This window comes from Bemisia tabaci, chromosome 7 (assembly GCF_918797505.1).
Source record: "Bemisia tabaci chromosome 7, PGI_BMITA_v3".
NCBI classification, from domain to species: domain Eukaryota; kingdom Metazoa; phylum Arthropoda; class Insecta; order Hemiptera; family Aleyrodidae; genus Bemisia; species Bemisia tabaci.
In genome coordinates, this window is record NC_092799.1 from 18,956,211 (window position 1) to 19,174,986 (window position 218,776).

Genomic DNA, 218,776 nt, shown 5'->3' on the forward strand with positions numbered 1-218,776 from the left:
CTAAATGGCATCACTGTATAAGAAGAAAGGATTGACTTGCAGAAGATGTAACATGGTGGCGAAATGATGCTGGATCCACACCATTTCGCGGGGAAAACTAAGCCAAGAAATTTGAAAAAAAGAAAACATTTCATCGAGAGTCGAAAATGTTTTTGCGCCCCCCCCCTCAGTCTTGTACTGGTACTCATTAGAGCAAAAAAAATTGACTCTAATTGAAATTTTTTTTTTAAATTTCTTTGCTTGCTGTTAGTTTTCCCCGCGAAATGGTGTGGACCCAGCACCATTGCTCCATCTTCTTACACTGGAAAAAAACACATTGGATCTAGAGTTCAGACTCTTGAAAACATTTACAAGAAAAAATACTCTTGATTCAATCAGATTTTTGCTTAAATCAAAAGGAAATCCGCTCAAATTAAGAGGCTTGGTTCTTGATTTAAGCAAAAATCCGATTGAATCAAGAGTATTTTTTCTTGTCGATGTTTTTGAGAGTCTGGACTCCACAGGGTTATCCAAAAGTCACCTACCACCCCTGTAACTTTTTTCCTAATTGAGATAAGAGTTTGAACTGTGACGTTTTTCCTAATTGAGATAGAGATCTGAAAGTTTCAAACTTCTATCTCAATTAGGAAAAAAGTTACAGGGGTGGTAGGTGACTTTTGGATAACCCTGCAGATCCAATGTGTTTTTTTCCGGTGTACATACAGTTCGGACCATTTTGTTGTATCTTTTTTCCTCGCTTGTGGTAGATTTTACCATAGTTTTTTTCAGTGAGGCCTCCCAAAGCTTCAATGCAATATAGGGCAGAAATTTCAGGTTCACGATCCTCATCTTTGATTCTCACCCAGAGACAAGAGACCCTCCACTGGCCTCCTAGCGACAGGTGGAAGCTTTTACTTTCGGGGTTTCAACAATTCCTTATGGACAATTATGAGCGAGCAACAGTCATCACCCTATTTTCGGCTGTTGACTTACCTACATGGTCGATGATGAGCTTCGGATGACGTCATAAGCCAAACAACTTTCCCAAACGTCGGCCATTTTCGGCTTGTTTGCAAAACGAAACTGCCAACACGTTGTTGAACATCAACCATGTAGGTAAGTCAACAGTAGAATGCTGAAGTCCCGAAAGTAAAAGCTTCCACCATGGCCAAGTTACTAGTGGAGGGTCTCTTGTCTCTGTTCTCACCGCAGCCGTTATCTCAGTCACTCAAGAGATTGTGTTCACGAAGAATGTTATGTTTCACTCGCGAGTCCTCGAGAGGATTAGCGATATCGTCGAGTCCTCTTCAAATCAATCAAATACATAATAATTTGAGTGAGAGGAACAGATCGCCGCGTGGCCGCAGCCCACGCCTGGGAAAATTCCAGACTTGAATGTGCCCATCATCGGAGACGATGGTGAGTATATGGAGATAAACAACCCGTACTCGGCGGAAACCAGGTTCGAAAAAAAAACCAAAATTACGAGAGGAGAGGAAGCTTTCCTTGCACGAGGGCTGACTCGCACGAGGGCCTGGGATGAGTGGAGGGAAATAATGGGTAATGGATGGAAAACTATTAAGGGTAACATTGTTTTGTTCGTGAGTGGTCTATGAGAGAGAGCTGTCCCGGTGTGAAATTTTCCATAATTTCTAGGGATAATGAGCCTCTTGATCGTTAGAATTTCTTTAAGTTAAATTTGAAAATTAGCAAAAAAATTTTTTTCAAAATTGATGAGCTTACAAAAAGGAAATTCAATGCTGTATTTTTTACAAGAAAATTGCGTAAGAACCCGGAAAAAAATAGGATATTCGCCATGTCCAGCGGCTGGTTGTGAGTGACAACTATTCTATTTATCCTACTTCTCCTATTTTTTCCGTGAAAAGGAGATGTTGCACGTGTGAGGAATTTGCGATTTGACTGTAGATTCTTATTTGAAAGTTCGCGAGAAAGACGATGGTGCCACTGGTTTTCTCTGAAATCATCTCCAAAGCTCAAAAAAAGCTCTCAGGTTGAGGCCAAAATGGAGGGGATATCCCACGCTATCCTGAGAGTCCACCTCTATACATCAAGACAAACTATCCATGCAAAGATAGGGAGCAAATACATTGACAGGGCTGACACTCTATTTGAGGACTCCAAAACTGAAAATACGGCAACCCTGCTAATGTATTTGCTCCCTATCTTTGCATGGAGAGTTTATTCTGATGTAGAAGTGGACTCTCAGGATAGCGTGGGATATCCTCCATTTTGGTCTCAACTTGAGAGCTGTTTTGAGTTTGGGAGATGATTTCAGAGAAAAGCAGTAGCACCATCGTGTTTCTCGCGAACTTTTACGTAAGAATCAACAGTCAAATCGCAAATTCCTCACACATGCAACATCTCCATTCATATTACGCTCCCAAATTCTTTTTTACTTCTTTATCTACGAAATTTTTATGTACGAAAGCTGTCCCCAAAAATTGAGAGTTGACCTGGTTTGAGCAAAGTATACAGAATTTGAAATACGATTTTCAGAACCTTGTAGCGTATTTCATCAGCTTTCTAACGAGCTTTTGTTGAGCTCATTTGATGAAAAATTTATATTTTAACGGCGATTTTTCGGCGACGTGTAAAAAAAACCCTCCGGGATTTGCGAGTCATTTTCACTCTCCTTCTACTCTGTAAGGACAAATGAACACTGGCTCTCACCGGAAGCTCAGCGAATTCAAAATTGTCAAGATGTTGACGGCCGAGCCAGATTTTTCAAGCTCAAAGACGCTAGCAAGCTGACTTCCGAAGCCTCGTTAAAGTCTTTGGGCCACCTGAAAAATGTGCTTCCACTGCCTAATTATTATTATTATCTGGAAACTGTCATCCCTCTTAACATTTTAGAGGAGGGTATTCCATGACTCATGAAGTTGAGGGGAAACAATAGTACCTGCTGCTGTTTGAATTTCGAAGGAAAACTCTCATAGAGAAAACACCTATCCGCGCCAATATGGAGCCTATCTAATACGTTAAAAACGCCTTAAATAACCGCGTTAACGCGGTTACGTTAAATACGTTAAATACGCTAAGTTTTTGACTCCACAAACTTCGTGTATGGACGCAAATGAGGTACCAACTTCAAGTTAGAAATTGCACCCCTCCCATCCCACACACGTCCTACGGCCCCAAGGATCCTCAGGTGAGGTGCTTCAAAATCCCCAATAAATTTCATGGGATCGATTTCATGTTCATCTCTCAACTCCCCCGGCCATTAATTTACTTCCAAATTTAAAGACAGAATATTGCAAGAGCTTGAAAAGATTTCGGGTAACAATACTGACGTAGTTATGCTTTATCTGGTTAATACCGTCCATTGTACTTTTTTTCAAATTTCTCCCTACAGTAAATTGTTTCTATATCTCCAATAAATAAGGTAAAGGAGCAGGACCGGATTTAGGGAGTGGCCACATGGGCCGCGGCCCATGCCATGGCGGCAAATTTAGGGGGCGACAAATTTTGCAATTTTTTTTAAATGTAGGTATAAAGAAAAATCGGATTCAGTAAAAAAATTACAAACGAGAAAAAGTGACAAAATCTCTCATTTCCTGAGAGTACATCGCTAATTTCTTCGTCTCTCTGTGATACAATAGACAGCACCTTTAATTAGCCGAGTTAAGACTAAGAGAGAAACCGAACACGCCTAGAACGGTGCGGTGCAGAAAGCAATGATGACGAGGCCTAGAAATGAAAAGGAGATACCCTCGGTGCGGCGCGGCGGTCGGCATGTAACACATATTAGCGCCTACAAGACTATGTAAATACTTCCCGCATTGCGTCAAAGACAATGCGGTCAGCAGCGGGCGGCGTGAAACGCATAGCGCCTACAAGACTGCACGAATACTTCACGCATTGCGTCGAACACAGTGCGGTCAGCGTCGCAGCGACGGAAGTTAAAATTATTAAACCACATTTTTATGTTTGTTCTTTCATAATTTTTTCCTTCATTTCATATAAATGGAAGGCCTTGTCCACACAGAGAATGGTTTACGGAACTTAACTTTCGCGCCAAGTTCCGTGAACTTTTGCTAGAAGTGTTGACAGCAGGTTGACAGGGCTTTTGCAAAAAATGTGTCCAACACGAGTAAACGCGCCTTATGTACCCCTCTCCCTCCGGCACGTTCACTTGATGGTTTTTATTGATGTTTCAAAACTAATGAAAAGAGGGCGGCAAAATACAGGCGGCCCATAGGCGGCAAGTAAGTAAATCCGGCCCTGTAAAGGAGAGGAAGATAGCTCACTGAAGTCACCAGCGAATATGGTTGACAAGTGGACTACATGTTGCTATAAGAAAATTCCATTTTTGGCCCATAAATAAAAACACCTACCTACTTAGAGAAACTAATGGCACTTATGTTGTTTTCAAAACGCGGCAGATTTTGTAGTTCCTACTTACAAAATGTGGTCTAAATCATATTACGAAATACAACCATCGATTCTTAGTCGTTTTCCACCAAGAATGCCACAATGTTTCATGGAATTTTATTCGTAGATGCTCTGTAATTTCTGACATTGATTTGGACCACGTTTAGCAGAAAGGAACCAAGCCACATCAGCTATTGTTAAAGAAAATTCTCTGAAATTTGAACAAAAATCCACACAACCGTTTTCATGTAAAAAATTGAATTGTATCGATAAAGGCAATAGCTTATGTCGCCTGATTCATTTCTGCCTAACGCAGTCCATTTCTCCTCAGTATCATGAGGATTTGGCACTACCACTTATACCATCCTGTTGTTTACTGTCCTACACTGGCGGCATTTTCAGTGTTTTGTTTTTCTCTGTGTATGCTTGTGAAAATATCATTCCTATATATGAATTGCACCTTTTCAACTTTCAAAATGCTTTTTTAGTAAGACAAGAAAATAAATAATAAAATTGATCATATTCACAAGCAATTTTATTCGCGTGCCTCGCTTGGGTTGTTATCATTAAACGGTACTGACAAAAGGCACTTCAGATCCGCGCGTTCAATGGGGTCAAACTTTGAGCTTTATAATGTTAAACCATGAACGGTTAAATGATGATGTCACCAATTACAACTCAAAATTAGTCGTCGAATCGTCGTTCCTCTGACGTAAAGGCGTATCTCGATTTCTGCATGAGCCCCAGAAAGCATGGATTTATATGTGAAGCAAGGCTCATATTGAAATTGAGATACGCCCTTATGGTAGAGGGGCGACAAAATGTGAAAGTACCACCGATCGATATTGAGGAAAAAATCTGTTCACCTCAAAATCACTCGCAAATGCGGAAACAAGTGTTTTCGCAAATCGAAAACCGAAGGCAACAGTAAAGGGAGCACTTCAAAGTAGATCCAGTAAGGTCAAGTGTGTGTTTTTGAGGGATATGTGTGAATTTTGATTATTTTGGTCGAGAATATTTTATTGGATAGCCTCGAGCGGAAGTCCTTTAAATTTTGCACTCATTTCACCTCGGTGTGACGTAGAGAGAAATAAAACATGGCGGCAAAAATTTGTGCGCACTTGTGTTTCCTGTTTTTGAGTGCAAAGCACGTCAATGGACTATATTTATACCGAACAAAGTAAAAAATAAGTGTTATTCAGCTGAATATGATTATGCATTACCAAGATTAAAAAGAGACGGAATATGAGTGGTCTGAAAATAAACGTATGTTTATAAGGTTTATATTGCATAATACGTAATGTAACATCGTAATTACCTAATGACCTGAGACATAATATGAGATTCTCAGCCATTCTTCATTTACTGGAAATGTCATTAATCAATTCAATCATGTAAATCATTAAAATTTTAAGACTATGTGGCAAAAATGTCATTTATCAAGCTAGGTGACTCCAGCAGTCCAGCGTCCAACTATCACTGTTGGACACTGAAAAACACTATTTATGGCCTCAGAAAGGATTTACCGGGTCTAAACACCGCAATTACAAGTTGTATATACATTCTCTTAAAACCAGAAATTTTCTGAAATAATTAAGAAGATATTAGAAAACGTCTCAGAAATATTTTAAGAATCCTTTTTCTTATTGTAAGGTCTTTGGTCTACCACATTTGACGATATATTTTGAACGATTTTTTTGAACTATTAAAAACGCATTAAAATATAATTGTCGATAAATCAATTCTTGTACTTTAGCGTACTTTTTCAAGTATTTTTTTGGAAGCATTGACAAACACTATTACTAATATTTCGCGTTACAACAGTTTTAATAATGTTATTATGAAAATATTTAAGGATATTTTAAAAATATTTTCACCATAACTTTGTCATCGAAAGTATTTTGATAAATCTGAATCATTTTTTAAGTACATCCCTTAAACATTCCAATTATAGGTATACTGCTTGCATTTTTGGATCTTTGGCCGAAATTAAGTATTTATAGGCCAAATAACTTCTAGATTTGCCCGGAGCGTATACTGTAATCCAAGGTTACCAGGTTTTTCGGTAAAATGTGGATCGCTTGGGTTAAGTTGCTGGTTTTTCGGCACTATCTGGCTACTATGCACAGACTCGCAACCCACGAGCATGTAAATCGCAAACCAAGTCGAAAAAAATTACACATTCAGTCATGGAAGAATAAATTGTCGTGTTTATGCTAGAAGGCACTAAACGCCAATTTAGAGTCCCTTTTAACAATTTCAAATGTTCGATAGCGAATTAAATCAAAAGGAACTAAGCGCAACAAAAGCACAGGAAAAGGACACTAAAGCCATCACCAGCAAAATCCCCGCCAGTGAAGTCATCGTTGCCATTTATTTTACCCCACCTTTTTCTTTGGCACTTAGTTCCTTTTAGCCCAAAGACAAATGTACACAGGCACAGGGCCGCATTCACCTACTTGCCGCCAATGGGCCGCCTGTATTTTGCCGCCCCCTTCTCATTCGTTTTGAAACTCAATAAAAACCATCAAGTGAACGTGCCAGCAGGGGAGGGGTGCATAAGACGCATTCACTCGTGTTGAACACATTTTTTGGGAAAACCTGTCAACACTCCTAGCATAAGTTCACAGAACTTTGCGCGAAAGTTAAGTTTCGTAAACCTATCTCTGTGTGGACAAGGCCTTCCATTCATAAGAAATGAACGAAAAAAGTATGAAAGAACAAACATAAATGTGGCTCAATGATTTTAACTTCCGCCGCCGCGCCGCGCAGACCGCACCGTATTTGGCGCAATTCGTGAAGTATTCACGCAGTCTTGTAGGCGCTATCCATTTCACGCTGACCACAACGACCGCACTGTGTTTGATGCAATGCTTGAAGTATTCGTGCAGTCTTGTAGGCGCTAATATGTGTAACATGCCGATCGCCGCGCCGAGGGCTTCTCCTTTTCATCTCAAGTCCTCGTCATCATTTCCCTCTAAGTTGCGCCGTTCCGGGCCAAATTGCGTGTTAAATTTCTCTCTTAACTCGACTAATTAAAGGTGCTGTCTCTTGTATCACTCACTGACGACAAAATTAGAACTTACTATACTCTCAGGAAATGAGAGATTTTGCGCCTTTTCTCGTTTGTAATTTTTTTTTCTAAATTCGATTTTTATTATACCTACACTTAAAAAATTTACAGATTTTTGCCGTCCCTTAGATTTGCCGCCATGAGCCGCGGCTCATGTGGCCACCCCCTTAATCCGGCCGTGCACAGGCAGCCTAAAACGGAAATGGTAAAAGCAAAACCAGGAAACAGTGGAAACAAGGCTAAAATACAAAGGAATACACGGGACGGTTCGATGTCTCACGACACCATTATCAACCGCTAAAAATGTACAAAAATAAAAAATGAATTCAAATTAAAAGAGACCAGCACGGTGTTACATGGTGAAGAAAGACTGATTGATTTTAATTTATTATTTATTTTTGTACTTTTTTAGAGGTTGATAATGGTGTCGTGAGACACCGAAACGTCCGGTGTATTCTTATGTATTTTAGCCTTGTTTCCACTGTTTCCTTGTTTTGCTTTTACTTTTCCTTTTAGCATGAATACGTCCAAATGTGCGAAGGGTGGGCCGCCAAAAGGACTAGAGATCGGTAATAATGTTGTCAGTGACATGTTTTCATTAGGGAAACGGAGGAGTTGGTGCGTCTGGCACTCATTGCTTTCATGACAACAGCAGAGAACGCGGTCTGAGTCAGTGCCAGGTTGGGCAGTGAAACGCCTCGGTATTCTGCGTGTCTCAGAGACAAAGCAGTAACCTTGTCGGAAAGATGATGGTTTTATTACTCGTTTTGTTGTTTGTCAAAGAATCGTGTTCTGCTCGCCGAATCTTGAAGATTAGTAAGTACATACAAAAATCAATCAATCTTCCTCGTCCAAAAAGAAGAAGAAAAAAGAAAAGAAAAAAAGAAGACGAAAAAAAAGCCTGAGGAGTCATTTCGTCACCTTCCGACCAAACTTAGATTCAACCAACTGACAATGAGCCAATCCCCTTGTTCGAAGCAAAATTGAGGGCGATCTTCATTAAACAATTTCGATACAACTATACCTACCTTACGGATGTCTGAGTTGCATACGCTGTGGATTGTAGGCGCTCTTCGATGATAAAAGTCGCAAAACGCAAATCACAACTGCGATAGTTTAAAATATATACTATTGTATGACACTTTCTCAAGAAAAACCAAGGAACTTTTTTTTTTTATATTTTCACGAAATTTTTCGTATTGAAAAAAATCAGTGAAAATTCCGATGGATAATATTCGTCAGTTTTTCAGTATTACTAATTAAGACTCATCTTTTGCAATTTTTGGCTAACTGCTGAGGTTCATCCCCTCAGTCCAAGAAATTAACGAGCAAGCGAATGGGGAGAGCTCATCGCGTTGCTGTTACTCAATAATCGGCAACAGTGCTTTGTGAGCTATCCAAAAAGTTGAGTCAAGTCCCAATCATCTGCTTTGGGCTTTAATACAAAGGAATAATGTGTTGTCAAAGAAACAGAGAGAAAATGAGGGATAATGAGAGAGCCAAGAGAGTTCATAAAGAGAAAATGTCCATTGTTGCCTCGCTAGAAGTTTGCGAGTCTGCTCAGAGAGTGTTAAACCGATAAAGAAAGATGGTGTGATCGAGGGTCACTTAAGATGGTAGGCGGGGGCATTGCGAACGAAGGTGAATAATTTTGCGCGGGTTAAGAATCTAAAGTGGTCCCAATCTCCTCTTATGAATACAGTAAGTATGATATTCTTCGACCATTCGTAGCAAAGGCGTGATGGGAAGGGAGTGTGGTTCTGAATTCATCATAGCCGATGGAAAAATTAAAATGACATAGGTACATAAGTGGATTCAAGGAGGGTTATAGGGGGCGTACGCACCTCCCATTGACTCAAAAAAAAGGAGGAAGGAAAAAGAAAGAAAGGAGAAAGGAGTGGAGGAAAGGAGGAAAAAGAACGATTGCAGGTGGTAATGGTTCATGACGAAATTGAATCAAAGTAAAAATTGGATGCTTTAAAATTTCGAAAATTTTCTGGAGGAAGGCCGCCAGACCCTATCCTCTCTTCCGCCCCTCCGGTTAGAAATGTCTGGATCCGTCTATGACGTAAAAAACGATGGACACATTAACAGTTTCTTGCTTTTATTCAAAATAGGATAAGCAGCGTTATATATACTTCATTGATTTACTTTGAATTTGAATACTGTATTCAAACTTCCCGCTCGAATTAAACCAAAGTCTGATTGAGTCAGATGCGGGCTTTAAAGTTATTTTAGTGTATATTCTGATGAAATTATTTTGTCGGAGTGCTGATTTATTTCTTAAAAATTTTGAAGTACCATGAGAAAAAAGACCAAAAGAGTGATACCCATAATCGGACGTCATGGTCCATTTTTCATACTTCGAATTCCGGATTTTGCTGGAATATCGATGCTATGTTGTACCGACCTATTCGTCACGGGGTAAACAATCCTCAAGATGCAAACACCTCCTTTTTTTCTCTATGACAGTCAATAGGTTCAACATGTTCTGAGTCAATTTTTTATAGAAAAACAATTGTTTTTATACTTTAATTCTTACTCCGTCTATTTAACGCAGCTCATTTTTGTAATCCTGACCGACGATGCTTCTATTTTAATAGATAAGTAAGTAAGTAAGTTACAGATAAGTAATTTCCAATTTTTAAAAATCAATATCTCTTTTCTAATATTAGGCAGGGATACCAAATTTTTACTCAAATAAATAGTTATTTTGTAAAATTAATTAAATTTTAAAGACTCGCATGATGAGTCAACAGTCCTAACAGTGCAAACTGCTGCATCGCAATAAAATCTGGTTTCGTTTTGAAGTTTATACTGCGTTTAATACAATTAAACTTTTGACTTTTGGCCAATAATGTACCATTTATTGAAAGCTAAAGTATAAAATCACGTATCTTCGTTTGCGACGTTGAAAACTTCCAGCCATACACTTTTAAAAATCCCGGCGCGAAATTCACGCTTACTCACAATCAGTTCCTATTTTGACCACCTGTTACTCAACGTTGGTGATTCTCACGCTCTGATCCATTTACTCAGAGTGCGGCGCGAAATTCGCGCTGGATTTTTTTGTCACGCCGGCTATTCACTCAGAGTAAATCATTGATTTTTAACAGTGACTTACATTTTTCTTTGGAATTTTAGTTACCGTAATTTCTTTAAAACTTCCCTAAATTTTCTACTCTTTTAGCAAAATGTTCTGCCTAAAATTCTAATCTGCCCAATGAAGTTAGGTTGTTTCTCCTCAAAAAATAAATCGGTACCTGAAATTTTGAAACATCGCAATCAGGGTCGGACTAGCTCACATCTGAGAGCGTAGACCCTTGCCTGGTTAAAGGGGCGTAATGTGATATTTCCTGGTAGGGCATTTACCCTCCGTGGAGTGGAGTTCAGAAAATTTTGGCAAAGCAGCACAAGTTTACGTCATTTTTAGATTCAAAGTTTATTAATCGACCCGGTAATAATTGCAAATAATGTATTGAAGTAACCAACAGACTTCTGAAATTAAAGAAAACATAAAAAATTAAAGTCACTAGACACCTCCAAGCACCATCATTTCCAAAAGAACCGAGGCAGTGCTGCGGTTCATACGAGCTGAAGACGTGGATCTGCAAATCTATCCTAAGAAAGAATCAGACAAGAACCTGAAAAAAGAAGAAAGAATGAAAAGCAACACAGCCGGAGACAGGAAAGACGTATTCGGGCCTCTTTTTTTACTTTTCTCCCGAATCTGAGCCACACCTCATTGACAGCATATAGCAGTCACGCTTCGCGACATCACGCCTTCAGTTTTTCAGATGCAGCATGGACGTCCATCAAGTACGAATAGTTGTATCTCTGCGCCGTCGTAAACGCGCATCCGTTCCCTTCCCCTATTTCCATGTTGTGTTTGTTTCCGTTTGTCTTATTTGTAATTGTGCTTCAAGCACTACGTGTGTAACACAGCCGAAGGTAGGAGAGATGTGTTCGGGCCTCTTTTCCAGCTTTTCTCCCGAACCAGAGCGACACATTGACAGCATATTATACATATCGACGGTGAAACTACCAAACCACGTATCTCGGTTTGCGACGTCGCAGACTTCCTGTCATACTTTATTTTTTAAATGAAAAACTACTTAACATCCAGTCTTGAAAATTTCTGTGATTTTTCCTCTTTGTGCGGAGAAAATTCCGAGAAAATTTCAAGGAATGATATTGATTTGGTCTACTTCAAAAAAATAAAATGTGAGCGTAGATTTTCAAACACCGCAAACGAGATACGTGGTTTGGTAGTTTCACCGTCGATATGTGGCAGAGCATTGAGAGATCACGCTTCGCGTCATCAATTTTTCAGATGCAGCACGGACGTCAATCAAGTAAGAATAGTTGTATCTCTGCGCCGTCGTTAACGCGCATCCTTTCCCTCGCTTTATTTCCATATTGTGTGTGTTTGCGTTTGTCTTATTCGTAATGGTGCTTCAAACTATAGCAGCATATGCAGCAGAGCATTGCGAGTTCACGACTCACGCCATCGTATCTTACATTTTTCATATTCAATGTGGAAATCCATCTCGCGCGAATTGTTGTATCACCTCTACGCACTTTAGATGTCTCAAATTTTTGAATTTCGAGATAAATGAAGGTTAAGTTTGCCCGAGATATGCTATGGTATGTCCTAATCAATAGTCCTTTTGAAAAGGAAGAAATATGTTTAAAGGTCTCTCAAGAGGTCTATAAAGGATGCGTATGTCTAAAAATCGAATCGACCATCGCTTCTAAAGGAGTCACACATAGCAAATGAAGGAGGGGAACAATAAAGCGTCTGAATGTCAACAAAAAGGTGAACATTTCACAGAAAATTGTTTACGCCTCAGAAAGTAGTTCTTGGACCTCTGTTCACCACTATCATGCATAAAAGCACCTTTCTTTACTCCTAACTCTCACTTTTCCGTTCATTTGAGAAATTTTCCGGATATATTCTCCGTCGTAATTGTATTTCTCTTCTCATTTTGCTATCTGTTAGGGGCACGTTTTCGGCGCTTCGGCATGGGGGTGCTTTTGCCAATGGCAGATTGCCCTTATGGCCAGTCCGAGCCTGATCGCAATGAAGTTACATATTTAGTTTTGCACATTAGCCGTCAATATCTTAAACGGTATTACTGCGTATAATACTGCGAGTGATCTAATTATAAGAAGAAACAAATGTACGATTGCGTCATACCTAGATTGTTTACAAAGTATTGGCTTTTCATGTAGGTCGCAAATTAAAATTTATTTTACAATATAATAATCACATCGACACAAGACACTTGAAAAATGGCTGATATTTGATTGGCGCATGTCGGTAGAATTTTCCCCTCACTTCATCCTTTTTCAATGAGGGTGACTCATTTTATGAAGAGGAGCACATGCTTTCTAGCAGACTTATTTAAGTCGGTAAAAATGTGTATTCGCGATGAAAATGGAAACTTTAGTCGTATTATTAAAAGCGAAAAATTATCGGCATGATGTAAACACTCAATTTTATCTCAATTATTAAACATGTTAATTGCACCGCCCTCGTGTCAAACAATGTGCTTGAGTTTACTGCGGTCGGAAAAACAAACAAACATTTCATTTGAACGGGGTGTTTCTAAAGATTTCTAGTCGATTTTTCAGAAGAGCCGTTAGCTGCGTATGGACGCTAGCGTTGTGGGGCTCATATGAAAAATGGACTTGTCTCCTTTTCGAAATAACCCGTTCTACGTTCGCCCTTTTCCAAACAGACAAGTCTGTTGTTTTTTCTAATGATTCGTTGTCATCAGGTTAAAAAGAGGCTCAATGAGTCATCAAGTGAAACAACGAACAGTGATTTTGATTCGGATACCATATGCAGATACTGTTGCCTGATTTACATAATCCGTTATCCACATAACAGTGCACACCTACCGATTTTCAGTATTTCAATGAATATGTGACATGAGGCACTAGTTCCGTCCAGACCTCCAACTTTTGCATGAGTGCAGTGGCGTGGCGTGCTTTGCGATATACCGATGATCTGCCATCTAAACCTATGGAAAAGGATCGATAAACAGGGTTTTTGCTACGAACACCTTAACAATCGATTCTTTACCCTAGCTTCAAATGGGGAAATATCGATAATCGATCATTCACGCCTCGCCACTGCATAAGTAAACTAATCAATCTCTGCCTATGATTGGAACTAGGACTTTTTCATGAGAAACAGGAGGGCATCTCTCAGATTCCAATTACCAAAAACTTCGGTTACCTATGGACCGAAAAGTAAGTCAAGCAGTATGGCCAGTTATCATTCTACTTTTCAAAGCAATTTTATAGTAATGGTCATTTTGAAATACCGCAATCGAGATACCTGATATACTTTGTTCACTATCGATGTTAGTTTAACAATGGAGTTGAATGAGTAAAGGCACGAACAATATGCAAGAAACTTTCTTATTTTATTCTAATACTACAACAAATAAAGACGGACGAAACCTAAAACAAAAATGACAGAAAAATGCGATCAAATGAATAAATAAATGAATAAAATAAAATTCAAAACTATATCAATCTTTTAATTTTATCAAAAGATTTACATTAATTATAAGTGAATCCTTTGCATTCAATAGCTTTTTATAAGCAGAATTAAAGTGAAGATTTCGATTTTTTTCTTTCCTTACAATTTTACTTATACACGAAACTTCGTTCAATTTCAAAAAAATATTATTTCTGATAAAATTTGAAATTGTCTGTTGAAAATTATTTATTTCTACACATGTAAGTCAAATTGTGTTGTACTTAGGCTCTTTTTGATACGTACGCATTTTAGTTACGTTGTTCCTATGCTGAAAGTAAATTATTACGGAATAGAAAATTTCACAGAAAATAAATAATAAAAAGAAGGAAACATGATCTTAATGCTAAAATCCATTATATGAATTTGTTACTATTATATCACGCGGCTAGCGGCCATTTCAGAAACTAAATAGTAGGTCGAATAAATAAGAAATACTTAGTTCAACAAAGGTGGCTTCAATCGCCACTGATGATCTGGTGGCTCTTAAGTTCTGATTTTGTAAAGTCATATCTGATGTTAGGAAAATCATATCCGGAGAACCTTACTCTTTTCATTGACTAACTAAGATTGGAGTATACACTGTATGTACATTGTATTTTCAATTATTTGCGAAACTGAAAGTCTTGTTGTAGATCAGTGGAACTTAATCAAGTAACGATTTTAACGAGAGTGAGTTTTTCTCGACTTCCAAGCTTGTTATGAAACCACGCTTCCTATTTTATTTGTCATGGCATGGAAAATCAAGCCAATGCTAACACTGAATGAATGTCTTTTTCACAACTTCAAAATGAAACAAGTATATACAATTTGAATCAGATCCATGTAATTTGTAGTATTTTTAGTCATTAACTTTGAAGGATACGGAATATACGCTCGGAATAGGACAGCGCCAATTCAAGCTTTTATAACGTGATGCTTGGTTTAACAATTTCCCTTACTTGATATAAGTATGTATTGTTCTTGGTAATATTTAAGTTTATTGTCCCTCATTTGAGCGGCGTTCGCCTTACTTCAGATATCCAATATTTATAGCTTTGATTACAAATGAAATGATACTAGAAGGAGTATCACATTTTTCGTGGAAAAAAGTTTTCAGTAAAACATATACATCAATAAGAAAATTACAATGAATAATAATATTCTTTGAGAGTGCAATTAAATGCATGATAAATCTTTTAAAATGAGAATTAAGGTTATTTCCTTTTTTACGGTAGCATCAACGGTGTTGATATTTTTGGATTACATTTTGCAATAAGGAAGATCACTATCTCTGGTTCTCCTATGAAAGCACATATATGCATAGGGAAACCAATGGCATGTATAATGTCTCTAAAATGGGCTACAAATAGTAGTTCCTTATTGCAAAATGTAATTCATTTGATGTTTTTGTTTCATATCTGTCTCTCTCGGAACAAAATCAAGAAGGGTCTAAATCAAGAACGTTAAGAAAAAATCAATTTGGGTCATTTATGCACGGAATCTCTTAAATTACCTGTTTTGGTCATTTGCCTTCTTGTGCCATTTCCTATTCCCTGTATCTGCGACAAAAATAATTAAAGTTTGACTTAATGTAATACAATAAATTAATACATTTTAATAACTAAAATAATTTATACTTAAAGCTTAACGAACGAAGATTGAATTCATGGATTCGGGTGGTAGTTTGAAAACATTTTAACTTCGAATCACTGCAAGTGCCGCGCTTGTATGAACAATTTTCACTAAGTTCAAAATTCCTTAAAGGATTTTTTTTCTGCGACAAAGGGGAAACTCTGATAACAGGAGAGTACCAAGCCATTTTCATGTGACTGTGGATGATTATGAATTACGGAACGGAAAGCATTGTACTTTTAAAAAGGACCCGTTGATTTGAATTTGCACGAGGGTCGAAATTTCTCCATTTTGAGAGCTTGAACTTTAGGCGCTTGTCTCCAATCCAATGAAATAAGAATTTTGCAGTGAAATGAAACTAAAATGATTCCGTCAACTCTGCACTCACTCTTCGTATCACAGTGCATAGCTTACAACAAAAAATAAATAAACTTATATTACAGAAAAAAAAACAGGTCACATCCTAAGGACTGGCATAACTTGAAACGAAATTAATCAAAAATACTTTCCTGAGATCTTTTTGAAATCCTCTTCCTATCCTAATTCTTAGGACAAAAAATGGACAATTTATTAACAAGTGTGCCATTTGTGGCGTCATTGACTTCGGACGCTTTGTTACTGGTAACGTGGCGGATTTAGTTTGCTGAATCCGCCACAGTGGCGGTAACGTGGCGGATTCAGCAAATTGGCAACATTGTCTTTTCTCCATATTAACCTATGGAAATGTAAATATTCTTGGATGAACCAGGTGCTCCGACAAAAATCGATTATTTTACATAGGTTTAAATGGAGAGAATCCGGTGTTGCCAAATTGCTGGATCCGCCTCTGCGTTTCCGAATTCAATGCCGGAAAGGACGGACTACCTCAGTGCTGAGTCGTGAAGTATGCACCGGTTGTGTCATCCATCGTGTTTCTCGTACTGTGCAAGTTCTGTTCGAATCCGCGCAGTTTTTCCTGGTGTTTTTTCCAGTTTTTCCCGGCATTTTCACCTAGAAATTTTTAGGCTCGACACAGGGGCATGCAATCTAAGCAGCTAGAGCCGATGTTCGTTATGAGCCATATACTAATCGAACTTATCACTGTCATGATTTTGTGTCCGCGTTCCTGGGCTGATCCCACAGAGATGAAGCTTAAAACTCTTAAAGTTAAACAAATAGACTTACTTCCTCACGATGGTCGTTTCATTCGACTTAAAAAAGAAAAAATAGAAGAAAAATATCAACAAAACTGACGTTAGCTTCTTTTTCTAATACCTGACTTTGTTATTACAAAGATTGAGAACTAGAGGGGCTTATGCATCACAATGTTTCCAAGTTTTACCTGACAACTTAATTTTTTTACGGATGTGAACTGTTTCCAAAATTGTATGACATTTTCGCCACATCACAAAGAAAATTCACACAGAATTTCAAAAGAAAATCTGCATTCATTCTGAAGAAAATTAATGCATTTTTTTCCACGTGGTGACATTTTAAATTAATGCATTATCAAATAAAGTCATTAAGTGTAATTGCACTTAAGTCCCTCTCACTCTTACCTCTTCATTTCCCTGGAATTTCTTTGTACTGTAGTGCCTTAAAACATTTATCTGCACATTGCCTTGAAGATACATGCATTACTTACGTTAATAAGATTCTATTCACAGTGTATATACCATATTGAGATGAACGACATATATTATGTAGAAAGATTGTATTGCAAAATTAAGAATACTTCAAAATGAATTTTTTTTACCGAATCTCAACTTGAATAGATGAGATTAGTATTACGATTTACGAAAAAGTTTACTGTTACAAAAAATTGTTGTTTAAGGGTATGAATGCATGAGGCGCACCGCAATTTTCGGAACAGAACTGTTAGAGAGTGAAATTTTTTCAGCCTCATTCATGAGTTTAAATTTTAATTAACTGTAGTTGATAGAACAATAACCCATTCTGTCATGAAAGAGTATTAACTTGAGTCTTTACGTGGCGCCCGAATCTAGATGCAGAATAAACACTGGTGAATTCAGACGGGTGTACGAAATTGCGTTCTTTCATTTTGAAGGCGCTTCATATTTCGCATCAAAATAGCACTGCAATGAAGCATTAAGACGAAGTTCTACAAAAAAATAATCCTTCCAGGATTAATTTCTTTCCTATGATATATGAACTGGTCTTTTCTAAAATTCTTAAGCGAGGCATGTGTAATGAATAGTATTACTGCGTGATATTTTACCGACTTTTCGTGGTCAAGAATATATGCTACTCCATTGATTATGGATGATTTGAAAATTAGTCAACCATACATTTGTTACATTCTAATCCATCGCGTGATCTAAAATGGAAATATCAATATACATCTTGTCCATTATTTTTCTTCTTTTTTTTCTTTTCTTGTTTTGCTAGAGCTGTTGACCCATGATACTTAATGCGCATCCTCGCGCTATCACTAGGACAATTATTCCATTTGAAGTTCTGAACTTGACTCATCGGCTTCTCTGCTAGCTTGAACACCTTTCTGGGTTGATAAGACCATACCCGCTTTAGGTCGGAGCTGGATTTTCTCAGTATGAAGTTGAACTCTGAAAATGAAAACGGGTTTTAAAGTTAAACACACATCGCGACGATGCAGAGATGCGCTGTCTGAGACCATTCAGCGTTTGCAAGATGAAAAAAACATCCAATTTCTAAACACGTTGTGCAGTGGTCTTGATACTTTTGATAACATTATACATGTAGATTTATAATCATGACACTGTTGATGTGTTTGAAATGAATTTTTATAGATTCATCCAGATTTCGTCCTTTAGTAATGAGACCTTATGCCGAAAAGCATCCGTCCTCTGTAGGTAATGGAATGTAATACTTGTTTAGAATATCGTTGGCATGAGTCAAAATTATATATTAATGGCAGTAGAGCAAAACCACGTATCTACATTTGCGGTGTTTTAAAATTTCCGATCCTATTTTACTTTTTTGAAGAGGAAAAAGCCAATTTTAAAGCTACAAATTGTCGCAGGATATCTCTGCTAACAGAGAAAAAAATCAAGAAGTGCTCGAGAAATTGCGTTGACCAGTTTCGTTAAGGGGAAAAAACATAACAGGAAGTTTGCAAAGTCGCAAACAGAGATAAGTGGTTTCGCAGTATGGCCATCAATACCATGGACCCGATATATATGTATTTTCCCTTCAAAAAATTTTAGTCGACGCTTAGAGGGCTCAAGGGATCCATAGTCTGAACGTTAGGTAATCTAGCACTGTTTCCACAAAGAAAACAGATAGAGTCAATTTCCGCAATTTTCTGCGATTTATTTTTACCTTTGAACCAACCCTTCTCACGAGAGACGCCAAATCTACGTTTGATTATTTAGCTCGGATCGAGTTCTGCGTGAACTTTAAACTGGAAACATATATGGACGTATTTCTATCAAACAGACCTATGTGGCGATGAGAAATGTGGGGTGTGCTCTAGAAATCTGCATAAGAAGCAATGTAAAAGTGGGCGTGGTTCCTTTTGAAGAATTGGCAAAGCGGGATATTGCATTCTATCAAACAGACCTATGTGCAACTGAGTGCGGAACTCATGAGCCGCGGGCAGGGCAATAGAGCCTTGTGGACAGGGCTCATGAGTTAAAGAGCTCCAACGACGACGTCGACGTCTCACCCCCGCTTTTTCATTGCCGCTGACGTCACTGGCGCTTTATTATTCTCATTCACTCTTACGGCCAGAGACTAACGAGCACACCCCATATTTCTCACTTCCACATAGGTCTGTTTGGTAGAACTACGTCCATATCAGAACGCTTAGATGCATGTATACCCTGTCTAGTGTTCCATTATTACGTCGTGAATGGACACACACCACTGTAGAGGTGTACCCATATTCTAATCCTGTCTGGTTCAATTATTAGTGGTGAAAAATAAGTCCCTGTTACGATCCGTTACTCGACCGGCGGCGCAAGAATTTAATTAAATTTCGGGACGTCCAGACACCGCTATTGTTTACAGCGGTAAAAATAGATGCCCTTGAGAGGTCAAATTGTAGTCACGTGATCTCAATCAGAGCCCTCCTGATCTGAAAAATGACGACCTTTCTATGCAGAGGTAAGTGAATAAAAGCTCCCGCAGCCATTTTATACGGCTGTGTATTGAACCGCAGTGAAGCACTTTAAAAGACATAAAATAAATTAGCACTCACCCAGGCGTGTACCCACAGTTAAGACTGCAGATATGTAATTTGAGTTGTTCAGGGAGGTTCGCGACAGCGCTTAGTTTTGTCGTATATTCTATTTCTGAGCCGATATTCAGTACGACCACATAAGTTGGGTGTCCTTCCAGAGCCCTGTAACGAAAATAGGTACAGCGTGAAACAAAAAGTCATACAATACTCATCTTTTCACCCCGATTGAATCATTATCTGAGGAGAAAGTATAGAGAAGAGGACAGAGTAGTTGGTTTCAAGATAAATTCACTGTGCTGAACTTTTTGCACGTATACTATCCAATTTTCACAAACGAATACATGAAATTTCGGAGCTTAAATTGCGCACAGACAAAATATCTTTTGAAAAGTCGTCTAAAAATTGCAAATCATAGATTTTGCAGTTTTTAGACCAAACCCCTTTCTCCCTATAATACACCTGTGGCACTTTCAAGAGCTTTTATGAATTTTAGACCTCCTGTTTTACGAAAAAAACCGCCAAAAGGGTTGAAAAATCAGGCTGCTCCATTTAAGACCTTTTCATCTCGAGGAAGCCTGAAAATCGCACGATATAGCAGCCAGTGGCGTCAAAAAAATAAGAGGAGCGCGATAGTTTCATCAGTTTTTTTTTTTTTTTTTTTTTTTTTTTTTTTTTTTTTTTATTATCATCAAATACTGTTATACTTCTCCAGTTCTCCAAATTATTTTAAGGTTCGTGAGCCAGGATAAAGCACCTTCCCCCTTTCCTCTCTAAACACACCATAACTTATCCTTAAGAATGTTCCTCTTGACTGCGTTATGCGATATTTTTATGCAGTAAATTGCATCAAAATATCCTAGTGTATACCTACTTTAACATCATTTTCTTCATAACGAGTACTGCCGTTCAAAATCACCTGGCAAAATTATTCCTCAGAATTCATATCAAACAAGAAATTATTTTTACTTCTTTTGAAAAAAAATTGAGGGGCCATTTGTCCCGTAAACTAACTCTGATCTGACAAAACGGAAAAAATGCCTCGAAACTAAATTTTCCCACCTCTCTTTTCCTTTTCCTTATACCTATCTTTCCTACCCGGAAAAAAACTTTCGTAAAGTACACGCAGTAATGTCGGAGGCACCCTTTATCAGAATAGAATTCATGTCCACTCGATGTTTTATCACAACTGGTCATAAATTAATCTTAATCCTCAGGCCATGATATTGTGACACCTCCAAACTTCATGGTTGAAATCAAATCAAATCCATCGTACTCTCCACTTGAAATCTACATCAGCATCTCTATTATCTCATCGAATAGATAATGAGGCCTAGGCGCCACCTCTCCGCATGAGATTACACACATACACCTAGCGTGCCGTGAACTTTATCGCTCAAGCTCCTACTTCAAATCGACCACGGTTGCTGTCATCGCAAACTTCCGTTGCTCTCTCTTTCCGAGCTGAGTGCTCATAACAGTTGAGAGAAAAATATCAGTTTCGCTCTCCATTCAATTGGACATCACGTGTCTCTTTTATTGCACCATGCATGGAGGAGGTGTACTCTCGCCACTCGTAAAATCCAGTGGTGTAGCGTGCTTTGCGATATATCTATTGATCTGCCACTTAAACCTATGGAAAAGGATCGATAGACAGAATGTTGGCAACGAACACATTAATAATCGATTCTTCACCAGAGTACAGATCGGGAGATCGATAAATCGATCGTTCACGCCGCGCTCCCGGTAAAATCACATCATATTCTTACCTTGTTACGACAAGCACCCAATCGGATAGTGTGTAAACGTTCAAGTTGCCAAACTGTATGACAGGCGATTCTTTCAAGGCCAGGAGCTTCTGATAATTTTTCAGGTGGCTTCTGTTCTTCTTCTTCTCTGTGACCAAGTTGTGCGACCAGTAGTTAGGATTGACGGGGAGCCAAGTCTTCGGGTTCGTCGAAAATCCTGGAATATGAAAAAACGTTTGCGGTTTAAAAACGGGAAATGAAGTGGCTATACACCGCCGCAAGCAACTATTACTACTCTCAAGCCGCCCTTATCGCCTAGTTAGATTATTGAAGGCGAACTGGATGGAATGAGTGCGGAAGACTGTGAGTAGATCTGCGATGCAAATGCTTCGCTAAAAACGAGTGATCGTACTCACATCTCAAGCAACTATTACTACTTTTCCTGAGCCGCTCACATTGCCTACTCTGACTCTTGAAGGCGAACTGGCCATCACGCTGCTACTTGAAACCCAGAAATGGCGCACTATCCAAGCAGTGTTGGTTAAAACAACTAATAATGTGGTTTGCAGTACCATGAGTTTCACTTAAATTATTAAATGACGTGCGTTGATACTTTCTAAAATTGGTTTTCTACAAAATGAATGTTTTCCAATACAATCAAGAATTCTCTTCTCGACGTAGACTTTATGTATGACATGTTTGCTCCTAACGTGGCAAATCAGAGGTTTGCGACACTGCTCAATGAAGGTAAGCTACAAACCAACCAACACATCGTGTTAATTTTGATGCGTTTTGTGTTTTTAGCCCGAAAAATCTATTACTGAAAAGCCGAGACACCAAAGACGCAACCTGGGACTTGGATAGGTACTTTCATGGATAATTTCCAATATTAACTGAATTTTTGCGTTATTTTTTCTCTCGGTGTGTGGTTTTCTGTAATAAACGATGTAGATTCACACTGGACTTATTGCATCACCTTCCATCCAAAGTAACATAAGCGCTGTTTGTGCTTAGGTACTATGTTGGGAATCTTTTCGAATTTGTCGAATTTTTTACAGACAAAACTGATGGATTTAATCACTCGAAAATTTCACCTAATATTTCTTCGAGATTAATTCCTGTGAAAGTGTCTGAAAAAGATATAAAGGAAAAATTAAAACAATTTTGAGATGTCTGACAACATAACGTCTATATGTAACAGGCGCTTGTGATATTTTGACGGGAAAGTGACGATTTGGACCTCTTTAGTCTTTGAAATTTGAAGACAATTTACCTGCACTGGTGCATGAGGCCCACTGGAAGGGAGTCCTGGCGGGATCCCTGGTAAATCTCAGATACCGTTCAGGTCCAACGTTGAGGGCTGGGGGATCCTTGGTCTGGTCCCACCGGATGAAGGGACCGGTCATTCCGATCTCATCACCCGAATACGACACGGAGGTACCGTGAAGGCACATTTGAAGCATGTGCAGTCCGTCCAACATGTCGATGCCGTAGCGAGAGGCCACGCGTTGTTGGTCGTGATTTCCGAGCTGGAACAAACCAATCAGACACGTTCATCATTTGGACGTATTTCTGCCTAACGGAATTATGTGCATTATGAAGTGAGCCCTGTTATGCATATGTCCTTATGGGTCCCAGGGCTCATGTCTTAATGCTCATGGTTCCGTTTGGCAGAAGTACGTCCATTTATTCGATTGAAACTAAAGAGTCTCTTGATAAATGGGCCCTTATTTCCTTTTTTCCGAAACCAGGGAATTCCATCGACATTTATTGGCTGTAATGAAAACTCATGATGAGACTTTAGCCTGAATTCAAGACAGGTTTTCGGAATGCACTGAAATTACATGCGCACCTTCTCGGAAAGCTAATTTGCCGCTTAGTGCCAAGTTTTGCAAAGTGGCAACACTTTTTCCTGCAAATGGATGTATGTAAAACAATCCATTCTAAGTGAGGTAGTATGCCTCGCATAAGTTCAATATTTTTTATCGATTTAAATGGTGGAAACCCAGTATTGTCAACTTCTACAATCCACCACTGCCACCACTATACCGAGAAATGATGTGAACTAATAACCTCCTAATAGTGCCGTGCTAAGAAAGAACGCCGTATGAGCCATCAGGCGATGCCAAATTCCCCTCGACAAATCACAATTTTCCAGGAAAATTTCGGAGTATTTATCCTCAGATCTTTCGAAGGATATCGTTCGTAAATTGAGCTAAAAAGTCTGAAAATTTCAAGGAAAAATATTCATAACTTTCTTTGAAAATTGATATTTTCTGGAAGACAATTTGGCAGCATTCGAATGTTTATACGGCGTTTTCCCTTAGCACGGGAGAATAGTTCAACTTTTTTGAAGGTTCAAAATTACATGGAACCTTTTGGCCGAGAAAAAGTTCAAACTTACTTTGTGGTACTTAAGAGTTGGATTTTATCAATGATTTTCTCAATATTCTAAGCTTTTTTTTTCGTCGAATTATTAATATCTCAATTTTTTCAAAAACTGTACTTCTATATCGTGTCCTTTAAGCCCCTCAGATGTACTTCAGACGTAGCACAGTTGATTGAGTCAATTAAAAAGGTCGGACATGAAATTTTTGACAGAAACTGCGAATTTTGATGTTTATTTCGTCACATTTTGAAGTTCAAGGGGTGCTACGTGCTAGAAGAAAATTTCACGGGAAAACTAATGGAACTACTTTCAGAACTTTCAGTTTTGTATAAACGGAGTTATAAGCGTTTAAATTTTCCAAATTTTGTCCGACATCTCCTATTGACTCGATCCACCGTGCGTAGCAGAAAGAGGATTCGGAGGCAACTTACCACCCAGTTAGACCATTTGCCTTCTGGAAGATATCTGTACCAGTTTTCGATCACTTCTTTGAATTTCTTTGCGTTTGATTGAGCAGATAGTCCAGTGATTGGTCCGAAATTGAATGTGAAGTGAGCTCCAGGGTAGTATGTGTCTCCGTAGTATTTCATCGTGTTTGTTAAATTTGAGTACGCTTCCGTCGCCATGAACCTGATGAGGCAAATGGAAAAATGTAAGTTGTTACGTCATTAAAAATAGTTTCGACTTGAAACACTTTAAAAAAAAATGGACCACGTTAAGCAGAAAGGAACCAAGCCACATCAGCTATTGCCAAATTTAATCGGGCAATTGAATTTTTAACATAAAAACGATCGTGCAGATTTTTGTGCAAATTTCATCGAATTTTTTGCATGGTCCGTAGCAAATTCCTTATGAATTTCAAAGGAATCCGCACAAACGATTCTCTTGGAAAAATTAAATTGTCCAATTAAATTTGGCTTGGTTCCTTTCTGCTAAACGTGGTCCAAATGTCAAAAAAGTGAAGGAAAGATCGCATTGCCACCTAAATTCAGAAACCACGCTCCTCAATTTCAGAAACCACGCTCAATTTCAGTTATCAAAATTTTTGCTATGTTAATTTTCCGAAAGGAAGCGAGATGCAACTATTGTTGTAAATTTTTTTGAAATATTCTTCGAACAGAGAAGAAAACGAACGGACATTTCAAAGAATTATGTTGATTAGTCTCTCAACTAAAAAGTAAACCTTGACGGAGAGTCCACAGTGGCTTTAATAGAGATGAATTTTTTCGGAGTTTAGCTATTGCCATAATTGGGCACATTTAAATCAAAAAGAGCTATATCCATTGTGACATGAGCCCTGCTATGCATGTATTCTTATGGACCCTGGGGCTCATGTTAGAATTGATATAGTTTCTTTTGATTTAAATTCGTTCAATTATGCAAAACCCTTGTTTCACTAAGAGTCCATCATCGCTAATCTCCGAGATGCTAGCAGTGGCGAGGTGTGCTTTGCGATATATAGATCGATCTGCCATTTAATCCTATGGAAAAGGATCGATAAACAGGGTGCTTGCGACGAACCCTTAATAATCGATTCTTTACCACAGCTTCAGATGGGGAGATATCGATAATCGATCACTCACGTCTCGCCACTGGCTACTAGCTCTCTCAAGGGAGCGTGAATTTCGAAGGATAAGAAAATACCCCATCCTTCTTAGAGAGCTTTAATCGGTTGTGACAGGTGATAAGTTCAAGCAATTTTTTAAGTGCTTCTTGTTTTCATCTTTTTCAGTTTACTCACTGTAAGAACCATTCAAATTATCTCGGTCCTTGAAATCGCAACTAAGTACTGTAATTTATCATTGGAAACATGCTTGGAATCCACTATTATCGGTCATTCACCGCGCAGCGGTTGTATAATCAGGAGAGATGCAACATTGCAGCGTGCATATTTTGGCTCGATGCGCTTCCCCCTTATTGTGCGTGGAAATACATACAAAAATGCTGCCGTACTAAGGAAAAAGGCCGTATGAACCTTCAGACATTGCCATATTTCCGTTAATAAAAATCGAATTTACTGGGTAAATTGTCAATACTTTTTTTCCAACTTCTTCAGAAAATTTTGTTCACATTTAATTTAAATCTTTTGAAAATTTCAAGGAGGACTACGCATAACTTTCATCAAAAATACACGTTTTAGGCGGGGAAATTTGGCAACTCTCGAATGTTCATACGGCGTTTTTGTCTTAGCACGGCAGAATGTAACGCAGACCTCTGCTATGCTATGCTGCCGTGCTAAGTAAAAACGCCGTATGAGCAATCGAGTGTTGCCAAATTGCCTCTCAGGAAAGAATCATTTCGAAGAAAGTTATGCATATTTTACCTTGAAATTTTTGGATAGTTTCGATCAAATTACCGACACAATTTTTGGAAAATTGAAAGATAAATATTCATAGATTTTAAAATGGAAACGGGAAATGGAGTTAAAATCACGGTTGCCCCAAGGCTCACATTAATCAGTTATTTCCCCGAAAATTCGTGATTTATCAAAGGAAATTTGGCAAGGCATAATGGCTTATACGGCGTTTCTCTTTCCTTAGCACGGCAGTGTAGAAAAGCGTCGTGTGGTTATCAAACATTTCCAAATTTCTGGTGATAAAAACTTGGTTATCTTCATAATTTGGACTTATGTTTTTTGGATTTTTCACAAAATTTCAATCACGAGGTTATCTAATGTGTCTTAAAAATTTTAATGAAAAAGATGTTTAACTTTTCTGGAACATAATTTTTTCACCAAGAGAAGGACAGCATTTGCATGTCCATTTAGTGATTTTCCTTAGAATGGCAAACCCTCTTGTATGGTGCGTACCATGAAGCAATAACCGAGTCTTGGGGGTTGGTGCCCCTGGAGGGTAAGGGTAAGGAGGGTCCAAGTTTCATGAGACGGGGAGAGAGGGGAAGGGAGAGAAAGGGGGGAGAGGGGGGAGAGAGGGGGGGAGAGGGGTTCTCGGCAAAGTTCCGAACTGACTCACATGAAAAATGTATTCGCGTACAAAAATTTGAATGTAAGTAGATGGGAAAAATTTGTGAACATTTTGCTATCGATTTTTGAGAGGATTTTGTTCTTATTTTTATCTTAAAAGTCTGAAAATTTCAAAGAAAAATATTCATTACTTTCTTTTAAAATAAATATTTTCTGACAGGAAAGGCAACATTCGAACGCTCACACGGCATGTATACTGAGCACGGCAGTACATGGAGGGGGGCCTAAACTCGAAAAATACAGCAATGAATGAACTTTAAAGTTTCACGCAGAGAGTCACAGCTGCACTTTAAAATTCGAACCGTCCAAACTTCCGAGTGCGAAGTTGTAAGTGTTGTGTGAAATTCCTGCCGGTGATTTTGAATAATAACTCGATGCATGCGTGCTCATCCTCTCCCACCCCCGCAGTCTCCTCGTTACATAATCCCGTGAATCCGAGGGGACAAATGGCCACCGTGCAGGAGACGCGACGATGGGGGGGGGGGGGGGGGGGGGACAAGGGGGGCAAGGGGGGCAAGGGGGAGAAGGAAGGAGGGCGGCAAAGCGGAGGTGGTAATTAAGCACAGTTTCGCGTGACCTTGTCCCTCGCACTATTATTCGCGCACGGCCAGCTAGCGCACATCGGACCGAGATTCCTACCGACCGAATGAAAGTTCCAAGTTGTGAACTGCCAGAGCGACGACGCTCTCAGACGAACTTTCTGCACGGACGTAGCTCTTAAACGGCGAATTTTAGCCTGATCCCCCCCCCCCCTCTAAAATCTGAAATGAGGGGCTTAGAGGACACACTGAAAAGAAATTCTCGGCGTTTTTACCACGGTCCGTTGGTACCTTTACCATCTCACTTTTTTTACCAATTATTGGTAATTTTACCAAGACAGACTGTTAAGCTTACTTAAAAACCGGTTTTTTACTGTTTTTTCAGGTAAGAATACCACTTTTATTGGTAATCAATTCCCGGTAACTTTGCCATTATATCTCGGTAATTCTACGGTTCTACCACAGTTGATAAAAAATATTGGCGTTTTTACCAAGGTTCAGTAAAATTTTACCGAGATTTCTCGGTAAAATTACCAATTCCATAACTGGTAATTTTACCGATTATTTTTATAATTTTTACTGGTAAATACACCGAGATTTTTGTTTCAGTGTTAAACGGCGAATTTTAGCCTGACCCCCCCCCCCCCTCTAAAATCTGAAATGAGTGGCTTAGAGGACAGGGCGCATAAGTGCAGTTTTTGCTATTTCGAGAAATACGTGTTTGAAGTTTCGAAATAACATGGATCCTTATGGTGGAAAGAAAGTTCAAACTGATTTTTCGCTGAGAAAAAATTCTCGGCGTTTTTACCACGGTCCGTTGGTACCTTTACCATCTCACTTTTTTTACCAATTATTGGTAATTTTACCAAGACAGACTGTTAAGCTTACTTAAAAACCGGTTTTTTACTGTTTTTTCAGGTAAGAATACCACTTTTATTGGTAATCAATTCCCGGTAACTTTGCCATTATATCTCGGTAATTCTACGGTTCTACCACAGTTGATAAAAAATATTGGCGTTTTTACCAAGGTCCAGTAAAATTACCGAGAAAGTCAATAATTGTACCGAGATCTCTCCGTAAAATTACCAATTCCATAACTGGTAATTTTACCAAGAAAAAACTGGGATCAAATAGAACCCTGAATTCTTGGTAATTTTACCCTTTTCTTAGTAAATACACCGAGATTTTTGTTTCAGTGTTAAACGGCGAATTTTAGCCTGACCCCCCCCCCCTCTAAAATCTGAAATGAGGGGCTTAGAGGACAGGGCGCATAAGTGCAGTTTTTGCTATTTCGAGAAATGCGTGTTAGAAGTTTCGAAATAACATGGATCCTTATGGCGGAAAGAAAGTTCAAATTGATATGTTGATGCTTAAAAATTTGAATTTGGGAGCGAATTTTTCACAGAATATCTATCAAGACTAGTTTTACTTGAGTTCATTGATATCTCAATTTTTTCAAAATCTGCACTTATGCGCCTTGTCCTCCAAGCCCCTCAGATATTATTGGATGGATACTTTACTTTAGATGCATTAAACCATCCGTCATGAGGGGGAAAAAAATCACTTTTTTACCTTAGGGTTTCTCCTCACTCGAGAACCTGTATAGAGAGAGTGCGGGCATAGCAAAATATGGAGCTCCTGGGGCCCAAAAGAGCAGCCAAACTTCGAACACGAAACATGTCACTGCCAATCTTCAGATTCCGATATCAAGCGAAGATGGCCAAGAATATTCGATGAGCATTTTTCCGCAAAAGCGAGTTAAGTTATGCAAGAACTAAGTCAAATAGCAGAAAGGAACGAAGGCACATCAGCTATTGCCAAATTTAATCGGGTAATTTAAGTTTTTACGTGAAAGCGGTTGTGCGGATTTTTGTGCAAATTTCAGTGAATTTTCTGCATAGTAAGAAGCAAATTTCTCAAAAGTTTCAGAGAAATCCGCATAAACCTTCTCTTGTAAAAAATTAAATCGCCCACTTTAATTTGATAATAGCTTATGTGCTCCTTGTGATGTGTGTGATGTGGTTCCTTTCTGCTAAACGCGGTCCAATTGTAATAATAAATCCCAATGGATCATTTTAATTCATAGCTTCGCTGCCTTTTCGGGCCCTAATAGCTCCATGGTCTGACCTCAAAATTACCGACAGTTCTGTACCTACTCTCCCTATATAAATACTCTCGTCTACACCGGTGCAGCTTGCGGAACTTCGGGCGAGTTAGTTCAACGAACTGGGGTTTCGCGGAGTAAGTTATAGCTGATGTATAATAAGTTCCGGGAACAAGTCCGCCCGAAGTTCCGCGAACTGAGCTCGTGTAGACAAGGCCTTAGACATGAATTGTCTCAATGTCAAAATGATTCTGAGGCTACCTGTCTCTTAAAAAGGGGAAGCGATACGCGCACATAGGAGTTAAACTAGTGGTATCACAATCTACTACTCACAGCTCATTTTTGCAAAGGTCCTTTCGCCTAGCGCCGCTGTAAGTTCGCCTTCAGTTTAGAAGGTATGCAATACGCGTTCCCCGGAGTTAAAATAGTGGTATCCTAATATTGCTCTTACGAGAGCTTGATTCGGAGAGTTTCGTATTGTAATTTATTGCTCTTTCGATTTTATGATCAGAAAAGTTCAAATTCTAAGAAGTTCCTTCCTTTAACGGCACGGCTAGTTTGCCTACAGTTTTTCAAGTATGCGACCCGCTTACTCGGGAGTGAAAATAGTGATCACAATCTACTGCTCAAAGTCAATCAAAATATCTCAATTTTGCAGAAGTGCTTTCGTTCAACATCATGCGTCACTGTAAGGTTGCCTTCATTTTAGCAGGTATGCGACACGCGTTCTCAGGAGTTAAAATAGTGGTATCATAGTTTATTGCTCTTACAAGCACTTGATTCGAAGAGATAAAATTCTACAGAGGTGCTTTAATTGAACGCCAATGTAAGCTCGTCTTAATTTTTGACGGCATGCAACACAAGTTTTGAGGTGTCAATATCGATAAATAAATTCTAAGAACGCGTATCTTCAGTGCAATGCTGTGACATATCGGTCGCTATGCTTAATTTGTGAAAAGAAACTCTGATCAAAATGTTGCTGTAATTTTTTAATATTTTTAAATGAGTGTAGAAAAACTCAGAAAATTTTAAGAAAACCTGGGACTAGGTTCTATTATTTAAAAAAGTAAACTATATGAGCGGAGGTTTGTGACAGTGCAACTGGAGATTCACATTTTTCGTCTTTAGAAATCGATATGGTGCTGTTTCATTCTCGTGCATGTTAAAACAGGCTCACAGTGGCAACCCAAAATTCGTTATTAGACGCAGTTTATATAACGAGTATTTTGGGGGGAAAAGGACCTCAAAAAGTATACTAACTTGACAGTGCCAGTTTTGGCCGAATAGTCGTCCAGGAGCTTTCGGAACTGTTTAATGATGTCATACGTTCCTGGCTGATCCCTAGTGTGGATGTGAGTGAGGAATTCGACGTCTGTGGGCAGGACGTCTGGTTTGTTGGATGGCGGCTCGTCCCTCAGCTGATCATCTTCGATAATCGTCATCACAGCGTCCATTCTAAAACCATCGACTCCTTTGTCCATCCAGTATGTCAAAACATCCTGGAAATGCATTCATTCTTATGAGACTCAGCGTGTTTTTACACCATGGCAATCAGTGGCGAGGCGCGGATGATCGATTATCGATATTTCTCCATTTGAAGCTATGGTAAAGAATCGATTATTAAGGTGTTTGTTGCGAGGAACCTGTTCATCGATCCTTTTCCATGAGTTTAAAGGACAGATCAATCGATAAATCGCAAAGCACGCCACGCCACTGATGGCGATTCTTGAAAGTTAATGGCTCCGGGCTCGGCCCAAAAGTGTACGTGAAATCCCCCCCCCCCCATCCCCCCGAGCGGGTGTTTGGAGGGCAAGGCGCACAAGTGCAGTTTCTGAGAAAATTGAGGTATTGACGATTTCAACTAAAACTAATGTTACAACATATTTTGTATAGGAAAGTTCACTCCTGAAATTCAATTTAAAGCATTAAAAAGTATGAGTTTAAACTTGCTTACCACCGGATTAAGGCGGCATGTGATTTTGAATTTTAAAAAAGTATGTTTATGAAATCTTAAAAACTCCACTTGAACGCACTGTCCCCACTTTCAAATGAGGGGCTTGGAGGGTAAGGTGCATCAGTGCAGCTTTTGAAAAAATTAAGATATTAATTATTTCGAGTAAAACTCGTCTTAATGCTTATTCAGTGAAAAATTCGCCACCAAACTCCTATTTTTAACCATCAAAGAGTCAGTTTGAATTTGCTTGTCCCCATTAGGATTCATATAATTCCAAGCCTTCAAACACTTATTTCTCGAGGTAACAAAAACTGCACTTTTGCGCCTTGTCCTCCGAGCCCTTCAAATAAGCTATATTCATAGATTCCAGGTGAAGCGAGGCCATGTCACCACGGGACGATTTCCTGCGAAAATTCGGACTACGAAGTGGCGTCAAATATTGACTTACTCAATATAACTCGCAAATCTAAGAATAACTAAGAGAGGAATAGGAAGCGAAAGCAAATTGTGTATCATTTTATTCACTCGATTGTTCGATTTTGTTTGCACTTTGGTCAGATTCAAATCATTTATAGTCTTACCCTGTTTCTTTATTAAATTTCCCTAGTAAAAATTGGCAGTAGAATCTGTGTTCCAAAATACCATAGACCTACAGCCGGCTGTAAGATTTCCAATAGCTTCTATAGCCGGCTACACAATTTCTTATAGCCTTTTATAGCCGATGGCGATTAAGCAACAGCCAGGCGATAAAGTGTATGCTAAACATTACTAATTACGGATACTAGACTTAGTGAGTTTTTGGAATACTGCTCTCTTTTTGGGCCGTAGTATCTTGATTTATTTTGCGAGGAAAGCTCCGTACTTTTGATGAATGCCTGCCATTACTAATATACTAGAGCGCATTCAGTTTCGTATGATACTGTGCAATACCTCTGGTGTGAAATAGCTGCTTCAAGCGCGGTGGCAGGCGGGCAACCAGCGCGGAACACGCATTGGCGCCTACAAACCTAACAGGGATACTTCACGCGTTGCGCAATGCGTGAAGTATCCCTGTTAGGTTGATGGCGCCAGTGCGTCGCCGCTCCGCTTTGTGTTAGACTCCAATATTTAATCTGGCGGAGTCAGCGTTATTAAACTCATGATTTTGAAATGTTAGCACATCCTGTATGGATTATTCTCATTTTAATTGATGAAAAAAAATATGTATTAAAGGAAAATATAACATGTGTTTTGTAAATATTAAGGTGGTGCCGTATCAAATTTAATGATTTCCAAAGCACACGAATTTCTACACAATTTCTTATAGCCTTTTATAATCGATGGCGAAAAAGGAACAGCCAGGCGATAAAGTGTAAAGCCCGGCGATAGGAACTATAGCCCGGCTGCATAATTTTTTATCGCTTCGTTTAGCCCGTCCGTATATGATTTTCTCCGCATTCTACAGCCAGCTGTATGATTTTCTGTAGCCTTCTTTAGCCGGCTATAAGAATTCCTATGGTATTTTGAAACGCAGCTCTTATCGCCAATTTTTACCAGGGATTATTGGTTTAATGGCAAATTGTGTAAATGTCGTTAAAACGTGAGAGCCCCACCCCCCACCCCGCAGACACGGTAGCGTCGCAGAATCGCCTGAGTGTCTTTCGCACTATTTGACGTTGCGTCAAATCGCACGTAAACTGCCCGTGGAGACAGGGCTTAAGCAGTAAGCAATCTCACTAGAAATCGATTATTTGTAATGGAGTTAAATTGACTAGGAAGAGCAGTGTTGCAAAATTGTGAGACTCTTTATTGTTCGAACACGTATATCTCCCTTCTGCGCGGGCTGATTATTGCAATTGATAGACAAAGCAATAAACAAAGAAGACGAAGGGAAAATTGAGCGATCCTATTGGCTGAAACTGGCAGTTGTTATACCTAGACTAAGAAGGAAAATTATGGAGCAACAGTATAGAATTTCTCATGGTTTGCCATTAACTGGTCTATTACTTCACTGAAAAAAAAGATTGGTAGAATTCACCATTCCTTCACGCTGTATTTCACACAGCGTCAATTTAGAGTCAATTCTGCCAGAAGAAAGGTAAACGTTACCATATACGGGGACAGGTAACCATTCCTCTGACAGAATCGACTTGAAGATTGGTAGAATTTACCATTCCCTCACGCTGTGTAAAATACAGCGTGAAAGAATGGTAAAATCTACCAATCTTTTTTTTCAGTGTTACTTCCTTTGCCTATTACCTATATCCGCTTCTACCTATAGGAGGCTCCATTTTTCCTTTGGCGTCTTTGTCTATCGTTTTTTCTGTCGATTTCAAAAATCTGGTCTAGTTAAAACCTCCGGAGTCTTCCCAGTTTATAGTGTTCACAATACCAACTTTAGGATCCAAGTTGGTGTGAGGTGACTTGCCTGCCTTAGAACCTTTTCTTGCATGCAGATAAATAAGACTGTTTAATGCACCAGACCATTTTGTCCAGAACTGCTTACACTTGGAGCTACTATAAATCTGAAAAACTATGATTTCCCAGAGGAACAGGTGAAAAACGACTACATTGGTTTTCGTATTTCACAAAATCTACTTAAGGCATGCTCATCATTTCCTAGGACGGCGTGTAAATCAAATCAACTTTTCTCGGAGGAAAATATATTTGTCCATTGACGACCCAAGCACAGATACTCGCTGTTAATATCAAAGCTTGAACAGGTGCATTGATAAGCGGAAATATGAATGCGATAAAAAAGTGATCTCTGAAGACTGCACCCGGCATATTTACGTGACGAGGCATTCTCCAAAGAGAGAAGTATTTGCGGCTATCACGACTTTTATGTAACTACATGCATGTTCATTCGATACTCCTCGGGGGGTGATGAATTTCCTCAACTGATGTTTTGAGAATTGAGTACGGCTTTCTGACTCAAAAAAAGAAATGTGCAGATTCTTACCTTCATTTCTTGAACCACGAGAGGATTTCTGTAGTTCAAATCGGGCTGTTTATGGTGGAACTGATGTAAGAAGTATTGCTTCCGTTTTTCATTCCAAGTCCACGCTGACCCTCCAAAATCTGATAGCTGAAAAAGAAATCACGATAAATCAGTCAAAAGTACCTACTTCAGATTCGGTCTTTTAGGAAACGGTGTAACAACTGCGACCTTAGAAGAAACGAACATTCAATAGACAACATTTATAACATTCATATAGATTGTATAATTTTAAAATTAGGAAAGCGACTGAACGCGAAAATCATAGGTACCTAAGTTTCAATGACGACAACATGGGAGGCCATCTGTAAAATATTAAAGTTATACAGTCGGAGGAAGAAGTCTGAAACTGCACAACAGGTGCCTAACGAAGGGGAAGATGTCACTTCACCTAACGTTAGGCAGAAAATGCTTGTAATTTGTAAATTTTAAACATGAGGAAGAGGACATTTTTGAGAAATAAAACACTAAATTTTAAAAAATGTCCTGATTATTTCCAGGGGTTATGGAGAATAGTGAATTCGCTTAGCTTTAAGTAATTTATAGAAAATTTTAAAGATGCTTCATGCTCAACAAGGATGGATGGCGTGAAAAATTCAGGGGGTTCATCGTATAATATATAATCCCCCCTGCCCCCCTTATTTTAGCAAACTTTTGTAAGTGCCTTTTTTAAAATTTTATACTTTTTTTTGTCCTAAAAAACTTCACACCAATTTGAATAAAAATAACATTTATCTTATGTCATGAGTGATTTAGATACATTAATAATTACTTACCCAGTTATTTGGGGGTGATCTGGTCCCATTTACATACTTAGCATCAACCCAAACGTAATAATTTGTGTAAGGGTCCTCTCTTGCGACGGATCGTACAAACCAGTCGTGTTGATCACTTGTATGGTTCGGCACGAAGTCAAGAATTATTTTCAGTCCTAGAAAAATGGAAATAAAACTGCGGTTACCTAACTGATTTTTATTCAAACAAGAACTCTTAAGTACCCTTAAACCATTGGTATAATTCATTTACAAAATTATTCATTTGCGTTTAACCGAAGCTTGTGTTTATCATTTTCCTGACTGTCGATCAAAGGTTTCTTCATACTCTCTTATAGCACTACTTGCAATTCCAGGAGGATAGTAGGTGGCTACAGAACGGGCATACAATACATTGCTACTTTTAGTAGAAATCTCACATGGTCGATACAGAGGGGGCAATTTCACATTGCTATTCCGCCTTCAATCTAAAAGGTAGGCAAAAAAGCATTTTTTGCGCAGGCATAGTTATCTACTCTGAAGTTATTGCTATAAATTTTCTTTAAAAATCGTCTAGCAGCAAATTTTGTCAAACTTTAACCTGACAACTTGACCCCATCTCAATTTTTCTGTTACTATTGCTATTACTGTCACTAAATAAATCATATAGACAAAGTGATTCACTCAGAATTTTTTTTGGAGGAAGCAGTATTTTCCTGGCATAAATATAGAGAGCAGAACTAGTAATTTTCGAATGCATTGAAATCTGCATGACTCGAAAATTATTATTCAAAATCAAGTGTTTCGCTCAAAAATTAGTGTTTCTGGCACCAAATAAATATATTTAAAACGTCGGAATCCCAATTTTTGGTGCACTTTTCTTTCCCGAATAACTTGAAATATGTTCTAGTTGTTTTTTGCCCCCCGCCCTCTTCCACTGATTAAGGGTTTGTAGTTGTGATGTGCCAGGAGCATTTACTCTTTCGATTTTCTCCAATTGTGCGATATTTCTCTAAGACTTCACTTAAGAGGTAAGTGACCGGTTGTTAGACGTAAAATACATACCATTTTTCTGGAATAACTCCTTCAGTACTTCGAAATCTTCCATGGTTCCGAACATAGGTTCAATAGCTCTGAAGTCAGAGATATCGTAGCCGAAATCAACCATTGGTGAACGAAAAATAGGAGAAAGCCACACCGCTTTGATACCTAAATTCGAAAGGTAATCGACTTTCTCTGCGATACCTGCATCAAAAAATGGAATACATATGATTTTACGTCGAAATCAAGTCAATGATGCATACATTCACTGGTAAAAAAAATCTCTTGGTTCAAGAGTGCAGTTTCTTGTCGCCGGATTTAAGAGTCTGGACTCTTGTTTCAATGCAAAATCCGCTTGAATCAATGCAAAATCCGTTTGAATCAATGCAAAATCCGCTTGAAACAAGAGTTCAAGATTCTTAAATCCGGCGACAAGAAACTGCACTCTTAAGTCAATGCACCGCGGCATTGGTCCAAGAGGTTTTTTTTTTTACCAGTGTTGCAAATCAACTCATCTTTGATTTAGTTCTAAAAAGATGTTCCTGAATGTCAGTGTTTCCCACTGTTCATATTATAGAATTTATGAAAAGAAAATTTGATTCGTCGTTGTGCGCACCACCAAGTTACATTTTGACGGTCGAGTCAGACATGAGATGAGTCCGAGTGGTGGTTTAACAGTGTTAGTCTAAACATCAAATCTGGGAATACTATTGAAAGGTATATCATTTTAAAAAAATATTGAAGACTTGGTGGATGACGTCACCTAAATTTAGGCTGGAATCTCAATCTGACTTGAAAACGTCTTGACGTGAAATCATCTGGAGATCGCTATGAATAAGGATCACGTCTCGTGCAACAGTGGCGCGGCTTACTTTGCGATGTATCGATTGATCTGCCGTTTAAACCTATGGAAAAGGATCGATATACAGGACAGGGTGTTCGCAACGAACACCGTAATTATCGATTCTTCACCATAGCTTCAAATGGGGAAATATCGATAAATCGATCATTCACGCCTCGCCATTGTCGCACACATTAGAGTTTCTTATGTGCGGTGAAATTTCTACACTTTAAGCAGTTGCAAGAGGATTTCAAGTTAAGAAAGTTCTAAGGTCTCCGGCATCATTTTGGAAAAGGTTGACTCTCACGGTAAAACACGCCACATGAGTCCCTCGACCAAACTATCACAAGTGCCACGCTGCCGATAAAATTCAGTGAAATTTTAAAATAGATTCAATCAGCAGTTTCTCCGTAAGAAATAAAATGACGGCGGAAATTTTGAAACGCCACAAGGCGCTTTTGACACTTTGGCCGGAAGGTGACAAAATAATCTTCGATAAAATTCGAATTTTCAGGAAATCTTGTGCATATTTTTGTCTTAATTCTGCAGAAAACTTTATTTGCAATTCAGTCAAAAGCACCTGAAACTTTTAAGGGAAAATATATCTCTTCTTTCAAATAAATTTTTTATCAAGAGAAGTCGGGCAACATCTGAATGTGCATACGGCGTTCTTCCCTAGCATGGCCGAGTTCCTCTATCGTTACGACATTTTGACTGATCGATTTATAGCATTGTGAGGATTGGGAGTTATCGATGAAACTCATTCGAAACGATTCAACAGTCGTCCCGCAGCTAACGATTTACAGTTTAAGTCCGACGGTTTATTTAGAGAAAGAAGAACTCAAACAAGACGGTTGCATCGTACAGTGCAGTACACTTAATTGCGAATTGCATTTCGATTATTGCCTCGCTTCATTGAGCAACGTGATCAGTGATATCGAAAGTCTTACTCCAAATCACCTATCATGAACCGCAGTTCAAGGAACTTCATCGGCGCTTAATTACTCTAGCTTCTTCCTCGGTTTTTTTGCAACCGCAAAAGGGACGGTTCGATTGCAGCTAAGCGCTTGAGCTGAAAATCAACAGAAATCGCGTTTTATCGATTATGAGGATTAAGCGAATCTGCTTCCAGTGGCGAGGCGTGAACGATCGATTATCGATATTTCCCAATTTGAAGCTATGGTAAAGAATCGATTATTATGGTGTTCGTTGCGAACACCTTGTTTATCGATCCTTTTCCATAGTAATAAATGGCAGATTAATCGATGTATCGCAAAACGCCTCGCCACTGTCTGTTTCATACCTGAGCAATCGTGGTAGATTAATTAAGCACCTATCATTAAAGTTTGTTCTTGTTAATCTATTGGTTGAGTGCTCCATGAGAATCAATATAAATCAATGGGGCGGCTTTACCAGTAAAAACCTGCGCAGATTATTGATATTGATATAAGTCTTTAAGTACATGAAATTCTGAGATTTACTTACCCTTCAGATCGCCGACTCCATCACCGTCTGAGTCCTTGAACGACCTGGGGTAAATTTGATAAATGACACCCCTTTCCCACCACGCTAAGTCTCTTTGAGGGTATGCTTTCATTACCTCGCATGTGGCCGAAGCCACAACGAGACAAAATACTGCTACCAGCTTCATCTGAAACAATTGAGAATGTATATAAGATTAATTAGAATATCTAAAAAAGGAAAATCCTAGGGGGAAAAATTATGAAATACATATCACGACTCTTTAAAAGGAGGAAATATTTTTTAGCCCAGACCGGAACAGAATGCTCGGATCGGTGGCATTTCCGACTGTCTGAGACCAAACTTTTCAGCGATGACAACATTTGTCGACGACCACCAGAAAGCTCTGTCGAAGGAACTTTTTTTAAAAATTGTCTCCTTCATATTCACAAGTTTTTTAGGAGTTTATTTTTCTACTGGCTACTGTTTCTTTTTCACTCGTTGCTATTGGGAATTCCATCACTTAGATTCGAAAAGTACGTGCTTTAGTTGATCTTAAAACTGCCTGTAAATTCACTTCAGTTTTCAAAAATAATCAGGAAAAAATTGCAATGAGGTATATTGATTGGTTTTATATTTAAAAAAGTAAACATGATTGGAGATTCTAAAAAAATTCAAATTAAGTACGCGTTTTTTTACTTTCACCATCGAAATAAGTACTCTTCTTATTTTACAGCAGACGCAGGAGAAAAACACTAATCACCAGGAAAAATTGGCCTAATATTAGCAGTAACATTCTTGAATTTGCCGCCAAAAGGATTTCTTCTTTAATCAAGAAGAAAAATGCTCATTGCAGGAAGAGGAGATAATTTCATCGAGCAGTAACTCCCTTGACTCACCCGATTGTTCTTTTATTCTCGGAAGAAATCTTCTTGACAAAATATTTCAACTTGGAATTCAATAATGTTTCGGCTTAATCAGCATGGTAAAAAGTATATAAAAATTTCAATTATATTCCTGGATGATTTTAGCCCCGACCAGAAGTTTGGTTGCACCAGTCAGAAGAACTTTTAAGTCAGTCACATCTGACTGGTTCAACCATATTTCTGGCTGATGCATCCAAAGTTCTGGTCGGTTTCAAAACCAACCAGGATCATAGTTGAAATCACCATACTATTTTTTTTTTTAAATTTATTTTCTCGGCGAAGCAAAAAAATTCTCGGCGTTTTTACGAAGGTCCGTTGGTACCTTTACCATCTCATTTTTTTACCAATTATTGGTAATTTTACCAAGACAGACTGGTAAGCTTACCTTAAAACCGGTATTTTTACGGTTTTTTTTTTATTTTCAGGTAAGAATACAGCTTTTATTGGCAATCAATTCCCGGTAACTTTGCCATTTTATCTCGGTAATACTACCACAGTCGATAAAAAATATTAGCGTTTTTACCAAGGTCCAGTAAAATTACCGAGAAAGTTCAATAATTTTACCGAGATTTCTCAGTAAAATTACCAATTCCAAAAATGGAAATTTTACCAAGAAAAAACTGGGATCAAATAGAACCCTGAATTCTTGGTAATTTTACCCTTTTCTTGGTAAATACACCGATATTTTTTTCAGTGTGCAGGTTTCTTATTATTATATTTTAATCAAACGTTGCAAACCTTAGCCGGCGCCGCGGAGGAGCAAGAATCAAACACAAGCACAATTTCTCGATAGGAAGTACGGAACTTGCGCGAATCCAAGAAAGGACGTCTCGAGGGTGCGAGGGAGGATCGCGCGCGAGTTGCGAGTACACGCGCGTGTGTGGTGTGGATGCCGCGGCGAGTCGGCGAACAATGACGATCGGCGGTGTCCAGCGGCGGGTCATACACGCGCAATGCTCGTCGCCAGGCAGAATCACCAAAACACCGGATTCAACAGTTTTCCAGCCGGCCGCAATTAACCATTACCCAAACGAGAATTATCTTTTCATTCACCGATTCATCACCTTAATTGCTCCGGCCGCGCGCCGCCCCGCCGCTGTCACGCCCGGTCGCTACACTCTCCGCTCCGGCCTTCCGAGCGCGGACCCGAAGCCGAGGCGATTAACTCGCGCGTCAAGCCGAGCCGGACGCGGTAGTCCGCGCTTCCGATGATCGACCGATTCGCCAGACGCCGGACCGGACGCGCTCATAAAAAAGCTGCGAATCGTTCTCGGAACGCGCGAAAACGTCAACTCGAAGTACCCAGAGACAAAGAGTGACCCTCCGCCAGACTCTTCACGACAGGTGGAAACTTTTACTCTCGGGGATCCAACACTCCCTGACGGAAGATTATATGGGAGCGAAATTCATCTTACCTACCAGCGGGCTGATTATTGAAACTTATAGACGAAGATATTGACAAAGATGACAAAAGGGATTGGGAAGGATCCTATTGGTAGAAGCAGGTGGTGGCAATGGACATAGGAGGTGGGTAATTGACTAGCTAACGGCAACCCACTAAAGACCCGACAGTCAGTCCATCATTTTCTTCCTTAGTCCATAAGAACCAACCATGTCAACCAATAGGATTGCTCCATACTCCCTATGTCTTCTTTATCTATCGCTTTGTCCATCAGTTTCAATAATCGGCCCGCTGCGGGCTGATTATTGAAATTAATAGACAAAGAAGATATAGGGAGTCTATGTAGCGATCCTATCGGTCGATATGGGTGGTTCTTTCAGACTAAGGGAGAAAATGATAGACATACTGTAGGGTCTCTCGTGGGTTGCCGTTAGTTAGTCTATTCCCTACCTCCTTTGTCCATTGCAACCACCTTGTAACCAATAGGATCCTTCTGTGCCCTGCATGTCAAAAAGGTCCCATGGGGCCCATGAGAGATTCCAGTGAGTCGACATGGGGATTTCATAGGGATATATTGGAACCCATAGGATGAGGAAGTAAAACTGCAGATCCTTATAGGGGAATAAAGATACCAACAGAAAACAGTGAGGTAGCCAGAGTAACCTAAGGGAACCCTTAGAATTCCTAGAGGGACCTAGGTTCTTCATCGTCTAGCCTTATGGGAGCATGAACCGATTCTTAATGGGTTTTTATGAGAACCCGTGCAATATTCCCTTATTCCCATTGGACCGTTTTGACAACGGGGAAAAATAACAGAGGCGACATCGCGTGTTTTGCGGAATTTAAAGTACCGAAAAAAAAATTGATTAAATCTCAAATCCTCCCGTTCTTAAGGGAACTCCATAAAAAAGCATAGTGATGTATTTCAGCTTCTATAGTTTTGGCAAAATTGTATTCATTGTTTATTTAATTAATCAGTGTGAATGAAACAATACACACAACAAAAATCACAGTCGCAGTTACAGCTGGTAAGAGTGAAACGAAATCACCTCTTCAGTCTGACACCAGACTGACTTACGAAACGAATTCGTGCAATGTCAGGATCATAACGTCATCCTGAAGTTAATGTCACCAGTTTGAAGTCAACATACTTAGCGGACATCACGTCACACTAGTTTATGAAACATATCGTTAAGATGCCATAATGAGCTACTCTTACTTGGACGTATTTATGCGAAAAGGAGATATGTGCAAGTGGAAAGATGGGGTGTGCTCGTTAGTTGGGTCATAAGAAACAATGTAAAAGTGGATATAGCTCCTTTTAAGAAAATTGAGAAGCGGGATTTGACATTAAATCAAAAGGAGCTAAACGCCAAAATATGCTAACTCATGAGCCGCGGGCATGGCAAGAGAGCGTTGTGGACAGGGCTCATGAGTTACAGCGCCCCGACGATGATCCCCGGCTCGTGTGTGGCCTCCTTCATTGCCGCTGACGTCACTGGCGCTTTTTATTCCCCATTCATTCTTATGGCCCGACCACTAACGAGTACACCCCATCTTTCCACTTCCACATATCTCCTTTTCGCATAAATACGTCCACTTGGAATACAACATGTAGGGACTCTGAATAAACTTGATACGTACACAATGACTAAAAGTCATAAAATCCTACATGAGTTGGCCAACTTTCATGTCAAATATGTGTTAAGAGCCGAAAAAATATTGATAGTAAGGTTTTTTTCAGTATATTTTAAACTAATAAATTATACAGTCAAACATGCTTACTTGCTTGTTTCTCGTAGTAACGAATGAATGTTGCGCATTTTTATTCAGTCACTTTTAGAGCGGGTCCTCGTTCACGTTCACGAAATAAGCAAGTCTAAACTTCTTTTTCCATCTCAAGTGAGCAACGTCAAAATTAAAAACCGCCTCTTGTTTTTCCATTCACATTGTCCACATGTATCACAATTGCACACCTCGGTATCAAAAAAATGTATCATCGTGGGATGGTAAAATTGTGCGATTTTATGCATTTACTATCCGCGGACGAACACATTATCGGGTTGAGTTCTCAATGCGCGATGAATGACAACTATGTCAGCCACAGTGATGAATCCTCCCGCATCAATCAACGAGATCAATTTTGTGATAATAGCGTATTTTTAAAGGCTTAATTTATTGATTTTTGAAGTTGAGTTCATTACTTAGTGATCAGAATCAATTTTACGAACACCATGTATGAGAAGACCACAAAAATTTTAAGGAGGCACATAATTTGAGGATTTGATTGGAATGCGATAAAGCTACCTATCTAATCTTTCATTAAAACGCTGGACCAACGTAGTAATCAAGTAACATGCGATTAAATGGGCGTATTTCTGTCAAACGGAACTATGTGCATTGAGGCATGAGCCCTCGAGACCCATAAGAATATATGCATAACTTACAGGGCTCACGTCATAATGCACTTGGTTCCGTTTGGATGAAATACGTCCGAATGACGATCCAATTTCAAGTTTACTGATTCATGACGTACAAATTTGTATACGTAGTACTAACCTCCTTTTCTGATGGTGCGTGAACTTCCTCAAGATACTACCCCTGTGTATGCATTGACTACGGATGCAATAAAGCCACTACCATCTAACTTTTACAGAATGAGATGAAACTGCCAGAGTAGGATTAACGCAAAAAATTAACAGAGTTAGGCACCACTATCTTATAAACTAATTGTACTATTTGAGTAATTGAAGAGGACAACAGTTTAAATGTTTACTATACCGCTTGCTCCAGCATGGAGTCAAAAAGTGATATGAAACTCCTTCATGAAGAGTGTTTTTATACCGGTTTGTGCTTCGCATATTTCGCATATTTACGCACGTAAATACTATATCTGCACTTCAAGCAATGGAAAAACAATCTCTGAATTTTTAGACCTATATTGTGATCAGCCTCAAGTGGGATACTTCATGGTGACACAAAAACCGCCGCAACTCTCAGTATAAACAACGTGACACCAATACTTATTCAAGATGTAATTTGCAAATTAAAACGTATCAGCAGTCAACAAATTATAATTCTAATAACCTTAATCCTCTGATTTGGTGGGCTGATATTTGCGCTATCGAGCCACTTAAGCTTAAAGGATTTTGTGCTGGACAAGTGCGGACAAATTTCAAACCACTAGCAAGGATTTTCATTCTTTAATAATTTTTTTTTTTTTTTTTTTTTTTAAAGGATTCTGATAGTTTTTGGTTTAAAATATACCTAATCAAAATGGGACAGTCATTTTTAACCCTGGTAAAAATTGGCGATAAGAACTGCGTTTCAAAATAACATAGGAATTCTTATAGCCGGCTAAAGAAGGCTACAGAAAATCATATGGCTGGCTGTAGAATGCGGAGAAAATCATACGGCTGGGCTATACGAAGCGATAAAAAATTATGCAGCCGGGCTACAGTTTCTTTCGCCGAGCTTTACATTTTATCGCCTGGCTGTTGCTTTTTTTGCCATCGATCATAAAAAGCTATAAGAAATTGTGTAGAAATTCGTGTGCTTTGGAAATCATTAAGTTTGATACGGAACCACCTTAATATTTATAAAACACACGTTATATTTTCCTTTAATACATATTTTTTTTTCATCAATTAAAACGAGAATAATCCATACAGGATGTGCAAACATTTCAAAATCATGAGTTGAATAACGTTGGCTCCACCAGATTAAATATTAGAACCTAACACAATGAAGCGGAGCGGCGACGCACTGGCGCCTACAAACCTAACAGGGATACTTCACGCATTGCGCAATGCGTGAAGTATCCCTGTTAGGTTTGTAGGCGCCAATGCGTGTTTCGCGCTGGCTGCCCGCCTACCGCAGCGTGCCACGGCGCTTGAAGCAACTATTTCACATCAGAGGTATTGCAGAGTATCTTACGAAACTGAAGGCGCTCTAATATATTAGGAATGGCAGGCATCCATCAAAAATACGGAGCTTTCCTCGCAAAATAAATCAAGATACTACGGCCCAAAAAAAGAGCAGTGGTCCAAAAACTCACTAAGTCCTAGCATCCATAATTAGTGACGTTTAGCATACACTTTATCGCCTGACTGTGAGTTGCTTAATTCGGCTATAAAAGGCTATAAGAAATTGTGTGGCCGGCTATAGAAGCTATTGGAAATCTTACAGCCGGCTGTAGGTCTATGGTATTTTGGAGCACAGATTCTACTGCCAATTTTTACCAGGGAAGTTACAGCCCGTTGACGAAATTGCCCAGTGCGGAGACTGAGCGACTTTTTTGCCCCGTCAGTGGACTGGCCGTACCCCCGTTACTCAGTTCAAAAACTGGTCGATATTTTTGCCCAGTCCGTAGACTGGGTAGCCAGTCCACGATTTGACCGGTCAAAAGTCTGAAAATTACGCCAACAGTCGTTAATTTTAAATGCAATCCGTTCGCTAACCGACAAATGTCCCCCACTCTCTAAGTTCTAATGAATATCTTGCGAGATTTTGGACGAAACTTGAAAGTATGAAAACAATTCACTTGTTATCTTTTTCACAATGTATTTTTTTATTCCAATTTTCTCCAAAATGTTTAATACTTTACGAGTTTTTTTAATCTGGATTCTATTTCCTGTACCTGGGATGTGCATGTTGCATACTTAAAAATTATAGGCATTGCCTTTTTACAAAAACTACACCGAGTAGGTTGTGGCGCGGCGCCTTGATGCAAGTATTCGTGTCCCACGGATGTGCGTGTGGTATGTTAAAAAACTGAAGGCACTCTCGCTTTTCTCACCTCTGTGGGAATGCATTGGAGTCGTCGCAGCTTGTAGCAACACTCAAATAAAAGATCACACATCGACTGCGTAAGTCCGCAATCACATATCTGGTTCACGGTGTCTGAAAATCCCGCCTCTATGTTATTTTTTAAAGGAGAACAAATTGACATCATTCCATGACGTTTGTGCGGAATTTTCTGCAAACAGAGAAGAAAAATCACGGCAGTCTTACGGAATTTCCGTTGAATAGTTTTCCGCTCAAAAAATAAAGTATGACAGGAAGACTGCGACGTCGCAAACCGAGTTATGTGATTGCCGACTTACACCGTCGATATGTAATATGTAAGGAGCTCATTGTCAACTGAATCCTTTACTAAGAACAGAATTGCCGCTCGCTGATTGGTTTAAAAATTTCAGACTTTCTTGTATTCTCTAATTTCTAACTTTTAATATAAGTTCGAACAAAATTCGAACAATTTTCAGATTTTTTCACCTCTCCCTCAATTATTGAAATTTCAATTAATCAGGTTTGTAGAAAAAAGAAAAAGGAAAAAAGGAAACTCATTAATTTGCGTTAAAATTTTTAATAAAGAACTCGTCAATGTTAATCCTGCAAAAAACATCCTGACTGGGAAGTTTCTCCCACGGGGAGTAAAACCCATGGCTAAAGTCCAAGAATGCGTATCATCGCGATTGTGACGTTACAAATTTTATAGTTCTCTTTAAAAAAACCAACCGACTTTTTCCTGACATTTTCTGTAAATGTTCCTCATATTACTCATTCAAAAATATCTACAGCAAAATTCTAGGAAATGTATTGGATGGAAAAATACAAAATACAAAAAAATAACTTAAAATAAAATAAAATAAAACACTGAAACGTGAATTAAGATACGCATTTTTTGACTTAAGGTATCAGTATGCACTTCCTGATATTAGGGGAACTGCAGCTTTGACTGACAAATGTATTCACTCTTTCTAGCTTTAAGAGCTTAAGCTCTTTAATTCTGAGGGTCAGCGGCCGGTCCAGTCTCGCCGTTATCTGTTACATCAGAGTGCAACGTGTAATTACGTTGAACACACTGAAACCAGGCTACTTACGAAGAGAAATCGTGAAAACCTCAAACTTTTCTCTTTCTTGTTTTAATGATGTGAAACTTCACACAGAGAGTAAAAAATAGGTATTCAGAGAAGAAATGTAGGAAGGGGGAGAGAAAAAGAGAGAGAAGAAAAAAAAGGGGCTTATCTATCAATAAGTTGTGTTTTTTCTTTTTTTTCAATAAGTGATTTATCTTTTGTTTGCATGATCTTGGATTGAATTAAGGTGAGTTGACAGCTATAGGTGTATTTAACAGAGGGAACTGGATTACAGCTCATGCAGAATTCCACTTCAAAAAATTAAGGTTGAGGTCAACCAATTTTCGTTGCATCTGAGGGCCTTGATCTACGTAAGATACTGATAGGACTATTAATGAGGAAGTGATTTTTTGCCTTGATTTAAAAAGACCATGAAAAATCTTATATTTTTATCCTTAATTTGATTGAATTTTAGTCACTTTAAGCGACTAATTGAATTTGAAACATTAACTGAGGCTTGGTAGAAAACAATTAACTCGTTTAAAGTCGACCCTGAAAGAGAGAGTCCTGCAGTTTTATATCAAACGTGTCTCTCTCTTTAACTAATGCTAAGTCACGCGAATAAAGGTATCTGGGCCTGCGTTGGTCTTCTGTAGAAATGGGCAATTGGAGCGAATTTAGCGTTTAGAATTTAAAAAAAAAAAGAAAAAAAAAAAAAAAAAAACCTTCAGAACTAGATGCAATTAATTCAGTTTTCCGTTCAATATTACATTTTCAAAAATGTCAAGTTATCACATTTCATCATTTAATCTGGAAATTTTTTTATGGTGCCAAACCACCAGTGCTCAAATTAATTTTTTCAGGGATTTATTTCAGCCCTATTTTGCTTAACTTAGTCTTAACTTATTGAATGCGATCAGTGCTTATAGGAAAAAATAGAGTGACGATTCCTCAAATTACTCTTTCCTTCTCATTTACTGTGACCTGGATACTTGTACTCGGGAATCATTTTCAGAGCATGAAAGCATGGTGACCTTCTTGCTGAACTGTACGGAAGCGCCGCATATCGGTTGTGGCAATTAAAAAATAATTTATGAACCGCTCAGAGATTAAATTGTGGGAGAATTTTCTACATCATTTTACTTTTGCTTTCTGTTTGTTGTCCAATTTGATAACATAATTGCGAGTTAAGGAACTGAAACTAAAAATAAAAGCCAATCTCCCCTCTTTAAAGAAAACATGGATATTGATAATGTTAAACACCTATGTCTTCACACATTGGATTGACCCGAGCAAATTACATATCACAGGCTTCAGTCGGAAAACTTGTTTGTATACAGTTACAGTTCACAAACGTTCGTGGAATTTTCCTCCACGGATGAAGAATACGCTAGGGAAAAAACTCATTGGATCTAGAGTCCAGACTCTTAAAAACATCGACAAGAAAAAGTACTCTTGATTCAATCAGAACCTAGCTTAAATCAATAACCAAGCCTCTTAATTTAAGCGGATTTCGTTTTAATTCAAGCAAAAATCCGATTGAATTAAGAGTATTTTTTCTTGTAAATATTTTCAAGAGTCTAGGCTCTAGATCCAATGTGTTTTTTTTCCAGAGTACCAAGCACATACAGGACAGCAATGGGTTTGAAAAGAAAGTTGATTGTCCCACTTAACACACTGTCCAGAAAAGGGGGTCTGGGAGCCACGGGTGGAACTAGCCCGCCGATACAACGGGGCATATCATGACCCCGATGCAGGGTTGGGGATGGTTCGTATGCGCCCTTTGCGCCCTCTCCGCCCTTTGCGCCCTCTCCGCTAGGGTGGAGCGAAAAAATCGAATTTCGCGTAATTAGCGGGTCTCATTGAAAAAAAGTTGTCAAATGGGCCCAATATGACGCACAAGAAATTTCGCCGCATAAAATTGACCCCCTCCCATTCCATAGTGGCCTTAAAGGCCTAAATTTTCAGTATGAGATATCATGGTTTCAGACATACCAATTTCGAAAGATTTTCAAAAGTTAAGTCCCTTTGACCCGAAATTTCGTCCATTTTCTCGTATCATGAACGCAAAACGCACAATTTGCTCGTATTTGTAAGAAAAAATTGCCGCGCGGTCACCCTTCCAGGATGCATCGAGATATTTGGTCAAACGGTGTGTGAGTATACTCTATCCGGGTAGTTTTCGACGTTTTGAGGTCCCAAGCGCCGAAATTTCGTCCGTTTTGGCGTATTTACAACGGTTAACCCATAAAAGCGTAAGCAAGGCGCTCCCGCGGGCTCCATTTCCACAGCCCCCCCACATTCGAATCTTAAACCAAAAATTATATCATAATTTTGTGCTAATTTTGTGCTATTTTGTGCCGCAAATTAAAAATTTTGTGCTGCAAAATTAAGGGGGGAAACGCTCCTCAAAATTGGGGGGGCTGTAGAAACGGTAGCCCCCCCACTTTTGAATTTTCGAAAAAAAAGAATGCCATAATTTTGTGCTAATTTTGTGCTATTTTGTGCCGCATGAAAAAAATTTTGTGCCGCAAAATTAAGGGGGGTAGCAGCATTCCAAATTGGAGGGGCTGTAGAAATGTTTGCCCCCTGTTTCGATTTCTCGGAAAAGGAGTATGCCATAATTTTGTACTAATTTTGTGCTATTTTGTGCCGTAGCAAGACTTTCAATTTTTTCAAATTTAAGGGGGAAAAATTGGTATTTCAAAATTGGGGGGGCTGTGGAAATGTTTGCCCCCCTCTTCGATTTCTTGAAAGTGGAGTATGCCATGCTTCTGCTTTAATTTTGTGCTATTTTGTGCCGTAGAGATATTATTCATTTTTGTAAATTTAGGGGGGTAAACGGGCACATCAAATTTTGGGGGGGCTGTGGAAATGTTTGCTCCCCTTTTTGATTTCTTGAAAAAAAAGTATGCCGTAATACTCTCATAATTTTGTGCTATTTTGTGCCGCAAAAAGAAAATTTTGTGCTCCAAAATTAGGGGTCTTAAATACCACCCCAAATTTAAGGGGGAGGTCGCAGGTGCGGCAGCCCCCCACTTTCGAATTTCGAGAAAAAAAGCACGTCATAATTTTGTGCTAATTTTGTGCTATTTTGTGCCGCAAAAAGAAAATTTTGTGCTCCAAAATTAAGGGGGTTAAATACCATTTCAAATTGGGGGGGCTGTAGAAACGATAGCCCCCCACTTTCGAATTTCGAGAAAAAAAGTACGTCATAATTTTGTGCTAATTTTGTGCTATTTTGTGCCGCAAAAAGAAAATTTTGTGCTCCAAAATTAGGGGGATTAAATACCACTTGAAATGGGAGGGGCGGGGACTGTAAAACAAGTTAGCGCTCCGGCGGAACCCGAATCTTCCGCTCCGGAGTCGCAGGCTCGCAGGTAGCCGGAACCTCTGCCAGCGCAGCGTGGTCACATCTCTCTCCGCTTTGACTTCTGCCCATGGAAACGGACGGAAAGGGCCAAGCACCGTGGCAACTTAAGAAAGATCCGGGCGGGAGATCCGGCGCGGCGCTCTTTGCACGGGATATTTAACCACCGAGATTTATCCTATAATCATTAAGGATCCTTTTTGGAGGGTTATATACAGTTGGGTGTCAGCGAGTTCCAAATCGAATATTGCTCTACTGTTTTTATTTTGCACGCTACCGATTATTATTTACTGAATCGAACAGTTTTGAGAAATAAGTGATTGCCTTTCATTTCAGAAGCAACAACAATTTTGACACGTATCCATGCAGCGAAACATATCATGAAAGGACCATTTTTAAGGAATGTTTCAGAAAATGTGTTATCGTTGATTTCAAGACCTCCGAAATCTAGTTTACATTACCTCACTGGAATGCGCCCTGTGCTCTTTTCCAACTTTTAATAACAAAATTCAATTTTTCCACCATTTTTCGTTAGGTGCCGATGTTTGGTTTCAAATAAAGTGCCCACACAAATATTCTCTAAATCTTGGTGTGGTATTCATGGTTCTGAGGAAAACTACTGCACATTGGGCCTCTAGACAAGGTATGAATGACTATACCTTTAACGTCGATCAATGGTAAACCCCCCTTCTTACGAGAAAATATGTATATATTCCAGGAAATGCTGATGAGATGAAGAAATAGGGATAGTATTATCGGACACAGCGTAAAAAACACATCAATAACAACCATCGTATGTTAAGCTTTGTTTTCGGACGCAGACCTATGCAATTATTTGAGACTTTTATACCGTCATTTATCCTTCATAAAAGCACTTTCCCATGTTTCACCGCTAAAACGAGAGGTGAATTTATTGTTTTTGAAGTGTCTGATGGGACTCTTCCCTCTCAATTTTTTCGGCTTATTCCGAATACGGTCTCAGATTTTTTCTAGAAATTACCGATTCTCCGGAAAATTGCATTTTCTAAAAAAAAAAGTGTTCTTCAATGTAAAATCCTATGTAAAAAAGACGGCTCAGTCGGCATGGGTTAATATTATTCAATTTGTCTGAAACTTGGCAGTCTTTTTGTTCAAATGAATTGATTTCAGGGAGTAAGACCAAAAAAATTCGCAAAAGAAATTTTTTCATGTGTGATTGGGCCACTATAGCCATCGATATGATAAATCCGGTCCCTTGAGTCACATCACTCCGCTTGATTGCGATCAATGTATTCTGTTCTATTTCGGAGCGACCCTAGCAACCTGAAAATTTTTGCATCGTCTTGCAACACCCTATATACCCCTGCTGGTCGATCACGGAACCAGAAATGCTATTGCTTTTGTTCTTCATGATGGGCCATTTTTAATTACTGGCCGCTATGCAGTCCAACCCCCAAAGGGCCCGCTTCGCAGGCCTTTGTTGCTCAATTTAAGTATACCGGGGGCGCGCTACGATGTTTGGAAAATCGAATGAGTAAATACCATAATCTCGTAATTGGCAACACAGCAATCCTCTAGACCGCTATTCGGCACGCTCGACATCGCTGCCCCATTGTCTCGCGCTTACCTGAATCTGACCCTCGACATTTCAACCGAGGATTAGACAGCTCGCGAGTGCAACTTTTTTATTTTTTCAAAAAAAGTGTTTTTAGTCTATATTTTCAAATTCGCGGTAAAATTTCGAGCAAATCGGTGGTCAAACCAAAGAAAATACGTGATTCTGCGGCATAGCAAGATCAATAGGATCGCATTTAGCAAAAAGGAACCCGCGCAGTCACAGTGTTGTTAAAATATTGCTTTTTCATAATTATCTAAAAAAAAATCTCCCAAAGTAGGAAATAGTTCTTGCTTCCCACTAAATAATTTTTGTTAATTTTGAAGGGAAGTTATTCTGTAAATTTTCATACAGTACATATATTTCGTATTTTTAAAAGAAAAAAATGTAGTCGCACGATTTTGAAAACACTGTAATCACGCTGGTTTCTTTTTGCTAAATGCGGTCCAATATTTCTTCTGCTGAATTTGACACTTGCGGACCGACATCTCCGTAGTATATCTACAAATCATAAAAAAATTTAGTTCATTGTAATCTGGTTTTTCCGCAGAATGTAAGTTTACTAAGAGAGTTAAAGTCGAAGCAAATCTTAAAAATGTCATCAAATTTTTTTGGAGCTCCAATAGGCCACAGAGAAGGCCAACGGATTGAGATCCATTGATGCCGAGCGGTCTATTGTTATGTTTAAAGGAGACCGGCATCGGCCGAGATGTGGTTGCGCTGGTGTCAGCGTGTGCTGGAAAAACCTCAGGTCCAGACATCATCGTATCGCGCCCTCAGTATAGAGCAGGATTTTCCAGGGATTCTCTTCCATTAGTAGCCGCGAAAACCATGAGAATCACCCCGGTTGATCATCCAAACGAACTGAGACTAAAAAAACCAAAATTCAATATCTCTAATTTGGTCAATTTTCCGCCAAATTTGAAATTCCCGTCATTTTTCATGGTAGGGAACTTCAAATTTTACTTATTGCCCCTACCCTTGCCCAGCTCACCAGTCAACCCAAATATTAGAACCCTGGGTCATATTGCCAAACTCCGCATGGAGCGGGCTCATCTAGGGACTATCGCCTGTCGGTAGCCGGAAAGTCATGGAAATCAACCCAGTGAAACGCTCAAACGAACTGTGACAAAAAATTAAAATTTACATTGGTTGAATGGGGGAATTCGCGACTACACCACGTAATATGCAAAGACCTCAGCCATATTTTCAAAATCTGATTCTAGCGGGCCAGAGCCGAGTTTGGGTTCTTGCCACTTGGTGCCAAAAGAATGGGTCACTAAATCTTGTTTATTTTATTGAATATTCTGAAAGTAGAATGTGAGTAGATAACGTGGTGATTTTTCCGCATTTTTATGGAGCCTAAATCGCGGAGAAACCCGCTTTTGAAAAATCTAAAAACTGCAAGACATTTCAAACGCACCCGAATGGCGGGAAACTGACGGTGTTGACGCACTGCGGTAGTCATATCGCAATCTCCTCTCATTATCCTCTGATGTTTGTTAAAATAAAACGTGTTTCAATGTGGAATTGTTGCTCGTTTATTACAGCTAACATATGAGAGAGATTCAAGTCTTGAATTCAAAAGATATGATTTCGACTTTAGTATTGTTTTCATGTACGAAGAGTAGATAGACATTTGACGGAATTCGTGGAAACCCGCGCCCGCTTCTGATTGGTGCCGGATGACATCATTCGGCGCGGCGCGAAACCGGGGCGTTTTAAATTTGCGTGTAAGTTGAGCGATTTGAACTGCGCATTTCTCGGTTATTGAGTTATTTGTTCGCGTTTTTAATGTGCGCATCGTGTTCTACGCGTCATTTTCCTTCAGAAAACTATATTCGCAAGTCAAAATTCGTTCATGGTTTAGTGACCCATTTGATCCCCCCCCCCCCTCCCCGCCCAGATATACGGTAACAGGCTGTGATCTGATATCTAGGGATTTATCCCCAGATCTAGGGATTTTCCGGAAATTGTAGGGTTTCAGGGATTTTCTAGACAATCTAGAGATTTTTCTGATGAGGTAAGAGTAAGTAAAAATGGACTCTTTTACCCTCAATTTCACCTTCGACTCAGTAGAAAATATATTTTCATCTATATTTTGTAGTCTTATTGCCACCACCATGCTTACCCGATAATAAGCCGGAACATAAAACGATAGCGTCACTCGATGTGCTTGACAGTTCAAAAAAAAAAAAGAAAAAAAAAAAACCACAACTATATGTAGATTTCGGAGGTCTTGAAATCAACGATAACACATTTTCTGAAACATTCCTTAAAAATGGTCCTTTCATGATATGTTTCGCTGCATGGATACGTGTCAAAATTGTTGTTGCTTCTGAAATGAAAGGCAATCACTTATTTCTCAAAACTGTTCGATTCAGTAAATAATAATCGGTAGCGTGCAAAATAAAAACAGTAGAGCAATATTCGATTTGGAACTCGCTGACACCCAACTGTATATAACCCTCCAAAAAGGATCCTTAATGATTATAGGATAAATCTCGGTGGTTAAATATCCCGTGCAAAGAGCGCCGCGCCGGATCTCCCGCCCGGATCTTTCTTAAGTTGCCACGGTGCTTGGCCCTTTCCGTCCGTTTCCATGGGCAGAAGTCAAAGCGGAGAGAGATGTGACCACGCTGCGCTGGCAGAGGTTCCGGCTACCTGCGAGCCTGCGACTCCGGAGCGGAAGATTCGGGTTCCGCCGGAGCGCTAACTTGTTTTACAGTCCCCGCCCCTCCCATTTCAAGTGGTATTTAATCCCCCTAATTTTGGAGCACAAAATTTTCTTTTTGCGGCACAAAATAGCACAAAATTAGCACAAAATTATGACGTACTTTTTTTCTCGAAATTCGAAAGTGGGGGGCTATCGTTTCTACAGCCCCCCCAATTTGAAATGGTATTTAACCCCCTTAATTTTGGAGCACAAAATTTTCTTTTTGCGGCACAAAATAGCACAAAATTAGCACAAAATTATGACGTGCTTTTTTTCTCGAAATTCGAAAGTGGGGGGCTGCCGCACCTGCGACCTCCCCCTTAAATTTGGGGTGGTATTTAAGACCCCTAATTTTGGAGCACAAAATTTTCTTTTTGCGGCACAAAATAGCACAAAATTATGAGAGTATTACGGCATACTTTTTTTTCAAGAAATCAAAAAGGGGAGCAAACATTTCCACAGCCCCCCCAAAATTTGATGTGCCCGTTTACCCCCCTAAATTTACAAAAATGAATAATATCTCTACGGCACAAAATAGCACAAAATTAAAGCAGAAGCATGGCATACTCCACTTTCAAGAAATCGAAGAGGGGGGCAAACATTTCCACAGCCCCCCCAATTTTGAAATACCAATTTTTCCCCTTAAATTTGAAAAAATTGAAAGTCTTGCTACGGCACAAAATAGCACAAAATTAGTACAAAATTATGGCATACTCCTTTTCCGAGAAATCGAAACAGGGGGCAAACATTTCTACAGCCCCTCCAATTTGGAATGCTGCTACCCCCCCTTAATTTTGCGGCACAAAATTTTTTTCATGCGGCACAAAATAGCACAAAATTAGCACAAAATTATGGCATTCTTTTTTTTCGAAAATTCAAAAGTGGGGGGGCTACCGTTTCTACAGCCCCCCCAATTTTGAGGAGCGTTTCCCCCCTTAATTTTGCAGCACAAAATTTTTAATTTGCGGCACAAAATAGCACAAAATTAGCACAAAATTATGATATAATTTTTGGTTTCAGATTCGAATGTGGGGGGGCTGTGGAAATGGACCCCCCCCCGCGCTCCGCGGATGAAGTCGTCGCGCCGCGCCGCGCCGCGCGGCCGCTCGGCGTCCGGTTTAACCTTTCCGGTGCAGGAACAGCAGCGACAGGAATTTTCGTGGCTAGCGGCAATGCTTGTGAAGAAGACCTGGGTATGATTCACAAGTGTATATGCTATTGAGAAACATATTTTGTTATAATGAAAAGGTTTTCTCGGAGAAGAATGATTTTATACGTAAAACTGAATCTGAAATGAATCACATATTTTCACTGATATAAAGACATATATTTTTGAAAACTGTGTGCAGGCTTTAGCCTATTTTTACACTCTAGTCTCAAAAAGGAGAAAAAGAAAAGTAGAAATAGTTACCAGAGCTTTCTACGGAGAGGCCCTGCACTTGAAGCTCCACCCCCAACCCTTTCATGGAACTGTGACGGTTTCTTAAGTGAATATTCGAGATAAATTGTAAATTTCTTACCTCATCACTTAGGCTACTTGAATGACGTTTAGATACATTTCAGATCCGAAATTTTGATTTGGTGTTGACTTTCGGCATCTTCTTTTTATGGCTAAGTCGCTGGATTATTAGAAGATGTTTTTCTTCCTGCGTGGTTGCCATAGCAGAAACTTCAGTGACCTCTTTTTCCATACGAACACAAAATTTGGACTTTGCCCTTGAGGTTCTCGATAAATCCTTAATGATAAAGGTATCCCCAAAACATGGAAATTCCTATCGCTGCTGCACCTGCATCGACCGACCGGCTGCCGCATCGTGCGTTGGTTTTCCCTGACACCTCCAGACGGTCAATACGGACGCCAAGCGGCCCCGGCGCGACGACTTCGTCCGCTGGTAACGCAGGAAGAAAAACATCTTCTAATAATCCAGCGACTTAGCCATAAAAAGAAGATGCCGAAATTCAACACCAAATCAAAATTTCGGATCTGAAATGTATCTAAACGTCATTCAAGTAGCCTAAGTGATGAGGTAAGAAATTTACTAAAAAGGATACTAGCTTTACTAGCTACTTTGATTTACTAGCTAGGATAAAGAAAAATGGCAACAACTCCAAATGGGAGTGAATGAGAGAGGTTTATTAGCAGAGTTAACGTTTAACACCTGCTGTGGTACATATCTGTAAGCATAGCCTTGCTATAGCTCAGATTAAAACGATTTTTCCAAATGTAACTAACATGGTTGTTTTTTTTAAAACTAAGGAGAACTAATGTGAGTAGACGTCACGGCGATACAAGGAGATAAAATCCCAATTTCTCCACTTTTAAATCATCTATGATCGACGTCTACCGTTTTTTTAATGCTAAGATCTGCTTCAAGCCAAAGATAACAGAGTCAATTAGAAGTGGATACTCCAATGGTCATACTCTCCCAAAAAGGTACTCGAATCCTTGTTGACACATCTGGCAAAAATTGCTGCACTGATCGCAAGGTTCAATTTTTGCCTAACTTGTGAATTGAAGGAATTACTATCAACGGCAAAGTCTGATTTTTTTCTAACCGATTCCAAAAATCGAGACCATGACGTCATCTGAGCTCAGTGTCTAATACTGCCAAGGAAGAACACCGTATGAACATTTGGGAGCAAAGGCCGGATTAAGGGGGTGGCCACATGGGCCGCGGCTCATGGCGGCAAATCTGGAGGGCGGCAAATTTTGCAATTTTTTTAAATGTAGGTATAAAAAAAAATCGGATTTAGAAAAAAAAAATTAAAAACGAGAAAAGACTACAAAATCTCACATTTCCTGAAAGTGTAGTAATTTCTGATTTTGTCGTCTTTCAGTGATACAAGAGACAGCACCTTTAATTAGTCGAGTTAAGAGAGAAACCAAACAAACAATTCGGCTTGGAACGGCGCGAGCGCGACTTAAGGAGAAATGATGACGAGGGCTTGAGATGAGAAGGAGAAGCCCTCGGCGCGACAATCGGCATGTAACACATATTAGCGCCTACAAGACTGCACGAATACTTCACGCATTGCATCAAACACAGTGCGGTTATTGTGGTCAGCGTGAAACGCATAGCGCCTACAAGACTGCGTGAATACCTCGCGCATTAAGCCAAACACGGTGCGGTCGGCGCGGCGGCGCGGCGGAAGTTAAAATCACTCAACCAAATTTTGTGTTTGTTCTTTCATAATTTTTTCGTTCATTTCTTATGAATGGACTTGCCTTGTCCATTAGAGATAGGTTTACGAAACTTGACTTTCGCGCAAAGTTTCGCGTGACCTTTTGCTAGTAGTGTTGACAGGGCTCTCCCAAAAAAATTGTTCAACACGCGGCGGTCAACACTGTCAGCAGCGGTCAGCGTGAAACGTATAGCGCCTACAAGACTGCATGAATACTTCACGCATTGCGCCAACACAGTGCGGTCAGCGCGGCGGTGGAAGTTAAAATTATTAACCACATCTATGTTTGTTCTTTCATAATTTTTTCATTCGTTAAAAAACGAAAAATTTAAGAAGTTCTTAATAAATTACATTGACTAATTTCCCAAAGATAAAATAAAGCATGGTAGGAGGTCTGCAAAGTCGCAAGCGCAGATACATGGTTTCGCACTATGGCCATCGATATGGGAGGCACTTGGATTCAGAGCCCTCACAAGCTAACCCTCTTCATTCTCTCAGCGCACTTTGTACCTATTGATATTAATTTGGAACAAATTGTTTGTAGAATTTCAACTCTTGTCTCAAATTTGCACTTTTGCAGAAATCCCAGAATATAAGTGGAAAAATGAAATAAAATAAAAACGAAAAAAATTGTAAGTATAAAACAAACTAGGAAATTTCAGAATCCCAAAATCTTTAAGTATGATTTTCAACTTTCACCAACAATATGTAACATGCATTGAGTACGTGCTGGATATGAGACATCTCTGAGGAAATTCTATAGCTTATAAACCAATTAGTGGTTAATATGGAACACTACCAATAGTGGTAAAGTAATAATGGCATGTATAGCTTAGTGATGGTATATGTATCTTAGTATGGTATTCATACCTTAGAATGGTTCACAGACCGAGAATCATTAATTCATTTAACACTTCCCATATAGATAATCATATTAGATTTTTCTCCGAGAAGTCCCATGAAGATGAAGCATTGGGCTCAGAGATCTCCTCTTCCATAAGATTGAATATAAAAACTGGATTTTAAACACACATCACTGAAGATACCAGTCGAACTCAAAAATACTCATAATTTGATTTAACTTATTTATTTTTTCGCTTGTTTAAATATAATGCGGTCTTTTTCCAAGTATTGTTAGCTTGGTCTACAGTTCTTTACTGGGAGGCACCTTTATTTACATGTTATTTCTTCAACTTTTGATAGCCAGACATTCTAGCTCCAGAATATTAGACCCATTAAAATATCATATCGATGGCCGAAAAGCGAAACCATGCACCTTTATTGCGGTGTTTCAAAGTTTCCGCTCCTATTGTATTATTTCGAAGAATAAAACTAAAACCAATGAATCAAACATTATAAACAAAATCAAAAAGTTAATAGCTTCAATCAGTAAATAACTTAAAATAAAATACTAATCTTGGAAATCAAGTCAACTTCATAGCTTGAAATTTTTAGACAGTATTCTATTGACAGAAAAGAAAAATCGAGGAAGTTGTTAAGGAATCACGGTATTTTTCCAAAGGAAGACTTCGTCTGCAACGTCGCAAACGCAGATACGCTGTTTCGCATTTCGGTAATTAATATTAAAAAAAATAAATAAAAGAAATAATAAAAAGATAAATAAAAAATAAAATAAAATAAGAGAATTAATATTAAATAAAAAAATAAATATAAATTATATTTTATTGGGTCTACTTTCCGAGAGCTAGGATACGTAGACGAAATACATATCGAAAGTAAAAGAAATAGCATGTAAACGAACATGTCTCTCATCAGTAAAACATATTTTAGACCGAGCTAGATGGAAAGAGACCAAACTGTATTCAAACAAGTGAAAAAATAACTAAGTAAAAAAAAAAAATTACGAGTGCCTTCGAGTTCGGCTGGTATCTTTAGTGACGTGCGTTTAGTAAATATTGTTGAAGAGGAGAGCTTTAGGCCCAATGCCTCATCTCCGGAGATTGGCCATCGACACGTTGCTCTAGTAAGTCACTAACTTAAACTGCCGTCCAAAGTGAGACCGACGTATCTCAATTTGACATTTTTTCAATTATGTTTGTCAGGAAAATGCTGTGATACAAGAAAACCAACATATCGACGGCGTAAACCCGCAATCACATATCTCGTTTGCTGTGTCCGAAAATCTCCGCCTCTATATTATTTTTTTAAAGGAGAACAAAATGAAATCATTCCTTAAAGTTAATGCAGAATTTTCTCCGCATAGAGAAGAAAAATCACGGCAGTTTTTAAAAATTGCCGTCGAGTAGTTTTCCGTTGAAAAAATAAAGAATGACAGGAAGTCTGCGACGTCGCAAACCGAGTTATGTGATTGCCGTCTCACACCGTCGAAATACATCCCTTTTTTATCGAGTCAACTCCGGCAAACCGCCGGGAACTCAAAATGAAAAAAAAAGGCCTTGTGGTCCTAGGGATTCCTTGTAGGTAACAGAGCAGTATGCTGTCGTGCAACGCAAAAACGCCGTAAACGCCATTTTTCATTTTTTGAAAACAATGTATCATCGCAGAAAAACTTTTGTACCTTGGGACGATGTTTTTACAGAATTCTTTCGTAAATACTATGAAAAACTTGACCTGAAAATTTGAAGTGCATGGGTCAAACAGTTTTCATTTTAGAAAGTGTGAAATTCCAAAAAACGAGGGAAAATCTTGATGGATTTACGGCGTTTTTGCGTATGGTAGCATGGCAGTATGTATGGAAGAAAAGTATAAAGTTTAGGATGCACTGGAAAAAAAACACATTGGATCTAGACTTCAGACTCTTAAAAATATCGACAAGAAAAAATACTCTTGATTCAATCGGATTTTTGCTTAAATCAAGAACCAAGCCTCTTAATTTGAGCGGATTTCCTTTTGATGTAAGCAAAATTCTGATTGAATCAAGAGTATTATTTTTTCTTGTTAATATGTTTTCAAGAGTCTGGAATCTAGATCCAATGTGTTTTTTTTCCCAGTGTGGAGTTACGGTGTCATTGCTGTGGAGGACAGCATAGTCCCGAGGCGATAAAACTCTGAAACTGACCTGCACAAGAGTACACTATGATCCGGGCACAGGCGACACTGACTGCGGAGTGACCGGACTGTCAACACCATCCGCGAACTAGTTCAGGGATACAGAGCCGGGATGCTGGAGGCGCACGGGAAGTGCTGGCGGGGGGAGGGGGGCCGCCTCGGGACGACAGGGATACAGGGGGGTCGGCGGGGGGAGTCGGGGGGCTCGGGGGGCCGAGGAAGAACCGGGTGAGGGTGAGGTGGCAGGTCCAAGCATGGTCCTGGTCGGTCTCATATTAATATCGTATCTTGGATTCCGGGCAGGAATCGGGCAGATTCCCAGCTCATTATCCGTTGCGAATCGGTAATCACCTATCTCACCGGTGACCTCAACCTTCACTCATCGGCGAGGCGCGGCGCGGCGCCCGCCACCACTACCACTTCGCCACGCCGCCGCATTGCGGTGGATCTACATTGGCGGCGCTGCCTTACTCATCAACGCTGCCGCTTATTCTGCATGCCGTGTGGAGCGTGGAGAGGTCTGTGGGCTGATTGTTGAAATTGATAGACAAAACATCAGACAAAGAAGACATAGGGGATACAGAGCGATCCTATTGGTTGAAATGGTCGGTTCCTACAGACTAAGAAAGAAAATGATGGGCTAACTATAGAGTCTCTCGTGGGTTGCCGAAAGTTAGTCTATTATCAACGTTCTTTATACATTGCAGCCACTCGCTTCCACCAACAGGATACCTCCATATCTCTTTTGTCTTCTTTGTCTATAGATTTGTCTATCAATTTCAACAATCAGCCTGCTGGCGCGATAGCGAAGAGAGTAGAAAGAGTCAAATTTTCGAAATCGAGTTTCCTTCAAAATTCGTCTTATCACTTTTAGATGAAATCCCTGAAATAGCTAAAACAGCAAAATTCATCTTAATTATATAAAAACGAGACGTATGAGTTCAGACTTATCGCTCCATACTCCCTATATCTTCTTTGTCTGTAGCTTTGTCTATCAATTTCAAAAATCAGTCCGCAGCTCTGCCGCGATAGCGAAGAGAGCACTAAAATGTTCGAAATCGAGTCTCCTTCAAAATTCGTCTGATCTCTTTCAGATGAAATCACAGAAATAGCCAAAACAGCAAAATTCATCTTCTTTGTGTCAAAACGAGATACATACGAAAGCCGTAAGTGCGCAAAAAATGACGTAATTTTAGGCAAGACAGCCGTATGTGACATTATTCCTCCAGAGAGCCAATGAAACCAGTACTTTCAAATACAGTGTCGCCCTCTTCTCCCAATTTCTAATCTGAAAATGTGTTGGTGTGTGTCCAAAACGCAACCACGAAAGCATGCAGAGGGCAGCACTTACGGCTGTCTTGCCTAATAGTAGACTAGCATGAAAGTGAAAAATACCATTTTTATGCAATTAAAGTAAAATCGGTCGATTTTAAATCAGCCGGACGATTTTTAGGAGTGTTTCGGGTGATTGGTGAAAATTTGACAAGAAATGGAGGCTTCCTCCAATAAACGATGGAGAAAGTGACAGACTTCCCACCGAAGGCCTACAAATGCATGCTAACTAATTAGAAGACAAGAGAACAAAAGTAGTGACAGAAATTTAGATATTGAATGTAGGAAGGATGGAAACATTGGTTGACTCTGTCACAACTACGTATTATGATTCAACCTGATGATTTCCACTGAAAGTGCTCTCGAGTAGGAAAGGTAACCAAAAGGAGAGGAGAAGAACGGAAATTATCTCAGGAAGTATGGTGAAGTTCATGCCCTAGATCAAGGTGACATGAAAACTAATCACGAAAGATAGAACATTGTCTGCTCAAGATGTCAAGCCACAACAATGCGAAATTAGGACATGAGCCTGCTTTGTGCTGCAATTTTGACAGCCGGTCTTACTTGTACATACAAGAATGGGGTATGTATCTCTACACCAAGGAAACGGAAATAGAAGTGGTTGCACCGTGAAAAAAAAAACCCTTGGTGTCAAAGTACGATTGCTTACCCTGAAGAATTTTCTATACTTCAGTCTATTACTTAATTTTCTCACGCAGTTAATGATTTAAAAAAAAAAGAAAGAAAAAAATAAAGAAAAATAAAAAAGAAAAGAGAAAAATAAAGTACGACAGGAAGTTTTCAACGTCGCTAACTAAGATACGTGGTTTCTCACTTTGTCCATCGATATAATCATCTTAATCTATGAATTATTTATGTAAGGAACTAGCAAAAAACGTGCAACAGCAGGGCCGAAATAAGGGTGACACGAGAGGAGCGGTTGTACGGGACGTCAAACAAAAGCGCTGAAAAGAAAGGAGGGTAAAAAGATGAAGAAAATGAGGAGAGAAAAAATGAAAATGAACGGTAGGTAAGTATCAAATTTATTGGAACGCACGAGTAACAAGCATAATCTGAGAACAAAGTCATCCTGCTACATGTTTTGGCTGAATCAATAAACGATGTGTGGACTTAAATCTCGCCTTCAATTTTGTCGTGTAGGCAACAACAATATTAGGGGCACGAGTAGATATTTAGGTATTAGGGCCGGATTTACTTTTGGCTACGTAGGCTATAGGCTCAGTGATTTCATGAAGGATAGAATTCCAATGTTTCAAAATCGTTTATTTCTTTTCCATTTTTGACGCTCTTTTTACGTAAAATTCCCGTTCCTGCGCGTCTATCACTCGCGTTCCAAGTTGAGAACTTCCTCAGTTTTTTTTTAAAATGTGGTGTTGACAACGAGAAAGTTCAAAAATGCAAACGAAAACTATTTCAAAAAACGGACCTCCGCCTTTCCTAAAAGTATTGATTAATTTATCTTTAAGATGCATAATTTTTACTAGTCTTTTAATTTTTTATTTTTTAAGCACATATTACTTTGCTACTAGGGTTGTTTTCAAGTCTCAGAACGGAAATATTACGAAAGAAGCGTCGGAAAACTCGTCAGCGCCGCACAGTGGATTGAGTCAATAGAAGAGGTCGGACAAAATTCGTAAACTTTTAAAGCTTATAACTCCGTTTATACACAATTTTGAGGTTCTAAAATTGGTTCCATCGGTTTCCCCGCAAAATTTTCTTCAATATCGTCGTTTCCCTTACGAAAGAACGTAACTACATTTCAATGTTGCCAAATTTTCCGTCAGATATTGCATTTTTACTTTGAGAATCTTGGATATCTTATACTGAAAATCTCACTGATTTTTCCTCTGATCTCATTCAAAAATCGGAACAATTTTGGACGAAAATCCCACGAGTACTTGTAAACGCTTCCAGGACTTTGTGCCCACCTACCTTCCGTCCATTAAATAAATGTCCATCGCTATTTATGTCCACTAAACGTTAAGTCCAGTCTTTATTAAGTCCACATGATTTAATGTCCAACCATGAATATGTCCAAAATTGTCCAAATTGTGGACATGTTATGTCCACATTTTTTTCTTCTCATTTAAATGACAGGAACCACCTCAAAAATAAATGCATACCTAGTTAGTATATTTTAAGACGTTCAACTTCACAGGCTATTAACGTCTTTACAGATAATTTTGAAAATGGAAGTATATACGAAAATTTAGATTTTAGAGGTGAAGAGTTCCTTCATTCTTAAAAACATTTCATTCATGAATCAAGTCATGAAAGAGAACAGACTCCAAGAGCAGATTAAAACATATGTTCATGTGTACACTGTGCGGATATAATAAGATGAAAACCAAAGCGGGAGCCTAGGAAACGCTCCAATGACAAATAAAACATTTTTCAGTAACAGATGCAGTCAAAATTGAAAGTCCTCTTTAACTAATTATTTCGTGCGCTAGTTATTTCGTGTGCGCCTTCAATCTTGTGGGATACTGTGCAACGCCTCTGACGCGAAATAGTTGCTTAAAGCGTTGCGGCGCGGCAGGAAACCAGCGTGACACGCGCATAGGCGCCTACAAACCTAACGGGATACTTCACGCGTTGCGCAATGCGTGAAGTATCCCGTTAGGTTTGTAGGAGCCAGTGCGCGTTCTGCGCAGCTAACACGCCGCTCCGCTCTGTGTTAGGCTCTAATATTTAAACTCGCGGAGTCAGCGTTTTTCAACTCATGATTTTGAAATGTTTGCACTCTCTGCATTGATTATTCCCCTTTAAACTGATGAAAAAGAAATATGTACTACTGGAAAATATAATGTGTTTTTTGTAAATATAATAGTCGTTCCGTGTCAAATTTAATGATCTCCAAAGCATTCAAATTTATTCTTTTGGTTTTGGGCTTTTACTGTGCTGCAGCGTGGTTTAAGCGCAACTAAACGCTCAAAATTGGACGTATTTGACTCAAGAAGGTCGATGTACAAATAAGTTAAAAACAAAAAATTGCGTGCTTCTTAGTTTTGGTCAATGTCAATATAATTTTACACACGGACTAAAATATGACGCTTGAATTTGATTGCAGTGGACTTTACATTTGTGGACTTAACTTAGTGGACGTTTAAGTAATGGACTTGACAATAGTGTGGGCTTTAGAACTGTTGACGTAAAAATCGTGGGCGAAAAGACTGTAGACGTAAAAAAAGTGGACATAAAGTCCATGTACCCTTGTAAACAAATTGATTGTTTGAGTCAATTTGACAACCTTTGGAATGGAGTTACGTTCTTTCGTCCGGGAGACGACGATGTGCACCCCCAGAATTTTACAATGTGACGAAATAAACATAGATATTTGTTGTTTCACTCAACGATTTCATGTCCGACCTCTCCAATTGACTCGATCAACTGTGCGCCGTCAAGTGTGTGAGCCGCCCAAACGCGGACTTCCTCGAGACGATCTTGCCGAATCGCGCCGGAAATTTAGCGAATGGAGTCGGAGGAGTCTCGAGTGCGAATTCCGTGAGCTTGAGGCCGAGCAGAAGCGTCTAATTGCGCCGAGACGTCGCGACGTCTTGTCAAAATGGTCCAGGAAGCGAGGAAAACGACACGTCGCGACGCGCGAGCCGCGAGTTTCGGCCGGAAATCGCCTCTCAGCGCGTTTCCCAGCCGAGAAAATTGCGCGGGCACTCCGCCGCCGTCAGCAGTGAGCTTCGAGTACCTCGACAGTAAACATAAATGCTTGCATTCATCCGCAAGATGTTGCAAATAAACACCGAGACAACAAGGTTTGGGGGTTCTCCGTCGTGAACAGTGTTCGGAAGTCACAGGCGCCAACGCGCCAAATGCGCCTAAAAAATCGGCTACGGCGCTTAAAAATTGAAGGCTCTGCGCCAACGTGGCCCCTAAAAATCTGGATTTCTACAGGAAGTCACATATAAAAAAAGAAAAACAAAATTATTTGAATTGAAAAAACTCAGAATTTGCAGCACTACAAGCGAAAGCTTGCTTTTTCTATTCTTCACGATTTCATTCTTAGTGCTTTTGTCTTCCCCAAGTTACAGCTACTTACTAGTTCTGTTACGAAAACATCTTGCGTCTAACTTTACACTAAATGCGCCGTAATATATAGGCAAAAAGTCAATTTGGTCCCTAAAAAATCTTCAATGGCGCCTAAAAATCGAGCTTGATGCGCCTCATGGCTCCTAAAACTCAAAGGTGAGTTTCGAACGCTGGTCGTGAACAGTTTCCAATCAATGGATCAGTAGACATGGTGCGAATTTAAGAACTCTGATACATCGACGGTGTAACTACCAAACAACGTATCTTGGTTTGAGATATTGCAGACCTCTTGTCGTACTTCATCTTTTATATGGATAACTATTCCACGTCACTTTTTATAAACTTCCGTGATTTTTCCTCTCATTTCTACATATCTGTCAACCTTGGTCCAAAATTGGTAGCGAACATGTAATGAATTCTGCTGATATCAGTTAGATCTAGTTCTTGAACCTCTACTGATATCGGTGGAGCCATTGCTACGTATCTCCAACATCGGCGATTGTTGGAAAACCGCGAAAAACTTGTCGATTCCTGACGAGGAAACATGACTCCATCTCAAAGTTGCCAAATTTCAGGTCAAAATTTGTACTTGTGTTCGGAAATTATAAGACACTTTTCACCAAAAACTTCACAGATTTTTCCGGGATTAGCTGCGGAAAACTCAGCGAAATTCTGTCTTTTTGTGTAAGAAAAATTATTTTTGAGAGGATTTTGCAAACCTGCAAAAAAAAAACATACAACCAGACTTTATGAAGCATTCAAATAATATTTTTCATCTTACCTCGAAAAATCACTTCAGATTTTACAGTGTTCTTGGTTTACTCCCATTAAATAGGCAGTGAAAAACTTGCAACGTCGCAAATTGAGGTATGGGCATATCTAACGACATCGTTGGTAATGAAAAAATGTGCAATTTCGAACGTGGTAGAGTGCAATTTCATCGGTAATCGTCATCCTCTGCCATCAAGTCGGAGTGATACCGATGAAGGCGCTCTGAGCAACTATTCCGCCACAAACGTATTGCACAGTAACGTATTTATGTAAAGTACCCGGTTTCGTTTACCACTTACAACTGCTCCCACGATGTGCGAATCCTTTTCGATCAATTTTTGTGAAACATGGTGCTCTGACGGGGAACTGGAATTTAAACTTAAATTTTCAAAATTAAAATGGCGGATTTTTTTTTAACATGGCGGATGTACCCTAAAGTGCTATCTTGCCTCCTGTTCGATCGATTTTTTTGAAACTTGGTGGCAGGAAGTATTTTTTGCCGGGAAACTTGAATTTCAACTCGAACTTTCAAAATTCGAAAATCCAAGCTGGCGGTGGTGGCCTAAAATGCTCTCTTGCGGTATACCTTGAAATCGAACTTCGCTGCCAAGCTGCGCTGGGTTAGGCGACGTTAAGAGGGCACCTACGCTAGAAAAAAAAAAAAAAAAACTCAAAATTCTCAACTCGCGTTTTCTCCCCGTTTTTATCAGAGAAAACATATATCGACGGTGTAAGTCGGCAATCACATAACTCGGTTCGAGACGTCGCAGACTTCCTGTCATACTCTATTTTTTAAACGAAAACTACTCAACGGCAATTCCTTAAATCTGTCGTGATTTTTCTTCTCTGTGCGAGGAAAAGTATGCAAAACCTCAAGGGAGGATTTCAATACGTTCTCCTTTAAAAAAATAACATAGAGGCGGAGATTTTCCACACACCGCAAACGATATATGTGATTGCGGACCTACGCCGTCGATCTGAATTGAAACTTTCAGAATCTAGAACCGTGCATAATTTTTTGCCATTGAAAATAAAGACGAACTAACCGGAATATCGCTTGGAAATGTTTAGTGAATATCCTTGAAATAATTTAGGAAAATTTGCAGACAATTCTAAAATAAACCGTTGTTTATTTATACCGTGTTTTATTTATTATAAAAAAATAAATAAATACAGATACTCGTGGTCATGTCACCATGTCATTCTCGAGGGGATAAAAACACTATAATTTTACAAATCGTACCGTAAAATAATAACGCCTCTGTCCATACGATGTGGTGTTTTTTTTTTTTTTTTTTTTTTTTTTTTTTTTTTTTTTTTTTTTTTATGATACTTCTTCCATAGCCGCAGTTTCGAAAAGATTCGGAATGGTTCGGAAAAAGCGGAATATATTTTCCTCAGAGAAGTCGAGAAATGCAGGAACCAAACTCCAAAGGGGAGGAAACTGAAAATTGATTTCCCTCAAGAATTAAGGCACTATCGTGTTTCTCGTGAGATGTTATACGAAGAAAAATTAAATCAAACAAACCTCTGTTGCACGCAGTATCTCCGTTACATGATGTAGCATGTTGAAGCCAACCCGATATACAGATCGATGACATTTTTAGTTTACAATCTGAGATAGAAAATTTCATAATAAATTAGGAATTTCGCGATGAAATTTCAAGAAAGTCCCCCGTAAAATTTAAAAAAAAATTGCGATCTCAGGCTAATTTCTAATGAAATTTTAAACACTTTTCGAAATTTCAAGGGCAGTCTCAGTAAAAGTGTGACAAGAGATCGCGGTTTTCTTTCTTAATATTTGCATTGAAAGTATATCAGAAATTCAAGACAGTGAGTTTTCCACCCCATTGTGCAGAGATGGGTGTGATTAAATGCGGCGTGGATTCTAGAAAAAAATTAAATATCTTGTTTTAGAGCGATTTTTGTGATGCTGTGATCATTTTATCGTACAGCAATAGAATTTCGGGAATGACGGGAAAACGGTCAAATGGGGCAATATTCATAAAATGCCGCCATATAAACGCGCCAAATGTGAGCCCGACCATTGGTTGTTGCATTTTTGCGCTGATTTGAGCGCCAACACATCTAACCAATCATGACTCTTTACTGTGTTGGCTGCAAATGGCTGCGCACGATAAAAAATGTACACAAAAAATTAGGTTAAGTTTTTGTTTACATCCATATTTTTAAGATTTTGCAAGTGATTAGAATGTGTGAGTCACTCCCCAGTTCACTTATTCATTTTATTTCAATTGCAAACCAAGTGAAACCTCAACTAACTATTCTCATCTGAATGTAAAATAATACATTAGTTGTTGCAACTGCTTCATACGTAAATGATCAAATGGCTATATCCAAGTTCAGGTATGTAAGCTTGCTGTGCCGTCCTACCGATCGTCCTCCTCCCAAACTATTCATCGTCTTTTTTTTCGGTCAGGTTGTGGTTAATTATAAATTTTAATTAAAACGTTGCGATATAATTAATATACCGAATTTCTGAATGAGATTTATCACATATTGAATCTCCACAAGAATAAGTATACTTCCTGTTCCTGCTTCAGTCAACGTTTCTTGAGCTGCTTTTGCCATCTTGCTGCCTTTTACAATCAAAAATTGCTTTTAGTATCAGCATCAGTATTGGTATCCAGTGTGGTTAGATATATCGACAAGAGAGTCCATAGGGCTTTTTTCTCACAGAATTCCTGTTCATCCAACAAGATTTTACCTAGCAGATGGCGGAATTGAATCATACTATTCACTTGAGTTGATCGTAAAGAAATTTTAAAGGTATGACTATATAGGATGTCATACCACCTCGCGTTTATCAAGAAATGAGTGACTGCCGGGAGAGTTGCGAACTCCTGGGGAGGAGTATGATTTTTCCCTAAGTTCTCCGTTCTAAGCCCTGCACCGATCTCTCCCCAGATGTAGGGAAGTTTTCCCTCTGAAATCAAGCACCCTATAAGTTTGTACCATTACTTTGCGCTGAATTATTTTTATTTTTGTGTTTAATTTGATTTTGAAAGAAAGATTCAGGAGAGTCAGGGACTATCGAGGAGATGGAAAATTCAAGGGTCAGGAAAAACCTGGAAAGTCAAGGAGAAGGGGAAGAAAATTTTCCCAGGCACCTTGACCAATAGATAATGACGTGGCCAGGTGAAATTATCTACCAATTCTGAAACCTGTGGAAGCAATAATCGTTGATACCTGTACACCCTGTAATATCTGATTTTCTATCTGAAGATTCAAGCTTACAAGTAATTTCTCCATTTCTCAACCAATTCTTCCTTCTTGTTTTAATTAGTATTTGGTGGTTAATATTCCTGTTCTGTTTCAGTGATGTTGATGAATATGGATTCAAGAGAGATGAAAATTTTGAGCCACAGAAGTATGAAAAGTTTATGGAGGAATATTTGCCAATCCTAGCAAGGCGGAATAAAAAATGGACTGAGTTAATGACTAAGAAAAGAGATAGACCTCTCGTCCTCAACCGAAAATTAAAAAGATTTATTCGTAAAGGAATTCCTACCGAATTCAGGCCTCAAGTATGTATCCGAGATCCATACTGGCTAAATATCCGCTAAAGCATGCATCAGACAAGTTGACTTTTGTCTGTTTACAAGCAATTGCGCTGGTACTGTTCATTAATGCCGCCTTAAGTGAAAACGCCGTATGAGTAATCAGACGTTGCCAAGTTTTCTTTGATAAAATATGGATTTTCAGGGAAACCTGTGAATATTTTTCCTCCTATTTTGCAGAAACTTGTATCTACAATTGGACCTAATTGATCTAAAAATATCAAGTGAAAATATTCTTAACTCTCCCAAAAAATTAACATTCTATCAGGGGAATTTTGGCAACTCTCGAATGTTCATACAGGGCTTTTCCTCAGCATTTCCAAATACTAATCAAGGATAGACCAAGATGCCTTGATGCCACCACGAGTAGACTTCTAAATTAATCTGCTGCGCAAATCTTTCATAAGTAAACAAATGTCAATTGGACTGCATTTTGCAATAAGGAACCACTATTCCAGGCTCATTTTAAAAACAACATGTATGCCATTGGTTTTTCCATACATGACGGTGCTTTCTTGGAAGAGCCAGAGATAGTGGCTCCTTATTTCAAAATGTAATCCAATTTAGGTGATACAAGTTCGTAAAGACATACCTACTTAAATTAAAAATCTGAGCACCAACATAAATTGTAGTATTTTAATAGTCTATCAGAAAGTATCTGTTTAACCATCCAGAAAACTTGTCAGTATTATGTGCTTCACGGAAAAAAGGCATATCGACTATAAAACTCCCAGGTACTAAATATCTCGTTTGTGGTATTTTAAAATCTCCCATCTCCATTTTATTTTTTGAAGAAGAATAAATTAACATCATTCCTTAAAGTTTTCTTAGAATTTTCCTTGCACGAAGAAAAAAAAATCACGGAATTTTCAAGAAATTAACCTTGTAAAGTTTTTGATTTAATAAATAAATTATGACGGGAAGTTTGTAACGTCCCTAACTCAGATACATGGTTTTGGAGTTTCACCATCGATAACAGTATAATTTTGCATAGATTTATTTCTAAAAAACTTTTGAATTACTTATTTGGGAATGAAAATATTATTTTGCTTCGTTCTGTTCAACACTGATGGAAATTGAGCAGGGTACATTTAACACTATGGAATTAATGTTTGGATAGCGGAACAGCAGGTATCTGTGAAAGCTGATTAGAATTTTTTTCTTTTTTTTCTTCTAAGCAGTGTGGTTAAGCCCCCACTTAAAAATTCAATGCCTATTCTTTTATTGGCATCAAAAGACCTACATATTTCAGTTCCTGCATCAAATATTTTGAATCTCTTTGAAAACATTTAATCTACTTTGACTGTTTCCAGTCTCACAAGTCTCTTTTCTTCACCAGGTTTTAATGGAATTAAGCGGTGCCAATGCTCTCAAATCCAGAGAGAATAGCGATTATTTTCCCTCCCTTCTCAGCAGAATCCAAGATACAGATGTCGTTGATTCAATTCAGTTAGATCTTTCTCGGACATTCCCGAACAACATCTATTTCAGCGCTCCAGGTCACCATCAAAGTCAACTTTACAATATTTTAGTGGCATTTGCAAATCAAAACACCGCTGTTGGTTACTGTCAGGTAAATATAATTCTTAATCATTTTGATATTCCATCTTCTTCTTAAGAAAAAAAAAATTCCTGCAAGCTTTTTTGCTGAGAAATACTAGAGTCCCTTTATGCTGAGAGTCTAGACAACACCCCCTCATGGAGTCACACACAGGAATAAAGATTACACAAATTAAACGTTTTTCGTAATCTTTGATCGGCCCATTTTCAAATTCCTATCTCCTTTCCTTCTCTCATTCCGTTTGTTCCTTGGCGAACCTGTAATTCCTCGGTCCATTCCAGATTATAATCTTTGCAATTGGTGAAAATGTAATCTTTATTCCCGTTTGTGACACTGTGGAGGCCTAAAATAATGTAACCAATCAGAAACGGATTCACATTGTCTTGACTCTCAGTATAAAGGGGCTCTAAGAAATACCGTCCGTGTGTTATATGAATGTCGAAGCACTGTTCTTTTTATCCCAAACTGCCATAAGAAAATATGAAAATTCTTCAGGAAACAATGTAACCGCACACTTTTTCAGCATTTAAAAACTTACAGTGACAAAAATTGATAGTACGAAGGCTATCTAAAGAGTAAGTGTATTTTTATATCTTCAGAACCTGTTTGTTTTTTTTTTCTTCTTTTTAAGAAAACAGAACGAATTTGAGAGAAACTATGAAAGGTTCCCTTATAGTTTGCTGCTCATGGAGTCAGTTAATTGGATATCCTGCTTTACAATGTATCATTACTCCAAAATATAAAATGATAAGGCCCAAGACACAAAGCGTCTGGACGCTGGAGGGTTGGACCACCAAGGGGGCAGGGAGCGTAGCCTTCTAGTTGTTAAGAATTTGTTACCGTCCAAACAGATAAATGTTCATTTGTCTTTGGAACAATGATAGCCCATAGAGAGATAAATAAAAGGGGTTTGTATCCAGGTAGCCACTTAGAGTATTATGATTTTGAGCCAACTCCAACTCCTGGGAAATGTCTTGTCCTGGGCTCTCCTATTTGTCTCCTATCCTATTTTAACCTTTTGATCGACAAGTAGATTTTATTCAAGAATTGGATGTTGTATGTAATGGTCCCTTCAGTAAAATTGAAATTTCTCTGTTTCAGGGTTTAAACTATGTTGCTGGAATACTCATATTAATAACCACCAGTGATCAGACCTCGTTTTGGCTTTTAAAAGCATTAGTTGAAAATATACTTCCGGATTATTTTTCTCCTTCCATGATAGGAGTACTAGTCGATATCGAAGTTCTAGCTGAGCTTGTCAGGTAACAGCAAACTCAGTCTTTATAAAAAATTTGAGGAGTAAAAAAAAATTGTGCTAATTCCAATCGTAATCTAAATTTTTAATCAAAATCAAAATTATTATCATAAGTGCAGCGTAAGTTTGAAAATTAATGGAGGGCAAATATATGAGAGGTCTTCTTCTTTTTCCCCTTTCAACTCCGACCAAAACTCCAACTCCTTTCAAAATAAAAGGCTCTACATCTCCGACTCAGAAATGGTGCCACTTCTCTGTGGGGTAAAACATGTTAAATTGCCAAAATTTGCGCTTTTCAGACCTGTTTTTTGCGAGATTGGCACACAGGAAGTTCGATTTTAAAAGCTCATCTTACTCAGGAGATTGCAAGGCACATCATATCAAAAAATCTCAAAGTTTAACTAACACCAAATTTCTTAGTGCTCCGTAAGTAGTCCTTTCTTTGAAATCACTTCACTAAAGAGTTGGTTCCAGAAAACCCTAACTAATAGCTTCAATCCTGCATGTTCTTATTCTAAAAAGTTTCTCTGCTACAGAAAAATTAATGGAAAAATTCAATTTGTTCTTGTTTTTGTTATTTTTTTTCAGAGTAAAACTCCCAGACGTACATAAACATTTAGAATCAAAAGAATTTCATTGGGCTTTGATTGCTACAAAGTGGTTTGTTTGTTGTTACGCTGAAGTATTACCAACCGAGGTAACATATTCTCCTTGTTTTTCTTGTCTGCATTTTTTATATGTCCAGCTTAGAGTTGCAGTATGTACTCATGTATTCAAAGGTGCACTTTTACTGAAACAGAAAATAAACCTCTGAATTGACAAGTTTTGTTAGGACATTGTCCAGTGCAATGAGATTATCCAATAACAGCTAACCCTCTCATCGCCACAAAGGTAGTTACTACCAGGATCTGATTTGAGACAAGACGAAAGATGAAAATGTTTGATGAAGAATAGTTCCTGATCCGTTTTCTCTGTACCTGGGTTTGGAACTTATTGAGACTTTCGCAATATTGCCTCTAGTTTATGATCTTACTACGCGATAAACAATTGACCAACACTACTCTTGTAGCATCTCAGAAGACAATTCCCATTAATTTGCGACTCATAAGACCACTTTTGCCTTGTTTCCATTGGCAGGTACTTCTCACGGGTTCATTCAGCTGTAGAAAAATCGGACCTGCGAGGAAAGAAAATGGGTAGAAGTTTAATATTTTAGTGGCCTTTGGGTCAAATTCAAGGAACTAAAGCTCATCTTAAAGCTGAAAATATAACCAGTATATGACTCTATACAGTTTTGCTCTTCTGTAATGTTTGTGAAGAAAAAAAAAATAGCATAATTTACTCATTGGAAGACCCTTATAGTTCAGACCAATCAATAATTACTGTAAAACATTGCTCCAATTTGGTCAATACCTAAAATTATTTGAAAAATACTCTCTGATTTTTTTGTTTTGACTGAACTGAACTAAGTAGAACTGATTTGTACTCGCGTCAAAACTAGGAATATAGTGCAGATAGCATCATTGCTTTCTTTAATTTGTTATTTATCAACGGCGTAAGTTCGCAATCACATATCTCGTTCACGGTGTCTGAAAACCTCCGCCTCTATGTTATTTTTCAAAGGAGAACAAATTGACATCATTCCTCGAAGTTTTTGCAGAATTTTCTTCGCACAGAGAAGAAAAATCATGGCAGTTTTAAAGAATTGCCATTGGGTAGTTTTCCGTTGAAAAAATTAAAGTATGGCAGAAAGTCTGTGACGTCGTAAACCGAGTTATGTGATTGCTGACTTACATTGTCGTTATACTTGTGTTGAAAAACCCCCAATAGAATGTAGTGTATTATGACAATAATGTATTTATGCATAGAAAAAAAGGTTATCTACCATATTTTTCTCCTGAAAATAAACTTATTTTGAATAAATACCTTCAAAAACTGGGCTTGGTCGTCAAGAAACTTCCGAAAGGTGTTTTAAAGGTTTGGTGAAAGACATCTGAGAGATTGTATAGCATACAATCTTGAATAGAGCTACTATAGAAGCCTACCGTCACTAGTTGAATATCATAATTTGTTTCATTCTGAAGAAATAGTTTTCTTTTTATTTACATTTCTTCATTTTGAATTGTGATCATGACATGTCTATATTATTTTTCAGACAGTGCTGAGGATATGGGACTGTCTTTTCTGCGAAGGAAGCAAAATATTGTTCAGAGTAGGCCTTACCCTCATCATAGAATTCCGTTCCTCGCTGTTGAAATGTGATGACTTATCCGAGGTTATGAATTGTTTCAAAGAAATCCAAAGCAGTTATTTTGTTCTCTCGTGTCATTCATTCATGGAGGTATGAATTTTTCCTTGTATATTGCCTCTGATTATCACTTTAGATTGCACTCAGACTCTGCGATATCTTCTCTTCCCTTGTTCACCACAAATTGATAAATATGATGAGAACATACACTGCTAAGGGTTTGGTGGAAATTGTTACGTCACTCATGTGTGAAATTTGGATTTATCATTACAGTGCAAAATTTCTTTTTAGTCTCTCTTCATTCTGCATTGTAGCCTTTGCTACTTTGTTATTTTTGACTGGATGCATTCCAAAAACTTCAAAAAAAAAAAAAAAAAAAAAAAAAAAAAAAAAAAAAAAAAAAAACACAAACAGCTAAGCCAAAGCAAAGTGCCAATATTGAGATTGCTATATTTTCACTCTGCAGAGACTGTTACAGGAAACTTTGTTGTTGCTCAATGCATTTTGCTGAAACTTTCTCGGCACCATGAACGCAACTTTAAACGAGGATAAATAACATTTTTTGAAACCAATCATACAACTTACTCGTTGGTTTTTCTTCTTTCTTTGTGAATGCCTTTTAAAAATGTTATTTATCCTTGTTTAAAGTTGTGTAACAGTAAACTTCAGTGTACGATCAAAATCAAGAAACCGGTGATTTTGATAATGAGTGGGAAGTTTGAATTCATGCATAAAAATGTATCCATTAATGCATCTGAATTAGGAGTTTCTTTCAGTAATTTTCGTTGCACAACTCGTATTTTATGTGAAATTTTTATGAGAAAATGTATATGCTTAAATTTGTACCTAGTCTAGTGGTCCACTGTATTAACATTAAATGTACTTTAGCTTGGCAATTCCAGTTTCTTTTACTTTTACACACATATAATGACTCATCTCATGAACAGATTCTGTGAATGATCTCCTAATGGGCTGTTGCAAAATTTTGCTAGAGCAAAAATAAAAGTTGTTCCTTAAAGATAATGTCTCAAAAATCACGATGAGCGCATTGGTAAACTCTGAAATGCACTCCTAACTTCACAATCGGCGTAAGAAATTTTCGTTTTTTTTAAGCTTCCTGCTTCAAAAAGGGTACTATGGTACAGGCGAACATTTAGTTAGAAGAGTCGTTCCATTCAATCCCTGTTCAACATGGCCAACGCTTCTGCACTCAAGTTGAGGAGAGCACGAGGTCAATCAAGGCGGATATCTATCAACGCGAAAAAAATATGAATGTAAACATGCCCATTGTTATCAGGTGGATAGAATTATCGTCCCGTCACATGTGTTTTGGCAGATTGGCGTCGGCTATGTTGAATATTGCGTAGTATCCTTGTAAGCAGGGGTTGGATGGAATGACTCCTCTTACAAAATGTTCACCTGTGCCGTGGTATCGTTCCTGAAGCAGGAAGCTCGAAAAGATACCCTATGCAAATTGTGAAGTAAGGAGTGCATTCCAGACTTTGCCGATGCGCTCATCGCGATTTTTGAGACACTTTCCATGAATAATAACTCTTATTTTTGATGTAGCAAAAGTTTGCAACAGGCCAATTTTTACCATCGGAACTGTCCGTTTTATTTTTTTTCAGAAGATTTGTTTTCAATATTTTCCTCTTGTTGTGTTTCACTAGGTGACTAAAATACTTCTTTGACAATTTTCTCTTTTTCTTTTTTCAGAAAGTGTTTAAATATACCAGCAACTTATCCACGTCTTCTATCCAACAATTGAGAGCAGAAAAAAAAATGAAGATTATCAGTGAAAAAAAAATGAAGAGTCGATGAAAAACAGTCGAGTGTTAAAGTTTCAAAGAGAACATTTTAACATGTCAAGGCCGACCGAGTCTCTTCCATCCATCCATCCAGAACTCTACTAAATGTAGCCTCAAGTATTTCTGAAGGATTTCCATCTCAAAAATTTTACTGCGATCTTAATTGTTGTTTAGATACCTTCGTGCCATAGCTTAATCATTCCCTCGCGAAGTGAGTGCATTTATATATATTCTTCTTTGAACATCTTCAGAAACTTCTCTTTGAAGAACACATAAGGTATTTAACACCATTAGCGTAGACAGCCCTCTCTTACATATTCTATTCAAGGAGTGGTTCATAGTTGCTAAAAAAAAATTGTTGTAACAAAAGAAAAAACCATAGTTACGTACTCTAGGTTTTGAAAAAATTCTAAAATTTTATAGATGTATAAGTCCCTCTCTTATGAGTTTCTGTCAATTCGTTCCTCTTTCATCCTGGGTTTTTATTATAATGTGTCGTTCGCTAATATGTTATAATTTTTTTCAAAAGATTAAGTAATCAGAGTTTGGCAAAGCCGTCCTGCCAGTGATTTTTCAGCCAACAATCCACCCAGCAATGGCCAAAAATAACGTTGCATGAAAACTGTCATAACGTCACCTTCAGTCTTTAAGTTGTGACAACGTTTTGGTAACTACCTCTGGCAACTTTTTTGATGGCTAAAGTGCAAAACCACATATCTTCATGCGCTGTTTCAAAATCTCTGCTTCTAGTTTATTTTTTGAAGAGAAACAACTCAACGTTATTGCTTGAAATTTATACAGAATATTCTGCCAACAGCGAAGCTGTTCTGTTAACTTTATTGTCTAGTGGCGCATTGTAGAAATAGACGCTTAGCTTGAAGGTGAAGGATACAAACTGTCAATTGTTCCTTAACTGTGTATCTTAGGATCCAGAAGCTCTGCAGGTGCTCAAAAGAGTCCAGGTGCAGGTTACATCTTCCTATCCAATTTCCTCATAATTAGGTGCCTTAACTTGGTTGAAATTGTGGAATAGGTCCACTTTTAACACATTTTTTTGTCAATTGGTGAGTCACCCACCAAATTTTTTCACAGTATTCTTTTGTGATCCACTGTGTGGTTTTTTAAATGGCCTAAACCTCTCAGAAAATCTAGTCATCACAAGTCAGTGAATCTCAGAAAGTTGATGCCTGACTAACTACCTAAGAAAAAGAAGACTTTTATGTGTGTGATTTTAATTTTAAGTCGCCATTCATCATGCATTTTATGCTCACAGAAAAAAAAAATTGCTGAAAGTACATCCTGGATGTTAAAAATCTGCGGAGTGTCCATAACAACATTCAAGAAGTGTTGCATAGATTTTTAACATCCAGAATGTTACCTCAGCAACTATTTCCGTGTTGCGTTAACACCACTCTACTTCCATGAAGAGTAGATGGTCCTTTTTTTTCTCAATACGCCTTCACTCCCATAAGCCATACCTATGGGTGGGCAAAGGGAAGGGGACAACTTTAAGTATGTCTGACTAGATTCCCTTTTAAAACGATTTTAATTCACAGGTAACTCCATCATAATTAGGTCGAATAGTTGTGTATTCTGTTTTTACTTACGTATCAAACTTATTTTATTTTACTTTTATCGTCCTCCTTATCTAGGATTATTTCTCTCAATGTATCGATTTATTGCGTAAAAAACTCCCCCACTTGTTTACTGAAGCCAATTAGGACTGCTTGCTCAACGTTCTAAAAATAAGTAACAAGACTTATAATCTAGAACCCGATTTGATGCAACACACCCTGAATCCAAACACGAGGGTCATTAAAAAATGTACCTTTTGATGCAAGGTTTACATCTAAATTTACCAATTTATTGTGGAATGAGGGCTCCCGGAAAAGAAATTTTGGAAATTCCCTTAGCGTAACCCAATTAAATAATATCTCAAGGTTGCAGGATTTTTAATAAATCAAAAACCTGAATTACAGGAGGGAAAAATGTAAAACGAAGGATGTTATTCCCTTCTAGCATCGATAGCTGTGCAATAACAGTGCCCTCTTCCTCCTTCTCTAATTATGTAACTGTCTTCACACGCACAACACTTTAAAGCAATTATATGCCACTGGTCTGTAGTGCTCATCTCCCTCCACCGCTGTCTCTGTCATTGAAACATAATAAGTCTAATTACAATTTGTCTAATGTGTTGAAAATTCTCTTGAAGAACTTTAGATCATATCCCTTATCCACTTACCTTGAAAAATTCTCAATTCGTACAAGGAGGCCAAAATTTTGTATGTCAGAAATAAATGTGAAATGTATACTATACAGTTAAAACTTTGATCCACACTAAATATTGGACACCTATAACACTTTATAGACAATTATTACATGACAACTGAAAAATTGGACATACACTGAAAACCGCACAACTGATAACCAAATACTTCAATGTCAATTACACAGTCTAACAAATTTTCAATTGTGCCGTATTGTTTAGAAGGACTCAGATTGATTGATTCCTTCGTATCCAAGTGCTGAGTTCAGAGAAAATGATGTATGAATTCTATCACATCAAAATTTAACTGCGTATCAAAAAGATCAAAAAGTTCAACAAACCTAGCAGTCAGCACCGTGTTTTGTGCTCATATTTTATAGCTGCTCAAAAACAGTTTTTTCCACGAAAAAATACATTTTTCAGTGAAGTGGTGCACAATTGGGAAAATAAAAAAAAAAAACGCAAAATTCTCTTGCAAAGCATGCGTTTATTTTTATTTTTTTTTCTTACTCAACACAAAAATGAACTTGGTTTTTCTCTTAATAATGCACAGATCTTCTTCTTTCCTCCTAGAAAAAACCTGTATCATAGAAAAATTAGATTTTCTCTGAGGGTGATATAATTTTATGAAAAATTTCTCCCTAACTCAACGCCCAAAAACACATAATCGATCAATTCACTTCTGATAACAGGGCATGAAGAAAATTTACAAGGCTCTCTTATTCTTGATTCCTATGTGCCCTCTCAGGAATTCTTTTCCTCATTGTCATAGTATTTATGGTATTGAATAACCAAAGATTTGTGTTAGCTGTCAGGTTTTTCTAGCGATCAAATTAGAAACAAACACTGATGACTATTTAAGCCCTCTTTCAGCTTGTATGAATTTGGGTCATTGATGACCCTTTAGTCTGTTCGTATATCAACTGTGTAACAAGAACCTGAGTTTTTTAGCTTTATTTTTAAAGTATATTTTTTGTACGTAGCATTATCTTTTCTTTGAGCTGTTAACACAAAGCTCCTACGTTTAAGTGTAGCCGCCATCTAGCGTATGTTATCCTCTAATTATGTGATGCCTAGCTTGTTGTGTAAAAATCATTAAAAATCATCTGTTTTGAAGGAAAAAAGGCTAGCTTTTTCCTTTCCAAACCTTCAGTCCTGAATTGAGAATGAAAATGGTAGATGGGAATCTTTGATGTTCTCATTGAGATCAGCTAAAGGAGGTCACTTCAGTCCCCGCTAAAATATGGAATAGAAATGAAAGTGAAGTGAGAGAATTAAATCCAAGCAACTAAATACGTATTCACACATTCAGCTCTTATTAGAAACATTTAAAGTTCAATTATTATTGTCTCCTGCACTGAGGAACGTATCTTATCTGCAATCTTTCAGTATTTCTTTTAACAATTTATTTTTTCATGATAGAACAGTCTTAAGAATTTGCTTAAAAATTTTAATGTCTTTTCTCAGAGGTGTGAAGAAAAGGCATTGAAAATTTCAGGCACGTTCAATTTGGCGGTTATGTTGTAAAAAAATAAAAATTTGTAAGAAATACTAATAGCACGAGTGAAATAAGCTTCTGCGGGCAGGAGACAACATTTTATGAGCACCGATTAGAAAAGGACGAATGGAGATGCTTATGAATCTGAAATAAGCAAGAAAAAGAGGTTTCTTTTTTGATAAACACAATCAAAAAAGCTGAGATGGAAAATGGAAATTTGAACTTTCATTGGCTATCTTTCTGTGCTTCTCTTGCTATCAGTATCGTAACTTGTTAGAGGTAGCAACGAAGTAATTTCCCACAGACAATTAAGGAGGAAATAGGAAAAAGAGGACTCAATTAAATTTTTTTCTTCATTTATTAATTTTTTTGTTTCGCATAAAAGAGCTTTTTTACACAAAATAACAAAATGATTCACATGTCTGATTTGTTTTAAACGATACTTCTACGATAAAGACAGGAAAGGGATAAAAGAAGGGACCAAACGGATGGCTACGGATGAGCTTTGCTCCTGATGAAAGACACTAAAAAGATTAAAACAGATTATGTGCACTGAAGCGATTCATCATTTTCTTGAGCACCGGAAACTTAGTAGCGATTAAACAAGCTCCTTGTTGACAAGCTTTACAGTGAATACTTATGTTAGTGGGAACAGCTGGGCTTAACATAACAGATAAGGGGTTGGCTAAAATGAATTTCAGCTTATTTCACTATTTCAACATTTCCGACAGAAGATGTTGACTGTGTTCAAACCAGGGGCTGTAAACTCACAGAATATCACCAAAAATGCTGGAAACTCCATTGAAAAAGTCATTTTTCAATGAAGGCAGAATTTTCCCGCAGAAACCCCTCAAATGATACTTCTGACTATCAAAGGTCAAACTGACTTAAATTTCTAACTGACTCCGTAGATTATGTTCCTGGTCTTCAGCTTTTAGTAGCACCATAAGAAACTCCTTGTAAAAACATAACGGATTTGGAAAAAAATAGTAAAAACAACTGGATGCAAAACTACATGCACTGAAGTATTAAATTCGTTATCAATAGGTCTTCTGTATAGGATAAACAAAGAGGATCTTGAGCCAAGCATTAAGAAAAGTTCTTACGACGAAGTGTTGGACAACTGCCATTTTATCGATCCTTAAATTTTTCGAGCAACAATGAAATAATAAACCCAATATCTAAATTGAACGAGGAAAGCTGAATTTTGTCAAGTTAGTTGGTCTGCTTTTTTGCCTTTAAAGTAACGTATTAGGTAGTTCTTCAGCACTTTAAGGAGCACATTACACAGCAGTACACATAGTACTTATTGGAGCACAAAATTTGAGCAAGAAACATTTTCAGATAGCTTAAATAGTACGATCTGAGTGGATACCTGCGACAATCAAAAGGCAAAACGCTTTGCGTTATTCACTCGGGACACACTTTTTAAGCTATTTCTAAATGCTTAATGGTCGAATTTTGTGTACAAATACCTGACGTACTACTTTAAGATTTGATGCTGGGAAATTTTAAGAAATGTCTGAAAATCCAGAAATGATCAATTAGTCGATAGTCTATCAAATCGCTCTCAAAAGTTCTAAAGAACCATCTTAATGAAAACTTCAAGCATTATGAACAAGCCTTGCCTTGAATTAGCTGCAAGAGGCTAGGCCTACATAATTCTTAATACTGAGAGTAGGATCATGCCTATTTAGATGTTAAAGAAATACAGAGCTGAAACAGTAACTTGATAGTGTCGCGGTAACTTGATCTGGCGTAAGGGCGTACCTCAATTTCTATGAGAGCCCAATTCTACATATAATCCTTGCTTTTTGGAGCTCATGGAAAAATCGACATGCGCCCTTCTGTAAAACGAGCGACAGTAAGATAAGGCAGGAGAGAGACATGATAAGTTAAAGCTTTGAAACAACATTTCAAAATCCCTGAATCAATGATGATTAAATTAAGGTGAATTTACAGGTATTAGTTTGTACGGCATTTTGCCACGATGTCAAAATAACAGTAATTTTATCATTTAAATATATTGAAGGGCTCAAAATTTGGCTATTTTGCGGCACAACAAGTGTCTGAACATCCGATCGTGGAGTAACTTTGAAGGTATTAAATGCCAAGATTAATTTTTTTCTCATTTCGTTCTTTTTATTATGTTACCTTTTTTCTTGTTCACAACTGAGAAAAAAAACCTATATTTTTGAGCCATACATAGTAAGTAACATGGAAAAAGATTCACACTTCAAAACTGTTCATAAAACAATAAGGATACTAGTTGCTCAATCAGTGTCTGCTGTTCCAAAGTGCCAACAAGGGTCCGAATTTTGTTGGCTAAGAGCGACTGCAGGTTGCGAAACCTAACCTTTAGATTCAACTACAAGTCTGGATATTTTGAACTCAAACCGTGCACAAGTTGAGTTCTCTTTACAACAGGCTCGAACTATACTTCGTTCTTCGATGGTGCAGACCGATATCAGCAATCGAATAACTAAGTCAACATTCTTCCCTTATCTTTCAATCAAATACAAGCCGGCAAACAAAATTCAAGCTCTGATCGCCATTCATTTTTGAATATGTAAGATTGACTGAAACATCTTGTGAAATAGACTGTACATACTAACATACAATATCAAAATTAGACCTTGATAAATTTCATTGAAATGCAAACAAATTTCTGGGAATCAAAAGCCATTCAAGAGCTTTGATTTGCTTGAAGACTTGAGCAAACTGCATAGATTCCAACAGTTATCTGTGAGCATATTGAGGTAGCTGCTATCAACATTCTTTCTTCTTACAATCATCAAATACGTACTTGGGCTCGTTTAGCTTTCATGAGCAGTTGTCTAAAATCTTTCATTTCTACACATTGAGATTTACAAGGAAAACCATAATCAAGGTTTCATAGCATTAAATTCACAAAGTTAAAAGTGCGCATCAATTACATGATGAAAGCTTCATTCATTAAAAAGACAACTAACAACTGATAGAAAAGGAAGAAATTTCCCCATTTAAACAAGAACTGTTTTTTTTTTTGTCAGACTAGCTGAGTTAAGTAGTAACACTGTTAAAATTCATTTTGTGAAAACGATTGGATAAAACTCACTACAAATAACTACAAATAACCGATTCTATACAGGAATAAAATAACAGGATTTCTGCAAACCATGCTTAAAAAATTTCCAATCTTCAGCTCATGATGATTATTGCTGCAAACTGACCAACTTGCTAGCATTTTCAAAAAAAAAAAAAAAAAAAAAAAACACAGCAGATGTGCTACTATGAGCGAATTTCCGTGAATGAATTCGGATTACTTTTGAGCCAAATTTCACAAAACAGCCAACTAACGAGCCAAAAAAAAAAAACTTGCCAGACATCAAGAACTCAACTCTATGGTTTGATGACTTACTGACGTACAGCAGACGTTTGCCAGTAGAGAATTTTGGATGAAGTCGTCATTGCAGCTAACAAGTAAACCAAATGCTGTAGTACCGTCACCTCGAGCGAAATTCGTTTGGTTGTAACAGAGGTTGACAATAGGTAAAAAACTTAACCGAATACACTTGCAGAAATTCGTCTTAGAGCAGTTAGCAGTGAATTGATGAATAAAATAAAATAACCGAGGCACCAATAAAATGAACAAGATGTTTTCAGAAAAAACTAAACAAGATATTGATCTGATAGTTCGAAGAAAATTGAAGTACAGTACCATTTAAGGTTCCGTTGCTTTAAATTAACAATTTATTTAAGCTTTTTCCCCTCACTTGAAAATCCTTTGAAATAATTAAGGAATTTTTAAAGTACATGTAAATTTCATCTTATGAGATGGAGCTTTTGAAGATTGGAACAAGAGCAATTAACCTTAAAATTATTCAATAAAATTAAAGGAAGTTGCAAACTCACTGTATTAGTTCATTAAAACAATGCAGAAGGCCTTAATTGATACGTTTTTCGCCTTAAAAACAACACCGCTTCACTGACATATTACGCCAAACTTACAAGAGATGGTGAAACATTATTATGTGTGAGACAGACAACTAGATGGTCTTTGAAACAGCTTATATTCTGCATAATATCACTGTAGCAACAATCAGAGAATTTGCCATTCATCTACTTCACACTTACAGTGACAAAAAAGGCCTTTTCCTCTCTTCTGTGAGAAACAATAACTCACTTTATTGGTACTGTTTCAAAGGGGATGAACTGTTTTCAAAGAGGCAAAGAACTTTTATCTAAGTCCTAATGTAAATATTTTTACCCACTTGTAAAAGAAAAAGAAAAAAAAAAGAATTAAAGCATTCGGCGATCCGAGAAATTATTTTAGAAACTAATGGTTCCTTTCCCCAAACTTCAGATGTTTCCATTTTTTCTGTTGGGTCCGATTTGTAGAAATCCTGAGAGAATTTTTTTTCCAAGAAAAAATGAAATCTTTGTGTCTGAGTCATGATAAAGTTAAGTTAATTGACCTTGAATAAATCATTATTGTCTTACTCATCACTTTTTTAGACTGACTCAATTATATTTCCCACAGATGAAGTTGATTCTTCTAATGCACACTAATTAGATAAAAGAAAAAAAAAATGCGAAGGAATATTACAAACGACAAAAGATTGAAAACAGTTGTAAAATGGGGAGAAAAATTAAATAAAAGAGAAAAATTAAAACGGATGAAGTAAAAATAAAAGGTAAACGATGAACGGTACTAAATATAGTTGTCTAAATCACACAAAAATATAAAAATACTTATTTATGCAAAACACTAATACATACATAACGTGAATACATATTGATACATCTGTGTACTTTGTTTTAACACTTCCTACAATTCTTTTTTTACTTATATTTTAAATACAACTGAATGATTAGGTTGATTACAATAATAATGCAAAAGTATAAATCGTAATTTAACAGTTTTCTTAAAAGGTGAAAAAAAATACACAAACGATGCTCACTACAATCAGTTACTAGTGCCTGATGAATTTTGAGACTTATTGTGTCCGGAAGAATTATTAGATGATGAATTATTACGCTCTGAATGGTGATTATAATTTGGTCGACGATCATTATTATAATTACGGCCACGGTCCCTATCTATCCGGTCATTGCGATCACCTCTTTCACTACGGTCACCTCGGTCACCTCTATCACCTCTGTCCATCCGATCACTCCTATCAAACCGATCACTCCTGTCCATCCTGTCTCCACGATCACTGCGATCTCCGCGATCATTACGGTCAATACGTTCGCCACGATCATTGCGTTCTCCACGATCACTACGATCTCCACGATCACTACGATCTCCTCGGTCATTGCGATCTCCTCGATCATTGCGGTCCCCACGTTCTCCACGGTGGTTGTAAAATCCACCACTCCGGTTGTAATTACGATGATAATTGTTTCCGCCACCATCATGTCTATCATAATGCTCGTTCCCATCATTCCGATTCTGAAAATGAGAGAAAAAGGTAGCAATAAGTAAAATGCTAATCATGAATACTTCCTTAACATAATGTTTAACAATTTTTGAGAGCAGCAATGAAGGCAAAAACTCAGAGAAAGTTTAATTTTCCTGCTAATCCTGGTATGAGGGTTGCAAAAAGTTGTGATTTGAATTAATTAACTCAACAAATTGAGACATTTGAGCAAATAGAGAATTTGCAGATGTCTGAAATTTGATGAATTTCTTCGTGTTTAAGTGGTAACTACTGAGTGAACTGAACACGAGGATACCCTTGGTTCATGAATTGAACAATTATTGGAGAGGATATGACAAAACGATCTAATCTGCTAACATATGTGTGTTTAAATGGGAAATGCCACCAGATGACGTCACTAGGCAGTGCATTTTCTCACTTTTAAATCTATTTTTATACTAATCCCCATATTAGAAAAAAATTATAAAAAATACTGTGAAATCAGCTCTTCAAGCAATTTCAGATGAAGCAATAAAAAATTTTCATGCAAATTCTCCATTGGAGGATTGATTCCGTAAAATTAGAGTTAAATTACATTAATATTTATTTTGCTATGAGATAGAGAGATTTGTCTCAAGCCATGAATGGGAATCAATGAGTTTTTTTAATGAAAATAATAGAGAAATCATGACTTTCATTTAGTGGCAAAGGACTGTGCACACAATACTGAGAACTTATGCTCTAGCCTAATTTCAACATTTTTTTAAGATGTTCCCAACAACCTACTGAGGACAATTTAAAATCAATTTTCTATGAGCCAATCTCAAGAAAAGCAGGACTGAAAAATGAATTTTTCCGTACTCATACATGCAATAACTAGTGGGAATGTTGCAACCTCTTATTAATGATTGAGCAGATCTTCTGCCTCCTTGGCAGCCAGAAAGATAACACTGACCAAAAGAAATCAAAAACCAGGAAAAAAGAATAGATCATGCGGCATAGAGATCACGCACAAATTTACTAATCGCATAGTCCAACATGTTCAGTAGAAAACGAATTTAAGAAGGACAAAAAATTCAGGTTTCAGCCCTACTTTTCTCAAGATTGGTGCACAGAGGGTCAAACAAGTTTTTCAAGTTGAGTTGTATTTGCTTAAAAAACACTTGGATAATCAGGAATCATCAAGGAGATCTGATAACTGATTCTTATGATAATTTCTGTATCGGAGGGAGTATAGCGGTAGGAAGTTTCTCATGTTATTTTATCTTTGGTGTGGATAATGCTCTCTGAAACTAAAAATCTATCTCGTAAAAAATGAAAGTCAATCTTTGACAAAAAAATTGAGTCTTGAACAAATTCATGACTTGACTGATTTGCTATCAGTTTTCAGTTGATTAGAATAAAATAAAAAACTGAATGAATTTGACCTACCTGTCTGTTTTTATGATAGTTGTTGAAGCCTCGATCGTGAAACCGTTCGTGGTTTCTATCAAAATTTCTATCAAAATTTCTATCAAGATTTCTATCATGATTCCTATCATAATTTCTGTCATAGTTCCTATCGTGGTTCCTGTCATGATTTCTATCATGCATCCTATCGTGATTCCCTCGATCCATATGATGATACTGATGATGCTGATGGGGCGAGTTATTTCGTTGATGATCTCGTGAATGCGATCCTTTAGTGTGGTCTTGCTGTTCCTGCCTCTTTTCATAGTGGATAAAATCATCGAAAATGGATGTCGAATTGCGGTATGAATGTATGACTTTTAAAACTTGTAAGCCTTTGTCATAAGGTACTTCTTGCGTGTCTCTAGAAGTTGTGACAGGCTTATTTTCATTATTTTCTAGTGTAATGAACTTGAGTTGAACATTCGGAACATCTTTCACATAAATCCAACGCACTTTAAATTGCCCCTTCCATTTATCTTGACACCAAACACTACTTGAAGAATTATAATCCACCGCACTAACCATCTGAGCCATACCACAGAAGTGACCTGATCCGTTGACTGAGAAAAATAAATACACAGTGCCATTTTCCGATTCCCTTTCACGAAACGCATCGTCCAGCTTTTTGTTACCATGCTCTGTGGAGCACCAAATTTCATATTTAATACTACGATGTATGTCATCTTCAGAATAAGACTTTATCACAAAGAATCGGGCACCTTTTGGTGTTAAATCGAAGTCTGGTGGATTGTAATTGTTTTTCTGTGTCAATTCTTTAAGAACTGGGTGTTCTTCTAAGGCAGCAGTAGGATCCGCAGAGGCAGATGAAGCAATCGGAGGAGAGGGCGCTGGATGAGAGGGTGGAGGCATTGACGTTTGCTGCTGTTGCTGAAGATGCTGACTTTGGACCTCATGCCGCTGCTGGTTTTGCTGTTCGTGTCTTTGCTGCTGTTCCTGTCTCTGCTGCTCGAGTCTCTGTTGCTCTTGCCTCTGTTGTTGTTCTTGTCTTTGTTGCAGCTCCTGCCTTTGTTGCTGCTCATGCCTTTGTTGCTGTTCCTGCCTCTGCTGCTGCTCATGTCTTTGTTGCTGTTCATGCCTCTGCTGTTGCTCATGCCGCTGTTGTTGCTCATGTCGCTGCTGTTGCTCATGCCGCTGCTGTTGTTGGATCGGAGGTGGCTGTTGAAGAGTCGGAGGCGGAGGCCCTTGCATATGATGAGGAGAAGGCATAACAGTTGGAGGCGGAGGAATTGGAGTTACAATTGTTACCGGAGGTGGAGGCATCTGTGGAGGTGGTTGATACTGAGCTGGCGGTGGAACAGGTCGCGGTCCTGCCATCGTGGCTGGACGCATATGATGTGCACCCCACGCAGAGCGAATAGCGGTCGGCGGAGGTGGAGGTGGCACTTTCACCTGAGCTTTGGCCGCCAAAGCCAAACCGTTTTTCGTTTCCCACAAACCAATGTCCATGTTGTGCTTGCCAGGTACCATCGGTGGAGGAGGCATCCCTGGTTTCTTTTTCATACCACTAGAACTTGAATTTGGAGCAGGTTTAGCTGGCTGACTTGCGACAGATGCCCAGGTAACCTTCTTCGGGGCTGGAGCCATCATAGCCTCCTTCAACTGATGCTGATGAATATATTCCACACCCGGCGCTGAGTGCCCAACACTTAAATTTTGCATACCTTCTTCGACACTTTTCACACTATTGGGATCTACCTGGGCATTGGCGTACACCGCGCCATCGGTTCCACGAAAATATTCATCATATGGTTTTCTCGTCATGGCAGGTGCGTTGCCCCAAGTGGAATAATCCCCATTACCATGTGTAAAGTAGTTAAAGCTAGCATTGTGAGCTCCGGGCTGAGTGTACGTTGATGCAAATCCTCCGCTTGCTCCTCCAAACATACCATCAATTGAGTACCCAACTTCAAACAGATAAAAAACAAACCCGACAATTAAAATGATGACAGATTGAAATGCGAAAAATAAGTGAACAGGCTTGAAGAGAAATGAGACAATGAGTTTGCTTGAAAGGAGCCTTAAAGAACTTTCCAATATTCTTGTCGTTGCTAAATGTCCATTCTGCGGTGATATGAGCCACCAGATTGCAAAAGGATATAGTTTCATCAAAGTCTATCGCTTCTTAAGGAGGTCAGGACGTAAAATTCACTTACTAAAGCCTTTGAATGGTTTGAAATGAACCTTAAAACTTCCAAGTATAAACCATGCACTGAATTACAGGTATCCTTTAAGCTTTAAGATTTTCTCATCTGATGTACTTCTTACAGTTTAAGATCGCCATAAAGTTTAGGAAGCCATTATAAATTCGAACATGTACCTATTCAGATAAGTAGTATCCTTTCTGAAAGTCATCTTTAAGTTCATATAAGTACAAAAGGCATACTGGTTAGTGTTAGATGATAATTCGTTATGGATAATGATTTGTTACGAAATAATATATTCGTTCTTTCCGTAATTCGCTATGGAAAGAACATTGAAAATTACTCATACTGAAGATAGTTGGTGTCCCTGGGTAGAAAAGAAATTTACCTGTATCGTGTGCAATTTGAGGAGTGGCAGGATATCCACTCAAAAATGTTACTGGATCGCCACCATTGGACCAAGTTCCATCTCCTACTCCAAATTGATAAGAATAAGCATTAGAGCCATAGTAATTTGTATAAGGATCAGACGGAGCTGCCATTGAGCCACCAGACATATTTTGAGCTGAATAATTCTGTAACACGGAGGAAAACGAGACATTTAAATCATGAGGAAAATAGATTATTCAATTAGCAGTAAAATTAAAATTTAAAATAAGGCACCAATGATAGAAGCAGTTTCATCACTAAAAAAATATTCTGATAAAACTATTTTCACCGAGAAGTTTATTCTTAGACTCTTTTTGGTGAAAAAAAGAAAACAAAGGGGGCACCACTAATTTTTCTTTTGTCCAAGCTTAAGGTGCTGGAAAGTTCAATGGAATGTGCTTTTAGGAAGCCACAGAGACTAAGCTTTCCATTGACTTAAATTTATTTTTTTCGAAAAGGAAACTATCCTTCTTAACTAACGGAACTTAACTATCTTTATGGACTTTGGGGGGGGGGGGGGGGGGGCGCTACCCCATGAAAACTTGGAAAAATGAAGCTGTCTTTGGGGCAATTTTGAGCTGATCCCACTGGAAAAGCGAGTGAATCACAGTTTCAGGGATGACAGATATTTCACCCTCTAATTCAGTGAAGTCCCTCACATTTCTTGGGAGGAGACAGGTAAATTCCGCGGGGGGGGGGGGGGGGGGTGTGTTTTGGACTGCTTGCCGCAGCAGCCCCCATAGTTCCCCTTATATTGTTAGCTGTGCATTGTGTGAAGCAACCTACAAACTTTTTTGTCCCATCATACAAGTACGTCTTGCAGACTAGAAAGTATCCAAATCAGTAGTAAGTAAAGAATGTAATTTCTGGTCTGCAATATTTCTGCTGGATGTCTGAAGAAAAAGCTGAAGGCGATTTCTCTTGGTTTAAGGAAATGTTTTATTGGATGAAAAGGAAATACATCTAATTCTTATAGAGAGCTTTTCCAGTGAATTTTGGTTACAAAGATTAACTGATCTCATAAAACAAAATAAAATTAAAGCGTGTCTTGAAAAGTTTGGAAATGGAATTTATAGCAAAAAGAGGTCCTTTCAGCATTGTGGGCAGATTCACACAATTATGAGCTAAAGTCGAGCAATTATCAGAGTGTCATAGATGCTTCTGACATGATATAAAGTGACAGAGGTGGATTCAGCCACTTGAACCTGCAGATTGAATGCAACAGTTGAAATGATCAAGGAGGAAGTTTTCTCTTGATCCATGGGACTCGACCATCAAAGCACGATGTGACTCGCATGCTCATCTATTACAGTAAATACTAATTATAATGTAGGTATTACCTGATCCATCCCTTGTATCATTTTATATTTTCTTTGAATCTACAATTGAAAAAAAAATTGTAGGTGACTTTGGGAGCCTATTCCTACCTAACTCCTTCAAAGTATGTGCTCCTTCCTCTCTTGCTCAATGAGAGTTTCGGGCATATTTTAAATTGAGTGAGGGAAACTCTTATTTCAAAAGTGATAGCTGAATAATTTGAAACTATGAGGTGCAAATGTATATTTTAGTAGTTCATGCTTACTCTCTAACTTAGAATGTAGGTCAGGGATTATCCATAAAAGGGGCCATATGGCGGACGATTAGATGGATATAAGTTGAGTCCTTCTGTTTGACCAGCACTTGTCTCCTCGCACAAGAAGTCTCTGTCCTATATTCACAGCATGGACAGAGCGCATAACTACGAAGAAGTGCAATTGAAATTTTCAGCGTATCAATTGAACCAACTCTAGAATGTGAAGTTTCTACGACATGTAAAACATACAATCTGACATTGATTTTAAAAAACATCCTCAGCTTTACTTTGACGAGTAGCTATTGGAGTTCACTCATCCTATATTTGAACTAGCACTAACGTCAAAAAAATGCGAACAAATGACAGGCCTCGACAATTCTTTCAGATTTAGAGGGAACTCATGTCATTATTAAGCTACAAAGGTTTTTGCCTTGTTAACCACTTGACACAGCTGGCCAAATTAACATGCGTGATTGTTCCTAAGTAAGAATGCCAGGCAAGCATATCTTTTTTTTTCATTTTTTTAGCATATTAGAAAAAGTTCAGCAACGAAAATTGGACATCAATATTTTTTGTCCCGCAAACTAATTTTTCGCGCTATGAAGAAAATTTGAGTTTCCACCTTTCAGCATAATTTGCCAGAATTTCAAAATTGGCGCTTTAATCGATTTAAGCTGGACATCTAATTTGGTAGACACCCCCCCCCCCCTCGTCTGTAACTGGATATATGTGTGGCCCTCTTGATACCCTGAGGTAATTAAGGGCAGTCCCTCAACAATTTCAGCTTCTTCCATAAAAGATAATTACATGCAACTTTAAAAGGAGGTATTTTCATAAAACTGATGTGCGAATTCCAGATGAAACAATTAAAACCCCATAAATTTTAAGTACTTAATTTTGTGGTTATATTTCTTGTTCGTATCGGCTGTTGAAGATTATTAAAGAAGATGTGAACTGAGGGTTGATTTCAAAGTGCACCTAATAACACAAAGAAGCAAGTTGAGTGACAGATTCAAAAAAATTATTGAAATTTGAAAAAATCAACAACGTACTGGATGCTGCTGCTGAGTACGCCATGATTCAAAGACTTCCGGCTCGTTAGTGATCACATGGTCCTTAGGCCCATTATGCACTATTGAAACCAACCGACAAACAAATCAATTAATAATTTCAAATTTCAAGACGCGAAGAGAGGGAGGACAAATTTTTGATGGCGCAATCTGAGTATAGTTTGAATGGAACCTAAAGGAGCTACTGGGTGAATTAGAGAGCAAAGCAAATCAATGTGATCTTCCGCTAGTAGTGAACCGATCAGCTATTCTAGGATCCTTGCTACGGCTACTAGCTTTATACACTGGGGTCAACAATTTTCTAATTTTCATTTTCCATAACAAACTGCTGAGTGTGCCAGTTATAAAAATGATGCCAGGATTTTTACTTCAACCCCCCCCCCCCCCGTCACGCCCTCCCCAGGAAGAGAGGGTGGGGGGTTATTGGGCAGTGCCGAATCCTTAAAATTACATACCCAGCCCCTTCTAATATTTCTCTCAAAAATCAACGCTTAATAAGCGTCAATAACATAATTTTCTATTGGGATTTCGTTGGAAATTAGGCTTGACTTCATCCCCCCCTCTGTTACTGGTTACCATCCCTTGATCCCCTAGGACCATGTTATCATATATGGACGGCCCCTCAGCAATTTCAGCTTCTAGAGCTTTCATAAAAGATTATCAACCCTTGTCCATGTATTTAAAATTAAAAGAAGATATTTGTCTAATATTAAGGGAGGATCCAGGCAATTCGATTCAGTATAAAATCAAGACCTAATAAAGTGATGCTCCAGTCCTCTTAAACATTATTCTGTCTTCGTCAGAGAAATTCAAACACTTCTTAAGAAAACGAACGCACATTACAATAAATGCCATCTTAAATGGATGGTATTCGATAGAGCTCTGTAATGGGGTCTTTCCAAAGTTCAGACTTACTAAAGGTGTCTCCCCTAATTTTTGCTCTTTATGCAGTGCCATAGTTGTAGTACTTGAAATTTTAATGCAACTGTGAACATAAGTTTTTTATGAATAAATAAATTTTCTCTCAGAGGTGCAGAATGTTCACGAACTAACCACCGATCGGTCGAATTGCGTTGGCAGTGGGAACACAGCGTATGATACAACTTCTAAGTAATAGAGAATGAAATAAATTTCATTGCGTTGTGATCAAAATCCACTCCATTGTGTATACACCTTTCGAAGTTGTGTACGCGCGCTGCCCTGCTACGCGTTTCAACAAAGAATGCATCTAGGAACTTGGCGCCATTTGCGAGTCAAGACTTGAGATAGAATTCCGCCGCATTCTCAAGAGACAGGGCACGTTGCTTGAAGTATACCTCCAGAAAAAATGGATAACGCGTGATACAACTATTTCGACTTTCAAGAAATTAGGTAAAATTGCATATCCACGAAATGCAGGAGAATGTGAGCTCTTTCCGAATGAATCAGAGATTGTAACACACAGTAGAAAAGTTGGATGGGGCAAAACACGTGGCACGACTATTTTGACTCCCAGGAAAATAAGTGAAATTGCAAATCCACAAAATGAAGGAGAACAAAGTGTTCTACGTCATCCCAAGTATTCGGTACGTCAAACACAACTTTCAGTTCGAGGAACCGAACTCATGAGGTTAAAAGAGCTGATGATGAAGTTCGGTTTTGGTTGATACGAATTGAAAAAAATCAGTTTTATTCTAAAGAGAGAACGCTCAATGCACTGATTTTAAAAAAAACTTGAGACAAGGATGTTGATACTTAGTAAAAATCAGTGCAAACGCACTGATTATTACAAAACTAGTGCAGAAGCGTTGAAAATTTGAGAAAATCACAGCATATGTGTTGAGTTTTTTAAAAAATTACCGCAGAAGTGTTCAATTCTTACAACATTTACTGCGAAAGCGTTGAATTTATAGAAAATTGATGCAACAACGTTTAATCTTTGAAAAATTGCTAAGAGCGCAAAGCCATAGTGCGTAGGCTGAATCCCTGGTTGCTTGAAACTGCATGGACCGAAGAACTTTCTGCACCCCTGTTTTCTCTCTCCTCGCTTTTAGCTTAAAACAGGTTTAGTTTTTTTAAATCATCTTAAATGCCTTACAAAACTAATTACGGAGCAGAATGCTTGAGAAGATGAAAATAGCAAATTTAATATGAGGTTACACAAAGTAAATTGATTTACCTTGATTTCCTTGTCCTTTCATTCGCTGCAGCGACACGGATGAAACCAAGCAAGAAAAGGAAAAGAAAATATTGTTAATATAGTTCTGACTAGTTCTATTGCCAAAAGAAATTAAAAGAATATTATTGCATGCTTCCTGCTTCAATAGGATGACTCCTCAATGACACTGAGTGTTTAGAAATATTATTTCCTAAGTACACAAATTTTACCTACCCATTAATTTGTAAGAAATTTTACAGGTGTACCGTGCAATTGTACTTATGAATTAAGGGTGAATTAAAGAAGTTAATTGAGGCTTGGAAATAAGTGAAAATTCAACTTTCCTTGAAACCAACATTTTAGTGACATTTTGCACAAAACAATGATCTGTATCACATTGCAAAAACATCTCTCTCTTGGGGCAAAATTTTCAAGAAAGCGAAACAGCTATGACAGATTCAAGCTCTTACTTACGTAATGGATTTTTAGGATTGCAAGACATTCTGGTAACGTAAAACTAACTAAAAAATTGCATTGACCACAACTCCTTAGATTAGAGCTTCTAAAAAGTTAAGAGTATAGTTGTTCATACTGTTTTATACTGAACAATCAACTTAACACTTGGAAAAATAAGACCCAAAAAAAAGTTAAAAAAAAGACCACTTCTAGAATTAATCTGACTGCTCTGAATGATCTTAGTCAGAAATTTGGTTCTAGAAGGTGCTCTTAAAGACAAGTATGACTTAAATCATAAAAAAGCTTCATACAAGAGAAAAATTCAGAGAATCTGAAAGGATGGAATGTAATTTTTACTTCTCATGTCTTCACAGTTAAATCATTCAAAAACATGAATTGCACACGGACCTCAGAAATGTATGAACTAAATCAGTCATTTAATAGCTTGAATCACGCAAATATTTAACCGACCAACAAGAGCTTTTCTTCCATGAGAACTTTTGTTGACTCTTGTTGCTCTGGTAAGACACTTTAATCGCTCATCCTTTAGTCAAAATTCTAAAATCTGAGCAATATTGAAGCTTGGCGCAGATGACACAGATGAAGCACCTTTCAGCGCTTGTATGCGCTGGAAGCAGTTGAAAGTACATTTTATTCTGAATATAATACTCGCACCTGTTTCTATAAATCTATAAGTAAGGATTCACAGTACGTTTGTGGGAGGGTGCCTAAGTACTTGAATGATTCAATTTTTCTCCTTTTATTTCTTTCAGAAAGAAGCCAAGTTAATTGGTTCTAATAACTTAAGATTGTAAAAAAACAAAAGAGATAGGAGATGGCAAATTCATTCTGCAGTTTGATGATGAAGCTAAGTAGTTGTTAGAAAACCAACCGAAGACTTCTCATAACGTTTAACATTTTTCAGGGAAGTAATCTTTATATCGTATGTAAAATTTGGAAGGGTTGTAGTTTCTTCCTATCGTCCCAAAGATATGCACTGAAAATTTACTATGAGGTATTGTCCTCAGAAATAAATAGCGCAAGGAAAAAAACCACTTCCATGTTGAGCTGAGAACGAACATCTTAAAAGATGCAACAACTGAACTCATCAGATTGCCTTCATTAAGAATTACAGCATTGAATATTCTGAAGCCATTAGTGACCTGCAAATTCCTCTAGGTATTATGAACCAAAGAAGTTCCGCAACTTGAATGGAATTAAGGAAACAAAATTGGCTGAAGCTTCATCATTCGCTCTTCAATCCACTTAAATTAGGTTCAACGTTGGTGTCAGAAATCCGCAAACCACAACATTGCAAAAGGCACAGTTTAAAACTTGTGTGTGGAAGTAAGGGTAAACATTGAAAATCTAGAGCCATAAACATTGCATGAAAATATAATCGCCAACCAGTGTGCCTGAACATAAAAGAGCACATGGTAGTACATTTTCTATGTTAAATGACTAACCAACTAGAGAGCGCAAGTAAACCGTCTTCACTTCAAGGAGAGATACTTATCCAGAGGGCAAAATTGAAGAATAGTGTCATACTTTTGATGATGGTACCATCCAATGAGGGAGAGTTTGGGTAAGCAGGAAGTATGGTCAAAATGTCCTACCCATCGAGATCGCTCTTCCCATGACAACAATGAAAAGAAAACAAAGAAGGGTCATAGCGATTTGCCGGTCAAAGTGACGGTCGTGCATCACTACAACAGGGATATTTCTGCTGAAAACGATTGAAAAATCATTCCTGAAGGTTTAAACCAAAGGATTAAAGTATCCATTCCAAAATACTTCCCTCATTAATTAGATAAGCCTAGCCTGGACTTTACCTGGTCTGTCACTCCTGCTGACATCACCTGCTGGGCCAATTCTGTTTGAGATTCAACTATCACTTTAATTAATATATAACTAATTAACTAATAGTTTATCACTAATCAGAAACACTGAATATTTCGAAGGAATACCGGCTTAAAAAAGTCCAGATCTAAACAACACGAACAGAAACAAATGGCGTCGAAATTTGCAAGCAGAAACGTCAGCGATGCGCATGCGCGATCTGATCATCTGAGCTCAAGCTGGTCAACTTTCTAGATAAAAATTCACACGGATTTCGTTATCACCACTTAATTTTTTATTGTGTGATTTATTGATTTATGTACATCAATAATGATACTTTTGGTTGAAAATTGGAATAAATATCACGGTTTTAAATTTTAAAAATATTTCTAAGCTTAGCTCAATTGATTTTGAAATTTTTTCAATTAAATTAATCCTTCAGCCGATGGGGTAATAGATCTACAGTTGGTCATTAGATGCTTTTTAGTTTCTTTACTCCTCAGGTTTTTGTTTACTTTTTTTTAGAAAGTAGGAAAAAGAGCACGTGAACATGTGAATTTTGAAGAGTGTGATTTCTAGGAAGAATTCTAATTAAAAGAATTTCACTTCGGTTTACTGTTTAGTTATTCATTTTCTCGCTTCTCTCAAGGTCCTATTTTCCTCTGACTTCTCCATCTCATGATGTCAGTAACAGTAATAAGCCTTGATGTAAGGAGTCTTTTCCAAAGCCATGATCGTCTTTTTTTGCTTGATTTAAGGGATTTCAAAGTGTAAGTTTTTCTATTGTATCTTTCCTCTCTTTTCGGAATAAAAGAAAATTTGTAATTTTCAAGGAAGCATCTCGAGTTGGAGGATGCGAAACGAAGTGGAATTTGATTTTGATCCCAGTTTAGGACTAAGAAGATGCGCACATCTACCATCCTCTTTTGGCTGGACAGCCAAAATCTGTGAAAATGTTTTACTTAATAGACACCCTATATTGGACACCAGTCTGACCTTGTCGAAAACCCGGTACTCTTGGGACTGATCAACTTCCAAAATCTCACCATCAGCGTGAACTGCAAGTCCCCAAATTGGTCTTATTTAAACTGGCTTTTCAATTTTCTGCTAATTTTTCCTAGATCCTCAAGTCATGGTATTCCTGGGAATTGATACAGGTTGAAGGTCTTCTCTGGAATGAAAATCTTTCATCCAGAAGGATTTCATCTGCAAAATCCTGTTTCATCATTCCTAATATAATATTTTTGCTGACGGGTGCACTTGAGAGTACAGCTTACTAGGGTTTTTTTTTTTTTTTAACAATTTCAAATAGCCTATTAGCTAATCCTATGCTTATCACCCCAGCCCCTGGTGACCATTGCCAAACCATCAAACTCAGATCACCTGGCCGGGAATCGAACCCGAGACCTCTTGGTCATAGGGTCAGCGCTACAACCACTACACCACAGGAGGCCGACAGGTGAAGTCTAAAATTTTAAGACAGGGTCTCCTCAATCAGTTCCATTCAATAACAAAATTTAAGGAAAAGATTTGAATATTCAGAGTTTTAATTCTGTAAATTTAGTAAAGTTATTGCAGTATTAACACAGTCATAGGATAATATCAAATAGTAAAGTATAGCATTTTTTTCCTGCTCCATGATTAATCGAGCTTTTTTTTTTTCATGAATATTTACACTCTGTGATCTTTAAGACGGTAAACATAATCTGTGCAGGAATATGGACATGAAGCTGTGTGTTACATACATCCCCCATGTTAGTGGCTGGATTTACAGCTCATCACTCGAGTGAATGTGTGGAGAGGTTGAAGCCAGGGCGGAACTTTGGGGGGGGGGGGGGGGGTGGCTTGCCACTGCCCCCCATCTACTATGCCTCTCCTAAGAAATGTGAGAGGTATTTTGGTAAGTAATTGCGTTATACAAATTCCTCTTTGAAATATAATATGATCCATTTTGCAGTGAGAGCAATCTAAAATTGCTCATGAGATGGTTCAAATTTTCCAAATTTTCCTTGAGTGGCCTCCAGACCACCTCTTTATAGCTGAAAAAACCGTGCAACCCTCTTTTAGAACTGTATGAATTCTGCAAATACCTTTTGGTTGAGATTTTCCTAGACCTCCCTTGACGTGGTGCCCTTCAGCCCCTCTCTCCCCCACTAAAAGATCCGCTCTTGGGTAGAGGAATCATAATTTTTCTCAGTAATCAACAACAATTTTATCAGTGATGATCATGTCGTCACCTTCCAGGCAAAGTATCACAAGCGCCATGCGACGTTTAAAAATTTCCGCCGCCATTTTATTTCTTTACTGAGAAATTGTTGGTTGAATCTGTTCGGAAATTTCACTAAATTTTATCGGCAGCACCAAGAAAATTCAGTGAAATTTTCGGACAGCTTCGTTGAACAATTTCTCTGTAAAAAAATAAAACGGCGGTGGAAATTTTTAAACGTCGCATGGCGCTTGTGATACTTTGCCTGGAAGGTGACGATGTATTCAACTACAGCCAATTTCAAAACTTCAAGAACAAACCTTTTCAACATCTTTTGGAGTTACCATTTCTTCCCTTTTTTTATTTCAAAATTCATCTACTTGCCTTATGGTCAGTGTCCGTTCTTCTTTTTTAACAAAACCAATTTCCAATTCTGCTTTTGTATTGCAGGTTAGGAAAGTGTTTGATAGACACCAGATGTTTTAGACATCTGTTCAAAGAAGTCTAAAAAACATATGATGAGATTGAGGAATGGAGGCTGTCGATTGTCAACAATGTTAATTTTTTTTTTTTTTTCATATTGATCAAAATTTTTGGTTGAAAATGTCTCATGCCGCTCATTTCAAAATTTCTACTTGTTTCCCTCACCCTTTATTTAGTTGAATTATTCTGTGTGAATCGCTTTCTATTCTTGAGTTCTATTAATGTACAGCAAAATGCTGTGCTTTGGTGAGTAGGATATCTTGTTAAAACTATTATAACCTTGACCTACAGCTAAATAGTTGGTTGTACTCTTTGAGTGCCAAACCCATAACCCATATCATCATAATATCCGAGTTGACCTCTGAACTTCCAGTTGCGTAAATCTTTTTCTAGAAAGACAAGATTTTGAAGGGAAAATTGTGTCTTTTTTTCTTTCATATTTACTTCTTTCACTACACAAGTACCTAATCTTAATGGAATTATCCTCTGCATGGTTTGTAAAACCTCTAACAGAACTACTGAGGACTTAAAGATGCAGTTTGAAGGATTTTTTACTAAATTGCCTGCCATGATAATGGACCACTAGACAAGGTACGAATTTCAGCATTCTGATACAGGTTTTTTAACCGAAATTTCACGTAGAACACGATGCGCACAACAAAAACTACTGAAATCAACGCTTTACGAAGAAATTAAATGATTCTTGATGCGTGAATTCAAACCACCCGCTCATGAAAACTCAATGCTATACGTGATTCACATCGCGCGCTAAATGTCATCATGACAATCTCTGTGATATAAAAATCTGGCAACCTCAATCTTGACGCTTTGGCTCAGTTAAAGCAAATTGCTTATAGTTTGAACAACACATGGTTGGAAATGAACGTTTGCTCGATTGAGAGGCTCGCTGAAACCGTTGTGGTGCGCGAATTGACTTACGCAGAGCTTTGAGTTTCTTGTGAGCGGGCCTTTCAAATTCCTCATAACCAATGTGAAATAAAAACGTTAATATCTTCCTTAGGAGTTGATTTCAGTAATTTTCGTTGCGCAAATCGTGTGCCGCGTGAAATTCTGGTTAGGAAACATGTATTAGAATGCTTAAATTCGTACCTTGTCTAGTGGTCCATTGTGTGATTTTGATGTTACCATAAATGGAGGAAAAGTTTTGAGATAAGCAGTCGGTTGTGTCTGCTCTACTATCCAAAATGTGACTGAAGAAGAACCATGATGCGCATGAATAATTTGCCTTGTAAAATTGAATTTACTAGGAAGCATAATGGTATTTGCAAGAAAAGGAAATTCAAAAGAGAAAAAAGAAAAGCAATAAACTGTTGGATCAAGAGAGAAACAGTTAGTATTTCTCTTCTTGCTAAAAGTGTATTTTGAGATAGTGGGAACTTTCAATATATTTTTTTCCCAGCAATATTTACTATAAATCAAACTTCAAATTAGTACTGATTACCTTTTCTGCCTTATAAATAATCAACATTTCATTGTTAACAGGTATGTTCCAAAAATATTCATCCCGGCTTGTTCTAAAATACAGTTCATTTTATGATGAAGACGCGTTTCTCTAACATTTGTAATGCCACAATGTTAGTGGAGCCTGCTTTTGGAAGTTCCCTTCGTCATGAAAAGCCAGGTAGATAGATATTTTGTTTTCTAAGGATGTCCTACTAGTCAAAATCAAACAAATTAAAAATCTCTAAATTTGGTAATGACAGAATAGTAGAATATTGCTGGGTCCACGCTGTTTTGCAGGGAAATCAAGGCCAAAAATTTTCATTGGATTAAACAATTTGAACTCTAATGAGTATCAGTACAGGACTGGAGATTGAGAGTGTTCAGCTCAGGCAGATAAATTGAAGCTGGGGTCAAATCGGATGATCTATGTACATTTGAGTGTTTTTAGACCTCATAATGCAAGCCTGGCAGCTGGGCATACATTTTTTTCAGTTCACTTACCCTGACATCCAATAGCTTTCCTCCCCCCCCCCCATTTTTTCAAAAAGCTGTCATATCCTTATGGAACTTTAGCAGGAATCGATAATTTGATATTGCTGTTCAATTTAAATTTGTTCTCAGATTTGCTGTTCACCAAGAGAAAGGAGACGTAAAGGAAGCAGAGGAGACATTTGCTCTCAAGACAGTTATACTAGGATAGCTAATAGGATAAGGAGCACCTCCAAGTTGAATTGTAAAGTTGCCAAAAGCTCTTCTGCATGTAAAATTCTTGCACCCCGAAAAAGAAAGTCTTGCAGGAAACTGAAGAAAAAACCCTCTAGGCTGATCCATCCTTACAACCTAGAAAATAAGAGACCACAAAGATGCCCTACTCCTCCGCCAAGACCTCCAGCATATTGTCGCAGACCATCTAAACGACGAAGATCCAAAACATGCAAAAGGAAATGCAGCCCCCGAAGAAGATGTACGCCCTCAAAATCTCCTTGTAAAAAGCGCAGTAGATCTAATTGCTGCTCTAAGGTAAATTGCTGTTGTCCCAAGAAAGATCCGTGTTGTCCTCGAAAAGATTCTTGCTGTCCTAAAAAAGATCCTTGTTGTCCCAAAAAAGATCCTTGTTGTCCTCAAAAAGATTGCTGCTGTCCCAAAAAAGATCCTTGTTGTTCACAAAAAGATTGCTGCTGTCCCAAAAAAGATCCTTGTTGTCCGCTAAAAGATTGCTGCTGCCCCAAAGAAGTACCTTGTTGCCCTCAAAAAGATTCCTGCTGTCCCAAAAAAGATCCTTGTTGTCCCAAAACAGATTCCTGCTGCCCCAGAAAAGATCCTTGTTGCCCTCAAAAAGTTCCTTGTCGTCAGAGAAAAGAATCCTGCTCTTCTAGATCTAGAGAGAGACAAAGAAGCTCTTGTTCGGAGCAAGCCAACCCTTGTAGGGAGCAAACAAGCTCTTGTAAAGTGCAAACAAGTTGCTGCAAAATAAGAGCCAAGAGGTCTTGCTCACCTAAAGAGAAAAAACAAGACTGTTTCGATTTTAGTCCGACCCAAGACTTTGGCTGTGACAAAATGGATGCATGCCAGCCAAATAAGGATTTTTGCTGTGATGGAATGGATGTATTCCAGCCCAGGAAAGATTTTTGCAATCCTAGTCGCAATAATGAGTTTGCTGAAATAAGTACAAAGAGGGGGAGGAGGAGGGTTAGAGACTTGGTGAGTCTCTCATTTTTGCATTTTCCCATTTATTTGTTTATCCTCAACCAACATATTTTACTTGACTTGTTTTTTCATAAAATAAGCCATACTATGTCTAAGAAACCATGTTCTGTTGCTGAATCATCTTCTTTGGGGGAATTCTCAATTTTTAGGGGTTTTAGATAATGTGGAGGTTCCGTCAGAAAAATGATGCGTCAGATGAAAGCATGAGAACAAAGAAAGAATCTAAAAAAAGGCCTGGAATCATTAATCCATCACAAAAACAGATGAATAGAAGAATTTGGCAAAAAGAACTGGAAGTTATTTTTTCCCCCTACTAGAAATTAGTTTGGTCTGTTAGTTAAAGCTGAAAATATGACCCAAAAACTACCTTTTATAGTTTGCTCTTGTATACTAATGATTGATCATCCGTGGGAAAAGGTCTACAAAAACTCAAAATTAAGTTGGAGGTACCAGAAAATTGAAGAATATTCTTCAAACATTTTGAAACGGAAAACACCTGAAATATCTCGCCAAACAGGATTTATTGTGGGTTAAGCCTCACATTTGATAAAACGTAATTTGAAGAAATAGCTGTCTTAAGTGAATCAGTGAAAACGAAAACACGCCAACTCGAAAAAATGAAAATAATCAAGACACGCAAAACTGCGCAGTAGTTGAAGAAGTTAGCACAAGAAAAAGATTTTTGGTGCCGAAACACAAATACGTAAGGACACTTATAGGTCCAAGTTGGAGCAGATGGGTGAACTCTAAAGACCTTTATGAAAACTGACTCTCTTTAACGAATATTGAGCATTTTGGAGTTACCGAGTTGGTGTGTTTTCGTTCTCACTGATTCAAGTATGAATATACCATGTTCAGGACCCAAAGTTGGCAGATATTGCAGCTTTACGTCCTTAATTAGCACAAGAATAAATTAAGTTACTGGCAACTTATTCTTTAGGACACCTCAGAAAAAATTCCTTCGAAATCTCAATTTTGATTTTTTTTTACCCATCTCGATAAAAATCCCTCTATGGAAAACTTTGCCAGTGTGGACTGAAGTCCCTTTTTCTTGCGGACAGTCACTTGTCATACCAACTTATGTAATAGTTGCGGAGAAAGAAAAGTAGGGAAACATACTTATTGTTGTACTCTCATACTTTCATTCGCAAATTATAAAATTTCCCTGATTTCTGTCCTTAGGAAAAGCAGATGAGGCCTCGAAGGCAAAAAGTAATTATCTGCCCCTGCCCGGATCCATGCAGTGTAAATTCTGCAAATCTAATGCCCATACTTTGCGAGGTATGTAATACCTTTTATTTAGAACAATAATCAGAAAAAGGAGAAAGAAAGTGAGCCTTGAACGTTTTGCTCGGAAATATTTCTTCTGCCTGCATGTTTGTCACCAAGAGTTCATTCCATTCATAAAAGCTGATGTCTCCTCAATAATCCTGGACTGAGAAGAAATTTACAGGTTTTCAACGCATTATTTGTGCACAAAAAACTTCATGTCTCCTCATCTTGTTTAATGAATCCGACACCTTGGATGAATTAAGTTAAAAGTCTGCCTATTTTGCTTCTTCAAAAAGAGGTCAAAAAAGTTTTTGAATGACAATTACCTACTGTATGCCTCTCACCAATTTTTTGCAGGTTAGCATTTAAAAAATTCAATGTCTTTCCTTCCTCATGTGTCTCAATCCCATCCTTGTACCCATCTGTTCTATCAATAATTTTTTCTGTTAGAATTAATACACATCCTTTTTCCTCTTTCATCCGTTTTTTATTTTAGTTTAACCTTTTTTTTCTGCCCTCAGAAAGACTCATCGTACAAAAAGAATAAAAATCACTCTAAAAATTCCAGGAAACTATGGCGTAAACCTAAAAGAATAGTCATGAAGTCAGTCAATTCTAATACATCTACTGTAAGTTCTTACGTTACACAATTTAAGTATAACTCAGGGTTCCAACGAGAGGTTACTTTGAGCATGCCATATACTACATGACAGGAACATAGCTTTGTGACAGTAGATACAGCTACTCTAAGAGAACATTTTTCTGCTGAAAAACTAAAAAAATTCAAGCTCAGTTTTTTTAAACTACCGCATCATCTATTGAGGGAAAAATGAAAAAAGCATTTCACCTGAGAATTTTTCCTTATGTTTGATCACTTTTCATCATAAATTTCAGAATATGGTTCATGGGTTTTTTAAACTATTTCCATTCTCTCTCTGAAGAGGGTGTAAACGAAATTTCTGAGGAATTACCCAGATCGGTCGGTTGCATTTTGCCACTTGATCAAACAGTAATAGTAACTTCTTTATACTCACTTCTAAGATGGACCCTTTTCCTGGACGAGAGGGGTCCGAGGAAATTGTTGGACTGGCTCCTTACCTTATTCAATCAGTGTCACTTTACTGTATTCTCAGTGGCCCTCTGATGTGCCAACCGATAGAGTGGCTTTTTTGACAACTGTGCCCAATGCTGCGGAGCATCTCGAGTTGGAATATGCTCATGTTCGTACAGAGTTGGACTGAGTTGTTTCTATCTCCCAATGATAGGTGACGCTTGCGCTAATAGTAGCACACTTGTCGAGTGATTTTACAATTTATCACAACACAGTCAAACAGTACGGACTGACTACTACCGGTCAACCATGCCCTCCCCCATTTTGGTGCTTCAGAGAGATAGGGTATTGGCGTAGCATGATCATCCACAGCCACAATAATAGACTCTTAAAGTGTCCTCAAAAACCCTTAAACATCAGGGACCGAATTGGGGACCCTAACGCTGGTAGCGAACTGCCTGCCACCAAAGCTAGCCCCAACAAAACTGTGAAAGAAAAAATTTAAAAATGTGCTTTCTGATACAAAATTCTAACAAGGGAGTGAAACAATACTCTGATGTGCGGCTTTTGCACTGGCTGAGAGAGTGTCTACTAAACTTGGAAATGAATGTGACTTATAATTAATTTTAACAACAGTCTCATTTCCTCCAGAACATTCCGCGCTCATCAATGGCATTAGGACTTAGGTACCGAAATAACATCCCAATATCTACTTTTTATATCATCATCATCATTACTATCATCTTCTTTAAATAATATATATGTTGCAAAGAATAACCCAATTTTTAACTCATTGCTGAATTCTGTTTCCATAGCTACCAGATTCTGCTAAATTTTTTGTAATTTCAAAATTCCAAGTTTTTTAGCCGTTTATAACTAAAGTTAGTTAATATACATTTTTGTCAAATGCACAATATAATCAAAAATTCTTGCAAAGCCTCATCACAACAAATGTGTTTCTGTAAAACCTCATGGACATAAAAAGTGCTTTTTAGTGTAAGTTTCTATGATTTTACTCAATTTAATAGCAGCTGCCCTAACCTATTATTTCTTTATTGTTCTTGGTATTCATTCGTTGTTTTGACTGTGTTAGCTTCAAAAATTTGAATTTCTAATGTTTTGCGATGGGAAGTGTTTTCAGCTAAGTCCATTTACCTACTGTTCTCATTTAACACATACATAGATATATATTCAAGAGCTTTGTTCTTTTAAACCCTACGAGTGTGGGCTACTTAAGTTTCAGAATAAGTGCAGCAAAATACCATCCTCAGAGGGTCATGGAAATCCGCTCTCAGAGACTGTCGAAAAATTTGAACTCAAAAGTAAACTTTTAGTGTATTCGCAAGAAAACCACATTCTTTTTCAGAAGTAAATTACTTTAAAACTGAGTCTAAGGAAATGTATTCCAATGTCACTAAGCTTCGATAAAAAATCACAAATCGGCCACTAAAAAATGTTTGCATTAAAAAGAAGTCACTAATTTTCTCATCAAAATCTTACAGAGAGAACGATTCAGACTACGAACAAATAAGAAATCAATTTTTGAAGGAGATATCCAAAAAAAATTCTACATGGATCAAATATATTTGATGCATGAGAAGTTAGAGCATTTATAAGACATATTTTGTATTTTTGCCATTTAACCAATATTAATCATGTTTTGAAGTTCATTTCCTGAGTTCCTGTCGTGCGATTTATTTCTCTCGTGAAATTTGGAAGAGAAAACTTGATGTGTAGTGGTTTGATTCGTTCCTTGTCCAGGGGCCAAGTATCATACTGCAAAAAGATTTCAATATGTGTTGAATCTACTCCAGTTTGCGTAAGTATTGCTACTTTTATGCTTTCGAATGGAAGCTCATCAAATGATCCCCTTTGAGGTGAAAACTGCGTAGCTTGTTCAACCGGTGTTATTTTCAGCACTCCTGTTTGATCTGACAATGGGCAGTCATGTTTGCCATCCTGTTAATTTTGTACCATTTCTTGTTGAACTATTAACCGACTTGATTTTTAATCCATTTGACTATTATTTCATTTAAGTGCGAATGTCCCATCAAACCCTCCGACGGGAAAACCTTTAATAAACCGCCACCTCCTCCTCGACCGCCTCATCTGCCTTGCCGTCCTAGTGGTGATCCCCCTGCTTCCGTCTCCTATGAATCAACTCCTAAGAATGTAAGTTTTGATCATATTCTTGCCAATCATTTGTAATAATTTAACTGATGTGATCATTCGTCAGTATGGTAATAAAGATGAATATGTTATTTGTCAATACCTCAAGAAATTTTCTCTACTACCACTACTTATAGAAGGGACACGATAACACCTCAAAAAAGGCTCTCTGCTACTTCTACTCTCAGAAGTGTCCTGCCAATTTTCGAAAAAGTTCTTCCACTAAATTATCTTCCGAAAAATGCTATTTCATGGAAGTAAAATTTTTAAGTGAAGTCTAGTAAGTGACCCAAAAGAGCTCATTAACAACTTTGCTACCACAATAAAGAGGTTGTTCCATCTACCATTGAAACTGGGCCCCGAATGAAATCTCCTCATCTTTTCAGGTATCAAAGGGCATGGTCAGGGACACCCAAAAATGGTTGAATTTTTTCCAAATTCCCCCCTGGGGAGGGGGGGCGGGGGGTTATATGAAAAACGGTTTTTTGGCTATAACTTTTGAACGGTTTAAGATATCGATTTGAACTTTTTTTTAAATGAAAGGTCGTTTAAAGAGCTTTCTTTTGGTATATTATGTTTAATAGTTAGGTCAAGTTTTGACCAATTTATGGCCTGTCAAAAATTTTCCATGAGTCCAAAAATCAGATTTCTGTAGTTTAGAGCAGCGACGATCGCATGCAGATGAACAAAAAACTGTTCAACTTATAGCCCTCTCTCTGACGGTTAAAATGAGCCCAAGATCATCTTGGGGAAACGATTTGTCTCCGAGTTATGCTTCTTCAAAGTTGGCGCGGCGGGGTCCGCTTCCGCGGGGCAGCGCTCCGGAGTACGATAGTTCACTCCCACCCCCCTCCCGTCATGCCACGCGACGCAAACCGAGGAAGACTACCTTTAATGATCATTTGAACAGATAAATGCACACAATATACGCTATTATGGTGTACAAGTATTATTAAAATTATATTGAAAACGCTCTATAAAACGAGAAGCAATATACCTGGATCCGGCAATTTGTTTGACGACTATCGCATAGTGTCCGCGATACATAATTTATATTTTCAACGCCTGCAAAGTGATGGTGACGACGCAAAAATTGCCATTCAAATGCTCCAAAAATTAAATGAGCCGAATATTGTGGAACAAATTGTTGAGGACGAGAAATGGCTCCGAAAAAAAGTAGTTTTTGAAAACCTGACGACAGATCATTTTGAACAATTAGAACAGTGGAGGAGCGAAGATCTTGACACCCTCTCGGGAAGTTATCAAATTGGACTTGCAGCAAGTCATATTGCAGACCATTTTGCTGATGGAAAATATTGCTTTCAAGTGACGAAGGATAACTTTTTGCCAGATTTTCAAAAATATGATATTTCCGTAAATTCGCCTCTTTTTCTTCGATCGCGGATCCTATCGAGGCATAAATCAAAAAAAGAATATCATATATTTATATTAATCGACACCAGTCAAAAATCCAGCGAGGCCATTAAAGCAAGTTACTGCACATGTAAGAACGGTGCGCGTACCATCAATCCTTGTGCTCGTATTTGTTTTACGGGCGCTATCACAAAAAACCAGCGCCTTCAGCCTTTTTGAACGAGTGCTTCCCTCTCAGAAAAGTCGATTTTGGCTTTTCAGACGACGAAGATGAGGATGAAAATGCGGATCACACTGCCGATGATCCTATGGATTGCGGTGATGATAAATTCGGTGAGATTCCACTCTTCTATTTAGTATATTAATATAATTTTAATAATACTTGTACACCATAATAGCGTATATTGTGTGCATTTATCTGTTCAAATGATCATTAAAGGTAGTCTTCCTCGGTTTGCGTCGCGTGGCATGACGGGAGGGGGGTGGGAGTGAACTATCGTACTCCGGAGCGCTGCCCCGCGGAAGCGGACCCCGCCGCGCCAACTTTGAAGAAGCATAACTCGGAGACAAATCGTTTCCCCAAGATGATCTTGGGCTCATTTTAACCGTCAGAAAGAGGGCTATAAGTTGAACAGTTTTTTGTTAATCTGCATGCGATCGTCGCTGCTCTAAACTACAGAAATCTGATTTTTGGACTCATGGAAAATTTTTGACAGGCCATAAATTGGTCAAAACTTGACCTAACTATTAAACATAATATACCAAAAGAAAGCTCTTTAAACGACCTTTCATTTAAAAAAAAGTTCAAATCGATATCTTAAACCGTTCAAAAGTTATAGCCAAAAAACCGTTTTTCATATAACCCCCCGCCCCCCCTCCCCAGGGGGGAATTTGGAAAAAATTCAACCATTTTTGGGTGTCCCTGACCATGCCCTTTGATACCTGAAAAGATGAGGAGATTTCATTCGGGGCCCAGTTTCAATGGTAGATGGAACAACCTCTTTGCTGCCTAAAATACAAAAATAAAGTGGAGGGAACCGGGGCCAAGCCTAACAACAAGGAACCAACCGGAGAACCTAATTATTTGATGTGCAACAATGACAGAATTACAATATTATTTGTGATAAAACGGTAGACGGTTAAAAGTATACTTTACTTTTTTTTCTCAACGATGACCTCACTGAAGTTTTCCATTTTTTCCCTTGATGATTGTTACTCCCCTCAAAAACTGAGTCATTCATCTATAAAATAATGTAGCAGTTTTTTTGAATCAATAGATGCATTTAAACTAAAGTTCCATCTACATGGAAAGAATTTTGAAAGATGTATAAGCAACAGTTCAAGATCTACAACATAAGTCAAGTATGTTTGGTTTTAAAAGTAACAGTAAAACGGCACTGCTGAAAAAAGAAGTATTCATGAAAATCATTCCAGACTTTATTGAAAGGAAAAGCCAGTTAAGGGTTTTAAATATGCAAACCCACATTTTTGAACTCAGAGCGGTTCTTACTCAGAACACATCAAGCAAAGTCTGTCTGCATACAACCATAAGTATTTCATCAAGTAGGCCTAATTCTGAAATTGACTCAATTTATGTTTCAGCATGACTCCAGAAAATGTGACTCAAAAGGGAAAGAGTCATGTGTAAAACCCAAGTCCAGCCAAAAACAACTTAAACAGCTTGACTTTACTGCCGAACGAGAGTTTGATCACAATCTTGAGTCATGTCCAAAACCCGAGATCGGTCTGCCATCAGAGGCCTCTCTGAAACCGGAGCATTGTCCAAAATATCAACTTTCACCAAAGCCTGAGTCTTATCTCAAACCCAAGTTGTGTGAGCGGAGTATAGTACCAAATGATACCAAACAAGTAAGTAATAATTTTGCTTCTCCCATTTTTTGCACTTTGACTTCGGCTCTAAAATGATAGGTCTGACGACATCTTGAACCCAGAGCCCAAGTGGCAATGGTTGCAACAAATTAAAATTGGGTACATAGTAAAAGTATTGCTGTTTTATTGAAGTGATGTGTATGTTGCCTGTTCACTATTTTAAGAGGTTTCTCTTATCGAAATTTACTGTAATAAAATCGAAATAAGTTGCAATTTTTTTCCATCGCAAACTGGCTACCTTTTTCACACTTGGAACTAATTATATTAATCCTCAAATTAATAAGTCATTCTCTTGTTAGGAAAAAACTGGTCCAAGGCCCAACTCGGAAGTCCTGAAGCTGTCCAATATTTCAAACTTTATTCCGAATGTATCCCCCAGAGCACAGTTGAAGGTAAGATTCATTTTTATTTATTTTTTTCCTCTTATTTACATCACAATCGCCATCAAAAATCGTCACACTAGGAAGAAATGTTACCACTCATAACCTCTCATAGAACCTCTAGTACTTAAAATTTTGTGTCTCAAGTTTTGCTTTATCCCTCTTTGAGCCGAAACCCAGGAGCCATCAGGCCAAACTTTTTTTATCTAGATTTCATCAATAATTTTCTCAAATGAGGTTTTATTGTTATTCAGTAAGGAATTTTCAGCAGGACTATTTTTGTAAATGTCTACTGTAATAATGAGAACTTGACTCTTCAATGAAACTTTTTCTCAAGTATCTAAAAGAGTAAGTTATGAAAGGTGTAGCTCATTTTTATGCTGGTTAATTACGTGAAGTTATAGTTTGATATTTTTATCTATCTTTTCTCTGTAAGAGCAGAAATACGCCAAAATTTGCAAAACTCTTGACTATTTACCCCGGTATTTTACAAACAGTCTGATTTGATGATTACCCTGCAAGGCACTGTTAATTTTTAATACAAATATTTTGCACAGGTGGATATCCAAATCCCTGGTATGCGTCCAGAAGGGGGGGCCCAGTCAGAACTTGAGGCACCGGATGATGGTGCAAAACAAGTTGTAAAGGTGAGCTTGCACAAATAATTTTGGTGTTTTCTCCCGCGGTTTGAAGATCAGTCGAAAGACTTAAAGTATATCCTGAGATAAGAGTCCCATAGATCTTCTCCAGAGGCTAATGTGATTTTCATTTTCCTACACCAAGAAATTTTCAAAACAAATCCTATGCTATTATCGCCCAAACTTGGAAGTGAATTGATCTAAATTCAATGACCAAAAGTCCCTCTTTGATGAGGAGAGGGCTTACCTGGAAAGGATTTTTCTGGGCCCCCTTTGATAGACCTCAATCGTTAGTCAATAAATAATTGTGTATTCATACAATGTGATGTCTACCATAGTAGTCCTGTCATAGTAACATCCCGTGACAATATGACATAGGTGTATGGAATCTGCCTTGCTTTAAGTATAAGTTAGAGAGAGTCATGACTTATGGATGATTCAGTTATTTCCAGAAAAATTATTTTTTTCAATTTTAATATCAAGTCTTTCAACAAGGACCATTTTATTGTGAGTTTTCAGAGAGCAAAATTAATTGTACATCCCTTTCTTTACAGTTTCAATTATGCCCGGATTGTCATAATTTATTACCTCCCTCGCCATGTCTGGATCGTTTTCCAAAATCAGTAAGTTCTGTACATCTTCTTTAAGGTTTCACTAGCTGAACTGGTAATGTATCCGAGCTAAATCATTTGTATGTATCATAAAAGTGTAATATATACATTGGTTGCTTATCAATGCTCCATTTCAAGGGCAAGTTCAAAATTCTGGAACCTTGCTTCGAAGAATATCTTGGTCTCTTAAAGAAAGCATGAACTAAATATTCACTCAATTATAGCCATGTATTGAACAAATATTCTGACGACCTAAACTTTCTATGTCTTCTACTTTGAACCGATCCAACTTTTTGTATCGTATTTTCTTGCTAGCTTTGATGTTCATCAATGCCTGAATAAGTGACAGATTTTAAATTATAAAATGAAGAAAATTGAAAATCTCTCGAAACTAAAGCCTGGAGCTAACCTCAAGCTCTTAAAATGCATCTCAGCATTTTTTTATCGGACTATTTTGAGAGAGTTTGAAGACTGGCTGATTTACTTTCCCTTGTTCACGCCTTTATGCTTTACAGGTCTTGGTCTCGAGGAAACCTAAATCTAGCGCATACGGTCTGGATATGAAAGTTCGAAAACGTAAACAAAAACCAGGATCAAGAAAATTTTTTGAGTTCTGCAATTGTGTTTCGAACGCTGCAGATCCCAGAAACTCTCACTCTTTCACGCAAACCAAAGTAAGAACCTTAATTTTATTCTATCCATGATTTACTGATTGATTGTAATGAATTGATCATTATATGGATTGCATTTTGCAAAAAGGAACCAATAGCATTGCAATGTTGCTAAGATTGTGCAACTTCTTTTATCTTGGAGGAAAAACCCGATTATCCATCAATAGTTTCTATCTTACTCGCTAAAAACTGTAAATTTAAGACAAAAATAACCATCTAAATTTATTGTTTTTCACAATTTCCGCAATTTTATTGCAAAAGATGAAGTTGCACAATCTTAGCATCATTGCAATGCTAGTGGTTCCTTTTTGCAAAATGCAATCCATATGCTCAAAGGTTGTTTTGTAGGATTTTGTATAGTAGGATTTTCTTATGTATAAAATAAAAAATCATTTTAATATAACATTCAAACAACAACGTTCAATGCACGTAAGTAATTATGAAAGTGAGTTTATTCGATTTTAAAATTGTAATTATGAAAATTTTAAAACTTGAAGGTACATCTTTGGTCTTAAAAAAATCTTTCAATTGATAGAGTATGTATGTATCCAGGAAAATGGAACTAAGGTACGCTCATCTGTCACAACCACCAAAAATGGAAAAAAGTTTCCGTGCAGGCAAGTTTTTCAACTACAGTTACAATTAATTTCTGTGTATTTTCATCATGCAACATTAAATTTAGGTGATATTTTAAATCTTATACCTGTGTCGGTTTTTCATCAGTGTATCTCCCTCCCACAATCTCAACGACTGTCGAAATCTCCATCGCCTATACGAAATCAACAGTCAAGCTTTCAAGAGCGATTCGAGAAAGCAATCAGACAGTACTCGGAAGGTAGCGTAAATGGTTGTATAAGCAAGAGTAGCACCAGATTTGGCAGCTCATCCACATCTGCGTTATCGTTGAAAAATCCACGTCCACTAGGTGCTTTCAAAGTCGGGAAAACCTCTGTCAGCGTTCCTCATGTAAGTTTCGAGCTTAACTGTTTTCTAATGTCAACTGACAATTTCTTGTGTTGCTTTCAATCTGTCTTCAACCTTTGCAAAACAGAATTTCATTAGCAACTTTTTAAGGGTTGCATAGAAAAGCTCAGTCCTCAAGATTTTAATCTGAATGATCTTCAAATCAACTCAGACTTATACTGCCGTGCTGAGGAAGAACGCCGTATGAACATTTGGGAGTTGCCAAATTTCCTTTGATAAAATTTTATTTTTTAGGAAAGTTATGAATATTTTTCGTTGAAATTTTCTGAAACTTTAGGTGCAATTGCAAACAAAATTATCTGAAAAATTGGAAGGAAAATATTCATAGGTTTACCAGGAAATTCGTGTTCTATCAAAGAAAATTTGGCAACGCCTGAAGGTTCACATGGCGTTTTCCCTTAGATCGGCAGTATTACGTCATTCATCTTAATTGAGTTTGGCCGTCAGTTTATGACAGTGACCTAGATCTACATTAGCATTCCAACATTACAAAAGCCATTTACAAAAAATACGTTCCTCAATAGTTATTGCAACGTTAAAAATCCTCAGATAATGTTTTATTTTCTTCAAAGAAAACTAATCAAACTTTTTCCTTGCAATTTGGTTAAATTTTTTTAAAATTAGTCAGAAAATTTACACAACATTGCATTAAAAACTGTTGGTTAGTTCTCCTGTGAAACAATGAAGTATGAGCCGCAACTTACAACATCGCAATCTAAGATAGGCATTTTTTTACTTCAGCTGTCAGTCAATTAACCATGTGTCTAAGTGTTCTTTCTTGACAACTCAAAACTCAGCTTTTGAGGTCAACTTGACAAAAATTTATCTATTTCCTGAAAAATGTATTCCTGTGCTCTTAGATCCTTTTTTTCATCGACAGTTGTAAATTTTCACTCAGTTGTAATCTAACTAGTAATTTTAAATTAGAAAAAATGTCTGATTTCATTGAATTTACAGTGGTGTAAAGACGAGAATTTTAAACTCAACATTATTGGCACTAAAAATGTGTCTGATAAGGTAAATGATCTGTGTGAATGCATTGATAAACTGGTAAAAAATTCAAAAAGTTGCTGCGAAGGCCTTGATTCGCGGAGACACAGTCGGTCTCGGAGTTTTGATTTTCGTCGGAATGAAAGAAGTAAGAACCAAGTTAAAAGATCTTCTTCCCTCTCGGAATCTTGCAATTGTGGATGTCCAACTATTTGCCCTGACCCAAATGCCCATCGTGGAAATTCTAGCTCTGACCCTCAGAAACATTGTGGAAGTTCCTGCACCAACACTAAAGCAAACAGCGGAAGTCCTTGCTCTGACGCAAAAACTAGTTGCAGAAATTCTACTCTTGATCCTTTACCTAAAGCTGGTTGTGGAAATAATGCTTGCCCTGAGCCCAAAGTTCGATGTGGGATCCTTTTTCGATGCTGTCATTTGATCACAGGCTGTTTTATCACTTCCAATCAGACCAACTTCTGCAAAGGTACGTTAATGAGTTCTGTAGCCAACCTTCCGAAATTGAATTCTTTGTGTATTATTAACTTTTCTATTGATGAGATAGCTCAATTTTTCTCACATATTTTCCCTTCATTACTTACCATCTCATTGCAATAAAGTAATTTTCCCCGTAACTTTTCTCACTTTTTACCCATTTTTGGATCTTCTTTTCTATTTTCCGTGGTTTCTTCAATGAGAGCATAGAGTCTTATTCTTAGTTTTGACAATTCCGATGTTTTTCTCTCTTCTGAATGTATTTACCTTTGTTCTACTTGTAATTACTGTGAATACACAGGATACAAAGAAAATGGGAAAAATAATCATCATGAAAACTGCAGGTAATAGAGACTTTTAAATTCCCCTTTCACTCCCGTCTGTGACAAAGGAGTTCTAATTACATTTTAAAGTCGTACATTTTAAAGAAATGTAAGCTGAAAATCATGGAGCGACAGATGTTTATCAGGGAAATAAAATACGAAGTTGGGATACTGGAAAATGTAACAAGTTGATCAATGATTTTTTCTCTATTCTTCTATCAGGTGAGGAGAACGGCACTAGACTTAGTTATTTAAAATAATCCTTCACGCTAACATCTTAGATAGTAGGTTGCATAGTGCTGTTTTGTATTTCACTAGGATGTCAGTCTCGTTTACAAAATATATTCTATCAGCTCAGTTTAATGAAACATTGTCTGCTCAGGCTGCCAATTTGCTCATTACTCTTTAGACTCATTAATCGATTAAGCTTGTAATTTTTTTTTTTTTTTTTTACTAATTTTTCTGTAATTGATTTTAAAAGTTCTTGGGGTATTTTGGTAGTGAGAGTTTACAACGCTGACACTAGTCTCCTTTCTCCTCTATTTTTTAAGCCCTAGATAATTTATTTTAAAGTTTTCCATTTGTATCGTTTTCAAGGTTGGTTATGGAACAAATTAACGCATCCTTCCCTTTTTGTTTTTCTGGAAGTGGGGGCACTGAGTAAAAAAAAGGATCTCTTTTTAGTTTTGGTGTTGAACAACATTGTTAATATTTTTCTCCCATAAGAAAATTTTGTGGCTTGATGACAATTTTATTGAATCTGTACTTCATAATCAATTAAGAGTTAATGTATGAAATTCAGACAGAATTACCTAGAGGTTCTGCATAGAGAAAGGAAACTTTGGTAGAGATTCTGTAAAACTTTGACAGAGGAATGCCTTTTTTCACTAAATGCCTCAATTAAAATAAGGGCTATTGCTCTTAGAGTTCAGCCCATAATTGATCCCTCTGAAAGAAAGTGTCCATTCTTTTGTTCAGGAGGTTGTACAGTTGTTTTCTCTCCTCACTTCTTTCACAAATACCGATAAAAATAATAACACAAAGTCACAGATTGCTATCCTCTAGAAAAATTAGAATGTTATAATAAAAAATTACAAAACCTTTCATCACTTTCTTGATGGTTCATGAAGGATGTAATTTGTATAAAGCCTGCCAAGTTTGATGGAAAATATCACCTTCAAGTTATCGTCCATTTGGTTATTTTACTTACTAGCCTTAAGAGAGGTCTTTTCTGCAACAACAAATCAACCTTGGCAAAACTATCAGGGCCTTTTCCCTTAATAATGATTGCTCTCGTTACGATGAGAGGCAAAACTGATCCGTCTTTAAATCATAAGTTTTATCACCGGAGGTAAAACTTGTGGGATCCTCCCAATTTTGAGGTTTTGTCATCACTACTTTACTAAATTATTGTTTCCTCTTTCTTTCCAGATGGGATCTTCTCAACCTCATTTCCAGTTACACACCAAGGCATCTCCGCTGGGTCAGAAAAAACAACAACTGTGTTGCCAGGCACAGAATTGCCCACCAGTCACTGCATCAAATCAAGAAGGAGTTTACTCAAAATGTTTGCTGAGAACTGAGCCAATTGTTTATTGCGCGTGCAACAGTGGATCTTCTTTCCTCAACAAAAGAGTCAGTCAAGGGAATCAGGTATGATTTATTGTTCTACATCATTTTTTTTTGCCCGAACCCCGATTGTTTTCTAGCAAACAAATAAATATGATTGAGAAGAAAACAAGTAATATAGATGAAAGCGATAATCAAAGTCTCCATTCATTTAAAATAGAGAAAAAAACCAGCTGTCACTTACTTTGCAAGCCACAATCTTCTTACCAACATTTTGAGTAAATTCGAAAAAGTTCCGGAAACAACCACCACTTGTCACCTTGTGTCACTCCCCCAAAATTTCAAGAAAATCCTAGAAAGTTCTAGAGAGGTTGCAGAGATAAGGTTCTCTATTTACTTACACATCACTTGGAGAAAAGTTGAAAAAGTTCCAAAAAAATACTATTATCAGTCACTTTGTGACACATTCAAGATTTCTAAAAAGTTCAATATGAACTTTCATCCGTCACCTGTAAATAATTCTTTCTCACTTTTTTTTTAAGGAGTATACCTTTTGTAGGCTTTGGCACACTTATTCTTTTAAGTTTCTTATATTTTTTCCAGGGCTCATGTAGACCTACTGAAATTGCTCAGAAAGATGGTGAAGGAGACAAACAACATGATGTTCCCACATCCAGAAGATCTGTAAGTTCATTCTTTTTTTCATTTGATCAGTTCTGCCTATTCTTCAATCCTTACCATTCATACTCAATTTTATTTTATTGATCATAAAGAGAACATGATTAGACCAAAATGTGCAATAAAGTAGGTCAAATTCGAATTTTTTCGTGGAATCGTCTGCAATCAGTTGAGGTATCCCTGTAGAGTTATAATGTTGCTAATTCGTCCAAATTGCACCAAACAGTTTCAGTTTTCTGAGGCCCCAACTTGAGAATTTTATTTTTGTTTCCTTTGATCTCATCTTTTTCAACTGATCTTACCTTGTTCTTATTCATTAACAGAATATTTGTGTAAGAGCTTATGAAAATTCGCTAATCGAACGTACGAGGCATAATATTTTATACTTCTATTTTGGATACATCATAATCCTCAGGAACATATTTTTAATAGAAGATGATCTTTTTTGTATTGTTTGACATGACATAAGAATGAAAACTTTCAATGCTTCAAAATGCATTTTTGTCTTTGTGCTATTTGGTCAGACACGTATCCACATATGTTGTATATGTTTACTTTCTCCAGGGATTTGATAGAATTCCCTGTGTCCAGAGTAATTTTCCCTCAAAGTTGATTGCTTTACTTATTTCCATAATTATGTTTCAAGCTGTAAATTGCAGAAAATATGTTCTAACAGTTGTAAAAATTGTCAATTTCAGCTATTCGGGTCCTTCAGTGGCTCGCCATCAAAGGAGATTGCAAAACTCAAAGAGGAAAACAGAATTACGCTTCCGATCCAGCCTTGCCTTGGCCTTGAAGCTAACAGTAACGTGAGTTATGTGGCATTATTTTGTGTTCTAAATGAATCCTAGTACCCAGCAAATAATTTAATGTCCCCTAATGGTCCTCATCAAAATCCTGGGACAAAATGTATGATTAATAGTCGACCAAGTTAAGATGGATGAAGGAAAAATTTTTCATTTTTTCATCCAACTTATCTTCATTGACTAGTTCAGGAGTCACCAAGTTTAGAATTTTAATGAAGCTGCTCTGCAGTTATCAATTTTTTTCCAGTAGGTACTGCATTTTATAACTTTTCATTTTAGATTTTAATGAAAAGATAATTGTTTTTTTCCCAGGAAATTCATTCAAAGAAAAGCAAACCTGCTTGTTTTTCATACATGGTTCAGTGCTTGATGCCTATGTGTACGTTCCCTGATAATGAAGCCAACAAATCTACAGACCTTCCCTCCAAACCAAGTCTGCGATCTCGTGGAAAAGAATGCGAAACTGTCAGATCAACGCAAATTAAAGATTCAAAAGCTCATAGATTGAATGCTCTCAACATTAGCTTACCTAAGCATTCAAATGTGAAAATAAGTATTCAGGTTCTACCTGTCAAAGCATTTTCAAACTCAAATCTTGTTCGCAGTGTGGAAAAAAATTCTAAAGAAAATGCATCGGGAAAGTCAAATGATTGTACACATGAGTTGAAAACATCCTCACAAGCATGCAACCACAGCATAAAAGCAGAATCAAATTGTAAGAAGTCAAACTATTTTACATCAAGTGGCAACGAAAGGATTCCTCATTTGCACGGTGAAAATGAAGCAATTTTTCATGAAAAGCCTGTGCTTTTAAGTGTAAGACCTCGCAAATCTTGCAGTTCATGTAATTTGAACGAAACGTCATCTAGTGTAAATTTAAAACTCGAAAAAAACCTTGGATCTCTCATCAATGATCTTAAAGAAAAATCTGACAAAGAAAATTGCAGTAACCAAGTTAGAACTCCTTGTAGCAAAAGGAGTGGATCTGACAGTCCAATAAAAAGAGATGCTCTAAAGAGAAGTGACAAACTCCTAACTAATGTTGCTGCAAAATCCAAAATAATAAGCAAATCTAAAGATGTTCCGCCTCCTATTCCACCACCACCAGTTTTTCAAAAAACAACGAAGAACAAGGAAACAGGCACCTCTCCAGAGAAGAAGCAACATTCAACTACCAAAACCAAAAAAAGCACTGAGTCACAGTGGTTCAAATCAAAGAAAAATGTTCGAAACTCAAACCAAATTTTAGCAGTTAGTGAAGACCACAACAGCCTTGCCAATTCAGTTGGTATGAAAAAAGCAGGTAAGACGTCCTCAGAGCCAGCAAAACTGCATGGTACAAGTGATGTCGTTTGCCAAACAACTTTCAGCTATTTTCAAATTCAGGGAGATCGATCCGAAGATTTCTTACGGTGCAATCAATCCTGTGCTATTTGCTGCAAAAGTACGTGTGACAAGAAGTGCAGTACAAATTTCAATCATATCGAGGACCTTTACTCTAGGCATGCTGATAGACAAGTTGCATGGCAGATCAAGCGACAAGCTGAACAGCAGGCTAAAAAAGAGCATGCACAACTAGCCCCTAGAAAGAACAGAGGCTGCGGTCAAGAATATGTCGGCGAAGAGATTGATATTTTCTGTTGCAATCATTCTCAATGTACACCCAGCCTCACAAATATGCTGCCGCTCACCAAATCTGAAAGACATCGTAATAATAAACGTAGGGCTGAGTCAACACTGAGTGCTCCGGAGGAATTACGGATACGTGAGAAAGGAGGGTCTGAAATTCTTAACGAAGATGAACTCTCATGTGAGCTGAATCCCATTCGAAGCAATACCAGTTCACCCTGTGTATCAGCACCTGAAAGTGCGGTAAGATGGAGTGCATTATACTTCATATTCTAGGTATAGCCTGTAGGATCCTTTTGGAAATCATATCTCTGTGGAACTCAGTGATACAGTGACTCATTATTCTTTGGCTGTAAAACTAAGTCATAGAACAACTAAGTCTGGGTAAAACTACTGCCCATGGAAGGCTTGTAAGTTGTGGCAAGCCACGACATATTTACATGAAGATAGGTTTGCATCCACGAACGCCTGCTTACTTAGGAAGCAAAACATGGTACATAGTATTGATTGATCAAAACTTATTTAAATTAAATTGAAAAAGAAAGTCTTGCCTTTATACGTCATGTTGTTTATTACAGGTTGTTGTGGTGGATGTGCATTTCCGACATCAAGTTCATCCTCAGCACTTAAACACAAAATTGTTGAGGAAGGACTTGATGTCCGAAATGTACATCTGTCGCAGGCAAATAGTGAAATCAGACATTTTTTCAAATGCCTAGGCAGAGAGCTAAATTTTGATTGTTTACAAAATTTTGTGAATTTATGGCGGAGAGCTCACGAGTTTTTAATATTTGTGGAAAAATATCTCATCAAACCTGCAAACTTTTTTTGTCTATCCCTCTTAAATTGCTTCTCATATTTTTAAATGTTGAAATTTTAAAAATGCTGCATTCTCTGAAATGCTGAAAATTTCAAGATAAGTGTCTCACTCAGGAGCTAAAACTCGTCTAAAACACTATTTTGTGATGCAAATTTTTACTGAGAATTTTTTTATACGAAGTCAATTGATTATTTTGTCTAAAATAGGAAAAGAATCAGAATTTCAATTTTAGCTAGAATATTTGACTATTTACCTAGGCATTTGACAAAATGCCTGATTTTACTATTTGCCTGCGACACATCCACCACAACAACTTGTAATAAACAACATAGCGTGTAAAGGCAAGACTTTCTTTTTCAATTTAATTTAGTCTATTAACACGCAAAATGCGATACCTCAATTGAAACTTATTTGTTGGAAATTGTAGATATATGTCAGGAGTAGGCATATTATCCTCAGTAATTACTGTTATTATGCCGTAATCAAGGGTCAAATGCCATAATCCGCCTATTTTTCCACATGTAAAGTTAATCGGTGTGTTTAATGGCTGAAAAGTCGGGGGAATTATTTTACTCAGGCGTTTTTCAGATATTTGTGAGAAACTATATTTAAAATTGTCCATTTTTGTTACAGGAATGTTTTTTTAAACAAAAATTCAATCGGTGCATCGGAGCTTTAAAAACTCTAGCCCATCCTCTTGGAACACAGCAAGGTTGACAAGAGCGGTACTCTTTCTTCTCCCTTTTTTTTGTTGTGTATAAAATGTTTTCGTCCTTGACCTCTGTATCTTGACTAGGTATTCAAATCAATATTGTGCTCCAGTAACTATATAATTTGTGTCAAAATTAATCAGGCCAATGTCTGAGCAGATTTTACATTTGTAACCTTGTGTTTGGTTGTCCCTGGTTTTAAAATCAGCGTTATTTATGATTTGCATCCAACTCAATTTACTCGTGTCATAATTAAACTTCTCCCAGTGACCTCCCTCAGTTTATTATGTAATCTGATTTTTTATTTACCTCTGACAGTCGCTGAGATGCAATGTGTATTTTTAGTTCCATTTCCAAAAATAATTTTAATTTACTGAGCTTTTCTTTTCTTTTCCTTTTGAAGATTCCTTCTTTAAAATTATCTCTGAGGCATTACAATTTTTACTTGTTATATTAAATAACTTTCCGACTGGGGACATCGAGAATAATTTTAAACTCACAAGATGTTGCATTAATTTTTGTTTAACCACCTCACTCACTGTGTAGGGCACTGAATATGACAATTACTTCTGCAAAAATCAATAAGACTATGTTAGCTGTTTTAATTTTTGATTTTTTTTTTTTTTTAAAAAAAATGCATTCTTGTGATAAATATCCTATTTTTGAATGCAAAGTAGCTATTTAATAACTGTACCTATAATAATACTAATATGTTTATAATTAATTTAGTAACCATTGCTATATTTTAACTGTTTTATAACAATAAATACAATTTTTACAAATATTTTTCAATTTATTTTTTTTTATTTTTTTATTTTTTGGACAAAATTGTTCTACTTAAAATATTGATTAAAAGATCAACTAAAAATTCTGATTTTTCTACACAAGCCAAAATTCTGAGAGAAATATTTATTCATAGATATTTTTAGTATTTTACAACTATTTGCAGTCATGAAAATGCTATCTCCAACTGTTTTTAATGACACAATTGTATGAGTCCATGCCAAATAAGTTAACGCACTTTTAGAGTGTGACAGAGGAGCTGTTTTTTTCAGTTCAGCAGTAAAACTGAATACAACAATAAAGATGGCGTATCCTCCGTAGCACTCAAGAAGTGGATTTTATTTAGCTGGAACTATATTTCCAATTTCCTCCGCCACAAAGGGTGGCGTATCATAGGAATAGTTTTTTGAGGCATTCACTCAAGCCAGACTCTTGAAGTACCTACTCTCCAATCTAATTTTACTTTTAAATACATGATGCACTGCAGCATGATCTGACTGACTGAGATTTTTCAAGTAATGTCTTGAAATTTCTATGTTATCGATCAATTCCTATTGACCAGTGGCTGAATCATTTCTTGCCAGCATTAGATCCTCTGTATGCATTTTCAATTAACATAGGTGTCTCATAAGAGACTAGGGGGCTATGCCCCCTGGCCGCTACACGGCCCAACCTCCAGGGGCGCTCTGCACTCCCTCAGGCCCGCTTTGACAACGGAACGACCTAAAAAAAATGTAAAGATTTTCATGCCCAACTCTCATTTGTCCAATCTCCCCATGAGCGGGAGCGATTGGACCAATAAGAATCGTTTGACAAAAAATCGTCATTTATTTCAAACTTTACGCTAAGACTTAGCTCGATAAACTCGAGCAATTTTTCAAAACCAGGCTACACCTCTCAAAATTTTCCACTAATTTTCAGCAGTTTCGGGCTACGATTCACGGGACCGGGACCTAGCAGACCCATTTCTCTATGTACCAACCAGACCTACTTACGGGACAAGTCTCTATTACTTCCGTTTCCGGCGTCATCGACCATTGCCATGAACATCCGTTTCCTGTTTGTTCGTTCGATGTTTTATAGGTTAGGTTTGTGTTGTGATAGTGAAAGTGTGAGCTTTGACTTCTGAAGTTGTTTCCTTGCAGCCGGTGTGATTTTTTTAACTTGAAGTTTTTTGTTTATTCCTTAGAGGGTATTAAGTTTTGAAGAACTAATCTTGTGTGAATTTAAAACCAGAACATATAACTATGGAAAGTTTCACCAATCACTTTAGTCATCATCTGCGTCTATAGATATCTCCAACTGTAATATTCTCTTCGTATCGTTGTATTGCACTTTACTTTAATCATGGTGAGTCCTTTTCACTTCCCACCAATTTAAGAATATCCTAGGTTTTAAGTGTCGAATGCTTCATATTGGTTTTGTCGAACCTTTTGATCAAAGATATTCAATTATTTTTTTTTCTATCTGCATCAATGATGTTCATCGCATTTCATCTCAGATCAACTAAAATGAGTTTCTTCTGTTTCAGTTACCTCTGTCATTATTGAGGACTGCTCAAAATCATCCTATGGTAAGTCTCGTCTATTGTGGGTACCTACATACTTATCATTGATCTAGTTGACGACTTAGGAATGCATATCGCACAGCACTTCAACATCATTGATAGATATTTCAGTTCTTCCTAAATTTGAAATCCCCATCAAGAAGACAAAATTCTTGCGCAACATGTGTGACTAATTGAAAAACGAACTCTGTTGTGAGTTAGTAGAAATTTCAGCAATCCACTCAGATGTGGAGTATTGCCACATCTTTCGAACTGCTTTCAGGTATTATCGTTGCCTACGAGAACAGAGAGGCTGTAACTACGTTCCTGTGAGGTCAGCCAGTAGATTAAATTTGGTTGCCGTTCAACATGTATTCTTATTGGCGAACGCCTAACTCTTGTTCCTTTTGTGCCAATATCTTCTCAGAGGTTGATCTGATGCAAAAATTCATAAGAATCTTTTCAAAAAAGGATGAAATTTCACACCCAACATCAAACGAGTCTTATGGGGTTGTCTGATGACTAAGGAAATGAAAGTTTAACACTGGAAATCGATACTCCACTTGGATTCAAATGTTCCGCTCACGCAACTTTGGCCACTCCGATAGGTCTAAGCGGCAACTGCCTCACTCTTCGATGCACTGATGGCATGGAGATGATTGTTGTTTCCGGGAAAAATCTACTAGCTTGATGTCGCAGAACTGACTAGTTATGGCCTCTCCATTCTCGTGGACAATGGTGCTATCCACCACTCCTTGTGTTAATAGCAGATGAACATCATGTACTCAAGTAAAAAAATTTTAAAGATTTGTTAAAAATGCCTTCTTAACCTTACTTAATGAAAATAACTCTCAGCTATTATACTTAAGTAATCCTTTTTCAAAAAGTCGCATTGTTCATCGTTACAATTATTGCTCATGTTTTATTTTTTTGAAAGAGAATCAACCAACAGTCATTCTTTGAATTTTTGGTAAATTTCCCTCAGACCCTTAAGAAAATTTCAAGGAAATATTTTGGTTTTTCCTTCAATTAAGATAAAACATTGAAGGAAATTTTGAAATGTAATGGAGGGGCGTCTTTTTCAACTTTTGTCATTGCCTCATCATGTAACCACTCTGGCCGATGGCCCAAGCGCAAAGCAACGTATCTCTATCTACAATATAGCAGGTTTCCTATCATACTTAATTTTTTCTTTGGAAAACATGTCAATGTAATCTCTTCAAAACTTCCTTGATTTTTCTTCTCTGTCAGCAGAATATTTTATCCCTATAATTATCCTACAATATACCCTATAATTTCCCTATAATTTTGAAGCTATCAAGGAAGCTTTTCTCTCTTCAAAGAACTAAAATAGGAGTCAAACACCGAAATGGAGGTATTTTGTTTCGCACTTGGACCAGCGATGTGATACCAACGAATACCGCAGATGATAATTCAGATTTTTTTATTTTTTCTAATTACAGTTAGTTGAGTTGAAGAATGGTGAAACATACAACGGACATCTTGTCAGTTGCGATAATTGGATGAACATAAATCTCCGAGAGGTCATTTGTACTTCAAGGGTATGTTATTGACATAAAGGTTCTTTGTTCACTCCTTCTCATTTTCATACATATTTTTTCATTTTGAAATTGAAGAAAAGAGCCATAGTTTAAATGATGGGTTGCATGGTAACCTGTACTCATGGTGGCAGAAAAGAAGTCGCCTTTGAGTAGATGATGGTTTTTGCCAATTTTTAAAGCAAAGAAAAATTTGAATACTTATGCATAATTAATAACTTAAAAAATTAATACTCCAGAAATTTCTGAAAAATTGACAGCAAATTCACTCTGCAAAATTTCATCTTAAATGAGAAATCCTTTTTTGGACTACTTAAACCAGTAGACAATGGCGATACGCTTAATCAGTCACTTCCCCAACACTATCCTTGATTTCACGGAGGTTTTAAAAAAGATTTCTCTCATCCAAGAATTCACAAGAATCGATTTTTGAAGGGCTCAACTCAAATTTTTTTCATTTTTTAGTTATTTCTCCTCAGAGAAAAATTCCATGTCAACTCTCACACAAACTGAAACTTATGGCACTAATTGATTCCAGAAATTGGTGACAACTCACCTGTAGTTGCAATAAATGTTCTTATTTGTTAACAAATTTTTCCATGTGATTAGTGCATTACTCAAGAAAAGAAATTGATCAGCTTTTTTATTAACATTCCGCCAAACTATTGAAACGTTCTTGCAGGATGGAGACAAATTTTGGAGAATGCCAGAATGTTACATTCGAGGCAGCACGATTAAATACTTGCGGATCCCAGATGAAATCATTGATATGGTGAAAGAGGATCTAGTTGTCAAAGCCAAAGGCAGGCGAGATGCCAAGACAGCTCGCGGTGGCCAACGAGGCAGGGGCGCACAACGAGGTAAATTTTTCAGCTGTTCTTCTGCAACTATTGTGCTCCTAATTGTGCTTTGTTCATCCGAGGAAGGATTTCAGACATTGTTAGAATTTTTTTTCTTGAGCTGAGATATGATCCAGCTAGCACTAAAATATAAATATAAGATTTTTTAATGCAGGGTTGCCAATCATTGGACATTCTCATTTTTCCTGTCTTAGAAAATAATTTAAGGTGATTCGTTATGCTCAAGTGACATGGTCGAACTGGCATGCGATATTGCATCGATTAGGTCAAAAATTTCGGAACATTGTTAATTTTTCGCAAAAAAAGGATGATAGCCCCTGCGCGTGAGCCTAAAGAATCATTCTTAACCCAAAAATCGGCAAAATTCTAAGAAATTAAAGCTGAATAGTGTTAGGGACCAAACCTCGCATTCGATACAAACCGAAATTGATAGCTGAATCGAATGCCAGGTTTTTTCCTAGCACTATTCTGCTTTCATTTCTCGAAATTTTGCTGATTTTTGGATTCAGAATGATTCTTCAGGCTCATGCGCAGGGGCTATCGTCCTTCTTTTTGCTAAAAATTCAAAATCGACCAAGATTTTTGACTTAATTGATGTCATATATCGCATGCCAGTTTGACCACGTCACTTGAGCTGAACGAATCACAATGCAAGAAAAGATTGCAAGCCATCGCATCTGACCATTTTGCGCAGACCGCGTGCTTCAAAAGCAGATTGTAGCCATACTTATACATCATTTTGATTTAATTCCTTTTGTGGACCCTATGACGTTGAAGCAAAATTATGCACAGAGCTACATTGCACCAGAGCTTTCTGCACAGTCACTCTGCAGCATAGTAACATAGTCACTATGATTGGCCAGCAGTGTCAGACAAAACAGCTTATCATGATCTAGGTAAGATAGCATTTTAGAACTGAATGCAAAAACAAGAATCAAATGCATTTTATCCGAGATGAAATTCAACTTAAAAACATAAGTGCAGTTCTTGCTATTTCGAGAAATACATGTTACAACGTTTCGAAATTATACTGATTCTTATGACTTTTTAATGCTTCAAAATTGGAATTTGGGTGCTAATTTTTCACCGAATATGCATTAAGACTAGTTTTAATTGAAATCATTATTATCTCAATTTTTTCAAAAAGTGCACTCATGCGCCTTGTCCTCCGTCCAAGTCCATCAATTCATCATTTGGTCATGTCTCAAGAAATCTACCTCCAGATTCGGGTTTTCACAAAAATTCCCTGTGTTCTTCCAAATGTTCTTCCAAATTTCCAAATGGCAAGACAAGGTACGAATTTCAGCATTCTGATGCATGTTTCTCAACCAAAATTTCACGTAGAACACGATACGCACAACGAAAATTACCGAAATCAACTCCTTCCAAAGATATTTAATGATTCTTGATGCGTGAATTCAAACCACCCGCTCATGAAAACTCAATGCTCTGCGTGATTCACATAGCGCGCTAAACGTTATCATGACAGTCTCTGCGATATAAAAATCTGGCAACCCCAATCTTGACGCTTTGGCCTCAGCTAAAGCAAATTGCTTATAATTTGAACAACACATGGTGGAAAATGAACAGTGCTCGATTGAGAGGCTTGCTGAAACTGTTCTAGTGCGCGATTTGACTCACGTAGAGCTTTGAGTTTCTTGTCAGCGGGCAGTTCAGAATCCGCGTAACCAATGTGAAATAAAAAGATTAATATCTTTGTTAGGAGTTAGTTTCAGTCATTTTTGTTGCGCAACTCGTATTCTACGTAAGATTCTGGGTAAGCAACATGTATCAGAATGCTTGAATTCGTGCCTTGTCTAGTGGTCTATTCCCTGAGTTTTCCCGGTTTTTCCTGTGAATGGCACTCCCCCATTAATGTCTTTGATGCTGATTTGAGTATCAGGTCCCCTCAGACTTTCGACTAATAATTTATTTCAATTTTCAGGTTCCTTTGGAGGTCGTGGTGGCAAAGGTCCAGGTGGTCCGGGTGGTAGAGGAGGAGGAGGAGTCGGTAGACCTTTTAATAAACCCCGGGGAAAGTAAGCGTCTTCCGATGGAAAATCTTTTCCCTCAGGTTTTGATCATTTCCTCGGCGGTTTCAAATTTTTGAGGCCTTGTCAAAATCCTTTTGGCAATCCAGGATGAAAGAAGTCAAGGCATTTCTTGTTCCTCACTTTTTCCTTAATTTTTTAAGGAGTTATTACCTAATATTCGAGTTTTGGTTTTATTTCATCTTCTTTTTTTCCTGCATCGGGGGAATTGTTTTATTTTTGAGTGGGTTTTCAAAATTTAAATCAACACTAGATAGGTAATTTTGAAATTATTTCTAATTTGACAGTTAATTCAGGGATATTTAGTGATTAATCATTAATTATGTTCCACGGTTAATTTCTTTTTAACAAATCATGAAAAATTCCTCTTAAAAGACATTGCGTCATCACGATTGCAGTTAATAGGCTGTCATTGCTGTTCAAAAAAAATAGGAGGAAAAGCGATGTCTGGAAAAATTCTTAACCAAACAGTTTCCATGGTTGCCATTATTTTTTTTTAAGGTGACCTGTGGAAGAACTTATCTGTAATCTTTTGAAAAGTTCCCTGTTAAGACTGTATTCGAAACTTACAGGTATCAAGACTTCTTTCTTTTTTTTCTGTATCATCTGAAATTGTTTTATTAAATTTTCTGTAATAAAACAAAAATCACTTGTATTTGCAATGGCTATTTCTTTTTTTTTTTGAAGGATCGAAATATTCATTAACGAGCCTGTAGACAAGGTATGACTCCAAGCCCTACGCAACATGTTTTACCCTTAAAATCCCATGAAGAAAAGGCATCACATGACGGAAAGTCTTAATATCATCTCCTAAACAAGGTATAAGCGTTCACATTTTACACCGCTTAAATGCCAAAAATACAAATATGATCTACCTCTCATCTGGTCCGTGTTCATTCAAAATACTTGCACGGAAAAAAAAAGAATTGCTGATTCAGCAATTCAATTGCTGAAAACAGTGAGTGCAATGTTTCAACGCAGATTTTACAACAAAAAAATGCTACTTTAACCACCCCCGTGGTTAAATTCGTTTACAATGTGGTTAAAGTAGCATTTTTTTGTTGTAAAATCTGCATTGAAACATTGCACTCACTGTTTTTAGCAATTGAATTGCTGAATCAGTAATTCTTTTTTTTCCGTGTGTGAATATCCCCTTGAGGAGTTGTTTCCGAAGTTCCTGTTTTGTGAACCGTTTCCTGTAAGATTTTAAAGAGAAAGCATGTGACCTTCTTTTCTAGTTCAGAGCTTGTCTAACAGCGCATTTTTCGGGTAAAAGTGTAGCAGAATTGATTTAACAACAGAATATCAACAAATTAAAACATTTAATATTGAATGATTACTCCCGTTTAGTATGAACAAAAAAAATTTGAAGTTTAAGTATTTACAGGTATAATAATATCTACATTTTATGGTCTCCACATTATACTGAACTAATGATGATGATCATCCTTGTAGAATCGAAGCCCACAGTATCCGCAAGTATGATTTCCTGGCTTATCCTGTTAAAACAAAACGTGAGAACAAATTAGAATAGCTACCTCATACAAACAAAATTAATATTTACACCTGTTTAAGAAAAGTTCAATTGTAAAAGGCATGTTGATAAATCGAGACATCGAATAGAAACCTCATTCCTGTCATGAGCTTCTTTTTAGGTTTTGGGATTTCAAAATGAGACAGATATCGTAACCTCACAAAAATTCTTTCATAAAATTTTGCTGTGAGAACCAAGTCCTAAAATTCTTCCAATGGCCAGATTTCCAAAATTAGTCACTGACTTGGAGTCACATTTTTTCCCTCAGTTTTGAACTCGAAGATACTTCTCATCTTTAGTTTTCATAGGCAGGGAATCTCGTTTGGTTTACTTGATACCTTAAATTGATCGCAATTAAGCCTAATTTCTTCAATACATTTGATTCAGAAAAGTAAATATAGAGAAAGTTCTGTGATTAAACAAAAACTTGATAGTAATTACAAGCTTCTATAGAAAGACTAGTCTATAGAGCCACAATCTGTTCCACAAAACAGAATTAACATTTCATGACTGAGGCCACGGAAAGTTTTGAGACAGGAGGGACTCATCTGTATAATATAAAACAATATTTTTGCTTTATTATACTTTGTGAAGCAGGATGCAAAAATGTCTCCTACAAATCGTGAGGTAAGGAAGGTACTTCAGACTTTGCCAGTGCAATCATTTTAGTATTTGAGTCATTTTCCATTCGAAATTCCTCTTTGTATTTGCTCGACTTGTAGTTTACAATAGACCCATTGCGACACATTTGGTACTCCATCCTTGATGAGTAATAATGAGCTATGAAAAAGATTTTAAAATATGATAACATACCAAATTGATGTAGACTTTAGGGTGTCCTAGTGGTCCACCACCGCCATTGCAAGAAACAATCCTGTCTGGTTTAGGTTCTGGTGGAACATTGTGGATGAGTTCGATGGCGGGTGAAGGATTGATATGTTTTACTCCTTGAACGAATCGGGCCATTCGGTAATCATTTTTGTCATATTTCTAGAAAAAAGCAAAGAGAAAAAATTCAAATTTCAAATCTTTCAGCAACAATAAATAATATTAAAGAGATGATGTCTGGGAACAGCTGATTCCTTAGCCCTTAGTCTCTATCTAAAGCTACTATTGGTACGTAATTCGGGATCCTACCGGAAAGTAGTCGTTTAATCAAAGGTGCAGCTATTCTTAAGATTTCTACAGCTGTTTCCTCCAATCATCCGACCTCAGCACTAAAATAGGAGTAAGGCCCGGTTCAAGGAGTCGAAAATGTTGTCTTAGTTTGGCAAGGCATTGAATTACACTGCATCATTCGGCTAAGTAGTTACGGCCAAGTTGAATCTTGTTCGTTCAACAGATTTTGCGAATATTCCACTGTCTGAACTGGGCTTAGGAGAGCTCATTACAGTGAGAATATTGCTTATTATGAGTTTGACCTCCACTTAAACTTGTGGCTGGAGAGATCAAAATCAATGTGGGGCAATGCTGCCTTGTCGCATATCAATTCTCTTGAATTCTCTTTGAGTAGCATCGAGTGCGATAACACGGCATAGAGAAACGTGTGACCAAAGATTTCAATGGTATGAAACTTTGATCTTCCTGTTGCCATGACTGCGTTCTGGATATATTTTAGTGAGCAATTACAATAATGCCTCATTCTGAAGTTCAAGCTTGCAAGACAAAAGCACGTACGTGCAATAGCTTTTTGGAGGTTAGAAAGTGACACAAATGTCAAAACTGATGGGTATTGATTTTACCTGTCCGGTGTGAGTGGGTAAGTCCTCTGGAAGTGTTCGGGCATCACTTGAAGCACATCTTGACACAAATATTGGAGCTTTTTTGACACTAAATTGTTTACAAATTTCTTTACGCAAAACTGATAACGCCATTTTAGCAGTGATTACTGGACTGTGATGCCAAATCAGCACCAACCAGGCACCAACTGTGAAATTTGGTTTGGGGAAATACCGTTTGACGAAGTAGCTGCCCTCCTGTGGAACCAAGTGAAACTGTGCAGTTCCAGCTCGCGTGGGAAATGTGATCGAATTATAAACTGGCAACGATGTAGGCAGACATTCAAGCAACAGAAAAGTACACCGAGCTCTCATCAAGCAAGGGATGAATGTCGAGTATTGAAACTTTTGACAGTTGTTTAATGCTTAAGAATATATGTGCTGTGTCTGGTTCACAAGTTTCTCCTAACAATGTGCGGATATATTTTTGTGACACTGAACGGTAATTCATTTTAGTTTGAAAATAGTTTGTAATCACAAGTCAAAGGGCCATCTGTTCCACTAACCTCACTTCTAGTTGTGTCCATCCTATTCGACTTGATTTTACCTAAAATTATGGTCATATCTATTTCACTTCGTGCCTGAGTTCTCTCTTTGTGGTGAGCCAATCGTTTTTATTCAACCAATCCACTGGCCATCCCTCTGAAGGCTTTTTCAGCGTCATCTTGCTCACAGGGTACAGTAGCACTGTAAACATGGGTTAACGGCGCTTCGGATTACTTCATGATATCATACCAGCTCATTATATCCCTTCTTTCAATTTAAGCGATTACTGTAAGGAATTTTATGCCACCATTTTTCTACCAACAGTTCCACCATGAGGTCAGACTTGCGTTAAACAGGGTAATGCAGCGATGTTTGATCGATTACTGGTTTATCCTGAAATGTTAATCTGCTCCATTAGTTCCTGATAAGTATCTCCGCAGAGGCAATGCAAAACCTAGTTGACCTTAAATTGAATTATGAACCAACATCAATCTATCTAAATAAATCAAAGAAATCCGCATCAACTGGTAGTGAAGGAAAATTATTTTATGTCAACTTTAGTTTTTCCCCATCGAGTTGAACTACGTTGCTTTAATCCTCGACCGATTGGTAGTGCTGGTAGTAACGCTCACTATAAATTATCCATGATTTCATAGCAACACAGCCAAACAGTGCAGACTGACAACTACCTGATTGTCATGTCCTTTACCCACCCTGTTGTCTCAAAGGAACCGATAGGGTATTGGAGGAGCATGGTCATTCACAGCAACGATGGTGGATTTAAGTGCTCTTCTAAACCTATCATTCGTGAGGATTGAACCAAGGACCCAAGTGTTGTCAACAAATTGGCTTAACCACTACATTACTGTGGCTGATGCACTAGATTCCAAGAATATACAAGATGATCCGAAGTGCGAACCTATGCATCTGTGTCTGTGATGTTACAAACTTCCAGTCATACTTCATTTTTCTTTGGAAATCTAGTTGACAAAAATGTAATGGAATAGCATCTCTGGAACTTCGCACTCTCGGAGCACTCATCCTCTTAGAAGTGAATTTGTGAACTAATGAGTAAATTCTGAAAGATGCAATTAAATTATTTTTTCAGGTTGAAACAAGATGTCGAAGCAATCAAAACTAAAAGCATCGAGTGAAGTGACAAATGGGAATAGTAAAGATTCTCGTCGTCCTAGTGTATTTGATAGATTAGGTTCAAGATTTAATTCAAGCACAGAAGGAATTTGCAAGGCCTGGGTCCAAAATGGCACCTGTCCCTACGAGAAGTCCTGCAAGTAAGGAGTTATATAATTGATTCTCTAGTTTTCACTTCATTATCTCTAATCCTTTATTCAATTCTGTGATTATCTATCTTCTTATTCTTAAAGAACCTAATGTGAGGGACACTATAAGATTCAATGAATTGATAAGGTCAACTTCTACAGAAAGATAAGAGATTACATCAAATGTGGATCTGATAAAAGGAGGTGTTAGAGGTGTGAGGAGGCTTTTAGAATAATCTGAAATATGAGCCAATAAACTTTTGTGAAGAACATGGGAAGAGGAAGAGTTGAGAACAAACTTTTCCGTGTAGACGGAGTAGTAAATTGTAAAACTAACTTTAAAACCAACTCCAAAGAACTATGTTGAATAAATAACTAAGACCACTGAAACAAACTAAAAAAAAACAGAAAGTAAAAACAAAGAAAAGAAAATGTATTTGATGGAACTTATCTTACTCCTCTTTTTATCTTGGGTAGTTTTTTGGTTTTTTTTTCATTAATTTCACACAGCTTCTGTGTTGTAATATAAGTAATTTCAGCCGTAAATCGGCAACAATGCACTGAAAAGTGCAAGGCGCACATACTTGCATTTTTCCCCGCGGTGGCTTCACCGTTGTTGCTCTTACCAGTTCAGTTCGTATCTAGGCCTCGAGAATGTAAACAGCCTCAGTCCAAAACTCCATGTCTTATTTCAATAAAACTAGTAATACCGTGTTACGAAATGCGTTGCTTCATATCCTCAAATCAATACAAAACAACAGGTTATGGGCCCAGTGATCGCATCTGCATTTGTTTTTATTTTTAAAAACCGAATTACGAAGACGGAGATGGAGTTTCTTTCGATTCGTGGATTGTGTCTTGTTCGTGCGTTCATTACGTGTTCGTTGATCGTTCTCCGTTCGTTACGTTTTACTACGAGTCGCGAAGTGCTTAATAATGGGCTGGTTCTCTGACAATAAAGAAAACACCATTAATATTAAAAGTGATCTGGATATTCATGACCTAATGCTATATGCATTATTATTTCTACTGATCCTTATATTAATAGGGTTCTACATTGCGCAGAAGTGCAAAAAACTGAAAACTCGACACGAAGCCCTGGAGCGCAGAATTCGTGGAGTGTAATAACCTTAAAAATTAAAATTAAAACTTAAGAAATTAAAATTTAAAAAAAAAAAATTAAAAAATTAAAAATTAAGAAATTAAAAAATTAAAAAATTAAAAATAAGAAATTAAAAAATTAAAAATTAAGAACCAAAAAAAAAAAAAAACCCGAGATTGAAAACCGATAACATTAAAAAAATAAAAGTGCTGTGGTTGTGCGACTGTGTTGAATCGAAAAATTATCACGGACAATTTTTTTTTCGTGTAAAAGCGGACAGTTTATGTATTTTTTGTTGTTGTGTTGATCAGCTTAGATCACAAAAATGGATGCAATTCTAACAAGTGCCGGTTTCTCGACCATTACGAAGTTGAAGGGTGTTTCGAATTACACTCTCTGGAAATTTGAGGTAAAGATCTTTTTGGAAGCAGCAAAGGTTTATAATGTAGCGGTCGGTAACGATGCTAAACCTCTTTTAGACGCGGATAAACTTAAAACCTGGAATGAGTCAGACGCAATGGCGAGAAAAATAATTGTAACTACAATAGATAAGAGCCTCTTGACTCACATTTTGACTTGCACCTATGCCCATGAGATGTGGTCGACATTAAAAAATCTCTTTGGAAAATCAACTGAGCAAGAAAAAAGTGCCTTGTATCAAGAATTTTTTGGTTTGAATTTTATAAAAAATGGAAACGTGGTCACTTATGTGAGCAAACTTGAAACACTCTTTGTGCAGTTGAAGGGATTAGAAGCTGGAATCAAAGATGAAATGCTTATTAATAAAATATTACAGGGACTACCTGACTCATACAGATCATTCAAAACAGGATGGGATTTTCTACCAGTTGGTAATAAGACCCTTGAAACTTTAAAAAGTAAACTTTTGGCAGAGCATAATAGAGAGAAAGCAGTTAAAACCGAAGAGGCTGTTGCCTTTCTGGGAAAGGAGAAAAGAACCTGTCACCGGTGCAAAAGAGCTGGACACATAAGTCGTTATTGCAGAGTTAACATTGACAAGAATAATGATAGGTCCGAAAACAATAAATATGATAAATCAGTTAATCGTGGAGACAGTAACCGTCAATGCGGAATTTGTAAAAAAACAAACCATGACGAAAGTCAGTGTTTTTTTCGAAACAAAAATGATAATAAAAACAATTCGGGTAAAAACCCTAGACCTGATAAGAATGTTGCCTTCGTTGCTCACGGGGGAGAAAATGAGTATTGCGAGGACATATGGGTCTTTGATTCCGGCTGCACTTCTCATTTAACTAATAAAATTAACATAATGACCTCAGTAAAAAACGTTAATACAAGAGTATCTAGTGCCAAAGAAGGTGTTGACATACAAATTGAAGCGATGGGAAAGGTAATAACAGACAAATGTGAGCTCAATGATGTCTTATACTCGCCCGATATTTGTACTAATTTGATATCGATAAACTGCATTATTAAAAACGGAGGAACGGTAAACTTTTCAGAAAAAGGAATAGTCGTATTAATGAATAATTACCCTGTTATGCACGGAAAACGCGATAAAAATGGCTTGTTCGTTGTCACTCTTAAAAGTGTCTTGCAAAACACAGCTTTCTTCGTGTCAAAAACTGAAGATTTGACGCTATGGCATCGGAGACTAGGACACCTAAGCATCGAAAATATTAAAAAACTAACAACAATGTCGGAGGGTTTGCATTTTTCTAAAAATCAGTTTAATAAATTAAAATTAATTTGTGACGTTTGTCCTAAAGCCAAACAAACGCGCGCCTCATTCGGGAAGATGCGGACACCAGCAACACGCCTACTTGAAATTATTCACACGGACGTCTGCGGAAAAATAAGCCCACCAGCATGGAGCAACGACGAAGAATATTTTGTGACTTTTCGCGACGACTTTAGCGGTTTTACGTGCCTGTATTTGCTTAAGAATAAGAGCGAAGTTTTCGATACTATAAAAACGTATGTAGCGTTTGCGGAGCGGAAGCATAACTTACGAGTCGGTAAATTACGACTTGACAACGGTGGGGAATACAGCTCCACTGAAATGAAAGACTGGTGCCAAACTAAAGGAATCGAATTGGGTTATACACCAGCAAATACGCCCTCACTTAATGGCGAAAGCGAACGCCTTAACCGCACGTTGGTTGAAAAAGTGCGTGCTATGCTCTTCAATTCGAAATTGAATAAAGAAATGTGGGGCGAAGCTGCCCGTGTAGCTGCCTATCTCGTGAACAGATCCCCAAAAAGCGGCTCCGAAAAAACCCCATACGAAATCTGGCACGGCAAAACACCAGATTTAAAAAATCTCAGAGTGTTCGGTTCGCGAGTCTTTGCTAAAACTACTACATATCTTAAAAAACTAGACAGTCGAAGCAAAGAGTATATTTTCGTGGGATACGCGGAACATGGATATAGACTTTTCGATCCAATTGATTCGCGAATGATCATCTCGCGTGACGTCATTTTTCGAGAAAATGAAACGATTAAACTTCTCAACAACGCAGACAACGAAGTGCGGATTTTGCTAGACCATGAACCAACAAATGCCATACGGCCGGAAGCAGACAGCCAAGAAGAAGAAGAAGACAGAAGAAAGAAGACGCAAGATAAAGGAGGTGAAGAAGATACGACAGAATCAGAAGAGTCAACTGCTGACGATTCAAATGCTAGCTTATGGGAGCCAAGTGATGAAGAAACCAACCAAACGGTGCTGGAAATTGACCATGATGGAAAACGATACCCGGACCGAGACAGAGCCCCGGTATGCAGATATCCAGACCCGGAGAATCGAGCATTGTACGCGCAGTACGCCTCTGTTTTTGCTGACGCCGAACCTGTGACAGTGCATGAGGCAATGAACTCGGAAAATGCAACTGAGTGGACTAAGGCGATGTCAGATGAGTATCAATCATTAATTAAAAATAAGACCTGGGTTCTAGTTGATCCTCCCTCTAATAAACCAATAGTCAGGAATAAATGGGTGTTTAAAATAAAAAGAGGTCCGAATGGTGAGATAAGTCGCTATAAATGTCGATTGGTTGCTAAAGGATACTCACAAATAGAAGGGGTAAATTATCATGAAACTTTTTCCCCGGTCGTAAGACATTCGACTTTGAGAATGCTATTTGCCTTAGCGGTGGAATTCAATTTAAAATTAGAACATCTCGATGTTGATACAGCTTTTCTTAATGGAGAAATTGAAGAGGAGATTTATATGTATCAACCCGAAAGCTTTGAAGATAAAAGTCAAAAACACAAAGTGTGTTTACTAAAAAAGGCGATATATGGCCTTAAACAGGCCTCTCATGCCTGGAACAAGAGAGCCAATGAAGTTATCACATCCCTTGGGTTACAAAAATCGCGGCTAGAACCCTGCGTCTATTTTTCGCGATCAAAAAACGGCATTTTTATTCTTGCCATTTATGTTGACGATTTTTTCTTATTCTATTCAGATCATGCAATGAAAGATAAGGTCAAAAAGGGGTTAATGGACGCATTTAAAATAAAAGATCTGGGGAAACCAAAACAAATACTTGGGATGAACGTCCACGTAGATGAAAAAAAGGGTGAGGTTAAATTTGACCAGGAAATTTACATCAATCAGATATTGAGACGTTTTCACATGGAAGACTGTAAACCCGTGGGAACACCAATTATAAAAAAGGGTAAAGAGGATGAGAATGAAGACAAAAATAAAAAGGGAGAAATAAACACTGATATTCCATACCAGCAACTAATTGGGAGCTTGATGTACCTATCGGTCTGCACAAGACCTGACATTTCGTATGCAATTAGCTACCTTAGCCAATTTAATAAGAACCCAAAGAATGAAATGTGGCAACAAGCTAAGCGTGTATTGCGGTACCTCAAAGGTACAAAAGAGAAAGGGTTGCTTTACAAGAAATCAGAAAATTCAGATGTAATTGTTTTCACAGGATTTATTGATGCCGATTGGGCAGGAAATCTTGAGGATGGTAAATCTTATACTGGATATGTGTATAAAATTAACAATAATACTGTTTCATGGGAAGCGAGAAAACAGAAAACTGTTGCTTTATCATCAACAGAGTCAGAATATTACGCCGTATCCGAAAGTGGCAAGGAAGGGTTGTTTCTAACAAATCTTTTCACTGAAATTTTTAACGAAAAATTCAATCTAAAACTGATTAATGACAATCAAAGTGAAATTAAACTCCACAAAAATCCGAAATTCCATAGTAGGACGAAACACATTGCTGTCAGACATCATTTCCTGAGAGATTTAATCCAAGAAAAAGTTTTATCGTTAGAGTATCTGCCAACAGAGGAAATGGTGGCAGATATGCTAACAAAACCACTGACACCAGCGAAGCATATGTTTTGCCTAAACAAAATACTAACCTGATAATTTTGTTTGAAAGAAAGTAATAATTAAACTTCTGTTGTAAATTTGCATTAAGATTCAAGAAAACAAAAATAATTTTTTTTTTGATGTAACTAGATTAAGAAAAAATAACTAAACTTAACAAAAACATTTTTGTAAGACGAGGCTAGGGAGTCTCTCGTAAGGAGACTGTAGGGAGTCTCTCGTAAGGAGACTGGGATTGGTTATAATTTTAAAATTTTACGAAACGATTATACGCCTTCATTATGGGGGGGTGTTGTAATATAAGTAATTTCAGCCGTAAATCGGCAACAATGCACTGAAAAGTGCAAGGCGCACATACTTGCATTTTTCCCCGCGGTGGCTTCACCGTTGTTGCTCTTACCAGTTCAGTTCGTATCTAGGCCTCGAGAATGTAAACAGCCTCAGTCCAAAACTCCATGTCTTATTTCAATAAAACTAGTAATACCGTGTTACGAAATGCGTTGCTTCATATCCTCAAATCAATACAAAACAACATTCTGGAGCTATTTCAGGCATTCCATGACAATTGCCAGGGTGAACTGATAAACTATCTGACCTGATGATGAACGTAGCAAGATCAGAGAAGCTATTGTCAGGTTGTGACATCAAATGATAAACGAAGAAACAGCCTCTGGATAAAATGTAAAGTCAGCAGGATGTCCCAACAATGACATCCGATACCTAAAATGCCTCCAATCTTGATAATGAATTTGGTGATAATCACCTCACGCAGTGATTCATTTTGTATGAAAGGAAAACTTGATGCACTAAAGTGCGTATAGCATTTTGAAAAAATTTGATAATCAAATAAAATGGGATGTAAGTAAATAAGTATTGTGCTTTATTCTAGTTACAACATTAAAAACTGCATTGAAATTTGTTCCAGGTACTCAAATTCTCATATTGTTCTAAGTTCTTTGAAAAGAAGCAGTCGAAAGGACATAGACTATCAGGTATTCTTTTCTTTTTAGCTATCACCCATTTATCAAGTGTCTAATTATCAGGTTTACAGAATTGAAATTGTTAACTAAAACCATTTAGAAAACTTGTAGGTGTAGTCATACTTTGACCTAATAATTGTGATTGGGCTTGTGAAAAGGGGACTTGAAGTGAGAGGATAAATTGGACTACATTTTGCAATTAGGAACTATAATATCTGACTCAGTTCAGAAACGACGTATGAAACTTTATTTTCCCTATGTACAAAAGTTATTTTCTGGATGAGTCTGAGATTATAGTTCCTAATTGCAAAATGTAATCCAATTTTTCAGGGGAACAGAAAAACACAATTCAGGTTAAAATTATCGAGTTTCCATTTTTGATAAAAATCTATGTCCAATACTCGCTAAACATTTTGTTAAAATTACGACTAAAAATTTGCAATTTTTGGCTCCAAAGCTCGTTCTTGAACCATAGTGCTCGGGAGGAGGCAGAACATTGCTGCAGGCCACTTATTGAAATGGAGAAACAAAGCTATAGACAAAGAATACAAAAGGGATATAGAGAGATCCTATTGGTATAAGTGGGTGGTTGCAATGGGCAAAAAAGATGAGTAATAGACTAACTAACTGCAACCCACAAGAGTCCCTACAGTCAGTCTATAATTTTCTTCCTTAATCTATAGAAACCGCTCATTTCAACGAATAGGATTGCTTCATACTCACTATGTCTTCTTTGTCTATAGCTTTGTCAATCAATTTCAATAATCAACCCGCTAGTTAAATCTGTTCAAATAGAATCAAGATTTATTTTGTTTTTGGAAGCACAGAAGAAAAATTGCTTCATTTGAATCATTGCATTCATTCATTGTTGTTTCCTTCTCTTTAGCTCCGTGTCTACAAAGGCGAGCGGAAGGGCAAAAGCCCAGACGATGGTTTGGATAAGTGGGACTCGACTGATCTGGAAGGTGCAGATGAAAAGGTGTTGGAGAAGCGTTTGATGCTTCTTCAGAAAGAACTTCAAAAGCAAGAAAGGAAAGGAGATGAAGATCATCACGGGGCTTATTCTTCTTCCAAGCATTCTAAACTCTCATCGGGTATCAAAAAGTGTTCAAAAAGAGTAAGTATTTTTATTTTATTTTGTACTTTGAAGAGGGAGCAAATTGCGGTTTGTCGGTTGCCATCAAAAGGAAATGTTATGTGACAGGAAGAACCAGTTTTTAACAAAGAGTCTGGAGTATGACTTACCACCAGTTAAAGAGAGAATGGGCCTGTTGCATGCAAGAGATACAGCCGCGCGAATAGACTTTTTAGAGGTTAAATGACACGACAATTACGATGGCCACATTAGAAAAGTCTGAAATACACTCTTTACTGCGCAATTTGCGTTGTTAGGAACGCGCTTTTTCAAATTTCCCGCGTCTGGGGGCAGTTTTCTTATCACCGGAAACAAGCAAACGGCGGGCCCGGTGATTTCCGGAAGAGTCGTTGTTGTTGTTGTTGTTGTTATTTTTCCTTCAGTTTGTTTACAAACCCAACGTGATCTCTTATAGTGCTCCATATACGCTTTATGCGGTAACCAAATCAATCAACTTTTAAATATCCAACGCAATCCTTATACATTTCATTTCACGAAATCACGAGCTCCGATTTTTAAGTTATGTTGTCAGTTATAGTTGACCGGAAATAGCCGCGAGTTGCTGTTAATTGATTCCGTTAGAAAACTGCCCCCAGACGCGGGAAATTTGAAAAAGTGCGTTCCTAACAAAGCAAATTGCGCAGTAAGGAGTGTATTTCAGACTTTTTTAATGTGATCATCGTAATTTTCGTGTCATTTAATCTCTAAAAAGTCTATTCGCACGGCTATATCTCTTGCATGCAACAGGCCCATTGGGGCTTTTTAAAGTAATGATAGACGAAAATTTAAAGTTCAAAATGAATGTGTGAATTTTCGAATAACTTGTTTTAAATATTGAATTATTTTTGTTCTGTTTTTCTGAGCAAGTGTAGGGAAACTTAGAAAAAATCTGGAAAATTTCAAGTAAGGAAAGTAGCATGATGCAACTGCAGGGAGCAAGGATAGGTACTTCCTCGGAGCAATTTGCTAATGAATTTCTGACAAAACTTTCATTAAAGAACAGCTATCTGTGACAATTTGTCTTCTCTAGTGTTAGAACACACATCTTTGTTTACATTGGCTGTCCAAAAAGTAATGCAATAATTAGACTTTTAGAAGGAACAGAAAAAGCTAAAAGAAATCGGTTTACATATTCATGTAGATGGAGTAAAAACCGAAAAAATGAGACCTTGTTGAGCTCTTTTGGTCAAAAATTGGCAGTGATGTGACTTCTTTTACAGCTCTAACTTGTTACGAAAAGTGCTTCTTTGATCTCTCCTCATCAAATATATTTAAGATGAAGTACAAAGAGGAAAAATAATAAAGAAAACGGAAGATTATAAATTGTTTTTGCTCATTTAGTGTTCTCTCTCTTAGCCCCCTTTTTCTGTCCTATTTTTTTGTTAAATAACAATTCCTCGAAATTTTTTTGATCATAGGTAGGCCGAAGCACATCCTCAGACTCCTCCGATTCGAGCAGTAGTGTCTCGAGTTCTAGCTCTGGAGAATCCAGCTCCTCCTCTAGTTCTGACTCAGGTCGTAGGAAACACAATCGAGTTCCAGGCAAAACCAAAAGGAGGTCCGCCTCTTCATATTCTGATGAGCATGTCTCCAAAAAAATCAAGTATAGGTACGTGAGATTGTATTATCATGCTGAAGAAGAGGCTCCTTTAAAAGAACTTCAACTCAAAAAATCAAGGAATAGTACCCAAAATATGTATTTGTATGTTTTTAAGCAAAGAAACTTTAAGAACTTCTGGACTCGATGAGAGTGAAAGAGCACATAATAAAATGGTTCCCCTCCACACTTTCAGCAGCCCACAGATAGCACTCAAATGTTCTTTTTTGCATATAAAATTTAACTGTAATCATCTTAGAGATCATCGCAAAAGATAAAATTCTAGATTTTTATATGCTTGAGAGGTACATTAGAGTGTGTCTAGAAGCCAAGAATTGAGTAGCTTAAAAATGGGAACATTTCCAAGGTGTCAAATAAAATTTAGTGATTGAACAATGGACCACCAGACAAAGTTAAAATTGAAGTGTTCTGATGCATGTTATCTAATTAAAATTTTATGTAGATTTCATGTACGATGCAAACATCAACATTTGTTAAAATTAACTCCAAACTGAGATTTTTAACGTTTTTCGATGAGTGAATTCAAACCTGCCGCTCATAATAATACCAATTTCTCATCCCATAATATTCGTGTAATTGTTTAACTTTTCTTTCTGTTTCAGTAAATCTATCAAAGGAAAAAGTCCTGTGATGAATAGACATCTAAGTAGAAGTAGAAGCCCAGTTGGTAAGAAACTTTCAAGTCCCTCGTCCAAAAAATCTTCATCCAAATTTTCCCCTGTTTCACGAACTGCGAGTAAACACAATCGACATGCTTTCACACCTCCAACCGAAAAATGCAAGTCTCCCGGAAGTGAGTTTAACTTTGAATAAGTTTTCATCTAGTGTGCGTGTTATCTACTCCTATTCACGTTACCCCAGTTTTTGCAGAATGTTGAAAGATTTCATTCTGAAACTCTGCAGGATTAAAGCTGTGGATAGTGAACTAAGTTTACTGTGAAACGTTTTTTACGGGTGCTTTAAAAAATTAAAGCCTCGGAAGTATCCGTTAGTTTTGTATTTCTTGCACATATGTGTTCCCCATTGAAACTGAATGCAGTTGATGCTACCTAGCGTTACGAATCAACATATTGCATCGCATGCCAGAGCAAAGGAGCCTGCGGGTTGTGCCTACTCAATTCACTGAAAATTGTTGTAGAAGGAGGATGGTGGCAAAATCTGAGTTTTGAAGTTTCATTTGTGATGAATGATACAACTCAAAAAATGATAGGCTACTAAGTTCGGGCTTATGAGAAATAGTTTTACCTTGAATAAAAATATCATCCACACCATGTCACGTTTTTAAAGTGTCTACATCTTTCTAATTTTGGCAGCATTTCCTTCCTTTATAAATGCTCCAAGCGCCTGAGTAAATGAAAAACGCAAAAACCGACTGCAATGTTTCCAAACCGCTCGAATTTTACAGCAAGAGTTGAATTTTGGGCAAGGGAAGAAAATGAATTTGTTTCAATCAATTATGCAACTGGAAAAAAAAAAAATGAAAATATTTGAATGGAAATGAGATGACATAATTTCTAACTTAGCGATTCATTTTCAGGAAGTTCTCATCCAAGCCAAATAGTTTTGTGCATCGTTCTTAATGTGAGAATTTTTTTTTTTTTCATCAGGGAAACACTCTCCCAGAGCCAGTAAACACCTGGCGATTGATCATCGCGACAAGCATCGAAGTGTTTCTCCTCTATCTAGGCAGAGGGAAAGAGAATATGAAAAACCCCGAGAACGGGTGCGCAGCAAGTCGCCCAAATCTAAAGGAAGAACAATCACTCCATGTAGAAGAAGTGAACACCAGAAAATTATTAAAAGGAAAGAATCTCCAGAAAAGTTAAGAAATTCAAGGTTAACTCCAGAAAAACACATTATAACAAGAAAAGTTTCACCTCCGCGGAATCGACAAAATGATATCAGGTAGTTTTTGTTGATCATTGTACTTGTACAAGTTCTCTGTATTGAAACCGATAAGAAAGAAATATTATAATCCTAATCTTTTAGTTAACTTAAAATAAATTTGACACTTAAAATAAATTTGACACTTAAAATAGAGTGAATAGAATGAAATAGAAAACATTTAGGCAATAAACAAGGAATGTCGTTGAATGAAAATGAGATCTTACAATCTATAAGAGGTATCAGGATAATACACCCATTTTGCAGAAGCAGGTTCTTCGGGTTAAAATAAGACTTTCAATCTGCCCCCAATTTTGTTCCTTAACTACCTCTAGTAGAAACCATGGCCCCTCATATTTTAAGGAAATCAACTTTTTGTGAATTTTGTCAATGATTACGGACTAAAAAATAGGTACTTCCCACAATATTTAGTGCTGATTTCATTTGCTTTGCCCCAAGTTCAAAGAAATTCTGGGGTATTTCAGGGAACACTACCAAGCTTTTTGTCCTAAACGATCCAAGACCCTCCGTCCCGAAATCCTTCCTTAAGCTTGAGATTTTATAGTACTTGGGAACCTGAGAAGTAGCCACTTTTCATGAGCTAAAGGTATTTCCGTTGCCAAAATACAGAAAAAGCAGTGATTTTACAAAAAATATGGTAAAGAGGGTGCTGTAGCTCCCTCTGAGAACATATTAGCACAAAACTTGGTACAGGAAAAGTGTCTTTGTTTTAATCCACAAAAAACCCTCATGTAGCATTGTCGTTTAGCAAAGGGTCACCTTAGTGAGAAAAAGTAGGCTCAGATAGTGTGCTCTTTTATGGTTTTCATGACATCTAAAAGTGTTGAGCATTGGTTTTTGGGCAATTTTTTTTTAAATTTGAAAACACTGTGAAGAATATTTATAAATTAATTGAATCCATTTTATTAATTTTTTTTGTGTCTTTTTATCCATTAGGAACGATGAAAAAAGGCGGGATGAAAAATTAAGAAATATGAAAGATGATCACCGAAGAGTTGCACCAAGGATTGCTCTTGACAAACGTAATTAATTCTCTAATTTCTTCAGACACTCAGCTGTGTCTTTCTCTGTTCCTTCAAAAAAACATTTTTTCATCAAAAAATGCTTCAAACTCATTTGACTTGGCGAATGTTTTATGTTTACTTTTCACTTTAGATTAATATTTTATTAAAGCATTATATTCTGAAAACCGCTTACAGGAGGCAAATTAATTTCTTAAAATGATCTATAAGTCTCAAAACAGAGCACCCTTTTAGCCAAATAAAGAGGACAGAGGAAGGCAAAAGTTGTCGGGAGGATTTAAAATTTCTGGGAGAAGAAAGAGCCTAAACTTGCAAGATTTCACAAAAAGTGCCCTGTAATGAAGGCTTAAAATGCCACTCAAAATGCAGTCAGAGAGCTCCACCCCTTCCCTCCCTAACTGACGAACTTTAATTTGAAAAAATGTTGATAATTGAAATGTACATAATTTTGCTATGCTGGTTTGAAACAGGAGAAGAAAAGAGGAAGAACAACTTGTTTGTGTCACATTAATTTAATTAGGATGGATAAAAAGTTGCCTTCATCTTTTTCATAACTCTAATGCTTTCAAAGTTGACGTAAATTAAAATTTCCTATTTTGTCATTTACCTCTAAATAAAATGGGCAATTAACCTCTAGACATTCCAAAATTTTTAATCTTCACCTAATTGACGTAAAAAAAAAAAAAAAAACAATTGGAGGCTCAGAAGATAATTTTTTATCGTAATTATTTTTATTTTCCGAATTTATAAGAAATGATCTTATCTTATTACAGGTGGTGAAGATGAGAGATTAAGAGAAAGGAGAGTGCGAGAAGCAGCCCGAGAAAGAGAAAGAAGAGAAGCTCTAGAACGATGTCAAGAACGGCAAAGGCAAAGGGAACTAGCTAAAGTGAAAGCAGAGCGGGAAAAGGAAAAAGCAAGAGAGCTAGAACGGGGCAAAGAGAGGCTGCGCGAACCCGAGCGTCGCACCGTCATCAAAGATCGTGTTCGTTTACCGGAGAGAGATGAGAAAACACCTCGTGGGCGAGAAAGATCATTTGAAAGGACTGTTAGTGCCAAAATTAAATTAAACGATAATTACCCTCGCGAAGAACGTAGTAGAACAATTACTAAGACAAGGGATCGAGATAGAAGCTATGAGCGAGATCAATTATCTGTAGATAAAGAACGTGTCATGTTAAAGGACCGTAACTTAGAAAGGATTTTAGTGCATGATGCAGTGAAAAGCCTGGAGCGTCGGAGCTCGCATGAACGCAGTATTGTACGAGAAAGGGTTCTTGACCGAGAACGAGATCTATCCAGGAGTCGAGAAATTGAAGCTAGGAGAGTCCTGGCAGCTGAAGACAAAGGATATGATAGCCCCTTTAGAGGTATGTATCTTTGAAACCTTACTGATTGAATGTTTATCTGGAGATACATCCATTATTGTTCTTTTTTAGGCATCTTGAATGATGCAACATGCTGCATCAGACATGCCAAAACATGCAGCAAAAAAGACTGGAAATTTAGTAAAAAATTAAGAAAAGTTGCTGAGGCATAGTGACAGTGAAACTACAAATCCAAGTTTCTTGTTTGCTGTGTTTTAAAAGCTCCCCTCCCATTTTATTTTATTTTATCTAAAGACAATGAACCAACTTTTTTGCCTGAAATTTTTTCAGCATACACTTCACAGGGAGGAAGGAAGTCAAGGAATCTTCTAAAAAATGATTTCAGGTGTTTTCCATTTAAAAAATTAGCTACGACAGAAAGTCTATCGCAGTTTAAACAGAGAAACATGTTTTCGTAGTTTCACCATCAATATTCTGTAGCCAAACGTTCAAACAGACGAATTTTGAGATTAAGTAAGATTTAATGACTGTGATTCTAACTATCCTTGTGGTATATGTATGTACTCAATTTTTCGTTTTGGAAAAAAAAAATTATTATCAGAAAATAGAAAATCTACATTTCTTTAAAATTCATAGTCCACAGAAGATCCAATTTTTATTTTTTTAAAATATTTCCAAGTACATAAACTTCAATAGCAGCTCTTTTCTTGCCACTCAATATGCACTGAATTAATGTAGTCTCTATTTGTTAAGTTTTTGTTTTTTACCCCAGTGGAAGAGAGAAACATAGAGGAGTCATCTTTTGTTGGTTGACTCTGATATCAAGAAAACGATTTTAGAGGAATATTCATCGTTTATTTCCAAAGAAAATACCATGTAGGTTTCTACCATCAAAACTTATGTCACAGTATAAAATTCATTTCTTAAATGAGTAACCAAAAATTCTTTGTTTTTGAAATTTCAGTACGGGACGAGCGAACTGCAAGATACTTAAATGAAGCAGATGACAGATCTCACTTTAAAGATAGTCCTTTAAGAGAAGAAACTCGCCAAATTCGTATACACCCAGAAGATAGGAGAAGGTCTGTCCTATTTAGCTATTGTAAACTTTTGATCTTCTTTTTATAAAACCCAATTCAAGGGTTCAACTTCTCTTCTGCTGTTTTCAATTGAAAAGTTGGATCCTGTGATACCGTAATGAGAACATAATTATGTGAAAAGTTAAACAAAAACTTGAATGTGAAGTATATTGTAGACTTTTCTGATCGGCTTATCATAATTTTGAAGCTATTTTACTCTAAGAGCAACGTTCTTTTTGCCCTAGCATGAGTTTGCAACAGGTCCATCCAAACAAAAGCGCTCATTTTCTTACAAATAAAAATAATACATTTTATAACTTTTTTTAATATTGAAATCAGATATCATTTCATAATTGTGCTTCGATATTTTCTGTTTGGCTGAATCAGAACTGAAACAACATTTGTCAACATATTAGGATGTAGTGGCTCATGAAGAGAAGATGGCAGTTGATTAATGTATCGTTTAATTAAAATAGCATTCATCAAGGATTCACCCCACTCATACCCAAATCGTTTTCAAATTATTTTATTAATAAAAAATCCTCAACAACGTTTATCTTCTCTATCCAATGAAATAACTTAAATACCTTGTGTTTCTTTACTTTAATTTAACTTCAGAACTTGCATAACTTTTTATTGTTTAAAATTCATTTTTTTATCTCTAACTTTGTTTCTCATCTGTTTTTATCTCTCCAGAGAGGTAGTTCCTGGGCGTAATTCTTGGGAAGACAAAAGGCCCCCACATGACTGGGAGGCGCATAGAGACTGGGATCCCCGTCTCAGGTTTGTTCCGCCTCCTGTTTTTCTCTGCTTCTACAACTCCAGTTCTTGTCGTCCTTTACCACTACTCTCTTTTTTTCATTTTTTTGCTCTTTACTCTTTATATTAATTGTTCTCAGAGATTTAAATGACCTCTGATGTTAAGACACATCCCATAAATAAACTTTGTATAATACTACTTCTTCTTCTTTGGCCTTCATTTTCTATCTGACAATTTGACAAAATGCCAAAACGAAAAGAAAAAAATTATTTTTCATGCATTATATTGATTTTGCATTGTTGTTGAATGTACTAATCTAGTATGTCTCTACTCCTTTTATTTAAGTTAAAATGTTGTAACAAAATAATCACATCCTCTACTTGTAACTAAGACTCCTAACCTATATTTATCCTAAATTCTTCCAGGCGCTCTGACCTGCATCAAGGAAACGATAATTGGGACAGGAGGAGAAAAGGTAACAATGAGGACTGGGGCAGATACTCAAAGGATTGGTCAGATCGCGAGTGGCGAAAGGACTGGACTCCAAGGAATGTTCAAGGACCTCCTCCCACTGTAGCTCGTGAAGAACCTGTTGTTAAGAAAGAAGAAGAAAAGAATTCAGGTAAACAACCAATTGGGAACAAATAACCTCAGTGTGGAAGAAAATCAGCAAATATGTAGACGTAAATGTAAATCAAAGAAGTTCAGACGAAAAATATGCAAAAAATACCTGATAATACTAGATTTAGATCATCTTTCTTCCAAATATCATGATTTCAAATTGGTGGTTACAAAGTTGAATTGAAAATTATAATGATGAGGTATTTCAAAATTTTGTAAAAATTTCAGAAGAAAATATTTTAACCATGCGTTCCCAAGCATCATTGTCATTCAGTCAAGTTCTCTTTCAGAATTTAAAAACAAAGTTCTCGTGAGTTTTTTTTTTTTTTTAACTTTTTATGGCATAATGCAAACAGTCAGCTGCCCAGAGTGGTTCAGTAAAACTCAAATGTGATTATTAATGTAATGGTTAACAAGCAAAAATCACTAAAAAATGTGGCTCGAACTGAATATAACAAGGTAGTCAAATAGTCTCAGTCTTCAACTTACTAATACTCATTAGAGCTCAAAGTTTTCAACTCTAATTGAAATATTTGAACTTTCTGGCTCTGCTTGCTCTGCAAAATAGTGTGGACCCAGCAATATTTTACCACTTTGTAACAGTTAATTAATTGTAAAGAAAAATAATATGAATTCTAAATGTGATGATTAATATATTGATTCCTTGACATTTTTTTAATTAAATATTTTAACACTGTTACATCTAGATTCCAAGAAGAAAACAGATGTCGGTGGGCCTCTAGAAGAAGAACTAAGCGACATTAGTGATGAAGCTGATGATATTTTGAGCCGCGAGGATGGAGGAGGAGATCGCACAAAATCTCAAGTTTTACCCAAAAAATCCCTTGACATGACTGCGAAAGAGGCCATCGAAGATGATATCCGAAAAATAACTCAAAAAAAGATGACACTAAATAAAATGTTATCCCCCGGCAGTGGCACATTACAGGATACTCTAGAGGACAGGTAAATATTTTCGCCTAATGAAATTTTCATTAGGTTAGTATCAGTAATAGTAGCACACGCTCTGGTGTGAAGTGAACACAATTTGTTTTTTTGTAAATTGGAAATCACAAAATAATAATGCTGTTAGTATATGTAGGGATGTTTCAATGAATCCTTGTGGGCAAGCCACTGATTCACCTCGTTCTGAAATACTGATACATTTTATCAACAGGGTTGCCACAGTCAGGGAAAACTGAGGAATATCAGGAAAAACGACGAAAGTGTCAGGGAATAAGTGTTAAGTCACGCTTACTTGCTTTCTAGAATGGGTTCGACGTTTTGAACAATAAATTTGGCCTGACAACTATTTCAAATTGTCTTTTTTACTATCTGGCATACCATCAATTGTTGGGAAATTTTACCTAAATATCACAGCAAAATTAGGAAAATGTCAGGGAATTTTATTTTCTGAATTCAAAGGCAATTCTGTATCAAGACCGATGTCAGAAATAGCTTTCGTCTATCAGAAGTGGACGAGTTCTAAGTCAAAGCATTATTGCCATGTATGTTAAGTTACTCAGAAGTAAAAACTAATAAATATTGTAATAGTGCAAACCTAATCTAAAGATACTTACATATTCATATTTGTCAATTATATTTTTCCAGCTTGAAAAATGAACCAAAGGATGGCATGGAGCAATTAGACTTTGAAGAAATTTCCGATGAAGAGCTTGAAGATGAAGCTAGAGCACGCATGACATTAGGAGATGCTCTGGGCGTGGACTGGGCAAGTTTAATTGCCGAGACGCGTCCTAAAGCAAGATCAGATGCCGATGCTACACCAGGCTCAGCCAAAAAGCAGTGGGAGTCAGCTTGTCTTCTGGAAAAATTGGGAGTTTCTGTAAAATACGCTGGTGCGGAAACAATCCAAAGATTGTTGAATAAGTACAATAGTCCTACGTGTAAAGTCGGAGATAAGGATATAAAAAATAGTGATGAATTTAGAACTAAAGATGGTAGTTCGGAAGCCGTCAAAGTTAAAATTGAAGACGATATTGCAAATAGCGAAGGTGAAGCTGTGAAAATAAGTGAAACTGAGACTAGTGCTAAGTTAAATTCTAATCCTATCTCATTTTTGCATCCTATCGCTGGAATTCATGTTGCCTTACGAGAGCGTCAGCTCAGGAGACGAACTTTATTTAATTCTATAAATCGTGCTCTCTCTGCTAGAAGTGACATCGCCCTCAGACGTCAGTTGTGTGGACTACCCATTCGGACTATTGAAGTTCAACAGACTCCTGGGTTTTATCAATGGGTAGTCTAAAAAATTTCAGATACTCATGAATATTCTGAAGTCATAAAGTGTTTTTACTCCCCTTTTTATGGTTCGTTACAGTAACTTTAAGTGGGACATGCGCAGGTACTCAATTAAAGTGTTTCAGGGCCTCATCGGACAACATCGTTTCGAAGTTTTAAAACTTCATATGGTGGGGGAGTTATTTGGCCTTTTCAATGAAGGTGATAATTTGTAGTCTAACTTGGGAAATGTTGTTGTTGTTTTTTTGCTGAATAGAGGTTAGATATCAGAGTTTTTGAAGTATTTTAAAGTAAAATTGCTAACATTTCCAGAATCAACTATGAAGGTCGAAAGCTGGTCAAGATAAAAAATTGATGAAACATTATTTAGTACCTTTGTTTTGCCACTTAAATTAGTCAGACAATACACTCATATGTTAAGTAAATTGCTGCTTACTTCTTTTTCTGCTAACAATGGTCTTTGCAAAAATGCACAAAGAAATCATATTCAAAGTTCAGTATTACAGTGCCTGGCACTAAAAAGTTTTTAAGTATTAAATTTCTCATAGCTGGAGGTGTCACAGGCGATAATTGACGATTTCTCTTTCCTCCTTTCTTTAAAGCTTTTTGCATCATTGTCACTCAAGCTTTTCCTCCCTTCACAGTTGAACGTCAGCTTGAATTAGAAACTCCTGTTTCTTCTGAGAAATTAGATTTTAGGTTCTGGCTAAAATGCTACACAATTGGCATTACCAACCGCAAGTATCCTGGCTCCTACATTGCCGATTGTTTGGCTTTGTGCTGGTGATGAACTTTATTTCAACGTGTCAAAGTTTCATCAAAATCAACGGATAACTTTTAGCCCCCAAAGTTTGCAGGGCTCTTTCTACATCCATTAACAGTGGAGATATTGAAAGAGATATTTGAACAGTCCTTAATATGTTTTGTCAATCTTTAAGCTTCAACCATCAAAACTTGATTCTGTGACCAGAACAACTGACCCATTTTTGTCTTCCATGTATGTTAGCTATGAAATTTTAAAACCTTTGAAGCCTTTTATCCTACATTATCATATTGTTTGTAATATCTCAAATAAAGACATTTTGAATATTCTTGAGTATCAAGCCATGAAAAATTGCTGTTGTCTATAAATACTGAATGTATATAGCTGAACTTCAAGAGAAGTTTTGCCACTTCAATACTCTAAAATCTTTTGGATTTGAGCTTCAATCGATGTTTAGATGTACTGTAACTTACTGTATTTTTTTGTTAGAACTTTGTTTTAAGCAGACAAAAAAAATATGTTCTTGCTGAACATGAGTCATAAAAATGTTTTTTGTTCTCGAACAAGCAGATCTCTCTTACATTTTTGTGGTCGTAGCCACCCTAAAAGAAATTTTGTAAGAAGGTAATAAATGCCAGCAATCACAGCTTCCATAATTTTACCCTAAAATCCGTGAGATAGTAATTATCTCAAAAGAGATTTAAAAAAATATTTTTCAACGCTTATCATTTAATGAAACTTTAGCACAGCTTTGAATTTACGAAGTACTGCAGATGGAATTCCAATAAATTTGGCGAATGCTATTTTTTTGTATTACTCGATATGATATTCCTTATGACCTCCTGAGCACAATGTGAAATAAAACTTTCAGTTTGCGAATCTGACGAAAAGCAGGGCTAAAAAATGAATTTAATGGCTGTTCTTCAGGCAACATCTGGTAGAAATGTTGCAAAATCTGATTAGGGATTGAAAAAGCTTTTGTTTCCTCGCAGGTCGGGAAGATGAGACAGACCAACAGAACTAAATTTCACTGAATGATATACTTAGCATCCACACTGACGTGGCAGCAGCCTGACATCTTCATTCAAAAGTGTGTGCAAGAAGGCTGAAAACTTCACTTTTTAGCTCCATTTTTCTCGAAACTGACTCACAAGAAGTTAGATTTCAAAAATTCATTGTCCTCTCGAGGCTGCAAGGAACATCATATCAAATATTCCTGAAATTTTGCTGGCTCCAAACTTCTCGTTAGTTTTACTTAAGAGGGTGGTACTTTCTTCGAACTTCGTGTACAAAATATTTTAGAGTATTAGGTTACAAAAGCTTCAAAACACGAGGAGTACATTTTTTTTTTTTTTTTTTTTCATTTTATTTAAAAACTTTACAAATTTTGATTTTCATTGTTTGTTACTTCAGTCATGTAAATAGGTTACAATCAATGCTACTTGTTACCATGAAAATATTTCAACTCTATAAAATAGTCAATGGACCTAGCTAGATAATTTTTGCGTATCTGATTTTTTTATCTTTTTTTCTGGAAATAATTTACTGGCATGTTGCCTCATCATGTCCAATCGATTTCAATTGGTTTTCAACTTGTCTGTAAGCACTATCTTTTCTCTAGCATAAGTGAAGTAAAACATCGACCCTTTGAGATTTTATACTCATATCAAAGTCATGGTGACACTTCCCAATTATGTCAGCACTTTTAGCAAATTTGAATTTTTGGAAGTTCATCCTTTTACTTTACGTTTTTTTCAATTGAATTTCTGAATCGGGCAAAAACTTTTTATAGCTCTATGCGCTATTGCTTAAAACTAATGATGAACTGCGTTGAACTGAAGGTGGATCGGCAGTTCAACTGTCTTCTTTTGGGAAGAAGTGTGATAAAATTTTCATCATATCAGGTGGATGAATTGTAAAACTATTCCTGTACTCAGAACTTATTTGTCCATAGTAGTTTTTCTTCAACATGAGGCAGTTCTTTTGTCTCATCAACAGCTCCAGAATATGCCATATGTTGAAATTATGCATCTTGAGCACTGAAACTTGTCCAAAAACCAATTTCTTTCTATCTTTGTCGTTCTCCTTTTTCCTTTTCATTACTTTAAAGCATCAGTAAAATCCATCCAAGAATTTCCTTGGTGATAATGAGTGAAATTTTACTCACTTTCTTTAATCTGCACAGATTATGATTTGTATGTGGTTGATACTTAGAATCTTTGATTAGAATGGGATAAAATACATATTTAAGAGTTGAGAGAAAGACAACGACTGACTTGGTTGACCAACAGATTGTAAAAGATAGATATCGTTACTGTGAGAGAGGCGCCTGATCATGTATCACAACTCATTGTTTCTATGCGCTACTAATTGTAAGCAATGATTTCTCATGATAAATGCAAATTTGAATAATTTAACCAATTAATTGGATTGCATTTTGCTAAAAAGAACCAAGAACATCCCAATGTCGCTAAGATAGTGCAACTTTTTTACCTTGCAAATATAAAGTGATCATTGGAACAAGTCTTATCTTTACTCACGGTGAATTATAAATTCAAGACAAAAATTATCTATGTTGGAGTTTTTTTTTTGCGAACGTGCGTTAAAAATTCAGCATAAAGCACGTTGGCAAAAAAAACTCCAACATCGTACAAGTGCATCAACCGCAATCAGTTTGTACAATAATTACCGTTGTAAAATTAATTTTTTTCACGTTTTCAGTATGTTATTACATAGAATATAAGTTGCACATTCCTTGCAACATTGGAATGTTCTTGGTTCTATTTTGCAAAATGCAATATAATTGAACCATACGGGTTTTTTTTTATTCCTTTTGTTTCTACTCCAGCTGCAATTCAGCCCTGCCTCTCTTTTTCCTCCCACTTTTTGTTTTGGAAAAAAAAAAATTATCAACTGAACCTCATTACCAAATTCAATTTTGGTATCTTTTGATTCAACCCAGGATCATCCAAGCCAAACAAATTACCTGATTACCTCAAATTTCATCATGCTGTTAGACCACCAGCAATGATAATGTCACTGATGACAATTCAACTGTTAAATCATTCTATTTTCCTTTGCCAATCGAAAATCAATGTCTTAACAAAATTATTGAGTAACTTTGCTCTAATCAAACTGTTAATCACTCCTCCAATCCTAGTAAATCAGCCCTTGATCTTTTCAAATTCAGCGTAGCACTATGAGCTGTAAGTCAAGCATACACTCAAAGCACTTGGTGACATATTTGCTTTTCATAATTTCACTAGGAAAACGGAATGGTCTGGAAGTCTAAAAGTTGTCTGACTCCTAAATAAGATATAAGTTTTTACGAATAACATTGGTTCAAAGGCAAAAATACAAATATCTGTAATACATCTAACTTCTGTTTGATCTGTGTCAAAATTATTTGGTACAGTATCTCGTTTAGGAGTTGAAACTTCCTGTGTGGGAACCGTTTTCTACATACGCTTTTAGAGAGAAAATGTATGATTTTTTAGTCCTTGGAAGCCATCACAAATATTTTGCAGGGTGTTTTGATGCTCTTCGCTCGAAAAATGCTCATGGAGTAATTGAATTGTTTAATGTGAATAACATTGATATCGGTGGCAGACTTTTTTTAGCTGATCAAATGTCTTGAATTCAACTCTCATCTACTTTACTGCTGATTTTAAATATCCCTTAGGATAGCTCAACTCTTAATCTGACCAAAAATGTATCCAAGTTTTCATTGTGTCCTCACTAATAATACAGAAGTTGAAGGAATCATTAATAAAAATTCTCTGTGCCATTTATCATGTCAATAATTACCAGCAATCCGTTTGACCTTTTTCAATCCAAAATAAGATGCTTTTATGGTGTATTTTTACCCATTCAAAACATTTACTGGTCAAGGCACTTGTAAAAGAATAAAGATATGAAATTTTTTAAGTTGACTGTGAAAAAGCAACAGAGGAAAGACAAAATCACAGTTTCTGCAAGCTTAAAATGTTAGCTCATTCTTAAGGAGGAAAATTTTGTAGCGTCAGATTTATGTATATTTTTTGTTGCTCATGAAGAGAGAAGCGGTAATTTTTGGAACCAGTGAGAAAACATTGGGTCCATTCTGTATTCTCATTCAGCTTCAGCTGTGGCAAAAGTTCTAATGCCTGAATCTGAAGCAATAGCTCTTCTTTTATCCACAACTATTTCTTGATCCATTGAAGTATTTTTTTGCATTTCCTTGTTTATCTGGTTCAAAGCTATGAGTTGAAATTCATTTTCTGGGTTTGCAATACTTAAAATATAATATTATATTCGTTAATTTTGTCCTGTATTTCTTTAAATGAACCTTATCCTTTGTTATAAATGAAAAGCGTAGTGATAAACCAAACAAACTGAACCATATTTGAGGGGCTTGGAAGGCAATGCGCATAAGTGCAGTTTTTGCTACTTCGAGAAAACCTGTTTAAAATTCCGAAATTACATGGATCCTTATGGCGGAAAGAAAGTTCAAACCGAATTGACTATTTGATGCTTAAAAATTGGATTTTGGGAGCAAATTTTTCGCAGAATATAAATTCAGACTACTTCTGCTTGTAATCGTTAACGCCTCGATTTTTTCGTTAATTGCACTTATGTGCTGTGTCCTCCAAGCCCCTCATTTGATGGTTTCATAAAAATTAGGTAAGGAACTAAGCTCCTGAAAAATTAGAAGGAAAATGGGAAAGGAAAACTCTTACAGACTATGCACTTATATTACAATTATACATATTTTAACTAGGTACATATTAAAAAACTGACCTATGCCCAAAACTGGATAAAATGGAAAAACTACACCATGGAACTACTAAATCTATGGGTACCTACCATAGATTTAGCATTGTGCATTGTGATCAAAAAGTCGTATCCCACCACTGTAATCCCTGAGATTTTCGTCCCTTTTCAGGGTGGTCCCTCGAAAACTGTGGGTGCTCCTGAATGTCATTTCCTTCGACCTAAGAGCTCTCTCAAGATTTCAAGTCACTATCTCAATTTGCTCAAAAGTTACAGGGGCGTTGCCTGGTGCTGGTGATGGGGCACTTTTGGATCACCCTATATACCTATTATTGCGACCTTGTAGGTAATAATTTCTGTTCAGTGGGTACCCACAAAAGTTGTATCATTCAAAGTTGATTTGAATTCAACAAGTGGATTTGATTTACAGTTTCACAAGTCTCTACAATTAAATAAATTAGGAAAACTTGTTAAGTACACATCAGTCTGATGACACGATAACAATATTTCTGGTAGACTAATTATCAGAGATACTAGTCATCACTGAGCGTTAAAATGCATATCTCCCCTAAATCTTGGACGCGTAGGAGTGGACAAGATGTATTACACGCAAGACGGCGTGAGGAGAAAAGTTCGCTTATTTGAACTTCCCGCTCTATTTTCAAACGCCAATGGAAATCCGCCCACGAGAATGTAATAAAAATCCATGAGCTTTGGACTTGCAAATGTAATCTTTGGGAATCGGGAAATCGTCAGCAAACTCGTCAGTCAGCTGATTTCGGAAAGGCCGTTCTCGGAGCTGTCAGACTGTTGTCTGCCATATTTGTGATTATTTAGGTTTGTTTGCTTTGTTTTGGCTTCGCTCGTTGGACTTATCAATCCTTCGTGTCTTTTATGGTAAACCTTTGACATCGTAGAAGAATTTCGGTAAGCCGTAGCTTCAACTTTTAAATCAACTTTTGTTCATATAAAGCTGGTATGTGAAATGAGGAGGGTCCCTGTATCAGACCCCATAGCTCATTATTCTACTTATCACACCATGATGTATTTTTCTGTATTACAGTGAGTCATCCATCACTGTTTAAATATGACAAATTTCTTGATCTTCAAGTGTACAATTGTCAGCTGGGACTTCTCTGTCCTGACAAGTTAAGTTACGCTATAGACTGTATAGGTTTCAGACACATTTTATTCCCCGACAATTTTGCAAATCTGCGATATGTTTGGGCGAACATTCTAAAGTTTCAGTCTGGTGAACCAGTTTTTATAATCTAACTTCTTTTGGATAGTCTATGCACTGAGTGTTTACTACTATGACAGTCGCAACAATTTCTCCCGAGTAATTGATTGGAGTTATCATCTTTGACAAAGGAATCTATTTGGTGTCGTTTGCTTCATTGGAAGCATGAACTTTTAGTTGTAAGATGTTGAAAGCATTTTTTTAAAGATCTTCTCTACCTTCATATCTCATTTTAAATAAGCATGGGTCGGCGGACTCATCTTGTAAGAATCTACAGCATTGACATTAAGTACTCTGTTTATCATCGAGATATTGTCTCTGTGGAAAATAGGTAAGCAATGCAGATCATGATTTCTATCTGAAATTCTAATATATTTTTTTTCTTCCAGGGTCAGAATCAAAAATGTCTGCGGGACCCTACAATTATGAGTACATCTTTAAATACATCATTATCGGAGATATGGGTGTTGGGAAATCATGCTTGCTTCATCAGTTCACGGACAAAAAATGTAAGTTTCGATGCTTCTAAACTTGGGCCCTGTCCACACGAGCGCAGTTCGTGGAACTTATTCCTCGAACTGCTCAGTTCCCGGAACTTATTCCTCGAACTGCTCAGTTCCCGGAACTTATTCCTCGAACTGCTCAGTTCCCGGAACTTGTTCCTTGAAAGGAGGGATGCTGTCTACACGAGTTCTCCCGAACTGGAACCGGAACTTCAATATAACTATACAATTATTGCAAAATAATGGGTTATTACGGCCGCCAAAGTAACAAAAATAAATGTCAAGACATGTGAAGGACGTAAAAAACAAAAACAAACAAATTCACATCAAAAGAAACATATGTAGAAGCTCGGAGTACAGGGGAAGTTCCGGGACTAGGAGGAATAAGTTTTCAGCTCAGCTAAAACTTGTTCCGGGAACGAGTTCCTCGAAATAAGTTCCGTGAACCGCGCTCATGTAAGCAAGGCTTGAGAATTGAAAATTAAGTATAATCAATCCTCCCTCCCCTTGCCCTTCCCTCTAAAATTCCAAACTAAGCACCTCATCGTATCATCATAGACAGAATTATTTAGCCCAAGCTTATCCATGATGGCATCTGGTGAATTCATCCATTAAATTTAAAATGAAATTTAGAACTGAACGTTTGTATTTTAGAGGAGAAAAGCTCATTTGACAATACTTTTTCTCCTGAATAATATGCTGTACGGTGTATCATTAGTTTCATGTTGTGCACTCGGATGCCTAAGTATAAAGAGAATAAAATAATTGCATAATCCGAGAAACATTGATACCGAAGTACGCTGTTTAGTCAGACACTGGATTTACTGCCTCTGCCCTTTATTCTGTCATTTCTTTGAGTACTTGAGTACAAAGATCCTGAAACCATTCCTTTGTGCACATGAGTGCAGGGGTTCAAGAACCATTTTTGTTAATTTTTCTCTTTTTCTTTTGCATTTCAGTCATGGCAGATTGCCCTCACACAATAGGAGTAGAATTTGGCACAAGGATAATAGATGTTGCTGGCCAGAAAGTCAAATTACAAATTTGGGACACTGCAGGTCAAGAAAGATTTCGTGCAGTCACTAGGTAAGTCACTATGACGATGATTGGAGATGACGTAGATTTTTTAAGTAACTCTAATTATTAACAGGGGAATCGTAAATGTAAGGACAGTTACTGTAGTCAAGTTTTGAAAGACAGTCTGATAGGTGCAGCACCAGTTGAATTCCTTGACGAAAGATTCCCAAGCTTGTTGCGAGACTTCAAAAAATGCTTGGATTTCAGTGGCGATTACATTGAAAATTCAAAAGTTAGCTGTATTATGTTCCCCTCTGTGAACTTTTAAGGGTGAGCTTGAGTTTTCATACTTTTTCCAAGCAATTTTTAGGTACTCAGGTTCGGCAGTGAGTGATGATGGAGGCGCAAAAAAAAATTACCTTTCTGAGAGTTCCTGTGGTCCAATTGTAAAAAATATAAATTTATAGTACAGCCAATAATCTACTACATCCAACAATACAGTTGGTTTTTTTGTAGCATTGAAAATTCGCCAGAAATTCCGTAGGAGACTTCTTTCTCTGGATGACCCTCGTACCTAGATCTGAAATGTTAAAAGAATTTTCATTATTCTGTCCTATTTTTAAAGATATTGCAGGTACTCGGTTATCCAATGTATCACTCGATTATACAATATATTATGTACTCGGTTACATAATGTATTACTCAGTTCAACGTTTGGACAATAATGTATTACTCAGTTATACGTTTGGACAATAATGTATTACTCAGTTATACGTTTGGACAATAATGTATCACTTGCTTATATGTCTGCAAACTCTTGAATACGTAAAATTAATAAAATTGTTTACATGTAGTTAACATTGAATAAATAATAATATTAAACAAAAAAAACTTCAAGGATTTGTCTTAAGTGCTATACATCTCCGCAGGTCTTATTATCGTGGTGCTGCTGGTGCTTTAATGGTATATGACATCACACGGAGGTCGACGTACAACCATTTAAGCAGCTGGCTGACAGATACTCGCACCCTCACCAATCCAAGCACTGTAAGTCTCATCTTATTTTTTACCCTATTGAAAAGGGTTAGCCCCCAGAATATGCATGAATCAGAATAGTTCTCCATGAAAATGCTTTTCCCATTTTCCTCTTGTAAATCATTTAATTGAATCGATGTATGCGGAAACGTCTGTTGTCCAGTACAGGGTTTCATAATCGCAATGGGTTTCTTTTGTCCCACGGCACTGATGAATAGGATCAATCTCTTTCGTAAATGTTTAATTACCCTTAGGGGATTATTTATAAAATTGTTCCACATTCCTAACATCTTAAACCATCTTGTGTCGTAAAGTTACAACAAAATTGTCCACTTAAATTCTGAAACACTGGCTTGGACTTCGAACATTTTCTTTTACGTTGATTCAATTGTTATCAGATAGTAAACAAACTTCCACTGTATGTGTAGTGTGCACTGCTTTTCTTCAAGAATCTGAAAATATTTTGCTTGAGGCAGATCAACAAATTTTAACTCGTTCGAATGGTTTTCTACATTCACAATACACGGTCTCGTCAAGGTGTGTCGTTGACCTTGAAGTGTTGGATCGTGAATTTTCTTGTTGTGCTGCTTGCGTATTTTGGAATCTCTGTAAATAAAAACTAAAGGGGTTGATATGTGCAAGTTATTGATGCGCCTTATCAACACATTGTGTTGGAGTTCACTGCTTGTTTATGCATGTAACACCTTTGAGTTGTGGAGCTGCTTTATAGTAGTTCCTTAACCTTGTTAGTCACCTTTAGCCTTGAGGAATATATTGGATGACTAAAAGTAAAAATACCTATATCTTAACTATCTTTAAAACCAACAGTATCCCATTTTTTCTCTCTAAAATAGCAAGAATTGGATGGACATGCTCATGCTCAGGACCCTTTAAGTTTGATAACAGATGAGATTCTTTTTTTTTTTTTAGCTTCGATTAACTAAACCATTGAAAATTGTTAAATTCATCGGGTGATTTTCTTTTTGAAATTAATCTTCTGAATTTTTCCAGGTTATATTTCTAATCGGTAACAAGTGCGACCTGGATTCAGCAGATGGCTCTCAGCGTGATGTAACATATGAAGAAGCAAAGCAGTTTGCGGATGAAAATGGACTGATGTTTGTTGAAGCCAGCGCTAAAACGTAAGTTTGTAGCCATTTGATCTTTTGCTGAGGGGTACAAAGGGGCTACCAAAACCTCAAGAGTTGATTTTCAGGCAAGGTTTTATGCATTTTTTCAGTTTTTGAAAAATCGAAGAAGTCTCTCTAAAAAAATAAACTTGCGTACATCTCATTTTCTAGTCTGAACTACCTACAGTTTTTTCAATCAGCTGTTTTATTTCATATCTCAATAGTGGTGGGTTCACGGAAAGCAAACAGCTTAGGATCTATAAAGAGTTCAAGTTGTCAAAACATCAGAAGCAGACAAAAATTGCTAAAACCTGAGTGCGAAAGACAAAATGCAGTGGATTTTGCATGCCTCTAACATCATCAAGGCCATTTACTGCTTCAGAGTGAGTGAAAGGAGACCTGAATTCCACTTGATGCTGTCTGCGGCGCTTGGATTTCAGCCATTTTTGCCTAGTTTCTGCGTTTTATCAACTTCAATTCTTCTCACATCCCAAACTATTGCCACATAACAAGTGACCAATTGTTACGTGCGGAATGAGACAGTCCATTTACAACGCCAGTTTTATTCCAGTTTCATGTATTGGTATAACAAGAAATACCTCAGAAGCTAACATTAGTTAGAGTTCAGATCAAAAATGAAGATCTTTATGTTTTTTTTTTTTTATTTATTAAACATTTCTTCATCTCTTAAAGTGAAAAAATGCAAAATTGAATTCCTAAATATTTTTCCGTTCAGGAAATACTGAAGCGCATAGGTTCAAAGTTTGAATCCCCAGCAAATTTTAAGTGGTCTGATAATTTGGGAAATAAAAAGCCTAGGTAATTATGAGAGATCGATGGACAAAATTCGAAGTTTAAGGGAGTAAAATACGTTCTATTTGTACTAAGTCCATCAAATTTTGTATGTTATGTAACTGAAAGAAGAGTTCAGCTTCAACCTCTGAGAGAAGTAAACTCAAAAAAAAAAAAAAAAAAACCTGCACTTAATCTATAAAATCAACAGAAATTAAATGGATGTCCACCCCACTTAGAAAATCCTAATGCAGAACTCAATTGAATATTGGATTCTGTTATTCTTGTTTGTATCGCTTTGAAAATAATGATTCATGGCTCCTACTCACCAAGTGAGGAAAAAAGGTGCCTTTAACACATGTCGACAACATAAGTCCGCAACTACGTAGGTATCTTGTTTGCAGTGTTTGAAAATCTCTGCCTCTATATTATTTTTTTAAAGGAGAACAAATTAACATCATTCCTTGAAGTTTTTCAGAATTTTCTTTGCACAGAGAAGAAAAATTACAGCAGTTTTAAAGAATTGCCGTTGAGTAGTTTTCTGTTTAAAAAATAAATGATGACAGGAATTCTGCGACGCCGCAAACCAAGATGCGGACTTACACCGTGAATGTGAATCTATACATTATAACAAGAGAAGCTAACTCTGCATGTTATTATCTCTCATCCAGTTTTGTCTGTCTCTATGTGATTACAATCATTCTCCGTACCTATTGCTCCTATAAGAGAAGTTGCTGTCCATATTAATAACTGTTTTTTTTTTCAAATTATTTCAGGGGCGACAACGTAGAGGAAGCATTCTTGGAAACAGCTAAGAAAATATATCAAAGTATTCAAGATGGAAGGTAAGACTTATGTTTTTAAAGGATTACATTTAAAAAGGAAAGAAAATTAGAAAATGTAGGTGCCAACACCCTGTGTTTAAAGCACTTGCTCTCACTTTTCTGTATTTTTATTGTCGTATCCCTGACCCTTCTCGTAGATGGATAAAGTAGACTGTTCCACGTGTGAGAGATAAAAGTTGGCAATGATATAAACGGGGTCCTCAAGCCATGGCATGAGGAACATACGCGTACGCTGCTAAAACTGGTTTGACAGTGATGAGAGTGGAGCCAAGCCTGAGGAATTTCCATTTTGAAAAATAGGACTTGTGGAACATCCAAAACATTCGAAGCCCCAAGTGTATTGTTTGTTATGCTCTCAAAAACTGTAAATACTAAAACGTCTATTGTACTTAAATGTAATTTTAGTGAGAAACATGAGGCCAAGTTCTATCACCTTCTCAATACCTGTAAGGATATGGCGATTCTTGTGCCAAATTTTTCACTCTTATTCCTCTGATGGTTTCACTGAGTTTTTCTAATCGCTGATTTTTCTTTTGTTGTAGATTGGATCTGAACGCAGCAGAGTCGGGTGTTCAACATAAACCACCCCAGCTTGGCAGCGACTTCACACCGAATAAAGACCCCTGTTCTTGTTAGGTAAACAACTTATTTCTCAACTGTTTTCTTTCTCACTTATCATTCTTTCATTTCTGTCTTGTCTGTCGTTAAGTTTGAGTTTTAATACAGAGAAAAAATTCAATGTTTTGTACCTCAGAAATATTTATTGCATTCCATTTCATAGTATCAACATAAATTCTTAAGTAACTTTCGCATCTTATTTAGTGTATTTTCCGAAGGAAAAATACACTAAAACATTGTCATGACTCTCCATTTCGTCCACGTGTAGGTACCATGAGTCTCTCCACTAGTATCCGATCAATGATGCACAAAAAGTTATCAACACAGATTTTATTCATCACTGATTAATAAGATCATGGTAGATGAAAAAATAAAACGATTTCAAACTATATCTCTGTAACTATCTGGCATGTCTTTCATTGTTAGGGAGTTCTCCCAAAATGTTGAGAGAAAGCAGGGGAATTTCAGGGACATTAATTCTGTAAATTCTCGGCATCTTATTTCATCTTCATTGTTTCACACTCGACTTCTACCCAAAGAATAACTGTTTCTGTATCTCTAAACCTGGAGAAACAGAACTTCCTCTCTGCTGTTAAATTTTCTCATGAATATGTTTCATCTCTTTTGTTTCAGTTTTTATAACCATGCATTATGTTTATTATTAAGTGATAATTGAAACCAGTGGTAAAGAAGGAACTTCAACATGAAAAACAACTCGCTTCCATAAGGTCGCTCGCTTTTGCATCAATAAGCTTTGAAAACTGAATTGAAACGGAAAATCTCATCTCCTTTACTTGTAAAAGGTTAGGGAATTCTCATTTGTGATTTCATTAACCTCCAAATAACTATCATCATCTTGTAAAACCCGTGCTTGCGGAAGAACATGAGATAAAAATTGAGAAGTGTTAGTAACCAATTCTCTGTTTTGTACAATTGCTTATGATGAAATGGAATCCATTGAAATGTTAATATTATTGTATATTTTTGTAACTGTAGTGGATTTTTCCCTTCCTTCATCAATTTCCACCTTTAATTTTGACCATCCTATTCATTCGATATGTAATTTGTATTTTAACTGTGTTATATATTTACAATTGCTGATTTATTTGCCACAATTCTTATTTTAATATTGTTATCTTTTCTCCCAACTTTTTTAAAATTATTTTTTTTATTATTTTTTTCTTTTGTTTGTTTATTAATATCTTTTCTCCTTTTTTACTTTACCCATTCAAGTTTTTGTTGTGGCTGTACAGTAATAAGAAGTTATAGAAAATTTGAATGTTTATGTGTTTCTGGCAACATTGAATCTGTGCCATGAGGAGACCCTTTGTTCTGTAACACCGTACATCGTTAACCGTTCTATTATTTTAACCTTCTTTTAAAGCCTCATTGTACCCTGTCAATTCAAAAACTAGTTGAAAAAGTGGGTGTATTTAAATGCCATTCCATCGCCGTAATAGATATTTTAGTGCAATTTGTCAACTATTTTAATTGTCTTTTTAATCCAGAACCTATCATTTAAATGGTGGGTCAACATTTTTTTTCTTTTTTTAATTTTTATTCGTAACATTCTTTTTCTGAACTACCTATTAAACATTCTCTTTTACAGTCTCCTGCAGTTTTTCATTGCCTCAATAATTTATGGGAGGGTGCTTATCCACACTGGCTTGTTTTCAAGCAATCAAAGTGCAATCACATTTTAGTTAGCGATGCCACTTAAAAAAATTGGATGTTAATACGCAGTCCTGGTTTATTTCTAACCTATTAAGTCGCCTAGCAGAATCAGGTTGCATTTTAGTTTGAGGGGTTACGGAGAGAACTTTCTTTATTCTACCATGCATGTGCAACTAAAGATGAATACAGGATTAATATCAGCCAAACTGATTCTTGTAAGAACTAATTTGAAGAGATAATCATTCCTAAGAGGAAAAAAAGCTAATCAAGATCGAACCATTCAAAGGTCGACGGTTGAGTTGACATAGGACGGCAATGCTTGAAGCGGAGTGTGGCCTATCATTTAAAACTGTTTTCCGTGCAGGGCTATGTCATTAGAGCCCGCTGTAAACATTGTTTCAAAGTGTGAAAAAACCTCTAGGCGTTTAGTTTACTCTATACTTTAGGAGAATAAATTTTAAAAAAATGGCTGCCACTGACTCATTTTCATTGCATCAGCACAAGAGCAAACACAGCTTGAGGTAGCATAGTCCTTCAAATTAAGGAACACGTATTCCCCAGATCTAAAATTATAAAGGAAGACCAAAAAAATCGGAACATTTTCTTTGTAAAGCCATTTACATTTTTTTTTAAGAAGGAAAAGCAGAAGCATAAAACAACAGGGAGATGGTTTTAGTTGAGTTTATTCAAGACTTGGACTTCATGGTTAAAGACTGTACACAATGAGTAAAAAATGAGAAAAGAAAACAGTTTGCAGGCATTTTGCTCTAGTAAAATACAGTTTTTCCGTGCCTGCAAATTTTTAAGTTTAACAAAAGAATAAAATGAACTTAGAAAAGTTACAAAAAAAGGGCGATATTAATAGACGTTTTTTTCTTGCATTAAAAAATCTAGACGATCATTTCCAATTCTCGTGCATATTCGATGGCTTTTTCTGCAAGCATACATGAAGGTAGTGTTTCTTCGGTGCCCTTTTCATCTGATCCAAATGAATAAAAGCTGTCCTGTCCTAATTTCCAGCATTTCTGTACAGAGCAAACAAAATAAAATAGGAAGTAGGTTGTAATACAAATGATTCAAAATCCAAATTAATAAAAGACGCCTCGACTTCGACCCATTGTTAAAGTCTCTAATGGAAGTTAGCAATGGAGGGGATCCCACACATAAAACGGAGTGAGTCCACTCCTATATTGACGGTAAAATTACCATACCACATATCCTACTTGCAGTGTTTAAGAGCTCTGCTCGTATATTACCTTTTTTAGGAGAACAAAGCAGCATCATTTCTTGAAACTTGCACAGAATTTCCTTGGCATGGAGAATGGACAATTACTTATGGAAGTTTTTAAGAATTGAACTTTAATAACTGTCCATTTAAAAAATAAAGTATAACAGGAAGTATGTAATGTCACAGATCGAGATACATGGTGTAAGAATTCTACCATCGATATCCAATCAAACTCTCCATGCACAGATAGGGATCGAATATATTAGCAGGGTTTCCGTGGTTCCAGCCATAAAGTTCCTGCATAAAGGAAAAACACTAAAAATTCAAAGTAATTACGTCAGTTGGTTTCCTTTGGAAGAAAACAAGACATAACAGGAAATCTGCAATCTCACCAAGTAAGATACATGTTTTGCGACTTTCACTTTTGATGCGTTACATTTTGAGAATGGGTGATCTGTTAAACTGAACTAAGCATTATACTTGTAGGAACTCTTTGTTTGCATGTTGTTGCTAAGATGGAAAAACATTTTTCAAAGCTTCATCATCTTTTATTTCATTTTCCTGGGAAACCAAAACAAAAACTATCTGATATCCTTAACTGATATTTTTCTGAGAAAAGCTCGAGACACTCAAAGAAATATTTTACAAAGTTTCATCCATTAAATTCCGTTAGATATACTGAAGTAAATTAAAAGTTAGGAACTTGCAACATTGTCAACTCAGATGGAAGGTTAATCTTATTCCACAATCAATAAAATGTGCTTGTCTAAAGACTCAGACATATTGTCTTTTGAAAGTTAAGGCCAATTTTCTTGCTTTTATTCTAAATAGAATGAAAATTACCTTCTCTTCATACGCTTTCATGGCTGCTGTATTTGGCAGATGCAACATTCTTGCCGCCTCTTTCATATGTATTTTTCGGTAAGCTTTTTCTAGACATCCAGCAATTTCATCTCTGACCGTATTGAGGAGAATATCGATGAAAAAGTTATAGCTTGCTGCAGGTACATTATCCTTGGCGAGAAAAATCTGAAACAAATAGAGGGATTTTGGAATGATTAACAATAGAAACCAATGAATAGTTAACAGATAGTGAGGAGAAAATTAATTAAAAAGAAAAAATTTATGCGACAGCCCCATTTTCACGATTGATCATTGTCCTTTACTCTTCAAAATTATACATGGACTTTTTTGACTTGGTTTCAAACAGTAATATGCCCCTGAGAGGTTAACTGAGAAGGAGTTTCTTGTCAAATGCGTGGACAATAATTCCAATTAATGATTTCTATAACAACCAGAATTAATTTTTTGAGTTACAAAAGTTTTTTTTTTTTTTTTTGAAGAAAATTTTCTGAATTAAAAAGTGTGTCTTGGAAGAATCAGCTAAGCATCTAAAATTCTATTACTTGAAATCACTCACCATATTGTAACTGCCTTCCATTAAATATTGCTCTAAAGATAATGGATGTCTGATATAAATGTTCGTCTGAATTTGTTCTGCCGGAAGAAGCTCCAATTCTGTGTGGAATTCAGCTACACGGTTTTGAGATAGAAGAAACAAGAGATTTAATCCTAACAACTGATACTTATAAGGTGACTCCGGCAACTGGGATCTGAAATAAAAAATTGAGGACAAGATTTTAATGGGAGAAACAGATTACAAGAATCTTCAAGGTATGACTTACAGAGGAAAATTTTTTGGACTCATTTTTGACACATTTTTGCTTCTAATATTTCTGAAGAAGCTAGCTAGCTTGAGAGACGATTGTAGATCTACTTGTATCTACCTGATAGCAACCCTTGGTCATCTCATAAGATGCGTTGGATGATTAAATATAACAAAATATACCTAATTGCTGCTCTCCATTGCATTTCAAAAAAAATACTCTCTTATGAGTAGAGCAAAGTAAATTAAAAATAAAATTGTTAACAATTTATTTTCAATATAATTGTACCTCCCTTGTTTTTTAGCCTTATTTTCGACATCATTTTAACAGCAAAGCAATTTTAAGGTATATCACTTTTTGGAGTATTTATTAGCTGAGTCCAGTCCTTGATACTTAAATATCTCTTTGATTGAAGGTCCAATCACCTGAAAAAAAATCTAGAATTTTTTAATTGTAGGGTCTAATGACTCAAACGATTTTGCTCCCTTTAATCTGTAAAAAAATGATTATTCCTGGTACGCTGAGGCTGCTGGATTTAGAATAGCAAGTTGCAAATTTGTTGATTGCCAATACTTCATACGGCAAAATTTTGGAAGTTACGGATCTGAAACTATTATTAATTAAAAAAAGTTGAATTTGATCAAAAGTGAAAGTATGACAGATGTGCCAAAACTGAAGAAATGATACAAAGAATTTAACACTTACTCATAATCTAGGTAATAACTTTTGAGCTGTGCAATATAACGCTCGAAAGATGGAATATTCTTTGTTGCAATACTGTACTGCGCGCCAATTTCTAAAATACCACCTGGAACAGATAGCATTTAAGTATCAAAAAATGAAAATTCTTCTCTTAACATATTTTGTTGAAAGAAGTTTAAATGAGTTCTTAAATGCTAAGAAGTTCATTATATTTAGGTATAAGTCTTAATGAAATTTAAAAGCCGAATAGATTGAAAAGATGTGAAAGGCACCAATAACTTTATCAATGGTGAATGTGTCAAACCTTAGGTCTTGGAAAACCTAATTTTTCGGGGAGCATAGGCTCATCTCTAATCTTTAAAAAATGCTCTAGCTTTCAATAGGAGAGAATTTATGTGAGGCAAATCATTTTAAATTAAAATAGCTGAAAATTCTGGAAGCAATCTATATCTCTTACTAACACGAGAGAGAGAAGTTATGGTAGCCCAGAATACGATGGCGAAAACACAATAAAAACAGAGGGAAACAAGGCTAAAAATTTATGAAAACGTCCTGAGAATGTTTTCAAAAATTTTCAGCTTTGTTTCCCACTGTTTCTATTGTTCTCCCAGTGATCAACTGGAGAGAACTTTCCTTTCACTCTGGGCTATTTAATCAATGTAAAATCTCGAAAAATCTCGATCGCTAGTGAGATTCTCCTCTGTTCTCTTGTAAAAAATCGCTTGAAAAAGCGATTTTTTGTATGTGTGAGTGCGCTCCCATAAGATCTGATGTAACCGCTTATTGTATTAGTGTGTATTTTACAGGGGTTTTTCGAGACTACCGATAGTCGCTGTTCGATACGTCGATACGTCGATTCAATTCTAAACCTACCAACCCTTTCCTACAAAATACCCTGTTCCTTCTGAGTTTCCTTAACTTTGCCTTCTTTAACTCCGTTTCTAAATAAACTGTATTAATTATCTGAAGTTCTTTATATCTTAAAGCTTCAATTTCCAATATGAATTTCCTAACTTTTTCACCATTTTCCTTATAAAACAAAATCAATTTACGTATGTACTTTTTACCCTTGTGTTTAGCGCTTGTTTCATTTGTGCGTCAGCTTTGATACAATGGCGGATTGTTTACGTTCATTTTATAGTTGAGCATTTTCCAATTTTTTCCTTTAAATCTCTTCGAAAAAGTCCCAAAATGACTTAGCACTCTTTAAATAAGTAATTCACCCCTTCAACTTAACATTGATGGTACTTTGGATGGTTCCACCTTTTGCAGTGAGAGAAACTGAATTGCCGAGTTTCTGAGCTGGCTATGGCTGGCTCCTTGGTTTGTCCGTGTCCTTCGGTTTGATTTGTGATTTGTGCAACTTCCTTAATGGATAATCTTACTTATCAAAATACTCTTTGACTGTGCGTGGAGTGTAATTTTGTCTTGAGTCTTGACAGCATTAGCACCATGTGAATCAAAATTTCAATCAACTCCATTTTTGCCGCAGGGTAGGGATCCTTTAGCTATCCTACCGCTATCAGAGTGCTGTCGAGAAACTAATCACAACTGTCGGTATGTTCTGTTGAGCAGTTATGTAAATATAAAACGGTTGTATTTGTTAGTCAATTTCTTTTGTATGTGAACAATAACTGAATGTCCAGAATTCCAAACATCTGACTGTATCTCAAGTATATGTCGGAAATATTTATCAAGGTCAGAGTTTGTGAATCCTTGGCAGCAGTTAATGAATTTCCCCTAAGTAACAACTTCGCTCAACAAAGTTTGGTAAGTAAGTACAGCTCAGATCCACCATCGTACACATATAATTACATATTAGTTTAAACTCAGTGCGAGTAATGTTTTGAGGGTAAAGTGTTCTCTATTCTCCAACATTTATTAGCAGGGGTGCGAATTGCGCGGAGGCTGAGAGGTACTTGTTATTTTTCTAGATTTTTCAGATTTGCAATTTTTGTGGAATACTTACTGTGACTTTGGCACACATTCTAAAATTAACAAGAAATTCCACAAAAGTTTGATCAGCGCGTTGTGCTGACCTTCTTGCGAGAACCTAGCCCGAAGCTGAAAATTGCAGAGGCATGAAACAATGTTCACTTTGGTTTGTGAGATTTTCTTATAAACTTGGCATCCTCATATTTGTCCGACTTTTACCAAAATAATCTTGAAATTATCTCTCCCATCACCACATAGCAACAAAATTAGCATAAACATTCTTGATAAGAGGTGGCATAGTATCCAGAGACCCCTGAGAGTTTTGTATTAAATACTAATGATGCTCCTCTGGCAGAATTAAAAATTGACCATTCTAAACTACATACTCATATCAACAGCTCTTGCTGACAACAACCTGCTACCTTCATCAACTTAATCTGAAGTTTAGAATAATAGATAAGCCGCCAACTAATGTACTATCATTTCCATGCAAACAGTCAACCTTGTATTTATTGAGGAATCATAAATACAGTTTTTACTATGCCTTAGAGTTCTTACCATAATTCTTACCATTTGGAGTCAGGAAATAAAAATAATTGCTTCATTGTTTGCATTTTTATTGGCCAACTAAGTTCACAGTGGAACTTTCGTCTACTTGGTGTTAATGAAGGTAAATATTTATTCTTCTCTTATTTGGATGAGAATTACCTAGGTACATCAAATAGGTATGACATACTGTGACACTGGGTGCCGCTACTAGGTACTCTACTTATATTTCAACGATACTGGAAAAATTCATAACTCAGGTAAGGGCCTTATCTTGCAAGCTACAGAGCTAGTAATTAGTCATATTTCGATCCTTTGAGATTCTTTCATCATTCAGAAATAAAAAACTAAATTCAGCTGGAACAGGCACATTTCTAGGAAGGAATGTGACGGATCATTTATATCTAATTTATATCTCATCGTCATCTCATTTATCAAACAATGCTTCTCGTCCTCATCTTGTTCTAATCTTGTTGAGAGCAGGCGAAGATTTGAAATGCGCGCTACAGATTCGGTAGATGCCTGGCAAAAGTGGTACCCGCCTGACGTCACAAAACTTCAAGATGGCAACAAAAATCAAACTGGGACAATAATCAAAGAAAAGGACTGTGGTGGTTACAAAGGAATACCTAAATGATCATTCATTTTTTCGAACCCTTATAATTTAAAAAAATTAATTTGAAGTGAAGTACGTATTTGGAGACTTTACACTTTACTGGGAGAACATCCAATGCCCAGCATGAGCATTGGAGACGTCATTCGTGAACTCAAAATGACCGACTTGTTGTGTTTTTGCTTTCTTACTAAGTACAGAGAAAATAGCAATCAAACAACTTACGGGCTAATAAAAGTTCTTGCTGTGTGATATTTTCCTGCGGTTTGGAGCTAGATGTAGGTAGAAAAATTAAATTTGTCAAACCAATCTGGAAGAATAAAAGAGATAAAGGAATGTTAATTCAAAACTAAACAAGCAAAATTGCAGTTGTTTAAACAGTGATAGGTAGCAGCTAAAAGGGCTCTACCTTCCCCACATGTCATGCGCCTCAAATAAGGCTTTGACTCTGAAAACTTAGGGGTCTGGGTCATCCTATGGGCTGCCTAGGAAGTTGACGCACCCTCTTAATTTGTACAAACTTGCAATTGTGTAGCGCTCTCAACAATGTTGTGAGTCGAAAGGCAAGATAGTTTGTGAAAATCACTCGAGACAAACTTTCAGAGTTACTTAAAATTGATTCTGGGTCAAATTTTGCACACAAATACTTGCTGCACTCAGTACAGCATGATGTGATGTTCGAATATCCTCAAGAACTGCCCTGAAATCCAAAAATTATCACTTCGTCGAACACCTCTCAAAACTTCAGCGAAGTACTGAAGAGCAAGCTTAAGTAAGTTAGAGTACACTTATGTCTTCATTGAGTTTGACACTCCGATGTTATATCAGTTGACAGCTATGCTCTTGGGCGCATCCATACTGGGCGCGAAACAAAGCTACATGCATATCGCAACATTCAAAAAATTTTGACTCGAAACAGAACCCAAAGTATAAAATGCTCATCGACATTTAATCATCTAACTGAGAGTAGAATCTTTGGGAGAAGTAAAATACATTATAATAGAATAATTTAGAAGAAAAAAGGATAAACGTTGGGAGGTTAGGTTGCCATTCGAACATGATTACGGAAAATATTCAATGATTACGGGCGTGAAATAACATTTACCTTCAATTTTGCGAGGAGATCTCCGATTATCTTTAAATTCTGAGGCGATTTAGACCACTCTGTCTTCAGATTTTCGTATAATGACAAGACATCTTTCATAGTAGCCATGATGACAATTGATAACAACAAATCTGGCTCTGGCTTTTACTCTAGCAAAGGAATAGACATAAGACTAGATACTAGATAGAGATATTATTCTAAACTGTGGTCAACCTGTAAAATCAGGCGGGAATTTGTGATTGTCAAGTTGGTCATCGCATTTCCCAATCCTTATCCAATCCAATTCCAATCCCAATTGTCGTCTAATTTTTGTTTACGTTTACACCACGTTATTATTTATCGTATTTTTTATCACTTTCTAATTGCATTTGTATTTTTGAACCCATTGCATATGGTCATCTCTACGTGAGGAGTAATAACTATGTTTTATAATGTGTTTCCGGATTGTAGTGCACCCTCTTTTGGACGGTACGTTGTTTTAAAACTCGTTCATTTACATACCTTTAACGGGACTTAGTAAGGCCTACTTTCTCTCGTGACCTTATATTAATTGTTTACTTTTTCCCCCTTGCATGACAGGTGATTTTTGTTTCGATTTTTATATGAGCCCTCTTGTTCGTAGAATTTATGTATTCAAAGGTAATCAATGGATTTTCCTCGTGTTTTCTCCGTTGTTACAAACCCCATGGTTCATCTCTTGCCCACTAACCTCTTGGCTCCATCGTAGATGTTTACTTTTTGCAGGCAAAGACCCCCTCGGAATGAGCAGGCAAGATGGCTGCGTGGCGCGACGGGAACTCAGAGCAGTTCGAGCACTCTCTAACCAATACCTACTCTAACCCATCCTATCGTCTGCCGTCTCCCCACCTTATCCATCCACATAATCATGTTTCCAATAATGTAAAATGAATCAGTGAGTTCGGAAACACTCCAACACGGGTTTTTTTCGATTTTCACTTTTTTACGGTTTAGTAACACTTATGGATAAGTAGAAGCATCTGCACGCAAAAGGATATTTCGAAATTGCAATCGGAAGTGCTCGAAACGGCGCGGCGACGGGAAAAGGGAAGAATCGAAGAATTTCATTGGAAATACCAATTTTTGGCCGATCAAGGGAAACGGGCGACTATCCGATGCGGTTTTATTTTTTCGGTTCAGTATACCTTGTGCCAACAAGTTATATAAATATGCAAGCGTTATTCAGGTCAAAAAATTTAAATTTTTCAGGGCAGACTATGAAAAATCAGTATCTGAAACTTGGTGCGTTAAAGTCTCTAGAGTACTTCTTGCGTCCTTTGGCACCAAAAAAGTTTTTCTTAAACTAACTTCTTCGCCCGCTGCGAAGTTTTAGGTGTTTCCTGAAAATTTTTTTTTCCGAGTTGGTGTATTTTCGAACTCACTGATTCAAATGTCATCTTAGGTACCTAATGCTATATTTATGCTCCCATATTTCACCCCTTGATGCCTGACTGGTAAAATTCACCACTTTTTGGATCGTTATGTACTTTTGTAGGTATAAGTTATCAAAAGCAGAAATGTGCAAAGATATTTTTTTAGCAAATTTTTCAAGAAATATGCTAAGTGCCTCGTTACCTTTAACAGGATGTTTCCCAGAAGTTGTACCATTGTGCCACAAAAAAAATTTATAAATTTGTGCGAATGCTGAGTTAAATTTTTAGCTTGATGGTTCATCTTCACATGGAAATATTTTTGGTAGAATTACAAATTCCACAATGAAAGTCTAGCAACACAGCTAACTTAGCAAAAGCCCTCATATTTCTTGAAGTCAGGAGAGGGTAATATTTCTCCCCCCTCCTCCTAACTAGTTCCCCCAATGCTCCTGAAAACATCTCTGCTGAGCGCAAAAATCCTCAAACTCATCCCTCATCATCTGGCATCCCCATGGCTCAGATATAAATGAAGCCTCTCCCCCCTTATTTTCCATCAAAATTCAAAATGTAAGTAGGTACGTTAGGTACGTTTAGAATTTGATTTCAATGCCTCAGAACGCTGCGGGGCCCCCACACAAGCTTGTGATTTCTCCAGATATGCTAAAGATTTTCCCTCCTTAGGTAATCCTTAAATTATATAAGAAAAATGTCTTGCCAAAGAATTTTGAGAATTGCCCTGGTTAGTACTTGGTTTGAACTCTTTTAGAAATTTAATCCCGATCAAAAAGGTCAATTCCCTGAGCTGAGCAGTTTAATTTTTCTCCGAGAGTGAAATTTGTGCTTGGCGCCATTATGTGATGTGCAAAGAGTAGAGGAGAGGAGAGAGCAACAGAGTATAATCATGAAGTCCGAGCGAGCTTCATGCACGCTCCACCAGCTACTCCCGCTCTGTGATCGCCTGCTCATTCGTAGGGGGTCTTTGCCTGCAAAAACGCTCAATCCTCCATCGTATGATCTGTTGATACTTAACCAAAACCGTCATTCACCCCTACATCAGTTATTCTCAAGCCTCTTTTCCACTGATCTGATATCTAAATAATTCTAAAGATTCTGTAGGGACTTGGGCACAATTTAGCCATAGCTTTGTATCATCATAACGTATCAATCATTTGGAAGCGCCTTTCACTCATCCCTATGTTACGTGACCTCAGGGACAACGGAACACCCTTACTTTTACCCCCCTGATAAAGTTTCAGTAGGTGTGGTATGGTTCCCCTGTTTCATCACCTAACACTAATGAGAGCAACCCTTTTTATGAGCTCACCCATTTCTCATACGATAGAAATCAATCTCTCTTATTCTGATATCGGCCAATCTTAGCTATAGCTAACGTAGACATTGGCTCCTAATTGAATCTGTTTATGTTAGATGGGCATGAGTCTAAAAATTCATAAACCTTAGCATCCTGCGTGATCAATGAAAGCCAGGGCTCATGATTTTTTGGACTTACGCCCATCTAACAGAAACCAATTCAATTATGCCATAAGCCACTGGGAGTATAACAGATCATATGGGGGAATTTTGAAAGCAGCCTTTCCTCTTTAGGAAATTCAGAGGATGGAATTCACAAATTAAGTCCTTGGCAACACCGACAAAATGAACCAAATTTATGCGACTGCATCATGCTTTAGATGAAGGAAAATAGTATTTTATGATCAAAGTACAGGCAATGTACAGATCTAAGTAACTGAGGCAATGACAGACACAACCTCCCAAACAAGTACATAGGTGAGTTGGTGAAGAGGGGTCTTAGTTTTCAGCTACATTAACGACTTTCCTGAAATATTTTGTTTAGTTACTGCCAAGAAAGAGCTTTTTTTAGCTTTTTTTAATGCCATGGACTGTAAAATCTCTTCAAAACTGATTCTTTAGATAAAACTCTTCAGGCAGATAATTAAATTGCACATTTTCTCAAACTGCCCATGATCCGGCAGTGGATTTCAGAAGCATTTGCGATCACTCCTTTTTGTAATTTTGTTTTTGTAACAATTAATAAATAAATAAATAATGCTTTTGTACTTGCCTTGTTACAGTTTCCTCAAGATAAGGTGATGAGGTATTCATATCATTTGTGGTTGCTACAATGTGAACTAGTTCCAAAGTAATGTACATGCGGTATTTATGTCGAACATGTCAAACATAACTAAAAAGCCGCTATCATCAGTTGCTAGTGTGAACAGTCATATAGCAAAACTACCAGCTTTAGCTGAGCCTGGATTAGTTCCACCAAAATACCAACCTCCGCCACAGCCAGTTAAGAAACCACCCACATATTTAATACCGCAAGATGGTCCTCACCCATGTTTGATTCCTGATCCAGCCAAGCAGTTTCAGACAGTTGCTGAAATCGACAGGTAAAGCGAAACCAGTTTTCTTCCTGAAGTTCTAACTCCAACAATTCCTTCCTCTTACTCTGTTAAGTAATGGATTATGTTAGATTAGATTATAACCCATGTGAAATGATGTGAATCAGTAAATAAACTCATTCTCATACATTCTTCCATCCTGACTATTGGGCAAAAAAAGCCAGGGCTGTCAATTAAGTATTCATTTTTTGAGTATCAAGTTATCGTTTGACCTGATACTCACTTTGAAACGAGAATACTTATCAGAAATTGGCTGAGTATTAAAAAGAAGTTTTATGAGAGAATATCAATGATTAAATGAAAGCAAAAATAAATTGTCAGTGAAAGCCTGATGTTGGGCCAAAAGAAAACAATCAAAAGTTGTACTTCAAGCTTTCAGACCCATGTTAATTACTTGGACCGCGTTTAACAGAAAGGAACCAAGCCATATCAGCTATCGCCAATTTTAACTGGGCAATTTAATTTTTTATAAGAAAACATTTGTGCGGATCCCTTTGAAAATGTTAAGGAATTTGCTTTGTACTATGGAGAAAATTCACTGAAATTTGCACGAAAATCCGCACAACTGTTTTCATGTAAAAAAATTAAATTAGCCGATTAAATTCGGCAATAGCTGATGTGGCTTGGTTTCTTTCTGTTTAATGCGGTCCACTTAATTTTATTTTTTCGAAAGAGAAATTCTGAAAAAAACAAACTAAGCAATCAATAATCTGTTAGCTGGCCTTCCTTTTTTAAGCAATTGCATGTTTACGGCAATATATGTCTCTGATGTGATTTGATAATAGGCTGTAAGAAATTATTTTTGTTAAATGCTGTGATAAGGAGGCTGGAGTCGCAGAAATCCAGGGTGGAGCCGATCCTAGTCCTCAATGACAAATCTCCACATCGAAAACCAATCCAACTTACCTTTGCTGTATGAGGGAGTGAGTTTAAAAAAGCAGCGAATTTATATTCAGCTTTGAAATCAATGATATACTGTAGTTGTTCCTTCCTTTTTTCTAGATGAACGTCTTAAAACATTGATATAATGTAATTCTCTCTATTTCAGGCACCACCAAACAGCTGATCAAAAGCGCGCTCCTCCTCAGTATCATCCGCCTCCTCCACCACAAGATATGCTCAAATTTGTTCGAAAACCTGATGCAGAAGCCTCAAGAGCTGCTTCAGAGCAGGTACAGGAAAATTTTGTAAATTTAACGTACATAGAAAAACCTTCGATAAATAAGGCATCGCTATTTACACTTTACAGTGCATGTTATGAGATCAGTAATTTATCACTGCGCAAATACATTGCTATTCTGATTTATTAGGAGGGTCATTTTGGAAATTTTGCAACATCAATTTTAATTTGGATCTCTAAAAAAATATTCATACAAAGCCCCAAAAATTTAAAATTTATGTTAAAGAGCACTGTTTCTAGTTTTCACCTAACTTCAGTGCATCAATCTTAATGCTCATCTCGAGAAAGGTAGTCAGTAGCACTTTTAACCTCACTGTAATATTTTGAGTGGTGGTGTTCTGTAGGAACATTCCTAGGTTGATTTAATGATTCATTATTCAATTTTTCATAAACAAGCTCCTTAATTTAGTTATTGGTAATTATGAAAATCATTTTTTTATGATTATCTTTATCCTTTAAGACAGATCATCAATATTTTTCCTTCTAGTTTCTCAAGGTTTATGTTGACAAACTTCAGTACTTACATATGAGGAAAAATATAATAATTTATAGTTTCTGACAAACGATACATGCTCACAATAAGTTATTACTTTTACAACTGCTCACTTGGTGTGATGAGATTATTTCATGGCCTATTTTCCCTTAGATGCGGCGGATGGCAGCAGAAATTCAAACTTTGAAGCAAGAAAAACAAAGACTTAGTGATGACAATCAAGAATTGCGGGACTTATGCTGCTTTTTGGATGACGATAGGCAGAAAGGGAGGAAGCTAGCAAGGGAGTGGCAGAGGTTTGGACGCTACACTGCCAGCGTCATGAGACAAGAAGTTTCTGCGTACCAAAGTAAATTGAGACAGCTTGACTCTAAGCAGCAAGAATTGATTAAAGACAACTTAGAGCTAAAAGTATGTTATGCATCAACTATTTTATCTTTTAAAACAAAACAGGGGGCTCTAGCAACCAAGAAGGTCAGGGAGGGAAAACGTGTGATTAGAAGAGCTGCGAAGTGCAAACTTCTGTGCTCTCCTGTGTGTGATTTTTTTCATAACTTCATGGCGCTTCCATACTGAGCCTAGCAGAGCTCTTTCCTGGTCTGTAGTGAATTTTTCCCTTGGAAATTTGAGCTCCTACTGATCTGCACTGGTACTTTGCGTTTAGCAATGTTTATGTTTGGCTTTTCTTTTGATTTGGAAAAAAGAGTCAGGGATACAGAAAATAGAAGGGTAAGAGAAAACTGGATAAGTCCAGAAGACGAAAAAGAACTTTTTGCCAGACAGTTTGATAAAGTGCTCTCTAAATATTTCTCTATAACATGGCAATTTTCTTGAAAGAGAAATTGATATCATTTTCAAAACTTCAGCTGTCCCTCAGAAATTAATTTCAAAAATATTTTGGTAGCTTTCAGTGGAAGTGCTATCTACCACTGAGAACCCTTAGCAGATAGCATTCTCCTCTTCAAAGCTGCTCTGTAGTGAGAATTTACCATCATCAATCAATCATTTCATTAAGAAAATAGACAAGGTAATTGAAAAAAATTAAATACTTGAAAATTCTGGATCTTAGTTGAAACCTTGTTGGGTTCCATAAATCATTGAAGCATGCCAAGAATATATTTCTGCAGTTGTCTCAGTAGATCTCAAAGCATAGACAAATAGAAAGCCTCGGCTAGTATCTCTGCAACACACAGTCGCAGTTCGTTCGTAGGCTTTGTCAAGAAACCATGCATATAATTGATGAAGTTGCTACATTTTCACTTTTATTTCCCTTTGTCAAAGAATAAAGAGCCGACTTTATAACTTATAATTTTCACAAACTTTTCTTCTAACAGAGAGGGAAAATGGCAGAACTTTTCGAGACACTACATGAACTCTTTTTTAAATTAATAATTAAGATAATGCAGGAATTTTGTTGCATCTTTAATGAAGACGGTCCACAACATCTTTTCTGGCCAAATCCCTCGTCAGATGGGAGGCAATAGAAAGAAATAGTCCAGTAATATGACTAATGTTTCTCTTAATCTTAATGAACTAATCTTCTCCAAGATTTAGACTAATGGTATACTTGATTATTCAGGAATTATGTCTTTATTTGGACGAAGAACGAGGAGGAACGTGTCGAGCCTGCGGAGCGGGACTACGTCGCGATGATGGTGATGGAAGCAGTTCAAGTACAAATCCTGATGATCAAACACCCCCTCATCCTGCCTATCATTCTCCAGGTGCGTGCTCATCTTTTGAAATACTGATAACGATATTAAAAAAAAGTTCTACCCAGCTCATTTTTCATGAAATATTTTTCATACCTAATAGCTGTAGAATTTTTTTTTTTTTTTTTTTTTTTTTTTTTTTTTTTTTTTATCAAAAATAGGTTTTGCAATTAACCTGTCAAGGTAAAATGTTTTAGGGGTCACCATTGCAAATTGTAAATATTTTGTATTGTATATTGTAAATAGGAACCAAATAATCACATGTATCTGCCAACAAGTTCTCATGGGCGCTCATACCCGTAAGAATGTGCATGCCGGTCTTTAAAACCATGACTAGGTAAGGAATGTATTTGATACATCAAGCAGGTGAGATTGTATCAATATCAATTGATTCAACGTGTAAACATAGCCTCAAAAGTCAATTAAGTAATATCTAAGTATCTGAGCGAGCAGGTTATTTGTAATGGATTATTTATTCTTATGAGTATTATAAGGCAATGAAAATTGAAATTGTCAGGAATTTTCTCATTTTCAGCTTTTCCAAAGTAAATCCTAAAATTTCGGATTGAGGTTATGTTCTATTGTTTTGAACCAAATGATTCATGGAACCACTATCGAATACGATCTATTCCTTCAACAATAAACAAGCTAATCTTCTCTTTCCTTATGAACACTGATCCCTTTTTGCAAAATGCCACCCGTTTGATACGTGAACTGTTTGACTTTCTAATTTTACTATTCTGTTTTCAGACCAGTCCACATTAGAGTATGTCCAGCGCTTAGAAGCCCGTGTCAAGTCTTTAGAAGAAGAGAATAGATTACTATTAAAGAAAATCAATTCTAAGTCCGGAAACAACTGGGATATTCACTCTGTTGTTGTAAGTCAATCCTCTTACCTCTCAACTAAGAGGCTTCAATATTTTGTTGCTGCAAGCTCTAATTGCATAGATTTGATGAAAATAAAAAAGGAAACTTAACTTATTTATCTTGGAAGTAGTCACAATGACCTTTTTTTTTTTTGTTGGTCGTCCCAGACTGGATTGGTCATAGTGACAGGCGTTTCAAAAGATGTGTTTTCATTGCATTGCTGGTCAGTGGAAGCGCTGTCTGGAACTGTCTGTGGGTCCTCCAAGGAACTAATTTCAGAGTACTAGTTGCTGTTGCAACTGATATTTATAGCACTGCAGCGATTAGCTGAAATTGTGATCTAAAGTGTTCAAATCTTGCCATTTTTTGTGTGTTTTCCGATGAGAATAAGTTCTCGAAAACATGCTGGCAGTGAATGAGTTACAAACGTTGATCATTTGATATCAGATTCTCATGTATTTTTTAGAGCTGTTTCTGATGATAACTTTTAATTTTTTCCTTCATCCAGAAATTTTCTGGAGTAGGTATGGAAATTCCTTTCAATATTGGGGGGTTTTGTTTTGGAAAGAATTTGTTTTTCCAAAAAAATTGGTGCATGATGGAGGTCATTTTTGAATGCTGCAAGAATTAAGATAGACAAATAGTTCTTTTTTGCAGTAATCTTGTTATTTTTAACAGCAAAATCAAGAAATGCATGCTGTGTTTTGAACTTATCGAGTTAAAATATATGACGTGTTAATTCACGTTCATAAGGAAATATGAAATAATATTTTCTGTGTTACACATGATTGTTTCTCAGCGCAGCGTATTCTAATACCTGTCTCATTTACTTTAATTTTCTTCCCTACTGCAATAAGCCAATAAGCTGTCAAATTGTATTTCCCTCGTATAATTAATAATCAATAATGAATATTTAATTGATTCAGTCTCAGGATGACAATGGTAGGAGAGAGGCAGTTGTCCAAGCATTACAAGTGTTGGAAGTTCGGGAGCAATTGGAGCGCGGGAGCTCAGGTTCACATGAAGATCCAATTCCACCAATGGACGATGGAGAGAAAGCGCTTCTACGAGAAATGTGCAATGTAAGTCCATCCAAATTAATTCTGTCAAGCTTTCCTGAAGTAGTTTGATGATAATTTCTACGCAATATTTACGTTCAATAGTTCTGCCTCTCTTTTAGAAAGATAAATCTTGTAAGCTCCCTTCAATCATTGAAAGATGTCAAGAAAAGTTGGAGGGGCCAAAAGAACGATGAAACAACTGTACTAAGAATTCATTCAAAAAAACAAATTTTGAAAAATCATGTAAATTAGCCGAAGTATGTGAAAAAACTTTTTTTTTTTTGTACAGATTTATGGTTATCAAGAGTGATATTTTATGGTGGTAAAAAATAAAAACGCACTGTAGATTCTATGGCCACCACTTTTTGACTAACCAGATTAAACACTATTTCTACTCTATCAACGTGTCTCCCTGTTTATTTTTTGCAATACATATTCACTTCTTTATTTTTGTATTGCAGGTGGTTTGGCGTAAGTTGGAAGAAGCCCAGCCAAATATGCAGGAGTAAATGCTAATCGGACGCAGCTTTGCGCTTCTCTACTCTGTTTGTTTCAGCCTCAGGCTGTAATTGTTGATGTTTTGATTTGTTTCAATCCTTGGTTAAGTATTATTAATTATTTGACTATCTTTAAATCACAAAGCCTACCAATCGAATAAATTCGCAAGATTTTGATGAGTGAAGCACAAAAACAGTTTTTCAGCTGTGTACTTCTTTCAACAAAAAGTTTGACTCAATCGTTAAATCAAGTCAGCAAGTCTAAACTTGAGCACCTATGAATGAGGTGTAATCGCAGAAAAATAGTCTTCTTCTCTTTTTCATTGAATTTCTCTCATTTTCCTATGGTGTGTAATTCGTATCAGCTCGAATATACTCATTACTCACCATCTCTCGGAATCAGTAACCTGAATTTCCTTGAAAACCAAATGATACACGACTGTCTACTGGTAAAAGGTCTCCATTTCTTAGAGGCAAAATTTTTAGCAGAGCTATTTTAGTCAAGTTAGTTCTCAAAAATTGAATTTTAAGATTTTGAGAGAAAACTCAGTTGAGAGTTAAGAAGATTAAGTTGTGAGCAGTTGAGTGCATTTTTCTGCAAAGAATATAGGGGGATCATTTTTTTTTTTTTAAACAGAGGGTATGAGAGTACTTTATAGTCCAGCAATTTTGTACCATGAACATGGCATTATTTCTTAAGTCCATTGTTAATTTGTATTGAAGATTTTTATTTGTTTGCATCCCTACTTATTTTATCCTAGTCTACGTGTGTGAAGAAAAGCTTGAAAATCATCGACCTTTCATTGTACCTGGATGAAAATTTTATCATCAGCAAAAGTTACATTTTGTTCCTCATTTAATTGTAGCCTCAATCAGGGTTCGTGATGCCCTGAAAAGAATGGAATTTTTTTTCTCTTTCAAACTAGGGACCAGCTCTAGAGGTTAGCCGTCTGGCTGTTCTATGCCTATTGGAAGTTCTAAGAGCCATAGTGCACAAATTGTATCTATAGGAATAAAACAGTACACATTTTAAACAAGAAAGCATTGAGTAGCAATTTTTGTATGCCAGGGAAGATTTCTAATCAGTCACTCTCAATTCATCGGATGTGTAAAAATGTCTCTGATTGTGAAATAATTTTTTGCGCCTCAGTAGTACTTGGAGCCGATCATTCTCTGTCAGTTTTTTTTTTTTTTTTTTTGGCAATTCTCCATGTAAGGCTTCAAAAATTTTTTTACAATTCTTCAGAAGTCCATTTTGGTTTCAACAGGGTATCACAAACCTTGCCAACATGTAATGTGAAAAAAAAAAAATCAGTGATCAAAGTCTTCCAGTTGGATATTCTAAATTTCATCTCTTTCATGTTTGTCAGAGCCTTTTTTAAAAAGATATTTTTGAACAAATTTTTCTTATTTTTGTACTTCATGAATCAATTGAAATTCTAGAATATTTTTCAAATTTAGAGCTGTAAGATAATATTATTGTGTAGTTTAATTAGACCGCTTTCATGTTTATCTCTTTTGGTACCATTTTCAACTTCTCAAAAATCAGTATACTGTTAGATGCTATTTCAGTATGTTTTTTCAAAGAAGTTCTAACATCCTGTCTCGTCTTTAAATTAGTCAAGCCAGCTTAGGTTGATGCATATTTGAGCACAGCATGTTTTCAGTCTCTAAATTTTACCGTCCAGGTTTTACTACAGAAAACTCTTTAGTATTGGAAGCAACATTTTAGTGTATTTTCCGAAGGAAATACACTATTGCGTTTTTAATCTGCTTTCCTATACAAGTTCCCTTTTTCTAGTGCCATTTTAAAATATCAGGTGAAGCCTGAAAGTTTTGTCCTTAATCCCAGAATTACCTCACAAATGGAGGAAGCTAGAAAGAGTTTCTCCGAGAATCTTCATTTAATCATTAACCATCAAAGAAGATTGGTTAAGAACTTGCTGATTTCCCAAGCTTTTTAGTAGGTACAGTTTTATCAACTTGGTCAATTTTTAACAGCCTTTTTGTTTCGTAATTTGTCAATTCACAATAGTGGGCCAGTAATTCACAACATATTTTTTACAGCTGATATTTTATAATGTCTAGATTCTGCTTTCATTATCATGTGCAAAAATTAGTGACAAGGCTGTTGGTATTTATGCAGGCAACTTGATGCAGCTCTAGAATGGTTCATTATTCGAATTTAACACTTTAAAATCAGTATTAAGTTAAATTTAATCCATACCAAAAAGCCAGGATCAGTATTTTACCAGGGTCAATTATTTTGTGTTTGTATCGTAATTAAATCAGTAATCTACTTTCAGTAATTCATAAATCCTCTCATCATGTCAACAAATTGTTCTTTAAATTTTGTATACTTTATAAGGGCACCATTAATTCACACATCTATGATCAGAGAAATTTTTTCGTGGTTATTCATGCCTTTCAGTCCTCCGTCTGTTGGGTACTTTTTCATGTAAAAGAAAACATATATGAGCATAGCAGCTCCAGCAAAGCATCATGGGATTAATGTTGCCTAGTTATGACGTACTTGTTGAACCTTCCTTAACGAACACAACAATAGAGTCATCGTAGATAACCAACTCCACAATGGTATGTTGTACCACCTAATTGCCTTATTTATAAGAAAAATTAGCCTTTTCCTCTGTCTTCAAATATTTCTTAAGAAGATTATGTGGTTAAGTATTGACATTTTTTTAAACTTTTAATTTCATGAGTGAATGACCCCTCTTGTCGCAATACTTAGGCTCCCCTATCAATTTGTTATTTTACAATTAAGTTGACTCAACTTTGATACTTCGATTAAGCAAGTTGCTCTGGAAATTAAAGTTGTGAATCATATTCCACTAAAGAAACTTCAGTTCTGTGATATGTATTGCATTTCAGTATTAATATATTTATGTATGGCCTTATTTTTCAGAGGGCGAGATTCTATTTCTTTTTTCGTGGAAATTAATTCTATCTTACTAATGAAATAAATCAAATCACTAGTAACCTTTGTTTGTAACAGGATACCACTTGTTATATTTTTTAAATTACTTACGTTAAGTGGGAAATAGAGCTCAGCACTCAAAACGAAGAATTCTGTAGAGATTCATAGTAGATTCAATATGCGCAAAAAAAATATTACTATCCGCCACCACCTCTTCAGCTTTGCTTTAAGTAAGAAACAAAGTTTAGAACAAATATGCGTAACAGATGGCTATTTTGCAAGTGGTAAATTGATTTGAGAATTCTTGAAGTTTTTGAACATTTGTAAAGTTCGGATGACTTTTGCCAAAACATTTACCTCTCTACGAGGAATCCTTTATTTTTGCCTTGCCAAGCAACATCAATTATCGGATCAATTAGGTATGAATTCATCTGGGCCAATTCAACAATCAGTGTTTAATTAATTCACACATAAGTAGGTTAGTCATTAATTATTCTTAAATTAAGTTATTTATTGACATGAATAAACATATTTATTGTTGTTACTTTTTGGTTCACATCATTTGTGAGTTCTTCCTCCTTCATAGAAACAAGTAGCCGACGCTACCTGGCAAATAAGTTTGCTCTCCTCACTCCACCAGCCCCCGCTTCCCCCCTCCCATTTCAAATTATATGTGTGAAACTTTCAGTATCATAGAAGTCAAGTAGCAACACGCTGACCCAAATAGCAAAATAGAATTTTTCTCCAGAAAAAAAATATTAAGAAAACTTCTAGAAAAAACAAAGAAAATGAGAGGTATCCAGAAAATAGAAAGAAAAAACATTGCGAGTCAAAAGTCTGACCAAAGAAAATAGATCTATTTCATAGGTCTACTTCCTGTCAACTTCCCATTTGGAAAAAAGATAGAAAATTTATTGAAAGTAGAATTATTTTCTAGCCAATTTCTTAATGTTTTCTTTTAAGAAAATGCAAGGAAAAAATTTATTTTCTTTCTACTTCCTTGTGTCTATTCTCTAGATCTACTTTATACCTATTTTCTCTCAAGAAAATTGTTCTATCTAGAGAGTAGAAATTTTCTTGATGAGCGCCACCTAAAAAGTAGATGACAATGCTACTTGGGTGAATGAAATGTCACAATTTGATTTATTCAATCAGATAATCAAGCGATAAAAGCAATGGTAATTTATTTTTAGCTCCAAGGAGAAGCTACAGATTCTCAGCAGGGGAAACTGGGGAGGGTGTGGAAACCATTCAACATCATTTAAAGTGCACTTACCTATCCAATGGTCTTGCGCTTAAAATAATAAGCTAACTATATTAATCGGTGCCCCCTAGAGCACAGCGTATGTCATTTATGTCGTCAAGCTTGAAAATGATGGCAGAATCTGTCTCATTGATTTTCTGGCAGGTAGATGCTGTAGTTCCCTCCTGTCAAACATTGTGAAGGGGTGGGCAACAAGTCATAAGTTTTAAGCACGTAGCAAATTAAAAATGATGACTTACTGAAAGATTATTTTTTCTTCTCTTACTAATTCTAAAAAAATTTTTAAATCTATTGGCGCGTTGCACATGGGCGTAACAAGCGTAGCGGAAGTGTTAGCGTGAGGGGGGGGGGGAGGCTCCCCCCTCCCCCTCAGAATTGAAAGTAGTATTATCTGCCCTCCCTCAAAAATTCTGGATGGTTAGGTTTGATACTCTGCATTTTAACGGCCGCCTGCATTGCCTCCATGCCGAGGCTGGCCGCTGGATCGAGGACAAACTTAAGTATGAGATAGAGGAGTATCGTTGGGGAAACTGCAGAATCTTATATCTTGGTTCGCGGCGCTGCAAATTGTCTGTCACAAATATAATTTTGTGTGATTATAATGTGACCGATTATAAATTGAGAAAATTTAGTGCGATTTTTTCTTGCCCTTTAAACAGGGCCGGATTTACATTTTTAGCGCCCGAGGCTAAACTTAGGGTGGCGCCCTTAAAAGTAGGCGTTCTCGTGGGGGGGGGGGGGGGGGGGGGGGTCCCCAGACGCCGCTCCCCTTCACCTTCAGATCAGAGAGAGGATGTTACCTAGGTGCCAGGAAAATGTTCGAATTCACCTTTTTAAAACACACGATTTTAAACAGTTTTGAGGTACGTTTACATTTACGTTTGCAAGTTGGTTTTGGAAAATAAAAAGTAACGAAAGACTCGTTAAATTAAAAAAAAAAAAATAATAATAAATTCTCAAAAATGTTGCGCCCCTCAGAATGTTGCTCCCTAGGCTACAGCCTATGTAGCCTATTGGTAAATCCGGCCCTGTTCACAGTGGAGATGTGAAGTACGGGCCAAAAAAAGAAAGAAATCCCTTCCCTGATTTCTTAGACGAAGGGCGTGTCATCATTTTGCATTTTGAGTTCCAATTCTTAATTTTTAGCGAGACTTGGCATTAGGGAAAAGTCTCGGCCGTTTCGAATCAACAGTAGCGGTGGCAGGAGATTCGGTGTACAACATCCGGTCGAGAGTCTACTGAGGAAGGGTAAACCCAGGTAAACCACACCTCTCAGCCTCGGCCCGCCTTTTGTCGGTGCGAAAGAAATCGACACACGCTTATCTCTTTTCGAAGGAATACGGCTGAACTTGACGCGACGCACGGTGGATCGAAACCTGCAAAATGCCGGACATTGGGTCTCTCACAGAAAGGAATTTTCTTGATGGAGACATCCACCCGAAGAGTCGCATTTTATGAATTGGTTTTTTCATTTGCGTGCGCGCAGTAGTGCAAACAGCCTCTCAAAGCGGCTCAGGAACTCACGGGAAATCGACGGCCGAATTGCAGGGTGGCATGAAACGTAAGAGAGGAGTGAAATTTCACGAGGCTGTGAAACATTTCATATCTTCCAGGCAGGCCCGCCACAAAGGGGGGGGGGGGGGGGGATCCTGGGTCCCTGGTTCCGGGGCCCGTGCCACTGGTGAAAAACCACTACGAATTCACATGTAACTCTTGTCTCGTAAAGAAAAGTAAAAAATTTACCCTAAAAATTTCGCAAAAGGTGATTAAATTTTGAAAAATACTCTGGGGCACTGTAGAATTTTTTTACTTCTTCAAATATTTCTATCTGTTTTCAAGATTTTTAGTATAGTATAGTGTAGTAGATTTTTTGATATTTTTAGTACCTAACTGCGTTTCATTTTCCTCCGTCGTCGGATAGTCTCCAGTCTGGGCATCCTCGACTTCAATGACTCAACCTCCTTGCATAGACGTACGAAAGGGGAGTCCCGGGGGGCTTGGACCCCCTAGAATTGAAAATAGTATCATCTGCCGCCCCCCCCCCCCGAAAAGAATTTCCAGACGTTTTGAATGCAACAATCCGAAAGTATTTTGTGCTAAACTGATGGGAAATCTCCGTCATGGGAGCTTCATAATGCGTCCAAGTAGATATAAAATTTCAAAAATTTTCCGAAGGAGGCCGCTCGGACCCCCCTCTGTGCTGAGGGCCCGGACCTTAAAACTGGTACCAGCGAGATGGGATGTGGCGGGCCTGCTCCCAGGCGCTAGAGCATGCAACTCGCACTCAATCACACTATAAACTGAAGAAAGTCACGATTTTTACATTTTCCGAAATATGAAAAGGAACCTATTTTACCTATACCTCATACCTATTTACCTATTTTTACCTATTTTTCAACGCCTTTCATAAAGTTCTAAAATTTCATGAAATTTCAAGATTTTATTTTTCATGCAATTTTGCCACCCTGGTTGCGACGGCCACGTATCTCAGTTTGCTACGTTTCAGACTTCCTGTCATACTTCATGGTTTCCTTGAAAAAATCGTCATCGTAGGTCATTGAAAACTCCATCGATTTTTCTTCACTGTTGGAAGAATATTCTATAAAAAGGTTAATAAGTAAATTATTTTGCAGCACCGAGATCGACTATTTCCCCAAAAACTTTCGTTTTCCAGCACCGTAATTTTTCTTCTCTGTCAGCATACATAAATTTCAAACCATAGAGTTAGCTTGTTTCCCAACAGGAAAATAAAATGAGAACTGGGGAATTTTTTCTTATTATTAATTCATCAGTAAAATCATCATGAAAAACTCTGCGACTGAAAATGCGTGGGCACTGATTTTATGAGTGCGGAAACACAGCGTGGATGACGAAACCAAAATGCGCAAAATGCCATGTCCGGCACGCTCATGATTCGACCCACGGTGCGACGCCAACAGAACGTTTTTCAACAAGTCCTCTGCAATGACAGACAGAGGACACCTAGCACGCGCCAATCGGCCAATCAGTGATTGAGATCTCATGCTCTGCGGGAGACACCCGGTCACCCCTCTCCACGCGTCTTTACTCGTTCGCTGACAGCCGCCGCAATCGGTCAGTGAACAGGTTCGCGCGTGAAGTCTGTTCATAGTTTACATTGCCTTCTTCCTCGTAATTTCGGGCAATCCAACGCCAATATCGTTTTGTCGTGTTATGTTCATCGTGAGATGCGTTTTGCGAATATTTCTTGGTGTGTGAAATCGATCGTGCGTTGTGTTTGGTCTCTTGAATCGGATGGTGAAAGCCGCTCTCCATCTTGATGAAATTGAAACTCCGGTCTCTTGTCGAGTCGTTTTCGTGTGCCCTGCGTTTGGGTGACTCTTTTCGTCGTTCAATTAGTGCAATTCTCGGGAGTGCGTGGTTTTCGATATCTTTTCGCGGGATTCGGTGTTCTATTCCATGTGATCACCTGTTGAATCGTGAATGAAAATCGTTTCCAAGCGCGAGGTTGCAATGGCGACCACCCAAGTTTCGAACCTTCTCGTTTCCTTTCGTGCCGTGCGAGTACTTTTTGTGTGTTATTCGTCGTGTTGGTTCGGAAAAGAGAGACTATCCTTTTTCTTTCCAGATATGAATATAAGTTCTCGGTTTCGTGTTTTTATTATTTACGCGTAATTCCATCGAGTGTTATCGTCATCGAAAAGGAAATGTCGGATGTCAGTTCTTTTGGTCAAAATCACAAACTTTTTGATGCTGGTCTTCGCGGCTTTGGTCCTGGATTGTCAGGTTTGATTACAAAGTCCTTTCATGTCGCTTCTCTTCGAATTCTGCCCAAATTTGGTGTCATTTACTGTAAAATTGTACCTCTATATTTTACTCAAATTTTGTCGTATGTAGGTATACCTCGTTCTCAGGGCCGGATTTACGATTTTTCCGCTGGAAGCCGAATAAAATTTGCCGCCCCGGGGGGGTCTGGGGGGACCCCCCCCAGCCCGAGGGGGGTCCGGGGGCCTCCCCCGGAAATTTTCAAAATAATGACCTGGAAAACACACATTTTTTGCTACCTTTTCTGTATTTTTCGCCTCATTTCGTGTCGATTTTGAGGTGTGACAATACACCGGTCACCGGGTTTAATACCTTTGGATTTTATTTGATTATTTTGAGCGAAATTAAGGAGCTAAAAAATAATTACCAGTCTACCAGAGCTCACCGCGGGGAGTCCTTGGACTTTGAAGTTCCGCCACCCCTGTGCATCCTAAATTTTGCCAACTTTTAGTATTCTATATAATATTTTTGGAGGTAAAATAAAATTGAGAAGGGATAATATGAAAAAGCAAATAAAATATTTTAGAAGATGGATTTGCTCACCGATTCCGTGCGGTGCCTCCACAATCAATGCAGTAACACACGACGACTCTTTTTAGCAGCAAACGCGTCGATGATTTCTTCGTAGTCCAGAGATTGAAGTATCTCGTTCTCAATTTGTAAAATCCCCAAGGCACTCAGTCTTTCCTCATTCATGCTTGATCGGAGGTAGTTCAAAACTCGTCGTAGACATGAAAAACTTCTCTCGGCAGAGCAATTAGCTATTGGCGTGCATACACACATCCGAAGAGCTATGTCAATATTCGGAAACACGCTGTGAATATTTTGATTCCGAATTTTTTTCAACAATTTGGTTGGTGTTTTTGCGTCCTCGGTGTAATTTTGGGAATTGCACAAAGCTTGAAATTGAATACATTCGCCAATAAAACATTCTTCTATATCATCTGGATATATTTGAACAAGCGCTTCAGCTTTTTTCTTCAACTCTTCTGAACTGAGGGCTGTTAAATTTAGAAGGAAAAAAAATCGCTCATAATACATTTCATACGCATTTCGACGTTTCTTAAGTTCGGTAATTAGTTTGTCAATGATCACTAGGAAAGTTTCAACTCTCATGGTGTCACGGCCATTGAATTCCACCTCTCCCGTAGCTTTTTCGCCTGATCGAAGCGTTCTTTTTCTTTTTCGCCCCTTATCTTTCTGGTAACTTTCAGCGGCTGTCATGAGTAAAGTCCTTGCTTCGGTTTCAAATCCATCAAACTTCTCACGACTCTCAGAAATGAGAGCGATTAAGGAATCGTACAACTGGACGGCAGTGAAAATATCAATTTCTGGGTCTTGCAGCAGTTTGTTAGTTAGATTAAAACGCTCGAGAAGAAAGCCCCAAAAAACAACCATGAAGGCCATTTCAAAACTTTCAAGCTTTAAACGAATTCCTTTAGCTTCACATTTTGCGTTTGGATTTTGCTGGTCATCTTCTTCGACGTCAAAAAGAGCACTAATCACTTCCCAATAGGATTCGAACAACGCTACACAGGCATCTGAACGTGCTGACCATCGAGTTTTTGACAGATTTTGCAAGATATGTGTTCTCTTGTTCTCTTTCGATTCCTTTCGCTTTTTCTCTGCTTTCTCATATTGGTTAAATAAAATATTCCATCTGGCAGTTGACGCTGTGAAAAATGTGTAAACTTCTTGCAAGGTATCAAAAAAAAGGACTGCTGATTCGCAACATTTTGCAGCACACTCTCCAACCAAATTCAGTGAGTGAGCCGCACAGGGAACATATTCGGCAGTTGGAGAAATTTGTTTAATTTTAGCTTGTAAACCGTTGTAAGGCCCGGACATGTTTGCAGCATTGTCATATGATTGCCCTCGACAATTATTCATGTTTATTTTAAGCTCTTCAATTAATTCCACCACAGCGTCTTTTATGAGTTCAGCTTTATGCCCAACATTCGGAATAAATTTAATAAATCGCTCTATTGGCGTACCATCACTTTGAACATAACGAATTATTAAAGATAGTTGATCAACGTGTGTTAAATCCGGCGTAGAGTCCACAATGATAGAAAAATACTTGGCGATGTGTATTTCACTTAAAACCAATTCTGTCACTTTCGATGCTAAAATTTCGACGAACTCTTCATAAATAGTTGACGAAAGGTAATTGGTGCGACCGCTACCAGGGTTGCCGTATTTCGCAATATGAGTAGCCATAAATGGATCGAACTGTGCGATAAGCTCAATAGCCATTAAAAAATTGCCGTTGTGGACCGAACCGATTGTTTCATTGTCGCCTCGTAACGGCAAACCTCGCGACACGAGAGATTTTACGGTTTCAACCACTCGTCTCAACACACTTTTCCAATATACTTTTTCTTCTTCTAGTTGACGTTCTACCTGGTGATCAATCCGTCCGTGTTTTTTACCTCTCTCCAACATTTGAAGAACTGAAGATTTATGATCTGGCGAATTTTCATGTTGTGCCAAGCGTTTCGCATTTTTCCAGTCATTGAAACCTTCCTTTAGAACGCCAAACTGTGAACCACCGTTAAAGGCGAGGCAAGGCCCGCAATAAACTCGACCTGAGCTTTGAGAGTAAATTAACCAGTCCCTCTGAATTTTTTCGCAATTTTTAAGTTCTCGCTCGAACATAGAACGTGTAAAATATCGCGCATGATCATTATATTCGCGTTTGCTTTTCTTGAAGTCGGCATCCAAATTTTGCTTAAATCCATATTTTGCCACGTAATTTCGAAGAGAATCATTGATTTCCCACTCGACTGGGTCGTCACTGAGAATAAACAAAATGTTTGAATTCACTGCCTGTTCGGAGACGGGGGATTTGGAAGTATCTGCTTCTGAACACACGTTTTTGTTATCCGTTTCAATTTCGTAACTCGCCGCACTAGTCGCACTTGTTGATGGAACGGTTTCCCCAACTTCAACTACCGTAGACGTATCGCGCTCGCGTGGAGGCTGCATCTGGCTTTTCGCACTTTTTACAAAAAAAGAATCGATTTTTTTAGTTTTTTTTAGTAACTTGCGTTCTTTTTCCTCTTTTTCCTCTCGGTTTAGTTTGTACTGGTGACCGCTTAGTCGCGACCTGCCGTCACTCATCTTTTATTTTCCACTATTAAACTTTAAGAAATAAAAACCGAAAACAAAAATGCCCGCTTTTGCGCGAATTTACTACACGGCTCAAGCTTCGATGCTTGAACTTCAACGATTACAGGGACACTGACCATGTCTGCGAAATATAAATTGCTTGTCAGAAATTAATCTAGAAAATGAAAACAACGTCAAAAAGCCAGCCAGCATCAGCCCCCTCCACCCCTGACATAATGTAGTGCGATAAAGCCAGTGGTGCCAGTGGTGAAGAAATGAATATGCAAAAACTGCCTACATTAGCACATCTTGAGTGTAATTGTGCTCCGCCGCTCCGAAAAGAGTCTGGACATTCGATCCTGGGATTTGAGCTGTACATTTTTGAGATAAGGACCTCCGAGTCCGAGGAGCTGTGTGATAGGTGGCGTTTTTCATGTCTGGGATCCTTCGCCTCTCCGTCCTGCTCTGCTGATACTGTGCTCGAAAACGGAACGAGTTCCATGCGAATCAAGAAGCACTCATTTCAGTGTAAAATATAAATAATACCAAAAAAAAAAACCTCGAATTTCAAAATTTGCCGCCCCTCAAAATTTGCCGCTGTAGGCCGCGGCCTACCCGGCCTAATGGGAAATACGGCCCTGCTCGTTCTCCTCTCGTGAAATTCAAGGACAGGTGCAACAGAATTTCGCTATGTACTTGTTCCTACTTTTCTTCACTCATTTACCAAAGGTTTCAGATTTACGCAGACATTTTCTTTCTCCAGGTACTTTAATTGAGCTCAGATTTCTGCCTCAATTTGAACTCTGAAGAAGTCAAGTTTCATTTCAGCATTTGTTATTGGCACTTTGGCAGCGAGAGCGTTTTCTGAGACTGACGTCTGTTAATTAAAAAAAAATTGTTTGAGTGCGTATCTCGGTTTGCTACATCTCAGACCTTCTGTCATACTTTATTTTTAAAGGAAAATACTTAATTATATTTCTCGGAACATTCCTTGAATTCTTTGCCCTGCGAGTAGAAGTACCTATGAAAATTTGAAGCAGTCATACTTTTGTCTTTTCGGATGAATTGAATTGATAGCCAAGGGGCTAGAGAAGCCTCAAAATCACAGTTGCTTCATAGTGCTGAAGAAATCAGCCCCCCCCCCCCCCCCCATTTAAACCCGTGTAAATATCCTTATTGTTTTTCAGAATATCGCTCAAAATGCATCTCCATGAGACTAGCAATACTAGATATCCCAGTGCTGCTTCCTTTTAATCTCATTCGCACTGGAAAGAAAGAAAAGTAAGAGCCAGGCCCATCAGACCCATTCGAAATTGTTATGCGAGCTCTATTATGTGCATATTTTCACCTGAAAATGTCCAACTATATTATCAGAATATCGAGATGAAAATGTTGAGAGCTCCATTTCATTCAAAATTCTGGGGGGGGGGGGGGGGAGCTGATGTGCAGTAGCGAAGCTTTTGAAAACCGTTGACATATTTTTGATTTCACACAGTATAACGAAAATAGTTATAAAATAGGCATATAAATAGTCTGGAAATGTACCTATTCCGTGAAAAATTCACAACTAAAATCCAATAATTAATAAGTGTAAAAATATCAGTTTGCACTTCCTTTCCAACATTCGGCTGTGTGATTCTGTAATTTCAAATTTATTTTTCTCGAAGTAGCCCCTAAACTTCTCGAAACTTAGACCCCATAGACATAGGTGTTCTTACGGATGAGACAAAAACTATAATTTCTCAATGTAAAATGTAGTCCAATTCTGCCATATTGAGTAATAACGCCGTATGAGCATTCGAAAGTTGCCGAACTTCCTCACATACAATGTTCATTTTGAAAGTAAGTCGTAGCTTTTTCTCTCAAACTTATCAAATCATTTAGATCCAATTGCGGATAAAAATTCCGCTAAAAATTGTCGTCAAATCCCTTACATTTAACTGCGGATAAAATTCTGTGAAGAAAGTGTCAAATCGTTTAGATCTAATAGCGAATAAAATTCTGTGAAAAATTGACTATGAGTATGAGCATTCGAAAGTTGCCGAACTTCCTCAAATACAATGTTTATTTTGAAAGACAGTCGTAGCTTTTTCTCTCAAACTTATCAAATCATTTAGATCTAATTGCGGATAAAAATTCTGCTAAAAATTGTCGTCAAATCCCTTACATTTAACTGAGGATAAAATTCTGTGAAGAAAGTGTCAAATCATTTAGATATAATTGCGGATAAAATTCTGTGAAAAATAGACGGAAAAATTTTCACAGATTTCCCTGAAAATTCAGATTTTAATAGAGCAAATCTGGCAACGTCTGAAAATTCATCCGGCGTCCTCTCTTAGTACGGCAGAATCGGCGGGAAAACAAACTCCGGTCAACTCGACCCAGCCGTGTCCGACAAGACCGGATGCGGTAGGTACGCACACTCTCACGAACACCCTTTTCTAGGAATTCTTTCAGGCTCCGAGGATTTCAGGCAAAAGACCCAGCCAGTCTGTCTTATCAGACCTCTTCGAGTCAAATTCTTCGCTCGCCGCCCGTCAAATCTGCCGACAGCACATTCGTTTTCAGACAACCCTCCTTCCTGTCGCGTCGCCACAGAGTTGCGTAACAAGCGCTGAATACCTCTCACTTCATACCCTCCCCCTCTCCCTTTCCCTTTTCCTCGTCTATACCTACTATTCAACGTGGAACGGCACTGCCCCGATTTTTAACATTTTAATGACACCCCCCCCCCCTCTCATTGGCGGATCCAGCAAATTTGCAATACTGTTTTTCTCCGTTTAAACCGATGGAAATGTATCGATTCTCGGAGGGGCCAGGTGCTCCAACAAGAATCGATTATTTAACATAGGTTTAAATGGAGGGGATCCGGTGTTGCCAAATTGCTGGATCCTCCTCTCCCCTCTTTCAAGATGGAACACTTTAGAATTCGTGTTAAATATTTGGACCTCGAGAAGGGAAAGAAAAAATTGACATCACAGGTCTAGAATGACAAATGTCGGAAGAAAAAGGATGGTAAGGTTGGTTACTAATGTTTGAGAGAGAAACACTGCTTCTGCTAACTGTAGATGAAATAGACGGCGTTCTGCAATTCGGAACTATGATTTCTGGTTCATCCGTAAAAGCTCTTATGTGCATTGGGTAACTAATGGTACATACGTTGTTTTTAAACTGAGCCAGAAATCGTTGTTCCTAATTGCAGAACGCCGACCATTTCATCTAAAGGTGGCAGGAGCAAAGTTCCTCTCTCAAAAATTGGTAACCAACCTTACCTTCCTTTTTCTGCCAACTTTTGTCATTCTTGACCTTTGGTGTCCATTTTTTCTTTCCCTTCTCGAGGCACCCTCCGACATTAAATTATCGTATATTTTATCTTTTAACCTTCTTTTTCTTTTCATTAGTGCAACGATTTTAGATAACCATTAACCTTGAATTGAATTGTGTCTATCGTTTACTCATGTTTCTTTATCTCTTATATAAAGTTTTACGATTTACCCCGCGACCCTCTGAACATCGGTCCCCGCCACGCCGTCCCAGCGCGTCCCGCGCCCTTGATGTTCGTTCGGCGGACCCCTCGCGGCCGGGTCTCCGTTCCCTCCGCGGGTTTTCCCGTTCCCACCCCCAGGGGGGTTGCTACGGGCCCCGGGGGTGGTTCCGTTTTTCGCCCGTCCCTCGGCTTGGCGCGCGTCTTTCCGGTCGCGCTTCCACGTGCGGTCGCGTCCCGGCTATCGGCTCCTTGTCCCCCGGCCGTTTCGTTTTTTTGCGCTTCCGGGGGGCGCGGTGCCCCTCGGACCGTTCCGTCGGCCGATTCCTTGTAACGGTCACTTCGTACCTCCCCGTTCGTCCCCCGGGCTCGGGGTTCCGTCTGCGGACGGGTCCTACTGTGCCGACGTCCGATAAGGTCGGATTTCGGATCCGGCGACCCGGAGGGGCGCTGGGGCCCCGCGACCGTTTTCGGAAAAACCGCCACCGCTCCCGTCACGTTCGGCCCGTGGCCTGGGGTTTCGGTCAGCGGGGGCCCCCGGCCGGCCGGCGTCCCGTCCCCGCTGAATTTTCGACCCCGAACTCCCGGGGTGGGCGCGGTGCCCCTCGGACCGTTTCGTCGGTCGATTCCTTGTAACGGTCACTTCGTACCTCCCCGTTCGTCCCCTGGGCTCGTGGTTCCGTCGGCGGACGGGTCCTACGGTGCCGACGTCCGATAAGGGCGGGTATCGTGATCCGGCGATCCGGGGAGGCCCTGGTGCCCTTCGAACGTTTCTGGGAAATTCTTTTCTGCGCCCTTCTCGTCGGACGATCGGGGCCGCGTTTTTGCCGTGCGGTCCGTTTGCGCGTTCGGCGGAGCTGGCCTTCGGCCGGCTTTGGGGGGGGGGGGGGGGGGGGGGCGGCGCCGCGAGTCCCTCTGCGTAGGCGTCGCGGCTACTCTGACTGATGGTCTACTCTGAAACGACGACCGGAGCTCGGTCGCCCTTTTGTTGTATACGGAACGAGCGTTTCTACGGCTACCGTCCCGATTGTTCGAGTGTTGCGGTGTTGCCGGATCTTTCTCAGCGGTCGGAGAGTTCTGTTCGTGTACATCGTGTGTAAACGGGAAATTCCGCAACTGCTCACATATGTTTTTTTTGTCATTTTATTTTTACGTTATTCATATGAAATTTCCATCCTGCGAATTTCCATCGCCAACTGTTTGGTGCTCAGTCGGGAACATCGAGGTTTCCTTTCTGCAGACTCGCCGCACTCCCCACGCGCCGAAGGATTTTCTGTCAACCCTAGCCTGCCAAGCAGGAATCTTTTTAACTCAAACCAACTTTAACGCCCTTATTTTAAAAAAGAAAATCAATAATATTGTCACACCCCGCCAAGAAAATCATTGTTGAACAATTTCTGGCAAATTCTCATGGAATATTCACGTTAATGTTTAGGGCCAATGCGGGCGGGACCCCTAAAAATTCGATTTTAAAGTTGACATTTTCCATAGGGCTTTTCAATGGTCTATAAAGCGATTTCAGACCGGAGGGCACCAATTTTCTAAATTCGTTTTTTGATATTCGTTTTGTATGAAGCTGATTCGTCTAAATTTTAAGATTTCCGAATAGTATCTCAAGATGATGTCGAAGCCAGTCACATATTCGGTAGGGATGGATTTGTATGTGAATGTTTCTATGTGATCATTCTTTTTTTATATATATGTTTTTTTCCTTTTGGAATTGCTCGGATTGCGGACGGAAATTTTTCCTTGCAGTATGGCAATGAAAACGTACTTACGTCATTGCCGTACTTCTCTGCTTTAACATGATTTTTAGGAATAACTATTTCTACGAATCACCTTAACTAAATAAAGTGCCAACATTTTCAACTATCAACTATCAAATTTCAAACTATCAAAATTTCCAACAATGACAAAAATGATAATAATATACCTATAATGTAATAAAATATACACGCTCTAATCATTTAATTTGTATTACCTTCATGTTATGTACCTACATGTTATACTATTTTTGTAATAAATTTTGCCAACATGCTTTTCAATTCATTCTGCAACATTTCATTCCCACGTGGTAATAATGAGTTATAATGCCTACAATTCATTATAATGCATTATAATAGTAATGCCGCAGTATAATGTCGTATAATACATCGCAACGATTCATGTCCTACTGATTATTGATTATTGTCAGATGAATTCTGTTTTCTCTGAATGTATGTTTCATACGTGCGAAGCACGTACGGGTCGCTAGACAACAACATCGGTCCCCGCCACGCCGTCCCAGCGCGTCCCGCGCCCTTGATGTTCGTTCGGCGGACCCCTCGCGGCCGGGTCTCCGTTCCCTCCGCGGGTTTTCCCGTTCCCACCCCCAGGGGGGTTGCTACGGGCCCCGGGGGTGGTTCCGTTTTTCGCCCGTCCCTCGGCTTGGCGCGCGTCTTTCCGGTCGCGCTTCCACGTGCGGTCGCGTCCCGGCTATCGGCTCCTTGTCCCCCCGGCCGTTTCGTTTTTTTGCGCTTCCGGGGGGCGCGGTGCCCCTCGGACCGTTCCGTCGGCCGATTCCTTGTAACGGTCACTTCGTACCTCCCCGTTCGTCCCCCGGGCTCGGGGTTCCGTCTGCGGACGGGTCCTACTGTGCCGACGTCCGATAAGGTCGGATTTCGGATCCGGCGACCCGGGAGGGGCGCTGGGGCCCCGCGACCGTTTTCGGAAAAACCGCCACCGCTCCCTTCACGTTCGGCCTGCGGCCTGGGGTTTCGGTCAGCGGGGGCCCTCGGCCTGCCGGCGTCCCGTCCCCGCTGAATTTTCGACCCCGAAATTCCGGGGTGGGCGCGGTGCCCCTCGGACCGTTTCGTCGGTCGATTCCTTGTAACGGTCACTTCGTACTCCCCGTTCGTCCCTCGGGCTCGGGGCTCCGTCGGCGGACGGGTCCTACGGTGCCGACGTCCGATAAGGGCGGGTATCGTGATCCGGCGATCCGGGGAGGCGCTGGTGCCCTTCGAACGTTTCTGGGAAATTCGTTTCTGCGCCCTCCTCGTCGGTCGATCGGGGCCGCGTTTTTGTCGTGCGGTCCCTTCATTCGTCGCGCGTTCGGCGGAGCTAACCTTCGGCCGGCTTTGGTGGGGGGGGGGGGGGGGGGCGCCGCGAGTCCCTCCGCGTAGGCGTCGCGTCGCGGCTACTCTGATGGTCTACTCGGAAACGACGACCGGAGCTCGGTCGCCCTTTTTTTGTATACGGAACGAGCGTTTCTATGGCCACCGTCCCGATTGTTCGAGAGTTGCGGTGTTGCCGGATCATTCTCAGCGGTCGGAGAGTTCTGTTCGTGTACTTCGTGTGGAAACGGGAAATTCTGCAACTGCTCACATACGATTTCTTTTTTTTTTTTTTTTATTTTTACGTTATGCATATGAAATTTCCATCCTGCGAATTTCCATCGCAAACTGTTTGATGCTTAGTCGGGAGCATCGATGTTTCCTTTCTGCAGACTCGCCGCATTCCCCACGTGCCGAAGGATTTTCTGTCAACCCTAGTTCCCCGTGCCAAGCAGGAATCTTTTTAACTCAAACAAATTTTAACGCCCTTATTTTAAAAAAGAAAACCAATAATTTTGTCACACCCCGCCAAGAAAATCATTGTTGAACAATTTCTGGCAAATTCTTATGGAATATTCATGTTAATGTTTAGGGCCAATGCGAGCGGGACCCCTAAAAATTCGATTTTAAAGTTGACATTTTGCATAGGGCTTTTCAATGGTTTATAAAGTGATTTCAGACCGGAGGGCACCGATTTTCTAAATTCGTTTTTTGATATTTGATTTGTATGAAGCTGATTCGTCTAAATTTGAAGATTTCCGAATAGTATCTCAAGATGATGTCGAATCCTTTCATATATTCGGTAGGGATGGATTTGTATGTGAATGTTTGAACCCTCTGAACATCGGTCCCCGCCACGCCGTCCCAGCGCGTCCCGCGCCCTTGATGTTCGTTCGGCGGACCCCTCGCGGCCGGGTCTCCGTTCCCCCCGCGGGGTAGGGATGGTTTTGTATGTGAATGTTTCTAAGTGATCATTCTTTTATATATATATATATATATGTTTTTTCCTTTTGGAATTGCTCGGATTGCGGACGGAAATTTTTCCTTGCAGTACGGCAATGAAAACGTCCTTACGTCATTGCCGTACTTCTCTGCTTTAACATGATTTTTTGGAGTAACTTTATATTCCTACCGGAAACTCTCCCGTTGGTAATGAAGGTAAGTAGGATTTTATAAATATTTTTATTGTATAGTAAAAATTTAAAATTTAAAATGGAATTTTGAAACATGTCGACAAAAGTTTTTAAAATTTTCCCAGTATCCTCCTCAGTGAGGAGAACAGATATGTATTCATTTCCTAGGTAACTGCCAATTTTCAATGCAACTTTTCCTCTCTTAAGCTCTGATCTTTGATTATTTTAGTCTGCAGGCATCGTGATTTTGGAGTGATCCTTTGTTTACCTTCCCAATAAAATTTTTACCAATGACTGAAAATAAAGATTTAAAAGTCCCCATTAAAGAACTTAATTGTTATTCTCACGGTGTTACCATCACAGCAGTATTGAAAAGACTAACGCCCGTCCATGAGCGTAAGACATGTTCTCTTTTCTATTTCACTTTACTCGATAATAGCGGAAGCATACAATGTGTATGCTTCGATAGCAGAATACATAACAAGATTGCCGTGAGTAATTTTTCTTTGAATTTTGTGTTTTATTCTTTTGTGAGTTCATTACTATTGAGCTTCTTCCTCATTTTAATCAAAATTTTATGGTTAAAACTTTTTTGGAAACTCATAATATTCTGTAGGTGATGTTTTGAGAGCACAAGTGTCGTAAGGAAATTTCAATGTTTTTAAATTTCCGTGGGCGTATTACTTATTCCCGGATAATCTACTGCATGAAAGTATATTAAAATGTTTTCAGTGTTTTTGCGGGTAATGGTAAATTATATTAGTAAAATTTCCAGAGTTATTCATATAGTTGTTTATCGGGGAATAGGTAATTAGTACGTCCACTGAAATTCGGAGACATATAAATACACATTCGTCTCACGTGTCCTGGAGGCCTCATTATACGATCTCGACGGTAAATAACACGGGGAATGTATGACAGCTTGGAGCCAAAGATGCGCCTTCCCGTGAGTTGCTGCAGCGTGGATTGCACCAAGTAGTGATATTTTTGATTTTAAAGGTGCGATTTTAGCCTTCAAGCTGTCATATGTTCCCGGAACGGTTCCTGATCGGCTCGACAGTATATGTGTCAATGAGATTGCAGAGATGCAAACTTACGTGATATGAATGAAATTCATGGAGTGATCAATTCTAAATTCCGAAACATAACAATGCACTTAAAAAATTCTCTTATACATTTGTTAAATTTCTAGAGTTATTTTGGAAAAGGAAGTTCTTTTCACACGCATCTCTCATAATAGTTATTTTAATTAATATTTTGCAGAATATAATATTACGTACGAAGCCTTCATTTGTCATTTGTTCCCCGTAACGCTGCTCGATCTCCATAGTATTACTAGGGGGCTATGCCCCCTAGCCGCTACGCGACCCAATCTTCTGAAGGTTCTCCTCGCTTTGGCTACTCAGCCACTGCGCAAGATCTTCGCATAGCGGCAGCAGTTCCGGAGCATTCTGTAAATGCGCTCACTTTTATAACGTTATTTTAAATGAACCTGGGTCCTATTTTCAAAACCTGATTAGGGCGGGCTCACTTAGGGCTTACCACCTGCAAAATAACGCCACGCACCTCTTATAATAGTTATTAATTTTTTGCAGAATAATATTACGTACGAAGTTTCAAATTTTCACGTTGAAAGGAACAAATTGGACAATAAGTTACAAATAGTTGTCAAGTCTGAAACGAAGTTTTTGACTGTAGAAACATTGGAGATCCCAGAGGTATCCTTTGTATCCATCCGAAATATCATTGATGTCAAGCAGGCAAATGACTTAATTGGTAAGTTTGGAATCAATAGATTTCAGCATTTTTACTTTCCCTATTTAATAGGGGGTGCTTAAGTCAGTTCGATTAATTCCAATAGTACCTATTAACCGATTAGTCCAATTTAAATATTACGAGAATTTTACGAGTTTTTTTATGAGTAAATATAAATTATATTTAATTATATAGTGATTTGCCTCTAAAATTGTTTTTCATTTTTATTTTTAAATTTTGACCTAATGTTTGCTCATAAATTCTTAACTGCAATTTTTTGAACGCTTATTTAGTAGATAACACCGCTCAACATGTGATCTGTCAAAATGGCGGCGCCCTGAGCGCCAGCCAATTTTCCTGAAGTTATTATGGACATTATTGGACTTCCATATCACCTAGAAATCGAAAAAATTGGCTTGGTTCGAAGGACAAACCAAAACCCAAAATTTTTTGTGCGGTGTAATAGGCTTATTTTCAATAAGTCTAATAATAATTTCAGTAAGTCTATTTTCAATGAATTTTTCATAATATATAAATAATATTCAATTAGTGATTTTATTAACTTCACTGGGACTGCCATTACCTGTTTATTTCATACCTCTAGATTTTAAAGGGAAGTTCATTGACGTTCCTGTTGTCAAAAAGCTAAAGTTGAAGAACGGAGAAGAATCGAGGAAATTAATAGCGCGACTCACTGATGGGACAAATTTAAATGTAAGTAATATTTGTAAATCGTGAAAAATATTATTAATCATTCTTTCTTAATATATTTATCACAAAAATAATTCCAGAAACAGCTTACGGAAGATGCGATATATTGTACGTCCCTCTCATACGAAATGCTGTCCATCTAATGAGGCTTATGGTATGAGAACTGGATCAAACTTTCCTTAAATTTAAAGATGGCACTTCTGTTGTCATGAGATTAAAAAATGCTTTTACCACATGTAACAAAGAAACTCAACTTAATAAAGGTAGAATAAAATACCTTATTCGATACTAATATCGAAACTGCACTCGAATGCGATTTCTTTTCTCTAAGAAAATTCGTCTCTATTACCTTGAATTTCCTTGTCAAATTTGGCAAGTGTGAGGGTGTGCTAGGGTGTCTGTGTGTGCGTGTTTTGGTGTATGTATCTTTGTTAGGTTTGGATTTCTTTTTGGGTATATTTCATTTTTAGTCTCAAAAATAGGAAGTCTATCTCAGACTCGACAAAAATAACAAGATGTTGAAAAAATGGATATAATTGATGCGATATATCTTAGTCGCTCTAACAAAAAGTGACATATAAAATGACCAAAAACGATGCTTTACGAAACTTTAGTTGCAATATTTAAAAATTAAAAAAACTCCTTAGTGGCTCTATACTATTTATAAAATATGACTCAATAAATGTAAGAAATATCATGTACCAATGATTATGATGATCAAGTTTAATAAAATTCTAAAGCAATTTCTTATTTATTTTCAGATTGTCCTCAATGCGTGGAACGACCTTATAGATGGCCTTATGAATCATTTACCAGACACAAATTTTAGATTTTACAACGTTTCTGTCAAGGAATACAATCAAACAAAATTTCTTGAATTTACAGTTCTGTCGTCAATGGAGCCTGATGAAATGTCGTCACAGCTTTCCTAGGTATACTTGTGCACTTGAAATAATTTTACGGATATTAGCAGGCCGAACCTGCTCTGGCATTTCAAACTTTTTTAAAATCTGCTTAAATTTGAACATAAATAATGTCTTGTGAGATTTTACATATTGATGGCAAGCAAATCAAACACCATGTCAAAAGTATTGCTAAAGATGGAAATTGCCTCTTTTCTGCTATTGCTTTTTGCTGTTGCGGTAATGAATGTTTTCATTTTGAAGTCAGGCAGCAAATTGTTGATTATGTTAACCGAAATTGGGGAGACTTCCACATTGAATCTGCTACACCTAATGGTGATAACTATGAATCAGCAACTGAGTATTCTCAAAATATGTTAAAAAATGGTATTTTCGGCTCAACTTGTGAATTGAGGGCAGCAACTGAAATTTTTAATCATGAATTTGAAATCTTTTTCAATGGCAAAAAATTATACAAGCTAGGAAACTCTCTAAATAGTTCAAAATTACGGTTTTCAGGCGATTTATGGCACGGTCATTTTGATGTATTGTATGAATGTAAGAGTGAGACATCTTTGTGCCAATTACAATGTAAAGAATTTCAAATGTCGAGTTGTTCCTCTTCATCAGCACCACAAACCCAAAATAATTTTAATCAAAATCATGAAATCATTACTGAATCTTTACCAAATTTTATGAAAATTAATCATCAATGCCATTATAAAGAATCAATGTTTAGATCTGATCTAGGTACTGATAAAAAAAGTATATCCCGAAAAAGAGGTAGAAATAAAAGTTTAAATAACAAACCAAAAATTCAAAAAATCAAATCCATGGAAGTATTAGGTACTTCATCAAATAAAATTGAAAAAATGAATAAAAAATCACATGATATTTTATGCAAGTCAACTCCCTATAATGAGACTAATAATAATGCAAAAGCAGTAAATATAATTGCTAATCATGAAATCTGTACGAAATATTTACCACAAATTTTGGAAAGAAATCATCATTGCCACCATAAAGAACCAATTGTTAAATGTGATCCGAGTTTTATCACAAGTAGAAAAACTCGAAAAAGAGTTAGAAATGTAGTTCAAAATGACGCTCAAAAAAAGCGCACAGTTAAATGCAGGAAGAAATTACGGACTTCAGCCAATTCAGAAAAAAATGTAAAAGAAATAGAGCCCATTATTTCATGCGAATCACGAAGTGACAATTATTTAGCACAAAATGCCAATAATAAATCACAATCTAATATGTACTTGGTTCACACTGTAAATGAGATCAAGAAGAAATTGCAGTGGGAAATAAAGAAGAATTCAGGATTTTCTTACTCAGCCAGCATTGATTATTCGAGCGACAAAATTGTTAGTATTGGAAAGCAGAGTAATATATGTAAATTTTGTGATGCCAAATTATGGGCAGGGGAAAGTAAATATATGTGTTGTGCTAATGGTAAAGTTAAGTTGGCAAATCTTACACAACCTCCTAAATTAATAATGGATTTACTAAATGGGACTCATCCTAATTCAGCACATTTTTTGTCGGCAATTCGCCAATATAATAGTTGTTTTGCCATGACATCCTTTGGCGCAAAAATAATTAAAGAAAACTACATGCCCACATTTAAAGTTCAAGGGCAAATTTATCATAATATTGGAAGCTTATTATCTTCTTCAGAGAAAAATCCTGCATTTCTACAAATTTTTTTTGTCGAGGATAGTAAAAATGAAGCAAAAATTAGACTTAACATTTTTTCAGATCTAAATTTAAGTATGATAAATAAATTACAGACATTACTTCACCGTAATAATAGGTATATCCGCGATTTTAAAACTGCTCTGGAAATGCACCATAAGGAAGATGATTTTAAAATAATGATCAAATCTGAAAAAAAATCACCTACTTCAATATCTCCGGTACCTACATTAAAGGAAATTTCCGTACTTATGACTGGAGACATTGTTCAGCATAGAGATATTATAATTCACAAGAAATCAAATGAAATAAAACGCATTTGTGAGCTTCATCGTTCTTACGACCCTTTACAATACCCCCTTATGTTTCCTTTTGGAGATGAAGGCTACTCAATAAATTTGGAATTATACGATCCAATTAATGAAAAACATGTTTCAAAAAAAGTGTCATCCTGTAATTATTATGCCTTCAGAATTATGGAGCGTAATAAAAAATCCAACTACCTGTTAATGTACAGAAATTTATTTAACCAATATTTAGTTGATATGTTCGCTAAAATTGAAACTGAGCGTTTAAATTATTTAAGATTTAATCAGCCCAAACTTAGAGTTGAAAACTATATACATTTAAAAGACGCAGTAAATGATAATGATGCAAATCCATCAAATATAGGACAAAAATTTATTTTACCATCCTCCCACACTGGTAGCCCGCGATATTTATTCGAGGAAGCGCAAGATACTATGGTTTATGTAAGAGCTGAAGGTAGACCTGATTTATTCATAACTTTCACCTGCAATCCAAAATGGGAGGAAATTCAAGAATGTTTGAAATCAGGACAAAAACCGCAAGACAGACATGATATATTAGCGAGAGTGTTTAATTTGAAAGTCAAAAAAATGATAGATTTATTGAGAAAAAATGAAATATTTGGTCCCGTAAAATGTTTCGTAAGTCGTATAGAGTGGCAGCGAAGAGGGTTGCCACACACACACATACTATGTTGGTTGAAAGATAAAATCAAGGCTCATCAAATTGATAGCATAATTAGTGCTCAAATTCCTAACCCATCTACTGATCCTGAACTCCATGAACTTGTAAAATCCCACATGATACATGGACCTTGTGGAAGTTTAAACGAAAATTCCCCATGTATGAATAACGGCATATGCAGTAAAAACTATCCTCGAAATTTTTTGGACGAAACAAGAGCGGGAGAAGACAGCTATCCTACGTATAAAAGGCTTTCTCCTGATAATGGTGGATTTACTACTGTTATTAAACATTTTAAAATTGACAACAGCTGGGTTGTACCATACAACCCAGTGCTATTAAAAACTTCAAAAGCACACGTAAATGTTGAAATTTGCAATTCAGTAAAATCAATAAAATATATTTGTAAATATGTTCATAAAAAATCTGATGAGGCAACCTGTGTTATTGAAAATAAAAATGATGAAATACAGCAATTCCAAAGTGGTCGATTCATAAGTTCATCAGAGGCTGTTTGGCGTATATTGACTTTCAAAATTCACAATAGGTACCCACCAGTGATGCATCTGAGTGTTCATGGAGAAAATGAACAAAGGGTTTATTTTACGCCAAAAAATATGTCTGAAATAGTAGCAAATCCACCGCAAACCACATTAATAGGATTCTTCAAGCTGTGCCAGGTTGATTCTTTCGCAAGAAACTTGTTGTATAATGAGGTCCCACAATACTATACATGGGCAAAAGGAAAATTCAACAGAAGGCAACGGGGAGAAACGGTTGAAAATCATCCAGAGATTAAAAAACAATATGTACTAGGACGAGTTTATACTGTCCATCCCAATAATTATGAATGCTATTTTCTTAGACTTCTATTGCATCATGTTAGAGGCCCCTTGTCATTTGAATTCCTTAGGACAGTTGGTGGAGTGGTTCATCCATCTTTTCAATCTGCATGCTTTGCCCACGGATTATTAGAAAATGATGAAAATTGGGATGCAACATTGGAGGAAGCTGTCATTGGGGATTCTCCGAAAAAGTTGCGTGACCTGTTCGCAGTTATGATAGTTTTTTGCCAGTTGTCAAACCCCATGCATTTATGGAACAAATACAAGGACAGTTTTAGCGAGGATGTCCAAAGAAAATTAACGAATAAAAACACCATTATTGATGATGAGATTAAACAGAAAATTGAGAATGAAACTTTAATACTATTGGAGGAAACAGTAATTAGAATATCTAATAATCGACTAAATCATTACAATATGTGCAGCCCTACATACAGTCAAAATTACTTTGATCATAGTTTTCTTGCAAAAACAGCATCAGGCAATAATTCAAAACGTTTAGACTCAATTTTAGCAACAGAATCATCAAGGAATAAGGAGCAAATTGAACTTTGTGATTATATTATAAACAGTATTAATTCAAATGAAGGTGGGTTTGCCTTCCTAGATGCATATGGAGGTACTGGAAAAACCTTCACCATAAACTATTTGTTAGCTAAATTGATTTTTGAAGGACAAACAGTCATTTCAGTTGCATCATCTGGTATTGCAGCAACATTATTATTGCACGGAAGAACTGCTCACAGTGCTTTTAAACTGCCATTAAATTTAAATTCAGCTGATATCCACTTTTGCAACATAAGCAAACAGAGTAAAATAGCAGAACTACTTAAAACAACTTCATTCATCGTCTGGGATGAAATTACAATGGCACATAGGGCTGGTGTTGAAGCTCTTGATCGTACACTTCAAGACATTCGTAATGATAAGCGCAGAATGGGTGGAGTAACAACATTACTATCTGGAGATTTTAGACAAACATTGCCCGTCATACCTAGAGGAACGAGAGCTAATGAAATTGATGCCTGTATAAAATCATCATATTTATGGAATGACATTAAAGTTTTTAAACTCCACCAAAATATGAGAGTGGATGTTTCAAAAAATGCTGCCAATTTAGAATTTGCAAATGTACTCTTAAAAATAGGCAATGGTCTTCTTGAAGAAATTGATGGAAAAATAAATATTAAGGAAATTCCATGCAATCATGTTACTGAATTGACAGATTTAATTAATAATATCTACCCAGATATCGAAAATATCCATATAAAAGAGACAGAATGGTTTGAAGAGCGTGCTATATTATCACCAACAAATGATAGAGGTATGGAAATTAACGATAAAATAATGCTCCGTTTTCATGAGAGAACCGTCACATATGTTTCTGTTGACAGCACTGTAGAAACAGAAGATGCACTGCATTACCCAGCAGAATTCTTAAATTCCTTAACACCGTCAGGAACTCCACCGCATATATTAACACTTAAAGAAAAATCTCCAATTATAATGTTAAGAAATTTGCTGCCCCCTATATTATGTAATGGTACACGGCTCCAAATAATAGCTCTTCGCAAAAATACAATAGAGGCAAAAATTTTAACGGGTGATGGTAAGGGTCAGACAACATTCATCCCTAAAATACCTATGATTCCGAATGACTATCCATTTCAATTTAAACGAATTCAATTTCCGATCAGATTAGCTTTTGCAATTTCAATTAATAAGTCTCAAGGTCAGTCATTAACATATGCCGGCATTGATTTAAGGGATGATTGCTTTTCTCATGGGCAATTATACGTTGCGTGCTCAAGGGCAAAAACACCTGTAGGGCTGTCAATACTCCAACCGACAGGAAAAACAAAAAATATTGTTTATCGGGAAGTTCTATGAAATAGGTATGTAAAATTGCTTACAGAAGCACCTACGTGGAACCATGAAAGTGTATTTGAACAAAACTTTTTTATCAATAATTGAGGAGAAAACCTCTCCTTTTTGCCTTCTGCAAAAATGATTCTCAATTCATTCTGAAACATATCATTCCGCAAACATGCTGCTTTTAAGCGTTATTACTACTTTTAACTATATTAAAATTTTGAATCTCGTGATTTTTGAAATTTGTATAAAACTGGTAAAAAATAGAAACGGAGATTATAAGGCAAAATAGACGTTATTTGGAAATATTTCCAAAAAAACTTATCGTGGGTTTTCTCAAATTTGAGAAAATCAAAATGTCGGCGCACTGAGCGCCAGCCAATTTTCCCATAGAGTACATAGAATCATGAAAATGGGAGAGCTGGCGCCATGTTCTGCTCGACGAATTCCGAGCCCGGTGTGCGCAGAGTTCGAGACGCTTTTTCGATACATTTTCGATCTAAAATGGCGGTGTGGAATACGTGGTAATTCCTATCTCCTTTGTTATTGATAATGTTGTTGTCATCGGATGGCCGGGTACCCGTGTATCGCAAACAATCGATTGTGTATCGAAAAAGTGACCCGGCGTCACACAGGGGTCTCGGAATTCGGGACATGGAAAATGCTGAAAAAGGGCGCCAGTTCTCCCACTTACATTACGACTCTATGTACTCTATGAATTTTTCTGACGTTATTATGGGGATTTTCGGAATTCCATATCAGCTGGGAATCAAAAGAATTTGGCTTGGTTCGAAGGACAGAACCCATGTTGAGCGGTGTAATTGGCCTCGAAATCCAGTACGTTTCCAATTAAAAAATGAATTATGACGGCAAGTCTGCGACGTCGCGAACCGAGATTAACGTTTCTGTAGTTTCACTGTTGATATGAGGTTAGAAATACTAACCTGCTGCGATTCATTGATTTTATAACAATTTGCAACGAAACAAAAATTAAATATTGATATAACAATTAATATTTTATGAAATGGTCAAAATAGTGTCGGATAACAACTTTTATTCTTTTATTTTTGAAATATTTAGACGTCAAATTTTACCTACATCTGTTTCAATTGACGAAAATATTATAATTTATTCTTTTAAAAATTTACTTTGCAAAAGATCGAGTATTGTGCATCATTTTCCATACATTACAGAGCTACGTATCGATTCGCAAAACCTCTTTTACAGCGTTTCGTGTAATTTTCCTCATTGCATTTTGACTTCAAAAAATAATTGGAAAGACATTCCCACTGAATATCACTATGCAGTTTTGCAAGAAATACAATGGCAAGAGTTCAATTATCAGAGGGAATAATATGAAGTAAGTACTTCTTAGTAGTAGCCACATCCAGTACTAATGAGGGCTGAGCAGGCGACTTTAAAAGGCTGCATTTCACAAATAGGCAAAAACCGGCAAAAGATATTTGTCTCTACATCATGACTAGGATTAGTACTAACTAGAAGTGGCCGCTTGAGACCCGGCAAAGTAGATGTTTTTGGCCGTTTTAGTAATTAGATCATTTTTAACACGAAAAATTTTGATCTCCTCAGAGTTTTGCACGCCCATGGAAATGATATTTTTGTGTAATTCTTTGGAAAATTGATTGAATAAATTTCCCTCTGAATGAATATCATGGAAAGAAGTAGTTTTTTGAAATTGCCTGAGAGATCGAACGATATCACCCACCCGTAACGTCCCACATGCATCTCATGAGGGCTAAGCGGGCGACCTTTAAAAGGCTGTATTTCACAAATAGGCAAAAACTGGCAAAAGATATTTATATTCACATCATATATATATATGAGTCGCTTTTATAGCGCTCTTTGGCGCTGTGCGACGCCTAATCGCCACAAAGCTCGGTCTTCCCACAGGTCATCAGGGAGTTGACAATCTCTTATCTCATTTAACACCCCCTGTCGCCAACCTCTCACTGGGCGTCCCCTACGTCTCCTCCCAGGAGGAACCCAATCAAGCATCTTTTTTGGCAGCCTCTCTTCCGTCACCCTATTGACATGACCATACCAAACAAGTTGTTTGGTCATGACGTCGAACACGATGTACACGATATATTCACATCATGCCTAAGATTAGTACTAACTAGAAATGGCCGCTTGAGACCCGGCAAAGGTCGGCAAAGTAGTTGTTTTCAGTCATTCATATGGAAAATTACGCGAAATTAACGCAAAATAGCGCTATGTCTAATGGTTTATCTAGAGCCATAGACTTAATCTAAAGTTATGATTTAAACATCGAAAACCTTCAAATTCTTTAAAGATTAGGATTTTACCTTCAAAACCTTGTTTCTTTACTCATTCGAATGAGATGAATGAAAAAATGGATACAGCCGCAGAGAGAACGGCCTGCGCGCTCACCTTTAGGAGCTTATCATTTCCTTATCACTCATCCAATCATCATGATATTTGGCCGAAATACCCTCCAGAATATGCAGTGTCAACCAGTTGTGCTATTTTTCAATTTTTCCAAAAGTCATTTTTTCGAATTAATGCCGCCTAGATCGGGCTCTGGAACCAATGTGCGCCGCGGAAAGACGCGCCGAAGGTTCCGTACCTTAAATCACTTTTAGAAAAATCTGACTGCTAGCCACCAACAAAACTGCCCACACGCTGTAAATTTGAATAAGCGTGTTACAAACTACGCAGACTGTGCGCTAAGAAATAAAATTCAAACTTTCTAGATCCGCCGATTGGATTTTCCAGCGATTTACTCTTAAAAATTGTATTCATTATAAAGTAACTCTTATTTGCAACAGACCCATTCTGCGACCCCCAAAACTTGCTAAAAATTAAACATGATATTTCTTTCTGATTTTCTTTACAGGTATAGAAACGAACAACAATAGGTGAAATACCATATGTCTTCAAATACATGGCAAATGCGTTTCTATAAAAATTGAAGCAATCTCTTATATAATCCTTTATATTATATGATGACAAATTTGCAAAAAATCAATTAATAATAGAATATGAATAACAGAATATCGTAAATATATGTAAAAATAGGATTCAGTTGGGTAAATTCGAAAATACCATCAACATAGACCATCATGAGTCATTACGTATTACAAAAATACAGATCAAATATCAAAAACCATGAACTAGAAGAATTTAAAAATAAATTGAGAGGAATAAGCGAGCATTTAGATACGATCATACTAGATTTGAAGTCTATAAATTATGAGACAGCATATATAAGTGGAGGCTGTGCAGCTTGGCTCATCAGAAGAATTAATGAATTTGATGATATCGATATATATGTATTTTCAAGTACTCTTAATGAGGATAAAAAACAAAAATTGGTTTTTATGGGTTACGAAAAACATGGATCACATTATGGACTAGACCAAAACAACTTTGTTGTTTACAAAAAATTTTTTCTAGGTTTTGAATATAATTTGATATTTACGCCTTACGACGAGTCACATATGATGAATATGTTTGACCTAGATATTTGTGCTAATTTTATAAATTTGAAATTCCCAACGAATATCATATATTCTAAAAATTGTTTGTGCACGTATGATAACTATACCACTTTAATCGATTTGAATAAATGTTATCCCTTATCACTCAAAGATATTCTAAATATCGTAAGTAGAAAAGTCAAACCAGAAAGAGCAAAAAAATATTTACAAAGAGTAAATTCGTACAATAATGTCGAGCTGACAATTCTTCACTACTTAAATTGCAAATCTTGTGAAAGAAGAATCTTCATATCTAAAAAATATGGCAATATTTGGAAAATTAGAATTAAATGATTTTCAAAATTTTGGAATTTAATTGAGTTAAGGTGATTCGATGGACGCCGGATTTTGTGGCAGAACGGCATGCGATATATCGCATCAATTAATTCCATTTTTTCAGCTAATCATCTCTTTTCTCCAATTTTGAGATCGCAATTCTGTTGTCAGAAGACTAAACACTCACTTACTAATTTTAAAAAAGAAATACAACAAATAAAGACGTGGTTTCTTCAGAGAGAAAACATCGCACTCCATACTGATATCGAAACTGCACTAGAATGCGATATTTTCTCTCTAAAAAAAAATACGCCTTTAAAACGTTGAACTTCTTTGTTAAAATTGGTAAGTGGGTGCTATAGTCTCTTGAAAACAGAATTTCGATCTTAAAATTGGAGGAAAATGACGAGTAGCTGAAAAAATGGAACCAATTGATGCGATATATCGCATGCCGTCCTGACACAAAAACGTCTAACGAATCACCTCCATTAAATAAATTGCCAAAATTTTCAAATATCAAACTATCAACTATCAAATTTCAAACTATCAAATTTCAAACGATCAAAATTTCCAAAAATGACAAAAATGATTATAATATACCGATAATGTAATAAAATATACACGCTGAAATCCTTTAATTTGTATTACCTTTATGTTATGTACCTACATGTTATACTATTTTTGTAATAAATTTTGCCAACATGCTTTTCAATTCATTCTGCAACATTTCATTCCCACGTGGTAATGATTTATAATGGCTATAATCCATTATAATGCATTATAATGTCGTATAATACATCGCAACGATTCATGTCCTACTGATTATTGATTATTGTGAGATGAATTCTGTTTTCTCTGATTGTATGTTTCATACGTGCGAAGCACGTACGGGTCGCTAGTTTAGTATATTTTTAGGGCGATTCCACCGTGAAAGCAGACAAACATCGATATATCCAACAAATTTCGCTAAAATACGAGTTTTGCTCAAATTCTATTGTAAAAGCAAAGAAGGAACCGCTTAGAGGCATACTTCAGTAGTCTGTTGGTGAAAAATCTCTTCCAAAAACCCTAAATTGAAGCAGAATGAGACTTAAGCGTAAATTCCAGTTCAATTAGGTAAATCAAACTAGAATTTTCGCGTTAAGTCGCATTTGGCTTAAATTTAGCGTTCTCGGAAGAGATTTTTCACTAGCAGACTGCTAAAGTAAGCCATGTACGCTGTTGCTTCTCTGTTCTCACAAAGGAAGGAAAGCATAACTCGCATTTTGGCAAGAGTTGTTCGATGTATCGATGTTTGTTTACTTTCTGGGAGGAATTTTTTCTATTTCAGGCTTTTAGATCTTGAGTGGGTGAATGTTGATCCCTCCCGCGTGGATGTTGTCTTAAAGGGGGGAGGGGGTAGAATGAAAAGCGGGGATGGAGAAACGGGACTTATGGTGTGAGTGCATGTGGTTTGTTGAACGGTCGGAAGGGCAGTTGGTCGAGCAGTCTGTCGATCGCTTTTTCTCCGGAAAAATCCCTCGAGAGATCGTTCGACTTACTGCCCAGCTGACGGTTTGACAAACGCTGATTGAATGTGGTTTGTTGAACGGTCGGATGGGCAGTTAGTCGCGATTGAATGTGGTTTGTTGAACGGTCGGATGGGCAGTTGGTCGAGCAGTCTGTCGATCGCTTTTTCTCCGGAAAAATCCCTCGAGAGATCGTTCGACTTACTGCCCAGCTGACGGTTTGACAAACGCTGAGAGTATGTGGTTTGTTGAACGGTCGGATGGGCAGTTAGTCGCGATTGAATGTGGTTTGTTGAACGGTCGGATGGGCAGTTGGTCAAGCAGTCTGTCGATCGCTTTTTCTCCGGAAAAAGCCTTCGAGAGATCGTTTGAATTACTACTCATCTGACAGTTTGACAAACGCTGATTGTATGTGGTTTGTTGAACGGTCGGATGGGCAGTTGGTCGATCAGTCTGTCGATCGCTTTTTCTCCGGAAAAAGCCTTCGAGAGATCGTTCGACTTACTGCCCAGCTGATAGTTTGACAAACGCTGAGTGCATGTGGTTATCTGGGAGGCCGTTTTTAGCACCATCCACCCTGGGCACGGGAGGCCGTTTTTTTTAAAGCACCATTCACCCTGGGTACACCTGCCGCCGTGAGGCAAAGTCTGCGGAATCGAACTCCCGCCGGAATTGGCCTGCGGCTGTCGTCTTGGGCGTTATGACCGTGATTTGCACGTCGCGGCGAAGAGGCTCGGGTTCCGTTCCGGGACCCGGAACGGAATCTGGGTCAAAAGGAACTTTTCCGGGGCCGATGATCCACCTCTCACCCTTTATTTAAGGCACCAAATTTTAAATCTACACTGGTAAAAAAAACCTCTTGGACCAATGCCGCGGTGCATTGACTTAAGAGTGCAGTTTCTTGTCGCCGGATTTAAGAGTCTTGAACTCTTTTTTCAAGCGGATTTTGCATTGATTCAATTCAAAATCCGCGTGAAAAGAGGAATCCAGACTCTTAAATCCGGCGACAAGAAACAGCACTCTTGAACCGAGAGGTTTTTTTTACCAGTGTATGAAAAGTCTGCATCCAATTTCCCCTCCCACGGTCAAAAAATGTCAAATCTTTGTCCCTCAGAAAAAAGTGAGGAGTCACCTGCTTCTCGCCTTCAAAATGGGGACACTCATTTGCGTCCCGCTGTACAATTACAATATTATCTGTATTCAATAATCGCAACTTGCTATGTTATTCTAAGTACCCGAAAATGTGTTGAAGTAAATTATGAAATTTCTTATTGAAATCAATCGAAGACAGGAAAATATGCATGTCAGACTATATGTTGGATTGACACAAACTTCCCCAGTTCAGCTTCGCTTTTTGTTTTAAAATAAGAATGTAAGAATTTTTTAATTTCTTTGATCCTCGCCTAGAAAACGGAATAGGATACTAATAGTCGACAATACAATTATATTTATGCTTTTCGGCCCGCGACCAAGATTTAATGAGGAAAATGAGGCCAGAAAGAGGAATCCTTAATAAATTATCATTTTGGGCCTCAGTAAATAGTAGAATAAATAAATTCTGTAAATGAAAAATTGAT

The 218,776-nt window shown here is 37.5% G+C and overlaps 11 protein-coding genes across 32 annotated transcripts; 7 read left to right on the forward strand and 4 right to left on the reverse strand.

Moving 5' to 3' along the window:
• Positions 1-13,862: 13,862 nt before the first annotated feature.
• Positions 13,863-60,802, reverse strand: LOC109029590 (maltase A3). Of its 4 annotated transcripts, none has more exons than XM_019040098.2 (11): positions 60,649-60,802; positions 38,584-38,749; positions 36,282-36,461; positions 35,241-35,395; positions 34,429-34,554; positions 30,794-31,032; positions 24,339-24,537; positions 22,792-23,047; positions 21,540-21,735; positions 19,792-19,935; positions 13,863-18,175 (listed from the first exon to the last, which is right to left on the reverse strand). In XM_019040098.2, the coding sequence occupies exons 2-11, from the start codon at positions 38,747-38,749 to the stop codon at positions 18,052-18,054; spliced, it is 1,785 nt and encodes a 594-aa protein (XP_018895643.1). In that variant the 5' UTR covers positions 60,649-60,802; the 3' UTR covers positions 13,863-18,051. The 4 variants fall into 4 exon arrangements, with proteins under 4 accessions (XP_018895643.1, XP_018895645.1, XP_018895644.1 ...); XM_019040100.2 differs by lacking the exon at positions 60,649-60,802 and adding an exon at positions 43,447-43,599; XM_019040099.2 differs by lacking the exon at positions 60,649-60,802 and adding an exon at positions 42,673-42,983.
• An 8,091-nt stretch (positions 60,803-68,893) lies between these two features.
• Positions 68,894-80,649, forward strand: LOC109029592 (growth hormone-regulated TBC protein 1-A). The gene is made up of 7 exons (XM_019040106.2): positions 68,894-69,173; positions 70,147-70,354; positions 71,727-71,960; positions 73,050-73,210; positions 73,792-73,900; positions 75,359-75,544; positions 77,168-80,649. Exons 1-7 carry the CDS (start codon positions 69,154-69,156, stop codon positions 77,270-77,272), a joined length of 1,023 nt encoding a protein of 340 aa, XP_018895651.1. The 5' UTR covers positions 68,894-69,153; the 3' UTR covers positions 77,273-80,649.
• Positions 80,650-81,362: 713 nt separating this feature from the next.
• Positions 81,363-97,743, reverse strand: LOC109029591 (YTH domain-containing family protein 2). Of its 4 annotated transcripts, XM_019040102.2 has the most exons (6): positions 97,540-97,743; positions 95,273-95,297; positions 93,097-93,176; positions 90,431-90,617; positions 87,860-89,805; positions 81,363-86,460 (listed from the first exon to the last, which is right to left on the reverse strand). In XM_019040102.2, the coding sequence occupies exons 1-6, from the start codon at positions 97,561-97,563 to the stop codon at positions 85,972-85,974; spliced, it is 2,751 nt and encodes a 916-aa protein (XP_018895647.1). In that variant the 5' UTR covers positions 97,564-97,743; the 3' UTR covers positions 81,363-85,971. The 4 variants fall into 4 exon arrangements, with proteins under 4 accessions (XP_018895647.1, XP_072158764.1, XP_018895649.1 ...); XM_072302663.1 differs by lacking the exon at positions 95,273-95,297 and having other exon boundaries at positions 97,540-97,742; XM_019040104.2 differs by lacking the exon at positions 93,097-93,176 and having other exon boundaries at positions 97,540-97,742.
• A 315-nt stretch (positions 97,744-98,058) lies between these two features.
• On the forward strand, positions 98,059-123,130 carry LOC109029658 (uncharacterized). 9 transcript variants are annotated; one of them, XM_072302185.1, is made up of 18 exons: positions 98,061-98,316; positions 99,261-99,446; positions 101,739-101,877; positions 102,321-103,400; positions 104,589-104,687; positions 105,200-105,307; positions 107,767-107,901; positions 110,875-111,141; positions 111,462-111,554; positions 112,100-112,189; positions 112,735-112,803; positions 113,307-113,465; positions 114,186-114,428; positions 117,683-117,904; positions 118,424-118,504; positions 119,197-119,307; positions 119,617-121,176; positions 122,387-123,130. In XM_072302185.1, exons 3-18 carry the CDS (start codon positions 101,866-101,868, stop codon positions 122,468-122,470), a joined length of 4,413 nt encoding a protein of 1,470 aa, XP_072158286.1. In that variant the 5' UTR covers positions 98,061-98,316; positions 99,261-99,446; positions 101,739-101,865; the 3' UTR covers positions 122,471-123,130. The 9 variants fall into 9 exon arrangements, with proteins under 9 accessions (XP_072158289.1, XP_072158290.1, XP_072158285.1 ...); XM_072302188.1 differs by lacking the exon at positions 101,739-101,877 and having other exon boundaries at positions 98,059-98,316; positions 102,321-102,719; XM_072302184.1 differs by lacking the exon at positions 101,739-101,877 and having other exon boundaries at positions 98,060-98,316.
• A 1,183-nt stretch (positions 123,131-124,313) lies between these two features.
• Positions 124,314-129,917, forward strand: LOC109029706 (U6 snRNA-associated Sm-like protein LSm4). The gene is made up of 5 exons (XM_019040289.2): positions 124,314-124,596; positions 124,778-124,819; positions 126,256-126,354; positions 127,034-127,211; positions 129,157-129,917. Exons 1-5 carry the CDS (start codon positions 124,594-124,596, stop codon positions 129,252-129,254), a joined length of 420 nt encoding a protein of 139 aa, XP_018895834.1. The 5' UTR covers positions 124,314-124,593; the 3' UTR covers positions 129,255-129,917.
• A 648-nt stretch (positions 129,918-130,565) lies between these two features.
• On the reverse strand, positions 130,566-132,745 carry LOC109029617 (NADH dehydrogenase [ubiquinone] iron-sulfur protein 6, mitochondrial). The gene is made up of 3 exons (XM_019040152.2): positions 132,539-132,745; positions 131,610-131,786; positions 130,566-130,761 (listed from the first exon to the last, which is right to left on the reverse strand). The coding sequence occupies exons 1-3, from the start codon at positions 132,668-132,670 to the stop codon at positions 130,693-130,695; spliced, it is 378 nt and encodes a 125-aa protein (XP_018895697.1). The 5' UTR covers positions 132,671-132,745; the 3' UTR covers positions 130,566-130,692.
• Positions 132,746-132,859: 114 nt separating this feature from the next.
• Positions 132,860-157,563, forward strand: LOC109029616 (uncharacterized). 3 transcript variants are annotated; one of them, XM_019040147.2, is made up of 14 exons: positions 132,860-133,016; positions 134,169-134,352; positions 140,716-140,782; positions 141,657-141,887; positions 143,324-143,514; positions 144,126-144,316; positions 145,131-145,428; positions 146,365-146,450; positions 147,224-147,820; positions 148,743-148,860; positions 149,554-149,640; positions 150,043-150,239; positions 150,946-151,204; positions 151,850-157,563. In XM_019040147.2, exons 2-14 carry the CDS (start codon positions 134,180-134,182, stop codon positions 152,505-152,507), a joined length of 3,153 nt encoding a protein of 1,050 aa, XP_018895692.1. In that variant the 5' UTR covers positions 132,860-133,016; positions 134,169-134,179; the 3' UTR covers positions 152,508-157,563. The 3 variants fall into 3 exon arrangements, with proteins under 3 accessions (XP_018895692.1, XP_018895695.1, XP_018895693.1); XM_019040150.2 differs by having other exon boundaries at positions 144,126-144,190; XM_019040148.2 differs by lacking the exon at positions 132,860-133,016 and adding an exon at positions 133,024-133,173.
• Positions 157,564-158,777: 1,214 nt separating this feature from the next.
• Rab14 (RAS oncogene family member Rab14) lies at positions 158,778-166,806 on the forward strand. Its single transcript, XM_019040184.2, has 8 exons — positions 158,778-158,942; positions 159,645-159,764; positions 160,718-160,844; positions 161,705-161,822; positions 162,822-162,952; positions 164,509-164,577; positions 165,120-165,213; positions 165,829-166,806. The coding sequence occupies exons 2-7, from the start codon at positions 159,659-159,661 to the stop codon at positions 165,211-165,213; spliced, it is 645 nt and encodes a 214-aa protein (XP_018895729.1). The 5' UTR covers positions 158,778-158,942; positions 159,645-159,658; the 3' UTR covers positions 165,829-166,806.
• Positions 166,807-167,534: 728 nt separating this feature from the next.
• On the reverse strand, positions 167,535-174,831 carry Rpn12 (regulatory particle non-ATPase 12). Its single transcript, XM_019040183.2, has 6 exons — positions 174,666-174,831; positions 173,786-173,870; positions 170,470-170,572; positions 169,518-169,710; positions 168,941-169,126; positions 167,535-167,894 (listed from the first exon to the last, which is right to left on the reverse strand). Exons 1-6 carry the CDS (start codon positions 174,771-174,773, stop codon positions 167,760-167,762), a joined length of 810 nt encoding a protein of 269 aa, XP_018895728.1. The 5' UTR covers positions 174,774-174,831; the 3' UTR covers positions 167,535-167,759.
• A 131-nt stretch (positions 174,832-174,962) lies between these two features.
• Positions 174,963-187,771, forward strand: Ccdc85 (coiled-coil domain-containing protein 85). Of its 3 annotated transcripts, none has more exons than XM_019040181.2 (8): positions 174,963-175,133; positions 178,150-178,470; positions 179,531-179,654; positions 180,309-180,566; positions 181,735-181,879; positions 182,618-182,745; positions 183,661-183,816; positions 184,257-187,771. In XM_019040181.2, exons 2-8 carry the CDS (start codon positions 178,238-178,240, stop codon positions 184,302-184,304), a joined length of 1,092 nt encoding a protein of 363 aa, XP_018895726.1. In that variant the 5' UTR covers positions 174,963-175,133; positions 178,150-178,237; the 3' UTR covers positions 184,305-187,771. The 3 variants fall into 3 exon arrangements, with proteins under 3 accessions (XP_018895726.1, XP_018895727.1, XP_072158292.1); XM_019040182.2 differs by lacking the exon at positions 174,963-175,133 and adding an exon at positions 175,382-176,137; XM_072302191.1 differs by lacking the exon at positions 174,963-175,133 and adding an exon at positions 175,382-176,085.
• Positions 187,772-191,325: 3,554 nt separating this feature from the next.
• LOC109035631 (uncharacterized) lies at positions 191,326-218,104 on the forward strand. Of its 4 annotated transcripts, XM_072302451.1 has the most exons (5): positions 199,807-203,606; positions 204,711-204,891; positions 205,475-205,584; positions 206,343-206,513; positions 214,773-218,104. In XM_072302451.1, exons 1-4 carry the CDS (start codon positions 203,406-203,408, stop codon positions 206,511-206,513), a joined length of 663 nt encoding a protein of 220 aa, XP_072158552.1. In that variant the 5' UTR covers positions 199,807-203,405; the 3' UTR covers positions 214,773-218,104. The 4 variants fall into 4 exon arrangements, with proteins under 4 accessions (XP_072158553.1, XP_072158552.1, XP_072158551.1 ...); XM_072302452.1 differs by lacking the exons at positions 199,807-203,606; positions 214,773-218,104 and adding an exon at positions 191,326-192,256 and having other exon boundaries at positions 206,343-210,149; XM_072302450.1 differs by lacking the exon at positions 214,773-218,104 and having other exon boundaries at positions 206,343-210,149.
• Positions 218,105-218,776: the final 672 nt, after the last annotated feature.

Bases quoted from the DNA above. Each gene is read 5' to 3' on its own strand.
- LOC109029592 (XM_019040106.2), top strand. From the start codon at position 69,154: ATGGCTATATCCAAGTTCAG. The intron at 69,174-70,146 runs GTATGTAAGCTT...GTTCTGTTTCAG, and splicing joins ATGGCTATATCCAAGTTCAG to TGATGTTGATGAATATGGAT. The intron at 75,545-77,167 runs GTATGAATTTTT...TTCTTTTTTCAG, and splicing joins CGTGTCATTCATTCATGGAG to AAAGTGTTTAAATATACCAG.
- Ccdc85 (XM_019040181.2), top strand. From the start codon at position 178,238: ATGTCGAACATGTCAAACATAACTAAAAAGCCGCTATCATCAGTTGCT. The intron at 181,880-182,617 runs GTGCGTGCTCAT...TTCTGTTTTCAG, and splicing joins TCCTGCCTATCATTCTCCAG to ACCAGTCCACATTAGAGTAT. The intron at 182,746-183,660 runs GTAAGTCAATCC...TAATTGATTCAG, and splicing joins GGGATATTCACTCTGTTGTT to TCTCAGGATGACAATGGTAG.
- LOC109035631 (XM_072302451.1), top strand. From the start codon at position 203,406: ATGACTGAAAATAAAGATTTAAAAGTCCCCATTAAAGAACTTAATTGT. The intron at 203,607-204,710 runs GTGAGTAATTTT...AATTTTTTGCAG, and splicing joins GAATACATAACAAGATTGCC to AATAATATTACGTACGAAGT. The intron at 204,892-205,474 runs GTAAGTTTGGAA...TCATACCTCTAG, and splicing joins GCAGGCAAATGACTTAATTG to ATTTTAAAGGGAAGTTCATT.
- LOC109029706 (XM_019040289.2), top strand. The intron at 124,820-126,255 runs GTAAGTCTCGTC...TTCTAATTACAG, and splicing joins CTGCTCAAAATCATCCTATG to TTAGTTGAGTTGAAGAATGG. The intron at 126,355-127,033 runs GTATGTTATTGA...ACGTTCTTGCAG, and splicing joins AGGTCATTTGTACTTCAAGG to GATGGAGACAAATTTTGGAG.
- LOC109029658 (XM_072302184.1), top strand. From the start codon at position 99,414: ATGCCTCTCCTAAGAAATGTGAGAGGTATTTTG. The intron at 117,905-118,423 runs GTATGATTTATT...TATTTTTTCCAG, and splicing joins GAGTCAGTCAAGGGAATCAG to GGCTCATGTAGACCTACTGA. The intron at 119,308-119,616 runs GTGAGTTATGTG...TTTTTTTCCCAG, and splicing joins GCCTTGAAGCTAACAGTAAC to GAAATTCATTCAAAGAAAAG.
- Rab14 (XM_019040184.2), top strand. From the start codon at position 159,659: ATGTCTGCGGGACCCTACAATTATGAGTACATCTTTAAATACATCATT. The intron at 161,823-162,821 runs GTAAGTCTCATC...GAATTTTTCCAG, and splicing joins CCCTCACCAATCCAAGCACT to GTTATATTTCTAATCGGTAA. The intron at 162,953-164,508 runs GTAAGTTTGTAG...AAATTATTTCAG, and splicing joins GTTGAAGCCAGCGCTAAAAC to GGGCGACAACGTAGAGGAAG.
- LOC109029591 (XM_019040102.2), bottom strand. From the start codon at position 97,563: ATGTCAGCAGGAGTGACAGACCAG. The intron at 89,806-90,430 runs GTAAATTTCTTT...ATCTGTTTGAAG, and splicing joins TCAAATTGCACACGATACAG to TTGGGTACTCAATTGATGGT. The intron at 86,461-87,859 runs GTAGGTCAAATT...TCTCATTTTCAG, and splicing joins ACTATCATAAAAACAGACAG to AATCGGAATGATGGGAACGA.
- LOC109029617 (XM_019040152.2), bottom strand. From the start codon at position 132,670: ATGGCGTTATCAGTTTTGCGTAAAGAAATTTGTAAACAATTTAGTGTC. The intron at 131,787-132,538 runs GTAAAATCAATA...GCTTTTTTCTAG, and splicing joins TACCCACTCACACCGGACAG to AAATATGACAAAAATGATTA. The intron at 130,762-131,609 runs GTATGTTATCAT...TTGTTTTAACAG, and splicing joins CTAAAGTCTACATCAATTTG to GATAAGCCAGGAAATCATAC.
- LOC109029590 (XM_019040098.2), bottom strand. From the start codon at position 38,749: ATGAAGCTGGTAGCAGTATTTTGTCTCGTTGTGGCTTCGGCCACATGC. The intron at 23,048-24,338 runs GTAAGTTGCCTC...GGTTTGTTCCAG, and splicing joins GCAAATGGTCTAACTGGGTG to CTCGGAAATCACGACCAACA. The intron at 18,176-19,791 runs GTGAGTGCTAAT...TTTCATTTTCAG, and splicing joins AACTGTGGGTACACGCCTGG to AGTTCAACTTCATACTGAGA.
- LOC109029616 (XM_019040147.2), top strand. From the start codon at position 134,180: ATGTCGAAGCAATCAAAACTAAAAGCATCGAGTGAAGTGACAAATGGG. The intron at 147,821-148,742 runs GTATGTATCTTT...TTGAAATTTCAG, and splicing joins ATATGATAGCCCCTTTAGAG to TACGGGACGAGCGAACTGCA. The intron at 148,861-149,553 runs GTCTGTCCTATT...TTATCTCTCCAG, and splicing joins CACCCAGAAGATAGGAGAAG to AGAGGTAGTTCCTGGGCGTA.
- Rpn12 (XM_019040183.2), bottom strand. From the start codon at position 174,773: ATGGCTACTATGAAAGATGTCTTGTCATTATACGAAAATCTGAAGACA. The intron at 170,573-173,785 runs GTAAGTTGTTTG...TATCTGTTCCAG, and splicing joins GCAAGAACTTTTATTAGCCC to GTGGTATTTTAGAAATTGGC. The intron at 169,127-169,517 runs GTGAGTGATTTC...TATTTGTTTCAG, and splicing joins TGGAAGGCAGTTACAATATG to ATTTTTCTCGCCAAGGATAA.